This window comes from Orbicella franksi, chromosome 12 (genome assembly GCF_964199315.1).
Source record: "Orbicella franksi chromosome 12, jaOrbFran1.1, whole genome shotgun sequence".
Lineage (NCBI taxonomy): Eukaryota > Metazoa > Cnidaria > Anthozoa > Scleractinia > Merulinidae > Orbicella > Orbicella franksi.
The window spans coordinates 8,599,203-8,856,261 of NC_138156.1; the positions used below are offsets into that span (position 1 = coordinate 8,599,203).

General features: G+C 38.9%; 16 protein-coding genes and 2 pseudogenes across 24 annotated transcripts in view; 13 read left to right on the forward strand and 5 right to left on the reverse strand.

Moving 5' to 3' along the window:
• Nucleotides 1-7,032: 7,032 nt before the first annotated feature.
• Nucleotides 7,033-22,247, reverse strand: LOC145462834 (P2X purinoceptor 4-like). Its single transcript, XM_081446458.1, has 12 exons — nt 21,819-22,247; nt 20,301-20,475; nt 18,486-18,633; nt 13,987-14,113; nt 13,278-13,361; nt 12,275-12,401; nt 11,583-11,668; nt 11,204-11,248; nt 10,577-10,667; nt 9,835-9,900; nt 9,026-9,124; nt 7,033-8,494 (listed from the first exon to the last, which is right to left on the reverse strand). Exons 1-12 carry the CDS (start codon nt 21,950-21,952, stop codon nt 8,459-8,461), a joined length of 1,218 nt encoding a protein of 405 aa, XP_081302584.1. The 5' UTR covers nt 21,953-22,247; the 3' UTR covers nt 7,033-8,458.
• Nucleotides 22,248-27,682: 5,435 nt separating this feature from the next.
• LOC145463852 (uncharacterized) lies at nt 27,683-29,243 on the forward strand. Its single transcript, XM_081447644.1, has one exon. The coding sequence runs from the start codon at nt 28,161-28,163 to the stop codon at nt 29,241-29,243; it is 1,083 nt and encodes a 360-aa protein (XP_081303770.1). The 5' UTR covers nt 27,683-28,160.
• A 3,144-nt stretch (nt 29,244-32,387) lies between these two features.
• LOC145464524 (protein retinal degeneration B-like) lies at nt 32,388-57,392 on the forward strand. Its single transcript, XM_081448437.1, has 18 exons — nt 32,388-32,655; nt 40,160-40,447; nt 40,892-40,940; nt 41,809-42,011; nt 43,078-43,645; nt 44,990-45,150; nt 45,638-45,950; nt 46,484-46,665; nt 47,278-47,821; nt 48,501-48,830; nt 49,477-49,625; nt 50,719-50,838; nt 51,446-51,562; nt 51,908-52,056; nt 52,686-52,835; nt 53,166-53,349; nt 53,839-53,970; nt 54,541-57,392. Exons 1-18 carry the CDS (start codon nt 32,578-32,580, stop codon nt 54,814-54,816), a joined length of 3,993 nt encoding a protein of 1,330 aa, XP_081304563.1. The 5' UTR covers nt 32,388-32,577; the 3' UTR covers nt 54,817-57,392.
• An 8,016-nt stretch (nt 57,393-65,408) lies between these two features.
• Nucleotides 65,409-68,894, forward strand: LOC145463802 (T-box transcription factor TBX3-like). Its single transcript, XM_081447600.1, has 5 exons — nt 65,409-66,448; nt 66,712-66,979; nt 67,138-67,284; nt 68,180-68,265; nt 68,538-68,894. Exons 1-5 carry the CDS (start codon nt 66,105-66,107, stop codon nt 68,692-68,694), a joined length of 1,002 nt encoding a protein of 333 aa, XP_081303726.1. The 5' UTR covers nt 65,409-66,104; the 3' UTR covers nt 68,695-68,894.
• Nucleotides 68,895-74,474: 5,580 nt separating this feature from the next.
• On the forward strand, nt 74,475-76,092 carry LOC145463853 (uncharacterized). Its single transcript, XM_081447645.1, has 2 exons — nt 74,475-74,505; nt 74,678-76,092. The coding sequence occupies exons 1-2, from the start codon at nt 74,475-74,477 to the stop codon at nt 75,340-75,342; spliced, it is 696 nt and encodes a 231-aa protein (XP_081303771.1). The 3' UTR covers nt 75,343-76,092.
• Nucleotides 76,093-91,994: 15,902 nt separating this feature from the next.
• LOC145463416 (uncharacterized) lies at nt 91,995-104,945 on the forward strand. Its single transcript, XM_081447171.1, has 7 exons — nt 91,995-92,715; nt 92,940-93,198; nt 94,034-94,301; nt 96,734-96,886; nt 99,696-99,784; nt 101,515-101,672; nt 102,468-104,945. Exons 1-7 carry the CDS (start codon nt 92,610-92,612, stop codon nt 102,959-102,961), a joined length of 1,527 nt encoding a protein of 508 aa, XP_081303297.1. The 5' UTR covers nt 91,995-92,609; the 3' UTR covers nt 102,962-104,945.
• A 96-nt stretch (nt 104,946-105,041) lies between these two features.
• LOC145463417 (uncharacterized) lies at nt 105,042-107,514 on the forward strand (annotated as a pseudogene).
• Nucleotides 107,515-108,045: 531 nt separating this feature from the next.
• Nucleotides 108,046-111,805, forward strand: LOC145463418 (uncharacterized). Its single transcript, XM_081447172.1, has one exon. The coding sequence runs from the start codon at nt 108,529-108,531 to the stop codon at nt 109,387-109,389; it is 861 nt and encodes a 286-aa protein (XP_081303298.1). The 5' UTR covers nt 108,046-108,528; the 3' UTR covers nt 109,390-111,805.
• A 934-nt stretch (nt 111,806-112,739) lies between these two features.
• On the forward strand, nt 112,740-122,196 carry LOC145463854 (uncharacterized). The gene is made up of 2 exons (XM_081447647.1): nt 112,740-113,749; nt 117,442-122,196. Exons 1-2 carry the CDS (start codon nt 112,859-112,861, stop codon nt 118,429-118,431), a joined length of 1,881 nt encoding a protein of 626 aa, XP_081303773.1. The 5' UTR covers nt 112,740-112,858; the 3' UTR covers nt 118,432-122,196.
• Nucleotides 122,197-124,143: 1,947 nt separating this feature from the next.
• On the forward strand, nt 124,144-131,800 carry LOC145463420 (uncharacterized; annotated as a pseudogene). The gene is made up of 2 exons (XR_014041330.1): nt 124,144-130,356; nt 131,101-131,800. The product of XR_014041330.1 is annotated as an uncharacterized LOC145463420 (transcript).
• An 86-nt stretch (nt 131,801-131,886) lies between these two features.
• Nucleotides 131,887-169,654, reverse strand: LOC145463413 (Fanconi anemia group J protein homolog). The gene is made up of 35 exons (XM_081447168.1): nt 169,237-169,654; nt 165,792-165,903; nt 165,485-165,517; nt 165,329-165,394; nt 164,882-165,001; nt 164,005-164,105; nt 162,356-162,567; nt 161,866-161,955; nt 161,482-161,584; nt 160,732-160,854; nt 159,812-159,907; nt 158,900-159,035; nt 157,770-157,816; nt 157,083-157,232; nt 156,557-156,600; nt 153,798-153,908; nt 153,659-153,704; nt 153,348-153,375; nt 153,184-153,239; nt 152,370-152,510; nt 151,405-151,473; nt 150,980-151,030; nt 150,395-150,466; nt 149,910-149,982; nt 148,492-148,566; nt 145,327-145,436; nt 139,526-139,561; nt 138,024-138,125; nt 137,834-137,859; nt 136,957-137,021; nt 134,785-136,493; nt 134,350-134,419; nt 133,587-133,748; nt 132,719-132,888; nt 131,887-132,021 (listed from the first exon to the last, which is right to left on the reverse strand). Exons 1-35 carry the CDS (start codon nt 169,333-169,335, stop codon nt 131,971-131,973), a joined length of 4,755 nt encoding a protein of 1,584 aa, XP_081303294.1. The 5' UTR covers nt 169,336-169,654; the 3' UTR covers nt 131,887-131,970.
• On the forward strand, nt 139,570-145,317 carry LOC145463415 (nucleotide-binding oligomerization domain-containing protein 2-like). Its single transcript, XM_081447170.1, has one exon. The coding sequence runs from the start codon at nt 140,576-140,578 to the stop codon at nt 143,711-143,713; it is 3,138 nt and encodes a 1,045-aa protein (XP_081303296.1). The 5' UTR covers nt 139,570-140,575; the 3' UTR covers nt 143,714-145,317.
• Nucleotides 169,655-170,888: 1,234 nt separating the features above from the next.
• Nucleotides 170,889-177,317, reverse strand: LOC145463421 (uncharacterized). Of its 2 annotated transcripts, none has more exons than XM_081447173.1 (5): nt 176,986-177,317; nt 174,129-174,225; nt 173,444-173,554; nt 172,719-172,781; nt 170,889-172,145 (listed from the first exon to the last, which is right to left on the reverse strand). In XM_081447173.1, exons 1-5 carry the CDS (start codon nt 177,093-177,095, stop codon nt 172,038-172,040), a joined length of 489 nt encoding a protein of 162 aa, XP_081303299.1. In that variant the 5' UTR covers nt 177,096-177,317; the 3' UTR covers nt 170,889-172,037. The 2 variants fall into 2 exon arrangements, with proteins under 2 accessions (XP_081303299.1, XP_081303300.1); XM_081447174.1 differs by lacking the exon at nt 176,986-177,317 and adding an exon at nt 175,566-176,603.
• Nucleotides 177,318-177,446: 129 nt separating this feature from the next.
• LOC145463414 (EF-hand calcium-binding domain-containing protein 5-like) lies at nt 177,447-192,193 on the forward strand. The gene is made up of 19 exons (XM_081447169.1): nt 177,447-178,383; nt 179,588-179,651; nt 180,286-180,359; nt 180,506-180,618; nt 181,033-181,075; nt 181,527-181,626; nt 181,892-182,236; nt 182,595-182,723; nt 183,341-183,500; nt 184,002-184,083; nt 185,171-185,324; nt 185,691-185,827; nt 187,052-187,453; nt 188,342-188,623; nt 189,083-189,189; nt 189,336-189,589; nt 189,785-189,881; nt 190,256-190,491; nt 191,068-192,193. The coding sequence occupies exons 1-19, from the start codon at nt 177,550-177,552 to the stop codon at nt 191,289-191,291; spliced, it is 3,837 nt and encodes a 1,278-aa protein (XP_081303295.1). The 5' UTR covers nt 177,447-177,549; the 3' UTR covers nt 191,292-192,193.
• Nucleotides 192,194-194,370: 2,177 nt separating this feature from the next.
• On the reverse strand, nt 194,371-197,555 carry LOC145462620 (uncharacterized). Its single transcript, XM_081446190.1, has 4 exons — nt 196,832-197,555; nt 195,788-195,899; nt 194,900-195,243; nt 194,371-194,546 (listed from the first exon to the last, which is right to left on the reverse strand). Exons 1-4 carry the CDS (start codon nt 196,935-196,937, stop codon nt 194,434-194,436), a joined length of 675 nt encoding a protein of 224 aa, XP_081302316.1. The 5' UTR covers nt 196,938-197,555; the 3' UTR covers nt 194,371-194,433.
• A 28-nt stretch (nt 197,556-197,583) lies between these two features.
• LOC145462621 (developmentally-regulated GTP-binding protein 1-like) lies at nt 197,584-205,780 on the forward strand. Of its 2 annotated transcripts, XM_081446191.1 has the most exons (11): nt 197,586-197,743; nt 197,819-197,939; nt 198,982-199,026; nt 199,923-200,123; nt 200,455-200,554; nt 200,900-200,969; nt 201,148-201,278; nt 201,686-201,853; nt 202,935-203,057; nt 203,701-203,796; nt 204,582-205,780. In XM_081446191.1, the coding sequence occupies exons 1-11, from the start codon at nt 197,705-197,707 to the stop codon at nt 204,586-204,588; spliced, it is 1,101 nt and encodes a 366-aa protein (XP_081302317.1). In that variant the 5' UTR covers nt 197,586-197,704; the 3' UTR covers nt 204,589-205,780. The 2 variants fall into 2 exon arrangements, with proteins under 2 accessions (XP_081302318.1, XP_081302317.1); XM_081446192.1 differs by lacking the exon at nt 204,582-205,780 and having other exon boundaries at nt 197,584-197,743; nt 203,701-203,800.
• Nucleotides 205,781-206,427: 647 nt separating this feature from the next.
• On the reverse strand, nt 206,428-214,694 carry LOC145462623 (ran-specific GTPase-activating protein-like). Its single transcript, XM_081446193.1, has 5 exons — nt 214,557-214,694; nt 214,360-214,469; nt 214,092-214,249; nt 213,038-213,163; nt 206,428-208,394 (listed from the first exon to the last, which is right to left on the reverse strand). The coding sequence occupies exons 1-5, from the start codon at nt 214,569-214,571 to the stop codon at nt 208,135-208,137; spliced, it is 669 nt and encodes a 222-aa protein (XP_081302319.1). The 5' UTR covers nt 214,572-214,694; the 3' UTR covers nt 206,428-208,134.
• An 8,870-nt stretch (nt 214,695-223,564) lies between these two features.
• LOC145462780 (nitric oxide synthase 3-like) overlaps nt 223,565-257,059 on the forward strand; it is a 47,516-nt gene continuing 14,021 nt past the window's right edge. For 2 of the 6 annotated variants that reach the window (XM_081446380.1, XM_081446376.1), the window contains exons 1-24: nt 239,518-241,041; nt 242,199-242,356; nt 242,669-242,831; nt 243,012-243,103; nt 244,252-244,393; nt 244,880-245,019; nt 245,940-246,050; nt 246,611-246,674; nt 247,108-247,209; nt 247,704-247,772; nt 247,897-247,980; nt 248,351-248,392; nt 250,351-250,436; nt 250,865-251,009; nt 251,418-251,522; nt 251,709-251,752; nt 252,042-252,152; nt 252,869-253,043; nt 253,205-253,391; nt 254,053-254,131; nt 254,760-254,944; nt 255,837-255,964; nt 256,382-256,426; nt 256,590-256,715. In XM_081446380.1, coding sequence (XP_081302506.1) covers nt 240,343-241,041; nt 242,199-242,356; nt 242,669-242,831; nt 243,012-243,103; nt 244,252-244,393; nt 244,880-245,019; nt 245,940-246,050; nt 246,611-246,674; nt 247,108-247,209; nt 247,704-247,772; nt 247,897-247,980; nt 248,351-248,392; nt 250,351-250,436; nt 250,865-251,009; nt 251,418-251,522; nt 251,709-251,752; nt 252,042-252,152; nt 252,869-253,043; nt 253,205-253,391; nt 254,053-254,131; nt 254,760-254,944; nt 255,837-255,964; nt 256,382-256,426; nt 256,590-256,715 — 3,282 coding nt within the window. In that variant the 5' untranslated portion in view covers nt 239,518-240,342. Of the gene's footprint in view, nt 224,314-228,651; nt 229,203-233,151; nt 234,470-235,058; nt 236,765-239,517; nt 241,042-242,198; nt 242,357-242,668; nt 242,832-243,011; nt 243,104-244,251; nt 244,394-244,879; nt 245,020-245,939; nt 246,051-246,610; nt 246,675-247,107; nt 247,210-247,703; nt 247,773-247,896; nt 247,981-248,350; nt 248,393-250,350; nt 250,437-250,864; nt 251,010-251,417; nt 251,523-251,708; nt 251,753-252,041; nt 252,153-252,868; nt 253,044-253,204; nt 253,392-254,052; nt 254,132-254,759; nt 254,945-255,836; nt 255,965-256,381; nt 256,427-256,589; nt 256,716-257,059 lie in introns of those variants that run through there. The other 4 variants (XM_081446378.1, XM_081446379.1, XM_081446377.1 and 1 more) reach the window with 4 other exon arrangements.

The window sequence follows — 257,059 nt, forward strand, 5'->3', positions numbered from 1 at the left end:
CGTTTAATGGGGTCCAGCAAAATTTACCAAAATTTTCTTTTGAAAATGTACACCCTAATTGTCTTGGAACAGTCAAAAATGGACGGGGGTAGGGTGATTTTTTTCTTTCCAGTATAAGTCGGTTTTGACGTGACACAAATAGCAAATTTTCAGAAAACCATGTTCTGTTCTCTTAGTATTTTAAGTTTAGTACTCATAAGCAATGCCTGGTTCAATCGTTATCGAGTTTACGTGTCAAATTCTCGGTGCAATATATCAGCATTTCGTTCCGAAAAAAATAAATTGAACTATACAAAACATCGTTTTCGATTTCAAAGTTTTGGCTTAATCTTAAACAAGAGGGTAGCGCACTATAAACACAGCAGGGCTCATCTTCCCTTTGACATCATCTGATTTGGAATTTATCAATCTTTTAAATTTGCGTTTTGTTTTCATAAATTTCATCGAAAACTTTTGTTTTTCCTTTATAATTTTCCACGATCCAAATGTCTACACACTTATGTGAAGCTTTGTCAACAATGTGTGAATTAATTCCTATTCAAATTTGATATTGCATGATAGAATTTCGTTCGCGAAATATATCGAAGCTTATGTAAATTTGAATTTGGCGTTTTTTCCAACGTTGTGAAACATCAGAGAAAATGGTCAATCGAAATTCAATGTTCTATTCTTTGTAAACAAACCAAGGTATCTTGTGAAGTAGTCAAAGAATTGTCACTGAAGTGGAGAAATAAAAAATACAAATACAAATTGAAAGAAAGGAGCAAACGTTCTTGAGAAAAGAGTTATCTTAAAATTGCATTTTTATACATTTTGAGTTGGTCTCAATGTTAAAACTTCATTTTACAGTGCGCCTTCTGTTTAAGATACCTGAATTTTGTATTCAAATTGTAAAATTTTACGAGCAAGATTTGGTGTTTGTTAGACAAGTTGTAAGGATGCAAATTCTGAAACTTTTGGCTTTTGTATTCAACACGCTTTCATGTGTTTATCTCACGATGTATAGGTGTGCTTATTCACTTTCAAACTTACTTGTTTGATGTGAAAAGTTAATAAAGGGTTGTATTATGTACAAAAAACTTGATTTCAAAGATCTGCATCAACAGAATTTTGATTTTATTTGCCAAATTAATCGCATCTATTGTTCGACTTGTAAATAAGATTAAAGTTTGGAAGGTGAACCGACCTGAGAACCAGGCATTGAACGTTTGAGTACTGTAAATTGTTACACAGTGGAAGGGAAAGGAGCAAAGCATCTTTTCGAATCAACCGCAATCATTTCATTTCGGTATTCGCGGACTAAATAATAGGAATTTGACTTGGCTGCTGACAATCAAATTATTTCGAGTATTTATAGACGTTGGTACGGACCAATTCTCAAAAATTTGCACGCAGTAAAAACATTTTAATGTGAACTCGAAAGATGTTTTGGTTCTTTCACTCGTAGCGTGTAGCTTTTTTAACAACTCTTGAGTAACATGGCGAGCTTTGCAGAGTCGAAGGTTAAAACTAAATCAAAATTAAGTTTGTTTGGCGAGATTTTATTCAAAAGTACCGGATATGACATAAATTGGCGTAGCTTTAGATTATCTTTATTCTTCATCGTTGAGGTCGTAGCTTGCCATGTTGTTCAAGGGTTGGTCCAGTTCGTGTAATTGTTTCTGTCATTTTGAACGAGTTGCAAACGTTGCATGAAATAGTCTTTGTGTGTGGAATCTGATGTCGAATAATTTCTGTAAAATTTCATTTCTGAAATATAAACGGTTTGTGTTCTTCAGATTACTGGCAAACGGTTTTACTGGTTAAGTTTGAGGGATGTAGATTTGCTGGAAAGTGTGCAGTAGTATTTCAGTTACCATTTGTTTAAAAATTTCTCGTGATTTTTGATTCGGGTTTTGGAAAGACAAATGAATGAAAGACTGACAACACAACTGTGCACTTTAAAGCAAAGCTTCGTCGTTCTAAATTGATCAGTGAAATCTTATGTCAGTTGTCTTGGATTTACAGACCGTAGATATTTCAGAAATAAAATTTTACAGAAATTATTTGACAACATATTCTCATACAAACTCTGTATTTTCTGCCATGTTTGTGCCTCGCGCAAAATGGCCGAATTGGTTTACTTGACATAAACTCGTACAAGAAACACAAAATGCAGTCGTTAAAAATTGGCCAAGATTTTAACATAGACTTGCAGTCAAATTTTTTGTGACGGTTTTTTGTACGAGGTTATGTTTAAGAGTTTTTTGGCGGGAAATTTTAAGGGCAGCCATTTTGAATTTTTTGCCAAAATTGTTGTCAGGGGAAACGCTGTGCAAATTGGTTCAAATTTTCCCGCCAAAAGTCTTAGTATATGGAGGGAACATTTTTTCTTGACATCTTTTTAATTGATTTAATGTAATTTCAATTAACTAATTAAAGGTTATTAGAGATGAATAAAGTTAATTTAAAAGACAAAAAGCACTTGTTTGGTTGTTGTTATTGAAATATAGACTTAAAATTACTAATAAAGATGACAAAGGAAACTGTATGTTGGTGGTATTTTATTGTGACTTCATATTATTCATAAATATGAATAAAGCTGCAGACAACAATTTCAATTTTATTAAAGGATATAGCTAACTACAAAGTAGACGAGACTTGAATTTTGAAATTCAATTTTTTTTTTAAAAAAAATTGGCGCATGCGTATTTTGGGCGCCGTATTTTTTCTAAGTCTTTTGGCGGGAAAATGAAAACGTTTTAAACAGAACTTACTTACAGTAACTATAGCGAAAAATTTTTTAAAAAAAACGGCGCATGCGTATTTTGAGCGCCCGTATTTTTTCTAAGTTTTTTGGCGGGAAAATTGAAAAAATTTGAACAGCGGTTTAGAAGACAATAATTTTGACAAAATTTTTTTTGAAACTTTATTAGATATAATTCTTAAGAAAAATGAAAACTAATGCTTTAAGAAATTTGGTAAAAGTCTTACAATTAGCCTCAACTATATAGAGATCGAGATTGCCAGTCTCCGACGAAAAAAAAAAAAAACTAAAAAATTTGGCTTATAAAATTTCTGAAAGTAGTTCAATTTTGTTATGAAACCCGTGAAAAATCTAGACAATTAGAATCACCTGGTTTCCTTAAATAAACTTGGATCACTAAATACCGTCTAGCTTCAATTTTGTTTCACGGGTTTTGTTTTCTGTAGCCGGTTTCTACCCTAAACGAAATCATGTCAAAGCTAAAAAAATCTCTTTCACTTCAAAAAAACTCTTTGCGGGAAGGTGCACTATAAACATTGCTAGTAAATCTCAGCAGAGAGTCTTCTAATTTTTGTAAGTTTGAAATTGCAAACACAAGCGTGGTCTTACGTTTTCACTCCACACGAAATCTTCTAACGAAATCGTCAAAGTATTTGTACGAACATTCTACAACAAAACGTCTGTTGCTTTCGCAGGTTTCAATGACTTTATTTCAAGAAACGTAACAACAAAATTGAACATCATCTCAAAGATTTTGTACGGAAAAAATACAATTTCTGACTCACAAATCGTCCGTTAAACAGTTCTGTTGACATCGTGACAAGCAAGAACAGGATTCACAAATTTGCATTTGTCTCATAGCAAACAATGTTTACATTTCCCTCTGGACTAATTCTTTTGTGATACAAGATGAACACGCGAAAAATTTCCTTGTGAATATAAATACCGATGGAATAATTAAAATGGTTGTTTTTGAACGTTATTCAGAATTAACCCTTACAAACTTGAAATATTAATTCTCGTTCTTGATTGCCATATGTGAATTTCGTTCGTAGTTCTGAGAATTTGCTGGAAAATCAAGACAATGTCCTCGAATAGTAGTTGATTATTTTAAGTATCTTGATTGGTAAGAGAGAAATTAGACTTTGATGAGAAAACGGTACAAACATAGTGCCAAATTACAGTGATTGGATGAGAATATGATGTCCAATAAAATTCGTAAGTCTCCATTTTAAAAATATGTACGCCTAGTAATTCAAGATACTCAACAAAAAGATCTCCTGATAAAATTTTAATAGTTTAGATTGAAATTGAGCTTTCGTGTTTTAGTTTCTAATGACATTGCTTGAAATACTGCACGAGTCCAAATTCGGCGAAAACATTTTCAGAGTAAAATGAAACTGTGTGCTTCCATCACTGAAATTTAATTGGTATCATATGTCTTGAACTTTAATTATATTTGCACATTGTGCATATTCGGGAATCAAAGACTTTTGAAATTATTTGACGCAAAACTGAACACTGTTATGATTTTTGTGTCATAATTGCACCCTTTGAAAGGGAATTTTGAAATATCACTAATTTTCTGAAAAGAGAAATCGCCTTGTCCGAAAAAGAATTATGTAAGAAATTGATCGCGTATGATTTCAAAACTGGAAACAACTGGAAACAAATAAAAAATGAAAAAACAAAACAAAAAAACATCGTCTGGCGAATAAATTTAAAGAAAAACACGACACCCTTAAATGAATGAATCGAAAGTACAGATTGTAGATGTTAAACTTCCAATCATTTTCATCAAGGGAAAAAACATGTTTTGCTGGCTTGCACGTCCTGTCCGCTCAACCATTTTAGTTTGGGAATACAGAAATAAAATTGAAATAAAATTGAAGTTAATCTTTGCTTGCCTTTCTCTTTATGAAGAGGATTATTCTGCGCCCTAACATTGTCAAAGCTGAATGTTTTTTCCGAGCGTAATTCCTATGTTTATAGTGCACCTTCAAAAATTCCGAATTCGTCTTTTAAAGCTATTTATTCTACCTTTACAAGGAATAAGTTTGATTTCGATCCTTTTGCTTGTCCTCGTGGCTCGCCAGAAGGATGATGAGTTGACCAAGGCATTAGTCCTGAGAAAGGAAAAAATTAACTGATTAGATAATAGCATTGGGCAATGTATGAAGTTGTTCTTCTAAAAAATGCGGCGTCTCTATATTTTCCTCTTGACTCTGAAGATGACTGTATTTGTTTTGAAGAAGAAACTGTTCATGGATCGAGAATCCCTATAATCGCTAATTCAACTGCCATTTTCGGAAAATCCTCGTAAATAAATTGAAGTAGTTTTTGATGAACATTGCTCGATCAGAAATCGCAGATATAGAAGGTACAAAACAATTCTTTCCCATGTAGTTCCGGGGCCTTTTAATGTCGAGGCAGTGAAAGAAAGGTTCATGCAAGATCAAAACGGCCATTTTGGAGTTCTTCTCATAAATCTTGTCTCAAAACAAAACAAACTCTTCTGAAATAAAAAGTTGATCTTACGGTAGATACAGGAATAAACATTAGAACTGAACACTGCTTCTCGCTCACCTTTTACGGAAGCCTTCTTGAGCTTATACTCCTTGGTCCTTTTCTCCTTTAGGAATGATTCTAATGAAGAAATCAATTAAAACACAGCCGTATTAGTTTACCGTTAATCTAACAAGCATAATAACATTACTAAAACATCTATGACGAGGCTAAAATTTGAGTTCCTAGGACTTTAAAATAAACCACCAAATCTGTACTAATATGTGAATCACTGAGTGTTACTGGGGTGGAAAGCATTCTTATGTCATTTCAAGAACTTATTTCCACAGCACCTCTCCCTAGGTCACTGATTCCAACAGGCAAAGATATTTTGGCAGCACCGTTTGAAATGATTCAATGAAATACTTTTTACCATAAGCTACATTGGGATGAAAATTCAACAACAGGATTATGGCCGGGAAAACGATTGTGCACAACGATTGTGCACAACACAGCACTCGTCATTTCTGCTCGATTCCGTCTCGAAATTTAGCGCAAATCAAGTATCAGAAGATTCTTGTCTTAGGGAACACGACAAGTTTTTACGAACGAACTACCTTCCACAACATTACAATATTGACAATTACCTTCGCAAGCAGTAGAGAATTCACAACATCCGCCATCATGGTTTGTGGACCGAGTCAACACTGCTGCAAATTCCTCTTCAAAGCAAAGCTTATGGACGAGTTGCCGCTGCGAGTTTCGCGGCAGACTTCACGGAAACGATGGTGTTCTTTCCTAACCTTAACCCTAACAGAAAGACCTTAAACTTGGAAAGAAAATAGAAAAACGTTCCCGTTGTATCAAACGTTTAACACGCTTCTTCATCTTTCAGCACGTGTAGGTGATGGTAAAACATGAATAATGAGGTGGGAAAATTTGCAATTCAGATCAAAAAACCGTGACCAATGGCTTAACTTCTCTCAAATAACCAGTGAACGACTGTGGGTAAACTGTTTTTTTTTCCTTAAATCATGACACAGCACCGCCAGTTCTCGTGAACCAGCAACAAAACGGCCTTGCGGGACAATTTACAAAGAATCTAATAGTGAAAGATCTAAGTTCTCCCATTTTGTTTAAAGAAAGGCGACGCCCAAAATGAAGATAACGAAGCTGAAGGTCAATTTTATGATAGAGTTTAATTTCAAATAACGTCTTCTCATTTTTGAAATTACGGACCCGTCTTTGAAGCTACAGGCAGAAGTCTTTAAAATATTGTTCCTTTGATTTCGGTGATTGCTCAACAGTGCCCAGTTCCCTCTCCAAACACACCTTACGGTAGTTGTATTTAATGATGCAACTACCATGATTCCCTCCCTGCGGGTGCGTCTAAGAGAGAGAACTGGGCATTGTAAAAAAAATAGCTGATTCTTTATTAGGAACTTCAGGTAATTCAATGGTTCATAAAATCTTGTCTTAATGATGCAGCCAATAAAACCATTATCGGTGTAGCAAAACGCGTTTCATCAGACCCAGTCACGAAAGAGCATAGAGCACCCACAGCTGAAAACAAAAAGATGTAAAATCGGTGGGAAAGACATACGGTTTTTAAGCAAGTGTTAAATGGGCTGGGAATAAATTCAAAATTAAGCAGAACTGACACTCACCATGTGTTGTTATGTTGTTACTATATTCAGTCGTTAAGGTCTTGTTCTTGTCAACAAGGACACTCAACCGACCGTGTATTAACTTAAAAAACAGCTCCAAATAAATAACTGGACTTTTAATGTTACAAACATGCAACACTTTGTTTGAGATTTTTCTAAACATTTTCAGTTACTCTGTCTACAGCTTTGTTGACACGCATACAGTTCAGGCATTTAACTAACTCAATTTAACTGACTCAATTTTCTTTATATCTATTTCAATAAAAATATGTAAATACGAGACCACAAATAGGTCTTACTTTTCCTTTGCTTCGCGGATTATTGCATGAGAGCGCGGAAACTCGACGCGACTCGCTCCAGCTTCCACCGGCCATTTGTTTCCCTCTCTTCACGAGGAAAAGAATTGTTCAGTCTTAGTAAATATCGATTGAGCCTCCAAATAGTATATATGCTGCATTCTACTTCAGTGGACGAAAAGATATTCTATGAATGTGCCATTGAAAATACCTCTATTATAATATACTTTTAAAAATCGATTCTACCTTTTGATACTAAGAAAATTGAGAATAAAACAAAGCGGTAAATAAAATTCTTTACGATATAGATAGGACCCTGCGCGCACTCTGATTGGTCAAAACCCATGTTTTATCAGAGTATAAAACATAGAAAAAGCGTGTTTTATTGTTTTTCGTCACATTACCTCTATATCATAAGGTAAATGAAGAAGCCTAAGCCGTGTGTTACACTGTGATAAAACACTTCGGACATTTGAGAACACTCGAGAATTGTAGAAAACACTCGCCTGCGGTTCGTGTTTTCTACATTTCCCTCGTGTTCTCACATGCCCGTTGTGTTTTATCACAGTGTAATACACGGCTTAGGCTTCTTTATTTGTTAAATAAAATACTTGTTTCTAAAAATTTTGTTCTTATCTACATGAGAATTACAAGCTCGGTCCTTGAATTTCCAAGTTAACCCTTACTACGGTACACGATTGGCTTAAAAAAACTTGCGCCAATTTTTTATCCAATCAGAAGTAAAACTAAAACCAATCGTGATTCGTTCGCACACGTTTTCCCGCGCTTTGCGTCAGCTACGTGTAATTACTTCGAGTTTTGATTGGTTCACTGTATTGTTTATGTCCTTTGTGATTGGCTAGAGCGATTTCTTAGGTTTTGGTTTTACGACACTCAATTGAAAACCGCTCTATTAAAGAAAATAAACAACAATTTGTAAGGAAAGTTGATGTTGAGTTCAGAAGTGTTAAATCAACTACAGATGTCGTCAGATAAGATTATATTCCACGGGAGAGAAATGCTTCATGCGCTGGTACACCTACAGTATTATTTCTGTTATTGTAAAAAATTTATTTCGTTTTTGTTGTCTGTGGGCATCAGCGAAAGATAAGAGAACTAACGTTAGACATCAATTTCGACCACAAACTGCTTGTTCATGGCATCTCCATTAGGAGCTCCAGTCTATCCAGGTGTACTTGTGAAGATGGAATTGTCAATAGTATTCTAGATTATTAGCCTGTCCGTTAATGGTTGTCGTCTGTGTAGAGCAAATGTCCCTTCTGCAAAACAATTGAGTTGAACACGGTTAATACTGGCATGAAAGGGCTTTTCAAGGACTTTCAAGCGCCTCTACATTTTCAAAGGAAAACGTAACTTAATAGAATTTAATTTATAGACTTTTCTATGCCTGTTCAAACCGTACAAAACAAAGTCACCTTTCCTAAACAGAAGAACAAAATATTTAGAAACTCGAGGTTACTATAAACGGTAAAGGAAGGGAGGGGGGGGGGGGGGGTGGAGGGAGGGAGAGGAAGGAAAAAAAAAAAAAATAAGAACTCAACTTTCGACCTGGTCTCCTATAAGAAGAGAACTATCTCTTTTGTCGTAATAAACAAGAAAACAAGATCCTTCCCTTTTAAGCCTGAATATGTTTTAAGCTTGCTTTGCAACTGATCAAGTTGCTGTAATGGTGCGAAGATGCTTGTATTCCGTCAACAGAGTTGCTGGCTTGTAAAATCACTCACAAACATCATCTCGTTATCTTTCAACCCCTTGATAATTTCACGTATTTCAATGACTTGATCACTTACCTCTTCCTCTGGATCGTTCACATACTGATATTTTTTCGTTCTGTAATATGACTTGCGTTTAACGATGTACAAAACAACTACGTCACACAACACTGTTGCCTGCAAAGGGAAGAGAAGTATACTTGTCACACAACACTGTCACACAATACTACTAGACTGTTGACAGCCCCCTATTTTCTCGTATGTTTATTCGATCGTTCAACGCGCGGATAGAATCGCGAGAGGATTGGACGCGAGCGCAAAACGGGAGACTTGACAGGGTAGGGGGTGGGGACCGAGAGAAATTCTTCGTATGGCTCTCTTCGCTCGCCTTTCCGCCCCTACCTTGACTTATTTTTACTACTTTGATGTTTTTCTACCTTACAAAAAATATATTTTGAGGTTTGCTTCAATTTGAAGGCAATTTTGTTCACCAGAGAAAATGCCTTAAAATATCGCGACGGCAATTTTGTGAGAAAAAAACTCTTAAAAACACTTAACATTTCACAGTTTTTATTAAACTGATAGGTTAAGAACGATGTGTCTTTCACGTAAGGTACTACGCTTTCAACTGTGGTTTATTATTTTTCTCCTCCCAGACAATAAACCACTCCATTTCATTAACCTTTTCCATTCCAAGCTCAAACCTTCAATTCTCCTTACTGACCGCAACATAACGCTTTAACGTCACTACTGAGAATTTGATGTTAGATGTAGATAATTTCACGAGTGGAATATTTTCTACACTCTCGTCGCTGTTCCTCTTCACCATGCAATGAAATTGAAAAAATACAGGATAATTACTGTGTTAACCCAAAGTGTCAACTTACAATTCCAAGAAGAGCAAGACCCGAACCTAAATTGAGAAATAGAGGGACGACGCTGAATTTTCCACCCTGAAAGAAACGTAAACAACGACTTAAATAAACACAAGCAGCAATAAGAAAGGGTCCACTGTAGTGGCTTCTTAAGCATGTTGGTAAGGCTTGGTTAACATTAGGGACATAACGAGAAAACGACATAATCACTTATGTCGGTAAAGTGAACATCGACGTAAAGATCAGTTTTTTTCCTTATGTCTTTATGTTCATGCCATCATGTTGCTTTTAAGTCACTACCGTAAATCCTCGAATTAGCGCCCCCCCTCGAATAAGCGCCCCCAACCCCCCAGTTTGTGGGCGTTTAATGAGACAACAAAGGATGTATCGTTTTTGTCATGTAGTACTTAGATGTTAAGTGAATAAGTTGAACACTAACGGTGCCGCGATTTAAACTTTACGATCAGCTTTTTATGTCAATAAACAGCTTATGTTGTTGTTGACGCGCAGATGATGTATTTAAAAAAAAAAAAAGATCATGATCCCACGATTTGGGAAAAATTAAATAAGCGTCCCCCTCGAATAAGCGCCCCCGTCTTCTCCTAAATTTGAAATAAGCGCCCCGGGCGCTAATTCGAGGATTTACGGTATACCAGGATGTTCACACTGCAAACATAACGACATAACATCCTTATGTCGTTATGTTTATGTCGAGATGTCGATATGTCGCTGGTGTGAACTAGGCTTAACATACCTGACCATATACTAACACCACGTAGCGAATACCATAAGCTTTGAATAAGGTTCTGTGTATTTTTCCATCCTTCTCATAAAACCTGGCAAATCTGTATTAAACAAAGAAACTTTATTACTTTGCAAATATCACTGGGTAAGTGTTGGCAAGTAGGTGGGGGGGGGGGGGGGGAAGAGGGGGCGGGGGGCAGTGGGAGATTTCAGATGGACCAAAGAGGTGGACATGGGTGCAAGACGGGGGTATGGTACCCACATAAGAGATACTAGTACTTTAATCAAAACCAGACCAGATGCCAAACAGGATCAAAATAAATCAAGCAACTTAGTTTTCCTACGTTTTGCATCTGTTACAAGTTTTCCCATACTTGGCAAATATGGTTACACCTTTTCCAATGCTTTGCACCAGAAAATGTTTTCCAAAACTTAGCAACAGTTGCATACATGTATTCCCACTACAGGATTTTTTTGTCAGTTCTGACTGAGTCATGAGGTAGGCATTTTTTCTGATACCCAGACATGATTATATTGAAAGTCACTAAAAATTCTGAAATAACAGTAACTGGGGATACCAAGGTTAAACTATCACACAAGGTCAGCCAATTTCTGACTAATATCTTAATAAAGTTACCTGAAATTATATCCTGGTGCAATTGGAGATTCAGCATCATCTAGTCTGAAAAGAAGTCAGGAGAAAATTATCTCAGAATAAGAAACAAAACATTTGACAGTTGAACAATTCACTTTTGAAGGACAGTTAACCACTAGTCTAATAATACTGTAAATTGTTGTGACAAATCCGAGAGAAATTGTCTACACCTGGATCTACACCTGGACTTCTGCTAACAAACATCTCCTGATAGTGGACATCAGTGATTTATCTTCTGACTAACAAACATTTTACAAACTCTCATGAATGGAAATGGATGCCCATTTTGCAGAATGGCTGGTAAGACTAGTCTCCTGTTCAGGGAGAGGTTAGAAGATCAATATTGACTGCATTTATTTACCTCCTGAAGGAATACTTGGGCTGACAAGAATGAGTTAAAGGATCAAAATCACAGTCCCAGTTGATAATGATGGCCATTACACCACCCTGCCAGAGAGAACAAAATCAAAAATAAAGCACACACATCACTCAAACAAATCATCCTTATGCAAAAAAGGTATGTAATGCTTTCTCGTGTTACACCTTGGGATATCTACAGGTACAATACAAACTCACAACCTGACCAGCCCCCAGTTGGCTTGATAGCTCAGTTGGTAGAGCACTGAAGTGGTATCATAGACATCACGGGTGTGAATCCCTTTCAAGCCAGAATTTTTTGGGGGCTGTAATTTCACAACTGTGATGATCAATCATGTCTTCATATCTTTCTTGGCAGTTCAAATATATGATCTTTCAAGTATTCACTGATAAAAATCCAATATCATGATTAGTTAGGTTTTGAAGTTCAGAATTTGTGTGTTACTGAAAGGCTCAGTAACCCAAAAAATCCTGTTTGTGTTGTTAAATATGCGATGATTTTTTAATCAACTCTTAGCAACCTACTGGTTATTAAGATTCACATGTCCTCATGGAAAAGCAATTAGCCCGTACTATAGGCCTGCAAAACACGCAAAGGGCTAAAACAAATTCCTTGCGCCATCTGCATGAATAGCACGCTTATGATTGCTTGGTAATAGAAGAGGGTATTTTTACCTTAAAAGCTAGTTTATTATAATCTTGTCCTGCTTGTTTTACAATGGTTCCCAGTTTGATAATGGGACAGAGAGGGTCTTTGTCTGGGTCATAAACACAGGTCTTCAGATCAGATTGAATGTTTCGTCTATAGGAAAAAGAACAAATTCAATATTTAACAATACATAATCAGGTAAAATGCTACAGGTGTACTTCATGTATGCAGTGATAAATCCAGTCAAGCTCCAAAGGGTGGGGCTGGGTTGTGTGTGTGTGAGGGTGGAGGTGAACTAGAATGAAGGTTTAAAATGGGAAGGTGGGGGTAGGAAATGGTCTTTCAGCAGAAATTCTTTTGAGAAAAAGAAAGGGGTACTTAGGGGGAATTCCCTTAGAGTCACTACTGGTATGATATAAATAGGTAAGTATTACCATCACTTCATTCTGCTAAGCTATAAGGACTCAAAAAGGGGGGAAACTGAGATGGGAAAGATGATGGACATTATATATTAAGCATCAGGAGTGTGGATTAGAGGTGTCCTTCTCCTTGCACACATTATCAGTTATAATATTCCATTACCAATTAAAATGCAAAGCATTACGATTTACAGAGGAGATATGTTGCTGCTCTTGCCATTATTGCTTAATATATCAATTTTAGCACTTGGTGCTCTAAAACTGAAAATGGAACACAAAGAGAAGTTCTGGGAACAAGAGCCACAATTGGGGCTCATGACCATATAACTTTTTCAAATTCTTCCAAACTTCCACATTCAAGTTTGTATTAAGTCAATAGAAACACAGAGAAAGTGCTTTTGACTTCTTTTAGAGAGCACTACGGGACAAAGAAAAGAAAATCATTCAAACTACTCACTTTACTCACACCATCATTACATTTAAAGCTCTGCTGATTCTGTGTTTCTGTCTAGTTAAAGAGGTGAGGATTTGTTGTGATGTATTTTAATGATGAATATTCCATAACAATTTATTCCTTAGGGAACTAAGATAGTGCTTTATGCATACTTACCCAGACTCTTTAAACTTTGGAAACTGAACATTGTTCTTTATTAATACTGTAAAGTTCTCAGTTTCTAAAAGCGGAACACCATGGCTGGAAGGAAAATTATAATGTAGATAATTAGATGCACTCTATTATAGAAAGAAAACAATATAGTAAGTATTACAATCCATCAAATACTTTTTTGCCCTCACATGATTGGTCTAAACTATCATATGACTAAGTATGCCTCAGCTATATAAAACCAGGGAATATCCAAGTGATATTCCCCAATCTTCAAAACTGCGTGTGCTGAGGAAAACATCTGAAGGACGATAAAAACACAACGGTCTCCATTTGACTAAAGTCTATTTATCACACAGTGTATCACTGTAAGGCTCTGCTCAAGTGTGGGTGTGTACAGGATGACATGTAAAATCTGAGAGTAGCTGAGATGCCATGATCCTTCTTTGAAAATTCAAGACTAAGAAGTCAGAGATTGTAAACAGGAACAACCATTTGGTGTGACTCATCAACAAAGGCTTCAATCTGAGATTTTCTGTTAACAAAGTCACCCCTTCCATCTATAAGAAGTTTCTTACAAACGTTTTGGAATGGAGTTGTGAAAATGTTCCTCAACCCTTACCTCTCTGGAAACGGATGCAAGCTTAACTTTAATATTTAAGCTTGAAGAATGTCTAGTGCAAATCACTGCATAGATCGTATAAGAGTAGCTTGCCTGAGGTTAAAGTTGGGCATCGGTGTTATGTCAATTTCCACTGGACACCAGGCATAAATCTCACAAACTTTTTGATTAGGGTCATCTTGCGCTTTTGAAGTGTTGACACATTTTCCTGTCTTGATACCTAATGTCATAAATGAAAAAATTCTTGAGCCCTAACTTGATCACTCAATTAATACACATTGAGTGGTTCCAGAAAATGTCCCCACCCTAGAAGGGTTTACTCCATATTCCAAGGGGGAGGTGGTCTCAAAAGCCAAAACTTTTAAACTCAAGTATGAGCCAAACTGGAATTTCCAGAAGGTTGGGAGGTTCAAACCAAAAATCCCCACAAAGGGAGGGGTATGGATATCTTCTGAAACAATTTGCACATTAAACTCTTACACGTGTATTAAATTTTATGTGAATGGGATCTATTAAATCGCTACTGGTTGACAACATGGGTTACCACTTCAATAACAGAAATTTTGAGTTGCTCCACAGACGTCTTTTGATCCTACCAAGGGCATTGGGAAACATCTGGTTGATATACCTGACAAAATACTGGAAGAAATGTGTGATATATGGCAGATGGACTCGCCAATGTCCAATCCAGGGATGCAGAAATACATAGTGACCCTTCAAGTTACAGAAACTGTACAGGTACAGGATTAAAACTGAACTATGTAGTTCCAGTAAATATCCATACCCCCACCACGGAGGAAATTTCACGTGAGAACCTTCGCCTCCCCGGAATTTCCACTTTCTCAACTCAAAAATAACCTCCCCACCCCTTCAGAATTAGGCTCAATTAAGGGAAAGGAGCCCACACTCCTCCCCAAAGCCATGGTTGGACACATCAGGATTCTTTTGTTAGTTTTGGCCAATCAGATACCTGCCGGCAGATTTTTGTCGGGCATAAATTATCTTGTCAGATCAATGGCAGACGATGTGGAATTAATCAATGTGCCATACAAGAGAACTTTAGAAACATTTACAGTAAGATTGAAAGTTCAAAATAATTAAAAAGGGAAGCCCTAAAAAACTTAATCAATGACCAAGATGTGTTCTGTATTCAGCCAACAGGGTTGGGAAAATTTGAATCATATGGTGCCAGAATGTCAGATAACGAATAAAATCAACAAAGAGAAAGATAAACATATACATGATTGAGCTCAAGAGGCAAAAGTCAAATGGATGTCTTGTTGATGTAAAGTCTTGTGAAGGAAAGCGACACAGTCTGGTGACGCCTAACAAAAATAAATTTTCAAGGCCAACACAAACCAAAACTACCTGGCAAATTACAAGGTGTCAACTTAGCAGCAGAAACCATGCAGACCTAGATATGACCTTTGACATGATGTTTGCTACAAAACAGTCAAAGGGCTCTGCTCTACATAAAAGGCAAACTTTTTCTTAGAACACAGCATTAATGCCCTTCTGTGGCATTGATATCTAATAAAATAGGTTGAGATCAAATTTTTTTAAAAGTGGAAGGTGTCATGCTGGCCTGTCCAGGTTGTAATCAGATGTCATTTCTGGAGACCAGGAGTGCCGCATGAATTAAATTATGAAGTTACATCACAGACATGCTTTGTTGCTCCCGCATCCAGCTGTCTCTGCATGGGGAGGAACGCTGACCAGACATGAGAGAACAGTGGAAATCTAGCCTACTTAGGAATTTCCAAGAGTATTATCAACACCCCCCATACCCTCTGGAAAATTTCATTTTGGCAAGAAAGTGTGTTAAAGTTAAAGTAAACACTCCAAATGCAAGGCTGTCAGAGTGCGTTGTACATCACTCCTGTCTACAGTATTCTCGATTGATTAGGGGGTGGCGAATGGTAAAATCCGAGACTTGCTGAGACGCCGAGACCGTTGTTTAAAAATTCAAGACCGAGACTTACACGATTTTGAAAAATCCGAGCCCAAGACTCAGTGCAGAGAAAACCGAGCCCGAGACCTTAACTATACAAAACTCCGAGCCTGAGACGTGAGATTCGTGCGCTCTTGGTTGCTTGAAACTGGATCTCATTTAGGGAAGTAGTCAAACCTAATATACAATCAATAACTTGTAGTTTATTTGAACTACCAAAATAGCAGTCAGGGATAAACGCTAACTATTTAGTTATGCATTAACATTTCGATCTTTTTACGGCCTATCATGACCCGACTTTCAACTACTTTCGAAGTCATGCGCTGTCATCAACTTCCAGTCAGCTAGCTTCAAAAATCACAAAGCTTCTCATCGGCGATCATCCGTTAGTCTCTTGAGCTTACTACGCAATCTAACTTCAGCTGCTAAATATTGTTTGACCTTCCGTACTGGTTGATATAACTCATTATGGACGAGGAGAGGGTGGAGAATAAGAAACAGCAAAAACGCAAATGTAAGTAAACTGTTAACTTTGTAATTATTCATACATGATTATTCATGAAGATGCCAAGGCTTATTATTCTCGTGTCTTCAGAAAAAAAAGATGTATCTTGACTAACTTTTGCTATTCGTAAGCATCCACGAAATGGATAAAAACCTAGGCTCAATACTGGAAGACGTTTGACTAGTGTTTGTAAGCTTTTGTAGATGAGCAGGCAGCACCACTGAAAATAAGCAGATGGCTGCAAAAAAACTGCATCGTTTGTTCAACTGACAGGTCTATGTGCTAAGGGAAGCTCACTGCATGTAAAATGTGGTATAAAAGTGAAGTCTTCACGTGTCAAGTGGCATAACATGCAAGGACGAGGAGTTTGACACGTGTTAACCCCTACTGAGCATTTTGTAAAGTTCCCTGACAGTTGGCAGATACCCATTTATACTCCTGGGTAGAGAGAGGCACTGTGAAAGTGGTGATCTGCACCGTTTACAAGGTTCTTTATAATGGGCCAAATGAAACAATAAAAAAATTAACAACAGGTTAACAACACAAACAATACCCCTTGCCCAAAGAACAAAAGAGTAGCAGATTAACAAGAATGAATCAAAATAGAGGTTCTAAAGAGGTGCAGGTCAACTGCTATGAAAGTAAAGACTAGTGTTTAGCTTGCTCTAGAAGGTGACACCACACACGACTCACGAATGTGAAGTAACTTACCGCAAAGGACGAGGAGAGCAAAACGTTGGATTACCAAACACATGGTAAGAACACTACATAATGTAAGTAAAGCAAATTAAAAATAAAATATTGTGTTTGTTTTGCGAAATGGTTTTCTACAATAGCTTAGAATACACCGTCTTAGACATGCCGGTATATTCTAGACTACAATCGCACGTCCTTAGGCTAACCACTTATAAAATCTAAATCAAGTTACTTGAATTCTTTGACTTAATTGGCTAAAAATACAGTCCACTGACCATGTTTTCGTGCGATTTCAGCATCAAAGCGTGTACATGGTTATTGTCAGCAGAAACCTGATCAAATGAGCATGTGCACAGGCTGAGTGAATATAATAAGAGAAGCAAAGTAAAGAAAAGTAAAAGTTCCGTATTTCCCGCCGTTAGCGTAAACGCCATGCTTAATCTCAGCAACACTGACTGCTTGCTCAACGCGATACCTACCCAGAGAACCTCTGCTAAAAAGGCAAATCTGAGACTCCGAGACCTTGCGAAAAAAATTTGAGACTCCGAGACCAAAAGAAACACATGAAAAACGAGACTTCGTGACTCGTCAGGAAAACTTCCAAGATTTCGAGAACGCATCAAAAATTTCCGAGATCCACAATTTTCTGGGTACCATTCGCCACCCCTATTGATTGTAACATCTGAGGATATGTACTAAGAAAACATACAACAATTTATTAAACATGCTTTGCAGTAACAGCATTTCTACCTTAATAAAAAAAACTAATTTTCATGAAGGAAATTGATCGCCACTCGATTGATGTGAAAAGAACTAGGCTAGTCACCAGTACTTTTTGGTCCATAAGGTGACTTCATGTAGACTGGTAACATGAAATGGAAACCATGTCCATGAAACAGAAGGTTCTTCCCAATTGTTAGCTTCCAAATTGCTTTTTGAAGAAAGAAAACTTATTTCAAATTTAATGTGATTCAAATACAAGTATTCAGGCCACTATTTTTTCATGTGCAAGATCTACTTAGTAGGTAAGAAAGGATTTTTGAACAGCTAGATTGAATCTGTATGGAAATGATCGAAGGACATCTGGAAAATAAATTGACCATCCAACCCCCACCCCTCCGGAATTTCTTGGGTCTTTTAGCCTCCGCCCCTTTGGAATTTCCAATTCCCTCCGTGGTGGAGGTATGGATATTTTCGGAACTACACAATACACTATCATATTGGATGCAGCAAATGTTCCGGATATGAAGGAAAGGGCTGAAAGTACATAATAATCATTATTACAAACTAAATGTCGCCAGTTTGTGACAATTTCAGGAGAAAATCTTTGGAAAGGTTGAATTGGTGGAATGCTACTTTTGGGCTGAGAAGTTTCAAAATTGGATAACTCCAAGATTTTGATCATTTTAGGTTTGCATCTCTGTTTGTGGAACAACTTACCATGTCCATATTTGACTGGTTCCATGGCCGTACAATCACTGTCGTTAATACACTTCACATCAGAGAGTTCAGGGTCTTCTGGACATGTACCTTGTGTCTGATCAGGTGTAATGATCATGTTTGTCATCACAAAAAAAGCTCCATTTTCCTATGAGAAGAAATAGTCAGTTACATTTTGACAACTTCTAGGAAATGACAAATTCATAAAGGTGTGCCTTTGTCAAGTTTTAAATGACATTGAATCTAATCCTGTCTGTGCTTGACTTGTACAGCAATGGTATTGAACCCTCTCTCATACCATTGGATCTGCCAATCTCATTTCAGTGAGATGAGATTGGCAGAGGGATCTCTGCCAATAATATGGGTAAGAGATCTCATCTCACACCCATCCATGGTTAGCCTCAGTAACAGTCTAGTTAGCCTAAAAAGAACCTGAATTACCCCCCTCCCCAACCCCTGGAAAAAAGTTGTCATTACATGTAGTTAGCTTGCAGTTAGCCTTAGAGCCAGTATGGATTACTGGCTGGCATGGCTTGCTTGCTGTTAGCCTAAATAACACTCCTAATAGCCCATTAAATAGCACTCTGTTTAGCCTTACTTAGCCTAGGTAGCAAGTGGTGAGCCATTTTATTGGGGATAGAAATCCTGGCTTGCATGTGCACCATGCATGTCACCTATCTTACTCCCAAACCTATCCCACTAACCTGTACACACAATCCACTGTGTTCAACACTCATCCCACTGACTTTTACACTCATCCAACTGCCTTCCATGCCAATCCTACTGAATCCCTTTGCCTTCTATCCCACTGTTCCCAACACCCATTCCACCAACCAGCTGATTTCCACACCCATTCCACCTACTTAAACTGCCAAACCCTCATGCATCCCACTGACATTCACACCACTGATCAATCTGACCACTTGCCTGTGGACACCAACTTCCACACCCCTTTCATATTCTCTCACACCTACCCTATCCACTCTCACACCCGTCCCACCAAATCCCTTTGTCGTCCCACTTTGTGATTGTACTAATCACTGACTAAACTACTGAAATTCACTTCCATTCCATATGCTTCCACACCTACAGGTTTATACAGTGGAACCCCGCCCTACGGCCACCTTGTTAATACGGTCAATTTATTCTGATCCAAACAAAAGCTCAATATGGCCACCCCGTTAATACAGCCAGATTTTTGTGGCCCATTGGTGGCCGGTTTAACAGGGTTCCACTGTACCACTGAGCTGATACATCTCAGATCCCACTGACCCACATACCCTGTTCCCTAGCCAATGATCTTCACACTCATCCCCCCTGACCAACTAACCTTTAAATCTATCACACTGAATGCTCCCCCCCCCCACACACAAAAAAGATCGCTGATCCATTCTCTTCCTTATCCTTGAAAGTTTCAGTGCATCAAGTGTAGTAATAAGTGATTGTATTTGACATAAAGAAGAATTTGCAGCTACAGAAAATATCCATATCTGCCTCAAGGAATATTACAAGAAATTCCAAGGGGGAGTGGGGTTTCAAAAGCCAAAATTTATAGAGGAGAGTATGAAGCAAAGCTGCAATTCCCAGGGGTGGGGAGCTCAAACTAAAAACCTTTCATAGTAGGGAAATGGATATTTTCTGGAATGACACAATTTCTAGATAATTGATGTTGTCTTTGTAGATGTTACCACAAATTAGAACAAACATAAGAATGAAAGGACAGCAATTAAAAGAAAAAATAATTTTAGTTTAAAATTGCAAGTAAAAATTGTCAAGTATGAGAGAAGATGAACTTCAGATTAATAAGTAGTCTACCTCTGGTGGAATAATGTATTCTTCTGAATCCCATAAATGAATGCCGCCATACAGTGGAAAACTTTGGTTCGAAACATTAGTCAAGTTTGTAAGAGATGTTCCTTTCACTTTTGTGGTCACAGAACTGTACGGTATCTCTGTGTCTTGGTAACCTTTCTGGTATATTATAACATAGCTGAAAAAAATTTATTTCAAATTACTTATTGATAATAAATGTCCAAGAAAGCAGACCAAGATGAATGTAAGGATTTCGCTTTGGCCTCGCTTTCTGAACGACAAAATTTCTTTATGTGATGTGAAACAATTGCTGTAAAATTGGTATGTTCAGTAATGGATCACAGGTGAAGTCAATATGCAGTAAGAACAAAAGAGTGGCACATGAGGTGATAGCCGAGTGTGTCACTGATGTTCTTACCACATTTCGATGTCTTCAATGCTATATCACTGAACAGCCCATGGAATTTATCTGTTTACAATCTATCTGTTTATATCATATCATAGGGAAACAGAAAAAATGTTAATGGCGTAAATAATATTGATATATCTGTCCTGTCTGATCAAAAGTAAGAACCAACCAAAATGCGAGAACAGTTTGATTTACTATTATTACTGTTGTTGTTGTTAAAAAGTTATAATCATTACGTATATTATTATTATGTATTATTATCATTATCATTATCATTATCATTATCATTATCATTATCATTTCATTATCATTATTATGGATATTGGACATGACGGGTAGTGAATAATACAGAGGCTGTTCTTTATCTTGAAATTTCTAAGAAAAATCTGTTAAATAAAAAACACAAAATTTTGTGTAATAAACCCTATTAGGTGAGAGCATGATTAAAGTTGGTGAAGAATTCCCTCATGTTGAGAAAAAGGTTTACATCAACAACAAACCATCACAAGGTACATCTGTAAAGTTGTTTCTTCCCTTCCAAATTTGTGTATTTAAATGTGGAGTTTTAATTTCACAATAGCTGTAAATCCTGTGATCATTTTATGTACAGCTTGTAATCTTCAGTTTCGAGTTTAGTTTCACATTTTAATTTTATTTAGAGGAAGAAGTCTATGGATTTTAAAAATACTTTATTTATACTTGATGAATATTTGTGAATCCAACTATCCAAATAAGGTGTGTATTAACAGTGGGGGAGCCAGACTTTGAGCTAGGGGGGGGGGGGGGGGTCGGGGGTCGGTTTTGTTTTACTTGCCCTGCCGGCTTTTCTTCCTTCAGTCATTTCTTCTTTTTTCACCCAAAAGAGAACTGATTAAAACTTTTAACTTTTCTTATGGCTTCAACAACAAATTTACGCGTGTTCAGTTTTAATTTAGAATGCAAGCCGAAGACAAGCTAAATCGTGAACAACAGTGTGGATTACTTTAAATCGGCAAAGGGATGTGAGCATAATCGAAGTATGTCAGCATAATTTTAACTGAAGACATCACATGAGTGCGTGATCATATGCCCTTCTGTACACAAGCCTCGGCAGAAGAGTTTTCGCTACTTACATGATGACGTAGCAGATTATAGTGAGTTGAATTAGTCTGTTGATGATACCGATTGTCTTGCTTTGAATGTGGACCACTTTGCTTGTATCGTACTCAAAAAGGGCTGTAGTTAGAGCCTTGCAAAAGCCAGCCATGTTGAAATCCGGAAGAGAATGTTCACTAGTTGAAGCTTGGTTACATAGCTATCAGGTCAAGCGAATGTCACGCGCGGCCCCACGTTTACTCCCAGGATAGCCTTGTATGGATGTCTGTCAATTTTTTTGCGGAATCGAAGTCGGTACTTTGCATTAACTCATGGCTATTTTAGAAGATTGCTTTATTGTTTCGCGAGCTTTTAATGTTTGTTTTATCACAGTAAAAACGAGTTATTGTCTTATTTCTCTCGAATCGATGTTCTTTGCAGATGGGTAGATTAGCAGCTAATTACGTTGTAACCTACTCAGTGGTAAACAGTAACTAAGTCAAGCAAAGTTCGCTACCTAAGGAGGTTCTAAGAGATCGGTTTATTTAAAGTTAAGTACATCGCATGTTTGATCCTACTAATGAAGGTAAAAAATCATGGATGACCATCGTAATTATACTTCAAGCCCCTTTGTTGCTCTAAAATATTTAACCCACATCTTTCAACTCAGTGGGTTATTCATACGTGATTTAGCAAACAAAGCCTTGTTTATCACGAATAAAATAACTCTCAGTAGGTCTTAGTATGAAGCTAAGGATTAGCGAGAGCTATCTGTTTAAGATTCACCTCAGACTAGCAGCAAGAAGAGTAGACCAAAAAGGTCTTTTAAGCGATTACTTCATATCTGTATCACAAGTGTCATGTGAAAATAGAAATCCAAAGTTTACATGAAACGATCTCAACTATGAGAGCAATTAGTTTCCTAAAAAAAAGAGCTAATTGCAATTAACCTCATTTCATGTCTTGAGTCAGTGTTTTTTTGTCATGGTTACCTCGCAGGTGTTGGTATGCCATAAAAAGTGAAAGGCCCAAACATTTCCACTGTGGCAACTAGGCAGGAGTGACGATCATCATTCTACTTCCCTAAAAGAGTTGTAAACTTCTACGACCTTCTATTCTATTTCATCCTCTATTTTCGCCTATAACAATAGCAACGATGAGGCACATATTTAGATTCCACGGTCTCGTGGCTCCGAGTTAAATCACAGATTTGTTGGAAGTGACTAAGAGGCAAAATCCATATTTCAGACTAGAACAGATCGAACGCCCCGGCCATACAGAGAGAGAAAGAGGGGACCAGGGGCGGGGGGGTGGGGAGGGGGAAGGGGGAGGGCGGATGGCTTATGAAGCATGACGGTGCTAAGAAATTGTTTCGTCTCTGATCAATGTCATCATTCAGTGCGTTCTTACTTGATGTTATGGAAGAACTCTTCACTGGACAATCTATGAAAATAATAAGATTCGAATGCCTGAGCGTTATACAAGGAATAAATCTGGCAGGATTTATTATTCCATGTATAAACCGCCATTACAAGTATGATAAATGTTAGATTCCAGTTATGACCAGCATGATCAAAACAGGAAGACAATTCCTGACATTCTTGATATTGGTTTTTATTTGGTGTAACTGGTTATGTTCATATGTTGGTTGTTTGTATAGGTTCTAATTCAATAAATCAATGACAGTACTGGGTTGTCGGTACTGGGTTGCAGTGAAAAAAATTGATCTTTAACTGCAGCATCATCAATGTAGAAGAAATAGATCGCTAAACATTAAAGGCCGGCGGCTTGTTTGTCTTAAAAGCAGCTAAAAGCCACCGGCACTTGAACCCCTTTGAGCATTTTTACCCATCGAATTTAACCAGTGGGGTGTAACAGGTGTATATGAATAACGCATGTTTGATCCTACTAATGAAGGTAAAAAATCATGGATGACCATCGTAATTATACTTCAAGCCCCTTTTTTGCTCTAAAATATTTAACCCACATCTTTCAACTCAGTGGGTTATTCATACGTGATTTAGCAGACAAAGCATTGTTTACCACGAATAAAATAACTCTCAGTAGGTCTTAGTATGAAGCTAAGGATTAGCGAGAGCTATCTGTTTAAGATTCGCCTCAGACTTACAGTAAGAAGAGTAGACCAAAAAGGTCTTTTAAGCGATTACTTCATATCTGTATCACAAGTGTCATGTGAAAATAGAAATCCAAAGTTTACATGAAACGATCTCAACTATGAGAGCAGTTAGTTTCCTAAAAAAAAAGAGCTAATTACAATTAACCTCATTTCATGTCTTGAGTCAGTGTTTTTTTGTCATGGTTACCTCGCAGGTGTTGGTATGCCATAAAAAGTGAAAGGCCCAAACATTTCCACTGTGGCAACTAGGCAGGAGTGACGATCATCATTCTACTTCCATAAAAGGGTTGTAAACTTCTACGACCTTCTATTCTATTTCATCCTCTATTTTCGCCTATAACAATAGCAACGATGAGGCACATATTTAGATTCCACGGTCTCGTGGCTCCGAGTTAAATCACAGATTTGTTGGAAGTGACCAAGAGGCAAAATCCATATTTCAGACTAGAACAGATCGAACGCCCCGGCCATACAGAGAGAAAGAGGGGACCAGGGGGGGGGGGGTGGGGAGGGGGAAGGGGAGGGCGGATGGCTTATGAAGCATGACGGTGCTAAGAAATTGTTTCGTCTCTGATCAATGTCATCATTCAGTGCGTTCTTACTTGATGTTATGGAAGAACTCTTCACTGGACAATGTATGAAACTAATAAGATTTTAATGCCCGAGCGTTATACAAGGAATAAATCTGGCAGGATTTATTATTCCATGCATAAGCCGCCATTACAAGTATGATAGATGTTAGATTCCAGTTATGACCAGCATGACCAAAACAGGAAGACAATTCCTGACATTCTTGATATTGGTTTTTATTTGGTGTAACTGGTTATGTTCAAATGTTGGTTGTTTGTATAGGTTCTAATTCAATAAATCAATGACAGTGCTGGGTGGTCGTTACTGGGTTGCAGTGAAAAAAATTGATCTTTAACTGCAGCATCATCAATGTAGAAGAAATAGATCGCTAAACATTAAAGGCCGGCGGCTTGTTTGTCTTAAAAGCAGCTAAAAGCCACCGGCACTTGAACCCCTTTGAGCATTTTCACCCATCGAATTTAACCAGTGGGGTGTAACAGGTGTATATGAATAACGCATGTTTGATCCTACTAATGAAGGTAAAAAATCATGGATGACCATCGTAATTATACTTCAAGCCCCTTTTTTGCTCTAAAATATTTAACCCACATCTTTCAACTCAGTGGGTTATTCATACGTGATTTAGCAGACAAAGCCTTGTTTACCACGAATAAAATAACTCTCAGTAGGTCTTAGCATGAAGTTAAGGATTAGCGAGAGCTATCTGTTTAAGATTCGCCTCAGACTTACAGTAAGAAGAGTAGACCAAAAAGGTCTTTTAAGCGATTACTTCATATCTGTATCACAAGTGTCATGTGAAAATAGAAATCCAAAGTTTACATGAAACGATCTCAACTATGAGAGCAATTAGTTTCCTAAAAAAAAGAGCTAATTGCAATTAACCTCATTTCATGTCTTGAGTCAGTGTTTTTTTGTCATGGTTACCTCGCAGGTGTTGGTATGCCATAAAAAGTGAAAGGCCCAAACATTTCCACTGTGGCAACTAGGTAGAAGTGACGATCATCATTCTACTTCCATAAAAGGGTTGTAAACTTCTACGACCTTCTATTCTATTTCATCCTCTATTTTCGCCTATAACAATAGCAACGATGAGGCACATATTTAGATTCCACGGTCTCGTGGCTCCGAGTTAAATCACAGATTTGTTGGAAGTGACCAAGAGGCAAAATCCATATTTCAGACTAGAACAGATCGAACGCCCCGGCCATACAGAGAGAAAGAGGGGGCCAGGGGGGGGGGGGGTGGGGAGGGGGAAGGGGAGGGCGGATGGCTTATGAAGCATGACGGTGCTAAGAAATTGTTTCGTCTCTGATCAATGTCATCATTCAGTGCGTTCTTACTTGATGTTATGGAAGAACTCTTCACTGGACAATGTATGAAACTAATAAGATTTTAATGCCCGAGCGTTATACAAGGAATAAATCTGGCAGGATTTATTATTCCATGCATAAGCCGCCATTACAAGTATGATAGATGTTAGATTCCTGTTATGACCAGCATGACCAAAACAGGAAGACAATTCCTGACATTCTTGATATTGGTTTTTATTTGGTGTAACTGGTTATGTTCAAATGTTGGTTGTTTGTATAGGTTCTAATTCAATAAATCAATGACAGTGCTGGGTGGTCGTTACTGGGTTGCAGTGAAAAAAATTGATCTTTAACTGCAGCATCATCAATGTAGAAGAAATAGATCGCTAAACATTAAAGGCCGGCGGCTTGTTTGTCTTAAAAGCAGCTAAAAGCCACCGGCACTTGAACCCCTTTGAGCATTTTCACCCATCGAATTTAACCAGTGGGGTGTAACAGGTGTATATGAATAACGCATGTTTGATCCTACTAATGAAGGTAAAAAATCATGGATGGCCATCGTAATTATACTTCAAACCTCTTTTTTGCTCTAAAATATTTAACCCACATCTTTCAACTCAGTGGGTTATTCATACGTGATTTAGCAGACAAAGCCTTGTTTACCACGAATAAAATAACTCTCAGTAGGTCTTAGTATGAAGCTAAGGATTAGCGAGAGCTATCTGTTTAAGATTCGCCTCAGACTTACAGTAAGAAGAGTAGACCAAAAAGGTCTTTTAAGCGATTACTTCATATCTGTATCACAAGTGTCATGTGAAAATAGAAATCCAAAGTTTACATGAAACGATCTCAACTATGAGAGCAATTAGTTTCCTAAAAAAAAAGAGCTAATTACAATTAACCTCATTTCATGTCTTGAGTCAGTGTTTTTTTGTCATGGTTACCTCGCAGGTGTTGGTATGCCATAAAAAGTGAAAGGCCCAAACATTTCCACTGTGGCAACTAGGCAGGAGTGACGATCATCATTCTACTTCCATAAAAGGGTAGTAGACTTCTACGACCTTCTATTCTATTTCATCCTCTATTTTCGCCTATAACAATGGCAACGATGAGGCACATATTTAGATTCCACGGTCTCGTGGCTCCGAGTTAAATCACAGATTTGTTGGAAGTGACTAAGAGGCAAAATCCATATTTCAGACTAGAACAGATCGAACGCCCCGGCCATACAGAGAGAGAAAGAGGGGGCCGGGGAGGTGGGGAAAGGGAAGGGGGAGGGCGGATGGCTTATGAAGCATGACGATGCTAAGAAATTGTTTCGTCTCTGATCAATGTCATCATTCAGTGCGTTCTTACTTGATGTTATGGAAGAACTCTTCACTGGACAATCTATGAAAATAATAAGATTCGAATGCCTGAGCGTTAAACAAGGAATAAATCTGGCAGGATTTATTATTCCATACATAAGCCGCCATTACAAGTATGATAAATGTTAGATTCCTGTTATGACCAGCATGATCAAAACAGGAAGACAATTCCTGACATTCTTGATATTGGTTTTTATTTGGTGTAACTGGTTATGTTCAAATGTTGGTTGTTTGTATAGGTTCTAATTCAATAAATCAATGACAGTACTGGGTTGTCGGTACTGGGTTGCAGTGAGAAAAATTGATCTTTAACTGCAGCATCATCAATGTAGAAGAAATAGATCGCTAAACATTGAAGGCCGGCGGTTTGTTTGTCTTAAAAGCGGCTAAAAGCCACCGGCACTTGAACCCCTTTGATCATTTTAACCCATTAAATTTAACCAGTGGGGTGTAACAGGTGTATATGAATAAGGTGTATATGACTGAACTACGCAGTCGAGCTTTAGACGAACCTAACACGAATTCCATTTTATCTCTCAGTGAATTTCGTACATTCGGTAGAAAATGGCAAAAGAAATAAGCACTTTGGCCGGTGCTTTCGCAACTGTTGGTACAGCAACATTAGCTGGTGTTAACTTCGGGCAAGTGAAAAAACTCAATGGTGCCGTAGAATCATGTGCAAAGTACACCGGTAAATCATTTATGGAAACGTCTGTACGCCATATTGGTGAAACAGCAGGAAAGGGAGTTGCCACAGCAGCCACCGCAGTTGCAGCAGGCGTCACTTTTGGCCAAGTCGATGCGCTTAATGAAGCCGTGGTAACATGCGCTTAAGGCACTGTGGAAAGTTCAAAAGCAGCGGCCAAAGCGACGGCGAGTACCCTTAACGATGCTGTCGACGGGGTTCCTGGTGTAGGTCACGCTAAAGGAGCCATCCATTACCTTGTTGGAGATGAAATCGGCGGCGACAAAGCCATGAAATCCGCTTCCAGGACTGTCGGAGTGATTGCTGGTGGTGCTGGTGGTTTTGTCGTAGGTGGCCCCGTGGGTGCTGTAGCTGGAGGAATCGCAGGAGGTGCAGCAGCGGACGCTATTATATCTGGTGCTGATTCTGCCGTTCACAAAGAGTGGCGTCCGCATGGCCAAATAGCTGCATGGGACGCCCTTGCAAACGCAAAGACCGACGATGAGATCATCGATGGAGTTATTGGTGTTCTTGTAACTCCTGCTTTTGATGCACTCGGTGGAATTAAGGCTGGAAAACGTTTTGCGCCAAAAGCTGGTAAGCCGCGACCAGCTTCAGTTGCCAAGCCTAATCTTCTTAGACCGCCAAAAGCAAATCAAGCGCTCAAAGCTGGCAGAGGATCAGGAGGACCGGGAGGGCCAGGAGGGCCAGGAGGAGCGGGGGGCTCAGGAATGGGTGAACGACCAGGATTATCCATGACCCACGCAGAAGGTTTTCACCAACACTTTGGAATGAGTGATGAGCAATTTGCAACTTTTCAAGATCAAGGAAATGGGACGTTCATTGCCACCCAGGGCTTTGATTTTGTCCATGCAGTGTTGACAACCAACGATCACCCAACAACTATAGCGATCAACACAGCAACTCAACAACCTGTGCAAGCAAGTGGCGCAGGCGCATTGTGGCAAACGTGTACAGGAAGCCCTATCGGCTCAAATCCCTGTGCTGTTAGCAACTGTACCAATATTAACCGTGACTGTTCAGTGCATCCTCAACATGCAGGTGCTACAGCCCATGTTTACCTAACAAGCCAAACACCAAACCATCAAATAGAATACATGGTGCTTATGCCAACGTGTTGTGGTAATAATAATCATTTGCAATGTCACAACAATAATACGAACTTCCCCTTGGGTGGTCAAGAAGCCAATGTTTTGCAAGCAAGGCCTGGTACTCCAGTGATGTTCATTCGAATTGACAGAAACACAGCTGGGCGTAAAGGTGGCAAGGGGAGAGGAAAAGGAGAAGGGGGATCATTTGGACCACCCTTTGGCCACGATGGAGGCGACGGCAATAGCGGTGCTGCTCATTAAAGACAACAATCAGCAACCGAATCTATCTCCTGTGATATCTTTAACTGGAACATGTCATGTTACATGAAAATTTACATTGCTACATTGTGTGTTAACGTGAACTTTTTGAGGATATCTCGTGATTTGGTTGCAAATTAGTTTTATCCTAACGAAGAGCCATGAGAACAGGCTGTTACCCTGCTGAGTGTGAGTGCAGCAGTTTCACTTAACCAGATAACTTTTTTGAATTATATTTCCCGAAGGGCGGGGAGGGGATAAGTCCGAAATAAAGAACGGGGATTCCGAGAAATTTTCGCAGAATATATCTTGCGACCAAGGTTGACTGACATTTGTGAAAGCAACCACGTATATATATAAGGTCACTTTATTGCGTTTTTTTTTTTAAGCGTTCACACTACGCCGGAGAATTTTGAAAACGCAGCTTTACTTCTACGGTTAGGCCTACCGCCCACACTAATCTGTCACGAAAACGGAGCTTTTCGAAAACGCTCACGCTGGCTTTGCGTTTTCGTGTGGACTGAAAACATTTTGAAAACCGAAGCTTTCATTTCGAAAACGATGGCGTCACGATTACTATGTGATTTCCCTAACCGAGTTTTCCTCAAACACAAATCCAAAATGACCTGTGATCGTTGCGTTTTTAACCTCCTCCGGCGTAGTGTGAACGGAAAACATTTCGATGAGTTTTGAGAGTGAAACTACGGTGCACATAGATATGGAAAAGAAATGGGGGAGACGATTGCGAAAATTCAGTGTAAAAAGCATATTAGAGGTGAGGTGAACCAGCGACTGAGCTCTTTTTCCCAGTAGTGCTGAGAAAGAAGATCATCGCAGTTACGTAACGCCCGAAAAAAATTCATTTTTTCTCAACAGTTCAAAGTTGAAATATCAAATTTCTTCGCAGTTCTAAAAGTATATTACGGTCTCACAACTTGACTAGCTCCCAGTTGGCCTGATAGCTCAGTTAATAGAGCACTACGCCGGTATCGCCGAGGTCATGTGTTCGAGTCCCGTTAAAGCCTGAATTTTGTTCACGCGTTATTTTCACAACTAGCCTGAGTGCGTAACTGCGATGATCAGTAATGTCTTGAGGGTATAATCTGCTTATGCCGTTTTGTTCAAGGCATTATATAGAATACTGAAGAGTCATCACACTTAATATGCACTGATCAACATTGCGGGTCCAAACAGATCAATTATCTCCATTTATATGGCTAGATTCGAGAGCAGTGAAGATAAACTAAATACTGTGTTGTGATCTGTGCTACTCCAGCGAGCATAATATGGCTATGTTGTCCGTTCGGGATTTATCACGCGGTATATTAGATGTTGTATTTACCAAGTTTGCTTGGTCACGATGGCTGGATATTTACTTCGCTCTATTTTCCCTGTGGTTATGAATCCCAATTGCGTCATAAACATGCTAAAAAAAGAACTTTAACAATATCCGGCAACCATTTTGACGTCACTTGCACTTGACTGACGCACCAATCAAACCTGAATCATATTGGTTGACAGAAAACACTATAGTCGGGAATAGAAAAGAGCCTGGACTGATGTATCTTCGACTGATCTTGAGAATGGAAGTATACCAGCAAGAATCACATGTAAACTTAAAATGAAACTTGGAGCTCATTGAATGAAGCGCACGCTAATCCCAACCAACTTCCTACAAACAGCTTGCTTATCTTAGCCAGCGGTGCAGCCGGACATGCATGTTACAAAACCCTTAGTCTATACCGGTGTTGAACGACTGTCTGTCATGTAGGCTAGCTTATTTGGATTCATTATATAGACATGATTGTTTTACTGGAAAATATACCACCCGTGAAATTCACGCGAGAGCTAAGTCCGGGACCCGCGTGACGTATTTTCCATGTAGTGAAGATATTAATGACGTCATTTCCTGCTTTTCACGTTTGTTAGTGCAAAAAAATTACACGGTGACTTGAAGATATGAATTTTATTTTCTCGTGCCCACATCTTCAAGCAACCGTGTAATATTCCCTCCAAAGCCAAAATGCAAAAATAACTCATATCTTAATAGTCCTCAATATCTTACTCTTCGGAGATATTCCGGTTTACTAGCTCCTTGTTCGAAAGTCAAAAATACTGTTCTCGAGTTAAGTAACACAAATTAGTTCAAGTAAATGGTAAAGGAATATCTTTATTAATGAGTTTGCAATGAAAACTGACTTTTATTGGTGAATGAGAAGCGCACTCGCTTACCCCTTTGTGTTGTAACAATGAAAACTTTTTGGTCAAAAATAGACAAGCGTCTCTTAAGTGGCGTTTCCGGCCTTTTAAGAACGGAAATATCAAATCAAAATGTCAACACTTAAAATAAGTCGACGTGCAAAGTCATGTATACCAAAATAAACGAAGAAGCCCATTACAAGAAGCAATTTTAGGCGATTCAACCAATATTTTTATGTAGGTACAGAGAAGATTTTCTAACTATAGCTATGTAAAAGTAAACGGGTCTTTCGTGAAAGACTTGCCCTCGTTTTGAAAGAAAATCGCGGAGTTGAGCCAACTATCCATCTTCACTTATGAACAGTCGTATGTTTTTATTTTTTAATTTTAAGTTCAAGTCTTATTTAGTATCGGGGGAATTTAGTGTTAGATGAACTTCGTGAGGGAATTAGGGCGAGTACGGTGAAAAAAAGAAGAAAGTATTGGAATTATTCGGAAGTGGCGTGCGTTGTAGGAGGGGACGGCTGGTAAAAGGACCAGCTATGCGGGTTTGAAGAACGAAATCGCACTAATGGATTAAACATCACTTGAATCAGTCTTTCCTTTATAAAAATAAATATTATAGCTGAACTGAGAGACGGATCAAATAAATAGGCCACTCCACTAAGTAGATTACAAGTATCGCGCGCGAGAGTAGTGAAACGCGCGGGCTCTGAGGATGAGCTTGTGCCTATCTGACGTCCACAAGCAGATTAATCTTTGGTCAGAAGATCTCTGAGTTCAAGAGGCAGTAATCATGAAGATGGCTTATGGATCTAATACAAAAACATCTAGCAAACAAGCCTTTCAAACCGCGATTCACTTCTTGCTTACTCGACGGTCTGGGAGTGAAACAATATTCTGAAAGTGAGGCTAGCCATCTGTTTCGACGACGCCGTGTGACGTCATTCAAGATGGCTTCCGGCCGGTAGAGTGAAGTTGTGTTTATTTTCAGTGGACAGCTTGCAAGCTGTTCGACTCTTGTACATTTCGCTTTAATGTGAGACCAGAGTTTACGGCCTTTGTTTGATACAGGGCCTTCCAGTATTTCACGATCGGATCAGCAACCCTTTGAGTCGCAGTTGCCTTGGTGTGGAAAATGTTGATCAAGGAATACAGAATTCCTCTGCCAATGACTGTGGATGAGTACAGGATAGCGCAGTTGTATATGATTCAGGTAATCCTTATGTCTGATTATTACCTTGTATTTTCTAACCGTCTCGGAGGTTCCATCATATTTCGTTGCCACTGCAACTTTGCTTACCACCTTCACGGTCTGTTTGGTGCGGCGTAGTGTGTGTACGATGTACACAGTTGTCTAAGTCAAGCTTAAGCTTATGTACGGCGCACTGAACAGGCCGACGAAGGATCGAATTTTTTTTTCTTCCCCCTGATAAGCTTATATATATTTACAAGGTAAATGTCAGGTCGCTGATGCCATTTATCGTTTTGAACGGGGTTTTCTGCTTTGGAACGCGCTGAAAAATCGTGCTTCGCTGGGAAAAGTCAATTTGTTCCAAGTTCATTTTTGGTGCATCTCCTTTCGTGACAGGAGTTGACAGAGTCAGTTGTTCTATGCATACGAATCGAACTTTAACTAAAACAAGATGAATCATACGATCAAAGACCTGAAATGGTTTAGGATCACTTAGGCTTTTGGTTCGAAATCGGGATCAAAAGTCAAGATATGTGAGTGGATTATTCATATTTGGGGATGTTTTCGTGATGTACTTGTTTGCCCAGTTTGCGAGAGTTTGTCAAATCGAAGTGAAATGCACATTTGCATGTCAAATTGTCTGTGGAGTTGACACATCTTAACTTCGCGTGGGCGGACGCACATGTTTTTGGCTTGAAGTCAAATTTTCCTTCTTTTTTGAATTCCAAACCACCTCTCTGTTTTCCATGTTTGTCTTTACATGCGTGGCCTTAAACCGTTAGATGCTTGATGTGATATTTATGATGAAACTGTGATCTATGGTTTCAAAAACGACTTTCAAACTGTGAGGAACTGAGTTTCGATTTTATTGCCTTTGTCACAGCCTTTCTGAATTTTTTTAACTTCAAAGGAATAAAATCCCTGGAGGCAGATTTCTACCTAATGTAATTGGATTCATGATTTTAATTATGACATTTGATTCAAGGAATTATTTTTCCTTGCCCAATAGATAGTGAATTCTGACATTTTCTGATGGAATAAAAAAGTAAAGTCAGGATTGAAATATACCTCTCACCTGTTCTGCGGTTATAAAGTCATAGCATTTCATTTTGAACACTGTCAATTAATGTGTGTAACATGGGTCATTATAAAGTGACATAATAGGCTAGCTTGTTTGGTTTCTACAGCAGTGCCATAGACTAGTCACAATTACAAAGCAAGTGTTTGCCTCTAATTATTGTGGTGCACCTCTTGGTTCAATTAAGTACTTTAATATGCTCGTCTGAACCTCAAAATTGAAAATCCACAGAATATTCATTAAATGGAGTTATCTATACTCTTCTGTTTTTAAGTAAGAACAGGTGAATGGATATAGATTTAAGTTGAGGAACAATATATTCTGAATGAAAGTGCCAATTTTTTTGCACCTTGGAAACGCAAGTATTTTCTGGCAGTGTGCTGTTTTTTTGTTTTGTTTTTTTTTTGCAGAGTGTTGTTTTCATGCAGTTTCAGTCCATTTTATGTTAGCAATAAGCTCTTTATATTATTTCATTTTTTATTTATTTTCCAAATTGCCAAGAAGCAGAATTCAGCAAATTAATACTATTACTTATTTTCGATGCAAAAAATAATTTTGTATGATGTAAATAAAAATTACATGTAGAGTATAAATAATGTAAATCATGGGAGTGAATGCCAAGGTAAAAATTCTCAGGAAACAAGTTTAGTCTTTATACCATATTTAGTTTATGACAAGCTCAATAGACACTGGGGAGTGGAGGGAGGGAGCAAAATAATGACATGCAGTGACGGTGATAAATAATGACAAATGTTCTTAGCCTTTCTCTTAATTAATGTTTGTTCCCAGTATTTTCTAAATGTCTTTAATATACACTGTACATGACTTTTGTAAATTATTCGTTAAATTATACATATAACTGAGAAAATGTGATCATTGTAATTAGCTGAGAGCATGCCAATTTATTGTTAATTTTAATTTGCACTGAAGTGCAAATTTATACACATGCGTTTGTAATTTGGAATAAGTAATCGCGTGAAAGCTCTTGCTATTAAGGATTTACACTCCTCATGATATTTGAAAATTCTTTCAAATTGCACTTGCCTAAAGGCTCTTTGAGAGAATGTCACAGATGGTGTTAATTCTTGATTGCACTCGATCCCATTCATGTGATCAATTGCCTATAATACTTATTTCTCAGTAATTTTCGTATGTCTTGCAATTCAGAGTTCTTTTAATTCCCAGCAAAAATTTACAGTTGTTCCTAAACAGTACTAGCCAGAGTTATTTCTCCTACTAAACGGATTTTGTCCACTTAGTTCACTGACTTAATTAATTCACACTAGAGATGAGAAACTTGTCCGAGACAGGCTTTCATCTGTGATGTGAACAGATGTAAAACAGGATGATCGAGATATGGTTTTGATGGGAAACTAGTTCAAATTTAGCCATTTTCTTAATATCCATCTGAATCAATGAGTTTTTGTTCCTACTATATGGGAAACTTGTTAAAATCGTTCTCAAATTTACTCTTAGACAGTTAACTGAACATAGTTTCGAACAAAATTCCACCAAAAAGACTGTAACTACATGTAAGACAAAAGATAAGCACTAAATATGTGGTATAACAAGACAGGGCCTGAAAGTGGCATCTAACCTGTGGTAATGTGAGGTTATGAAGGTAATTAAGAGTAGGCAAGTAAGGTAAAGTCTGCATACAAGCCTGGAGGCCCAGCAGGCCAGCACTAATATCTCTGGTTTCAGTGGCATGAAGCAACTAGGCATAATTCTACTCCACCCTTGATGGGATGCTAGTCCATCGCAGGGTTACTCCACAGCATTAAATTTGCTGGTACCCATCTATACACCTATGTGGAGAGAGATACTGTGAGAATTATGTGTCTTACCCAAGAACACAACACAATGTCCCCAGCCAGGGCTCAAACCTGGACCTTTTGATCCAGAGTCAAGTGCACTAACCATGAGGCCACAGCACTTCCCACTAGGGAAGGCAAGAGAAGACAAGTGCTGCATGGCAAATTCATGGTATAGTATCACGTAAAGCTTGTCAGACAGGTTTGTTGTCCTCTAATGTGAACAAAGCTATTATGCACAATTACCTTGAGACAATTTCACAACTATCCAAGAAAATCAGTAAAAGTGGTGTGATAGAATACTCATTTTGACTGAGTTAGGGTGGATCAGTGGAGTGGGCATGCTTCTGATCCTAACCAGATGCTGACATAGGACCCTCCAAAGGAAAATGACCATACATTTAATACTTTTACACCTAACTGTATGAATCAGTAGGCTTTTAGGATGTGTAGATTGTTGCACCAGGTTTTCCAAATTCTAAATTTTAGTGCAAGCTTCCTACAGTATTCGAACATGTCCAGTAAAAGCCCCAGTGCTGTACATGTATTTAATGTTGCAACATACATACATGACGTAATTAATTGCTCTGACCAAGGGCCAATACTTGAAATAACAGCTTCCCAGACTTGAAATAAGAAAAGACATGTTCTCCATGTTCCTATCGCGTTAATGAAACACTCGTGAAAATTTGGGAGAACTCAATAATGCTGTGTAAACACTCACCTGTCGGCTTGTGTTCCCACAGCATTTCTCATTCTCCCACACTTCAACACATGTTTCTATGAAACAATTAGATTATGAGCTCAACATTTCTGTGTGGGTGATAGTTGACGAGGGCGCAGCCAGAGTCAACTATCATGCACACAGAATCAAAAGCGAATAGAAATCGAGAGTGAATGATATATTTGTTTTAGTGTAAATCTACTAGTCGTTCTAGACTTTTCTCTAAATCCTCTTCACAGACATTTCAAGATAATCAAGAAGCAGCCGTCATTTTGTTAGCAAGGGCACACTGCTACACTACTCACTATGTGACACAGAATAGATAGTGAGTAGCATAGCCAATCAGAGAATGTCATTTGTGATAGAACGCTAGTAGATTTATACTACAACTTGATAGAAACATGGTATTTAAATATGTCTTATATATATGTATTATGATATATCTGTAAGTCAAAACTCTTTCAAGGTTTCCCAGAAACACTTCTCATAAGGATTTCAAAAGTGCTTATCTTGAGATAGTACATGTATGTAACACTCTGGTAGTATGCTTCGGGATTGGTGAATGTTGGTGAGCCTATTTGGTAAGGACTTATTGGGCAGTTCCAGAAAATGTCCATGCTCCCCCCTTGGAAGGGATTGGAATTTCCTGGGAAGTGGGGGTTCTGCAAGACCAAAAAATTTAGAGAGATGTATGAAGCTTAACTGGTATTTCCAGAGGGGTGGGGAGGTCTTGAAAAAAATCCCTTCCATGGGGGAGGTATGGATATTTTCTGGAACTACACATCAAGAGGGTGGAGGTGGGGTACAATATTATTATTAAAAGGATATTTGAATTTCTAAATATTGTGTGGCCTTTTATGTTTGGTTCACATACATGTAAGTATACATGTATAATGAGATAAAATTCAGGCACAGGAGATTCAGTTACCTTTAGTTACCCTATAAATCCCCAGGAGTGATCAAAGTGTAATTTCTCAACGCAATACCAGACATTATCGAGAAAACAGGTGATGAGAATAAAGAAACTTAAGTAAGCAAAATTAAATTAAATTAAGTAGTCATCTTGATGTACTGCCAAATTCTCAGAACTGGTATTAAAAGATTTGTATGACTCTCAGTAAGAAGAATTTACATTTTGAACTTGGGACTGAAAGGGTTACATAAACATCACAAATATTTGAGCATGTTGTACAATGACATCAAATACAATTTTAAAAGTTCTAGTGAACAATAGGGGATGTATGATTGAAGGGTGTTAATATCTTTCTTTAAGAGCTAAATCTAAATCTAAGGTTATGGTGTTAATATTAGGACTTATGGTTGAAAGTAAGTCTTGACTTCAGATTTGGAAGCAGTTATGATATCCCTCAGAAAAGAAAATCAGAAACAGCAAACCAAATATCTTTAGTAAAGTGTTTCTACGAGTTGTACGGTTCTAGACACTGTGTACACTATAGATCATATGTAGCCTATGATGAGCTATAGTCCTTGGATGTCATATTGCTTTCTTCACATGTGAAATATGAAAAATGCACTTGTTTTTGTGGTTTCATAGACCCTTTTCATAAATGGCTGCCAATTATAAATTCTTTTGTAAATATTAAAATTAGCCTGACTAACCTCATTTTTGAGTTGGTAATTCAAAAGAATTTTTACTCTCAAACGAGTAACCATATAATAAATCCTGTACTGACAAGCTTGTTTGTTCAAGAAGGCTTGATATTAGCCTCAATCTTTTTTTTTGTGTGTGTAGACCTCAACTCCATCTTGGTCCATAAACACGGAAAAAAAGAACTTGGGCAATATCCAGCCATCTTGACCTCACGCTTGGTCAATAACCCAGTACATGTATACAGTATTTTGGCATGTCTCAGATTATACCATTTCTCACTCCTGCAAGATAGAGATACATGTATATTGAAGTCAAACAGGAGGAATTCTTTAAAATAGAATGGGATAAGTTCAGCTGGACATTAGTCACTTAACATCAAGTTACAGTGCCTTTCAATGACATGTGAACTAGTTTTAAAACCCAACTAACAGTTGCATCTTTAAGCTGTGAACAATGATTACAATGGTAATCAACACATTTTCTGAGAGGTCTGCAACTAATGACAGAAAAAATTACAATCGTTGACTGAGCAAAATTCACATGTGAGTTATTGAAAGGCACAGTAAAGTGAAAATGTTACATTAAATAATTTTACATGCTATATAAAATTGCATCATTCATGGAAAAGTTTTTTGCCTGGTGCTAGATATTTCTAATAAAAGTCAAATGGAATTGATTGTTAAATTTTTGATATAACACCAATTGATCATTCATCTGGTATTCAGACAGCGAGAGGTTTTTTCTTTTACAGCAAAATGAAAATTTAAAGTGATTTTGATGAAACTAGGGCGAACAGTTTTGCATCGAGATCCAGAAACAAAATCTTAAATTATTTACGACTTTTATGATTTATCCTGTGAGTGCATGTACAGTTGGACTCCCCTAGCTAATTCAAACTTATTTTGAATTCCCCATTATTTCAAACTCAAAACCATTTCCCTTGTATTTACCTTTCAGTCATCAATACTACTGGCCATTTCAAACTCTCACTATTTCAAACAATTTTTCATTTCCCCTGAGAGTTCGAAATAGCGCGATTCAACTGTAGTTGTACTTACATGTATTTAGTCTTATTTTCATGCATTACTTATTCATAAAGTTCATTGAGGTTTTTTGTTTTCTATGAGAAACAGCAGCAGCAGATTATAGATTGTTCCATGTACCAAAATCCTCTTTGTTAACTTCAATTTAACATGTTTTTGAGACAAATACAATCACATCAGCAAATTGTTTTGCAATGTTATATTCTGCTAAAAGAAAAATAAAATTTATGTTCTAAAAAACCAACATGAATTCTGTAAACACAGCTGTGAATATAAAGCACCATCTGTTATGGGGATATGACTCTATGCATGTTTTAGCTCTGACTTGTCTGTTCCAGTTCTTAATAAAGTGAAGACTGTAATTGCTACCCATTTCCGAAACAAAATGTGTAACAAGAAAATGTTGTCAGAACATTGTAAATATTTTGAATTATTACATCTATTTGAAAAAAGTGAAAAAGAACTTCATAAATTTTATGTGTTGAAAATATGTGAAAAGGATTTTGTTTACCTTGCTTTATAAATTATTACTAATTGAATTCTTTTCTTAAATGAAGTACAACTTAACAGGAATGTTTTAAATAACTGACTGGTGGTTCATGTAGGTTTTAAGTTTGTGCGATCAGTAAGTGAAATTATAATGTGGAATTTGTATTTAAATTAGCATACTGTTGGAGGTTGGACAAATGAAATAAAATACAGAAGAAATGTACTTTTAGAGGTTGGAGAAACAACAAAACAAAGTTTAATAATTAATTAAAAAAAGTGACCTGTAATTAGCAGTTGAATTGAAGCCACTTATGAAATGAAGTTTGATTGGCTGTTATGGAGAAAGGATACACCCACGTGTACAGTAAAATATTTTCATCTTATTATAAAACACCCTGTAAGAGAGCTTGTGTTGAGAAACGTTTTTCTGTAATTCTATACATGTAGTTCTAAACAAAGAACTTAAGAGTGAGCTGTGGCTTACAAAAAAAAGTATTGTGACCTATTGATCACATGCACCAAGAGCTGGAATGTACAGTTAAACTCAATTACAGTTGAACCCCTATAAAGTGGCCACCTATGAAACAGCTACCACCCCTATATAGCAGCCAGTAATCAAAGTGCCGATGAAGGCTTTTCTATTGTTTTTACTTCTGTTAAGTGGCCAACCTCCTTTAAGTGGCCACTATCCATTTCCCCGAGGGTGGCTGTTTGATTGGGGTTGAACTGTAATCAGTTGATTAACTTGGCCAATTGCTCTTTTAGAAAAAGAGTCGACTGGATAGTGTTGGAGAGGGAAGTGGAGTAGAGATTCTTGAAAATACTCCTTACACAAATGGGCCAGGAGGTAATGGACAGTACACAAAGAAAATCTACCACATTGGAAACCATTTACCAAGCTGGCTGAAAGCTATCCTACCCAAGGCAGCACTGAGAGTAGAAGAGGAGGCTTGGAATGCCTATCCATATACCAAGATGAGGACCACATGTCCATTTGTAGAGAAATTTTTTGTTGATGTAGAAACGTACTATTACCCTGATGCAGGACAGCAGGTACACGTAAATGTAAAAAAAAAAATGTTTATAGTGGTCAGTGTGCTTGGAACAAAACCTACAGTGTACATGATGGTAGTTCTCAGACATGGCACACAAAGTGGACAAACATTAAACATACAAACAAACAGACAGATAAACAAACATTATTGATAGACTTAAAAATCCCAATGGGCAGGAGGCACACCAGTTGGTTATTTACAAGCATGACTGAGGAATTGAACTAGGGTCTACTGAGAAACAATTCCATTGTCAGTAGTGGTCAGAGCTGGACATAAACATGTGACCTCTTGATTTCAAGTCTAGTGCCCTACTTGACCACGTTGCCTCCATGTTATGTATTATTTATGTCTTAGTGGGATAAGATAGCCGCAAGCCAGACCTACTGCCGCTAGTGGTGCAGTTTATCTTGTTACAAATAAGCGTTATTGGTTGTCCTTGCAGGAAAATGTATTTAATTTATCACCAGTTGACCTCCAAGGAAGGGAAGTTGGTGAGTTTATTTCTCTGGGTTATTAATTTCAGAAGTGATACTGTCTGGAAAGTAGGTGTTAGTTACCTCTTTGTTGCACATGTTGTTTATTAAGATGCCAAGTTGTGGATTAAGCTTGGAATGATGTTTAACTTGTGTCAATGGTACATCTCTTAGTTGTTATTCTTCAATGAATAATAAACAATCATTCCAATTATTTAATGTGGCTAAATATAATTTAGGCAAAGTTAGACTCGAACCAATGGAGCTAGTGGTTTCTACTTTGACAGTACATGACCTGCAGGGCGGTCCACAGGAGATTTGCAGGGCTGTTGTGCTTCACTGCACTACATGTGCAGGATATGAGTTAGCTATAATCATCTCATATCCAACAAGCGCGAATGGAGAAATAGTTTTATTAAAAACACCCCCAAAATATAAAAAAAAAAAACTAAAATAAAACTAAAAGTGTTCCAAAAAATCACGCAAACGCTTACCATATTTGTAGAGCATATTATAGTGGCTCAAAACACATGATTTCTAAGCCAATGAAAACTCTTGAATTGCATTATCCAAAGATCCAGTTTTTAATAATACCCTGTAGGTGCCTTTACTTGTTCCACTGGGAGTTACATTGTATACCAAGCATATTACCCCAGTCTGGTGAGCTGTTGGTGTTTCCAAGATTGTTGCAGGTTGTTGTAGTAATTTTCACATTGAAACAAAGACATATATTTAAGTGCAGCTGTGCTGTCCGGATTGCTAATGGGACACCTTGATTTGAGGAAAGCTCCCCCTCAAGATGTACAGGTATAAAAAGAACAGTTTCCACACCTTAATATCTCCACCAGTGTAAATATATTGAATTGACATTGTTTGTGACTTGCAGATGTAATTGACCCAATCAAGGACCCAGTATCCTACTCAGACTACCTTGAAGAAGAAGATCCTTTGTTATACAAGTCCACAAAAACAGGGCGGGGCCCCATGAAGGAAGACTGGCTTGAATACTACAGAGTAGATAAGCCACCCTCTGATGTCATGTGTGCGTACAAGCTTATAAAGGTCGAGTTTAGATATTGGGGAATGCAGGTTAGTATAGAAAAGTTTCACAAGTGTTTTTTTGAACTCACTGTTGGCAGGCTCTTGTTAAGTTACAAGACAACTAACAACTGCCTCACAAAGTGGAGGTTCCCTGTTGGGTGCCCGAGGCATCCAGGAGCTTCCACCATTGGCAGCCAGCTCCTAGATGCAGACTGTTCCCATGGCTGGCAAATCCTGGCAACCCAGCCATGAGTCCCCCTCCTGAAGGGAGAACAAACAGGCACCCGCCGCACTAATTAAACAGCGGAAAGAAAGGGGAGGGTCAGGGGAGGGGAAAAAACCTCGAAGAAAATTCCCCACGCCAGAAACAGACACTCAAGGAAAACGCTGACAACGTGAAACTTCTTCAACGCCATGTGGCCCAAGAACACGGGGAATCCTGGCGCATGCACAGATCTAAACGCCGCTGACCGCAAAGGCAAGACTTGCGCTCCTTGTTGTTAACTCCGTTAAATTGGCAAACGACTTTGAAACAAAGATATCACAACTGTGACAGTGTTCGGAAATGTGTTGTCAATTAGCACAGATATATTTATACGATTTTATTTGTTCATTTTGTCGTAGTTTTTTTAGGATTGAAAAGACATATCAAGCACTCCAGAGAGTTTTATCACATTTCCAAACACTTCGAAACTTGTCAGTCAAAAGTTCCTTTTAGCTTGCCTCGTGTCACTTGTTTAAGTGCGCAGAGAAATCCACTGCTAAACCAAGTCTAAACCAAGTCTGTTTGCTTATTCTCAGAAAGTGCGCACTATATGACAGTTTTTAATCAGGTAATTGTGATCTCTTGATTTTTCTGATCTTATGGTTGTATTCAGGGTTGCAAAAAAGGGCGCTAAGGGTTATATTTCAACTCTCTTCTTGAGTCGCGTTTGGAAATGTGAAGAAACGCCGTCTCTTGTGTTCTATATCTGGTTACAGAAATTGCGAGGAAGTTTACAAAAGCGATAACAACACTGATGGTTAAGAAACTTGCTCTAAGCTTGCAACTTGCATAAGAACGCCGGGAGTCTGAATAGTTGAGAACCAACACTTTTTCCTTTCCCTTTTTCAGAATAAAATTGAACATTTCATTCACTCGGGTCTGCGTCGCCCGATGTTAATGGGCCACAGACAAGCATGGGTGTGGCAGGATGAGTGGTACGGGCTCACAATCGACGATATAAGACATCTGGAGGAAGAGACACAGAGAGTATTAGCCAAAAAAATGGGAAAACTTTCTGACCACGTTATCAACAACACTCCTTCGGATCGAGAGAGCGATCAAGAAGTGGGCTTCGCAAATGACAAAGGGCGGGGAAGTGTAGTTTACGTACAAGAAAACAACAACAGCACCAAACTAGAACTGATTTCTAAAACTTCACTAGACGAAAACGAGGGAATTGTATCTCCCTCACCCGTCGCGATAACAGTGGAAAAATTCGGATTTGATAAAGATGAACCTAGCAAAAACTCGTACGGGTTCGAATGCAATGGCTTAGGCCAGAGAGACTTGAGTTCTACGGCGGATACTTCTGCGGGGAGGCGACTGTCACGTGCGGATATAGTAAAAGGTTGGCACATGAGTACGATAGAAGCTAATGGATCAGATTCCGAGAATGACGAGTTTTTCGACGCGCAAGGTAAGATATTACTTGAAATTTGTCGCACTGTATATCCTTGCTCTTTAAAAAGTAGAACTCGATTAACCTCCCCCCTCTCAGTTTACTCTTAATTTTGTTTCGCACGACCATGTATTCGACACTCGATCTCCCCATACGCTCTAGCGAAGGACCAACCCACGAAATCTCAGTCTTTCGAATTTGGAATGGCGATTAAGTTGCCAGTGTATAGTCACAGGTAAACTTAATCAAGTTAGTAAACTGTTTCACTTTCTCGTCGCCACAGTATAGCAGTGTCTTAAGGAAACTATGCCTGTAACTTTTTTCGTTCAGTTTTGGAATAGAACTTCAATGTTGATAAAGGTTTTTGAACTTTCAGCTATTGGTGCATAGTGTACATATTAAATTTTGTTAAAACATTTCACTCTTGATTTAATTTAAAAAAAAAAAAGTGCAGGAAAGTTGATAATCTTGACCAAAAGTTACGTCTCCCTTCGATTTACAAGAAGAGTGAAGTCTAAACTCCCTTTCCCTCCATTTTCCTGTCTTAATACGTTTACGGTCTCATGTTTGTTGTCAGCTCTAGTTTCTCGTTTTATCAGAGATACCATGAACACAAATGTGTGTTTTTCCTAGTCCATATGTACTTCGACTTTGATTTTTTCAGTCAATAGTCTCAGTAAAAGATCAGTGAAATTCCTTTTGTGTGGAGATCAGTCTGCGCGAACTTTGTTGTTTCGAATACAGCAAAGACAAGCTTTTCGAAAAAATATAGAGATTCTTGTGATCTTAAAGGGGATCAGTCACGGTATTTTGAGTTATTTTTACCACATACAAAATCACATTTAAATGGTAGGAAACCTGAAAATAACAATTTAATAAGATAGAAAAACACCAAGGAGATAATGATAAACCATAAAGGAACAAGGATGGCTAAGGATGGAGAAGATTGACACGGATTACAAACGACGAATTTGAAAAATTGAGGCTAAACTTTTCAATATGCGCAAACCGTGACTGAGCTCCTTTAACATCTCTTGATAATTTAGCACAAGTCCACTTGCGTTCTATCAGGACAGAATGCCGTTGTCGTATTGGCTACGCTACTCACTATATCTATACCATTGTAGATAGTGAGTAGCCTAGCAGTGTGCGCTTGTTAACAAAATGACGGCCGCTTCTTTTCGTTTCTTATACTAAAACAATATTAGATTATTCGCTCTCGAATGGCTTTCTCCCCTTAATTTGCCAATGGAGATCATATCTTCATCTCGGAAAGTAACACAGAACCTACGGTAATCGTCTTGTTAACCTTCTTTGCTGCCTTCATACTAAAGGTTCATTTTTGTTTGGTGCTTATTGCAGAGGAGCTCGAAGAGAACCCTTTCAACACGAATCTGCTGTCCATACGTAACGTGGAGCTCAGTAACAGTTTTAAGAGTCTAGAGTTGGACACGGATTCCTCTCGGGGTAGTGGAGAGTCTTTAGATTCATTGGCATCTTCTGTTGTTGACGACCAGAGCTTGGTAAGATCAAGAGCGTCAAGTAACGTGCACCAATTGTACCTACACCTACAGCTAACTCTCACTCTTACAATTCAGTTCTTTACCGAGACACTTTTAGCTTTTTGATCTATTTTCTTGTTTCCTGCATACGTTTGAGGCCCTGTGTTCTGCTTGTAAAACGACCTAAATGCTGAAGAAATTTTTCGCCTCAGGATTGTAGTTGTTTCTGTAGCCTTTAATGTGGATTCGTTTTGCATGTGTTTAAAGATACGAGAAAAGGCGCGAAGGTTTTGACGCGTCGTTGAAGTTCTAAGCGCTGATTGTTTAATCTGAAGATGCTTCTGCATTGCGGAAGTGAAAAACGGCGCCAATTTGATGGCACGTCATTGATGTTCTGCCAGTTGATTGGTTAAAGAAACTAGAGTTGCGAGGTTGAGTTGACCTGTTGTATGTTAGATTTCTCTGCGAAGCTAACCTCATTTCTTTTTCAAAATACTTTTCCTTGCAGTCTCCTCGCCTCATCCGGAAACAGAAGCTATGTAAGAAAGTCAGTGATACCTCCACGTGCTCGTTACCATGCTCTCGCATCACAACCTTAATCCTTGTCATCCACGGAGGCACTCAAATAGACACGGGACTGGACCCCACATCACGTGACATGGATTTCAAACTACTCCATGATGCATTCGAGGCCGTGATAAATTCTCATTACAAAGGGGCGGTGGGAAAAATTGCGTTGAGACTTGTGGAGTGCCCTGCTATTTGCTCCAAGGCACTTAATCTGTTGTCTCAGCTGTGTCCTTATTCGGAGAGTGATTCAGGTAAGGAGGTGAATTCCGTGAAACAGTCAACATTAACAACAACAACAAAAATCTTATTTTACTTTAGAGTTAGAGAGTACAATATTGTATTGTAAAAACAAAAATGATAGGGGTGGTGGCTGCGCGAAATAGCCTAAGAGTTAAAAATGCCAGGCAGCTAGTGAAAAGAAGAGATATTTTACATGTTTAGGTCAGAGGCCCAAATAAACAAACAAACAAACAAACAAACATAGACACAAATAAATAGAAATAAACAATTGTAAGCTAACTACCAGTAGACTTAAGTTCTTATATTGCAAATCAGTGTTTTTATCCAAGAGGAGCGATGTACAAATATCTAATAATCTCTGATTAAGTGTTGTTTCATTTTCTTTTTAAAAACCAAGACAATGAAGCTGGTTTCATATCTTCATCGATGGAATTCCATAGTGATGGGCCTTGAAATCTTATGTTGAATATTCTGAAAATTTCAGTGTCAGTGAAATAAGATAAAAATTAATTAATGTTTCTTCTTTTGATTTTCTGGTTTTCAGATGTGGCTAGTGTCAACAGCGGTTTCACTCCAGTTTCCAGTAGTTTTCCTCTGAGCGCAATTTCTCTCATGGTTTCTTCCTCGCCATTTTATGACGAGGCGGTAAATTCCATGGTAGTCGCCACAAACATGGCTTATAAGGAATTTCTTAGATCTGACGAAGGCCAAGGGTTTAGAGGAGAGGTGGGTACAAACATTAGACATGGCTTCTAGTGTAAATTGTCATCCTGATGTCCATGATGTCCATTGTTGTTAACTCTGGCGTTGTTACGTTCGGTTTGACTCTTGAACGTTTTTAAAGTTGTGTGCTGTGGTTTTGGTTTCGTTAAGTTTTTTGGCTTGACCAGAAAGCGCGCGCAACATCACGGGGCGCAAGACTCGTGCACCTTGTGTCAACCAATCAGAAGAACATCCTGTTTCACCAGCCAATCAAGGGAGTAAACCTAAGACTCATTTGTCTTACGTTATGTTCCCGCCCTTATTGCGGATTGTACATCGTGTTTCCAGATGTGATTGGCTCATTCCGCTTTGGTAGCACTGTCATTGGCTCTTCAAGTGGATTGTTCCGATTTTACTTTCATGGAAGTCTTTGAACGAGGGGTCAAACTTCGCGGTTAGCTGCCATTTACCTCAGATGAATGACAAAATTTGTCGAGTCAGTTGTCTTGGAACCCTGATATTTTGCCATTAAAGTGGTACTTTTTTAAGGTAAATCGGCGTTTGAGAGTTACCATCTACATATGGAGTTTCGCTCAGTTGACGTTTCTTATGCGCTGTTTTATGTCTCTATCTCAGGTTTGTCTTCTTGGTGACTGTATGGGCGCCCTGCTCGCGTACGATGCTCTAACCTTGAGTGTGAACAATTTACGAAGTAGGACTCAGAGTTTCCTCTCGAATACGGCTATGCTTTCCCCAAACGCTGCCTCGTCCGCGCCGCAAAACACGGCAGAGACAAACGGCGGCGTGCCAAGAAAACCTCGGCGCATCAGCAGTCACACGCCGCCAAGTAAAAGCAACCTGGAGAACTCACACAACCTTCGACTCAGTCTAAGCAGTGGAAACATCCGAGAAAACGTCGACCCTGAAAGAGACGAAATGATCACTTCGCCTCCGGTTGAAGAGATGGAGGACAACGTTATGAACTCACCGCGTCCTCTAAGCAAGGCGGCCAGACTGCAGACGTTTAGTTTCGAGACCATGTCGCTCTCCGTTGATTCAGTGGATCAAGTTATGTTTGATTTTGAAGTGTGCAAATTTTTCGCGTTTGGTTCGCCTATTGGACTTGTGTTAGCTTATCGTAGGTTCTTGAATGGAGAGGATAGAGATCGAGGAAGTCTCGGTGAGAATTGATTGTCAGTCGATTAGTTTTCTTTTTCTGTTATGTAATATTAATTTTTGTTTTCGAAACCCTGACTCTCGTTAAGTCAAAGCTCAAGTCAATTTACATTTAACGTTTTTCTTCTGTTTTAAGTGTCTGTCGATAATACCCTAGTGTGTGACCATTCAAATGAGAGCTATTGAGCAGTGCTTTCATGTGGTACCGTTTATAACGCTCCACAATGTGGTTCTGTGGTCTTTGGATGATGAAACCCTACTGTGACCATTCAAATGAAAGATATTGAGCAATACCTTCATATGGTACTGTTAATTACTCTCCGCAAGTTGGTTCTAACTTTTTTCAAGTCTGTGGATGATTAAACCTTCGTGTGTAACTATTCAAGTGAAAGCAACAGAGCAGTATTTTCATGTGGTACTGTTTGTTATGCTGCACAAGGTGTTCTTAACTTTTTGCAAGTCTATGGATGATAAAACTCTAGTGATTGGTCATTCAAGTGCAATATATTTAGCTGTGTTTTCATGAACTGTATAGGGTCGCTCCCATTTTCGAGTCTGTGGATGAACCCCAGCTTATGACGATTGAAATATAAGCTGTTCGTGTAGTGCTGTTTAAAATGTTGTTCAAGGTGGTTCTGAAGACCCTTGCAAGTCATTCTAACCATTTACTTCTTGTTCCCCAGCTGTGCCACCAAAGCCTGCTTGTAACCAAGTCTACAACCTGTTTCACCCCTTCGACCCGTCGGCGTCCCGAATCGAACCTTTGATCATGAGCCAGTTTAATCAAATCCCGACCGTAAGCGTACCTCGTTACCACCGGTTTCCATTAGGTGATGGCCAATCACATCTCCTTAATAACGTCATCGGTGCTTATCCAGAGTTGTTTGTGGCGCAGCCGCCCTTGACTCCTGGTGCCAGGTCCCGCCCGGGCATGGTTAGACGAGGAGACAGCAATCTAAGCACAACAAGCCTGGTGTCTAGTGACAGTTCTGGTGGCACGGACCTGGATATAGGTATGTGTATCCTTTAGTTTCATTCGATCCTTGGCTGTTCTGATCTAATTTTTTCAGTGAATAACTTGTTTTCAATTTTCTCCCGATTCGTTTATTTAGCACTTTTTCCCTTTTCATTACAATAATACAGTACATTATCATACACTCTTTCAAACTTACTATTTTCTAACTTATCTTATTTATTTTAGTACACATACACACTACATACCTCACAACACGCTTTTTACAAACTTTTGACTGAATGTTGCTGTTTCTTTAATAGCGTAGGTTTTACGAGAGTTGACCTTAAGCCCAACTTAATCGAACCAAACAGGACGGAAAGAGTGAACTTGAAACTCGCATTGAACGTTTTAAGACAAATACTTAGATTTGTGATCACGATAGATTGCGTGAAATTTCTTTGGCTGTACTGGACACCTCCCCTCAACAACGGATTTTATTTTCAGTCCAGCTTTGTTCCATCTGATCTACATTTGTCTTTCAATGTCTTCTTTAAAGAATACGAATGAGTTTGCTTTATATTTATACCACAGTTTACAACCCAACGCTTTTCCAAGTATGAGGGGTTCTTTCATCACTGTCTGTGTAATCTTGTTCGAGTTTTGCACAATCTTAGTTAATGCTTTTTCTTTTTCATTTTTTTCAGCGACCCAGAATTGGTGGGGCACCAAGCGAGTAGACTATGCTCTGTATTGTCCCGAGGGACTTCAGCAGTTTCCCACAGCTGTCCTCTCGCCTCTCTTCCATGTCAGCTACTGGGAGTCCAGTGACGTGGCTGCATTTGTCGTCAGACAGGTTAGAGAAAAACCGGTTTCACTCTGGCTTGAACTTGTCGTCAGAACTCCATAGCATTTGATCTAATACGAAAGTCACCTTCGATGCGACCAAAAGGCCCCATCCATACTACGTCGGAGAAGTTTGAAAACGCAGCTTTATTTCTACGGTTAGGCGTACCCTCCACACTAATCCGTCATGAAAACGGAGCTTTTCGAACACGTTAAGTCTTCAAACTGGAGGAATTTGAAAACGTCGGCTTTCCGTTATAGTGTGGACGGAAAACATTTTGAAAACGGAGCTTTTCGAAAACAATGACGTCACGATCATCATGTGATATTCCGTGACCGAGTTTTCCTCAAACACAAATCCAAAAACGACTGGTCATTGTTGCGTTTTCAAATTTCTCCGGCGCACTGTATACAGAAAACATTTGATGCGTTTTCAGAGTGAAAACGCCGCTTTAGTGTATTCGTGGCCTAAGATACCGCTCCAACTGACAGTCGAATCAGTCTTTTTACGGACACCTCCGTGATACGAACACGTCTATATTACGGAAAGTTTACGTGAACCCAGAGAAACCAGAATTCATATCTTTACTTCTATACGGACAGCTTCATAACACGGATGCTCAGTTTTTGCCCCTTGGTGTCTGTATGAAAGAGATCGAACTGTATTGTAAAATGGAAGTTGTTTTTAAAAGTATCGTCAGTAAAACTCCGAAAAGTAGCGACGTCAAACGCAATTTGAAGAGAAAAGAAGATGGCGAGTGCAACTAGCTACAACAAAACGATCTCCATGACATTTATTTCAGATTATACCTATTGCAAAGGCAATAAAAAGTTTTGTTCTGTTTTGACGTAGCATAAGCTCAGTTTTGAACAAGTTTTAATCATTTTTGACTCTCTATATGTTAAAAACATTCTTACATGATTTATCAACCTTGGATGTGTTGAAATATGGTATACGTTTTAGCTATCCGTAAGGTTACGACCCTCGGAATATAGCGACACGAAAAGACCGCGAAATCCTAGAGTAACAAGTGTTGCTAAAGGTATTCCACTCGTTACATTACGTTTTTGTCAATGCAGTTTTCTGCTGTTCTTTCACACAGATTCTTCATGGGGAGTGGGACATTTCAAGTGTTTCGTCTCCCAATAAAAGAATCCAAACGTTTAGTCCTTCCGAGCCCAGAGAGAAGTGGTTAAAACGAAGAACTGCCATCAAAATCAAGGTATTTTGGTTCTATTAGATGTTCCTAATGGTGGTATATGAAAAAAAAAACCCTTCCGTTTGTAGAGTGCGTTGATATCTCGCTCTATTTCTAGAAAAGTGAGGCATGTAACACAAGTCTCGTGCTGATGTTATATTATTCTCTTGAGTAACCTTCTGGAAGTAACAGCAGGTCAATTTTTACTTTCTCGCCAACGAACTTTGCGAGCGAAATTTAAACTTATTGCACAGCCCAGTTGTCCAGTTTTGTGGAATATCTGGGAATCTGGTATATAAGAAAGTAAAAAAAGCTTTTCAAAACGAAAAAAAAACTAGAGGCGAAACAAAAAGGAGCAAACTTTTGTGTTAAATGTTACCCCTAAGATTCACAATTACGCCAGTTTTTGTTTGAAAGGTTACACTTGAAAGAGTTGTAGTAAAGAGTAAAAGAGTAAAAAAAGTTTTCGAATAAGAGTTTCATCAAGAGCAACACATGAATACTTCCAGCTGCTATAAGAATCAAAATGGGAATTATTTTGACAAGAATTGCATTGCTATATATCAGCTCAAGACTTCTGACCAACAAGAATGCTAAATAATGCTCATATTGCTTTTTATTTTCTCGACAGAACCTGAACGCCAATCATAGAGCTAATGACCGGGTTATACTTGAAGGTGTTGACCAGTGTCTCTCAGCAAGGTTCATGTATGGACCTCTGGACATGGTGTCTCTTAGTAACGAGAAGGTAATGAACCTTTCTCTTAGCCCCTACGTAAATGGCTCCTAGCAACTTGGGTTGGATATTCAGTTTTACATAATAATGAATGCGCGCGCTCTGATTGGTCAATCAGCTATGGTTTATTGTGCCAGTAAACTCATGGAAATTTTGTGTGTCTTCTGAATTATTATGTAAAAGCAATAGACCACAGGTTTCTATGGTTTAGAGGCAGATAAACCACTTGAGGTGTTGGAAGAACGCTCGAAGAATTCTTCGAGTGTTCTTCCAACATCCCGCGTGGTTTATCAGCTTATAAACCATAAAAACTTGTGGTCTATTGCTTAATGGTTTATTGACATTGATCTGTTTTAGGTTGATATTTACGTCATGACCCAGCCCCCCTCGGGTGAGTACGTTTTGTTTGACACCGTAGTCACCGGAAGTGGAGGAAGATTATCGTGTACCATTGCTGAAGAGAAGAAGCTTCCGGTAGGGATTTACCCTGTCAAGTTGGTTGTAAGGTATGTAACGCGTCAAACTTAACTCGCCTCAGCAAACACTAAAAAAATTAGTGTAACCCGTATGAGACTCCTTGCTGGGAGCATTCCTAACTCCCGAAGATGTTGAATTTGAGCCATTGGTCATAAGGTTGACACTGAACACGTTTTAGAGCGCTTTTCACTTGAGTGTTGAAAGTAACTGGATTGTCTGTGTCCTTTGTGATTGGCCAGACTGATTACTTTGGTTTTGGTTTTAGGGCACTTCATTGAAAACCGTTGTTTTCAACCGTACTATAATACGTGGTAATATTAAAGCATCTGCGTTCGTTTATGACTTCTTTCTGTCCCGTTGTCTTTATCTTGTCATGTTTTATCGTCATCAAAAGATAGTTTTGTATGCTGTAAGCCGCACAAAAAGAAGTCATATATCCCATCTAAAAAGTCATGTGGTCGCTCTAACCCCAAACCTTTTGAGGCCGTGTTTGTGTCTACTTGGTGCTAAGGTGAAGGGTAATCTCCGCACTTATTGTACATTGCCAAGTAGACAGGTTACCAGAAGGAAAAGTATTGAACTGCTATCGTCTTGATTCTGAGAACAATCGTGTGACATTTAGTAACGAGAATTAATATTTCAAGCTTTCTGTTTTCAGAGGCGATCATACTTGGGTAGACAGCAACCTGGCCGTTTTACCGCCCAAGACAGAGGCGGTGGTATTCAGTATCGACGGCTCATTTGCGGCCAGCGTCTCCATTCGTGGAAAAGACCCAAAAGTCCGTGCAGGTGCCGTGGATGTCGTAAGGTAAGTTCTGGCAAGTACTCTGTTTTGTGTTGTCGTACAACTCAGCTACGAAAAGGGTGGTAAACGTCCCTCACATCGCGAACTTGTCACAACAAAATAAGACAGAAAAAGCAGCATTTCAGTTCCTTTTATGCTGTACGAGGAAAGCGTGTTATGGTGATAAATCATCAGTATAGCAGGGTATTTGGAAAGGAAATTCCTGTAGAAAGAAACGCTCCCTTCTTGTTATGATATTTAAACGTACCACTCCTCCCCCTCCAAACCCTGTTGTGGTAAGATTATTTTACTTCCTTGCCGTCCCCTCCTCAGTCAAGTTTTCTTTCCTTATAGGCATTGGCAGGAGTTAGGATTCTTGATCGTGTACGTCACAAGTAGACCTGATTTTCAAAAGATGAAGGTTATGGCTTGGCTTGCTGAGCATAACTTCCCCTATGGGCTTGTTACGTTTGGTAATGGCATCTCAAAGGATCTTCAGAGACATAAAACCGAGTTTCTTCGTTATCTAGTCAACGATGTAAGTAATTTGTTAGTGTATAAAGCGCGGTCTAGACGAAGGTTTGAACGATGAGTGTACTGTGATTGCCCTCCAACTCCTCGTGAGCATGGGTGAAGCGAGATAAAACTCTCGATAGCTTTCAAGGCAAATTTGAGTAGGTTTATATTCCACGCAAGCGCACGAGAGTCGACGAGAGTCACCGGTAGCGCACGAGAGTCTGCGAAAATTCGATGGGAGTCCCCGAGAGCTCACGAAAGTCACACGAGAGTCAGAGCAACACGAGAGCTCAGAGCAACACGAGAGCTCTGAGCAACACGAAAGCGGGAGTTTGAAATCTTGTCAACTGATGCTTGACAAGAGTTTACGGAAAACGAGTTTGGAGATATAATAGTGAATAATAAATATAAGACATAGATAATGAAATGGACGGAACCACAATCTTGCTCCCATTGTAGAATTAGGGATACACTGTTGTTTTCTATTAAATACTTGTTTGTTTATTCTTAGTGTCAAGTGCTGATCCACGCAGCGTACGGATCAGTGAAAGACATATCAGTGTATGCATCTGTTTGTGTCAAGCCGCATCAGATATACACCGTGGGAAAACACCATCCAAGGAAATACGCAAAACAAGCTCAGGTAAGTGTTGGCGTCTCTTTTGAGCTGTTCAAATTCGGGTAAAAGGAGGTCTTGAAGTATTGTATCCCCGAGATACTAGGAAAATCGAACAAGAACGTACCTCTCAATGGTAGCTGTCTTTGATTTCCGGTTGGAACACTAGAGTTACACGAGTGCGCAGGGCTTACATCCATTTAGACTTTGCTCGCGCGTAAAGTTAGCATTTCAAACCAGAAACCCAAATGATCGACTTAGAGTAAGTTTAGAAGTTACTGGAGGCGCCATGGCTTGATGGTTAGTGCGCTGAATCTCGGATCGAGTGGTGTGGGTTTGAGCTCGTGGTCGATGTGTTGTGTTGTGCGGCAAAACACTTTGTTCTTACAATAATCCTCTCTATGCAAAAGCGTAAAGGAGTACTGGCGAACTGTTGAAGCAACTCGACAGAATCCTAAACGTTTACTTGCAATGGGCTATAGTCGCGCAATGCCACAGAAAGCGCAGTTGCTTCGTCCAGTGCATTGGACTAGAACATACTTTAACTGCTGAAAAGATTATGAATCTCAATCAACCATTTTTTGTTGTTGTTTTCAGTTCTTAAAGGATGGCTATGCAGCTCATCTAACCGCACTTTCTAGTGAAACAATCTCCAGACCTGCTGTGGGAAATTCTCGTTTGATTCTCAGGCGAGGTTGTTTCGGCCTACCCTCGCGTGCGTCCAAGACGAGACACAAGATCAAACGTTCTATTTCAGACAGGCCCTCACCTGATTCCGATAAAGAGTGCTCGTCAACCTTATCGGGAACATTCAATTACTCTTCCTTTAGATACACTAAGGGGCGATCTGTGAGCAAGTTTGATGAACAATAGCTTTTCAAGGTATCTTTGTTGGTAAGAAATGTTCCACTTTAGCATTGAATCTAGAGAATCGATGCGTGTAGTTTAAGATAGTTTTTCTTCCTTATTAGGATGTGCGTCATGGTTTTCTGAGGCGGGAGAAAAACAAGATGTTGGCCCGCGGGTAACGCGCGTGTCGTTCGCCTGTCGCGCGAGGTGGGTGAAGAAACCACTGCTGTTTTCAAACTGTTAAACAGCCTCTTTACTTGTGTTTGGCAAAAAACGGCTAACCTTTTATATGACAGGAACTTAATTAATAATTTTTCTTTCGAGGCCGCCAACGTCATGCGACACTTCGCTCACTGAAATGTTGCGTGACATCCCAAATGACGTTTATGAATCAGAATAAACTAATTAGGGGCTCTTAAAGCAAGCGTATCTGTCTTCACGGGCTTGCCAATTATAGTTCATCTTTATTTTTTAAACGGTCAAAACATATTTATGCATGACAAAGACACCGTGGCGAGAGTGGGACAGCAACGATTTTCGCTTCTCTGAAAAGGAGCTCAGTCACGGTATTTTGAAATATTTTGGCCGCGTACAAAACTATCTTTAAATTGAAGGAAACCTGAAATAATATATAACTAAGACAGAAAAACACCAAAGAGATGCTAGTAAATCGTAAAGGAGCAAGAATGGTTAAGAGTGGAGAGGATTGACGCGGATTACAAACGACAAGCTTGAAAAATTTAGGCTAAGATTTTCAAGATGCGCAAACCGTGACGTAGCTCCTTTTTAAGAGGTTGCGTGACGACGCAAAGAATGTTTTCGAACTGGTCATGAAGTAGGCGAAGATTTCGTGTCATTTTATCACGTTGTCACGTAATCTTGTCACAATATCACCACACCTAACCAAGTAACCTCGCTGAACTGTTAGGTTCTCTCTCAGTTTTCGTCCCTTTTCTTTCCCTCACGGTCTCTCGAGTATTTGGCTAAATGTTCCTGTACTTGTTTGTTCAAGCAGTTGTAAATAATACTTAGAGTGTATCTATAACCAAATAGTTAGTTGTAAATGTTATTCATTTGTAAATTTTTGTAGATACAAGGTGTAGTTTTTCCTGAACTTTAACTGCGGAGTGCTCCTTCGTTATTTTCCCAGTAGTTAGGTAACGTTATTTAAGTTGAAACTATCAGTAACTAAAAAGTATACTCTGAAAGTTGTCTGTGTGTATAATAGAGAAGAAACGAAATCAAAATTTCTCGAAGACTTGATCTTCCTGAAGAGAGCAGATATACCAATTTTAAAACAAATACCTTAATAATAATATCTAGATACAGATTTAAGGTATACACTTATCACACCTGGCTGGTCCAATCACAATCGAGTATTTTACTGATGGTGTGTTTTAGTGGTCTAGGCTGCGTCCAGTACTTTTGACAAATGTATTTAATTAAAAAATTATGTGATTAATTGAAAAAATCTAATTTTAATTATAAATTTGATGTTATTCGAATGCAATATCATTGGATGTTCTGTTCAGTTTGCTTTTCCCATTTGTAACATCGGTAGATTTTATAAATGAAACTTCTTTTTTATTATACAGACCACACTGTAATGTTATCATTGCCAACAAAATCTAAACCGCAAAAACGGAAATCTTCCCAGAAAGTAAAAGACGGCTTGTAAAAACTTGTGCATAATTGTCTCTGTTTGCCGGGAACCCGAAATCGCCTTGTTGCCGCTTTCGAAAAGTGTTTTATCGACCGAATTATAAAGGGACTGTACATTGTGAGTTACAAGGATATTTAAAGATAATAATAATTTAAATTAATTTATAGGATCAATGATTTACTCTTGAAATGTTCACTTATTTATGGACTTAACTGTTGAGTCTTGCTGAAAAATATGCTATCTGGTAATATGGCATTAATTTATTCCTTTGGAAATCACCAAGAATTTTTTCTACAACCATTTCTCGGCGGAATCATTCCGTTAACCGAAGGCTGTCACGTGTTGCGTTCAAATTCCATTCACTGATTGGTCGGGTAAAGTTGTCGGTGTTTTTCATTGGTCCATAGCACGTGAACAGTAAATGAAACGCTGGCATTTCTCTACTGTATCACGTGTGCTCTTAACGGGAGAGTGTTTATATGGTCGTTGTATCACGTGACCCAGTTTTTACAACCAGTCGAAGCATAGGAAAGTTCTTGGTGTGTTCAAACATAAAAGTAACAATAGAGGTTTGTGTGTGCCTCACTTTAAATAACTCAGGGTGATGTAAACACTTGAGTGACCTGGTGAACATCCCAGTCTCTGAGGTTCGCGTGTTTACATTACGCTGTCTCTTCATTTTCCTAAAATAACATTTTCTTGTTCAACTGAACGTTGAAAATACCTGTAGTGTGAGATTCTGCCTGTTTTCGCCTTAAGGGACCTCGTGATATTTGTACCACGCTCTTATTTTTTTTTAGTTTTCTTTTCTTTATTTGAAGAGTTTTAAATTTACGTAGCTTATTAAATATCTAAAGCAGTCGTTAGGATGTGCATTGTTTGTAATATATCTACCTTTTAAGATTGTTGCAATGTATTAAAGTTTTGTGTTAATATAGCTGATCTAAACAGATATTCGCTTTAGCAACTTTTTGTAGATTAGCGTGCTGATTATTTAAATACAATTTAAATAATCTTGTTTTCTTGAATAATTGTTCCTCTTCGAAATTTCACCCTTCTTTTGTCGCATCAAAATGTTATCCAGTTAGAAAATCATCTTTGAATCGTCAGCTACAGCAAAGTTACTGAAACAGGCTCCATGTATTTGTCTTTTTTTCGATGATCGGCAGAGCTCTATAATGAACGCGTCCTTCGCCGTGTAAGGGAGCTCAGCCACAGTATTTTGAGTTATCTTGGCGATGTACAAAATTGCCTTAAATTGAAGAAAACTTGAAAATAATAGTTTACTAAGATAGAAAAACACCAAAAAGATAATAATAAGCCATAAAGAAACAAGGATGGCTGAGGATGGAGAAGATTAACACGGATTACAAACGACGACCTTGAAAAATTTAGGCTAAACTTATCAAGATGCGCAAACTGTGACTGAGCGCCTTTAATCAAAAGTGATTTCTTCGGCTCTTATTCTAATCGAGGAAATGCGTTTTTCCGATCACAAAGTACTGCTTTTTGACTTTTTGACTCGTGGTTTCGATTCTGAAGTTCTTTCTAAAATGACCTTTCTACTCGATCAATCTGAAGTACTCTTTTTACATTAGCATCTTCGAAGAGTGAAACAATTTGCTTGCGGTCCTTTCTGCTTTCATACTCGGTCTGCTCTCGTTATAACAAACAAACTCAGAATCGAGCCCGACCTGGTGTCCGTAATAGTTTAACACTTTTTTTGGCATCCGTTCGTTTAGTCCCAATATCACCAGAAGTCGACTATTTCTCGTTCTTTGCATGAATATGAAAATACGAGAGTGAATGCTAAGGGCCAACTGGATTGGGTGCGAGATGTTCACAATTCTCTCTCTCGATAATGCACGGTAAAGCTTGAAAATTGTATTTTGGGGCCAATCGACCTCCGGTTGGGGGCTAACCGCCTGCGGCTAATCGGCTTGGGGGCTAAACGACTTGTATTCCTTTTTTTTTTTTCGGTAAATTGTCTATAAAATTTCTCTTGGACTTCATTCAGTTACTGTATGTCTGTAACAGCCTGGGTTCTGCAAATTTTGCTGTCTCGAGCAAGGCGGATCGATGCAAGAGTGGACGGTAGAGTTGTCAAAATTAAGGCAAATGACATGGATTATTTGTAACTCTAATTTGGCTGATAACCCGCCGGTTATGCACAGAACTTTGTGCTCGTATCTTCTCTTACCTAAGGCTAACGCTCAAAAAGTCAGATTCACTAACAAGTTACGGTGGTTAATTTAACTTTATAAATTTCAATGCAAGTTGATAAATAGAAGACTGAGTTCTTCTTTAACCGAAGTTCTATGTCCCGCCTCGAAGTGGACAACATTATTCGAACCGCATGGTGGAAGCCTTTGTTTCACTGTAATTGTTTCAGTCGAAGCACTCAAGTCGACAAGAAAACTGTTAGCTGAAAAAAATGAAACGCAAATTTGGTAGAGAGCGTTGGTAGAAATTTCTTCTCTCAATAACAATTATTAAAGAGCAGTTGGTTTGCTTTGTGAATGAAACCACCTTCACCAAGTTCAAACTGCTTAATTTCATACGTGTACTTAGCTAAAATAAAACTTCATTGTTTGATTAGCCATTGGGCTGGAGGATTCATTTTGATGCCAAAAGGGGTTCTTTTCAATGTTCATGTTCTACTGTGAAAAACTGATGTATCATCAGAAAAATTTCTGACATATCTTAACTTTGCCAGTGATTTCCTTGAAGTCTCCGGCACGGCCGCACCGAACAAATATTAGTTTAGCATACGTGACAATGGAGTCTTCATGACCAGAAATAACGCGATAAGGTTTTGTTCAAAAGCCGAGAAAAAGATAACGTGAATGACCGCCCATTTTGAAATATCGCCACAACAACATGTTCAAAAGTCTGGAATTTATCCAATTAACCAGCTGGCTAAATTCTCGCTTGTTGGCCTAAGAAACGACCCTTCATTTCAGCCCGTATTTAAAAACCTTTTGTTATTTTCCTAATGACAAACAATGAATGGTCGTCTGGGTCATTTTAAGTGCGCTTAATAGTGTGGGACACTGCTTTTGTTTGCTCGGCTGTTTTCTAAAGTTGATTTGTCTATTGTTCCTAAAGATACCGGAGTTTTTTACAAGGTATGAAGATAATCCGTGGGAGGAAATTAAAAAACGCCACAATAAACGTTAAAATATCGCCCGAGAGGAGGGGCTTTGTAGTTTTTCGCGAGAATAAAACATCAGACCGGAAAACAGTTAATCCCGTACGATTCGATTTAAACTGCAGCCTTCATTTTCGCTTTTGAATTGACCATCACAATTTAGCTATAATCGTGTAAATATTAAAAGACCTGTTTCAAAACTGAAGAACTGAAATGAACTTAAAAGCCTTAACCACAGAGTGTTAAAAGCCTGGGAACAGACAGTCAGGGTATTCAATCATTGTGTGTTCTATAATTCAATGAGATGTTTGAAGAAAGTTCCATATATTTTCTCTTTGGCTTTCTTTTTTTAAGACAACCAAAAATTGAATAAAAAATAAAGCAGCAAATTGGCGTACTTCTGACATTCTTACATAACAGCCAAAGAAGTTAACTTTTCAAAAGCATTGTCAGCTTTTCTTCCAGTAAGTTCAATGCGGGACGTTGTGAAAATTTTGACGGGTGGCAATTTGTTCTCGAAGCTCCATCGACCACTTATTGCCACCTGGAATGGATGGTTATTACAACTTATTGTTTGAAATCCTGAAATTTTAATGAAGAGTAAAACAAAAGGTGTTTAAGATGGTGCTCAACTCATAAGCTAACAAAATAAATTCAAAGTCTATGTCAGCTCGCGCTAAGAAACACGGTACCATGCCTTGTTTTAAAATGGTGTCCCTGCAAATTTCAATCTCTTATTGATTTTAAAAAGTTGTATCGTTAATCCTCGCGAAGTCTAAACATGTTAACGCGTCGTGGAAAAAAACTGGTACCTGGCAGCTTGTACGAATGTCATCATTAATGCGAGAATTTTAATGGAGGCTTTTCACTTTAGGAGTGAATTTACTCGCAACTGACAAACAATGAACCAGTCCTTTGATAGCATTTGTACAAACTTTCAACTCTCTGATTTGATGCCTGATGAAGAAATCTGGTCTATACCTGCCATCTTTCCTTATTGAGATAGCTGGTGGGATTAAGTCATTGATTGTATACGCAGATTGCATCAGCTCCTGTTGAAAAATTTGAATTTAGTCAGCAGTGTTTTGCTATACACCTCACACCAATTTTAAGAGCTTGGCCGGTCTGCAGACAATACTTGTTCGTCACAAAGTAGACGGATTCGAAGGCATTTTAGATAGAGGATAGTTTGCAAATTAGGCAGTCAGAGTTTTCTTTCTTCTCCTCTTTTTTGGTTTTGGCACCAACAGGGACAACACGCGCACCGCTAGCTAAGAAACGTAGAAAATGTATTCCGCAAAATAGAAGTATTAAGTACGATAGACCCTTGTGCAATAGACTTAATCTTATATTTGTGAACGGTTTCTCGCTCTACCAAGCAACTGGAAAGAAAAGCTAGTTTAACTTCAAAGCCAGTTTGGAAGTGTTTGCAAATCAGGGTATGAACTCGAAAATGATCTGTTTACGAGAAATAACTGAAGAAATGCTATTCACTTCACGTCCGCTCGTTTTCTTTCACTTTTGAGACGGTCGGGAAAATACAGAATAATCTAGGCGACTATAGCCTTCAAATACTGCCGCCTAAGGCCTAAAGACCCCGCCGGTTGGATTCGATGGCTCGCTGGCCAGAGCAAAGGCAATAAGAGTGAAGGCATTACACCGTGACAGTTATGCGAATGAGCGAACGCACCAATCAAATGAAGCCGATTTTCACGACAGAGAAGTGTGAAATGTCTGTCCGTGAATCTTCAAAGCCATGAATTTGTCCTACTGGTTTCGTGTGAGCGCTGAAAACATTTTTCCACGATGAATTCGCCAAATACACCGCTCTACAAGGACATTGTAATGGATTTTTCGCAACTTCCGTCGATGGAGACCACGTGGAAGCGAGGTAGGATGGGATTTGTTGAAGCGGTAGCGACGCAGACGCTTTGTCCAGTTCACACGCACTGTTCGACCGTTAAGCTGTTGTGAAATGAGTCTAAAGGACTCCATAAAAGAATAGCTGGAAAAATTCTCAGCTCCCTGCCTCTATTTGGCTAAAATTGACGGTCTTATGTTAAAACACAATCACTTCCCGAAAGATTAAACCATGGTAATGCTTTTGAATTAGGGATGATTATCACGATACGCTATATTTCCGATAAAACAACTTCAAAAGTTGTTACAAGGTGCCAAGGGAACCGTCAAAAGGTTAACACATTGAGCCTCAAAAGTCTGGATCAACTGATAACTGATACTAGTGTAATTGAGGATGATCACCCCACGATTTCAACAAATTCTCCCAATTATGACTATGAGAAATGTATAGAGATCAGCAAGAGATATTTGCTTTTGATCACGTGATCAGAAAGACTGAATTCAAGAAACTTAGTGATAGGGCGAGTGAGTGGGTAAAGCGTGCGTGAATGGGTGAACGTGACAGAATGCTAAAATAAGTGGTTGGAAGAGTAGATCAAAAAAATGTCTAATAGCGATATTATGGCTACATATGCTTGATCGTCTGCGGCGAGCCAAGTGACCCATATCGCTGAAGCAGTTTACACCTGAACTGATTTATATACCTGCATGGGTGGAGAGAGGCATTGTGAGAATTAACTGCCTTTCTCAAGAGCACAATGAAAAACCGGTCGGGGATCAACTGAGCTCACCAGCTCACCAACCCTTCGGACTAACCTTCAAGATTACCTTCAGCTTGTTAAAAAGTATTTGAATTCCGGGAAGAGAATTACGTCTTTTTTATGACAATAGATAAAGAAAGTGTTGATCTTCTTGTATGAAGTCATTTCTTTGCACAAAAAGCATGAGAAAGTGAGGAGCGAGAGAGCTATCGCGAGTCAGAGGAAGGAGAGGAAGACACAAAAACATCGTGGAACTGGTCACTCTGCAGTGAGTTAGTGGGCTAGACCATACATAAGGAGCAGCACAAGTCAGGAAGAGAAAACAAATACTGAAAAATGTCAGAAATGTAAGGAAAGTGGGAGACAAGCTGAGAGGTGAATAAGAAAGACAATAGTTTATAGTCGAGGAGCTGGCTAAAATCCTTTAATCAATTTAAAAGCAAAGTTAGACACGGCATTCATGGAAAACAGGATTAGTTTAATATTTAAATTAGGATTTACTACTTCAATTTTTATTAATTAGTAGTTAGCATGGACTGTTTATTAGTAGTTTATTAGTATTAATTTTTTTTTATATAACTTTAAATATTAGTATTACCTGATGATTTTTAACCGTGTATAAAGAAATGTTAAATAAATAAATAAAATAAATAAATAAATAAATAAATAATGTTTTTGAGTGATCACGGTGAGCTAGCGTGAACAGTGGCATACGAGATTAGTCCAAGTGACTCATTTACAACTAAGGTTTTACTTATAACAACTGCCTGCTGCTCAGAGGCAAGAAATAGTTGTTCGATAAAGATTTTTACAAATGTTGACACTTGATTGGTTCTTTGTTGTGGTCTGCATTGGCAACGAGCGGCGACAGATCAAGTTGATATGAAAACCGATACCGTACTACGTGAAATAAATGTCGTATCTACCGAAATCTCAAAAACGGGGTATGATATCGATTTTATTTCTCCTCCAAAGCAGTTGAATTGTTTAGGAATTTTTGTTCAGTTAGCATGGTTCTAAAAGTTTGAACATCGCATGGAGATTAGAAGCTAAAACAGTCCATCATTCGCAATGTTGGTGCTCAGATCTGTTCTAGCACCAGCGCCGCCCACTCGTCGCTGAAGCACGTGCATGGGATCTCAACTGCATTGAGCAGCTTAAAGTTGTTTAATCTTCTTGACAAACATCACAATACACGTGTTGGCCGATTTCCAGAGAGTATTCACAAAATTTATTTTTTCTAGAAAAACCTTACCATCAAGTAAACCTGGACGGAACGCAATTAACTGCTCTACGTAGTTCCAGGGGCTAGGAATGTAAATTTGATGTATATATGGCACTAATTTGCCAGAAATTTTGAGCATTGCCAGGTTTTAAATTTTAAACATCGTTTGAAGGTCTTGCAGATTAATATTTTTTAGTGTTTACTTGACCGTGTCATAGTACATTTGGGCTGAATGGAATAAGCATGTTGTGGTGCTAAAATAGCCGACACCTCGTACCAGTTGTGTTTGTTCTAACGATGAATAGATCGAGAGAGTTTAATTTACGGCAAGAATGGAGAAAACTTCACATCAGTCAAGCCGAACAGAGAAAAACCTCTTGTCTCTTGAAGAATTTTTTCGCTTCAAGTGCAAAACAGCAATAAAGCGAAATCGTAAGAATTTTAAGAGCATTAAGATTGTTTTTCAAGAACTCTTGTAAAAGGCTCATTCATATTTGATGTGTTTCACCTGCTCGTAGTTGGAAAGGATTATCGCTTTAGTTCCAGTTACTAGTTCACTATGGAAGCGCTAGAAAGCCTTTGTGGTTCATCGCTTTTACGTTGGCATAACACCAGAAATAATTCACATCCGCTTGCTGACAAACACGTGTAAAAACCAAGGCTGCCGAAGGCGGGACTCTTTTCGAACATTTATCAATTTCCTTGGCTATTTAGAACTGGCGCGATCGCACCGGATATGTGGCCGCGCTCCTGCAAACATTCAAGAGAAACATTTTCGCGGCTTTGTTTTGTTATTAAAATTAATTCCACGTACGAATTATATTTATTCTTTTCATGGACGTGGTCGTTGTTGATATGTCGCCAATACCCCGTAAAGTTTCATTTTATTTTCCCTCTTCGAGATGGTAAGCAGCCCCGGGCGATGTCCAAGCGTGCGAAATAACAAGTCTTTTAGGCGCAAAGCAAATCCCATCCGCGCGGAATTTCTACGTTTAAATCAATGGACGTGTCGAGGCGATTTTAGTAAAGTGACAATTTCATTCCATGTTTGTATTTCACTTAGAGGAATTGGAAGTTACTATTTTTGAAAATTCGCTGGGCAACATTAGAAACTTGAACAAGTTTTGCCCAAAGCAGAAGATCGCTGGAACACAACCAGTAGCACCATTTTCTTGGTAGTTATTTCTGGCATTTTTTGTGGCTGTGGTGTTTTTAATTCACAGCTGTTCGGTCGAAAGTCATAAAAATTTAAACGTTTCGATTCATCCACACAATATTAATTTCAAGGGCCTCGACAAAGTTTTCTCCTCAAAGGATGACTTCTGTTTTGCAAATACTTTTGCAGTAGGCTAGTTCATTGGAAGCAAAATACCCGAACTTGATAAAGGAATTAAGACTTTCAAACTTTGGACTTTCATAATGGTTTCTTTATTGCTAATAGCTGGCCTTATTGAGATCCAGCCCGTGCCATGTGCTAATTAGATGAGTCAATACATTTCAAAAACATGAAACTCTTTGATGGACAAAAGCAGAAAGACTTAATCAAGTCCCACACGGTGCACGGCCAAAAAGAGCGCCCCGGACAAAGAGCCACCAATTATCCGTTTGAAATTGTTTGACTGTTTAGAGAATTTGCGAGCTCTTTAACACACTCCGGGAAGCTATAGTGCTAAGACACATTAGGACTGATGCGACTCGCGTGAAAGAGACACGCCAGAAACAAAGCCAGTAATTATTGCATTTTTACGAACCATGCGAGTCGCGTAGAACAAACGGAACCACTTTACCATGCTGTAAAACCCGCCCAAATACCACAGAACCTGCTGAAATAGACCAGGTAGCCATCTGTTACCGGTTTCACAATTCTTGTCGAAACTGACTCGGTTTATTGTCCTAGGTAATGGAGTTTTTTAAGTGTTTTAAGCCTAGTATCTGGGCATTCTATGGGATTTCGTTTCCGCTTTTAGCTTGTCGTCATGTCGGTTGATAGATGTTTTTAATGAAGTGCGCTTCTCATCAAACTGTGTACGATTCTCAAACGGGAAAGGCGCCAACCCGTCGGGTTTGGTGAGAATTTTGAAATCTATCTTATCAAAAATATTTTGATCCTCCGGAAACAGGATATAATTTCAGCTCGCTTTAAAAAATGCTAAGCGCACACCCAGCATGAAGTGGAGATTTCAAAATAAATCTGGCATGCAAAGCCTCCTGTGTGCCACATACCAGGAATGGTTTCCTGGACACGTTCTTTAGAAGCTATTTGGCGTAGGGGACATCAACGCGCTTGCAGATGCAGGAAGAAGCGTTTCTATATTAAAAATATTGTGACATGGCTGGCGATCGGTTAGGCGACGAAATCTACTGGCTGACATTAGAATATGTGACAAGGAACATGAAAAAGGTGCTAATTCTTTCAGAAAAGAACACAAAAATATCACCTCCTCAATGGATTGCATGTCAATTACACATATCAAGCATTAATCTCGCCGCTTCTGATTGGTCGCTGGAAAACGCTGGACCAATCAGGTGAAGGGGTTCATTAGTTCTTGTGACATCTTACCTTGTACCGACGCAGCTGGAATAAAACTCATCAACAATCGCGAGTTCAACCGAAGAGAGCGTGAGAGAAGAGTAGTAACAGCTAGCGATAGTATGGCGTACTATCCGTTTTACCCGGCAAGGATGAGAGATTTTCGCGTCAGTTCTTTGCTCGAGGGCTGTTCTCAATTTATTCCTGGAGTGCCAGGAAGCAGTTCAACGATTCCGAACAATTTAAATTCCAATGGCCCGTTTCCGTATTCACCGTACCATCCACCGCAAATGGCAAAACAACCTTCCCACTTCGGGCCAGGCGCCATATCGGGTCCCCCGCAACAAGTCCACATGCCAGTTCACGATTCGGAAAAGGAGAGTATCGATGTTTCTCTGGAAAACAAGGACCTCTGGCAGAGTTTCTACGAGGAGAAGACAGAAATGGTTATCACCAAGGCAGGAAGGTATAACGCCGACTTAGCTATTCTCTTGTGACCAGCCGCAGCGATGGATTGTGTCGAATTAAACGCCTAGCTAGATCTCGATGCAATGCAAACGCCAGTTTAAACAGACAATTTGGTCCGCGAAAAAGCTAAACAATCCCCCCAGAACACATTCACTCCTTTAGGTGTAACGCTATTAAGCCGGTCAGGGACCGTTGTCGATTTCACCGCCCATGTTAATTTCAATCAGCTCGTGGCTAAATGTTCTCGCTCTCTTTCAACAGGCGAATGTTTCCACCGGTCAAGGCGCGAGTCACCGGATTAGACCCGCGGGCGAAATATTTCTTTCTGATGGACATTGTCCCAGCCGATGATTGCCGATACAAGTTCCACAATTGTCGCTGGATGGTGGCAGGAAAGGCCGACCCTGAGATGCCAAAACCACTCTACATGCACCCGGATTCACCGAGCACAGGGGCGCAGTGGATGCAGAAAACCATTTCATTTCACAAAATGAAACTCACCAACAACATCGCAGATAAATATGGCTATGTAAGTTTCTTTTAAGCCTTTGAAATCTAGCCGCTTTATTCGTTTTTCATACATCTATCGATTTGCCGTCACGTCTGTAATTATTTTTGTTTGTTGATTGTGGTTGATGGCCGATTTAGCTCTTTATTCATTCGTTCTTTATCCCGTTTTTCTTTCAGACAATTTTGAACTCTATGCACAAGTACCAGCCACGAATTCACGTTGTGAGAGCGGACGATACGTACAAACATCCTTATAGCAATTTTAAGACTTTCACATTTCCCGAGACGGCTTTCATTGGAGTGACGGCTTACCAAAATGAAAAGGTTTGTGTTGAACTTACTGTTAATGATTACTTTCCCCGCTTGTGTCGAATATCAAATCCTCATTTTGTTTCTCAAGTGATTTTGTGTCCATGAAATTTGATCTGGCTTAAGAGGAGTTTTGAGTATTTGTGTTTCCATTCAAGAGAGCTTTTTAGCTTTGTTGTTGAATCGATATCAATTCATCGAAAGGATCTACCCACACCAGGTTTATTTTGACTGAACAAAAAACAAAAACATACAAAGTTCTGCAAAAACTAAAACGTATTTATTTTAAAAGAAATCGTTCAATTAGTTTTTACGCTCGTCTTATTGAGGCAAAACGTCTCACTGAAATCTTCGTTATGGCTTTGCACTATCAGAAGTTTTAACAATGTTCAAACTAAAACAACAAAACTGGTGAAGGAGGTAGCATCTTTTGAAAGACTTTTAAACAAAACTGTCAGATTAAAAAAGCTTAAATTTATCTTCGTTCGTTGTTCTTTATTATTTTCTTTGTTGTTCCGTGGAGGAGTCAAATCAGTCTCGAAGATTCTCCGACATCGAATATTCTGGTAAAATATAACCTGTGTTGTTTAGTTCATCCGTCGCGTAAAAGCGGGATTGAAACTTTTTAAATTAGGTGTCTTAGTTTTTCAATACTTTGTGTTTGTTCGTGAATGTTTACTGTTCATTTTATGTTTGGAACTATTCGCAATAAAATTGCTCCAGGAATTAAATTGTTAACCTTTTCTTTGGTTGCGACGCTTTGCGTGCGAATCGTTCTTTAAACCCGAACCTGGTCTTTAAATTATTAAATAATTCCTGGTCCTTTTGTAACTCAACTCTAAATAACGGAGAATTTAAGAGAACGGTTTGGCGAAATGAATCTTATTTCTTGCATGTTATTTTTCAACAGATAACCAAGTTAAAAATCGACAACAACCCTTTTGCGAAGGGTTTCCGCGAACAAGGAGCTGGCCATCGAAGGCGGTTGGAAAGAAGGTACTACTTTGTCATGTTCTGTTGTGTCACACCAATTTGTTTGAATTTCATTTTCACTATCATCTTAGTGCCACTTTAATCTGTTTCACTTAAACGCTGACCCCTTGGGTACAACTACTTAATACCCGAGGCGAAGGCCTCAAATTTTTGGTACAAAGAAACATGAAAAAACAACTATTTTGACACACAAAGCCGCGAACAAGCCACAATGACTTGTTCTGCGTGCGCGATTTTCACACTTTCTTTATCACCTCTTCGTATTCATTTTGAAGGCAACGCAGCAACCCAGGGCATTCCCAACACGACGAAGACGATGAAAATAACAGTGATGAAGACGAAAATAGCAAAGAACAGGGCGCCGCAGGTTCCTCAAGCGAAATTCACACCGGTAAGTTTAATTCGTTTTACGACACCGCCTTCTTTGAATAGCGAACGCGCTCAAAAGAAATGTGCCGCAGCGGCCGCGGCAGGGCAACTTCTGCGGCTTTCAAACACTCCACTTTTCCAGCGGAATAAAACTCTATTGAACCTCTTTTTATCAGCGTTTATGCGAAAGAATTCTAGACACTTAAAACCCATTTATTTGATTGCAAAGTTCGATTTAAAAGTTCGTTTTCAATGATTTGACCTTAAACTGGGTTTTCGTTGGTGCTATAGAGAGTTTACTACTGGAATACTTGGAGGCATATTTCGACTATTTCGGAACTTTATTGGAATTAGGAAACTGGAGATAAAAAAAGAACTGAAGAGAGATTAAGATATGAAACAAATGATCTCTAGTGAACCGTCACAGCTGCAACGATTTCACGAAGAAAAAAACACAAACGGAACACTACTGTTTTAAAATTCCACCTTAATAGTTGTTCATTCATTAGTTCTTTAGTCTGTCTGCGTTTTTGAATGAAGGTATACGGTTTATTTATAAGCAGTTGATCAAATTTTCGGGTTTTTTGTCCGTCTCTTTGCAGATCAATCTCTTTTCTTTTTGGTTTGTTCAAAGCGCTCTTTAGCTCCCTCAATTGTGCAATCTTTTTTATCGTAATTAGAAGCTCCCACTAAACCCTTTTGAAAGAAAAATCAAGCACTTTTGTTTCACCAGTTCGACTCTCATTTTCGAAGCCTTTTTTGGCCCAATTTCCTGGCAGATACTCGTTTTCAAAATTGCCAGTGAATAAGAAACACGTTTCCAAAATAGCAAATATATAATTTAACTTTGTTTTAAATCGCATACATTTCGAAAATGATCACACAGTAATGCGGTTTTCAAAAGCATTGATTTAAAAAACGGAACTATGAAAGTTTTTGTTAAAATATCAAGATCTGCTTGTGTTCATGCCTTCGCGTAAGGTTTTGGTAAGGTCCTTACTGTTTTTCGATTGCTCCCAACAAGCGTGAAATCGTGAAAAAGGTCACACTGAGCTGACATGCACTATAAACGCAAACACTTCCTGTAACACATTCGCTTTCTCTAGCCTTGAGATATAATTTTCGCCATGGTCGTAAATATTTCACCGAATTCTGCACTAAAAGTGCGATATATTAAGGTGACATAGGTAGAGAGGAGTCCTGTCTTCAGGTAACTTTGAATTTGGTGTGAGTGTTTACCAAGGCTCTTTTTCACGAGCTTTGTTGCTCTGAGCTAAAGAGAGTGGAGACGCTTCGAAAAAAAATAACCAGGACGAGTATCGTCTCGAGGAACAAAGAGTGTCGGAAATCAGTTTAATAGAAGAGTTTCCCAATATCAATGTTTTCTCTATGGCAGATGGCCCAGAGGATATTTCATTTCCGTATTTCTGCCAGTATATGGACTTGGTGCTACTGTTTGCGTCGCAACGTGTCAAACATTGGGAGCTCTTAATTCTGTTCACCTTTCGTAACTCACTGTAGGTGCAAATGTACGACGGCCCTTGAAACAATCGAGTTTGATTATGAATTGTCAAGGTGCTCTTGACTTAACGATAAACAAGGCAGATTTAAACGTGAATGAATGGTTCATTTCAAAGTACAGTGATCCTGATTTCATGTTTGTCCTTCTGATGTTATTAAGTTAAGCCCAGAATAGTGGGTGATAATTTCATGCTACTTTGCCAAGAACAACTCAAAACTGAGCTGAAGTTGAAATTTCTTAGCTCGTCGTTTCCCACCCCAATCAAACTGCAAATAAGATTAAAATTCGCATTTGAGCGGAAGTGTAAATTTTCACCAACCCATTTGAACAGGATCTAGACAGCTTTAGCCCCTAATAAACGAAAACTTTTAGACAGCAGTCATCAAAATGTTCGCCTATTGTTGCCAAACGAACCCATTTGACGCGCGCTTTAAAATGCTGGTTGAGAATGGGAGCTCATTAGCTTATTAGAAACAGAAGGTTTTTAGGTAAAATACATCAACACGCTCGAAGCCAGAATTAATATACATACTGCACGGTAACTTTTACTTTTTTCCTAAACACAAAGATGCGCGAATTCGTAATAAAACATAACGATTTCACGACAAAACTTAATGAAGAAAAAACGTGCGAAATCAGTGGTGGCTTCTTCTGTTTCTGTGTGTTTGAGTTTACATAATCAGGGTGAAGTAGTGATTGTGTTTTCAATAAAACCACACTTGCAGCCGAGGTGTGGGACCTTTCTCGTATCAAGTACCAAACTAAGTTACTCTGCATTTTTAATACAACCTTTTAGCTCAATAAAAAGTCCCCCCCATTAAAAGTGTTTTTCAAAGCTTTCGAAGAGTAACAATAGGACTGTTTCGCTCGTAATGAAAAAAACGATCCGCCCCCCTAAATGAATTTTAAATCTGTCAGATCTTGCAGGTGCTTGCTAGGAATTTAGGTTCTGTAACAAACTATTTATCTGCGTGCCTAAGAATTATATTTCTTAATTTTTGGGAAAGGTTTTTTTAGTTGGAATTTTATCGTGAAGTACTGCATCGCCAGAAATGCTTTTATTTTAATGCACCTTCGAGTAGCGAGGTCATAACAAAGTAAATTTGCTCAAGGGTTTTATCTTTTAAATTTTACATCATAACCAAGCTCGGGTTTTTGTTTGAATAGGAAAACTTCTCAAAATTCAACCAAACCTCTTGAAAAAGTAATTTAGGATTAGCGTTTGGTTCTAATGAGTAAATTCATACCTCATTGAATTGAGCTGCGTTTGTAATCAGTGATTCTACTTTTCTCATTGATGTAACAGCGCGTTTCCAGGAAACCCACGCGCCAGGAAATAGGTTCAGGACTTATTTGTTTGCAAAGCTGCCAATTCGGTTTCTGTCTCTCGGTAACGCCGTGCAATAAATCATTCAAGATTTTCTTTCATCGCCAAACTACCATCTTTTTCACCGTGCAGCAAAGCGCAAGTTTGGACACCTTGAGTAGTTTTTACATTCATGTTGAACGAAATACGCGGAGAGGAATCATCATTCAATGTATTCTGAGGATAAGCTTAATTTCTTTATTATTTGTTTGGTTGCTTTCATGATTTCGTTATTATATTTCGTTTATGGATCTGTAGTATGTAAATAAAACCTGTGTTTCGTCTTTTCCGAACAAGTTTCTTTTCGAAACCGTCTTAAAAAGTTGACAGTTAGTCACACCCAAGTGTATATTTTCTGATCATTATGAAAAAACTCGTTGAGTTGAATGATGGAGTTTGCTTATGAGCTCATTTACGTTCAAGAAATTCTCGTTTATTTACGCTTTTCATGGAGGGGAGAGTAAGTGTTTTTGTCGATTTAACGATTTCTACAAGCAGAACCTACTGTTTCACTAAGGCCATAATTTTCTTCGTAACTAGACTAAACAAATCAAGCGGTAGAGATTTTTTCTCAGATGAACTTGCTGTTTGTTATATTTAAATACGTTATTTAGTCTCAAAGAAACTGTGGCTTGATTAAATATGCAGAACTGTTAATTATTTAGATCCTCTAACTAGTGTATTCTCTCTCCGTTGTTTTAAGCTTCTTTTCAAAGTTATAGTTGCTAGGTCGTCCTTAGGATTTGCGGGGAATTTTTCTCATTATTATGCGACTCAACTGAAAAAGAAACAAAGCCATTGAAAGTGACAGAAATCCTTGTTCGCTCAGTAAATTAAGAATCAATATAGGGGAGTTACTTTAAATGTAAACTAGCACACGTGGGGAAGATTTGAAGTCTCCTTTCTTAACTTCTAGGTCAGTCCTATTTTTTAGCTTTCGGTCAAATCAGAAATCGTGGCTCAATTGTTCTACACCTTATTTCAGCACAACGTTAAATCAGTGGTCTTAGTTCGCTGTTTGAACTCTTGAAAATTGTTTATCATATTCCGTCGCGGATATCTGCATTGTTTTCCATGAAAACCTCCTTGAAATCACAGCTGAACTGCAAAACGAGTGAACAAAGATACCGGAAAAAAAGAAGCTTTGCAAATAATTAATATTTCACCTGCAGCACACAATTAATAGGATGAAACTTAAAGTAGTCCAAATTTCGCAGTGGATTGACTGCAAATGCAATTTTTACACCCTTCCCTTGTCCAGAACTTCTCCACATTTCAATTCCGCCTTGAAATTCGTTGATGAGATTGTAACATACCAGCTCAATTAGATGACTAACTCGCCTTTCTTTTGTCGACTCGTGTCACTTGGACAGGATATTCAATTTGTGCTTATGAATTCATCCCTTCACTGAATAATTGATAACTCGAGTCGAGATCAACAAAACGTTTTCTCCTTAAGACTAATAACATTGGTTAAGTTGATGGGTTTCATGTTGTTAAATGCATCTTGGGTTTTCAATAAAATTGTAAAAGCCATTGTAGTTTGTTATTATCCACCGCCTTTAGGCCGGGAACTAATTTTGTATTTTTATCAATATATACGGCTCATTTCAATGAAAAGTAGGGAAAACTGTTTTCCAGGTTTCGGTTCCTGGCAAATGTAATTGTTTCCTTCCAAAGGATCGATCACGGCTTAGGGTCGCGTTGTTCAACAAAGTAAACACGATTCTCCATCGTTTAAGCTCCACGTGTTTAAACAGTGGACAGCTCCGTAGAAATCAAGACAATGGAATAAAAGACCTACATGTAACCACCCTGTTATGTGCAAACAATGGAGTTTGTGTTTCGACAAAGACTATCCTTTTCACTAGACGTATGTGATGGTCTCACATAATATTGCTTTATGTTTCTAAACCAGTTTTGAAAGATTTCTACTATATCCTTGCAAGACCAAATCATTTGAACGAAGAAACTCAGCACACCAGAGCCATTTCGGGTTCCTGGCGCTCTCTTTGTTCTTTGACGGAATTATTTTTCAGAGATTAGTCTTTTTTTTCACAAGCTTTCGTTTTGCTCTCGCCTTCCGCAAAAGTGCGATTAAAATCCCCTAATACCCAGGAAGGTAGATTAGCATTGAATTCTTGAATTAAGAGTGCAACACCTACGATTTAATGTGTCATGTGCGTCTGAGTGAGACAGACTAGTTTCGCGTGAAAATAACACATGTACTAACTAATTATTAACCCCGAACGTTCGGTCATTGCGAGAAAATCTTTAACCGAGACCTTGCCGTATTGACCGAGCGATAGCGAGGCCAACACAGCAAGCCTGTGGTTTGTGATTTTCCCGTAAAGACCGAACGTTCGAGTTAATAAGTTGTTTATTATATGGCTTTTTGATTTGGTTTTGCATCTCCATAAGCATTACGGGAGAATAATTCCCCAGAATGGGCCAATCAGAGCGCGCGTTATATCGAGCTACAGGCTCAAGCCATATAATAATGAACAAAAGTGACCGACCATGTCCCTGAAATCTATCAAGTAAATTCATCTGCTCGTTCTCCCGGCTACGTTCTGTACTTTGAACACATCAGTCAGTTGACATCGGGAGCCCGCTGTATTTTCCACTATATCCTTCACGCGCTGTTCAATATTCCTGCTACAGCAATCGTGATAGTTGTCGTTTGGCATGTAGTGCAATGATCACTTAACCCTTTCATTAAATAATAATAATAATAATAATAATAATAATAATAATGATAATAATAATAATAATAATAAAATATTTATATAGCGCCAATCCACTATTTGTCCATGGCGCTTTACATTAAATAAAAAAATATTTAAAAAGCTAAAAAAAGGCAGGGAAAAAAAATATAAAAAATAAAAAACTCATCTAAAAATTAAAAGAGTTAAAAAGCTTGTTTAAAAAGTATGTTTTAAATGCCGTTTAAAAATGTCAATTGAACTACTGGATCTTAGTTCAAGTGGGATCAAGTTCCATAGTCTCGGTGCCGCCACAGCAAATGCTCTCTCTCCATATGTTTTCAGTCTAGCTTTCGGGGTCGCCAGAAGGTGTTGAGAGGACGATCTTAATTTCCGTTGAGAGGTGTTGTACTTAAGTAATTCACTGATGTAGTAAGGCGCTGTTCCATTGAGAGCTTTGTAGACCAGTAGTCATTTATACATTTTGGTTTATTCCAGGTTCATCGCTGGATGAAAACTCCGTGTCAGCCATTCCGTCATCTCCTGAGGACATCAAACCTGTGATTCATGTCGACAAGGGCAGTCCCTGTACAAACACACTGACCCACTCTCCCTCCCCAGTACCAAAAGCACTCCCTGCCCCAGAGGTGCTACAACAGCAGCAGCAGTTCACCGATTTTACCCGCCCTTCCAGCCTACACATACCCGAAGACAGCAAACCTTTAATTTTGGCATCAACTAACGACATCTCGTGCTCAGCTCCCTCACATTTGAAGTTGCCCAGCGCACGTGCAATGCACATGGACATGCGATACAGCCCATACACCAGACCTCCTTACTCAATGAGCGGTATGCCATCCAGTTTCCTCACGCCACACGCCCACGGTCACATGTACCCGTCGTACAGCGTACCACAAGCTGCCTACCCATCGTGCCAAGTGGGCCAGACCTACCCACCATGCACAGCAAATCAACAAAGTTTCGGCTACCCCGCTACCGTCTCCTCATCCAGCATGATCGGGCTGGCCAGCGGCAACGTAAGCTCGGATCTAACACCGACATTGGACCTGCACGGATCAGCGGACAGGACGCCAGGAATGGAGCACAGAACGACATGAACACAGACAAATAATTCTCGTATGAAGATGCTCTATATAGAATAAGGTGATAACCAGTAATTTAAGGAATTGCTTTGACGCAATCAGAACACTCTTCTGCTATGGCAAGTAATAGTAGTAATTAAGCAGTTTATTTAGAAATATGATTATACGATGTGCTTTGACTATATACCCAACACACCGATCACTTTATATTCTTAAGTTATTTGTTGTGTAGTCCGACTTTATATACATACTGTACAACCGACCTCGTGTTACATCGAGGTCCGATTCAAGAACTTTACATTACACAAAGCATAAGGTGAACGATATAAATACAATACAGGAATTAGAAAACTCGATTCATTACAAAAGACATTGGCCCTTAAAAAGCATCACAAGCGAAATACACGCCGGAGAGCGTTGAAAGGGAAATATAAATATACTACCACTTGTTCTTCTTATATGTCAAATATGACGGGAAATGAATGCCATTGGTATTCAATTAAAGATGGATGTCGTGGAGGTTACGCGTTTGACAAGCCTGTTAGGTCACGTGCTGAAGCAAGTTTTGAGCCAAGTGCTTTAAGCTTTAGATTTCTCGTTTTCTGGGGTGTTGTTGATTGGTAGATTAATCCCCTGTTATTGACATCGTTAAAATAATTGCGAACAGTTGCTTTTTAGCAGTAAGATGTATTTAAGACAACATAAATAGAAGTTTCGTTTAAAGTATCTGGTTGTTTGAAAGATATTTCCAAGAAAATTGCTTAAATCGCGTGCAAATCAAAAACAAATAATAATAATATTGAAATGTGTCACTTGTAAAGTTTGTGACTGTTGACCACGCATTGGAGCTTTGCGTCAGGACAATAAAATTTCCTCTAGTTATCGAAATAGTCATTTTACAAAATAAACATTATAAAAGGTTATAGGGATAGAACAAAAGTTAACGAGCGAGTATTCTTACTGTTAGGACATTTACAATGCAGGGGATATTACAAAATGGGATTTCAGGACCATTGCAAATATCTTCATTTCCATTTTTTCATTGTTATTAGATACGTTCGTTTTGTTTCACTTTAATATAAAATAGCGCTGCAATGAGGAAGCAATTGTCGATTCAAATTCTTTTATATATCGTATTGTTTCTCAGTTGTGTTTTAGCAAGGAAGGGGTTGCATGAGGAGTTTAAAAGCAAGATTGGTGCTGTATTATCATAGTATCAGAAAACTTAGTGGTGAGAGAGAGAAACAACCCGAACGTTTATCGTTCACGACATGGAGAATCGTGAACTGATGCTGTTCAATCAGCGATCAGACAGTTTTCCAAAAGAAGATCGCAACCGAAAGAATTTCCGATTGATACTGTATTAATTGGAAATGAGAAATTCCAATATAGTGCTAGCTAGTTAACATGTGCTCTATCGCAAACTCTGTGACGTGTTCTCTCAAAGTCAAGATAATAAGTAATGTATACTTCATATAAGTCGACATGAATCTTACGTCCTAAGAGACAGACAAAGTCGAAGCGCCGCATATGCAATGAAGATTTTGATGGGCTAGTAGAAATTTAAAAAAAAAGAGAATATATATATGCTTGTAAAAAGCTATCGCTGGTCGATTCGAGATTTTATTCAGCTTATTCGTATAATTATTTATAGTGTTTTTGGCAGACTACTGAAACATACAGACTGAGAACGCCCTGACAAAGCCTCCGATTGCCGCATCGTGTTGTAAAACAAGGTTACTTTGAGGGATAAATACTACTACGAAGGTGAAACGAAGAAGCAACAATTCGAGTTTCTCGCGCGTTTTTTCGAATTGTTGGAGTCTTTTTTCAGTAGGCTCAAAATGTACATAGCGTTATAAATATATATATTATACATATCAATAAAACTATTCAATGATGTTTCTCTTGTCTCTTAATATTTGTTGTTATCTTGGTGAGAATTAACGGACATCCTTGGGAGCAGAGATTCTCTGATAAGGCAGCAATGTCTCTTGCTGAATAATAATTCACTTTCCTGACACCCTTTGACATTAATCTCGTTGGGAGGGAGGGGAAGGGGTAATGCTGTACTGTATTGTTATATGGAGAGCTTTCAAAGCTCTTGTATCACCCACTAATGTAATAGGTAAGGTAAAGTCTGCATGCGAGCCAAGTGGCCCATCAGGCCGGAGCTTATCCCGGTTTCTGTAGCATGAAGCGACTAGGAGTATTTCTACTCCCCCCTGGATGGGATGCTAGTCCATCGCAGGGTTACCCCCGGCATTAAGTTCGCCGGTACCCATTTATACACCTGGGTGGAGAGAGGCACTGTGAGAGTAAGGTGTCTTGCCCAAGAACACAACACAATGTCCCCGGCCAGGGCTCGAACCAACCACTAATGTTATAACCAATCACTAATGTAAAACTAACCACAAATGTAATAAAAATCAACCACTAATGTAATACTAACCACTAATGTAATAAAAGTCAACCACTAATGTAATATAAAAGCTAAATACTAATGTAAAAAAAATTTAACCACTAATGTAATAAAGGAGCTAACCACTAACGTAATAAATATCCAAAGAGTGGATATTTTATCTCATTTAGTACCGTATTGTTTGTAAGTTCAATACCGTCCATAGTATGTCGTCATAGGTGACATGACCGAATCAAAATTAGTTAAATAAATATATGTTATTGGCCGGCTGGGAGGTCCGTATAGTGAAAAACCGTGACCTAGGTCTTGAAAATGCTGCCCGAGGCTGCAGACCTCACGGGGCAGCATTTTCAAGCCCGAGGTCACAGTTTTTCACTATACGGACCGACCTAAGCCGGACAATAACATGTTTATCTTTTTATCTTGGGGTAAATTGTTTTACAAGTGGGTTTGTTTACGCAACTTTGTCATTGCGCCGTCTACAAACCATTCGTAAAAAATCTAACGAGCGAACGAACGAGTAACTCAGAAACTAGACAAAGAAAGATGTATTAAGCACAGATTTATTTTGAACTACTTTATGTTAGTTGCATTTAGTTCACCAGTTAAGTTCTCCGAAAGTGTTTTTCCAGTGTGAAATTTCGTGCAAGGACTGAAGTTGTACTACAAAAACAATTTTTGTCAGTCGTTGCGAATGACTCGAAATCAGAGTTTTCTACCGTAAATTGAGTAGTAGATAGCGAGGAAATTCGTTTAGTGTATTCCACAGAAATTCTCTCCAATACGGCAACGATCAGAGAGGTAAACGATGCTAATGTTAGAACGAAAAGGCTATTTTCAGAATATCGTATAATTTAACTAATTATGTTTATTGAAAGAAATACTGATTAACCAAAGTGCAATACTCAAACCGCTAAAAGACTCTGTCATTGAATTCTAAATAAGGAGTGTACTTCTTTATTCATCAGAAACACAAAGTGCATTTATTGGATAATGCAAATTACAAATCAACCGAGTCTTTACAGTAACTACCATTTTCTGAGAATGCCATGCTGTTATTAATTAATGAAACTCAACAAACTTTCCAAGAACTTTGAAAACAAACAGGAACGTTTGAAACAACAAAATACTGTAGCTATATCTCAAGGTTTGATCATGAATTGGTTACTTTTTCTTCCATTTTCTGTTGCGAACATACATCCATTACTAGGTCAGTAAGAGCCAGTTAGGCAACACACCAAAAACACACCGAAAACACACCAACCACTTACAAAATATAAAGTAAAATTGTTTACATGTCTAGCAATAAAATAGTCAATAGAAGAAAAATTAGCTACACTTATTCTCAAGTTCTCGTTAAACTAATAAGATGTAATGAAGCATGTCAGGGATGAGCTGATTCATCAATCTTTAGCAGTTCTTGGGAAGAACGAAAACTTAAACCATCACATCTTTCTTACAATAAGGTTCAATAAACTATAGCCTATGACGTACTGCTCCTAGTGCGAGTCTCATTGCTAAAATGCAATAAAATGCAATTAAATAACTTACCTTTTTTTTTATTACCGGTCCATAATCAGACCCCAAGTTGCCGAGGAAATGAGATTTTATCACTTGGAAAGATAAACTTTAACAAACACCAATATACCTATTACAGCAGCTTATTTATTACATTAGTGGTTAGCTCTTTTATTACATTAGTGGTTAAAAATTTATTACATCACTGGTTAGCTTTTTTATTGCATTAGTGGTTGATTTTTATTACAGTAGTGGTTAGTATTACATTAGTGTTTTTTTTTTAATTTTTTATTATTTTTTTTATTACATTAGTGGTTGGTTATTACATTAGTGGGTGATACAGCTCTGATTTCCAAAGTGCAGACGTTTGCAAATAAATGAATCCACCACGTACTATGCATCTTTTGGCCAGATGTCATCACGAATGAGGAACTGGGGGCAAGAAGACGTAGCAATCACAAAAATACGAAGGAAATGGAAATAGATTGGACACCACCAGAATGGCGGCATAACATGAAACCCTCAAGGTAAAAGGAAACTGGGAAGACCAAAACAATATTAATCGTGGAGACGGACAGTGACAAGGGAGCTGGGTAACATCGGGAAGACATAGGCTGCGGCCGAGAAGACCGCAAAGAACAGGGTCCGGTGGAGAGCTATGGTGGAAGCCATAAGCCTCACGACGGGCAAAGAGGACTAAGTCAAGTTCCACCTCACGGTCTAAACCCTTACTCACTTAAACAAATAAACACCATTTTTCCATGGTTATGCTATTTTAGAATAATTCTCCTTATACTCTAATGCAAATGCTGCAATCTGTTGTGAAAATACGTTTCGCCTATAGGTTTATTTCAGGTAAATCAAACTCATTTTCATAAGAGACAAAAGGCAACTCGGAATTGGCCTATTCCGCGAGCTTGTGACGGCTCGTAACTGAAGGTCTCTTTTTTGGCTTGAAGCTGACGAGTTCGTCGGTACTTCCGCCCCAAAGTGCCAGTTGACATTTCACAAACTTGCTGGTTTAGATTCTTTGGAAAGTACTGCGACATTTTCTCAAGTTTTCCGAAAGTTGCTCTGCGTCGAGTTGGAGGTTATGTCATCGATACCCTCATCGACTGTAGCTCTCAACCAATGAGAGCGTTTAATTCTCTCTGCAGATAGAGTAAACAACATTCTCAAAAGAAAAGGTGACCCTTTCATATACATTCCATTACAAATAGTAGCTCTCTCACATTCCTACTGCAGACACATTGCAACCTTTTTCAGCTCACCTTTGGATCAAAATGTTTTGAAAGGTTGTTTATTTCAATACAGAAATGTCAGTTTTCTATGCTTCAATTCGACTCCAATCCCTACCTTTTTATGAGCAAAGAAAGGTACTCCACGTATCCCCATTACAGGGACTACCCAGTGGAATCTCCCCCCCACACCCCCGCACCGAGGATATACCAAGTATAAAGTAAGCGCTCAGGGGCGAGGGGCATTACCCGTTTTAGCAATATTCTACCCTTATCTGTTGGAGTTTTCATTCCATCTAAGAATACCATCAATAAGGTCGCACGAAATTTAAAGAGTGTTTTTTGGATGCTTTTTTACTGACGTCAGTTATGAAAAAAAAATAAAAAATAAAAAAAAGATATCAAAAAGTTGGTAGCTGACATAAATAGAATAAAATGCCAGATAATCAGAGCGTAGCTGGGCGTAGCGTTTGGTCGTACCACCTTTTTCTATCTCACTTATCTGTTGATTTAGGATGATAAAAAACAGCAGAGTAAGTAAATAATTTGAGGTGCGTCTAGAATTGTTTGACCCAGTACCCTACTCACAAAGCTTCTTCATTCTATTTTATAGGTACAGTCAAACCAACTTATTTTATTGTCACGCAACGTAGTCTATGAACTTCGTTTCCAGGGTGCTTCTTTGTTTCAGATAGCGGGAACGTACAAGAAAGAGGTATCCTTTCAATTGGGCATCAGCAAAGTACCAAGACGTTCAAACAAAATACAGACTTTTTTTTGGGTTCAGACACTTAATAGACCAATTTCGATATATTAAAACGCAGCCTAAAACAAGAGACCTCAGCACGAGTAAGTTGGGGTTTATTCCCCAGAGCCTCGTGCTGAGGTCTATTGTGTTAGGCTGAATTTTAATATGTCGAAATCGGTCTATTGAAAGCAACCTCGTTCCCAGGGCTTTCCCATGAAACGTGGTTGAACTGATAGATAGCTGTTTGTGTAACTGCACAGCACGTGACCCATTCGGTTGACATTATTACAAATAAGTAAAAGTCTGAAAACGTGTACGAGAATGTGAATACACGGAATGAAACACCTGTGAGACTAGAAAAGTAGAAAGAAGGAAATAATAAATATATTCAGTAAAATATTATCATTTGTCTCACGATAAAGTTCCTTGAGATGTTGATTGCAACATTTTCGATTGCTTAGGGTTGGTCTTCAACAGGCGATGAGCTCGACTACGTGGTCGATTACGACGAGGTCGCTTACGTGATACCATATTCAAATCACGGACGTCGGCTGTAATTGGTGCATCTCGATCTTCCACAATTACATTGTTCCGGCGAAAAGACGTTCCCTCAGCGGTCCGCTGTTGTACCCCAGTCCCGTTGTTGTGTTTTTGACCGTGGGCATCCAAGTTTCAGGAATTTCAATTCCTATCGATGTTAGTAAGGTGAAGTCTTATGTGAACAGCACATTGTTTGACAAAAATCCACGTTTCAATCGACTAAATTACTAAGGCTGGAGCGCTCTCCTCAGATAAAGCGTGGGGAGACTGGGAAGAGGGATCTATATAGCCACAATTGTAAGCGAGAAGAGAAGCTTCCCGTCATCACTCCATTTCCTGTCAGACTAACGCCTTTGTGCACATTTGAATCGCTTTCATTACTGGTATGAATCATCTCATTTAAATGATGTTTTTGATATTTTAATCGGAAAACCAAGTTTTAATTAAAACTTTTAAATAAGACTATAATGCTTATAAGGTTTTAACGCATGCAAGGCTTCAGTTGGATATTTTAAATAACAAATGCGCTATATAAATTAACTTTTATCAAATGTATGTATACAACTTGTATGAACACAACCTTACAAGTTTTGAGCTATCATTCTCGTCTTGTTTGAATGGAAGTTATCCATCAATTCGTACAATTTCTATATGCGTGACAGAATAAAGAACACTTGGCGTTACCTTTGAAAAGAAGAAAGCGTGACAGTGCTCTCAGTTTTTAAAGTACCATTAACTGCCGCTTATAAGCGCCCAATCCTCCCCCCACCGCGCTTATAAACCCCCTAGTTTATAGACCCATCCTGACCTGTAAACCAAATAATGCATCCGGTTATAAGCCCCCTCCGGATACAAGCCCCCTCTATCTTTTTTTGTTTTAAATAAGTTTTATTATGATGAGTTATAAAAAGCTTAATTAAAAAGAAGTAAATGAAAAACCTATTGCGATCAACACAGCTATGGCTCGTTTCGAAACGGTCTTTTTATTCCTGTTATAAGCCCCCTCGGATATAACCACTTCCGTTTATAAGCCCATCTAAAAGTCCTTAAAAAATAGTATAAGCCCAGGGCTTATAAGCGACAGCTTACGGTATTCCTTTATCAGGCCTTTTCTCGGTTTATATTTTTCCTTGACAACCATGATAGATTATTGAAAATAAATTCAGTAAAACTTACTTTGGCCCTTGGTAACTCATGACGAGAATTCGTTCGTTAACGATTTATGTCAAAATAAACATTGGAATTTTAAATATGGGAGTTGCGTCTTTTGAAAATGGGAGTTTGTTTTCTGAATATGGGAATTTGCGTTTGAATATGGGAGTTTATTTTTGAAAACTCAAACTCAAAACACGAACTCCCATATTAAACCCCTGCCATATTCAAAAGGTATTCTCCTATTCAAAAAATAAACTCCCAGATTCAAAAAACAGACTCCAATTTTCTAAAACAACAAACTCCCACATTCAAAAACAAACTCCCACTTTCAAAAAAACAAACTCCCACTTTCAAAAAAACAAACTCCCATATTCAAAAACCAAACTCCCATTTTCAAAAGTCCAATGTTTATTTTGACAAAAATCGTTAACAAAAGAATTCCAGTCGTCAGGGACACCCAACGGATCTTTTCGGTAAATTATCTTTTCGGAAGGCCTTTAATCTCCTCGGATTTTCTTAAGAGAATTGTCACCTCGAACTTTCGTGATATGAGAAATTTAATGTCTGTTGTTTTCGGATTGTTTTGGGTACCGAAAAAAGGTCAGCTATTTTGGGTACCGAAAAAAGGTCAGCTATCATTTTCGGAAAGGCGATAAGACGATAGGTTTTCGGGAAATGGACAGAAAAGCCCTACTAAATTCGAGAATACTCAAGTTCCCCTAGAATAACCGAACAGATAATTTTTTTTTTGGCGCAACCTAAAATTAACTTACAGAGCTTTAATAGCGCTCCAGATAGCCTAAATAGCGTTTAAAAGCATTTGAGAGAAAACGGTCGTTGGGTGCCCCTGAGTCATGACTTAAGGAAGCTTATCAGAACGTTTTTAATTAAATAATCCATCTTGGTCGTTAGAGCAAAAAGATAAGTCGAGAACAGACCTGATCGATGGGGAACAGGAATGTCTATGGGGCAATCCATAAAAAATTTCCATAGGAAAAAAATTGATTTACCTTTACCACCGACTAATTTTATTTCTAAAACAGTTAGCAGAAAGCGTGGCTTTAGGTCATGTCATTAATATAATTTTCTTGCAGGCGAGGTTGGTTAGAAAAATTCACACGCTGGTTATTCACCACCGGCTACCGGCCGTTCCTCTACTACCGGCTAATTTTATTTCTAAAACAGTTAGCACAAAGCGTCGCTTTAGGTCATATTATAGAGATAATTTTCTTGTAGGCGAGGTTGGTTAGAAAAATTCACACGTTGGTTCTTTCAAACAGTCACACGTGTCTTCTTTGACAACTTGTAAATTATAAAAGCGAAAATAGAACGAGACACTAACAAGAAGCCACGAGAGCGGGTATTGTTTTAGATGACAAAAGTAACGGCAGCGTTTATAAAAAAAAAAAAAAATACGAGACAAAAGAATCACCTTTTTGTTTGAATACCACAATGGTGCAATTAAGTCGAAACAAGGGTTTTGTTTACCCCAATACACGTGGGCCCAAGGTGCAACACAAAATTTACCTACTAGTCTGGAAACTGAAGTATTGATGATAGAAAACAACTCAAACTGTTCACGGACAAGAGAACAGCTAAATAAAGAGAATGGCTAGAGCGAGGACAACAATAACCACGAAAATCTCGATCTCTGAAAGACCTTCTCGAGAATTTTTTTAAATTTTCCTTATTCTTTACTAATCCTTCACAAGAGACTATAATCTCTCGTCATTCACAGGTAAAAATAGATTTGTCTTGGTTATATTTCCCGTCCTTTCAAGTGAAAACTAACTCATCTGAATTTTCGAACTCAAATATTTAAAGAATTGGTACACTACTTATTAAACTTATTATAGTAATTTAAATCGGCTTTTTTTCTTTCCGAGTCTTTTTTTTTTCGGAAATGAAAAACTTAATTTGTAAAATGTCGAATAAAGAATGGCGCCAAGAAGGCACAGTTTAAATTCAATTTGCTACCTGCTGTCAGTTATGAATACAATAAGAGCGGTTTTCCTTGTGGCGGTAACACAGCAGCCCCGCAAGCGGTGCACTTTGAAATGTTTTTAAGAGACAATGGGCTTTAGAGTTTAATCGGGTCGTCAGCTTCTTTGATCTATTTTATGTGATTCGCGAATAATATTTTAGCCTGCGAGGGGTCACCTGTTTGGTGTGCTGGCAACGCGAGCGACTGAGAGCAGATGAACTGGTGGAAAAGCGCGCGACTGGTCTTTTGGAAGGGTAGGATGTGATAATAAGTTGCACTTGCCGCCCGGCTACCAGAGATGCAGAGACAGCCTGTACGCACTTACACAATCAATAGTTCTAGCGTTTTTTATTGCTTATCTTTATAAAGACAGGCACATGATGAATTGTGTCCAAACAAACCGTCTGCTTTAGCGCGTGTTAAAAATAATTACTGCGTTTCCGGAGATAAAAACACGTAGCTGGTTTTAGTGTGCGTATGCGGTCCTTCGCCTAGATAGATCGAAAATGCATTTAGAAAAGTTAGTTTTTGAGAAGAGAGGAGACCCAGAGTACTCGAGAAAAAAATCCTTGACGGGAAGAGAACCAACTTCAAACTCAACACACGCATGAATCCCGGAAGAAATGGAACCCAGGTCAGAAGAAAGGAAGTCAAACGCTAACGTATACCTGCATGTTTCCCCTTGCTGAAGCACCTGCCGTATGTTCTGGACGTACTATTTTTCTTGTACTGTCTTTAAACAGACGAGATAACAGAAGCAGTAAAGAGGCCGGGCTCACTTCAGGCTCAAGTCCCAAAGTACCCCAGGCTGATTATAACTCTAGGACAACCCGACTTCCCAAGTACAGAGACCAGAAGGTCGAAGTACATTAGAACTCCGTTTTACGAACACCTATTGTAGTTATTAGAGCCACGTTTTTTTTGACCCAAAGAAAAATCAGTAAGTCATTTTCTCGTTTTGACAGCCCTTTTTACACCATTATTTCGTTAAAAACATCAAATTTTGAAGAACTGAAAGCAATTAACGGGATTGTAATGTGGTTATCCAGTGCAGTTATTCTGCCTCTCCTATGCGGTACTTGGGCTTCATAGCGGTTCTCTCCGGATTAGCTGACCCAATGTCTGGCTAGAACACTAGACATTATAAAAAAGTTTTGATTGAATGATTTTGATTGATATTGTGTGCCGCCTTCGAACAATCTCCCGCCACATTTGCCCTAAAGTAGGAGGACAAAGTGACAGGTTTACACATACAGTGTGTATGTTCTGAGCATAAGAGGGAACCCGCTCCTAATCTAACGCACTAGAAATTCACCTGCTACCTGTACCTAAAGTTAATTTCAGTGAACACTTCCCATACCAATATGGCAACTTAAGCAGATGAGGTTTTTTTCTTTTGTAGCTGAATTACACTAAACTTAATTTTGCAAACTGAAGTGTCATCAGAGCATAGTTAACTATGATCAGAGAGGTTTGATTTTAAGGTCACTGATTACGCTGCTATGGAAATCAAGATCTACTCTAGTTGAAATTTCGGGAAACGAGCGAATGGATGACTGAATCTCCTCTTGTCTGTCTGTCTGACTCTGACTTACTTACTTAGTAAATGACTGCCCGACTGCCTCATGCACTGACTGACTGACTCACCAAATGAATGAGTGAATGAATGACTGATTGAACGAACGAACGAACGAACGAACGATGATTGAATGAATGAATGAATTGGATGAACAATGCAAAACAGGAAAAACAAAATAAATCCATCCACTAGGACAACTGATACTCCTTAGTATTGTAGAGTAAAGCAAACGATATAAGAACAAAGTCTTGGTCAATTAAATGTTACTCCAGGACTGTTTTTAAACGACATTCGAACAGCAAAGTGAGCAAACGGAGCAGTGTGTCGCATCCAAATTAAAATCGTTTCTTTTTGCTTCAGGTCACTTCAGCTGATCAAAAATAAACCATCTTTAGCAAAGTGTGTGTAACTGCCATCTTATAAAGGCGTCTATTGGAATCAAAATGTTACTGAGGTAGCGCTTTTCCTCATTAATTCATATCAAGTTGGCTACCGCAATAATCAGTGTAACTTGTAAGTCCACTGCAAATAGCCGACAGTAGAGAAGAATGCAAATGCCTTTAGTTAGTTACTGCTGAACTAAGCGACAAACTAACTTGAGGTGAAGTTAAGTTTTGTGAAACCGGCGAGGAAAGAAGACCACTGCTAATTGTCAATGTTTCCTTTAACATTAACACCCTCGGCTACTACGTGATGTCACGTACTCAGGCCTAAAGATCAACAGAAAAACCTTCGTGACGAGCTTAATAGAATTTAAGATTTGGGAGGCCGCAAACAGAAACCACCTTGCTCGGACAGAAGTATGGCAAAAGTTGTTCATAAGCGTATCTGAAAAAAAAAATCATTAAAATTTGTTTGCCGGTATCCTTAGTGCAAGGTAACAATACTGTTTGAGACGTCTTCTTTTAACAGATTAGCTCTTTTGTGAAAGGGCCTTTAGGATTAGAACTGAACCTGTAACATTAACGTACTGGGTGTGAAAAGAGACCAGACTTGGAAAGTTTGGTACGTGCCAACAACAAGGTTTTGGCTTGGCTACAACGGCGGTGCCTCAGAAACTGACTTACTAAGTCCACTCTTAATTCTGTTAAAAAGATCACAACACTCCGTGTTTTTCAACAGTTTAAATGCCTTTGCTCTGAAGCAAGAGACTATTTCATAGTTTCTTGTCTAAAGATAAAGAAAAATAAAGTACCATTGAACTGAAAACTCGGAGAGTTGCTGTGAGTGGTGGAATTTTCTCTCAATGCCACAAGTTCACACTATTACGAGTTCGATTTCATTCTTGGCTTGCCTGCAAAGCTGGCGAGTTTCGCGTACGTGAGAATTCTTTGTTTCAGTGACACAGTCTCTATACACTGGCTAATTTTTGGCCTATTGACAACAACATTTACCACAAAGGACACAATTACGCACAAACAAACACTTATTTCACTGGTAGTCGGCTTGCGTAGCAAAATCATTGAACTAATGAAGTAGAACTGTGTTTAACAAGTGCCGCCGACAAGTTTCATTTATCCTCTCGTCAAAAGCCCTTTTGTTCTTTTTTGTTTCCTTCCAATGAAAAGGCCAAACATAGATCACAAAAAACAGGCTGTGTTTAAACAGTCTCCCAAGCAAAAACACGTAAAAGCCAAATATCATTAGATCAGGCAGAACTCTATTGAATAAACTAGTCTAATTTCACTTCAATGTCGAATGACAATTTTTTTGAGATATCTTTGTAGTCTCTTTTACTTGTAAATAAAACAATGGTCTTGGCACGCGTACGCGTGTCAATAGAGAAATCAACCCCAACGGCACGCGCCCAACAAAACACCATCAATATGGTTTCCTAGCAAAAAGTAATTTGGCATGCAAAGTCCAACGCATGTTGGGACAGATGTCTTTCCGTCAAACATTAATTGCACAGTATGGGGCTTAATCCACATTTCCATTTTAAATTTCATTAGGAAAGAATAAAAGAATGCATGTTCTCAGCCAAGCTTTGATTATTCCGACGCAACTGGCCTGTGTCTGGGTTTTTCTTTTAGCTCTTGGCCAAACTCGAATGATTTGGGAACACGTTGCTTGTAAGTGAAGTTAATACGAAGCGAATACTCACCAACTGAAGAGTTCTTATATGCAAGGGCTGAGCGAATGCATGGACGCACAATAAACCGAATTTAGTTCGTGATAAAAGTAAAACCGTCTCGTTTTGATCAGCCTTTAGAGAGCATTGAATAACCTCTTTCGGCAACCTGCACGAAACCACAGGACTTTTTGAAACGTCACTAAGGTAATTTAAAAACTCGGTAAAACTGGAGGTTCTACGTTTTGTTAACAGTTTCCATCTTTTTACTAAGTTTTTTTTTGAAATTAGAATTTTGAAGAAGACGGATGAGTGTCTTCAGTGTTGTCATCAACAGCGTCCTTAAACAGATCGGCCACCGTATATTTTTACACTTTTAGATGTGGAAATATGCACGCCACGTGAGAGAATAATACGATTATCTCTTCTTATAAACCCTTTTAGCGTTTATCCTGGTTTCCTAGGCACCAAACATGTAATGTTTGTCACTCACTCAAGTACCCATTATCAAAGAAATTGGCTTAAGCTTAAAGGGCAAAATACCCTAGTAAAGGTGAAATAAAGTGTATTGTTTTAACAGCTTATCACTAATGGAATACCCACACAAGCAATAATATAATACCAGACCACGAGCTAGGAGCATGGATTTGTTGTTATTCACGTTAGTGAAGCAAAAAGTACCAATGACCTCTGTCTGAAGGAAGTGTGTCGTGGCTTACAGGAAACCTTTTTTTTTTCGTTCTTGTAACCTTTTCAATCCGACGTAAAATTACCTCACAAATTATTACTTAGTAAATACTTCGTTAGTTCCTCTTGATTAAATGAATCTAAAATTCTGTTTGGCGAATACCCTCGTAACCAAAGTAACTCGTAAGACTCTTTGAATTGTCGTCGACGTTAATGAGTTTGTCTATTAATATCAAAGAAAATCAAACAATATTCATAATAGAGATTTATCTAAATTAAAGCGATTAAACTTTAAGGGGGCGAAAGCAAACAGTACAGTGGCAACCAAATTTACACGGAATCATGAAATGTAGTTATTTCTTTGGAAATAAGATATATTGAATTGCCACAAGGCTATATTTTACTCCCTAAAACAAAAGTAAACTATGTCAGAAATGCGTGTTATTTAGGTTTAAGGATTAAGAAAATATTTTGGAGCTGAAAGTGGCTATTGTCTACTTTGAAGGAGGGCTTTAAAAGTGTCTTTTATATTGTTTCCTGTTTCGTCAAATAATGGTCTTGCTGAAAGGTTTAAATTTATGTATAATAATCTAGAGTGCAAAGTTTAACAGAAGCAAAATCCCAAGGATTAGCTAAGACATGAGGCCTGCGGGTTATTTCCGTTACAAGAATGACTCATTAAGGTGTTTTACTTTCGGTCCCTCGTGGAATGTTATTTTTCCTGTAATCAACTTGTCTTAAACAAAAAGAGAACTGAAAACCTTTCACCCTTGTTGATAAGAAAACAGCTATCGAGTGTGTGCTTTATTCGTAACTGAAGTTTCTCAAAAGTATTTCCCGGCAAAAACTTGGAGTAGTTCCATTTTTTTTTTGTAGTTTTACACGATTGCACCTGGACTCAATGAAGGAACATTACTTGAACGAGCTAGATTTTCCCTTGTTCAGGGTCAAAATAGATGCGTAGGCACTTAAAAGTCCACGCGGAATTTAATGACGTAGAAATATAGGATATCGTGTTGATGGCTTATGAAAATAATGCTGTTATCCTTCATTATAAATCAATTCATAGCCCTTACGTGTCAGAAACCGCATAGTTGTAGCATAAAAAAATACAAATAAACAAATAAACAAAACAAGGGGGCAGAAATGGCAAAAATTTTGATGATCGTATTAGTTTCCGTCGAGAGCCTGCTAAAATTAAAAAAAAAACCCGTGCTGAACAAAACAAAAAAGAAAAGTTGCAAATCTAAATAATTTGATAACATTATCCGTCCGGCGCGTGGTGCAAAGATTATTCAAAGTCTGGACATCGGGGAATAACTGAGTTACTTAACAGTTTCGATTCGCCACAGCTATTAACAGCTCACTCGTTTTAGATGGTAACACGCAAACAAGGGATTATATAAATCAGTATCAGTGGATTAAAGTCTTTGAAACGGTTTTCCATGACCCTAACTCATTTTTGGTGAATCCGTGGGTTAAAGCTTTTAGCATGCTAGCCTTCTTAATTCTAACTGATTTCCACTTGGTCGCCAGCTGTTACAACCGAGCGCCGATAACTGCGGTTTAACTTTTTTTAACACTTTACTTTGGTAATGAGACATCCTTGACGCCCTTGCTTGGTAGCTTCACTTCAGTTGATATTTAAAAATGAGTGCATCGTGATATCGCTGAATTGGTTTGCAGCTGAATTGGCCACACACCAAGCAATGACTGAACAGTCTGTAACCCAGCTTAAATACTTTCTCAGCGGGACTTTCTGAGCCCATATTCTGTGGCGGGAAGAAAAAAAAAAAAATTCCGTCCATAACTATACCGGGAGGTTAGTATATTTTAACTATTGTTACGTCTGGGGCGCTTTTGTTTCTGTCTTCTCCGTTTCCTTTTGCTGTTTCAACACGAAAAATATTCACTTTGTTTTGTTGCTCCTATCAATTCACAAATTAGCATGAGTCATTTTGCGAAACGTGTGAGTGATAAACATTTGGAAGTTAATCCTTTTTTTTTAACAGAAAAAATCGTCCGAACTTTTTGAAAAGTTTTTAAAACTTTAGAGCGGGTAAAAAAACCGCGTAGCAAATTTGTGGGTGAACTGCTCTGTCGTTAATATTTAATATAACATGGTCTGGAAAGTAGCTATTTCGCAGTTCGTGAAACAAAAACTTCTCATTCCTTATTCATTTTTTGGTACTGGACTCCAAAAGTTGCGTTTTATAAATCCTAAAACACGTTTTTAGGAAGCTTTTAGAGCAGGTAAGGAGTACGTGAGGAGAAACGTAATCTTTATTGGTTTAGTCCAGGATGTAAATAGGCATGTGTCAATCAGTGACAAGAACTGACGTAAATCAAGGGCCTTTCCTTCGTAATTCGTTTATCTTTATTTTTCGAAAGGGTAATTTTTTTCTCTTTTGAGTAGAGAATTAGTATTCAAACTATGATGGTTTTCTTGATTAGTTTTTCAACGCTAACGCGAGACAATGGTCGTGTTAGCATGGTTACACAAATTGTTGTGGTTGAGTGCACTCTATTCAGCTCGAGTACAAAACAAATTGAGATATGGTTGTTTTGTTTTGTCCTAATTTCAGGCCGCGTTCATGCTCCCAGAGGACTCGTTGAATTTTCTCAACTGTCAGAATTTTCTGAGCATCTACAGATCCGGAAATACTTGGTTATGTTGACCTTGTAAAATCGCTTCTGTATTGTCTTGACAGTATTATGTGCGCGTTCAAGCAACCTGCCATTCTCATTCAAATTCATTGTGTAATTCTCTTTTCAAGCAAAATATCCAAGTAATTCTTTCGCGGATAATTTTGGTGTAATGTTCTTTGTTATGGGCTGTCCAAGTCCGCCTTCTTCACGCGGCAAATTGATTGTCTTGACAATAGCTATTTAAAGGCGAACAGGAAATGACAAAAACGTCATGCGTTATTAGGCTCCGAAGACAACTTTGATGGGCTTTTGACAGCTGCTCGGCCAATCGCCTCGCTAATAGTTTCATTACAGTAATTGAGCAGTACGCCTAAGTGATTTATGAATGTCCACTAGTGAGCGACATTAGGTCTCTATGGTGTATAAATAAAATCGTTTAATGATTGATTACAACAGCAAAACTCTATCCTCGAACTTGCCGGGCTGTTTATCTGTTTGACTCGCGTCGGGGTCTTGGGTCAACCGCGCGCTGTGCCAGGTTAACTCTCAGCGCGATTAAACTGACCACGCAATTTGCTGGACATACACTCGCTCAGGCGAATTTGGTGATATCGCGCCAACAAAACTCTCGCTCTAGCTTTGCATTTAGAAACACCCAAACTCTCGAGAGCCGTTAAGCTTTTCTTGTACTATGATGACATCCGTTGAAAGCCCGGAAGGTCAGCTCAACACACGTGCCGGACTGGCTCTGGCGGGATGCACCAGTTCCATACTTCAGGGACAAGAGTTCGATTTCGGTGAGTAGCCTTAAAATCGTGCTGCGTTTTATCTGCTTTATTGGCGTCCTGCCTGTCTGCCGTGCAAAGCTCGCCGTTTCCTATATTCCTGACGTAATGGAAATTGTAACGACCCTATGGCTTCCTTGAGTTACATTACAATAGTACCGTCAAACATGCCTTGAGTCACATGCTGTGGTGCATCTAAAAACCAAAGCCGACTTCTTGATTGTGTTTTCTGCCAGATCGTCACGTTGAATCGCTCATCCCGTACTCACATCCGTCAAACTTCTACGAGGAAATGCACGGAGCAGCGACCACAATCCCAAGCCAAGCGGTTCAGTCGGGATATTCTCAAATCCACACCATGGCGTTCGGCTTCTCGTCAGCTCTCCCGCACGGCCAGTTGAGGTCGGACACCATCGAAGTCGAACTCGAGAATAAAGATCTTTGGGACAAGTTCCACGAGATAGGGACAGAGATGATCATTACGAAAACAGGACGGTAAGATGAGACAGCTAAATGAAGTACACTCCATTCTCCTAACTCTCTTGTGTTGATATTTCTTCAGATTTCCGCCCAAAATAATGCGAAAAGTCTCCACCGATTATCAAAGCAGACGGGAAAAACCTGCTAACAAGGAATCCACCAGTCACTTACTCTAACTCTTAGTTTGCACTTGAATTTGCCAAACGCCTGTATTTTGGACCAAATAATGGGAGGTCGAAGCAAACAAATAATTACACTCAAAGAGTTTGACAGCGCTGTCGTGAAATACATGTGTAATGATAAGAGTTCATGTTTCAACAGTCATCGTTTAACTTCATTCGATTTACGCAGCTGTCAAACCCTCCAAAACGTTCTAACGAAGTGTTTATTTCCATCCTTTTTCTATTAGCGCTAGGTACTCTCTCAATATTGTGGAACCCATTTCGAAGATACTTCACAGTTTATAAAAATATTTGTTTCGGGTCGCGCCATGCTGTAAATTGAGAAAGCTAAACATATCCTACGTGAATGCGTTAAGTGCGGGGTGGAACGGGCAGAGTCTCTGAAGGCTAAACGCCCGATTTCTTCCCTCTAAATGAGTTCCCTTTTTTAAGACACTGTAATACTTAGTTTGGAATGCACTGAAACAGACCCACTGCGGCGACTTTAACTGAGTGTGTCTCGTCTAATAAACTCGCTAGGTTGTCGAAGAAATCTTACAAAACCAACAAGCTGATGGCAATGGGACAGAAACCTCTCAACACAAAACACTTCACAGCAGTTACGTCCATCCTAAATCTCTTCCTAACGCAGAGAGACTAACATTAAATCTTTGCGTTTTTGTCCACAGACGTATGTTTCCCGTAATTAGAGTTAATATAAGCGGCTTAAACCCCAAGGAGGAATACGTCTTGGTCTTAGACAGTATTCCAGGAGACGATAACCGGTACAAGTTTCACAACTCCGAGTGGTCAGTGACGGGCAAGGCAGAGCCCCTGATGCCAACGAGAATCTTTATTCATCCTGACTCACCAGGGACCGGCTCACAGTGGATGAGACAAGTTGTGTCGTTTCAGAAGATGAAGTTGACAAACAATCATATGGATCAAATGGGACACGTAAGTTATCTTGTCCATTCATGTTTTCAGCCTTCTTCGGTGATGAATTTTCCCTCCCGGACCATGTAACTAAAATCAGTAGAAGAAAAAGGTTGTTCTAACTTTATGGTCCTCCCCAAATCGCCTTGGATCATGACAACAGTCTTCAGATTTTTAACATATGGGAGTCTTAGAATATGGAAAAGCTCAGATAAAATTCTTTGTAGTGAGAAAAGCTGAACGAAAATCTTTATATATTTTTCCTCCCGACAATTCAAGGTTATTTTTACAGGAACACGCAGATAGGAAAAAACAAGACCCTGTCGTTTGAAATAAAAATATGATGCTTTTTACTGAATGAAATTTAAGGGCTCTCCACTATTGAAGGCAAAATGATAAGTTGACTGATCTTATCTTGAAATACTGTGTATTTTCTTGAATTTATAAACTGCTGTCAGTGGGACAATATTTGATTTTTTTTATTACCCTAACAACTAACATCAGAACATTTAGAGCAAAGTATGTTGTTCACTGCATAAAAATGTTTGGCGGTGTCTCGACTACAGTGTATATAAAACTACTTAAAGGCAAAACATTTGGAAACATCTGAAATGTCAAGACTTTTAAGAACTAAGACAAACATCCAGTGTCTTAGCTCGCTTCCATAAAATCAATCTCGAATTTTTTTGAATTGATCTTTGTCAAGAGATGGAAGATGTACAACATATGAACATAAAATTTTGTTTCGTAGCTGCATTTCGTCAGTAAATGTTTCATCTTGAGTGAAACACCAAAAAGAGAGTCATGGGTATTTTTATTTCAAATTTGTGTCCATTTGTGAATCGCGTGGGCGTATGGAGATAAGATAAACTTGGCTTTGAAGACGATATAATGGACTAAGCTGTTGCAAAGCTATGTGACATTTTATTCTCAAAGGAAATCGTTGTTTAGATGTAAGTCAAATAATACTCGATATCTAAACGGTATGATTAACGTAGGGTCCATAATTAACGCTAACGTGCTTTGAAATACCGTACTTTGCACAAAACAAGGGAGTGAACGATTTTGTCTCTGGTCGTCACAAACGGAACATTTGTTTGCACACCTCCATTCACGCTAAATCTATTGAAATGCGTAGAATAGAAACAAAAGACTTAATTGCCTTTGTTGAGAAACCAAAGAGCTTTGGAAAATAGATTTCTGGTCACAAAAACGGATAGAAAGCTCTACCAGTGAAAGGGGTATTTCATTAATGGCTCTTTTCTCGTGCGCGCTAACTAACTTGACAGAACCATGTATTCGCGATAAACTTAGCGTAAACGCCGCTCGTACGTTCTGGCGAGATGACAATTTAAGTTTTGTGTTTCTTATTTGAAAAACGATGTAAACAAGTTGACAATAACATCAGCCGTGAGGATATTAACAAGTGATTTGGGGGCCGAGTTACCCCGCCCCTCCTAAGTGATTGTGAAAGCTTTTAACTTCGAAATGAAAATCAACACTTAGAAATCACAATGGCCAAGAGAAGGGGGTCAAACTGTGATTGGAACGCGAGATAAGACGATCAGTGGTTTTTAAAACGTTTAAAACTAATGACAAACACAGTAGGTAATTGCGACAAATCGCAGCAAAACTCGACTATTTTTTCTTTTCTAATTAATGAACAAATGAATTGGATAGTAAGGGAGCAAGAGTGTGAGATAAAATGAAAAACGATAGAATTTTTTGCTGTTTTGTTATTTTGACAAGCACGCCCTATCGGTTCGTGGTAAAGTAGCTCCACAGTTTTAGACTATTCGGTACGTGTCATGGCTTTGGCACAGTAAATGTTAAGTCTTTTTCAGCTTTTTAGAGTGTCCTAGCCTCACTTTGCTTTCTAAAGTAACAATTCTTTTGATGTGTACGTCTTGTTTCTGTATGATAACATGAGGAAAGAACTGGGACATTTTTGAGTCAGTGATCTTCGCAAACGTTGAGCCATTTGCGAACCTTTTGCCGAACCTTTTGAATAAGAGTAGTTTCTTATAACTCGAAACGTCCTCGACCACATCCATGAAAACACTATTCAGATATTGACTTGTTATATTCAAAATCCAATCATGATAAATCTTAGCTGAAAGCAATTCGAAGGAAATGAAATTTCTTCAACTGTTAACACCCATTGAAACATTTCATAACAATTGATTGGCGTCCGAAACGCATTCACTTTCATCATCAAATTAAGCAAAAAAAACAAACGTTTCTTTAAGAAATTAATTCTCAAAGAATATTTGTGGTTCTTCGTCTCATCATTATCACATTTGTTCTTCCAGCTGGTAAAACTTAATTTACTTTAATAACCTTGAACGCCAACAGTGTTCTCGGTTCTTTGTGCTTATATTTCAACTAGGCCTCTCGCACTCTTGTGAATGGAGGTTTTACCTAACATCCAATCTTGTTTTCATACACTACAGGTTATTCTGAACTCCATGCACAAGTACCAGCCGCGTGTTCACATCATCCCAGCCAAGGATTACAGCCCGTACGGTTTGAGAAAGGGTTCGTTTTACACCTTCGTCTTTCCTGAGACTCAATTCATGGGAGTGACTGCCTATCAAAACCCGAGGGTGAGTGCAAGTTGTTAATGACTTACAGCTGAGTTCAAATAGCTCATTTAAGCAATGAAAAGGACGATTTAGCTTGATAAGGTGTGGATGAAAAGTGTGCCGCAAAAATATGCAGCTTTGCAGACTCGTTCAGGGCGAGTGAGCTTAGGTGGCCAGGCGACCCATTCAATACGAGGGTAGTTTTTGTGATCAACCACTATAACATATAGAGAGAGTAGTGGATAATTCTGTTAGGAAAGAAATCAGCAATAGCTACTAGTTGAGTGAACTTCGGTAGTTTGAAAACTGTCGGATTGTTTTTTCACTCGCTTGAAACAAACCTCGCCCTCGATAGCGTACTTCATCAACCTAAGCGCATTCTTCGCAATATTAGCGCAAGTTGAAAACAAATTGTTTGGCAAAGACAAAGCTTAGCAACGAAAGAATGTTTTTTCGCAAACTGAGTTTACCTGAACATTGTGGAAGAGAGCTAAAAAGTAATAACAACATAAAATAACATGGCAATAAAGCAAGGAAAGGTGATGGTTCTTGTACATAGCATTTTGTCCATATAAATTGAGAACGAGTTCTCATGCACATACTCTGGATATAAAAGAAACCGAGTGTAAACTTATACAAATGTACAGCATTTTGCACTCAATCCCAATATCAGGGAAGAGGTTTCCCTCTTTTAAAGCTAGGCTATGAATTTCCTGTTGGAGAACCAAATAAAGGTACCGCTTTCATTTTATTAACTGTGGAGTTTACTTGAAGTCAGCAAAGTTTTCAACCGATAATATCATTTGATATCAGTATCAAAATGGAGATATTTGCTTTGATTCTTCCAAACCTTGCCCTGTGAGGGCATTCGTTTCAAACCTGAATAGCCAAATTTTGATAGGTTTTAGACTAAAACCGAAAAAAATGGATGCTCTCGCAGGCTATGCAGAAAAGTTTTATTGCTCTACCGCGTGCGTATTCTATGGTCATTGGCCGATGCGTGATATTGAGGTAAACGGCTTTATTTGTAGGCTCCATTTGAACATGGAGAAAAAGAAACCTATATATTTTTGATTGATTTTAACTTCACCAGTTATCTTCGGATATGTAAGAAATTGGAAAAGCCAAACAGGGCTTTGATAAACAGAAAAGACTTAGCAAGATTACTGTGACGAACCAAGGTTTTGGTTTTCTCTCGCAAAAAATTACTTTTCACCAGTTTGAATGTTTGGGTTTACAATCGCGAAGATTCTATCTAAAAGCAATTCTTCAGTGGGCAGTTCTCATTTATTTTTTGTCTGTGTATAAAGCCAATGCCACGAGACTTTAAACCTAATTTCTACAGCTGTGGAGACGGGAGACAAAAGCTGTGAACCTACAACAGGGTGAGGCTGACCCACAAGAGCAATGTTCCAACTTAGAAACAGCAGAAATGTATCAGTGAATGACAATGATTTATTTTTCTCTATGCTCTTTCTATTATAAAACAGATCAGTTAGGAGATCGAGAGAATGTTATACTAGAACATGAAATCATTCGAAACTGACGATGAGTTACTGATAATTTAAGGTCGCCAAAGCAAATATCCAAACAGATACTTAAAAACAAAGGTATAGACAGACAAACGCGTAAACAAATAAATATAAAAATAGACTGGGTAACATATTTTATTGAGAAAAAAACTCCTAACTTAATTCACTTTGATAAAGCAAGGTTAAGAATTATATTTCCTTCCTGGCGATTTATCGCAGTCAGTAAAGGCTTCTTAGATAGCAAACAAGATCAAACTTTCTTCTATCTTTGAGAGCGGAAACCTTTCCTGTCAAGCCGATTTCTTTCACAATAGCTCTAGTATAAGTGAAAAATAATTTACTCAGCTCTTGACGAGAGTAAGTTTAATTTCACTTAAAGCGGCTGCAGAAACTTTCCATGATACTCTAATAATTCAGTTTAATTATTTAACAGTCTTCCAATACACAGAAATTTCATTCTAGAGAATTGACAGTTTCTCTGTTAGCGAAAGTCAAGAAACTGTCTCGTAAAGTGAAATTCGCGTGTCGGGGCTTAAGTGTTGCAGTTTTAGTGTTGCAAGGCGGCGCTTTTGATTGCTTCATGCGGTTTGCAATGCTCGCTGCACAAAGATATGATATGCACCGGTTAACCGCTAATTTCGTCGTATTAATAGCTTTCCGCATAACATGTTTGTTTTTCCTGGGTATTTCCCGTGTACACGAAGTTCGTTCACGTACAACTTGCCATCGAAGTGGTACAACTGCGACGTAGCCATCGGAACATGACATTTAAGTTTCTCGACAAACAGAAACTTGCTGGAGAAATGATTCACTCTTTTGGAACTTTTTATGGAGAACAATCGACATGATTGCAACACAAGTAGACTACAAAGGAGATTTTCTGTTCAACGAAAATTACGCACGGAAAACCACAAACTGGGCAATCCGCAGCTTTTAATGTCTAGTATTTGCCGATGGAAGTGTAATAGAAACGACAGCCTTAGCATTTTTGTGTGAAAGAGACCTTTTGTAGGTGATGATGTTGATTAAAAGCTTATATTTCTCTTTTACTTTTCAACGAATGTTATTGCATGTTTGATGCTCGATGAGCATATTCTGGAGTATTTGACTGAAATCGTTCGCTTTAATTCCACATTTAAGACTGGTACTGGGCAATTTTTCCGCACCCTAATTGGACATTTCCGCCCATAATTTGCCTCCTTTATATTTGATGAGATCACGGCACGTAGCATGTTGAAATCTCTCCAGAAAACAGGCAGACAGCTAACTAACTGGGGATGCGTTTTCATCTTTTACAGATAACTCAACTGAAGATCGAAAACAACCCGTTTGCAAAAGGTTTTCGAGGAAGCTGTAACAGCACCATGCATCATATTGCAATGAAAAGGTACGTGGGAACACTGCGAGGAGTTTACGTTAACATTTTGATCATTTGCCATATTTAACTCAATGGGTACTAAATACATTTAACGCTGGGTATGCAAGCAGCACCAGGAAAACTTACAAAAATGTTACTTTTTACTTGCACGCTTTCCGGTTTCTTTAGTTGAAGAAAGACAGCGAGATATAAGAGTTTGGGGAAATTATCAGTCTAGAATTTTAGTCGCCTTCATCTCATCAAACCCTGCCGCGGCTTGTCTGCGGTTTTGGTAACGACATTTCGTTTTCAAGTGTAGGCCATGATATTCAGGTTTTTATCCGGTTATTACATTCGAAAATGGGAACACGTGCTGGAATTTGTAAGCAGCCGCTTAATTCCCAGGCTAAATCAGATAATACAGGGTTTAAATTTGTGTCGGAAGCAAAACGGCGGTGAACGGCAAATGCAAACAGATTATTTCTCACACTGTGCAGCATCTTTTGCTCCGGTATCTCCGGACAAGTGTTTGCTAAGTAACAATTACAGGAAACGTGTTCTCCGATTTGGAATTGAGATCTTCGAAGGGAAACGATAAAGTCCCGAGTTTCATTGTTTCAACTTAAGTTTTACAAAACTTTCATCATAGCTAATAAAGGGGTATAGTTACGAAGCCCGCCGGCAAACACCAAAGTAGCAAACAAAGATGGCAAGATTTATGTTGGAACGTCCACGACCATGCACAATCTTTTGTCTTTCGCTCATACACTTTGCATGAGTTACGTAATCAAAACATTTATATTGGTTAGTTCCTCGGTCAGTAGTAAACAGCTCTTTTGTGTTTTGTGCATGGTCAAGGCCAAAAAAGAGAACAGAACCATACAACGAGGAACTTTGTCGAGTTTCATAACCATTCCCCTCAATTAACTATGCTTTGATAAAGTAGATAAGTGAGTCTCAAGTTTTCAATTTCTCCATATTCTAAACCACTACATTTCCTTCCTCATCATTGCCAGAAATACAATGTACTCACTTCCTGATGGAATTCCTGTTATTTGCCGCGTATTTCTCTAAAAAATCGATCCACAGACTTCGCGCAGTCTCTCTTTTGCGCGAAAATCTGCGAGGAAGAACGCAAACAAAGTTCGCGGTATCGCCGCTTGCCTCTTCTCGTTCGTTTGGAAAAGGGAAACTGCTCACAGACTATCAAACCATTATTTTCACATTTCTTAGCATGTAGTAATTCTTAGCTTCTCTTCAGAATGCTTGAAATACATGTACGAGAGAGCGCCGCTTTAAATAGGCAATGCGGTCACCAGATAAACCAATAAAAACAGAACAAAACCCGAGGCGCCAGCAAATTAAATTCACACTTATGTACTTTTAAAACCTTTAGTTCCAGACTCTTAACTTGATTGTTTCACCTCAAAGAACCGGTTTTACTCACCGAAATATTAATCTAATTTAGCTATACAAAGCAAGAAATCTGTCTCTCTTTTGAGCGCGTAATATGTTCCCAATGAAACCCTTGTTTCGAAGGAAATGTCAAAATTCTTCCCACTAGTTTTCATACATTTACTTTCATTCACCTGGGAGAATTGCTCTCATATACGGTAACCAGACATTTTTCCTGGCGTGAGCATTTAATCAGTTGATTTTATATGAAGATAATGAAGAGAGCACACTAATTAGCCACGGCTGGCACTTAATTTGTTATAAAATTAATAGATTGAAATTATATTCTCATTGTTGCATTTCAGAAAGTCCCCAGACGACTACAACGACACAGACTGCCTTTCCATCTCCCCTGCGGGATCAACGTCAAGCGGTGAATCCGGTAAACGCGCATTCCAGGACTCTCCGCCAAAATTCCCGGACATCAACGACCCCTCCCCTCCCCCGATGATGGGGCACACGGGTAAGTGGGCGTGGTCGACAATGCGAATACCTTGTTACGTTGTTTGTTTCCGTACCCCACAGAGAGTAATCCGCGAGTTTAAATTTTCCTGTTAACGTGAAAGCCTTATTATAATCAACTTCCTATATTCTTGTAATCACTGCGTGGGTATAAGTTGATCCTTTTCCGTTTCACAGAACGCCAGGGATACAAAACGTGTTTCTGATTTCAGTTGTTACGTTATGCCGGTGGAAAAATCTAGCAAAGGGTAAAAATCCTGATGCGTTCGATCCGATTTTTTCTTTCAGGGAGGGTGGCTGTAACATAGCTAGACTAAAGGTTAATATCATCAGCCAGGGTATTAGGCATAAACAGAGATTAAGTGACTGCTGTTGCTTGAGTGGACCTATCTCAAATCAGCTTTTCTTTTCGCTCTTTCGTATCTTTGCAAAAGCCAACGTGGAACACAATCAGATAGAAAAACAGCTCTTTATTAGGCGAATTCAAGATGGTTGCCTGCAACGCGGTGTAAGATTAGACTGTAGGCAATGACTGTTTTCCATGGTGAGCTATGATTACTGAACTACAACTGATCCTGACGGGTCTACACCCATATAAGGGATATATCCATCACTGCAAGACTAAAGGGTAAGAAAAAAAGAGAAAAAACAGGGGGGAGGGCAGGGGAGATAAAAAAAAACCCTAATATATTCATTCTGAGACAAAAACCTAAAATAGTTGTTAAAATTAGGTTATTCTAATCTAAGTGCCTCCTTAAATTGTGGAAAATTTACTGGTTGTTTGTTCTGTTAACAGGAAGCGCGTTTGGACATGTCGTGTTTCCTCGTCGACTGTCAGAAACCTTCGAGTCATCTTGCGCCTTCACATCGCTTCAGAGCAGCTGTCGACAGCAATCTTTCTGCTCCGAGAGGCCTGCGGCGACAACACCGCTGACCACATCTTCAACATTGAATCTGACCCCACATCCTTACCTGCACAGCCTTTCAATTAACTCTCTCACACCGCTGTCCTCGACGAATGCGCTCTCGCATCCGTGCCATGCTCCTCGGCCACTTCCACATCCGGGATACATTGGACACCCCAATGAGCATACAATTCACCATACAGCGAGTCATATTACTACGCATGCGCATATGCACTCGACGTTGAACGGGTATCCTGACATTTTACGTCAGGACTGCCGACCCGATTATGGACTGGGGAGAGATGATTTCAGCAAACCGCTGACCATATCTACGACGTTTCATGCTGGTTTTCCGGGAAACCCTCCGCCATATCCTTACCATTGAGAAGAACATGTGGCCATAAGGGGTTAACATTCTATATATTTAGCGTTCAGATCCGTGCAAAGAGTTTGGGCGTCCTCAAGCCGGTATGGTTGCGTTCACTTCAAGTTCTATAAGTTACTTTTATAATCAGGTTATTTATCAGGTGTGGTCATAGTCCAAATCAGCGTCATTCCTTTAGACAAGCAAAAATAATAGTCGTGCAAAGAAAACTGGGGACTGATTGAATCACTATAGAACGCCTATCTATTTAAACAACTCACGTTGTTCATTCATTAGTTGTTTAACAGAAGCCCACACCACTTCAGTAGCTTGTACATGTTTGAGGAGTCTATCCCCTTTGTAACTTCATTACGACAAGAAATCTCTTCAAAGGACGTTAAAGATGATTTCCAAAGCGTACTGCGCAGTCTCAGCACTCCAATCCTCGATGAAATGCGAATTAATGTTATTCTTTACCAACTGCTTACCTTATATTTTTTGGCATTTTAAATTCTTTTGTCCAACAGTTTCTTTAATTCCTGCAGCTAAAAAGTTGTTTCATCTAGTAATATCAGAAAGAACGAAGCTTAAAGGTCATTAAGTTTGGCATCCATAATGGCGGTCATCATAAAGTTTTGACCTTACTACATGACAGTGGCTGCGAATTAAAACAATCAAAACAAAAACGTAAATAAACCCTCGAGAGTGGGCAATACGGACTGGAAATCACTTATTTCAGATACCGATATTTGCGTGACTCGTTTTGCCGTAACGCAAAGTCAGGTAAGTAACGCTAAGGTCTGCGTGCAGTATTCAATCATGACAGGAGCTCCCAATTGTGACGTCATTATTTCTTCAATATAATATTTAACAGTTTGCTTTACAACTGCTATTTATATTAAGAGAAAATGTCATAGTATTAAACATTAGATAGAAAACGGTTTGGTATCAAAGATTTTAATGAACGATTGTTTTTTTTTCATTCAAACAAGTGCACTGCCTGATTAACCAGCAATTTCAAGCAATTCAAATAAATATTAGATACGTAAATATCAAGAACGTAAAACAAATTCTTCCGAAATGAAGTAGCGTCTGAATAGTGGTTAGCATTTCATAAATATTTAAGTAGAGTATACGACAGTTTTATTATTTATTTTCTAGTCCCTTTACGTTCTGTAGTCAGCATAGAAATTCTCCGTACCCTTCTTTGCTCTTTCCCGTACATCGGACTCAGAGAAATTACTGCCAGTGATTGAAAGGTACTGCACAAAGTGGTCGACTTTCCTTATTGCAGGGGCGGACTTAGGGAGTGGGGGGGAGGGGGGGTAATGTCTACTTTGTGGCATCGCTAGTATTTCTGGTGTAAAATTTTTTAATTAGGTTCCAATTCTCAAATTGCAACATTTTTGGGCCATGCCCCATTGATTCTGCAATCCCAAGGTGCCAGCCACCCCTCGTTGTACAATCTCCGCCCCTGTATTGCGTGACATAGATGTAACGCAATGTTCAATCGTGCACAGGAGTAAAACCAGCAATAACATTTTAATTGTCGTTTAGTTATTATTAAAATGAATTACTTTTAGAGGAGTTTGTAATGAACTGTAACAAAAAAAAATCAATGCTCAAGTCATTAATTATATTTATTTTGAGTTCTTGCTTTTGTGGTTTATTGTAAATTTTTAGAAAGGAAGATCTCATGACGACAAGTAAGAAAAAAATTCAACAATATGTTTTTCCGTTTCTTCGAGGATAGGATTTATTTCAGAATATTTATTATCTGTAGAGAAATATAATACATTGGTTTAATTTTTGACGTCAATAGAACTGCTGTATAGTAATGAAATTTTTAATTAGCACATGAATGGGATTAGAGCAGCTAAATGCTTGTTTGTACAGTTGAAATAAAATAGAAGTTGTGAGTGGACTATTGTATCTGTGTTTTCGACTTGGAAATAAAAGGTACGATGTACATCCCAGTAAAGAGCTCCCTCCCTCCTTCCACCCCCCCCTCCCCGGGTATTAAGCCAGAAAGGCAACAGCTCTTCGCCACACATGTTACGTCAGCTAAATCACGGCTCGAACACGTGATCAATCTACAGTATTTAATTAAGTAGAGGGGTCTTTCTCTTAGAAGTTGTCGTTGTTGCCTATGTCTCATTAAACTCCAGTAACTCTGCCGTTGGCCCAGCATTACTGGCAGCGATTTCCTATATACTCCGGACACTCGCCGAGAACACTTTGGAACAGCACATATAACATCCATAGGAAATGTTGCCACAAAGCCGGAAGTATTTCCGCTTTTGCTTCGGCTTAGTTTTGGCCTTCGTTTTCGTACCGCCTGCGTCTCCAACACCCGAAGTGAGCGTTCCAAAAGGGTGCATAGTGGTAGCTTCGTATGCCTTTAAGACTGACTGGAAAGAGACTAACCTCCTAGATGCGAAACTCTTGAAGAACTCCATCAATTGCATACAGGAACTATACACGATATGGAAGGAAGCTCGAAACATGCCACAAGATGTACGAGATCTTGTTTGTAAGGCATCACATCTGGGTAAAACCACATCAGTCATTACCGAGAGAGAAAAACTGTCGACCTTCGTGCCTCTTTATCTGCTTTGTAGAACCTTTGATCTGTACGATCGGACAATGCGGTTGGACATCGACTTCAAAACTTATCGCAAAGAGTTCGATTTGCTGCTGGTGGAACTCCACCAAGTCACAGAGTTGATAGACAAGGAGCTGATGCCGCTGTGGGAACACCTGGACAGCGCCACTTTGCATGTGATAACGTCAAAGCAAATCAGAAAACTAAGACGCTTCCATGCAACCCTCAGCAGCTCGCTCAAGTCATCTACGAAGACCTCAAGAAAAGTCACAACAGTAGGAAGTGGGCTGGTGTGTACGGTGTCGCCTCCATCGCGGTCTGTGTAGGATCGATTTTTATTGGAAATGTTCCTGGCAGCATGGCATGTGCTGCAGGTGTCATCAGTGGCATCAGTGGTATCTCCCTGACGAGCGCCATCTACAAGTTAACGTCACTACTGGACGACATGACGATTATGGCCAACGAAATCGAAGAATATCGGATTCTTCTTGAGCAGAAACCAATTCTAGGTATCTCCTTTGGGATTTCCAACTCATTTCTGTTTCTTTCTGTCATTTTATGGCTTTTCTACAAGCGTGAAGCCCAGGAAAGGGACTAATGTTCCCTCACTCCTGGGGATAACCCCGGGTACGGGACCAGCAGCCCCTTTCTCCTACACCTGACGGTGATAACATCATTTTAATTTCTAGATACCCTTTCGAAAATTTATTTAGAGGTGAATTCATAAGAATAAAAAGGACTTGATAACTCGAAACCAAATTCTCCAAAGGATAATAAATCAAGAGTAGTTTTGATCCAAACTGTGCGCAACAAAATTAGGACTGCAAATCAGAAGTTATCAAAATAATGTGAAAAGACTAACCAGTCAAAGTCTGAAGCCATAGCATTCTTCATGATTAAATTACCAGGAAACTATATAATTTAGTGAATAAAATAAGATAAATGGTTTATTAAAAAATACACACTTAGCAGTCATTCGACTGAATTACGTCTGGAAATTAAAGGCTACTAGTGAATTACACTAAAAATTATGCAAGGTAATTTAAAAACTATTTACAAAGCATGGCTATTAATAAAAGACTTTCTAAAGCGACCAGTCCGAAATAGTGGAATATTAAAACTTCTCTCGTTTCTCAGACGCTGCATGAGTGTGAGAAGTGGCCAGCGGAGGAAGTAGATTGGCCAGTTTGTTTTGTTCGTTGTTGACAATGACGTTAAATAATTTAACAGACAAGAGTTCACGTCTGTCTTTGTGGTTGTCTGTTTGGTACCTGATGAGGCCAGATAACTTACGGACAATAGGAGTTAGTAGCATAGGACACTTCCTTAAATATACGAGGAAAATATCATGATTTCTTCTTTGGATTGAGAAACAAGCTCTACTGAAAAATAATGTATATAATTTTATTGAGAAAAGTATGTAGATTGCATAGAAGCCCTCCATCTGCATAGATCAGTCAGTTGATCTCTTCTAATACTTTATGGAAAGCCGGTTTGCAATTAAAGATATAAATTCATCGGTTGTTTTAGAAAGAAATATGGAATATATTCCGCTAAGTAGAAACACAGGACGAAATTTACAATTCAGTCATTGACACTACCTCCTGGGCTTTCCAATCAAAAATAAACCATACAATTCACATTATTTGGGGACAATTAACAAACAGCTGCAAAACGACAACCTCGCACCTTAGCTTTTCTTGACGAATTGTGCTCCATTTGTTTTTATGCATATGTCTGTATTAGTAATAACCTCTTCCTTTTCCGGGAAACCCGAAACATGTTTTGTACATAACAAAGGGTTCTTTTGGCATGTTACAAAATAAAATCTGTAGAATCAATTCACTTGTCATGTGTTTTATGTTAAGTTGCGAAAAGCTTGGAGGAGTTTTTACAATCCGAGCTGCTATTCAACGGGCCGAGAGAATTCTTGTGTAATTCAAGAACAACCATACTCTTTATAGACATTTCCCCCCCCGCCCCAACCCCCGCCCCCTCTTTCTCAGGAGACTATCATATTTTTCGAAGAAAGATAGCTTTTCTAGGCGACGCGCTATAAATAGGACGTTCTTTGCCTTGACTGGTCAGTATTATACTTGCAACCTTCTGCCGCTGCATTTTTACATTTTGTAACTCGAAAATGAAATTCAAAGGGTAAAATCCCTACGTGTTTGTATTTCACAATACAAAGGGTTTTTACCTTTTTCAGTTTCGGCTTCCAAAGGTCGACAGACAATATTGAGCTGATTAGTTCCAAGCAGTGATGGAGGTGACTGTATTCAGGTTATGGCTACGCCATGGTAACGCGAAAATATTTTCTCAGCCATCTCGGGTCACGCATTTTTTTCTGAGAAACGCGTGCACGACTACTTCGAGAAAATAACTTCCACCCAAACTTATACTGTGTTAATGTTCCACTTTCGTTCGATAATTGTCGAATTCTTTTTCTTTCTATCGTTATTTATACCACTATGAAAAGCTTAATGGAACTTAGTGGCGGCTATAACACTTTAGAATACTTTTCTCCTGGAGAAAAGAATGCGTGACGTGAATGAACTGTGGTGCGAACCTTCGATATTTCAGCAAGGGGTTTTCCCAGCCGGGTATTTTCTCGCTGAAAGTTGAACTTGAAAGTTTGCATAAATTAACATTTTATCCCTTTGCTGTTATTGATGAGAAAAATGAACCAATCAGCGCACGAGAAATTATGTAAAAAAATTCGTTTTCGGTCCATTCAGTTTCGATATTTAGAATGTTGTCATAATTTTCGCGCGCGTGACAGCACATCACATTTGCAACCCTTAACACGTGATCACCCTGTATATCAAGCACTCCGTCTTGTCTTTTGTCGAAGGAGCTGCTGTTGTTATTGTCTGTTGTTCAATCTCCTGCAATTATTCCGCTGTTTGAGAAAACTCTGGTTTCATAATTCATACCAGAGGTTGTTCGATCAAACTTGAAAAGCACACAACAATGATCTGAGATGATTCCGCAAGACAACACGCACATCCGCTTTCGTTTCAGCCTCGTTTTGTTCTTGGTTTTCTTGTTAACGTCTCCAACACAATCATCCAGTGCGGAAAAAAGTTGCGCTGCGGTATCACTGGCCTGGGGTGGCGTCGAGGTAAAATTTCCCCTTGGTAAAGATCCTCAGTTTGTGCGCAACCTTACCGACTGTTTCAATGGCGTCAAGAAAATAGGAAGTGAAATTCAAGTTATTTTAAAAGAGCTACCGGAGCTGATAGATAAAGTACTTCCTGTTGCCAAGAAAGAAGGTCTGGTTCTGCTTTCTCTGTATCTTCTTTACAAGAGCTTCATATTGTATAACGAGACAGTGATCTTGGAGGTAAACGTAAGGACCTATCGCGACAAGTTGGACGCGCTGGAGAAAGAAATGAAACCGTTCAGAGACTTCATAGACACCGAGCTTATTCCACAGTGGGAAGAAGGTAACATTGCTAACTTGGAAAAGCTCACCAAGAATTTGCTGCAAAGAATGGGTCGCTTTTCTACAGAAATCCAAGGGTTGACTCAAGACATTCGTCGGGATTACATTCAGGGCGGAAGTAATCAAAGGTTTTCCGCTTTCCTTGCTGTTAGCGGAGGCGTCCTTTGTGTGCATAACTTAGTCCAGACTCCTTACCCAAAAATTTCGGTCCCGGTATGTGGTGCTGCTCTCAGTATTGCTGGTTTCAGTTGGAGGAGCTACAGTTCTCTTTGCCAAACCCTCCCAAAGTTGGAGTTGCTAGAAAAGGACTCCACAAAGATGAACGAAGAAATAACGAGCTATCAGACAAAAATTGATCTCGCCAAGATGAGAGCAGAACTAAGAGGTGAACTCTAAATCTACTGATTATCCCCTTTTATACTGCCCCTTTATTCTTGTGGTCAGTATTGAAGTTCTCCCTACTCGTTTTTCCATTCAACCCTTAATTGTAGAACCTGCAAGGCAAGTTACTTAAACTAGTGACACTACCGGGGAAGGGGGGCGGGGGTATTCCCTTATATGGGCTATATAGGTATGTGCGGCCCAGGGTATGGTTTTTCAGCCGTTTTGGTCATAAATAGGGTATGGTTTTTGCACTCTAGTCTTGATATGGGTATGTTTTGAGAAGAAGCTACTTTTTCATCATTATCGATAAGACCATCGAGAAAAGCTCTTCATAAATTATGTTTACAGCAATTTAACATTGGTCTGAACTAGGGAACTAATTATAAGGCAGGTCTGAAGCAGGGTATTGATTTAAGGGTCAGGCCATAAATAGGGTATCAAATTTTTGGTCAGGTCATAAGTAGGGTAGGGAAAATCGCAGACTTTGATCATACATAGGGTAAGGGTTTTGGGAAGCGGGTTGCACACCGGTACCCCCACCCAATTTTTCTGAGAGTACACCCCCTCCTCCCCGGGACACTACTATCTAGACAATTTCGCAATGATGGTCATTTCCTAAATTCTTATGATCTATTACTGCTTGTACATGTTGATATTTATAGAGGGGCTTTGTTTCTCACTGGTTAGTTTGCATTTTAAAACTTTAAGGATCTACATAGGGTTCTGCAACATTCCATGTAACTGTGGAAAAAGCGATTGCAAGGCAAGCTCTTAAGGCAGTCATTTTCAAGTGTACCATCACCATATGAATGAACGTAAGTAACTTCTGAACAAATTTGACATTTAGTTTTACAGGCTAAATTAATCCTGTTCACTTTGTTCTTGGTTTACGATGAGCCGTTTTCCAATGAATGTTATAAACCCAAATCCAAGTAGTCACTCATAACTTGCCAATTGCAGCAAAAGAAAATATATAACACAAAAAACCAAAGCGCGGGAAAAAAGTACAAGCCATATCACAAACAGCACGTTGGTACAAGTTCCGAGTCAATTATCGAGCCAAACAAATACAAACTACACATTGAATGTGCCTATCTGACTGAATGACTGTCTGACTGACTGTCTGTCTGACTGACTGTCTGTCTGACTGACTGTCTGACTGACTGACTGTCTGTCTGTCTGACTGACAGACTGACTGATGGAACTGAATTGATTTGCACTGAACTGAAAATCAAACTGAAAATAATTGATCAAACTGAAAATTAAAACACAAAGCAAACAATAATTGAAAAGTTGCAAAAAAAATCAAAAAACAGTAAAAAGTATTAACAAGTGTTAAAATAATTTTGTTGTGAATTAGCAAGCATGTGTGAACCTTTTAGCACGGTGCTTTCACTTGATTGCCATTTCCGGCAAATTTTCTCTGCAATATAACTGCTATTATTCAAAGTTATTGTATGGTTGTAAGGTTCTGACTAACAATGGTAGTGTACATGAAGTGCAGATGTGAAATGTAACAATAATTATTGATGATTATTGTTTCAACAGGTACCATTTTAAATAAATAGAGCGGTTTTCAATTGAGTGTTGTAAAACCAAAACCAAACCAATTACTGACCAATTAGACTACTCAGCCAATCTCAAACCGTAGTAAAACCAAAACCAAAACCAAAGTAATTATTGTCTAATTACTTTTGACACTCAATTGAAAACCGCTCTATACAGAATGAGATATAATAATTGTACCTATATACTGTAGTGAAAGAGGGTATCCCCCTCAACTAATTGAGGGCATTTTAAACTCCAAACATCAAATATTTGTATTCCTAACTTTTGACTATTTTGATAACTACATGAAGTAGTTGATGAAAGCACCATGGTTATTTCCTGCCTCATATTTGTTAATGCAATGAGTAGATAAATGAAAGGTTTTTATATGTACTCAAAAAGTAGTATATTTATTTAAGTAGTGGTTTCATCTATCTTGTAACGTGCAGTGAAATGCACCTTTGAATAAATGTTTAAACTTAACACGGATTGCTGTTGTTACGTAAGATCTTTCTAAACTCATTATTTTACCCTCAGTCTCCTCCACTTTCCCCCCCTCCCTCACTATCACCAATTAGCATCGTTCTTTTTCAAGGAAAATCAGTTATTGTTATGACTGCTCTTGCACCGCCTTCCTCCCTAAAAAGATGATTTAGTGAAATTAGAAAACGTGTTAGGATACCACTCAGTGGTCCGTTTTGGTACCTCATGGAGCTAAATATAACTGAAGGACAACAGGGGTAAGCAGCGTAGGAAACCTCCTGAAATATACGAAGGAAGTATAATGATTCCTCCTTTCGATTAAGAAAAAAGCTCTGCTGACCTAAGTTTAAAATTCCTACATGCAAGTACAGTACTCCTCCCCTTTAATTTCTAAACTTTCCTATCCCCACCCCCACCCTCACGATAATACAGGAGATCATCATGTTTTGCGATCTCGAAGACGCACTAGAAATCGTAAATTCATTTACTCTTGGTTCTTTGTTTTGATTGGTCGTTCCTGCCACTAAATTTTGACACATGGTAGCTCGAAAACGAAATTTACCCTGTTTGTTTGTATTTCACAATACCAGGGGTTTTTCCCCCTTTTGATTTTGTTTTCACGCTTCCAAAGGTCGAGAAACAATATTGAACCTTCTTGTCATCACAGAGTAGTTTTAGATACAGGTGTATCACGTTATGACTGCACTATCGTAACGTGAAATCGAAAAGTGTTTCTACAGTTATCACCGCAGGTCACATTTTTCTTAGTAAGAAGTGTGCGACTTGAATTAATTATTTCTACACAATAGCATTCACCCGACATTTAATTCACTTTCTTTCCTATTTCCAAACGACTCTTGGACAAGCATTATCCACTTCGTATTCTTACTACTGTTATGTATATCGCTATCTCGATCCGAGTCGCTCCTTTTGCTCAGTTTTCTCCATTTGTTTTTATGCCGTGTCATGTATTAGCAATTAATATGCTCAATATTGTAAACTATACCGATTATGGTACAACTAAAAATGGTTTCCGGGAAAACTGAAACAAAGAATTCTTTACTGCTTGCATAACAAAGGAGATCGATCAAAACATAGCTGTTTTTTTCCTGGAAGACGCGCTTTAAATAGGACGTGATTTTTCCTGATTGGGCGAAACTTGGGTGGCTAGAAAAGGGAAAAGTCCCTACGCCCAAAGGGGTTTTTCCCGTTTTCAATTTGTTTGTCGAGCTTTCCTTCACAGTATTTTATACACGCGTGCTACATCCCCTTAACACGTGATCAACCTGTCTATAGGTCTCAATCACGCAGTCCCTCTAGTCCTTTGTCGTAGGAGCTGCTGTTGTTATACTTCTCCGCTGTTTAAAGGTTCATTCGGCGGTTTCATAATTCACACCAGAAGTTGCTCAATTCACACCTGAATTTGAAAAGCACACAACACCAATCTGAGATGATTCCTCAAGGCATCACGCACTTCCGCTTTCGTTCAAGCGTTGTTTTGATCTTGGTTTTCTTGCTAACGTCTCCAACAGAAGTATCCAGTGAGGCAAAAAGCTGCGCTGCTGTAACACTGGCCTGGAATGGCTTCGAGGCAAAACTTCCCCTGGGTAAGGACCCACAGTTTGTGCGCAACCTTGCCGACTGTTTGAATGAAGTCAAGAAACCAGACAGTGAAATTCGAGGCATCATACAACAGTTACCGGAGGTGATAGATAAAGTACTCCCTGTTGCACGGACAGACGGATTGGTTCTGCTTTCGATGTATTTCTTTTACAAGAGCTACTTATTGTACGACGAGGCAAAGATCTTGGAGGTAAACGCAATGATCTACCGCGATAAGTTTGAGGCGTTGGAGAAAGAAATGAAACCGTTCAGAGACTTCATAGATACCGAGCTTATTCCACAGTGGGAAGCAGGTAACACTGCTAACTTGGAAAAGATCGCCGAGGAGTTGCTGAAAAAGATTGGTCGCCACGCTGCAAGACTCCAAGAGTTGACTCAAGCCATTCGCCAGGATATCAAAACGGGCGGAAGCAATCAGAGGTGGTTCCCTTATGTTGCTGCTGGCGGATTTTTCCTCTGCTTGGGTTCGGTTATAGTTCGTCCAGCTCCTAACGTGGCCACTCCTCCATCTAGTGGTGTTCTCGGTGATGCTAGCTTCAGTGGGGTGAGCATTCCTATATGTATTCTTGCTATCGGTACTGCAGGTTACAGCTGGTGGAGCTACAGTTCTCTTAGCGATTCTACCCTTCCGGAATTGGAGAGGCTGGAAAAGGACGCGACGACCATGGGCCAAGAAATAACGAGGTATCAGTCACAACTAAAATTGATCTCGCTAAAATGAGAGGTGAACTCTAAATCTACTGATTAACCCTTTATACTGCCCCTTCAAGCCAGCTGGTCAGCACTGAAATTCTCTCTAATGTTTCCGTACAGTCATTAGAGTACTTGTTAGGAGAATTGCTTTTATATTATCTCGGTAATTTCCCAATAATGAACATTACCTAAATCTTTGACCTATCATTGATTATGCACTCTTTTTTTTTTTTTTTATAAGAATATTGTTTTTCCGGCTGAGGCTGAATATTCTTATTTTTCTCCCGATTTTAGGCTTGTGAATATTCTTAGATTATAGCGTATGCATTCATAATTTGCATTTTTATTATTCCACAATTTCACGCATTTTTATTCATCGACGACTAGTTCAGGCAGTCGAAAGCTTGTAATTTTTCAATCGTTTCAGCCCGAGATCGTTTTAAGTTTTTACCATGTTTTATCCTGGCTGCGCCCCTTCAATATTTTCACACACAAAAAAATATTCCTTTCAAAATCTCAGCCTCGGGTTTTTTAAAATATTCTTAACATTTTGCAAATTTCAACCTCGATATTCATATAAAATACATTCTTATAAAAAAGAAAGAGTGTATGCATGTTGACATTTAGAGAGCGGTTTTCAATTGGTCGTCGTAAAACCGAAACCAAAGCTAATTAGAATTGGTTGCAAATACATGTAACAGCGTGTGGGCCAAACCGAAAACAACGCTACAAAGCCCAGTGTCTTGCTATCCTCTCAACAACTCTAAATTTCTGTAAAGGATACAAAGCTTCAGTTCTAAAAATTTGATGTTAATGCGAGGTAAATAGCTGACTTAGCTCAGTTTTTCTCTTCATTCGATTGACTGGCAGCTGACTTGAGGCGCGGTAATAGGAAATTTGCTGCTAATCACGGTGATAAATTAAGCCATGTCGGAATCATTTCGACTGAAGCCTTTTGATCACTTATTTCAGCAGTGAGCTTGAGCAGTTGTCTAGCATATGCTGAGAAATTATACAAACGAAGAGCTAACAATAACACAAACCGACATCAATGTTGCGCACATTGACAAACGCAAAATATGGTCATTGATTTGCGTGTCGGCACGTGTGGAATAATTTATTTCTGAAGTATTATTGTAGATGATAGTGCAACTTGTAATGTTAAGTGAAATGTAATTAGATTTTAAGTTTCAACAGTTACTATTAATGAACACACAGGATATAAAATAATTATAGTAAAATACTGTAGAAAAAGGGAGAAGCCTCCACAACTAATTGTGAGCATTTAGAAAGTCCACAAATCAAGCTATTGACTATTTTACACGACTAGATAGAGTAGCTGGTGAAAGCGACATTGTTATTTCCTTCTTTAAATTTGTTGTCATGAGTAGGTGTATTGTAGATTTTGTTGCATTTTATTGTACTTTTAAATGTAATTTTTGTCATAATCCAATTACAAATTTTATCATGACTTTTTTATTTGGATAATTAACAACTACAAGCCCCACTGAGGAGTTTTGAAAAAAAATTATTGTATAAGGTACAAAACCAAAGCTAACGAGAATTCGTGGCAAGTACCAGTGGTGGATCCAGACCTTGAGCTATGGGGGGGGGGGGGGGGGGGAGGGGCGTTTTGCTTTTTACCTCTCTTGCCGACTTTTCTTCCCTTTGCAATTTTTTTGTTGTTTTTTTTTTTACCCAAAATAGGGGGGGGGGGGATAGGTGGGCCCCTCCCCTAGATCCGCCACTGAATGTAAATGTAATAGCGTGCGAGCGAAGCCGAAAAGGATGCCAGTAAGCCAAGTGTCTTATTCTCGTCTCAACAGTGCGTTTCTTTATTAATTTCCCTAAAGGACACAAAGCTTAAGTTCTAAAAGTTTGATGTTAACATATGAGAGATAAATAATCGATGACTTTTCTTATTCTAATCGCTTGATCTATTGACTTGAGGTGCGGTAATAGGAGTTTAGCTGCATGACTACATAGAGTAGTTGGTCAAAGCTGTAAATTTGTTCTTGCAATGGGTCGGTTTATTGTAGATTTTGTACTTTCCTTACTGTAATTTTTATCATAATCCAATTGCAATTTTTCTCATGACTTCTTATTTTAGATAATTAACGACGACAAGGAGCTTATAGATATAATTCGCACATGTATTTAATCAGCTCAAAAAGAGCACTATTTATATTTTAAGTGGGTGGTGTACTATATCTCATAATGTGAAATGAAGTGCATCTTTGAATAAATGTTAAAACTTGATAGTGCTCGTTTCTAAATAGAATTTTCTGTATACTGTTAAAGCACACCCATCCTTTTTGTAGACATTCCTACCCAAACTTTACCATAATACTGGAGATCAAGTATATTTCGAAGGAAAGGTTTTTTTTTTTCGAAGACGCGCTTTTTACCCTCAGTCTCCTCCACTTTCCCCCCCTCCCTCACTATCACCAATTAGCATCGTTCTTTTTCAAGGAAAATCAGTTATTGTTATGACTGCTCTTGCACCGCCTTCCTCCCTAAAAAGATGATTTAGTGAAATTAGAAAACGTGTTAGGATACCACTCAGTGGTCCGTTTTGGTACCTCATGGAGCTAAATATAACTGAAGGACAACAGGGGTAAGCAGCGTAGGAAACCTCCTGAAATATACGAAGGAAGTATAATGATTCCTCCTTTCGATTAAGAAAAAAGCTCTGCTGACCTAAGTTTAAAATTCCTACATGCAAGTACAGTACTCCTCCCCTTTAATTTCTAAACTTTCCTATCCCCCCACCCTCACGATAATACAGGAGATCATCATGTTTTGCGATCTCGAAGACGCACTAGAAATCGTAAATTCATTTACTCTTGGTTCTTTGTTTTGATTGGTCGTTCCTGCCACTAAATTTTGACACATGGTAGCTCGAAAACGAAATTTACCCTGTTTGTTTGTATTTCACAATACCAGGGGTTTTTCCCCCTTTTGATTTTGTTTTCACGCTTCCAAAGGTCGAGAAACAATATTGAACCTTCTTGTCATCACTGGGTAGTTTTAAATACAGGTCTATCACGTTATGACTGCACTATCGTAACGTGAAATCAAAAAGTGTTTCTACAGTTATCACCGCAGGTCACATTTTTCTTAGTAATACGTGCGCGTGCGACTTGAATTAATCATTTATACACAAGAGCATTCACCCGAAATTTAATTAACTTCATTTCCCATTTCCAAACGACACTTGGACAAGCATTGTCCACTTCGTATTCTTACTACTGTCATTTACATCGCTATCTCCGAGTCGCTCCTTTTGTTCAATTTTGCTCCATTTGTTTTATGCCGAGTATCATGTATTAGCAAGTAATATACTCAATATTGTAAACTATACCGATTTTGGCGCAACTAAAAATGGTTTCCGGGAAAACCGGAACTTATTTTGTTAATAAAAAAGAATTCTTTTCTGCTTGCGTAATAAAGGAGATGGATCAAAACAAAGTTGTTTTTTTCCTGGAAGACGCGCTGTAAATAGTACGTGGTTTTTCCTGATTGGGCGAAACTTGGGTGGCTAGATAATGAAAAAGTCCCTAGGTCCAAAGGGGTTTTTCCCGTTTTCAATTTCGTTTGTTGACAAACGATATACGAGCTTCACAGCATTTTATACACGTCAGCTACATCCCCTTAACACGTGATCAACCTGTATATAGGTCTCGATCACGCAGTCCCTCTTGTCTCTTGTCGTAGGGGCTGCTGTTGTTATACTTCTCCACTGTTCAAAGCTTCACTAGGCGGTTTCATAATTCACACCAGAAGTTGCTCGATTCACACCTGAACTTGAAAAGCACACAACACCAATCTGAGATGATTCCTCAAGGCGTCAGCGTTGTTTTGATCTTGGGTTTCTTGCTAACGTCTCCAACACAAGTATCCAGTGAGGCAAAAAGCTGCGCTGCTGTAACGCTGGCCTGGAATGGCTTCGAGGCAAAACTTCCCCTGGGTAAGGATCCACAGTTTGTGCGCAACCTTGCCGACTGCTTGAATGAAGTCAAGAAACCAGACAGTGAAATTCTAGGCATCATACAACAGCTACCGAAGGTGATAGATAAAGTACTTCCCGAAGCATGGACAGAAGGATTGGTTCTGCTGTCTATGTACTTCCTTTACAAGAGCTTCTTATTGTACGACGAGGCAAAGATCTTGGAGGTAAACGTTAAGATCTACCGCGATAAGTTTGAGGCGTTGGAGAAAGAAATGAAACCGTTCAGAAACTTCATAGACACCGAGCTTATTCCACAGTGGGAAGCAGGTAACACTGCTAACTTGGAAAAGATCGCCGAGGAGTTGCTGAAAAAGATTGGTCGCCACTCTGCAAGACTCCAAGAGTTGACTCAAGCCATTCGCCAGGATATCAAAACGGGCGGAAGCAATCAGAGGTGGTCTCCTTATGTTGCTGCTGGCGGATTTTTCCTCTGCTTGGGTTCGGTTATAGTTCGTCCAGCTCCTAACGTGGCCACTCCTCCATCTAGTGGTGTTCTCGGTGATGCTAGCTTCAGTGGGGTGAGCATTCCTATATGTATTCTTGCTATCGGTACTGCAGGTTACAGCTGGTTGAGCTACAGTTCTCTTAGCGACTCTACCCTTCCGGAATTGGAGAGGCTGGAAAAGGACGCGACGACCATGGGCCAAGAAATAACGAGGTATCAGTCACAACTAAAATTGATCTCGCTAAAATGAGAGGTGAACTCTAAATCTACTGATTAACCCTTTATACTGCCCCTTCAAGCCAGCTGGTCAACACTGAAATTCTCTCTAATGTTTCCATACAGTCATTAGAGTACTTGTTAGGAGAATTGCTTTTATATTATCTCGGTAATTTCCCAATAATGAACATTACCTAAATCTTTGACCTATCATTGATTATGCACTCTTTTTTTTTTTTTATAAGAATATTGTTTTTCCGGCTGAGGCTGAATATTCTTATTTTTCCCCCGATTTTAGGCTTGTGAATATTCTTAGATTATAGCGTATGCATTCATAATTTGCATTTTTATTATTTCGCAATTTCAGGCATTTTTATCCATCGAGGACTAGTTCAGGCAGTCGAAAGCTTGTAATTTTTCAATCGTTTCAGCCCGAGATCGTTTTAAGTTTTTACCATGTTTTATCCTGGCTGCGCCCCTTCAATATTTTCACACACAAAAAAATATTTCTTTCAAAATCTCAGCCTCGGGTTTTTTAAAATATTCTTAACATTTTGCAAATTTCATCCTCGATATTCATATAAAATACATTCTTATAAAAAAGAAAGAGTGTATGCATGTTGACATTTAGAGAGCGGTTTTCAATTGGTCGTCGTAAAACCGAAACCAAAGCTAATTAGAATTGGTTGCAAATACATGTAACAGCGTGTGGGCCAAACCGAAAACAACGCTATAAAGCCCAGTGTCTTGCTATCCTCTCAACAACTATAAATTTCTGTAAAGGATACAAAGCTTCAGTTCTAAAAATTTGATGTTAATGCGAGGTAAATAGCTGACTTAGCTCAGTTTTTCTCTTCATTCGATTGACTGGCAGCTGACTTGAGGCGCGGTAATAGGAAATTTCCTGCTCTTCACGGTGATAAATTATGCCATGTCGGAATCATTTCGACTGAAGCCTTTTGATCACTTATTTCAGCAGTGAGCTTGAGCAGTTGTCTAGCATATGCTGAGAAATTATACAAACGAAGAGCTAACAAAAACACAAACCGACATCAATGTAGCGCATATTGACAAATGCAAAATATGGTCATTGATTTGCGAGTCGGCACGTGTGGAATAATTTATTTCTGAAGTATTATTGTAGATGATAGTGCAACTTGTAATGTTAAGTGAAATGTAATTAGATTTTAAGTTTCAACAGTTACTATTAATGAACACACAGGATATAAAATAATTATACTAAAATACTATAGAAAAAGGGAGAAGCCTCCACAACTAATTGTGAGCATTTAGAAAGTCCACAAATCAAACTATTGACTATTTTACACGACTAGATAGAGTAGCTGGTGAAAGCGACATTGTTATTTCCTTCTTTAAATTCGTTATTGTAATGAGTAGGTTTATTGTAGATTTTATTGCATTTTATTGTACTTTTAAATGTAATTTTTGTCACAATCCAATTGCAATTTTTATCATGATTTTTTTGATTTCGATAATTAACAACTACAAGCCCCACTGAGGAGTTTTGAAAAAAATTTATTGTTTAAGGTATAAAACCAAAACTAATGAGAATTCGTGGCAAATAATATACACGTAACAGCGTACGGGCGATGCCGAAAGGTATGCCAGAAAGCTAAGTGTCAAGTTCTCGTCTCAACAGTGCGTTTCTTCATTAATTTCCCTAAAGGACACAAAGTTCAAGTTTTGATGTTATGGTGGGACTTAACTTAAAAACACTTAAAAACACACCATGTTTCAAACATTTTTTCGTGGCTAAGAGTTAACTCCAACCCATGGCAAAGTATACATTCTTAAAAAGCTCAAAAAGCAAAGATTATGAAAAAAATATTTCTGTACCCTATAACTGTATTGTAACCTGACACCGGCTGATTAAATCTGCCACCTGCTGGGGAATGCCAGTGCTTACTTGAGAAAAGATAACTCCTACTAGAACTGATCAAAAGGAATAATTTTTACATTTTACAAAAGAAGACAAACAGCTTGCTGGGATAAGCATAGAGATTTTTGAAAAGTTAAAAGCACGTGAAATGATGACCAGTTAAATCTGATACAGAAAATCTAGCATACGTTTCAATACATAACTTAGACAGAATGCACTGGACTGAAAAGTTCTATGCTTATCCCACAGAACGTACTAAAAACAACAAATCCTGAAAATTTTAGCTCAATTGAATAAATCCTTCTCAAGATATCTTTTCTAGAAGGCGAAAATAACTCGTTTTGAGAAAACGAGCTTTAAACTTACAGTAACAGTACTTGTCAAAATAAAACTTCAATACCTTAAGATTCGAGTTCCGTAAAAAACAAAACTTCGAATTTCTTTCAGAATTTTAGGTTAAGTCCCGCCTTAATTGATGAGAGAGAAATAACTGATGACTTTTCTTATTCTAATCACTTGATCGACTGACAACTGCCTTGAGGTGCGGTAGTAGGAAATTAGCTGTGTGACTTCATAGAGTAGTTGGTCAAAGCTTTAAATTTGTTCTTGTAATGGGTCGGTTTATTGTAGATTTTATCGTAGTTTTCCACTGTAATTTTCATCATAATCCAATTACAATTTTTCTCATGACTTCTTAATTTTAGATAATTAACGACGACAAGCCCCACTAAGGAGTTTAAAATGTGAATAGATATAATTTGGACATGTATTTAATCAGCTTAAAAAGTGTACTAATTATATTTTAAGTGGGTGGTGTACTATATCTCATAATGTGAAATGAAGTGCATCTTTGAATAAATGTTGAAACTTGATATTGCTCGTTTCTAAATAGAATTTTCTGTATACTTTTCAAGCACACCCATCCTTTTTGTAGACATTCCTACCCAACCTTTACCATAATACAGGAGATCAGATATATTTCGAAGAAAAGGTAGTTTTTTTTTCGAAGACGCGCTATAAATAGGACGTTGTTGGTTTTGATTGGTCAAAACTTGAAACCTCCCTCTGGTACACATAGGGTTGCTTGTTAACGATATTGAAAAGGAAAAGTTAATCCCTTTCTGTTTGTATTTCTTTCGTTATGACGCCACCTTGATTTTTGCCATCATTAAACTGATCAGTGTTAAACAGAAGCGACCGCTGCATCAGTCACATTATTGCGAAGACAATAACGTGAAATGGAAAAAATGTCTACCTCTCTGTAAGATGCACCTTGGAATAAATGTTGAAACTTAATATTGCTGTCGTTACTAAAAAGAACTTTCCTAACGAAATATTTGCACTTATATTCCCCTCCACGACCGCTCCACATCAATAAGCATCGTCTTGCTTCAAGGAACAACCACTGAATCACAACTCCTGCATCGCCTTTGGTTCCAAGCGTTCACTAAGTTTGACAGCTGCGCATGCTGTTTGGGAATTTGAGACCGTACTCGAGGCCGGGAGCTTTGGAAATCAAGTTAGGCTTTCAGGAGCTGTTGATAAAGCTGACCGCCGTAGCGAGTTCGTGGAGTTGACGTTACGAGCGTTAACCTCGCAAAATGGAGGATTTGGGGTTGTATGTGTTAGAGGAAGAGTGGAAACAGGAAATTCATGAAATATTTACTGAGTTAAATGCAACTCGAGTTCTCTCACCGGCTCTTATAGCGTTTGCTAGTAGGGCAGGTTGCATCGCCGGCTTTTAAAGCGGCCCCCACTGTTGACGATAACCTTGATCGATTTCTAAGAGAACTCTTTTTTCAGTGGTTTACAATAAGAATTGTTGCTTTACGTTATCTTTCACCAGTTTGAAGTCTGCAATTCATGTCAGTAATAGTAGTGCGGCTTTGTTTTGCTTGCCCTGCCGGCTTTTCATCCTTCTGCTGTTTCTTCTTTTTTTTTTACCCAAAATAAGGGGAGGGGGACGCCGGCCCCCCCTTCCCCGGGCCCCTCCCCTAGATCCACCACTGATCTGTAGACCTGGATGCCTACCCTTTTTAACTCTCTATTTATTTCAGGTAGCCATGCCCCTAACTATAGAGATTTAGGAAACAGAAAAAGAGGGTAAAACCCTTGGGCTTGAGTGAAGGATGTCATTATTTAGTAGTAGAGCAGTGGCTGTGTTTTACATTGCCCAATGCGAACCTGACACATGTCAGACTCTGTGCCGTATCCTTTAACTACCTTTCAATTCTCAACTTTGCAACTGCATATAAAGCCCTTGCTACGTTACAGTTTAACAGCAAAACGGCCCGCTTACAGTCGTCAAAGTTTTTGTAATGAAGCGCCGAAAAGAAGCTTTGTGGGCACAACCAGCAAAATAATTGCTCGGTATGATGCCTGAGTGCGAGGGATAACATTCCTTGCAATTGCCGTACAATTGAGATGTAGACACATTTAACACTAAATTTTAAATACAAGAGGGAGTATGTTAAATGATTCCCGCTTTTAAAGATTCCTCATTTTAAAGATTCTCGCTTTTGAAGAGTCCCCGTTCCCCGTTCCCATTCCCCGATTCCCCGTTCCTCGTTTTAAAGATAGCCAGCTTCGAATTTTAACTCCGCATATTATTGAAAGGCGTAGTCAACAGAGACGTAATGGCTGAGCTATCGTGAAATCGAAGTGTTTCTATAGTTATCACCGCAGGTCAAGGTTTTCTTAGAAATGCCTGAGCGACTTGAATTAATTATTCCTACACAAAGAGGATTCACCCAAAGTTTAATTCACTTTATGTTTCATTTCTTTGTGATACTTGGACAAGCATTGTCCACTTCGTATTTTTACTATTGTTATTTATATCGCTATCTCTGAGTTGCTCCTTTTACTCAAATATGTTGCTCCATTTGTTTTTGTGTATCATGTTTTAGTAATATCCTCCATATTGTAAATTATATTGATTACAACTGAAAATGATTTCCGGGAAAGACCGGAACGTATTTTGTAGATAACAAAGAACTGTTTTTGCATGGTACAAAATAAAAAATGTAGAATCAACTTGCCATGTGTTAAAGTTTTGTTGCGATATTTTTGGGCGGTTATTAAAAGAATATTCCCGTATAATTCAAGCACAATCTTCTGAGCATACCCACCCCTTTCAAGACATTTCTATCCCCACTTGCGATAACACAGCAGATCATCATTTTGCGACGGAAAAATGTTTTGTTTTTTTTCCTCGAGTAGGCATTAGAAATGGGACGTGCTTTGTTTTGATTGGCCGCTCCTGCCACTATATTTTGATAAATTATAGCTTGAAAACGAAATTATCCCTGCTTGTTTGTATTTCAAAATATCAAGGGTTTTTTCCCCTCTCAATTTCGTTTTTACGCTTCAAAAGGTCGAGAAACAATATTGAGCCTACTTGTCATCACTGAGTAGTTTTAAATAAAGGCGGCTTTATTCACACTATGGCTGTACTATCGTGACGTGAAATCGATAAGTTTTCTACAGTTATCACCGCAGATCACATTTTTCTTAGAAATACGTGTGTGACTTGAATTAATTATTTCTACACTAGAGGATTCACCCAAAGTTTAATTCGCTTTATGTTTCATTTCTTTGCGATACTTGGACAAGCATTGTCGACTTCGTAGTTTAACAACTGTCGATCCTTTGGCGCAATTTTGCTGCATTTGTTTTTATGCCGAGTATCATGCATTGGTAATACACTGTATCCTCGATAATGCAAATTATATTGATTACAACTAAAAATGGTTTCCGGGAAAAACCGGAACGTATTTTGTAGATTACAAAGAATTATTTCCTTCTTGTGTAGCACAGGAAATCGATCCAAAGATTGCTTTTCTTTTCCTGGAAGACGCGCTGTAAATAGGACGTGGTCCTGATTGGTCGAAACTTAAAAAGTGGAAAAACCCTACGTGTTTGATTGTTTTTCCCGTTTTCAATTTCGTTTTCGCTTCACAGCATTTGTACACGTCAGCTACATCCCCTAAATGGTCTCGATCAAGCATTCCCTCTTGTCTTTCGTCGAAGGAGCTGCTGCTGTTCTTTGTCTGTTTTGAAATCCCCTGCGACATCTCCGCTGGTTAAAGCTTCACTCGGCGGTTTCATCATATCAGAGGTTCCTCAGTCAGACTTGAAAAGCTTACAACATCCATCTGAGATGACTGTGCGCTTTCGTTTCAGCCTCGCTTTGTTCTTGGCTTTCTTGTTGACGTCTCCAACGAGAGCATTCATAGACGAAACAAGCTACACTGCTACAGCACAGGCCTGGAATGGCGTCAAGGATAAAATTTCCCTTGGTAAAGACTCACAGTTTGTGTACAAGTTTGCCGACTGTCTTAATGGCGCCAAGAAAACATGCAGTGAAATTCAAGGAATCATAAACGAGCTACCGGAGGTGATAGATAAAGTACTTCCTGTTGCACGGACACAAGGATTGGCTCTGCTTTCGATCTATTTCTTTTACAAGAGCTACTTATTGTACGACGAGGCAAAGATCTTGGAGGCCAACGTTAAGACCTACCGCGGTAAGTTTGAAACGTTGGAGAAAAAAAATAAAACTGCTCAAAGACTTCATAAACACCGAGCTTATTCCACAGTGGGAAGCAGGTAACACTGCTAACTTGCAAAAGACCGTCGACAACTTGCTGGCAAAGATGGGTCGCTACGCTCCAGGAGTCCAAGAGTTGACTCAAGCCATTCGCCAGGATATCAACACGGGCAGAAGCAATCAGAGGAGGTCCATTTTTGTTGCTGTTGGCGGACTTCTCGCCTGCGTGGGATCTTTTATTGCTGGTACACCTTCTATATGTGCTGTTACTATCGGCACTACCGGTTACAGCTGGTTGAGCTACAGTTCTGTTAGCGACATCCTTCCAAAACTGGAGAGGCTGGAAAAGGCCGCGACAAACCTGAGCCAAGAAATAACGAGGTATCAGTTAGAACTTGATCTCGCTAAAATGAGAGATGAACTCTACATCCACTGATTAGCCCCTTTATACTGCCCCTTCAAGCCAGCTGGTCAACACTGAAATTGTCTTTAATGTTTCCATACAGTCGTTAGAGTACTTGTCAGAAGAATTTCTTTTATATTATCTCGCCAATTTCCCAATGATGATCATCCCCTAAATCTTTGACCTATCAGTTTTTCCGGCTGAGGCTGAATATTCTTATTTTTCTGCCGATTTTAAGCTTGCGAATGTTCTTAGATTATAGCGTACGACATTTCGGTTTCCCAGAATGTATTTGGTGTCTAGATAGTGTTTAAGTCTGAATTTTTTTTTTTATCAGCCTGTTATGACGCATAAATGCAGAAATGTTACTATCATCGAACATACGGCTAGTGCTGTTTTCTCTGTTTCTCGGCCAGTAGTAAAATAATAAAAATGCATCACAATTTGCATTTTTATTATTTCGAAATTTCACGCATTTTTATTCAATTTTTTTGTTTTTCTCGTTTCTTGTCATTCACATTTTACCCATCGAAGACTGTAGTTCAGGCAGTCGAAAGCTTGTAATTTTTAATCGTTTCAGCCCGAGATCGTTTTAAGTTTTTACCATGCTTTATCCTGGCTGTGCCCCTTCAATATTTTCACACAAAAAATTATATTCTTTTCAAAATCTCAGCCTCGGGTTTTTTAAAATATTCTTAACATTTTGCAAATTTCATCCTCGATATTCATATAAAATACATTCTTATAAAAAAGAGTGTGTGCATGTTGACATGTAGAGAGCGGTTTTCAATTGGTTGTCGTAAAACCGAAACCAAAACTAATTAGAATTCGTAGCAAATACACGCAACATCGTGTGGGCGACACCGAAAACTACGCTAGAAAGCCCAGTGTTTTGCTATCCTCTCAACAATGATAAATTTCTGTAAAGTATACAAAGCTTCAGTTCCAAAACTTTGATGTTAATGCGAGATAAATAGCTGACTTCCCTCAGGTACTCTCTTCATTCGATTGACTGGCAGCTGACTTGAGGCGCGGTAATAGGAAATTTGCTGCTGATCACGGTGACAAATTATGCCATGTCGCAATCATTTCGACCGAAGCCTTTTGATCACTTATTTCAGCAGTGAGCTCAAGCAGTTGTCTAACATATGTTGAGAAATTATACAAACGAAGAGCTAACAATAACACAAACCTACATCAATGTTGTGCACATTGATAAACGCAAAATATGGTTATTGATCAGCGTGTCGGTACCTTTGGAATAATTTATTTCTGAAGTATTATTGTAGATGATAGTGCAACTTTTAATGTTAAGTGAAGTTTAATTAGACTTTAAGTTGCAACAGTTACTATTAATGAATACGCAGGATATAAAATAATACTAAAATACTGTAGAAAAAGGGAGAATTGTAAGCATTTAGAAAGTCCACAAATCAAACAATTGACTATTGAACACGACTAGATAAAGAAGTTGGTGAACGCGACATTGTTATTTCCTTCCTTAAATTTGTTATTGTAATGAGAATGTTTATTGTAGACTTCATTGCATTTTATCGTACTTTTAAATGTAATTTTTGTCATAATCCAATTGCAATTTTTGTCATGATTTTTTGATTTGGATAATTAACAACTACAAGCCCCACTGAGGAGTAATGTTTTAATAAAATTGTATTGTTTAAGGTATAAAACCAAAGCTAATGAGAATTCGTGGCAAATACCAGTGGTGGATCCAGACCTTGAGCTAACGGGGAGGGGGGTGGGGGGCGGATTTTTTGCTTGGCCTGCCGGCTTTTCTTCCTTCTGCGATTTTTTTTTACCCAAAATAGGAGAGGGGCCTTGCCCAAAACATGTAATAGCGTGCGGGCGAAACCGAAAAGTATGCCAGAAAGCCGAGTGTCTTGTTCCCTTCTCAACAATGAGTGTTTCTTTATCAATTTCTATAACGGGCACAAAGCTCAAGTTTTAAAAGTTTGATGTTAATTAATGAGAGATAAACAACTGATGACTTTCCTTATTCTAATCACTTGATCGACTGACGACTGTCTTGAGGTGCGGAATTAGCTGAATGACTACATAGAGTAGTTGGTCAAAGCTGTAAATTTGTTCTTGTAACGGTTTATTGTAGATCTTATTGTATTTTTTACTGCAATTTTTATCATAGTCCAACTGCAATTTTCCTCATGACTTCTTAATTTAAGAAAATTAACGACAAGCCCCATGAAGGAGTTTAAGAGGGAATCCACCAGAAGTTCGAGTAACAACTGGACAAAATCTTTGTACGAAGATTATTTACATCGTATTGCAAACTTCTGTACCACTGCTTTAAATATCTTCTAAAAAAAATCATTTCTAACAACACCAAATGTCGAAAACAAATTGTGAAGTTCATAAGAAACACTTAAACGTACTGGTGAAATGAAACTGATGTTGAAATTTTACCTGTGGTTGCACAATTTCTCTGATTTTTAAAATTTATTTTCTCGAGATTCGATGGGAAATTGTCTTTGGTGTCATTTCATGCTACTGTTTATATCTTTAGCATTTAAAAAATGCAAAATTGTTTTTAATATACTTAAAATTATTCTGGTACAAGGTTTTTGTCCACAGTAAACAAAATCACTCGATCACCTATCGGATTTCGTCTTAAACATGTGTATAGATAAGATCTGGACATGTATTTAATCTTAAAAAGTGTGCTATTTATATTTTAAGTGGGTGGTGTACTGTATCTCATAATGTGAAATGAAGTGCATCTTTGAATAAATGTTAAAACTTGATATTGCTCGTTTCCAAATAGAATTTTCTTTTAATCATGTTCAAGCAAACCCATCCATTTTGTAGACATTCTTACCCAACCTTTACCATTATAAAAGGAGATCTGATACATTTCGAAGGAAAGTTAGTTTTTTTTTTCCGAAGACGCGCTATGAATAGGACGTTGTTTGTTTTGATTGGTCAAAGCTTGAAACTCCCTCTGGTACACATAGGGTTGCTTGTTAACGATGTTGAAAAGGAAAAGTTAACCCCAATCTGTTTGTATTTCACAATACAACGGTTTTCCTCCTTTCAATTCCGTTTTCACGCTTTAGTTATCACGCTACCTTGATTTTTGCCATCATTAAATTGATCAATGTTAAACAGAAGCAACCGCTGTATCAGTCATGTTATTGCGAAGACAATAACGTGAAATCGAAGAATGCCTACCTCTGCGTAAGATTCACCTGGAATAAATGTTGAAACTTAATATTGCTGTCGTTACCAAAAAGAACTTTCCTAACGAAATCTTTGCACCTATATTCCCCTCCACCGCGGGTAACTCGAAAACACTGACCCCCGGTCCGCGGACCCCCACTACGGACCGGGTCCGCGGACTACCTATAGACCGATCCACGGACTACCCCTACGGAGCCCCTCTACGGACCACCCCCCAAAATAGAATAAAAAAAAAGAAATAAATACTTCACTTATGGGTTGTCTAGTAGATTACTTGTGTTGGTGAAATTTCGAGTATTATACCGTGCAAATGTAATTAACACCCCCCTAAAAAAAGCCTCAAAGCTGAAATTTAAATGGCCGAAAAACAAGAATTTGCGTCAGGAGATGCCGATGGTAAAAAGAAGGAAAATTGTTACTTTCCATTCGTGGCTCAATCTGGCTATCAAAGATGTGTTTTTAAGTCGTTCAAGATTGTTTACATCTAATTGCGCTGAGCAAATTATGAAGCCTGGAACGAGTTCAGGAATGCTTGTGAGAGTGGGCTGAACAAAACGGTGGAGGGGAAAGAGCACAAATTTCGAAGCTTCCCGGAGGCTTCCTGGAGGCTTTCACGGTCTTTCATATACAGTATGGCCACAGCAAAGGAAATGGCAATGTGTAATGATATAACTTGCGCCCGAGCCAGTGAACCCAAGAATGTTACATTTGCAAAATGTAATGTTCGAAATTTCGCTGACACGATCTATTAGACAACCGATAACTGAAATATTTATTTCTTATTTTTATTCTATTTTGCGGGGTGGTCCGTAGAGGGGGTCCGTAAGGGTAGGTCCGTGGACCGGCCATAGGTAGTCCGCGGACCCCGGTCCGTAGCGGGTGTCCGCGGACCGGGGGTCAGCGTTTTTGGGTTACCCCTCCACCGCCACCCCTCAAGATCAATAAGCATCGTTCTGATTCAAGGAACAACCACTTAATTACTACTCCTGCATCGCCTTTGGCTCCAAGCGTTCACTAAGTTTGACAGCTGCGCATGCTGTTCGGGAATTCGGGACTGTACTCGAGGCCGGGAGCTTTGGAAATCAAGTTAGGCTTTCAGGCGCTGTTGATAGAGTTGATAAAGGTAAATTTACCGCCGTAGGGAGTATGTGGAGCAGACGTTACGAGCGTTCACCTCGCAAAGTAGAAGATTGTGGGTTGTATGTGTTTATAAAGCGGAGTACGGAGTTGCGCCATTGGAGGAAACGTGGCAACAGGAAAATTCATGAATGAGTTACTGAATTTAATGAAACTCCAGTTCTCTCACCGGCTCTTACAGCGTTTGCGAGTATGGTAGGTTGCATCGCCGGCTTTCAAAGTGGCCCCGACTGCTCACGATTACCTTGATCTATTTCTACGAGAACTCTTTTTGCAGTGGCTTACAATATGAGATATTGTTTGACGTTGTTTTTCATCGATTTGAAGTTAATAATTTACGTAAAAGTAGTACTTTTAAGCGTGAATAACTGACCTATAGAGAATTCAGAAACAGTAACAAAGGGTACAACCCTTGGGCTTGAATTAAGGATATCACTTTTTCGAAGTAAAGCAGTGGATGTGTTTAAACATTGCTCAACGCATAGGTTTGTCACCCTTAAGGAAGAATTTCTGCGCCACTACCTCCCACATAGTTTCCATTCCCAACATAACAATTGCATGTAAAGCCCTTGCTGCGTTACAGTTTCACAGTAAAACGGCCTGCGTACAAGGCTAATGGCTACAGTTTTTTTAACGACGCGCCAACAAGGAGCTTTGTGCGCACAACCAGGAAAACAATTGCTTGGCATGATGCTTGGGAATGAGGGATGACATTCCTTGCAATTGCCGTACAATTAACATACAAGTCTATTTTAAGGTGGCCGAACACAGTTTTCGCGCGCGCCTTTGCTGATGCAATTCAGCGCGCGTACAAGGATTGCAAAAAAAACCCAAAAAACAAACATGCCGTCAATAGAGCGATCATTTTATTTACTAAACACCCGCACTATCTGTGCTATTTTTCTCTATAATGGAACGCAGTGTATTGATGGCTTTAGTCTGTTATTACGATATGTTAGAAAAGGTAACGATGCAAAGAACCCAGCAATTCTCAGCTTTTTCTTTGTTACCGAAAGAACCCAGTTAAATGCAGCGCATGCGCAGTAAGTTAAAAAATTGCGATTGACTGAAATTGCTCTCTCGGAAATACGTCTATTTCTCCAGAACCACTCATTAGAACTTCACGAAATTTGGCACAAAAATACTTTATAATTAGGAAATAAGTAACTGGACTACTGAAAAGAATTAACTTTAACAAAGGAAATTCTAGATATTCCAGTGAACCTTCAACAAGGGATAATTAAAGATCTCTGTTAAATTATTAGCAAAATGGTGTTACCTTGTGAGAATCGTTACAAATAAACACTTCCGATTTTAAAGGCCTGTTTATATTTACTCATGTTGCCATGGAAACGGCATATATGTCAGCTTAACCATCAAAAAACCAACGTCTGTGTTGTTAACTTGCTTGCTGCCATTTTGGACGACCGAGGGATCAAGGGTTTGAGAGAAAAAAGTAAATGAAACACAGGTATCAAAAACTGTGTTCAGCCACCTTAAGCTTGGGTTAACGGAAAAGATTTAACAAGAAAATTGATCATTGGATAAAAAATAACTTCGATATCAAAGACAAAATAATGTCCATATTTAGATCGATCGATGGATGGATGAATTCGCGCAAGGCAAATTCTATATCAATGTATAATTCAGATGCAGATATGATGTTGCACGTTTTTGCAATATTTGCTTGCTCATTTGTACAATATTGCTAAACCCACCAACACTTATGATTATAACCTGGATATAACCAATTCAGAAACAATAATTCTGGGTGACCAAGGGAGAGTGGGGGCAAACAAACACTCAGGGAAGGTAGCAACTAGTTTCCCCTCCCTCTTTCACCTCTTCTTCTATAGTATATCATGACATTGCTAAAATACAAACACAGCCTTGAATGAAATTTACCAATAAGGGGTTTGACACTGTTAAGATGAACAGAAATAACAGGAAGGCCATAATAATGAGGTGTGGCTGCTAATGGTCATTCAGTGCCCTGGACGCCGATTCGACAGTTCTGGGTACAAGCCCTGACCGGGATTGAGGAGTTGTTCTCTCTGACAGGAACTTTATTCGAACAGGACCTCTCTTTACCCAGGAGCTTGAGTATAAACGGGTAGAGGCGAAGTGTGGCTTAGCAGACGCTACTACTTACAAAACCACCTGCAAGTTATCATGCAAAATGAAGCGCAGACTTAGACCTGTTGCAGACTTCACTTCATCATTAGCTGGTGATAAAGTGACTGACTGATGAGATGGTCGACTGGAGTAACCATCGCATGTTTTTAAGAAATATGAAATCATTTTATTCACTATTCATTGAGAAAAGCCTAGTCGCACTGCTGAAATACATCAGCCCCTCTTTGACTTCGGATCACTCGCTAGCTGGTGAGTGAACATTGACGAGACCTGGAAAAAACCAAACCTGTCGAGCAAAGATGAAAGAAAACAATAAGCGTCAGTGATCACGATTGGAAGCTGTTTCAACTCAGAATACCAGTATAAGACAAATTTAACCATCAACAGGAGGGACTCCTTGATGCGGAAAGTCGGATTCATCAAAACTAGTTCAGTCATGGTTCATACCAAAGTCAGGTCTCTTTTTCAAGGGAAATTCAAGGACCATTAAGCAGTATTATTATATGGCTTTACGCTTGTTTTTGTAGCCGATACAACGCGCGCTCTGATTGGCTAATTCTAGGGCATTATTCTCGGGTAATGCCTACAGGCTGAATACGGGCCTGCAAAAACAAAGCAAAAAGCCAAATAAAATAAACAACTTATTAACCTCCAACGTGCGGTCTTTACGGAAAAATCTCAAACCTCGCCCTTGCCGTATTGGCCTCGCTATCGCTCGGTCAATACGGCAAGGTCTCGGTCTGAGATTTTCCCGTAAAGACCTCACTCTCGGATAATAAGTGGTTATTCAAGCACTCGTTTCCCTCAGAATCACATGGAAAATTTGTTTAGGTAAGAAGGGACAAAATACAGAATACTCAAGACTCCACTGAAGGCAGGATTACTTATACCGTTGGGTACTTCACATAATGTTTCATCAAAAAAAACTTTCCGAGACTGATATTTGTTATACTATTTATAAATTACATAGCACAGCACACCACCTGTTTTAGAGGATGCGGTTGACATTGTTGTTGCTCAGAGAATGATCCGAACGACACCACTTCTAATCCCACGATCCGTGAATCTCCTTTCGTAGTCTGACACACTCGGCAGACCAGGGGAATGTAGCAGCTGCCGCACTCCGGTACAAAGAGACTATTTAGTTTCATACCTACAATCAATTCGGTACAAACTTGATTTGTCAAGAGGTGCTAAGCGTGCAACCACGCAAAATAAACTATGTGATTGTCTATGTCTATACTAATAATGAAAAAAAAAAAAAAAAAAAAAATTATATAAACATATAAACAAACAAACGAGCTACAAAACAAATAAAATTATGGTATTATGGGGTCAGAGCACTACTCTTTTCATTGTAGACACGAAAGTGAACGAACACTAAAACTGAAAACTGAACTTAAACTTTTTAGGAATCCAGCATTGAGAAGTTTAACAGTTTACCACAGTCGGACCTCTCCTTACGGACGCCTGACAGTTCATTTAGTCGCAGAGAAAGCAGAATTCCTGTTACTTCTAACTCTATAATGCGGACGGACACCTTCATAATACGACAATCACGAAAATGAAAGAACAAACACTGATAATTGAAGATCAACTTGCTCAGAATCCCGGAATGTAGGAGGCTTAACTTGCCCATTATAGGACTATTTGCAAAGCGCGGAGGATGATTTGCACCCAAGACGCCCTAGAACAAATCCAGATACATGTAGTGGCAGGGGAGAGAATTTGAACCACACTTCAAATTCAGAGCCCCTAAACGACTTGGCAACCCAGCCACATATAATATTTGATAACACCGTTTAACTCTTGTAGTTTAACTAAAGTTTAAGTCAACGAAGGAGTTGTTACCTGGAGAGTGATCGTTCTTCGCGTCAATCAAAGAACTTAGGTTTGACATTGTACAAGTCTCTTTGTCGATAACAAGAACGTTTTTCTCGTCGACTGTCTGTTGAAAGGAACTCTGCAATACGTCAGGAATATGCCTTGTGAAGGAGTTAGAAGCGAAGGAACCTGCTCGGACGAAAAGAACCTGGTCAATATATCATATAGCAGCATTGAGGGTAAGAAAACATCGAAGAGAATCATGTTTTAATAGTTACTGCTTAATTTATTACGGCGAGGATAATAAGATTGGAGTACATTTGATTGTATTCTGTAACCAAAGACTAGCTCGAGCACTTGGAAATTTTTCACGTAAATAGTGTATAAGGATACGTGGAGTTGCTTCGTAATGTCGCTGAAAAAGGGCTCAGTCGATTCTTAGAGAAAAAGAAAACAACACAAAAAAATTATTTTTTCTCGCCAGGAGTTCAAAAAGAAATTGCAGTAAGAAATCTAAAGGAGCGTGGAGTTGAGTAATTGAGAAAAGCCGAATTTAATTTTTTTTTTTTTTTAGCTTACTGTCCATGCTTTGATTTTGCTCCAACGGCAATCAGTTAAAATCTGCCCCCAAAAAGAGACACGCTAGATACGAAATTATGACGGAGGGTTATATGACCTTAACGCACTGACAGATCCGGAAAACTCCGACTGGAGAGAAGTCGCACTCTGTCAGAGATTTGGGTAGAGTGCAATTGATTCTCTCTAGCAGAAAACAGCATAGCTACCTCACCTGTGACAAGGCTGCCACCACAACGGGCACAATACAGCACAGGTTTGTCACTTTCATCTTTGGGTTTTTCCTGAACCGAAAGACACTAATGTCAGTATAAGGCTAATGTGCTACAGGCAATGTGGATAACAGTTTACCCCACGTAGGACTTTGAAGTGTAACTTCAAAAAATTCCTATATTTTTAATGCAATAAATGGGCTTGTGTAAGTTTTGTTCCACGCTGAAGGCAGGACCGCCAAGACAGAGAGGGTCAAAGTCGTACCTTATCCGGGCAGCCAGTGGGCTAGTAAATTTCAATTTTCAGTTGCCCCCGCTAAAATATTAATTGCCCATGCTTTCAACTCATTGTTTTGCTCATCTTGCAGTCTTAAGTTTTGAAATAGTTTTTGATCCGGGTTGGTGGGCCTGCCAGATCGAAAGGATGAAACTCTTACCTCAGATGCTACTTTCTCTTCCTCCCTCGTGCTTTTACTGCTGTTTGAAAATCTTCTAAGCCTTGTGCTTCTTCTCCGACCAAGTCGAACATTGCTCGGCATCTCAGACACGCTATTACAGGGACGCTCGCTTCTCCTTGAAGACGACGATAAATTCAGTACACCTTCCTTCACAGTTTCTTTCGACTCAGTATTACGATCAACATGCGGCGCCTTCGTTTGCAAGCGATTTTCTAATCCTGCCTTTTCATGAGAAAAGTCGTCTTTTACGTCATCAAGGATATCACGAGGCTTTTTCTCTGAGTTTAACTCGTTACCATCCCCTCCGTGACCTGGAGCATTCGCATCAGCTTCTTTTGACTTTAACAGCTTTTCTACTGCGACGAAGCCTTGAACCCCTGTGTTTTCCAGCAATGAGGATTTACCAAAATCACCGCCTTTCTTTGACAAAGTAATCGAACAATTACCAAGACTACCTTCTCCATTTCCTACATTTTTAATTGCGTTTGGTTCCTCGGCGCCGAGATCCAAGTTTGACGAGTTTAAACTTGTCCTCTCCTCACCCTCCCTGGGTGTCATCCAGTTCATTTCCTGTTTGACAGGTGAAGGTGAAGGAGTGGACTGAGGAGTGGCAAAGAGAAGAGGAGAGGACATCTGTTCCCTAGCGAGTGGGTCGCTTTCAGGTTTCTTCTTCAATGCACTATCAGATTCTTGACTCTCCATTTTCCCATCCACTTTCAACTCGTTAGATTTAACCGTAACGAAATTCTCGCCATTTACGGGTTTAAAGTCAAGTACCAAAGTCATTCCATTGAAAACCTTCCTCTCACTCCCGTCGACATCAACGTTTTTCCGTTTAAATTTATCAAGTTTCGATGCCACTCTCTCTGCATTGAAAGACAGACCTTTAGAAGTGACGCCAGAGAAAGCTGATTGGATTAAATTAGAAGAAGGGGTAAAACCTGAAGTCTGGTTTCCTTGCATGTTGCTAAGTGAACGCTGCTTGGCAGATGGTATAATACGTTGAAAGGGAGTGGTAGAATGAACGCTGTGTTCCAGTGTAAACCCATCACCTGGGTTTCCTTGGACCTTACCTACATGTTGGGACTCTACAGATGGTTTACTATCGCTACTTTGAGGAGGAGTTGCACAGTTGCCGCTGTGGTCTACTGTAAACCCAACAGCTAGGTTTCCATGAGCGTTAGTAGCCTCTACAGAAGGTCTTGCATCACTGCACTGACAAGGAGTTGCACAAAGATCGCTCTGTTCCAGAGTAACCCTGTCAGTTTGGTTTTCTTGGTTGTCAGGTAGTCGGGCGTGGTCTTCAAATGGCTTAACATCTGCATGAACGTTCTGTTCCAGTGTAACCCCGCCAGTTTGGTTTCCTCGGTTGTCGGGTAGTGGAGTGTGTTCTACAAATGGCTTAATATCAGCGTGAACGTTCTGTTCCAGTGCAACCCCTCTAGTTTGGTTTCCTCGGTTGTCAAGCAGTGAAATGTGCTCTACAGATGGCTTTACATCAGCATGAACGTTCTGTTCCTTGACTGGAGTCTCCACAGAACTTCTGCTCAGTTGGCTAACAGAACAGGGGCTGGTATTGGCGGGACACGGTTCTCTTTTACGTGCAGATGCGAATTCTTTCAGGGAAGACATGGCCGCGGAGAAGTTGTTGTACTGTGTAATTCTCTTGCGCACCCATTTGGATATCCCTGGTTAATCAGATCAAAAGGTATGTTTAGTGAAAACTACCAAACATGCTAACCATACAGGCGAAAATTGTTACAGCACTTTTTCCCAATTAAGCCGTAACCAAGTTCATAATCCATATGCATAAGGTTCTTATTACGGGGCATTCATTTGGCTGTGGCGGGATTTGGGCGCGGGCTTTGACCCTAGAGCATCTGAGTCTTTTGCATTAGGAGAACATGTGTTCAAACGTTGTTTATAGTGGTATACTGGATTGGTGGTTTATGGTGATTTTAAAGACGATACGTTGAAGACTGACAATTGAAAACGTGTATATTCACATATGGACAGCTCTTTTTTCGTTTTAATTCCATATTTTAACAAGGGAGTTTATGTAACTAGCTTTTAGGGCCGAAATAGGGTCAAAAACGGCCGCTACCCGCGAGCAAATTCTTCAACGTTCGGACTCACATAACAGCTCCTTACCGTTGATGTACCTTGGAGACTTGTTAAACCGTTCATCTATTAGAACAATGGCTCCCCAGTCTTGTCTGTGAAAAACAAAAGAGTTATTCATTTTGATGAGGCATCAAAGCAAAAGCCCACCTAAAGGTATACTGAAACGCCTAGCAATTAAGTGTAGCTGTAAAAAGCGCAACAACGAAGTCAATCTGAGCTGGGAGCGAAGCCTTGAGAAGAAACAAGCATGAGAAAAAACGCGTATACCACATTCCACCTTCGTGGTTTAGTTTCTCTCAAAATTTCCCTTTGGTTGGAGCCTGATTGGCCTCGAAAGGCAAGGCTGAAAACCTAACCTTGGACAAAAGCCGTTATTTCCCTTAGATTTGTTAACTGTTTTTATTGACTGCGGTCTAACTACAACTCGGTTATCTCGAGCCATAACCCCCTCCTCTTGGATACTGGTGTACAGTATTTTAAATGCCGGCTATTTAATACTCGCCGTCACGCGGGGATGGTAATAAGTATTTCGTCCACCCGCCTACTTGATTTTGACCGAGTAAAAGTTTAATATTTTTTTTGCTGAACATCTCAACATTTTTTAAGTTTTAACCCCAACTTTCTCGTAACATGCTTATGTTCACTTTGATTGTCTGACAGCAGGATCATAAAGCACAACCTCGCACATCAAAAAGCTCTGAGTCCGCTTGGCAGTTCTTGCATCACGTTTAGGTAATGAGTAAACCAAGAGTGCATTAATACTCCTTCCACCCCTACAAATATAGAAATATGCGCTCCAAAACCACGTTTAAATGCACGGTGTTCTTCGAATAATAACCACGTTACGTGAGTTTATTATATAGTTTTTTGAAATTCTCTTTCGTTTTTACCAAGATGAACTTACTTATGACGAATACACCTTCCCAAAGCCTGTGAACATGAATAAAGAAAAAAAAGAGGTGTTAAAAGGAAAATAACAAGCAATTAAAGTTAGCTATAAAACAAAAGGTCCATTATCGCTTGGATTTCATTGTCATAACTACAATTTTGAAAATTAAACGGAATTACTCGAAGAGCACTGTAGCGAGTCTGACCTGATTTAATGCACGGTAGGCCTGGATCTCATACCACTCACTGCCCGTCAGCAGTCCTCGACTGGCTGAATACTGCGTGTTGTATTTCCGTTTGAGTTCCACCTGAAAATCATTACGCAACATGAAGCAAAACAAGTGTTGGACATTACAACATTCTGCAGAAGACTCCTTTTAAGCCGGACATTTTGTGCCACTGGGGTGTGTGCAATAGACCATAAAACAGTTCTATAAAATGTGATCGAGGGTTGACTTTGTGATGAAAGAGACAACAAACTACTTGAGCATGACAATAAAAGAATTTACATTTCAAACGCAGCAAGATTAATATCATTGATAACAACCTCGGTTCTGCTCAAAAATCGGTTAAGCACCGAACTATAAATTGGTTATTCCGATGAAAAAAGCCCAATGTTGCCCCCTTGCGGATTATTTTATCCTGACAGAAAAGAACGCTTTTTATCAAAAGTTCATAGTAACCTACAGAAACCTTGAAATGACTGTTGTGGACTCTAACAAGAAATTTAAAATTTCTTCGGGAAAAGTGGCACGAAACCGGATAGGACTCGAGAGAGCAATGAAAATGGAGACAAACTCTTCCCTCGACTTTGAAGATGTTTTCACTGACTTTTTTCTGACTTGTGACAAACGTAATGGATTTCCTGTCTTAGCCTGTCTTCCTGAATCTTAGACTGTGAAAGGCGTCAGAAGCGAGTGAAAACGTACCTAAAGGCTAGCTTGTTCTAGACTCATAAATTATGGAAAAAACTTAAGGTCATTCCCCAGTATTGCATTGGGCATCCCTACTGCGCATAATTTCACGCGTGATTAGCGCGCGCGCATTAAAAAATGGCGGCTTTTTCTTTACGGCTGGACCTCGCCATAGAGGTAAATCGTCATTTTCTCGCAAACGAGTATGGTTACCTATCATTTTTTTCTATTGTTTTGAATTGAGTAATAAATTTCTCTCTGTAAAATAAATATGGACCAATTCTCAGTGTAGAACAAAAAACAGTCGTCGGAAACGTGAATTTAGCAAGCAATCGTGACTACAGTTATGGTGCTATTATAAGGATTTATAAGGTATAAACAAGGTGCTGTTGCTCCTAAACGAACACGGGGACCCCTCATTTTTATTTCAATATTTAAGTTCCTATAATATCAATAGGCAAAGTTTCACAAAAATCTCAGTGCAGGTTCTATTTCAGTGGAATGACCTTAAGTCCCCATCATCACAATTATCCCTTCGTTTTCGCCACCTTCTCTTCGTTTTACCTACTAATCTAAGAGACTGCAAACAAGGTAACTTAAAGGCTCATTTTAATACATTTAAAGACACACGCAGCACATTTCACGGTATACTAGCTCACAAACACCGCAGACTGAGCTGGTATGTGTTTGGTAATGAACAATTTCCAATTGCAGTTGTGTGGAAGGACGAATTGTACAGAGTGAACCAGCGGGAGTTTTGGTATGTTTTCTTAACAGAATGGAGTGTACCTTACCTGGACGTCTTTCACATTTGGAAAAGGTATTCCAATCTATAGGAAAAAAGTGAAACTTGCTTTAGCGTGCTTCTACACCTCAACTGGTTGGTTTCGTACTTCGTGTCAAAAGTACGCTACTTCTACGAATAACGTAACCTATTTTAACCTCTCGGTCAGTGGGGACGATCGAAAAAGGAGGCGGGCGACGAGCGGGATCATCGACGAGCGGGACCAAGAGAGAAAAGGACCCCGCTCGTCGCCCGCCTGCTTTTTCGATCGTCCCCACTGAGCGAGAGCCCAGAACAGGCTACAGGCAAAAGGTGAAGTACTTTAAAGCTAAACCTTTTCAGTAGGATGGTGGATTCTCAAGAACTCAAAAAATGATCGCGTTCGATCCGAGTTCTTTTAGAGTCGACACATATTGAACCTGAAAAGTTTGTTTATTTTTTCAACAATTTTAGATTTAGTATCAGATGGACTAATTAATTGAACTCGTGTCGTTTTGCCTAAACACTAACAAAGAACAGTCTAAGGCCAGGGCTTCCCCAGACCCTTTCCGCTTCTAACATATGCCTAGTAGAGGGGCCCTGGGGCTTAATCTACTGTGATTAATATTCAAATGCACACCGGACAGAAGTCTTGTTTGAGAAAACATCTGCCACGCGGACTAAATGGCTTTTCTCTAGTACATGCCGTAGTTTCTTCTTCGAAAACTCTCAAAGGAAGTAAATGTTTCGACACTAATTCAACCGAATGTTTGATTAATCGATGTACAGTGCAAGAATATCGAAGAAAGTGACGGACAAGTTCATTTTCACCCATTTATTCCATTTATTCAGTTCTTAGGTTTTTACATACGTCACTCTCAAGCAATTATTCAAAATTTGCATTTTTTTCAGACAGCATTATAAATGCTATTCCGTGTCCAACGTTTGTTTTGTCCCCTCTACAGTCGGTATCCTTTCTGCATGGATGTTTTTTGACGTTTTTATAACAATTTTTTAATATTAATGTCCCTACGTCTACTTGCCATTTAACCACTTCTCTACGCCACACGCTCTGGTCAAAATGGAAGGGCTAAAAGAGTTTCTGACTCCTTCTCGCTTCAGTTTGTTTGGCTACATTGTAGCAGTCCTTTTTCTCTTGACAGGAGCCGTGTTTGTAGGAATCACAAGTAAGGTAAGACTCAACGAAAGGAGAACTTTCCTTTGCGATTTCCAAGGTACCCTACCCGACAAGAATTTTCATCAAGCTCAATGCTTTGAGAAGTACGAGGAACAGTACAATTCTCCACTGCCATTGTATCTGTATGTCCTTTTGAGTTTTGTTGCCGTGGTCGTGGTGTGCCTCGCTTACTCGTGGTGTTGTGTGAAATCTCGGGTTGACCGGCTACAAGCCGCGATGGCACCCGATGCGGAAAACCCTCGCCCAAGGCCAAGAATAAGAACTCGTCGAGTTTTCGCGATTTATTTCCTTCATCTAGCGACGCGCCTAGTCTTAGGAATTGTGTTTACATTGATGCAAAACTTTGTGTTGTATCCAGGTGGCTTTCCGACCGGATATGCTTGCGTTTTGCCAACGGTGAGATCATTCAATACCAGCGCTTCTTCAAAAACACTCTCTCACACATCAAACTGCCACAATTCTGTTGCATCTGAAAAGAACAGCTGTATGAGGATGGTTTGGATAGCTAACATCATTTTCAACTGTCTTGTGTTCGGAGAAATCATTTATCTTCTAGCACGTGCATCACATAGTGGTAAGTTTACGTTCGATTCAGAATTCTCTTCAAAGTATTTTTTCTACCAAAGGTCAACTGCCGTGACGCCAGCTGGCTTCAGGAAATCCATGAAAAAACTGATCTTACAAGAAACAGAGTTTCTAGAGCCACTGATTCACTGTAGCACTGAGGAAGAGGAAGGCAACATCCTCTTAGATGACATCTTTCTGGACGTAATCATTTACACCGGAAGAGCAAAAGAGAAGCTTTTGAAGGATTGCGAAAGACACCTCATATACGACTCCTATTTAAAACCTGAAAGCCAGCATGGATCAGTTGCGATCAAAACGCGCGGAGAGTTGTTTCTGTCCAACGAAGACACTCAAAACCCTCGGAAAATTCTCATCGTTGGACGCCCGGGAATCGGAAAGTCTTTGCTCTGTCAGAAACTCCTGCGTGATTGGAGTAAAGGGCACCTTTTCCACGATAACAGCAAAACGTTCAAGTACGCTTTCTTGTTCCAGTTTCGTTCGTTTTATTCGGAAACATCAGGACAGATCTCCTTTCGGCAGTTGCTGAACCGCACAGCATATTCAGCCGGTCAAAGAGACGATCAGGTTTTTCAAGAACTGTTGGATAATCCTGAGGAAGTACTTCTTGTATTTGATGGCTTCGACGAATTTAAGGATCACGATAGCTGCACGACCAACGAGGCGGCACGATTCGGAAATGGCCCAAGCGAGAAAATGCCATTATCAGCACTATACATGAAACTTCTGCAGGGAAAACTCCTTCCTGGAGCAACAGTGTTGACAAGTTGTAGGCCGACTGTGCTGGGAAGTGTTGAGGTCCCACTGTTTGACAGGACTGTGGAAATAATGGGCTTTACAGAAGAGAAAGTTCAGAAGTATGTGAACAACTACTGTGAAGGAGACAGCGCGACAGCAACACAAATATGGGAGCACATCTACAGCAATTTAAACCTGTTGTCTTTATGCTACATTCCTGTGAATTGTCGCATATTGTGTTTCTTTCTCAAGGCGTTAATCAAGCTCTGTGCCCTGGGATCAGAAATCGTCACCTTACCGACAAGGCTCACGGAAGTCTACCAAGGAGCTTTGAGATTGTTCATCTTTACGCATCACCCGGAATTTCGCGATAAACCATTTCGGGGAAATGAACGCTTTTCAGATTCGGTTGAAAAGACCTTGACAGAACTCGGGTCGTTAGCAAGAAAAGGAATAGCCGAAGGGCGACTGATATTCGACTCAGAAGAAGTGTCAGGAATGATACATTGTGGTTTGCTGAATCAATTGCCTGACAGCAGGTTGTCTCCGGTGGAGTTCAAACAACGTTTTTGCTTCATTCATTTAACTTTACAGGAGTTTCTGGCCGCTAGAGAGATTGCGAAGATGGAGCCCGATGACCTTAAGGAATTTATTACGTCTAACACGGAAGATCCAAAGTGGCATTTGGTCATTCAGTTCGTTGCTGGGTTACTTCATGGCCAGCAGCACAATGACGCGGTCAGCAGCTTTGTAAAGTGCCTTCACGACTCTTCGCTGTCGAATCCACCGAATAAAAAGATGGCTTTACTCATGATGAAGTGTTTGTACGAGTACAATGACGATGCTACAGTGAAGAGCGCAGCTTCTCAGCTTCAGCAAAACAGATGTTTTCGCAATTCGTTTGACATGTGGAATTGCCAAATAACACCTGTTGACTGCACAGCAATTGTGTACTTCTTAAGAAACATTGAGCGGGTGAATTACTCACTTTACCTAAGCGCTAATTCTCTAGGAGAAGGGGGATGTAAAGAATTAGCCAAGCTGTTAATGGAAGGAGGCCCAGTTAAATTACTCCTAAAAAAGAACAACATCACTGACCAGGGTTTGATTTCATTGATAAGAGCTATCAGTGCGGACAAGTGTAAACTCCAGAAGTTGAGCCTTAATTGGAACGACTTAATCAGTCCAGATGCATTAGTCCTCCTTTGCGAATCACTAAAAACCAAAAGTTGTAAGCTCACTCACTTGCGACTTGGCACATTGCAAATAACTGAACACGTTTTGTCACACTTGTGTGAATCACTGGAACACGCGAATTGCAAAATCACCAGCTTGAGGTTCAACGATGAGGAACTTTGGACCGACGCGGTTTTGTTGAAGTTCTGTGAAACACTCAAACACCAAAACTGCCAGGTGAGCTCGTTGAGAATAGAGTGTCAGAAAATTACTAACCAAGGCGTTAAACACTTCTGCGAAACACTAGAGAGCGAACATTGCAAACTCAAGAAACTGGATTTGATCAGCAATCGAATAACCGCTGTGGTGGTGCCTTTCATTCGCAGATCATTAAGTCACCCGAACTGTAAACTCTGTAAATTAAACATTATATCTTGGAACATAAATCAGCAAGTTGAGAGAGACCTGGATGAGGCACTTCAAGCTGCCTGCCTCAAACGCAATGCTCATTCCACAATGTAAATAGCCCTCTCACTTAAAAAAAACTGCCAAACTTCAAGCTTGAGATTAAAACTCACGACTTCACTTTGCAAATTAACAAGAACAACAGCACCTGAAAGTGCCATCTGCAAACACCATAGTTAATAGAGGGAAATGGTTAATAAACCTGGCAAAGTTCTTTGTTGTATGTTTTTGCTGGCTATTTTGGGGGTTGACCCTGTACAAAACCTGACAAAATACAAAAGGTGGTTATGTGTGCTCATACAACTAGCCAATTGAAGCACTGCGATTTTGTAATTCATGCATAGTCTGTGGGCATAAAACAAAAGATGTACAGGGTCAAGGACATTCTAACATAAATCTCAGCCTGTTTGTTTGCTTCTCTGGTGTTTACCGGCCTTCCTGACCATTTCCCTCCGTTAACTATGGCAAACACATTACATACTCGCGTTTCATCCTCAGATGTAAAACTTAGAAGGATCTTTAAACGGCCAGATAAATACAATAAACACCCACCTATAAGAAGCTGGTGATTAAGTGCGTGTTGGTTGAAATTGTTACATTTAAAGCCCCATCAACAATCGCCTGTTTCGTTTGACTGCGCAGAAGTTTTTTCAGTCCCAGTCTCTGTAATCCTCTACGCAGCCGTTATTAGGATCGTCACGCAACGCTTTTCTAGAGAGAAGCATTGCGTGACGACCCTAATAACGGCTGCCAAGGCGACTACGGTCTATGTTGTGCTCATCGATTCGACAAGTATTGTTTGTAAAGCAGTACACAAGTTCAACGAGTAAATATAATGGCAACCAAAGAATAAAGAGAATTTTAAGGAAATCAATAACAAGTATTTTTTTTCTCCCCAGGTTGTAAGTTTCCTCCGGATATAATACCCAACTCGCTTGTAACCTTACCGACTCTTCTTATACAGTTGTTTCGACAAAGGTTGTCCCACTAGTCTGTCCACAGACAATCTATCTTGTCTCGAGTTCGTCGCGATCGCAAGCGTAGCAAAATATTAATCTGGCGCGTGGGATATGAACGATCCAAAACGCAAGGGGGTGGGGCTCTTTCGCGTTCCACGCTCGCTTTCAAGCGCACTCGACGAAGGAAAAGATCGTACGAAAAAAACATCCGTGGACAAAAGCGACCCCTCTATACGGCCACTTTTTTTGTCCCGGCGCACGGTCAATACATTCACACTTATTTTAACCTATCAACAACGTCCACTTCTCTAAAACAGCAACGGCCACGAAAGCGCCCCCTAACTGCCAAAACAACCTCCCGACAACGGCCAGTTAATCAACGAAGGATCAGTGCATACAAAATCCCTGTTTACTGTAAAACGTAACAAACACTGATCCATACCGCACGTCGTTGGTCTCTGTTTCTGTTTGGTTTCTGCTTTAATAATATATTTTGTTTGTGTTGCGTACTTACATGCTACAATAAGCATTTTTTAAAGAAAAAAATCGTTGCACCCCCAAACAAATACAAGTGTCATATTACACCCCTACCTCTCCATAACGGCCACCCCACTTTCCACTTTCCCTAAGGTGGCCGTTGTGGAGAGGTTCGACTGTATATCAAACAAATAATTCTGAAATTTTATAGGTCTTGAAAAAATGATTTCTTACCGTGATGACGGCTCTGGCGTTGTTATCTGCAAAGTCGAGTCCTTCACTCACTTTTCCTCTGCACACGGCCAGGAACAAACCTCCATCAACACTGGAGTCATCATCTGAGTCTACACATCAACGGGTACAAAGAAAAATTTCACATACGTTTTTTTTTCTTCCGTCTCAAATAATAAGATTAAGATGGTTTATCAATGAAGAGGACATTTGAGTGGAGTTACCCCTTAAGGTAACAATCTTCAGTTCTCATACAAGTTAAATCTACGAGAACTTGATTAATGTTTAACGTAAAAATTCAACAAAGTAGAACATTTGGCGCTTTACACTGGGAGTTCGCAAGTAGCCAAATTTCTGAATTTGTATTGCATCTTATGTGATTGGCTCATGTAAATTGTGTATCGTAATAGTCTTTTCTGACCAATCACTGTTTAGAATGCCCATTTTCCTGTGAAAAATATGAAATATGAAAATAATAAGCTATATATGAAAATATTAAGCTATATATGAAAATAATACGCTATTTGTAATACTAATGACAAGATCAAGAAGACATTGCAATCTAAAATCTTTTTTCTCGCTAAAAACAGCGAAATAAAATTGAGGAACTTTTAAATTCTTACCATTTTAATACACATCCTTTCAGTGAAATGGTAACACTGCCAAATGATTACAGGGCGCTCTTCATTCGACCGAAAATTCCACCATTTGTCGCCGTTTCGAAAGTTCCGGAAGTTTTGGTTCAATGGAAAGCGCCCATAACTGCTAAATAAGGTACCGCTATGAAAAGTAACAAGTGAAATGTGCCAAATCCATGACGTAAATAACACTGTATAGTCATTTCTTGAGATTCCTTACGTACATCAATTAACTCCGATAAACATGTTTTCTATTGCTACTCAAATCAGAAACATAACATTTGTACATAACATTTATCAGGGAGAGGTCTTGAGGACAGTTTTCAAGCATTGACTTAGTACACGGGGAGTAGTTAGCTGTACTCGCGGAGAGGCTTCTTATACGATGAACAGAGAAACGGCAACCTTGGAGAAAACATTACGGTATTCTTAACGCTGTAATTCACCAATTGAAAAGGAAAAAAAAATTAACATGGCGTTGAATGGTCGGTCAACAATTTCCAAGTTAATGAGTGAACTAAGCAAGGCTAAGTACGGATAAGAGTGGAGGAGTTTGTAGATTCCCTTTGCAACGACAAACGTTGAGAACAGAAACGTAACAAAAACTGAAGAAAGACTTGCCGAGTCTACATCAAGATACTTCTCATTGAAACTAACGCGAGGCATACATTTGACTTTAGAAATTTGAAAGTGAAGAATACCGACTGAACGTTTCTGCTTGCCAGCAATTGTTGCTGATTTACAAGACACTACACCACCACACAGCTACGCATGAGCCACACAACTCAGTCGTCGTTTAAACAAAACAGTGGCTTTGTCAAGGCAGCCTTGTTGTTGCTCAGTTTCATTGTCGTCGGTACGTACGGCAATGGGCGCGTTATTCACACCGTCTTACTGGGCGACGTGCATCGCCCAGTTCTGAACTTTTTTGTAGCATGCCTGAGCACTGCTGACCTGGCCAGCTGCCTTATTATAATGCCGTTCGTCTTTGTTTCCCTGGTGTTCGGTCAATGGGTATTTGGCAGTATTTTCTGTACCATACAAACCATGCTTTCTACCTGCTTGGCCAACGTCGCGTTTCTTAGTGTCGGTGCATGGTGTGCGCACGTTGCCGAGCCATCTATCGAAGACGTTTCCCCAGTTTGTCAAAACGACAGGCTACTGCTTTGTTGTTCTTCATCTGGATCTTCCCAATTCCATTCACCGCGCCCATGTTGCGCGAAGAATTTACTTACGCTGAGTTCGCTGGACTGTGTTTCATCAACACCGCCGAACACTGGACTGCTGCTGGCATTACAAAATTCCTCGTGAAAGCTTTGGGTGTATTGATCATATTGTTTTCCTTTTGGAAAATTTTTAATTTCCTCTTTTCCCTCCGACGCCGAGTCAGCCCAGGGCTACTTTCCAACGAGGAAAAGTTAACGATGGCCGCCTTTGTTCACTCAACTTGGACACTGATCGTGTTCATAGTCACCTACTTAGGACTGAACGCACCTATCGTCATTGTGCTCATTGTCAACATGCAGAGAAGAGATGCTGGAAAAGACGCTACCCCTGACTTACTAACTGGTGTCTTTTTATGGATGTACTGGTTTCAATATGCCACCAAACCGATCATCTACGTTCTGCGAAGTTCACGATGCATGAAAGGCTTTTCAGAAACTATGTATAATAATAATGATAAAAAGAAAAACAATGTTCTCTAGTATATAAAACGCTATCAAAATGTCATGATATAAAACAATACGTCAATTAAGGCTTGCTACGAGAAAGGCCGAACAACCGGGGAAAGTGCTGCTTAGCCAATGCAGTACAACTCAGTTTGCACTGAAAATGCCGTCGAACATTCATTTGTTCTCACCGAGGATTTGGAATCCGACATTCACGAAGTCCAAGACGGGGCAAATTCGTGCCAAGATAAAGTCCCCGATAACGACATTAACAAGACTAGTCCAATCCTTCATGGCGTTTGTCATAACACAGTGAACTTGACGATATCGAGCATCTGTTTGATGAAGCTTCAAAGGTCCAACAGAAAGGGTGGGCCAGCACGTCCCACAATCCTGAAACAAACAGTCTTTAAGGAACTACATCATGGTTTGGGCGTGTCCCTGTCAATCTTCTCCATCCTTAACTATCATTGTTCCTTTACTGTTTATTAGTATCTCATAAGGTCATTCCACTGAAATTGAACCTGCACTGAGATTTTTGTCAAACTTTGCCTATTGATTGTTTATAGCATGAAGCGCATAAGAGTATTTCTATCCCCCCCCCCCCCCCCCCGCCACCCGTGGATGGGATGCTTGTCTATTGCAGGGTTACACCGCAGCATCAAATTTGCCAGTACTCATTTGCACACCTGGGTGGAGAGAGGTACTGGGAGAGTAAAGTGTCTTGCTCAATAACACAACACAATGTCCCTGGCCAGGGCTCGAACCAGTACTGCTCGATCCGGATGCTAGCGCTCTAACCGTCAGGTCACCGTGCCCCCACTGTATGACAAAAATGTAAATAATAAGACGCTGTTTACCTAACTGTTCATCGCTTTCTTCACCCTCACTGGTTCTTACAGCATGGTAGAACTGGTGCATGATGTCGTCAAACTCTGAAAATTGAGAACACGATAATTGTCAAACATTTTTGGAATACCATTGTCGATACTGTAACTATGAAAAAAATGTAATGGCTGTCTTGATTTCTATGGCAGCTGACATCGCCGAATTAGGTCTTCGATAGAGTCCCCTTCCCTGGCCCTTGATCTGCACGCAAGGGAGCACAAATCAAAACAAACCAAGTTATTAGTCCTTGATTAAATTTGCCTGTGTCAACAAGCAAAACCCGCAAAACAGATCAGCTGGGTTTTCAAGGCTTAATCACTTATAAACTTTAACAGATTCATCCTCTCAAAGGTTTTTCAGAAACTATCTATAATAATAATGATAAAAAGAAAAACAATGTTCTCTAGTATATAAAACGCTATCAAAATGTCATGATATAAAACAATACGTCAATTAAGGCTTGCTACGAAGCTGTTTTTTCACGGCAGCTTTAAATGTCTTTCGGGATTTAATTTCCTTAGTGACTTTATCTAAGCTATTCCATATACTAGTTGCTCTATACGTAAAGGTGCGTTGGCCGCTTTCCAAAGTGTTTGCATTGTGTCTGACTCGTCCTGAGTCATCTCTTGTGAAAAAGTAGTAAGACACGCAGGGGATGATGGGATGGAGGTAAAGAAGGGAAGGAGACTCGAGTCCCCGGTCTTTTCTCCTTCCCAAATACCACCTTTTAAACGAAAGCAGAAACTTCTCATCAAGATCCGATTTTCAACAAAAATATGGTTTGTCAGTGGACTTTCTAACGTATGATGGTCTCCTTTTCGTGATCCCTGATGTATGGAAAGGGTCAATTCTTAACTCAGAAGAAACTCTCAATAACAGTGATGAACACAACCTCACTTCTGCGAACGTCACTGCCAAATATGCTCGTAAAATGCTTATGCTGGAAATGCTTAAACCACCGAACGTAGAAATGAAACTAGTCGAACAAAATCCATTCAAGGTCACAATGGAAAACAAACTTAGCAAGGTGATACATAACAATACATAAAAAAAAATGCTCTGTATTCAGTTTTGCAAAAATACAGTAGTATAATGCAGCTGTATTGGTATCTTAAAAGAATGTAAAGTTGTTGTATACGTGTAAATAATGTAAAGTAGCTGTATTAGTATCGTAAATAGTGTAAAGTAATTGTATTAGTATCGTAAATAATGCAAGTAACTGTCTTAGTATCGGACATAGACATGTCAGACTATGGGGCAAGCTACATGAGGCCCGGATATCTAAACAAACGTTCAAGAGCATTCAAATCCCACAAACAAAATGTCGGATTTTTTATCTTTTTTTTTTTTTTTTTTTCGGAAAAGGAAAATGAGAGCAATCCTTGCAAACCTAATTTGTCTCCACTGCGTGGTTCACTGACAAGTACTTTCCTGTCCAAGAGCTTGGACCAAAGACCTGTTGACTACAAAAAATAACCATTGTGAATGAACCTTGAGTAAGCAAACTTCTCGCTTCACACTCTCAGTTCCTCTCCCATTCAAGGAACTTGTAGAATTCGATACAAAAACTATCTACCTACACATATGAAATATCTGTAGAGTTACATCGACACGTTTCTCTAGTGCAGAGGACGAATTTGCGCGCAGAGAAAAGTGAAAAACTTCTGTAAAAGCACACTTAACTGCTTTCGGTCTCTTTCTCTTGCAAAAAACAACTAGTTTCCGGCAAAAATAAACTTTCTTTCAAAGATTGATGCACATCTTACCTCTCTTTAAAACATCAATGCAAAGCCAAAAAGCCAGATTTACCTCTACATTCGCTGAACGTTCGAAAAGGAAATGTATGGCAATCTGCAAGGAGGAATTCCATCTTACCTGCCAACGTTTGCTGAGCTTGTCCAACATGTTGTACGATGGAAAGAAACAGAGTACACCATGTGGTACTGTCTGAAAAACAACAACAACAAACAGACATGTATGTCAAATTAAATAAAATGGCTAAGAATTAAGATCTTAATCAAGATCTAAGTAACACAAAGGGAATAAACAGCACGCAATGCACGCAGAAGCGATGACATTTAACTGCCATTTCTAAAATTCTGTCTAGAAAACTGGAAAATAACCAAACAATCGGATGGTTATACATAACCAGAAGACAATGGATAAAACACAACAATCACTCCAGTCCCGATACCTGCGTTTAACAACTGGAAATCTAACCAACACTTTGTCGATGTTACAAGCTGCCGAAAAACGATTTCACTCGATCCCGAAAATCGAGATGGCGGTTTGCAAGGAAACGGGTTTAGTTCCCTGTTCTCCTCGCTTCCATTCGGGATAAATCGTGCGCGACATAAGCGCGACATTATTTATCCAAATAAGGAATGTCGTATGCCAGCATTAAACGATGACGTCATAAGTCATCGTTTAATAAAACAGTCACAAAACACAAACCATTACCTCACAAACATTAAGTACCATCTTGCCAACTTCATCTTGAAAGGTGAAGGTCTGTAACGAACGTTTATAATTTATCAAAGCACTGATCGTTTCATGAACTCTATCTACTCATATCATTGTGTCTTCTTGTTCTACACCATAACAGACTAAAAACTACTGCAACTATCCTTGGATGAGATACAAGACTTTAACTGTCAAGTTTATCGAACTTCTACTCGTCAACTAACTTTTATCTATGTTGCATCTTATTTTTTGGCCAGCGAGGAAAAAAAGCGTTATGTAAATTGTCTTGTTCACGAGTATCGCAAAGCAAACTCTCAGTCCTAACAAAGCAGTCTTTAGACAGCCACAACTCCAGTCAAGTACAAAAAAACAACAACAACAACAACAACAAAAAAACATTGGTATGCTGTTTCACGGCATACCTCAGCACTGTGATAACTGGCATTAATAGCTGAACCACTTGGTCCTGCTGATAGGGTTCCAACCCACACCTAAAAAGCCAACAATCAACTCTTTGTTAAACAAAATACATAAATAACATGTCTGTTCTTCTGTCAGTCCCAGTTAGTATGCAATTGAGCCAGTGCTTGACTTATGGTTTCTGTTACAGTAATAAAGGCGCGGTGTGTCCACATCTCTGACTGGGTCCTTGCTTATTAAAAATTCACCCCCTCCCCCCTCCTCCCAGTAACTTGGTATTTCTGACAGCTTCCCTGTAACCATTTACAACTGGGTGGAGAGAGGTTCTTTGACAGACTACCACAATCAGGCTAAAAGTAAAAGACAAAAATGTCTGCCCTTATCGAATAAGACACTGGTTATAACTATTCAATTGTACTTGTATTTTAGGCCACTATTTTACCAGCAAGTGTACAGAGAATTTCCACCATCCATTGCTGTTCATCATCCCTAACATGCACACAAATCAACGTGCTCGCTCCATATTCTTAACTAAAGAAACAACGATGCCATGGGCTAATATGGCTACATATTGCGCATGCTCGACTTTTGTAATATCTATGGTATGTAGTACTGCTGTGCTAATCAGGGACACTATAAATGAACAAACAAATATTGTAAATAGAACTGAAAACTTGTTAAAAATCCCAGCTGCATTGAGGCTGACCTGTTGGTTATTTACAAGACGTGGAAAAGTTCAATACGGAACCACCAAACACAAGTCTATCTTGTGGCAGGGAGGAGACCCCCGGATTACAAAGCCAGTGCCCTAACCACTAGGCCACACCAACCTCCACAAATAGTTGCCTCAGTCAAATAAAGGATAAAGTCTGCAGACTCTAAGTTTTCCTACACTTCCCCTGTCAAAATTAATGCAAAGAACACTTTGCTGTGAGTTGTAATGTTTCAGCAATATATTAATACTGACCTGCGAATTAGCAATGACATGATTAGCTTCCAGTTGGATTGGGAATTTGATTCCAAGTTCAGAAGAGAAGGATGTCATTGGAGACAGTGTTCCAGATGTCAGGACGATACACCGTGCCTCCGAACCAATCTCAGAGAAAACCTTCGAATGAAAGAAACAAGCCAGACACTTAAGATGGAATAAGCTAGACATAGACTAATTATGCTGAGCAGAAAGTTGCTCAAGCAATTATATTAGAAAAATAAAAAACTCTCTTAGTCTAAAATTAAGGAACATCCATCTTCAATAATATTACCCTTGGGTTTTACCTCAGGATGAATCAGTAAATTGAGAAAAAGCATGATCTTACTGGGTATCACTATGTTTAATCATCAAAGGTAAGAAGTTTGACGGTTTCTTTTTTGCAAACTCTGTTGCTCAAAGTGAGTTAGTTATTTGTCACTGAAGTTTGAAAGTAGCCATGCTTAACCCGTGGCTAACATACACTGTAGATATTTTTGCGTTCAGACAAGTTAAAAGCATTTTAAATCATGTCTGTCTGTCTGTCAATTCTCAGTTGCTGTTACTAGTGTAAAGGTTTGCGTGACAGACTTTTGCAACAACTACACATGCAACTAGCATATTATTATTGTGGCACAATTGGCAATAAATTTTCTGATAAGCTTTTCACCTCTACTTTCTAGAGAGGAAAAAACAGCAATTACACTTCAAAAGTTCTTCAGAAATTCTGTGAGTTGACAAATAAACAATAGCTTCCATTTGGTGCAAAAATTTTTGCTGGATCATACACATGTATGTCAATAACTTAACTTACCACAGCAGGGTTCAAACACCAAAAGTTTAGTGAATGAGTCCATTCCTTCCTCATTCCTGTTTTGATTTAAAATTACTACACATTAGTCAAGTCTGCAATAAAACGAAACACTATTTTTTGTTATTTTTTGTAAAAACTAAAGTAAGAACACATTATATGCTTACCTCCATGAGCTCTCCTCCATCCTCCAGGCTACATTTACAAGCAAAGAAAAGAGAAAAGTGTTACTCTTGGGATAAGACCATTTTACAGTTGTGTGCTTAGTTACCATTCATATTAACACTGATGTGCAACTGTACTCGGAAAATTTACACGTTGCTATTTAAAGTTAGAATTGAAATAAAACACATACATTATTGGTTTGTGATTCTACAGGGTGATAGTTGATCTGAACCTTGCCTTGCCAATTATCACCTCAAAGAAAATTACAAGTTTATTATCTAATTACTAAATAGAAAACAAAATTGTTACTTACCAAAACTGCATCTCTGACCATAACTGATGTTTTCAATATGGCACATCTAGTAAAAGAGCAGTATTAATTTAGGACCTATGTTCCCTGAAACAACCATGGAATATCTATTTCCTAAAAAAGGGGGACTCGCAGTATTTACCTGTAATCAGCGATATATTGCATATTGTTTCCCATCATAAATTTGCCAATCAGAAATATTCCTTCCAGAAGAGAAAGACTATGAGATGTTAAAGAAGGGCTGTCACTTGCTCTGCAAAAGAAGAACCATGGTAACTAAATTTACCTACCTGTCCAAAGCTGATGTTCACAATACCAAACTACTGCAATAGAATCAACATCTGTATAGAAATTTGCAACTTGTAATTGTATTTTTTATTTCTCCAATACAAGATTTAAATACAATAGTGATAGACAAAATGCAATGAAAGGAAAGTGGAAAGGGAAAGATATTGTAAACTAATTCTATGCCCTTTAACTAAATACCATTTTTAGGATAAAAAGAAAACTTAATTTAAGAGAAGAAAGAGTAAACACATAGTAAATAAATAGCAGATGTAATTGAGGGAGGTGCACAAAATAAAAGCCTCACCTATTCCCTACTAATATGGGAATAGAACAAGAGTATTGGCAGAGCCTTTCTTATCTCCCCACCACAGCACAGGCTGGATTGGACAAGATAAAGGTCAGGATATAAGATGGTGGGACACAAGCAATGCCAAAGCTTGGGGCAAGTCGCTACGCAGACTTAACCAAACCACAAGGAGTGATCCCAGTTTATTGGCAAATAGCAAATAAAAGCCCTTCTCCAAGGGAGGGAGGGTGAAGAATTTTAAAGCTAAATTGTTAAAAACTGTGTACTCTTGCGCAAGCTGCCAGGATAATTCCCTGTGACAGCGTATTGAGATTCATATAGAAAGACTCAGAGTGTCTCAAAGTTCATCCAGTAGGTACAGCTGTACTATGAACTAAATAGACACAACATGCCGAGCTTGTTAGCCATGAATGGGGCTAACAAATATATGGGCCAATCTAGGAGAAGCTAAGATGTTTTACTAGACTGCACAGCCAGATAGAAGCTGAAACAACTTTTTTTCAAAACACAGTGATCATAAAATAGTCGGCAGGTATATAATTTAACAATTTATAAACTTGTTATGGTTCCGAGTCCATCAATATCTTCTTTATTTAGTTCAATCTGTTAAGTTTGGTAGACATAACTCACAAATTAAATTCAAAAATCATTTCTACCTAGCTTAACAGGTTGTTTATTTTGATTCTTTATTTCTTGTAACATTTCAACTGAGTTATAATTATACACTCTCCCCCTAGCATCTACCATGGAAAAGGTATTGCTTCCCTTGCAATTGTCCAATTGAATTGTCTCTAGAAAACTGATGAAAGTATTAATACCATGCCAAAGAAAATACAGCCAATCAGAATACAGGAAAGCCTTTGTATACTTGATTGTATTACAGCCAACCTTCCTATCATGTGCTGTATATCACATTGACTGTGTTGGCCAAATGTTGTATCTCCATGGCATGATATAAAAATTAATAGTTATGAAATGCTATCCATGGTATGCTACGGATTATTTTTTTCCAGCTCATAAGCGGGCAGAATTCAACAAATCCTGCAATCTGATTGGTTCTGGAAGTGGGCAGAAATTTCCTATCTGCCCATCACAGCAGGCAGAATCCATCATGTTGATCTATTTCTGTGAACGGATTAGCGGTAATTGTCAATCTTTTGCCCTTTTTACACTTCCATTGATAATTGATCAATGCAAGTTTATCTCTATTCACCTTTAAATTGCAAGGAAAGTCACTGTAAGTAAATTCAATTGAGTTTTTTGAAGTTGTGAGAGTTTGTTTGGCTGTTTGTAGCTCGGCACTGTAATGGTGCATAATCCTGTGTGTCTCTCTGTACAATTTTAAGTAAAAAATGAGTCAATTTCAGTTGAGTTTACCTCTCTGATTGTTGTTGTATTTTAGAGAATTTCTGCGGAATACAGTCAACGAATTTCCACGCTTTCTGCCATTCCATTTACAGTAGAAAAGTCTGATTTCAAGTGATTTGCAACGACTGACAGAGATTGTTTTTGTAGTACAACTTCAAACTTTGCACAAAATTTCACACCAAAAAAACAAGTTTGGAGAACTTAACTAATGAACTAAATGCAACTAATAAAAAGTAAGATGAAATAAATCTGTTCTCAGTCTAATACATCTTTCTTTGTCTAGTATCTGAGTTACTCTGTCAATGTACATGTAAAGATTTTTTTCAAAGGTTTGTAGACGGCACGTAAGCTGATTCAATGACAAAGTTGGATAAACAAAACCATCGGTAAATCAATTTACCACAGGAAAACAATAAGTCAGTCTGTACAGTGAAAAACTGTGACCTTGGACTTGAAATGCTGCCCTTGGCCTGCAGCCCCGGGCAGCATTTTCAAGACCTTGGTCACAGTTTTTCACTTCACAGACCTCCCAGCCAGCTAATAACATATATATATCCCACTTGTCACTTGTATTTTCTTTGTGTACACACTTGCCTAGAAAGGCTTAAGTGTATACCAAGAAAATACACGTGACTCTTGAAATATCCCATGGTGTACACTCAAACGCGCTGCATATCTAGTATAAATTGCATTTAAAATAATAATTAGGACTAAAAAAGGATTTCTTAATAAACTTATGAATAACACTTAGAAAAGTGTTTAAACTGACAAAAGGCTAAAACTACTTTAAATATCAAGTAGGCATTTTTCAGATGCAATATAAAAGATGGCAGAGTTAAGATTGCTAATGCAAAGGTAGAGCATGCCCATATAACAAACAAAGATTATCAGTGAGATTAGTTTCTACCACTGATGAATTAATATATTTTCCAATTTACCTGGAGGGATCTTTCATGGCTGTCATAAGATACTGAAAATGCTCCTGATAATTTCCAACAAAAACAGAAAAATATTAATAAATTTCAGCAAGACATACCAAAAATAACAAATTATTTGCTGTTGAATGTTTTGAAAATATATTTAGAGCTTGGGTGAACTGATTTCACTGCAACTAATAATTCTCCTAAAAAGACTTAATTCCCCCCAGCCCTAATCTACCCATCATTTTGTTTTTGCAAAGTAAAATGTTTTGAATCAGGTGTACCAAAGGCATCCACAGCTGAGTGTCAATTGATACCATTGAGGGATACCCTCAATTGACATCTCGATCAGTACTCAATCAACATCCCTATCGATGCTCACTCGATGACACTTGATCAACAGTTGGTCGACAGTTGGTCAAGTGTCGACTGTCAACCAAGAGTTCAATCGAGTGTCAACCTAGGTGTTGATGGAGTGTTGAGTATTGAACGAGAGTTGATTGAGGGTACTGATTGACACTTAACCAAGTACACATACACGTACATAATAAATGTAAAATGTTCCTGGTGTGATTCCTTGTTTCTCCATAGCTCCTACGATTTCCATTCCAGACCAGACTTTAGATGACTGTTCAAAGCTCCGTTCTCTCAAATGAGCAGAGCTTTCATGTATCCAGCGTAGAAAGCTTCCCACCTTCAGATTAAAAACAAATTGACTTAGTCAGAAGCAAAATTCTCCTCAATGATTAATACAGATTCTAGGGTTTTTGTTGGGATAACTTAGCTTGGTATCATATTTCTAGATGTCTTCCCTGAGATGATCAATTCCAACATTCAAAGTCAAGAATTTAACGATCATGTTTGAGTTTTTCACGAAAAGGTAATGATGTACAAATTATTTTAAACTAATATGTTTGATAGAATACACTCTTGTGTATCACATTTTCGTTACTAATTAACTATTTTGGTATAATGATTTGATTTTGATTTTTTTTTTCATTTAAACAATATTTTTCATTGATATTATTTTTTCTTAGAGAGCATAACATGTTCCCCAACTGACAAGAGGTGATGTCCTTTTATTATCCCTTACTTATATTATTTTATGATTCCCTGTGTTAGAAGCAAAATGATGAATGCAGGTGGAAAAGTTTCAACCTGAAAGGATCTCATTACCAATGATTTTAGGTGATCCTGAACGCAGATAAAGAAATCCCTGATATATATTTACCATCAAATGTAAAGATTTATGGTGATCTGTGAACACTTGCAGTTGCACTAAAGAGATAATAAAATATTTACAAAAGGTTAAATTAAGAACCTTCAATTGGTGCTCAGTTGATTTCAAATGTTGCCTATAAAAGCAAAGTCTAAAAAAAGTACAATCCCATCGATTGAGTGCCCATCAGGCTGGCGCATATCTCCAGTTTCTGTAGCATGAAGCGACCAGGAATACTTCTACTCCCCCCTGGATGGGATGCTAGTCCATCCCAGGATTACCCCCAGCATTAAATTCGCCAGTACCCAATTTTGTACACCTGGGTGACCATGAAGAGAATTAAGGTGAGAATTGAGTGTCTTGCCCAAGAATACAATGTAATGTCCCTGGCCAGGGCTCAAGCCTGGACTGCTCAATCCAGAGACGACCACACTAACCACGACACCACCACACCTCCACAAAAAAGTACAATACAATACATATAAACTTGAGGGCAAATGATTGATGCTTCATGCTTACAGTAAGTGCTAATCCTCCTGAATGCTAGTCCAATGCACATTAAATTCATGTAAATTGTTCCTCTAGACCACTTTTCTAATAAAGATTTATAAATGAACACACTAGAAAGCTAACATCAGGGTTCATACCCTTTTTCAGAAAAAGATTTCCAGGACTTTTCCAGAACTTCTCCAGGACTCAGAATGATTTTTCCAGGAGTCTAAAATTCACATTAACCCTTTCACTCTCAAGATCACTCTCAAGATCACAATGTTAATTCTCCTTACTGTCTGCCATACACATCATATTTTTTTACTTGAGTTAAACAGATTTCCAGAACTTTCCAGGACCATAAGCGTTTTTCAAGGACTGTCCAGTCCTGGAAAATGCCACAATAAAAATCCGGGCCTTTCCAGGTTTTCCAGGACCCATACAAACCCTGTAACATTGCAAGAGTACACAATAATGACCTGGTCTGAACGTAATTGTTTACATCAAATATCATTCTTGGGACCGCAGATGTCACAAATATGCAGGATGCAACCAGATGTGAGTATTGCCATCATTTCCTAAAGTCACCCACCACCCATCCACAGATTGCCCATCCAAATGTAGTAATAGCAATACTATTTTCATTTTATTACCTAGCCTATCAAGGTCATCTAATGTGTTCTGTAAGTCCACAGCTGTCAGTGTAAGGCTGGCAGCATCTCGTGCTGAGTCTTCTACATTGTGTGCTTCATCCAGAACCACTATCTGGTCCTTAAGGCTAATTTCCATCTGAAACAAAAAGATAAATGCATCAAACTGTTCAGAATACTGTGAGACCTACCTTACCTTACCTGCCTTTTCTTTGAAGGTGAAACGTCATAGGGCCAACCTCTGCTTCTCCATATTCATTATGTATTTTATTTTGTTTTTATTACAATATTTAAAATTGTATCTTGAATAAACCATTATGCTATGTTATGTTACCATAAGTGAAGCCTGGTTAATTATGTGTTAGAGCAAAATTCAGAGGGAATTGTATACTACAGTCAGACCCTGATAATTTAAACTCAGTTACTTTGAATTCCCCATTATTTCGGGCTAAAAATATTTCCCTTGGATTTGCTCATCAGTTATTTACTATTAGCTATTTCCAACCCCAACTATTTCAAACTTTTTTTGGCTTCTCCTGAGAGTTATCTATCTATCTATCTGGACATAGTTAATAGAGGGGAATGGTTATGAAACCAGACAAAGTTCTTTGTTGTATGTTTTTGTTCACTTTTTTTGGCCTTGACCGTGCACAAAACACAATAGTACTGTTGTTTACTCTGTACTGAGGAACTAACCAATAGAAACTTGTTGGTTATGTAATTCATGCATAGTTTATAACTGCAAAACAAAAGATTGTGCAGGGTCGTGGACCTTCCAACATAAATCTTGGCCTCTCTGTTTGCTCCTTTGATGTTTGCCGGGCTTCATAACCAGTCCCCTCTATTAACTATGATCTGGAACAACACAAACTGAGAGAGTGGCTGAAACGTGAAATGGAATACAAATAGCCTTACCTGCATTCTGATTTTAGGATCAATGAGATAGTTGTAAGGACAGAAAATGATGTCAGCTTCCTTCATTAGCTCCCTCGCAGCATAATATGGACAGGCCTAAATCACACATCAGAGCATTATATTTAGTATGGTGATGAGTATGTGCAAGAGCACATCAAAACATTATACACACTAAAAGAATAAATTTATTAAAACAGAAAATTTTTTGGTTCTACCACCTGAAGAATTGGATTAACGAAAGAGTGACTTTGCGGAGGATTCACTTAAAACATTCAACCTTAACCACCTGAGGCTATGAATAATTTGTCATGTTCTTCCTTAACAAGAAACACCAAAATTACAAGTAAGGAAGAGGCACAAAGAAAACAGGTTAATATAGAAATAAAACAGGTGACACTATGAGTCCTCAATACAATGACATAAGCGAACAATTTTTTCAAACTGAAAACAAGAATGTATGTGTACTTACAGTGATTGTAGTGACTGGTATACGGTTTGGGGTAACAGATTGTCAATGACTATTGTAAAATACGTATTTCATACAAACATTCCCATACAGTACCCCAAATTCTTATTACAGGCCTCCAAATATCCCTTATGTTAAAGCTTAAGAGAGTTATTTTTGGCAGTCATGACTTGTACACTTTCATCCACACAATTTCCCAGTTTCATGTGATATCCTTTCTATAGTTTCAAACAACATTTTGACGTCATTTCCTCTTGGGTATAAAGAGTGTTACAACCTGAGCTGTGCTCTAGAAGTGCCCAGGTGCCACAGGTGACTACCTTTTACCCTTGGGCGACTGGGAAACTTACTTTTTTCATATAAGCTTATAAAATGCTGGGCACCCAGGATTTCATGGTTAAGAACCTTTATGATCGTCATAATTTTTCTTAGACCACAGCGTTGACAACTGTACCTTGATTTGACCTCCAAGAGTGACCAAGTCTTCAATATCCCAGGCAGTAGCAAGACCATGATATCTGAGACTAGTTTGGGTGCGGATGGTGTGAACTTTCTGATAATACCTGCAAGTGGTGCCCTAAATAACATTAAAAAATGCTTCAGAATTACAATAAAGACCATGCTGTGTGACTCATTAATTGTTTTAAATACATATGCAGGGTGACCTTTTTAACACCATTGGTCCAAGCAAAACATGGCAATTAGTTGGACATTTTTACACTTACATGAAGTGCATAGGAAACACTATCCAATAGCTCAAAAACCTAGTGTAGGACAAACTTTTTGATCCAGTTTGGCCAACAGGCAGGCAGGGTGTGTTGCTTTTTTTATCGTAAGATAGTAAGAGTGGCTTGGAATTAATAGACCACTAACTTTTGGGCTACACCTGCACAGCTCTTGGCTAGTTAACTGAAGCAACTGTTATCCAAAGAGCAAGTTTATTTTAATGTTTTCATTTCACCATCAAGGAGATATGAGAGTTGAGAAGTTATTGCAGAGGTTGCAAGGGGCTCATGATTCTAAAAAGATATAATTGAATTAAACGACTGTTCCAGATATGCTCATGTATAATAATAATAAAATTATTATGTACACAGAACTGGACGCATTTAATGGGCATGCACAGAGTTGCTTGATTTTCTACTTATCTATTTCCTGTCAATACGTTTATTGTAAACCTGGGTAAAAATACATTTCTACAAACCATTGAACCATCCAGTAACTTTTTACACTCTTCATTCTTGTTTTTCCCCTTTGAAACTACTGGATGGACACAGGAGTGCTCCCGACTGGAAAGTATGGTCATCCTAAATATAGGAGAATTTCAAATCAATGACACAGTCACTACAAAAAAAAATTATTACAAACCATGGAAGGTGTAGTGGTTGAATGGCTAGCTATTGAATTTAACTATAAATCCCAAGATTCAGAGTTCATGCTTGATTTTTGTTAAATTGTCTTTCTTGTTTCAATTTCTGTCGTGTAGTTTATATCCTTAGTTTGCTTAGTTTGTCTCCTTGATCAACAGAAAACCTGACATCTCGAACCTGTGAGACATTAATTAAAAGCCTAATCTCAATAGTCATACCTCACTTTGTTGTACACAGTCTTCCTAAGTTCCCTTGAAATCTGTGCTATTTGCTTGTGTGTTCTAGTTCCAAAGAAAATTTTTGGAACCCTGCAAAAAATGATTTCTGTTACAACTCAGCTATGTTTAGTTCTTGTGCACAACAGAGCTATCCACTCAAGACTGACAAGCCATACAAATGTAGTCTTACTCATCAAATTGTTTCATTGACACAGTATGTGCAAATTATGGTCATGGCGAAAAACACTTTAAATGGATATCATCAGGGCTGTCAATAAGGACCATAACCCCGTAACAGCTGCCATGGCTGAGTATGTTTGATAGGCCCTTGATGTTAAGGGTGAACTTGCCTGTAGTTGATACAATTCATCCAAAAAGAAACAAGTTTGCTACAGGTGTGAAGATCAAGGCTACAGGTGAATGATAACTTAATGACAGCCCTGATCATGACAGGTACAAATAGTGGCACTTTCCTCTCTAGTCAACTTACTTTAAGTTTTCTGATTTGGCATCACTCTTGCCAATATTATCGGGGGATAATTTGTCTTTCTTGTCATTACTATCAGTTGCAGTTGGAGAAATGTTCTCCCTTGCTCTGCTTGCTGTCAACTCAATGGTCCATTCTGGAGGCTCACAATCTCCATCTTCAACTGACCCTCCAAGGGGTGTCTGGACACGCCTCTTTTTAGATGATGACAATGCCTAGTAAAGCAATGTCTAATGTAAGAATTTTTTTGACTCTATAATGGGAAAACTTGGATAGGACTAAAGCAGAAGACAGGTTAACTCTGAAAAAGTTTTGGATCATGTGTACTCTAGTTAACTGGGCATCCACAGTCAGGTGTCAATTGATATCCTCAATCGACCAGTGATCGACACTTGATCAGCAATTGATCGGCATCCCAATCAATACTCGGTTGACACTCTATCAACAGTCAGTCGACAGTCGGCTGTGTGTCCACCAACTGCATATGCATCAATCGAAAATTAGTCAACTCTTGACCAACTGTTGAACAAGAGGTCGATCAATTGTCCACTAAGGTATTGATGGATTGTCAATCAAGCATCAATCAAGTGTCCATTCAGAGTTGATCAAGGGTGTTGATTGAAGGTATTGCTCAACACTTGACTGCGGATGCATTTGGAACACATGATTGGAAGATTCTAAGGGTTGCTTCTGATTAGGTATTCCAAAGGTCAGTCACCATTAACTACAAAAGATAAAAACACAGTATAACTGGAAGACTCAAACCATTTATGACAGATTTATAAAACCATACCAGTTCCATGGCTTATTCCAAAGTTACCTGTATTTGGTTTGTACTGACCATGCACAAAATAAGCATAATCGGGATTCCTAAATTTGAAGTTATTACACTGCATGGAGTGAAAGGTATATACCGTAAATCGTCGAATTAGTGCATGGGGCACTTATTTCAAATTTAGAAGGAGACATGGGGTGCTTATTCAAGGAAGGCACTTAATTGCGGGGAGTGGGGGTGCTTTTTTAATTTTTTTCAAATCATGGTCTGATATGATCAGGTTCTTTCCTAATAAATGTACACGCCAGTCCCTTGGAAGGATCGTGTCTCTCTTGAAGAAATATGTAATGTAACCTCTTTAGCCGGTCTACGCCTGCTGCACAAGGTTGGTTGGGCTTTAAGCAATGAATCAGCAAATCTTCACTACCATCTGTTGTGATGGTCAATGTGCAGTGCTTGAACGAGTCGATAATCACTTCAGCTTGTGATTGAACATGATCAAAACTATAAATCTTTTGTTGTCTCAGCACTCTTCCATAAACCAGGGGGAGGGGAGGGGGCACCTATTCCAGGATAGGCACTTATTTTAAATTTTGGCCAATAGGAGGGGTTCTTATTCAAAGGGGGCGCTTATTTGAGGTGAGGCCCTAATTCAAGGATTCACGGTAACATTGTTACAACTCATGAAAAGTACGCTTTGCTTTAAAATTACATTTGTTTTTGGTCAGGTATTTTTATGCTACTTTGACAATTACCATGTACTGAAATAAAATCAAAATCACGGTTTTAACAATGAAATTCATTAATTATAGAAACAATTTGGAATGATTTCTAACAAAATAAATCCAGCCATGGTCTATTTGTGTTTGCACTTTACCTGATTTCCTGGCATTCTGAAGCGCTTCTTTGCTGACTGGAAATCGTCATCAGTTGGGCTCCCAGATTCATTGTCTCTCCTGGCAAGTGATTCATTCAGATCTGTGACAAAAAGATTCAGAGAGCAAACTTGTTTTTGATGAATGAATAATTAATGCTCACACCCTCAAAACTGGTTTGCAAACACCAATTAAATTTATTATCTTTCCAATACTTCTTGCCAAGGAAAAGTCACTTCAAGAAAGAGCTAGTAGAGCAAGCCACTCCTTGTTTGGTTCTCATCAACATTAATGAACAGTACTATTCTTGGATCTCAAACATTTCTCTGGCTTGGGAATGAAAGCAGGTTGTGAGGTGTCTAATTACGGATGAAGTGCTTGCTTCTCTGGCCAAACTCCCCTTGCCAACAACATGAACAACACAGCCTGATTTTGGCCAAGAATTATTCCTAAGACCTGGAGAAATGAGGACAGGCTACAACAAGATAGAGAAATAAATGTTTTCTGCCACCATCACAAAATCAAGGATGAGAGGGTGGACAAGATAAAAATACAACACTAAAATAATCTACCTGTACATGCCACAAGAGAGTGATAATAATCTGTATAACTGAAATTTTACATGGGCCATGCAGGGGTTTCATTAACATTTCTAGCAGGAGGGCAAAACTATTTGAACTGAACTTCTAATAAAAGAAAAACTTTCTTCTAGATGGTGAAACCAGGCAGGCAAAATCGTCCTCACAATCAGTCAATTCGCCCAGCGCCTGGCCCTTAATGAAACTGCTAGGTGTGTTGCCCGGCCACTGGCAGTTAACTCCTTTTTGCATGATTGCCCAAAGGGGAACTCACACTACATGTATATGCTTTTCAACCAACCTGACAACTGCACTGGAGTAGCCACTGCTTCGGTATTAAGTGGTACTTCACTAACATTTTTGTGCAGTTGGATAGTGTCACTCTGATGGAAATAATCACTTTTGATGGCATTTGCAGGATCTGAGGAGCCAGTAGAGGTAAGAACATGTTATTATGACTTGAGTCAGTCATCAAAAGCACATTACCAGTTATGCTGGTAGAAAAGTGACACTCTGTCAGGCTATTCTGATGACTCTTCAAAAAATATTGTAAGATCAGCCACCCCTTCAAACAATGATGGCCCTGACATGAAACACTGTGATAACAATGGGTAATGTGTTTAGGTATTTAATGCTGATCACTATCAACACATAATGAGTTAAATTATCTTTCATCATGTTTCAATATCTCTGTGATACAATCATTCATAAGATGATAGCTACGTTACAAAAAATTTTTCCACTAAACCTGTTGGGAGAGGTTTTTCTTCTTCTCCACATGTCTTACCACAGCATCCATCACCAAATACTTCAGCTGTAAAATAATATATTAAAGAATTTAAAAAGAATTCATATGATTCATATCGGCCTCATTCATGACCAGAGCAAAATGAAATTAACTTACCATTCATTTGTTCCTCAAGTTTTGCCTTCTTATCTGTTTACAAAGTAAAGAAGAAAAATTATCTTCAAGTGGTAAGCCAGTATAATTAAGGTATATTCACCAAGTACTGACAATGAGCCCTTGCTTCACACAAGTTATAGTTAATTAAAATTTGGTCAACACTAACTCTTCACCAACAGTCTACTTAGCAACTGTTGTTTTAACAATTCAGCTAAAGCTGCATGTAGTTTTAGATGGATTGAATGAATCAATTCTAACAAAGATTTTCAGTAGTGTTTATTTGTTTTATTTAAAAGTTGATACATACCATATTCTGCTGCTTGCCAGGCCAAACAAGAACATAAGAGGGCTAGACTCTTTCCACTTCCTGTAGGACTCTCCAGGAGAGAGTTCTGTTGCCTTTCAATGCCTTTAATAATCTGTGAAGCAACAAGAGGGTATCAGTCAAAGAGCATGTTGAATCAATGAACATGGAAAATGCACAAAAAAAACATTTTCTTGTTACTTTTTGTGTGTGGACTTTGTTTTGTTTTCTCCTTTTACAGGGGTTTCATTGAGGGCTGGGCACCAGACAAATTGGCCTGCAATGAGGACAATTTTGCCTGCCTAATGTGACCATCTAGACAAAAGTTTTTTCTTATAAAAGTAGTTTTTCTTATGAAAGTAGACAAGTGCATTGTACCTGTACTCAATTTTCAGATTATGCATAAGCATTAGATCAGAGATTTTCACAAGTTTTGTCCCTGGAAAACTATTCACTTCTCAGAACAGATGGGGAAAATATCCCTGCATATACTCACATGGGAGTAAAGTATTTGTAAGTCAAATGAGTGAATGAGTCACTAGCCTTATAATGTGCAACCGCTGACATTATTGAGAGCTAACCATAAACAGGCTAACCTGCAATCCTGACCAAAAGCCTTGGGACATTTTGCACTTTTGCCCACATATGTTCTTTCTGTTCACCTCCCCCTCCCCACCCCCAACACAATATTAATTTTGATCCATCCAGAATAGACCCACTATTTCAACATTGCTTTGGGAGGGGGGCAGGGGAGGAAATTTTAGTAATCAGGGTCTGAAATTGCACTTTCCTGGTCGCCAGTGCGACTTAAAATTTTGCACTGACGACCAGAATTTCACAACTGGTCGTCAATGGGCGATTAACTATTTCATGCCACGATTGCACAAACAGTAACTTTGATTTTCAGTCAAAATTTGGCTGAAAATCATTGATTAAAATAAAATTCAAAGCCGCCCGCCAGCTGGTCACTTCCTTTTTACCTTTCCGCTGCTTTTGAAGTATAAAGCTGATTTTCCTGTTATTATAAATCTATCACAACGCTTTATGGCTACGATCAGTGCAAAGCTTCGCCACCACGTTTTTCAGCGGTTTCTCATAACATACGTATTGCGGGCGCAAGAGGCCCCATGCGTTCTTTTGCCATGAATATTTATTCAGGTGATGTGGTGTCCAAAGATGTTCTGAAATCGTTCTGTAATTTATTACAAAGTGGAGACGGAACATGCATGAAGAAATTAGATGAAGATTTAGATATTCTCTGGGCGTCAAAAGGTGGAAATGTAGATCTGTCAAAGTGGTCAAAAGATGATTTCAGCACTGGTTTGATTCCTGACTACATCGATTGCAAATATTTTGCCAGCAAGCCCGTGGCGACCAAAAATTTTAGTTTCTATTTCACTGCAAAGGAAAAATTTTGCACTTTTTGACGACCACAGTTTTCCATATGGCGACTGAAAAAAAAAATTCAGTCGCCAGTCAGTGCCTGCCGAAAAAAGTTAATTTTGGACCCTGGTAATGAATCTCCTCTTTGAAAAAAAAGGTTCACTATTTTTGGTAAGTGTCCCAAGGACTTTTGGCCAGGATTGTGAGTATTATTCAGGATAACCTCAGTGATATTCAGACACTTCCTGGACAGACAAGCCCCATCTGCCCTCTAAACATTGGACAGCAGAATATTTGCAATATACAACATTGGAGAGGATGTAAGGGAGTGGGAAAGAGAAAAGCCTGGTGCGTTAAGTATCCTAATAACTACTGTAATGATTCCATAAAGTGCCCATGTAGCCTAAAATAGCAATCAATTCGATTTACAAAAATTCCAGCCATCTATTTGATTCGCACATATCATAGTGTGCGAACAGAATAGATGGCTGAAATTCAGGCCAACACCTTTGGTAACTAATTAATAATAAGCTTAAATTAATAGTAATGGGTGTTTTATTACTGGGCTTAGCATTTCCCAGCTGTGTTCCCTGTGCAGGCGTTTGTTTTGAGCATGTGCAGAGGTAGCTTTTCAGCATAAACCATGAGGACCAACGAATTTTACTCGAGTTCTCACATCACCAAGGCCAATCAGTTTTTAATGGTTTGTGCGGTAGTTAAGTTTACTTATCATCGGAATAACTGGAACTGTGAGTTTGTCTCACAGTGCCTCACGTTGGAATAAACGTTGAAATTTATGGCTAGGTCAGGGTCAGGTCAGGTCAGGTCTGGTCAGGGGAAATGTCACCCATTGTTGTGATATGTGTCAATAAGCCTTCATTACACCATTAGTGCATTCACCTTGATCTTCATGATACATCTCTGAGGGTCCTACAGGGGTTTTCTTGTGATGTGTGATTAGCTGATTTTATTTTCCATGAAATGCGAATTTAAGAAATTATTCTTCATGATCTGTGACCTGAAGGTTTTGCGTGACCCGTGAAGAACTTGAATTATGAACCGATATTCGTGATTTCACCACTCTGTTCTTCGTGATTTTGAGGAAAAAAGTTCTGCAATCGTCTGCAATCATATGGAAACACACTTCTGCGATCATCTGCGATCGTCTGCGATCATCTGCGATCAATTGCGATCATGCGATCATATGGAAACCAAAGTTCTGCGATCTGCGATCGAGACGTATCCCATAAGATTTTGAATTCTGACCCATGATTCAACGCTTCTTTACGACAAAGCAACCGCTTATTTGTTGTAAACATGGCTGGCGTTGAACAAGGTAACGTTAGTAACGAGAAATTTATGGAGGAAGTTGCGCGATATCAGTGGGTTTACCACCGTGACAGTAAAGATTTCAGAGACAAAAACGAAAAGGCTAACTGCTGGGAAAAAATCGGGGAGAAATTTAATTTATCGGCGGCTGAGGCAGAGGTCAAATTCCGCAACATAAGAACTGCGTATGGTCGTTATCTGAAGCGATTGAAAACGCTACCTTCTGGATCGGGGCGAGATGCAGTGCCAAGAGAATTTCAAAATAGGTTGACTAAAAGAAGAAATAAATTTGTTTGCACCAAAATTTCCTTCTCCACGTCCGCCATATTGTTTGCTGCGATTTCCCGCCAGCACAACACGCGTGTAATTTTGACAGTTCCGCTGTCCGAAATGTATGCAACAGTCGGCTCTGCGATCACTTGCGATCGTCTGCGATTATATGGAAACCAGCCTTTGCGATCTCTCTTTGCGATCGTCTGCGATCGTCAGCGATCATATGGAAACCAGCCTTAAGTTGTAAATGGCATATAATATTAAACTTTTAGTGTCATAGTTTTAGATAAAAATAAACTTAATTAACGTAATAAGCCAACAAGATTGAACGCTACACAAATTTTGATTTCACTTTCGATTTTGTTACGTTTTGCAGCCATACTTTAGTTTTAATAGTCGGAATAAATCTTCTACTTTACTGCTTTCCAAATCTTGAAAGACTTAGAATTTAGTTAAGACTTACCATATTCATCATAGACAGCTGGGTCGGATAAGCTTTGCAAGGGAAAGCAACTTTTACGCCATTGATGGTGTACACGAACTGCCCCTCTTCTGTGTCCATGTTTGATCGTGACCAGGGTTCCCACACATGCAACTGCTGTTTTCTAAACAATGCACGTCCTCTTGGCTAATTGCGAACAAAATATGAATTATTTCGAGATAAACTGATCGCAATTTAGCCAAACTGGATCTTAATCGATACGAAAACGAAGGCAAAAGTAATTTCGAACAGCCATTTTGGACATGGTGTGCTGTTTTTCCCGCTCGCTCTCCGGCCAAAACAAAATTCGCGTCCAGTTTTTCTCGTTCGTCGCCCGTGAACACATTGGTGAAGATCCCCACGTGGCCCAGGTTTAAACCCGAGACCCGATGTGATCTACTTACCGTATCAATAGTAGGGATCTAAAGTGCAGAACAATATTTTCAACCTACCAGTCAGGAATGATCAAACTAATAAGCGTTAGAGAACGGAGAAATATAAACGAGAGACCAGTCTTCTAGTTTTCACAAAACAAATTAAGATAAGACTCACATACTAGTATCTACAGTTCAAATCAGGTTGTCATCAATCACAGGTTGTCATGAGCTTCTTACGGACTATAAACATTTGGCGGAAGGATTTGACGTGTAGTCGTGATTGCCCTCTTATTATCATTATTTTTTTTTTTTTTAAGCGATTGACCCGATTGTTGTACAAAGATCGTAAAATGTTGTAGTTTTTTATCTGTGTTCGGGGTCTTGTGCTGCTGCATTAGATGGGGAGTACGTTTCCACATATTTTTTAGCCGCATCTAATAGGTAGTTCTTCGTATGGTTGTAACTCTTAGAATTTGAGGCTACCTGTTTCGTTCTTAGCCAGTACTTACTAGATTTGGCACAAGTCGACCTCATGAGTTTCAGGGTCGAATTACTCGCACAGCTAAGACATCGAAGCGATCTTCGATGTTTTAGGCTGCGAAGACAAACAAGACAATGGACTTTTCTGAAAGTCTAAATACTTCCCTCTGCATCAGCTGATGACTGACTCCCGGGGGTGGTATTCTGTAAATCTTTGGGTAGGGGTGAGCCGCTAGAACACTGAAACCTTCACCCTGTACTAGACCATGATCATCTTGATTTTACAACCCTATTCTAGACTAGCCATCAAAAACCCCTACTCTATCCCAAACTAGCTATTTCCAATGCAAAACTTTACCACTATCGTATTCCAACATACGTTAACAAAACCAGTATTTTACAAAGCCTCTTCCGAGTTTCAATTTCTATTATACAACCCTGGGTAAAGAACCCTGTTTTAGACTAAATCATCCATACACTGGCCACTTTTCCGGTAAAATACACCCTATTCTAGACCGAAACTACCTGATTTCTATACCCTATCCCAAACTAAACTGCCTGAAAACCATACCCTTCACAGCGGCACATACCCGTATAGCTTAATTATGGGAGTACCACTCCCCCTTCGGGACTGACTGACATATCCTCAATTATCTTTTCACATTGAATGTGTCGTGTTAGGATGTTAGTATAGTCAGAATCTGTCAGCATTCGGCGATCAAGTTTCTTGAGGTGAACAGGCGGATGTACACAAGCCTTTGCACTCTAAGAGTTTTATTTATTCTTTTTTTTTTTTAAACATTACAACCTACAAAGTCCTGCAGTAAATAGTCCAATTTACCTGTGTCAGTATTTGGGGCTCCATTTGGCAATATATAATATGGATGATAAAGAAAGAAAACTTTCCACAATCAGCTGAGACAATGCCTCTTTCATTCCATCTAGAATATCTTCACTAATATAATAAACCAAAACTAAAACCTATAGAAAACATATAGAACTACTTCAAAAGTGGTTCGTTTTGCAATAAGAAACTATTATTAACTGTGTCATGCTTATCTATCATAAACTACTGAGAAGCAACCAGGCTCCCAGGAGCAGTTGAAGCTAAAAAAAAAAACAAAAAAAACTGGGATCTATTGAGTTAAAAACAATAATTGCTTCTCAAACTCATTAATAATTCATCAAGTTTAAACAAAGGAAATCATGACTGTGATGGCATTTGGATATCTGATCTTAATTAGCATAGATTTTTACAATTTTATTTCTCCGTTTTCTCCTTAGATTTAGCTTTGATTGAGAAGATATATCAAACACTCAAGACAGTGAGTTGACCACATTTCCAAAGACCTTGAAGTTTGTCAAAGATAGTCTGCTCTGCATCGTATTTCCAACTCCCTTCTTGGTGTTTGGGAATGTTGTCAAATATGGTCTGTCATGTTTAGTATACTACATTCAAAACAGGTGCAAAAAAAGATCATTGGTGTGACATCACTGCTAACATTTCCTCAGAAAACAAACTATTTTCTACCCTATCCCATTCTTCAACTCATGAAATCTCTACCTTTTTAATTTATATACCTCCAGCTTGAAAATGTTACAAGTCTTTGACAGAGCCTCCTCATATATTCGTTTTAATAGATCACAGCTTGGATGCTTGCCATATTATCATTGCTCAATAAAATGTTAAGTTTTATAAAGCTTAATTATATTTTGGTGACGACAACCTGATCTGAGCTCAACATAATTTGAGACCTTCAGGTTTTTTTTTTTTAACTTATTAGCTATATGGTAAAAGTTAAAAATAGTAGCTAACCCAGGAATAAATGACTCTTACCAGATCTCGACATCATTTTGACAATGACTAATTGACATCAAAGCAAGAAATTTAAATCCTAAAATGTAAATGGTAATAATTATATAACTTTAAGGTTCATCCTTTGCCAATTCAATGTGGAGCTTCATGTGTTGTCGAATTCTCTCCAGCCTCATTTTGTTGAACTTATTGTCATAGAAAGGAGCAAAGAAAAATATCTGGAGAACAAAGATAAATCAAACAATTATTAATATTATATTTGATTAAATAAATAAGAATTTTTAATCTAAGTACATGTAGTATGGTGAACTGTAATATTAAAACTTATTAACATTTCTGTCCAGCTAGCTCTGTGACTACAATGTTCCTTCACTGGATGTATAATATACTAGGGTTAATGGAAATTAAGTTCTCAAGGGACGGGTAGATGGCAAAACATTGCATCTCAAAAGAACTTGAACGAACTTGAAGGCTGTGGAGGACTTGCAAGTGAAAAGGTTGGGGATGCTTGTCATCTCGTTTAGGGGCGTAAATCAGGAATTTTGCGCTAACCTAGGGTGTTCAGGATGAAATGCCACTCTTTTTAGCCATCAAGGTATCGTTTAGGGTTATACGAAGAGAAATAATAAAAAAAATTGTCAGTTTGTTTCAAAGTGGTATCTTTAGAAGTCAAATAAAGTTTTGACTATGCTCACATAATTTGGATTGACCCCGGGTTTGAAAATGTCTTTGATATGAGAATATTCATTTTAAACTGATTATCACATGATTCATGATCATTTAACTCCTACCATGTTCAAAAGAAAGGCAAATGGAATCATAAGAGGAAGAAGACCAGTAGAAAATGACCTTGCCTGTCAAAAATAAAATATATATTAGTATGAGTTATGTTCTTATTAGCATGATAGGAAAGCAAAAATTTATTATATGATGACAAGAACATTATTGATATCAAATGTAATACTCATCTTGGCCCAGACTGAAAATGAATAGCCAATAAGTCAAAATCTGACCCCCCAGAGGGGGAGAACTCCCTGAAATGGGCTATATAGGTATGTGCGGCCCCAAAGGGTATAGTTTTTCAGCCTTTGTGGTCATAATTAAGTTATTGATTTTGGCCATTTTATTCATAAATAGGGTATGGTTTTTGCACTCAAGTCCTGTTATAACTGGGTATGTTTTTAAGAAGCTACTTTTTCATCATTATCAATAAGACCGTCAACAAAACCCCTTTGCATATTATATTTATGGCGATTTAACATTGGTCTAAACTAGGAAACTAATTATAAGGCAGGTCTGAAACAGGGTATTGATTTAAAGGTCATGTCATAAATAGGGTCGTGAAAAATGCAGATTTTGGTCTACTCACAATGATATAGAGCAAGTGTTTGGGAAGCGATGTGCACACCCCCAACCCAATTTTCTGGGAGTACCCCCCTGGGTCCTGACCCCACCATGAAGCATACATCCATATACCTTTAACATAGCAAAGGCTTTACTTCATTTTATTACTGACCTTTGCAAGCGTTCCCCTTTCTTGGCCTGGTTGAAACTCTATTTCTACAATATCCAGCCACTCATATTCTGTATAGCTAAAAATTTGTACAAAATTTCTACCCGGTCGAACCTGAAAATCAAAACGACAACAATGTAGAATTACAAAAAAGATGTCAAACAATTTTAACTGCAACCTAGTCTTCATCATTCTAAACAGGTTTTACTTATTAGTATGCAGCATGAACCCATGCCAGTAACAGTCCTGATCAAAAGTCTTAGGAAACTTCAGCATCTAAATATCAGGCAACAAATGATAGTTATAATTGAACTATGTATTTTATTATACACCCATGTGCACCCCATCAGTCTTCATTTTTCCTGCAAAGAGCCTGCTCGCAGCTGGTAAAAATCATTAGCATGATTTTGATTTTTAACTCATCAATTCAACCTAACCACAATATTAGGGATAGCCAATCACTTCATGGTAAATCTCAAACTTTGCAAGATGGTGAGACTTACATAATTATATTTCCTCTGAGCCTGAGACTCAATGATATAGTCTCAGCCTTCGGAACGAGATCGACAATGCGGCAAGAAAATTCAAGATGAGGGGACCCAAGAAATTTGACTAAAATTCTGCAAGATGCATATTTTAGAATGCATAATCATTGTAAACATCATTATCATCATGTACATGAACATACCTTATTGATATGCATTTTTTCCTTTTCACTAAGTATTGCTACAACTGATATGACATGCTCCAAACACACCTCAGGAGTTGCTTCTGGTATGACCCAACTTTTAATGAAGAGAACATGCATAAGAAACCAGACAACATTATTGTCACGTGAAGGCATGATTGATCATCGCAGTTATGCACACAACTTAGGCAGTTGTGAAATTAAAGACTGAAAATACTCAGGCCTGAACGGGATTCAAACCCATGACCTCTGCGATACCGGTGCAGTGCTCTACCAACTGAACTATCAAGCCATCTTGGAACTGATCATTTTGTGAGTTTGCAATCTACCCATAGATGATGAAGAATACAAGTGAATATATGAAAGATTGTATATTTGAACTGCAGAGAAAGATATAAAGACTTTTTCTGCGGTTAAAATATATGATCTTTCATATATTCACTTGTATTATTGTCATGTGACAATAATATTAGTTCATCAATGTAATGATATCCCACAAATTTTTCAGGGTTACAAAAGATAGTAGGAATATCACATGTCAAACAAACACCCATCTACTGTTACCATCAATTAAGTTACTATTACTTTTTGTCAATCTCAGGATTGTCTGTGGATCATGATGATCATTAATAACTCGTGAAAATTACCCCACTAATTGATTCAGCGTTTAACTTAAATATATTTGTAGGGCCTATATTCTTGATTTCTCCACAAAATTTGACTGAGGTGAGATCTGCTTATAAATTATATATATATATTATTACAACCATTAATAATTCAATGTTTACCTAACAGTTCAAATTTTCCTGTCAGACATGTCTTAGAAAGAAAAAATGAGATAAAACTTAATTAAAAACAAAATAAAGTTTTAAAAATTAAAATGATGAACTGCAACTTGTCAGCTCTGTGAAAGAAAATTCTACTACACTTCTAATATGAATTAATCGAAACGATGTTCTCCTTAAAACTGATGAAAAGCTTATAAATTATATTTTGGTTAAGTGTTGTTACATTTTGCTTTGTTATATGTAACAATAGGGAAACATATTTACAAAACTGAACATTAATTTTTTGACGATTTATTTGAATCATTGTTTGGAAGGCAAAAAGTTTACAGGACCTGATTACTAACTGACAATGCAATGACAAAGCTGGAACTCACAGTCAAAGTACCAAACAGGTTACTTTTTAATTAAGCTTAATGCAATGTATTGAAAACATAAACTATTTAATTGTAAAAGTACGTGCCTACAAAGGTTAACCCAAAATACATCATTAATAAAGTGATAACCATGGGCTAATGCTATGTCTAGCTTCTGTCTGGTGTCCTAGTTTTCAAGCTAGATAATCGAATTTATACAGAGAACTACCGAAGTTAAAGAAAGAAGCAACTCAATCAACAATTTTACAAAAGTAAAGCCGAATTATCATACTCACGTTTCGTTTCTGCTATGTAGATTCCTAATTCCAGGAACCCACATAGCCGGTCTCAACGCGCCCTGAATTGGGGTCTGCCACATAGCACAGCAACAATCGGCAGAAGCCATTTGACCACAACTGCTTTGCGAAATCACTCACTCGCTCTTGGACAAAACTTGATACGCCTTTTCGTGTCAACAATACAGTTGGAGGTCCAACTATTAAAGATGTTTAAGATCCACAAGCAAATGCTATATACCAATAACGATACGATCTCCAATGAAAGCTAATAAAACTTTAGTCCTATTTATACAGCTGCATCCCGTTTCATTTAAGCTAAAGCGGATAAAAAGCTACCGGTAATAGCAACATACAAATCGTCGAATTTACGAGCAAATGTAAATTTTCGTGACTTCAGGCAAAAACATCCAAGGCGCATTTAGTGGCCGAGTAATAGGTGGCGTGGTAATTAGTCAAACAGTTCTCATAGAAACAGACAACTGTTCTTTTTCCGCCACGACATTCTGAAGGCAGAGCGCTGATTAATTCTCGTGTTGTTTTTCGAACCTCTCCAGGATTTCCTGTTAGAATCTATTCAGGGTGCTTTTAGCAAAATGGTTGCAGCCTTATCATTATCTAAAGAGTTTCTGATTCTGAAAGCAACAAAGATCGAGATCTAGGAACGGATCCTGATAAAAAGATCGGAGAGCATGTCACCCGAAAAATTTGTAGGAAGATCGATAGCGTTATCGTTTCCTGATGGCCTTTCTGATGTAGTCAGTCAGCATTTTATGGAAAGGGACGACGAGATCTGCTTATGAATTACTATGTTATTACAGCCATAAAAAAATTCATTTTTTACCTAACAGTTCACATTTTCCAGCCAGTCGACATGTCTTTAAAAAAAAATTGAGATAAAACAAAACAATTTTAACTTTGTGAAGGTAAATTCACACCTTTAAGTATGAATAATGATTTAATAGTATGAATAACAATTTAATTCAAACTTTTTCCTCTCAAAATTGATGGAAAAACTTATATCTTAAATCAGTTCATTTACATTTTTATAATTTTACGTTATGTAACAATAGGAAACATTACAAAATGTAAATGTAACATCTAGATATTTTAATTTATATTTTTGACAATTTACTTGAGTCCTCAGTCTCTGTTTGAAGGGTAAACAGTTTACTGAACCTCATGGCTAGCTGACAATACAATGACGAAGTGGAACTAACAGTCAATGGAGAAAAGAGTACTGAAGTACATATTTGCAAGAGTTAACCTAAAATACATCATTAATAAAGTGATAAGAGTGGGCACGCTGTGTCTGGATTCTTTCTAATATTCTAGCCAGTCAAGCCGAAGATGATTAAATTTATGCAGAGAACTGGCAGAGATAAAGGAAACTTTATAAAAACTGAATTATTATACTCACGTCTCATTTCTGCAGTGTAGATTCCTAATTCCAGGAATCCACATGGCCGGTCTCAGTGCTCCCTGAATTGGGGACTGCCACATAGCACAGAAGCAATCGGCAGAAGACATCTGACCACAAGTTATTTGCAAAATCACACACTCTGCCTTGGGCAAAATTAGATTGTAAGCTTACGTGTCAACACGCAGTATAAACAGTTGGAATTCCACCTAAAACTTCACCAAATATATACGATCCCTGATGAAACTAAGTCCTTTCACAGTTGCATTCCGTTTTAATTTAACAAAAGTGATCAGAACGCTACCAGTTTGTACAAAGCATCAGATTTACGAGCAAACGTTAATTTTCGTGACTTCAGGCAGAAACATCCAGGCGTATTTTGCGGCCGAGCAGCAGGTGGCGTGGTAATTAGTCAAAGAGTTGTCATAGAAACAGACAACTGTTCTTTTTCCGCCATGTTTGAAGTCATAACATTCTCGAACTTAGAACAGTGATTAATTCTCATGTTGTTTTAGAACTTCCCAGGATTTCCAATTAGAATCTACTCAGGGTGCATTTAGCAAAATGGCTGCAGCAGTAGCATTATCGAAAGAGCCTCTGAACGCCACAGAGATCGAATTTGAAGTGGATGATTTAGGAACGGACGCCGATCAAGAAGACTTTCTTGCAAGATCAGAGAGCATGTCGCCCGAGCATTTTGAAGGAAGATCGAGAGCGTTATCGGTTTCTGATGTGATCAGTCAACATATTTTGGAAACGGACGGTATGGCGTCTCCAATTTTGAGGGCTTTTACACGAAGCGCGCTAAACAGATGGCGAGGCAACGTGGAGAAAAAAATCACCCGTAGGCTGATGGAGGTGAAAGCGGAGCGCAAGAAACGAGATGCTGAATCTAAAGAGCTTTCCCGTCTTGTTGCTAGAACAGTTCCTCTGGATGTTCTAGCTAGAGACTGGCTTAATGACAACGACCTTACCTCGGATGTGAGAGTGTATTTGGTTGAAAATCTTTTACCAACCTTAATTTTGGGAGTTGAGAAACTGTTGACTGAGGTTGAAAAGAGAGATCTGGCGGATTCTGAGGGTTTCTGTCCAGATTTTAATCCCATTGATTACCTGGCACAGTTTCTTATGAGAAATAATCCTAAGTATAGTAACTTTGCGGAAGCTTCACCCTATGCGAAGGGCATCCGCAAAGTAGTGGAAGACCTCAAAAAGGAGGTGTTTTCAATGGAAGACAACAAACTTGTTAAGCTCAAGGCTGATGCCAAGAAAAGGCGTGAAGCAAGAGAAAAAGAGGAGCACCAAAAGAACATGGAAAACCGCCGTCGTTCTATTGCTGTGGAGGAGCAGTTTCCTGAGTGGACTGCTGACTGGAATGGTGTTCTTCCCTTATCAGTTGTAAGTGAATATATCTGTTATCAGTTATGATAAACGCAGTTTACAGAGTTTTCCCATCATGAATCCACAATTCACTATATACAGACTCAAACCTCTCTACAATGGCCACCTTGGAGACAGATGAAAGGGGCCGTTATAGAGAGATGGCTGTGGTGGAGAGGTTATTTTGGTAGTTAAGGACATGCTTAAAATTGGCCATTGCTGTTGTGAAGAGGAGGCCATTGTAGATGGGTTGAGATATAAGTGAATGTATGAACCATCCACCGCAATGAAAAAAAGTGGGCATTGTAGAGAGGTGGCCATTAGTGGAGGTTCAACTGTATGTACATGTAGTAATTATTGTTTCCAGACTTAAAAGGCTTAGACAGGGGGCGGATGGTAGATAAGGGTAAAAGGGGTCTGTTATAGGTTTTGCACCATCAAAAGTTTGTATCCTACAAGTTTGTTCCCAATTAATGTATATAATATCTGCCATCCCACTCCAGCTTGTCATTAGGTGAGTTTTTAGCACTTGGATCAGTGGAAGTTTATAGTTGCCATAAAACTAAAATGTGAACACATTCTGATTATACACAAACAGTGGATCAGATGTTAAGGGCTGATACAAGGGCATAGACTACAAGTAGTTCTTCTTTCACTTAGTCCATCAAGCTTGATGGTAAAAAACCTCAAGGAAAAAATGGGGGCGAGAAATCGTGGGGACATGAAGCGTGCAAAAGGAGGGTCCCTCCTTTTGCGTGCTTCTGGTCCCCAGATTTTCATTCATGTCACACACAATGGACTAAGCGAAGAGGGACTACTCATTGTCAAACAGGAGCAATTTATGATTGAACTCTCAACTGGCAACCTGTTACATAGACCAGCAAAACTCACCTCTGGCAGATCCCTCTTATTGACTGAGGAAACAAGTTTTTAATGTTAGGAGCAAAGTCATTTGCCACCAAACTTGTAATATCAGGAGTAATCTTTTTTGGTACATTGGAGTGAACTCAAATGCAGTGAACTTTCAATGGTACAATTAACATACAAAAGGGTAAACATAGGGACAAGGATTCCCCACTATATGACTTTGTTTAGCCTCCCCATCCCTGGGTATGCCAGAGTTACATGTAAGAGTTCAACCCTTTTTAGCAGTTGTGAACCACGTCCCTTTTGAAGACTGAGCTACACTGTAACTTTTTAATTTTGCACTCTTACTAAATAGGTTCAAAATGTTCTAAAATCATTTGAAGAAGTTGCTGCAAATCTTCCAGAAGAAATCAGGAAAGGTACTAATTAAATTATAAAAGGGGTGGTGAATAGTAAATGCAAGACTCTGCAGGAAGGTGACACTAGCATTTTTCTTTGTGAGCACAAGATAGTTTGACTTCTTTGATTGTGAGACTGAGACTTTAAAACAGGGGTTTCATTAAGCGTTGGGCATTCAGGGCAAATTGACCTGAACCATGAGAACGATTTTGTCTACCTGGTTTGACCATCTAGACGAAAGTTTTTCCTGTAAAGAATTTCAGTTCAAAAAGTATTGTCACCTGTTAAAACCTGTTGCCTTCCTGCTGAAGACATTAATGAAATCCCTGCTTCAAAGTGTTTTATATGCAAGCTCACAATGTTCAGGATTCTAAGACGTTCAGAAGTCATTTATAAAAAAAAATCAATACTTCAGGACTTTCTGAGCTTGCAAAAATTGTGACTGCAAGATGCACATAACCTCTAAAATACAAGATTGTGAGACGCTTGAAATTTGATGAAAATTTTGCAAGACCCATGGTTTTTGAAGGACCATTTGCCACCCCTTATAAAATGTGGCAGTGTTAAATTGATTTTATTGTCACAGTTAATTTTTTTTCAACATTACCTTGATGTGACACTGTTTACTTATCTTTTATTTATTCATTTTGGCAGGTGCATCCTTTCTTATTCCCCTTGAGCCGACAGATTCTAGTGGTAAAATGGTCAATATGCAGCAATTTAAAGATGTAAGAGATATTATACACATATGACATGTTCATTTAATTATTTGCATCACCTGTAAACATCATAGAATAATCTAAATCCCTTCAATTACTTCAATCAGAATGAAAAACATTGCAATCTATTTACTTTTATTGTGTTTTGTTTATAGTACATTCGTCCTTTTGCTGGCAATCTTTCCAAGGAAGCTTTCAATGCCTTTATCGACCACTTAACTCGCTGTGCAGCACATTACAGAGCAGCTACTGTGAAAGAAGCAATGAGGTGAGTTATGTTCAATAGTTATGTTTGTTACCTTTTCAGACCATCACTTAGTTTATCTCAAACTGAAGTGTACAGAATATGGTTTATTGACCAACTTGTTCATTCAAGAAGGCTGGATATTGGCCAAGTTCTTTTTTTGTATGTTTATGGACTAGACGGAGTAGAGGTCCATTAACTCACAAAAAAAGAATGAGGCCAATATCCAGCCATCTTGACCACACAAGCTTGGTCAATACAGGTTTTATTATATGACTTTCGGGGACATTTTTCTTGTGGGACACAGAGGGTGGTCCTGAGCCGGCAAGATATTGCCATCTTGCCCGCTTGGGTAGCCAATCAAGGGGAGGGAAGTTTGATCATCTTGCCCGCCCATGGAATGTGAAGAGCTTTTAACAGTAGTCTTTTTCCTTGTAGACTTACTCTGAGGAACCTTTTCTTGAGTTGTGACATGAAGAATGTAAGTTGTACAAAAAAAACTGTGTCTACAATGTACCTGCCTTGATTGTTTATTATTTAATGTTCATCTTTATTAGACTTATACCAAAAACCACAGCCCATTTGATTACCTAGCACAAAACACTCCTGTTTTGCCAGTTTCCAAATCTAATCTTGATCACAATTTTGGATAAGCAGGGCACTGATGAAAATTGCACTTAATACTGCAGTCAGCACTTTCCTCGGCATATGTTTATGTGTATCATTTGTCATTTGGTATGGCCGGAGACAAAGGAGTATGAAGGGGTCCCATCACTAGCCTATGCTCCACTCCAGCATGAGGTGTTCAATAGGATTGGTTGTGGTAGTTGCCAGTTGGTATATGAAAAGAAGTTGGCAAATGTGTGGCATTTTAAATGATTATGACATGATACATGAACATAACTATTCTTTCTTTTGTTCTTTCCCTTTAGGCTGGCCATGTAGACAGAAAGCGTATTCTGGATATTCTATGCTCATTTTATGATAATGCAGTTGAACCAATGAGGAACTCCCTACGTAATCCAAGAAAGTGTAAGTTCGTCACTCGCCAGTAGTTATTAGGCTACTAAATGTACATTGAATTCTAGAATTTTTCGGTGGACTTCCAATGTTATTCAAATGTCAAAAGGTGATCAACAGTAGTTACAATTACAGTATTAATTATCTGTATTTTTGATCCATATTGTTATCCAACTTTGGAAAGTTGGCTGATAATATTTACAGGCATGTTAATGAAGTACTTGCAGTGGATGTAGAGATGTTAACCCAAGCTAACCAACAACTTTTCTGTATTCAGGGCCTGTTTTGGAGATAGAAGAAACCAGTGATGAAGATGAGGAGCTTAACCAGAAACAGGATGCAGGAGCAGGCACAGATGAAGAGCAAAAACCACAAACAGAACAAGCAGAGCCTGATAAAAAACCACTGCAAGAAACAGCCAAAGAACCTGAACAAACATCAGAAGAGCCACAAAGTGAGGAGAGAGAGAAACCAGAAGAAGAAGCTGCAGAGGAAGAAACAGCTCATGAACCAACAGAAGGAGAGGAAATACCTCAAGAAAGTAACAGAGGAGAAGAAGATCAAATTGTTGAAAATGCTGAGGATCAACCTGGAGATGGAGAGGGTGATGGAGAAAAAGAAGGTGAGGTCAACATCAAAAAGTATTCTTAACAAGGGTGCAATGTCAAAAGTAACATTTAGCAACTCAGTCATAGAGAGTCAGATTTAATAGCTCAGTCAGGGCAAGAGAACTTTACTAGTCCATCAGCAGGGTGCATTTTGTGACTGCACTTGTTTTGTACAAATCAATGACTTGCTTCTGGACCAGAAAATTTTGTTATCAGTTTGGAAGGGCTAGAGCTAAATTGTACTGAATTTGCACCCTTTCTTTGCCCCATAATGATTTTTTCATTCGGTTTGGGGCACTAATAATTTTGCATGACAATTTTAAGTGAAATATTTTACTTGGTTTTGTTTCTGGTTTGAATGCATGTTTTAAGATGAGAAAGCTGGTGATGACGATCAAGGTGAAGTTCAAGATGAAGAAGCTGAGAAAGAAAGAATAAAACAAAAAATAATTGATGATGAAGAAGAAGACAGGAAGTTGTTGGAGTCAATCCCTGATGAAAGTATGTCTGATGTGATCATTATTTTTATGTATATTTTGTTCGTCAATGATTGAGAAAGAATTAGCATTATAAAGCCCTGGTGAAATCTTGAAAAGATCTTTAAGGATCTTTACAGCTCTTTCCGATTACCTGTGGAGGTTCCTATAGTAATTACATGTATTGAGCATCTTAAGGGTCAGGGCTTGGTCGTTTAGGACAAATATATATGCCTGTCTAGCGAGTAACTTTTCGTGCTCACTTACATGTAGCCTGAAGTGTCAGTCATCTCTAACCCTCAGCTTAGTTGCCGGGGGATTAGGCTGAAGGCGAAACATGATTGACATTTTAGGCTAAGCCCCAGGCAAGCTATCTACCCACTAGATTATGATTTTAATACAACAAAGTAAAGTTGTTCAAGCACTGATAGCGACCCTGAAGGTAAATTTGAGAGCAAGCTTTTTGCAAGAAATTATCCTTTGAGGATTGTGTAATGATTTTTGTCGGCATCTTTGCTAAGCTTGTACCAAGATCTTTGTAAGGTCCTCATCCTGTGCCAAGTGTACAATACCCCAGCAACACATCAGCATCATATGAAAACAGTATATGATTTGTATTCTTCTCATTGCTATGTCAATTAGTTGATGATCAGATGTCGGATCAAGAAGACACAGAGACATCGGCCAGCACACTACCAAGACCAAAGTCAGTGACTGAAGGCTCAGCATTTGATGAAAACTCACTCAACCAGCCACAGTTTATACATCTACTGGAGAAGTTTCTTGGAAGTACTCCAGTCAAGTAAGTCCTGAATTTGTGATCGACTTATAGTATACTGTGGAAAGGCGTGCTTCAAATTGAACTGTTGTCAGAGGCGTAAAAGTTGCATGGTGGTTAAATGATGACAACATGAAAAAATGTCCCAGGTGGCAATAAATTGTTACATGAAGAGTTCGATAAATTTGAAACTTTGTGCAAAAGGGGCGGAGGGAACTTTCATGTTTAAGGCATGTGGTTATTTCTGTCATCGTCAGTGCTCAAACCCTTTATTGGGAGTGCTTCTGACCCTGGGGCAAGCCCTGAGAAACCCCTGAGGGAACCCCTGGGGCAACAGATTGTCCCAAGGAATGCAACGCGATAGGTCGTGAACAGTGGTGGTGTTGCAACTAGTTATCACTACATCAATTGTTATAGCTGTCATTTATTATATTGGAACCATTGACTGATGCATATGTGTCACGTAACATGAATCTGATTTAACAAGTAAAGACGACATTTTGATGTTCTGCTTTACGTTTTCAGACAAGTGTTTGATGATCTTGTCCGTTTTGTAAGAGCCGGTTATGTCGAAACAGATGATGAACGAATGGCGAGGATGAACAAGGTGTGTGTATGGTTTAGGTTGTTAGTGTGGCCGGTGTAGGTAGCCATGGCGAGCGGAGCTAAAATGACTGAACTTTGTTACCTATTGCAGTTCAACCCCTATTAGATGACCACCCTCGGGGAAATGGATAGTGGCCGCTTAAAGGAGGCTGGCCGTTTGACAGAGGTACAAACAATAGAAAAGCCTTCATCGCGACTTTGATTACTGGCCGTCTAATAGGGGTAGCCGTTTAATAGGTGGCCGCTTAACAGGAGTTCGACTCTACTCTTGTTCATGAACGCCGATGTGATAGCTTTCAATGAGAGTGCACTTTGATTTATCATTAAGAAAAGGAAAACGACCGTAACTTGCGCATACAGTCGAACCCCTATTAAGTGGCCAGCTATAAAACGACCACCCCTATTAGGCGGCCAGTAATCAAAGTCCCGTTGAGGGCTTTTCTATTGTTTGTACCTCTATCAAAGGGGAGGCGCGGTGGCCTCATGGTTAGTGCGCTCGTCTCCGGATCGAGCGGTCCGGGTTCGAGCCCTGGCCGGGGACTTTGTGTTGTGTTCTTGGGCAAGACACTTTACTCTCACAGTGCCTCTCTCCACCCAGGTGTATAAATGGGTACCGGCGAACTTAATGCTGGGGGTAACCCTGCGATGGACTAGCATCCCATCCAGGGGGGAGTAGAAATACTCCTAGTCGCTTCATGCTGCAGAAACCGGGATAAGCTCCGGCCTGATGGGCCACTTGGCTCGCATGCAGACTTTACCTTTACCTTTACCTATCAAACGGCCGGCCCCCTTTAAGCGGTCACTATCCATTTCCCCGAGGGTGGCCGTCTTATAGGGGTTGAACTGTAACTTTTCAAGAAAAAGAGCTTTCGTTAATCAAACACAATTTTCTGACTTTCAAAGTCCAAGCTAGTGTTTTGAAGTTCGAGTTTTATAAGAGAAATATTTCAGCGCCTCCCAGGTTGTAGCCAAAAGGAATAAAGTTCAACAAATTTTTAGGACTACAATGTATTCTTTTGATGATAAGCGGTACGCTTTCTCAGAACGCTAGGCTTATTAACGTATTGGCCATTTTGTTGTATTGACAGGCTCGCATGGAAGCTCGTTCAGCCAAGAGGCGCCGTCAAGTTGATCAGCTGTACGAGTTGTGGGATGTGAACGCTTCTGGTTATCTGGAGGTAGAAGAAATTCACGTTGTGTTGAACAAATGGCGCTCTGATGGAATCGACAACTTCAAAGAAGGTACGAGTTGCCAGTTTATCTTCAACTGACTAAAATTACGAAACTTAATCGTCGATACTGGCCAAGTCTTGAATTGACCTAGGCCGGCGTCTGACTTCAGTTTCTGTAGCATGAAGCGGCTAGGAATAATTGCTACCCCCTTCCCTCTTGGATGGGGTGTTAGTCCATCGCAGAATGCAATCCCCCTCCAGTCCCCCACATTATGTCTCTTGTTGAGTTACCTTTCCCCAAGTATTTTTCCAGCTTCCCCAATAATATTCCAGATACCAGTTTTGAGGCCTATTGCGATCAATTGCCGTGGGCTGTGCTCTAACGTTTCGATCTTAAAAGGATGTTAATGTTCTATTTGTCGTTGTAAAATTTCAGCTCTGAAGGTATTTGGTCAGGTGAACAGCACACTTAACAAGCGTACTTTCCGTGAGTGCATTGATGCCATAGTGAAGTCTTTTCCACAGGAGGACGTGTTTGAGTCACTGATTCACTTTCTCACCACAAGCGTGGAGGTAAGGTTTGATACCGTATTAAGCCCGTATTGCATTTTCTATATCCGTTCTGTTGGAACGAACCGAATTGTATTGTTGGAGTCAATTTATTCAAAGCTTTTTTGGTTTTCTGCTAGAAAAGGTTTAGTTCGTATAGTGTGATCGTCCGGGTGTGGGTAGTTCTGAAAAAACTGCATGTTGTTGGTGACTGACGTTTCGCCACCCTGGCGGAAGTCATCTTCAGAGTCAAGTTTAGTAAGTTTGGAGGAAATTGGGTGAAATAATGTACATTTTCTACAGGAAAGAGTTGTTCAATTCGGAAGTTTCAACAAAATCAAACGTCTCAAGCAGGGTGAAAAACGATGATAAAGAAGATAAAACGAAAAAGGTTGATTTCAAAGATGGACCAAATTCAACTGTTGAAGTCGACCCATGACAGATATGTCCAGGGCTGAACGCTAATGAGATTCGAATTCCTTATGATATGCATCACAAAGTGTCCTCATTGATAACAAGTCACCAAAACACACACAATTTTGTCAAATATGAAGTAATATGACGTAATAATATAAAGTAATAACCCATGATGGCGGAGTTTTCCTAAACTTCTACTCAACCTATGATAGAATCTGAGTCAGAGTCTATCATAGGTTGAGTAGACGTTTAGGATTTTAATCAGGATTTGACAAAATGGTCCTCTTGTCTCCGCATGCACCTTCATTAAGCAGTTTTAAATCCTATCTATTAGATCATTTGTGTCAATTTTAAATCAGGTGTAACTCGTGAGTGACATGTATGCAATTTAATTTGGTTAGCTTTGGGCTGTATTTAAATCTTATTTCGTAATTTTATAGTGTCAATTTTAGTACACAGTTTAATTAAGCTAGTTTTGGGCCGCACTTAAATTGTAAATTTCACTTCTTAATTTTTTTAGAATGTTTAATATCGGAGAATATTCTTTGTAAGGGAATTTAGTTTCCCCCAGTTATTCTCCAGTCATGTACTTTTTGTAATTTCTGTGATTTATTTACTTGTACTAGTATGACAAAGTATTATTAAACTTAAACTTAAATGTGAACTTTGATGGGTTCATTGGGTGTGGAGAGAGAATTTTATAGCGTTGCAAAAATCGTGTTTACGACAAACATTTTGATTATCTGGCTGCGGTACGTGTATCGGCAACAAATAATTCATCCAGGTCTCGATCTCGTTTTTCTGACAAGATCTCTGCACTCATTTCCACAGCGGTCTTTCGAAGAGCGCAGGCGCGGTGATGCACGAAAGCGATGGATGACGATGATCGATGTTGCTGCGCAGACCGGCGGCGCGCAACTAGATCCAGTCTACCGCGCGGTATACCATGTTCTCTTCAAAGACGCGGAAGAACATGGACGAGGAAAGATCGTGAGTTCTTCAGTTTGCATGCTCGAAAACAATGACGACGTGAACCAGCTGCATCGTGGAGAGACATTGTTGCGCTACGTGTCCTGCACAGTAGACGATATTCCGCACGTGCTGGGGAAGGTTTTGTACAGGGACGTGAAAACTTTAAGCTGGACTGCCGTGGACTCTGGGAAACCCATTCACGTGCCTAAGGTGGCGACCCACTCTGGGGTGACAATTTGGAATCCTAACCGAAGAGAAGAGGTAAGAATTGAGAGCTTTAGGATTTGAGATCGAAGGCTGATAAGTCTGACCACATCAAAGGAGTACTCTGCTTTAGCTCAAGTTTATTTCAGTCTTTCCTCACAAACATGAAATTTTATCCAGCGTCCACACTACGCCGTGGGAGGCGCGATGGCCGCATGGTTAGTGCGTTCGCCTTCGTAACGAACGGGTTGGGTTCGAGCCCTGGCTGAGGACATTTTGTTGTGTTCTTGAACAAGACACTTCACTCTCACAGTGCCTCTCTCCACCCAGGTGTATAAATGGTACCGGCAAACTTAATGCTGGGGGTAACGCTGCGATGGACTAGCATCCCATCCAGGGGGGAGCAGAAATACTCCTAGTCACTTCATGCTACAGAAACCGGGATAAGCTCCGGCCTGGTGGGGCCACTTGGCTCGTATGCAGACTTTACCTACCACAATACGCCGGAGGAATTTGAAAGCGCAGCTTTATTTCTACGATTAGACCCACCGTCCACACTAATCCGCCACGAAGACGGAGCTTTTCAAAAACGCTCTTCAAACCGGAGAGATTTGATTTTTTGAAAACGAAGCTTTCGAAAACGACGACGTCACGCTTTTTCCTCAAACACAAATCCGAAATGACCGTTGATTGAGCATGCGTTTTTAAATTCCTCCGGCGTGCTGTGGGCGGAAAACATTTGATGCATTTTCATAGTGAAACCTCCGTTTTCAAATTCCTCCGGCGTAGTTTGGACGGGGCCTTAAAGAAACACGGACACGGAGAAACTTCCTTCGTCTGTAAACAGTTACCTAAGCGATACCACGTCATTTTGCTCACGGTGCTTGAAAACTTGGGACCATTTGCTATCGTAATGACTGTTCTTTTATTCGTCATCTCTCTCAGGGAGGAGACGGCTCGTTCATCGCTCTGCCTTTAAAAGATCACGAGCGGCGAGTGATCGGCATCCTTGGTGTTGACACACTGGCAGATCCTCACAAGCCCGTCTTTATCACCCATGAGATCAGCTTCTTCCAGGGCGTGGCCAAGGCCCTGAGCCAAGCCATCCAGTTTGTGGACATCCGTCGGAAAACGCTTAGAGTTGCCGAGTCAGCAGTTTCCTGGATTCTACGGCGCAGTCCTAATGTACAAAATGTCAATGTATATATGGTGGAACCTGGATTGAAGGTAAAGGAATTGATTCTGGTCAGAAATAGGCCGAATAGTACGAACTTCCTACATTTCTCCTGGTGATAGGCCCTTTGCACAACCTGTTAGTGCTGCGAAATCAGTCATGCGGGGACGCAAGTTAAATATAGTGAGACTTCCAAAACAAAGGAAAGTCAAGCGGCTGGTGCCACTTGCATCCCAGCAAGGCTGATTTTGTACCATTTGACCGGGTTGTGTGAAACGCCTACAACCCCGTAGCCAATAGAAATTAATACTTTCCGGGTGGTTTTTTAAAATTGGTGGCTTAACTGAGGTTTACAAGTAATTCTATAACCACGACTTGGTGAGCATAAAGTGTTTAAATATCACCTTGACATGTGTAACAACAAGCGTGACTGTTTGTTCAACTCGGCTTTGCAAACGCTGTCTAAACTTTTGTTTTTCATTATTTAATTTCTCTTGTTGTTTTGTCGTTAGCCTACTGACGGGTTAGTTCTTCGCCGAATGATGACTTTGGCTCACAACGGGGTTAGTCAGCACTATACAAATCCACCAAGACTGGATAGAAGAGACAATCTCTTCAGGTGAGAAGAAAATAAGTGAACTAACATCACTTATAAAGAATTATTTATACTCATGGCTGAGTAAGAGGAACATGTTCCTGTTTGGTCAGATGTGAAGAAAACAGTTGTCCATCTATTGAGCAAATTTTCTTACGAATTATTTTCAGAGACTACTTGTTCAAATGTGTAGAGAGCTCAGAGACCATCACTGCAGATGCGTACGGCGAGCGTCACATGGCCTTTCCGCTCAGGGATGGGGAAGGGAGAGCTGTTGCTGTGGTTGACATTAGCATTGGTGACCTCAAAGCTCTTCCACCGCACGAGAACAAGGAGATACAGCGCATGCTCAAACTGCTGGCCAAGGCGCATAGAGAGGTAGCGCGAGAGATCACAGGCGGAGCCGAGAAAAACATTGTGTTGGGTGAGTTGACGTGTCATTAAAACCGCAGCATTTTTAGTGACTATCAGAGTGGATAGCCTCTGTACCTCTCGAGAATTCGTGCCCATGACTGATTTCTCTTTCTGTTGTTCGTGCTCATTTACTCTATAGGAAGTAGCACCTACGTTCGTCATTACTTAATAATTATCATTAACTGATTGCTTTTTGGGTATGTAGAGGTGGAGAAGGAGTACGAAGATGCTCGAATTGACGTGCTGTTTGACCGCCTTATGCTGCTGGACCTGAGAGAGAACGTGGGAAGGCTGGACGCCAGGTAATTTACTTATTCAAATTTTTATATAGTTTAATTTCCTTCGATGACACTTTCAATATTACCGCTACGTTTCTAAAGGTAGTTGCTTTGGTTACGAGTTTTTGTGCTCTGCTATAGGTTGAAATTCCCATACAAGGTGCTCAACCAATCAAAGACAACAGATATATTTGCAGCCAATTTGATCGAAACTTATACAAATCTCGTAATTTTTCCCGCGCTTGCCGCGTGTAGAGTTTTTGCATGTCAGTTATTGGTTTATTTTGCGATTGCCGCCAAAGTGATCGTGTGGCTCTGGGATTGCCATGGTGTTAGTTTAACGACATTCCTTAGAAGACAGTAATCTAGTGTAAACGCGACTTTATTGAAATTTGCAGAGCCTTTGCCGAGATCAAGAGCTATAAGGATCCGCCTAAAGTGATTCACGATATCCTGAAAGCCGTGTTAGGGATCTTCTACACGGATCGACAGCAACAGGAGAAGTTCAACGAGTGGAGTATGTGTAAACAGATGGTTAATCCTGACCTGGTTAAGCTTATAACGTCCTACGATCCCACAGCGAAGAAGAATTCTATCGGTGTAGACGCTAAGTCGTTAGCTGGAAAGCTTCAGGGTAAGTAGTCCCCTTCCTTTTCTTTGTTTTTCATGAGTTTTATAAGCGGTTAAGCGATAGAAAACTTTCAAAGATTCAAACATTTAAACAGGTTCAAATTCGACGAGAGTGCACGAAAGGCGACGGGAGTCGCCGAGAGCGTTCGAGGGTTGACGACAGACGCCGAGAGCGCACGAGAGTGGACGACAGACGCCGAGAGAGTACGAGATTCGATGAGAGCTGTCGCGGGCGCAAGCGAGTTTGGCGAAATGCTCGTATTTGGCCTAGGCTATATATTTTCACTTTGAGTTTTTTTATTAACCTATTTTGACCTACTGTGATAGTTGTGGTTGGCTTTGAAGTGGGTTTACCTTCTATTGTATGACAGTTACCTTCAGAGCATAACCTCTATTTTTCTTTCAGCCTGTGTGAGAATTTTTTAAGAATTTTGACTCATAGTGCAGTGAGTTCAAAACTGCTCACGGAAAGATGACGTACGTGACAAGTTTTGAAGGGCGCCGTCACAAAGGCAACTTTATATGCCTCAAGGCCTGTTTGTTTGTGACTAATTGTTTTTCCCTTGTTTGTTACTCACAGATGTGCCTCAAGGAGCGGTGGCGAAGCACGGTTCATTGCCTGCTCAGTATCTGTTTAACTGGGCATTTGTTTGTTTGTCGCTGATTGAACACACTGAAAAGATGAGCGAAACTCGCCCTGGAAAAGTGGTGAGCCCGCAAGCCAAGAGTGAAGTGGTCACCGATATGGGAAAGGGACGGCCCTCGCCCCAGAATACATGGACTAAGTCGGAAGTGACCGAGTAGTTTTATACCAAATCGAGAAGCTAGGGACCATTTTCGTATTCTCGGTATTGGACTGGAACTAGCTTGCGGTGGAGGCTCATGTGGCACTAGCAAGCTAGGTTCCAGTCCAATGCCGAGATTATGATAATGATCTGTTGGTCTCGCTTTGATGCTAGTTAAAACTAATACCCGGATTGGAGATACACGAAAGACCGTTTTGCATTATTGTCCATTCAACCGGGGCATTGTAAATTGGTGCTCCACCCCACTCCTGCATGGAGGGATATTGTAGATATCCCTAGTTGCTAACATTGCGCCTTGGGAAAATCAAATTGTCTCCGATAGTAGCTTCTGTTGCATTACTCTTGCCTCTTACGATATGCCGAGTATAAACCACCGGAGTGCTTTACATAAAGTAGGACATCCTTAATCTTACAGGCAACAGAAAGATGCAAAGAAAAAAAAAACATTAAAAAACCTATTCAAAACTGGTAAAAACACCAAACACCTCGACGCTCGTTAAAATACTCCGCTACGCGTCGTAACTCTTTTCTCGGTGTTTGGAAATGTGGTCAAACACGGTTTTTCTTGTGCGATATATTACATAGACTCTATACACAAAGTTTCATTTGTATTGCCAAAAGTCATTAGAACAAGGATTTTTTTCCTATTTATTATAAAGAATTTTATATCACCGTTTTTGTACATTATGTATATATCTGTTTTTTCACTTAGTTTTTAAAACGAGTGAACTTTAAGAGTTGAATCAGCATTGAAAGTTTGAAGTCTATTTTTCTAGTAACCCTTTTTGAACTGAATGCGCTGTTTTGTGTGGTTTGGGGATTTGTTTTTCACTTGAGAAAAAAATGTAAATTGATGATAAGTTTAAGTTTCCCAAATAAAAGATGTTTTTAACTGAACAATTGTGAGGAATTGCTTTTATTATGCACTTCATAGAACGATTTGAAGAGTTTTTAGTACATAGGTCTTCCCATTGTTTACAACGGTTCAATATGTTTCATGAAATCGATGACAAACACTCGCACGCCCGTGATAGACTGCTGATCCTATCCGGGGAAGTAGGAGTACATTTGGTCGTTACCTGCTGCAGAGATTGGGGGAAACCAGCGCAGTTTCTGTGAGTCACTAGGCTCAAGAACACTTAACCCTACGTGTTTGCACTTCACACTTGTTTTGGGAATTGCCTGAGAACGGGCGCTGTATTCGAGGATGGGGCAACAAGAACGCGGGTAAAAAGAGAATAGCTGAACCCCAACCCAATTCCCCCCTCGGTCACTTCACTCTAACCCAGTTCTTTCTCGGCCCTTCCAGCCGCGGTCAGACCCTTCCAGCTGGACGCTGCTGACAGGCTAGATAAGGTAATGCTTTCGTTGAGGCTAAAAGGAGTATCGGAGAAGCAGAACAACACTAACAAGTGAGCAGCATATTTCTACGCTCATCTCCGTTAAAGGAGCTATACCACTATACGTTAAGTAATTTTTTCTTGCGACGCACAAAATTCCCTAGAATAGAGGAAAACTCAAAAGTAGAAGGTGAAACAAAAAGGAAAATGAACTGTTAAGATAGGAAAGACGGACTCCAAAAATTTACGCCAAATTAAGATGCGCCATTCTTGACACTTCTTTAATTCTCTCTCGCTTATGATCTGTAAAGTCAGCGTTTCAAAAGCCTGGACAATCACATTGACTACTAAAATACGCCATCTTATAATCCATCAAATATTTTCGCCCGCGCGCAATTGGTCTAAACGCGTCACGTGACCAAATATTCCCCACCTAAAACCAGGGAGTATATGATGATATTCCCCAATTTTCAAAACTACGCGTAATGCGAAAAATATTTGAAGGATAACAAACACAATAACTTCCGTTTTGTGCAAAAATATGCACGGATATTTGTTGGACATTATCTGTTCCTCGAAGCTCACAGTTTTCCTCGAGCTACGCTCTCGGAAAACTGGTCGCTTCCCGGAACAGACAATGTCCGCTGACAAATATCCGAGCATATTTTCGCGCCAAATGGAGGCTTTATTTATATATATGTTTACAGTGGGGCATGGTTACAAGAAAGGTTGGCGTAACACGACATTGCCAAAAGGTGTTATGGGTAGTGATGGTTTGCTGCTGATTGAGCTGAAGTTCAATGTTTTTGAAGGCGATTACAGGAAAAGAAAACGGACACATGTTTTTGTGCTTTCCCCTTCTGCCACTAACCGTGATATTTTTCGGCATTGTCGCGTTTTTAGGACAACCTTTCTCGAAATAGCTATACGTGACCAAGAAATCAGGCAAGCCGTACAGAAAAACATATCTTTTATTTTATTCACCTAGACACAGACCGCACACATACACACTTCAAGACCACGCACAGCACAAACTCACAGACTTACACACAATTATAAAAGTAACATTGAATTACAATCGTTCTTCATTCCTTAAAAATTTTAGTCAAAACTGGAATATGTACAAAGTGAGTCTTCATTTAAGAGTGTCTTGTCGGTGCAGACTAAAATCTGAAAGAAAGAATGAAAACAATTAATTTTCAGTGATCCCTTTATCTGTGAAACACTGTAGCAGGATATGTTTGTTAATTGTCACATGATTTTTGGGCGAATTTTATCTTTTTTCTTGTTTAGAGGCGCGGTGGCCTCATGGTTAGTGTGCTTGACTCCGGATCGAGAGGTCCGGGTCCGAGCCCTGGCCGGGGACATTGTGTTGTATTCTTAGGTAAGACTCTTTACTCTCACAGTGTCTCTCTCCATCCAGGTGTATAAATGGGTACCGGCGAACTTAATGCTGGGGGTAGCCCTGCGATGGACTAGCATCCATCCAGGGGGGAGTAGAAATACTCCTAGTCGCTTCATGCTACAGAGACCGAGATAAGCTCCGGCCTGATGAGCCACTTGGCTCATATGCAGACTTAACTTCATTTTTTCTTAGAGCTTGGTGTGGTTTTTGATACCCGCTGTTAACCTTGTTTACGACTGTAACATGCGACTGTTTGCGACACGGGTTTGATTCGTAGTCCAAAGCAAAACAACAAATAACATCGTCTATCGTATTGCAGGGTGCAAGACGTCGTTGCGGAATATCACCTCATAATTTCATCAACAACGTATAATAAGTTACCATAACTTCTTACCTTATAACAGGACTGTAACCAGAAGAGACCTGGGACCAATAAAATCTAGCCTTTGACGCTGGGCTAGCGCCAGGCCCATTACACTGTGGCATCGTGTAACCGAGTTTGATGGTCCTAGAATAAAACAAATTAAACAACATTAACCACAATATCGTAATAGTTATATCTTTTATCAAGCACTTGTTAACGAGATAACGAAATTGGTGAACAAAACTGTGCTTATGATATGATTATTTTCTCGGCTAAAACATGAAAATCGTTCTTAAGGGCGAAGTTGTTGTCAGTCTAGGTGATTTTGCTTCACTGACGCACGAAAAAAGATTGATCATAACATCAAGTAAAAGCTCAAAACTACAGAATGCACAAGATACTTGGAAGCCATACAGAAGTGCGAAAGGTCAAGATAAGACAACACAAATTTTGAGACTGAATGTTTTTTTCAAGAGGACGGAAATTAAATTATTCACCTGTTAACCTGAATGGAGTCAGAGGTGACCTGGGCCCGACAATATCACGCCTTTGACGATGCGCGAGCGCCAGGTTTATTAAGCCATGGATTCGGGCCCAGTCACTGCCGCTCAGACACAGTGAGTTGGCATGGTTACAAGAGTTCAACTGAGGGTGAATTGATTCTTCTTTGTCAGGGATCTCCGAATGAGACAGAGTAGGATTGGCCGATTCGTTGGTCACGTGGCTGTCGATGTCAGGCCAGAACTGGCGACTGCTATCAATGTAAGGCAGTTCAGGTGCCAGGCAGACACTGTAACCCATCTTCTGAGTTTTAGCAGACCAGCCTGGAGCATAACGAATCCTAGTGAAAAGAAAAAACGTTTGGTTGAGTAAGAATTGACATAAAGCAATAAGACAAGTGGTTCTTTACTCAGCTTTGTGATTGGTTAAAGAAAAGCGTGCAGGTATCATGCTATATCCAATCAGGAGCATGAGATCAATCAAAAAGCCATGCGAGATACCAAACCAATACCAGTCACAATGTCGCTCTGCTCAATTAACTTTCCTGCGATTTTCATGCAGTCTATATCTGTCCACTAGTATTGGCATTAATGTGACTAGGTCTGGATATCAGAGTTTACAAACCCGGTATTTTTTAGTCATTTGTGCCCTTGAAAATCTATATCACAAGGAAAACAAAAAAGCCCAGGCCACCCTCTACTCGGACATAAAATACCCAAATTTAGACGCTCGCAGCAAATATACTGGCCTCACTCACTTATGATTCGCGCCTTTTAAATTTCTCGGCTCTCGTATTCTCGAATGTCCGTTGAGGTAATATGACAGAATAGTATAAGAAAGCTGAACATCTTATAGCTATATCAGGACTTCTGGTATATACTCACTTGTACTGAACGTAATACGAGTAACAGTACTTGAGGAAAAGGTACAAATACCACAGAACGAATAACCACACGCAGATACGAAACGTGCGGATAGAGACGGGACCTGTTATACCTGAAGAAAAATTAAACGAGCGATCAGCTTTATAGGTAAAATTATTCATAAAACTAAAATTGTGCATTCTAAAATATAGTGTTTTATTATATGGAGAAGAGTGTTTTACTGGGAACTAAACCACTCGTAGATTCCATACGCCACTTCATCCGGGACCCGAGTGGCGTATTTTCCGTATGTCACCTTTGTGAGTGTCGTATCGTTCAATGAAGTCACGATTCCCGTCTTTTGCTTTTGTTGAATTGGTTTCTCCATATAATAAAAAGAACATTACACGTTGGCTCGAAGATATGAATTTTATGTTCTCGTGGCAAGAACAATATCTCACTCGTTCGCTTCGCTCACTCGTGAGATATTGTTCTTGCCACGAGAACATAAAATTCATATCTTCGAGCCAACGTGTAATATCCTCTATTTACTTTACTTTTAAGGGTAAAACTTCTGTTGCGAAAACTATGAGCTTCGGCCTCACTGAAATCTACTTGCTTGTTCAGAATAAAAACTTAATTTTAAAGTTTTTACGTGATTGCGCGGCTCGCCTTCCACAAGTAAGCTCTTTTAGGGTCCTCCTTCCCTCTACTCCCTACCTAATGGGAACTTCCCTTGGGCTTAACCCTTGGGCATCATTATTCCAAGCGGATTTCCTGGGTACGAGTGTAAGCTCGCGCTTTTCACAAGAGATGACGTCACGGTACGCGCGCGCTTTGTAGTGACTGTGACGTCAAAAGTTTAAAAAACCTCAGTCATTCAAGGGTGAAACTTTTCAAAACAAAGCAGACTTCGAGAAAAACTAAACGAAAATGATAATATATTGTCAAAACTGGTCGAGACGCAGGCTCTCTCAACAGCCGTGGAAGTCGACGATAACAGTTTTCTTACAGTAACTTAACATCAAAGATGCTTTGAAAATGCAAGGATCCCTTCTTTGTTACCTTTTTCCTGATTTGACTGGATTTTTCCGGCAAAGTTAGTCAACAACAAATGAATTGGACAACAAATCACCAGTATAAAGCACACTGTTGCTTTGTAAACGATCATGGTCAAGAAAGACGTGTTTTTCTAACGTTTCACTCGCTGCACTTCAAAACGCGCCCGCTCGCAAGAATAATCTCCGTGCGACTGAAGATTTTAGCCGCGCGCTCAGCGTAACAATTGAATTCTCTAAGCGCACGCTTTTATTTGATTGGTTGTTCCGTCCTCCGCTTCAACGTCAATCTCTCGGCTCAGTCCGCTCTCTGACCGCGGCATCGCGGCACAAAAAAACGACGCTACCGTAGCATGTCGTTGTTACAGTAAATTAAAAGAAAACACATTTCACGGCTGCAAAACTTCTCTCGAGAGTTAACAAAAAGTAAAACTTGGATAAAGGTTCCTCAATGCAGGATAGCCAAAAATTCAAGATAAGTAGCGTGGTATAGATTCCGGCGGAGAGATACAGGTACAGATGGTCCAGCGGAGGGTGAGCGCAAATCGAGATCGAAAATCGCCAAATGGTTCTCTCAATTTCTTGTCTTTGGTATACATTTGAAGATTATGGAATATTCCATTATTGCTTCCATTTTAGGGTGTAGAAGAGCAACCCTTTCCAAAGGATCCAAGCACTGGATTCTTATCACGTGGGTGGTACCGCAAGCGGTCGTCCCGTTTCATTTCGTTCTCATTGTCAGCCGGAACGCGAACTTGAAAAATACTTGTCAGCGGTTTTCCGTGTTGCCGGTACACACATCATATATAGTACCAGCTCACGTGTATGGAGAGAAAAATCAGAGATTTGTGTTTCCTCTAATATTTTCGCGTGTTTCATCATGGGCATCCTTGAAAAAATCGCGGAAATAGAAAGCGAGGTGTTTATCTTGTGTCTTATTTACAAATCGTCTCTCAGTTAAGTCTTAGATGTGCGTTATTTCGATCAATTGCAGATGGCGCGAACACAGAAGAACAAGGCGACAGCCCACCATCTTGGATTGTTAAAAGCACGACTGGCCAAGTTACGAAGGGAGCTGATCACACCAAAAGGCGGAGGGGGTGCGACAGGAGAGGGTTAGTGTCATGTTCGATCGCTTATGGTCAATACGAAGCGGAATCGCCTGATTCATCTCAGTATTTTGAGAGACGGTGATCATGTTGTAATCAACACGTAAGCTTATTTATACAGTGTAAGGGACACGAACGTGAACACTTAACATTTTTTGATGACTATAGAATAAAAGCTCTTCATGTAACGTATAATGTTAGCATTTTTAAAGTGTAAAAGCACTAAATACTCTTCTTAAAAGAAGTACCCGCATTCTATGGTCACTAAAAACATGTACAAAAAAAATATCAAACTGTGTTCGCGGTTCGAGTGTCCTCGCTGTAAAAGCTAAGCAACACATTTTTATCTTAGCGATTTTCTCCCACTCTTTACTTCCCTACTTAACAGCAGAAAAAGGTACGAGGTATTTTGAGGAGCAGTAGAGACCGGTTTTCGAGGCGTCTGTTCCTTACCCCTAATGGGGAGGTTTTGACTGCCTATCCTACCCCCATGATTTTCTGGGTTACAATAGGAAACTTTCAGATTTTTGACCCTGTTTATGTGATTTGACGTTAAATGGAATTTGATAGGAAAGTGTTTGTTGAATTGATGTTGTGGCAGGATTTTTTTTTTCTTGTGGCGGGGGTGGGGGGTGGGGGGGTTGGGTTTGACCTTTTGGAAGTTTATGTGCCCTGGCAGTCTTTTCTTTTTTGTTTTGAAAGCACCCCTCCTTCCGTAATACCTGAAATGTTCCTAAATGTGCCAGTTGTAGTAAGCTTATATTCAGCTTGGAGTCATACTTTTGGAAACAGCATGGTAATCAATATTGTTAGATGTTTGCCATTGAGGTTCTTTTTCAGAAAGTGTGCTACCCTTATTGGGAGAAATGTGATTTTTTTTTTACCAAGTAACTTGAGATACTGATACTCATTAACGTCTTCCTCATATTTCTATCATGCTTAACGTACATGTACACACTGTAATACTATCAAATTTCCTTTTTGTTGAAGTTCATTTAGAAGCAGATTTCGCACAACTTACTTAAGTTACCTTTCTGTAATTCTACAGGTTTTGATGTTGCAAAGACTGGGGATGCTAGAATAGGTTTTGTTGGTAAGTCAGGTGAAACCCTTCTGAAAAACAATGTCTGCTTGTACCAAATGGCTCAAGAACCTTGTCACTGCTCAAAATTCCATGCATTCTGATGTGTGCCATGTAAGCATTAATAATCCAGTCTCAAGCTCAAAGTATTATTGTGCCACTATGATCATGATGGTTTTTTCAGTGGTAGTTCTGAAAACTATGTTAGGGGATTGGATCTGTCTCAGTCTGACAGATTGTATTATGAGCCAAGTGACTCATTTAAATACTGTTCAGCACTCAACCCCAGTGACCTCAGCCATGAATGAAGTAACTACAGAAGTATTTTACGCCCACTAGATGGGACACTAGTCCATTGCAGGAACCCCGCAGTGTTTTTGCTGGTTGTACTGACAGTTTGCTGATATGTAGTCAAACTCCTAGTTGTTGGCTGAGAATGGAAATATGGATTTGAAAAAGGTTTTCCCATGACTTCTCCTAGAAATACTTCAACAAACTGTTATTTAAAAAGAGCAAAGAGAATTTTGTTACAGATATTGTGGGTCATGTGTACTAAAGGCATCCATGGTTGAGTGTCGATCGATACCCTCGATTGATTCCCTCAATCGACGTCTCGATCAATACTCCATCAACACTCTATTGACATTTTGATCAACAATCGGTCGATAGTAGGCCAAGTGTGGGTGGACACACTCGTATGAATCAATCAGAACTTAGTTGACTCTCGACCGAATGTCAACTGAGATGTTGATGGAGTGTCGATCAAGTGTCAACCAAAGTGTTGATGGAGTGTCGGTCGAGTATCGATGGAGGGTTGATCGAGGGTATCAATGGAGGGTATTGATCGACACTTGACCATGGATGCCTTTAGTACACATGATCCGATATTGTTGCTGTTTTCTTTGCAGGATTCCCATCTGTTGGCAAATCAACACTGTTAACCAACTTAGCTGGTGTATATTCAGAGGTTGCTGCCTATGAATTCACAACCCTTACTACTGTACCAGGTGTGATTCGGTACAAAGGGGCGAAAATCCAACTCCTTGATTTACCAGGGATTATTGAGGGTGCTAAGGATGGTAAAGGAAGAGGGCGACAGGTCATCGCAGGTGTGCTAATTGAGCTTTTCACCTCATTATCATTATTATTATTATCATCATCATCATTATCTTTATTATTATTATTATTACTATTATTATTATTATTATTATACTTGATTTTGAATTATTTTGTTTCGTAGAGCCTTTGAAATTCTTTTTGGGTGGCACTTAAACTGGCTTTATAAGAATTTGACTGCTTCTTCATTTCTAACATCAGTTTGAGCTATGTTTTCTTATGATTCAAATAATTCGTCAAAAAGTATCCATACTGGCAGAGGTAGATAACCTGCAAGCACAGATGGATTTCATGTGTGTGTTTTTCTTTCCATTTGCAAAACAGTTGCTAGAACCTGTAGCTTGATCTTCATTGTGCTTGATGTGCTGAAACCACTGGGGCACAAGAGACTTATTGAATATGAACTTGAAGGGTTTGGAATAAGGTAACAATAAAAATATTTTATAATTTATCTTCATTATCACTGAACATGATGATGATGATTTACATGATTGTGCAGTCTGCATACCAGAATCCTGAGGCTTATCACATGTTTAGAACTATGCCAGTTGTTTTGTAGCAAATGTAGAACTGTTCCAATACCCAGTCGAGAGTAAGTGTATTTAAAATGTTTCCTGCCTCCATGATTTATGAATTGTATTTGTTGCAGGCCAGTGAATGAGACCTTGAGGTTCAGAAGGCAATTTTTTGATACGACCATCTTGTTCTAGAGCCTTCTCTTATTTTTCTTTGTTCTCTTATTGACTTAAATGTTCCATGCTTTTATCAGGCTCAACAAGGAACCACCAAATATTACATTCAGAAAGAAAGAAAAGGGTGGAATTAATCTCCAAACTACAGTATGTATGAATATCACCTGAACCACTGTCATACTTGATCTGAATTTAATATTTCAACCAATTTTAGGTAATTCATGTAACGTAACACTTTTTGCAAGAGCAGTGACCATTCACAATGCATGGGATCTGTAAAATATTTTTTAATTTGTAATATCCTTTTTTTGTTGCTGTGTCACAGTGCACCCAATCAGAGCTGGACATTGACTCTGTGAGATCCATTTTAAGTGAATATCGCATTGCTAATGCTGACATCACCCTGAGATATGATGCCACCACTGATGATCTCATTGACGTCATTGAAGGAAACAGGTAAATAGTGGCAGCAGTACTTCTCTGAAATACATGTAGAGCTTTGTTGAGCGTGGGTAAACCCTTGCAATTTGTACTGTGAATAGATGTTACAGTGTATTTCTTTCATTGATGACAGTTTCTCAAAGTGTTGTTCAGCTTACATGGACAGTAAGGATCAGTTAGGCCGATGTTGTGGCTGTCATATTACGTTCCTTTAGGAGCTAGGGTTATGCAACCTGCAAAATTGGACTTGCATCCCCAGTAAGATCACCAATAGCATATAATTTGCAGTTATGTTGCATTGAGAGGTTTGACCCTAAAACAGAAATTATTTAATATGATTTGAATGCCTTATTAGCTTAACGTCATTGGAAAAGGTAATTTATACCAAAAAATTATTAAATAAATCCTCTTTTGCTTTGCAGGGTTTACATTCCTTGCATCTATATCCTGAACAAAATTGATCAAATATCGATCGAAGAATTAGATTTAATCTACAGGATCCCACATGCTGTCCCATTGTCAGCTCACCACAAGTGGAACTTTGATGATCTGCTTGAAAAGACCTGGGAATATCTCAATCTCATAAGAATGTGAGTGGAAACTTTTAACTTAAAACATTTTCTATTAATAGCTTTCAGGATTTTGTTGATGTAAAGCCTGCATATGAGCCAAGTGGCCCATCAGGCTGGCACTTATCTCCAGTTTCCTTAGCATGAAGCGACTAGTAGTATTTCTACTCCCCCCTGGATAGGATGATAGTCCATCACAGGGTTGCCCCCAGCATTAAATATGCTGATACCCATTTAATTTTATACTCCTGGCTGGAGAGAGACACTGTGAGAGTAAAGTGTCTGGCCCAAGAACACAACACAGTGTCCCTGGCCAGGGTTTGAACCCAAACCCTATGATCTGTAGGCGAGCATACTAACCATGAGGCCACCGTGCCTCCACCAGTTTGTCATATTGGTGATAAATTTGGTACTGAACATGACCAAATCAATGTACATGTAATATAATAATCATTAAATTATAATCTCTGGTTAACTCCCGTATTCCTTTCCTGAATTTAAAATGACTTTAAGTTAAAACATTCCCTGCCTTAGCTATAACACGCTTAATCACATTTGTAACAAAATTCTTGATCTTGATTGGATCCCCATGCGCTTATTTGTCACATAATCAGTGTGCAATCACTTGGGTGTCCAGTTACAGGTATCCAGCTGTAACCTTTTGTTATTGGATACCTGTAATTGGATACCTAATGTGACTCGCACATCAGTTACCTGCACTTTAATGGCTTCCTTCATAATGTTCTTTTTGTTACAGTTCACAAAACTTATAGAAAACACTATTGACTTTTTCACTCAAAAGGAATTCGTAAAAGACTGTTTTTTAATCTCCAAATTTGTTATTGGTACGATCTATTAGTACCTGGACCAAGTGGAGTGCAATTCAGTTCAATTCAATTAATCTTGCTTGTAATCTCAAATCAGTCTTGCGCTACACACTTCGTGTCTGATGTTGAAATAACTTGTGCAATTACTCCCTGAATTGTTCTCCACTCTATCCAAATACTACATGTATTACTAATCCCTTGGTGTCTCTGTTCAAGGCATAAGTGTCAAAACAGTATCAGATGGAGTTTTGAGAATTTTTTTCTGTCATTGCTAGATACACAAAGCCAAAAGGTCAGCTACCAGATTATGAGGCCCCTGTGGTGCTGAAAAATGGCCTTTCAAGTGTGGAGGATTTCTGTAACTCTCTACACAAGAGCATCATGAAAGAATTCAAACAGTAAGTCATTAGTCAAGAACACTTTGCTACTATTAAGTCACTTACATATGTATAACCATGCCAGAATTATAACTAGTAAGATTTCCTAAATTTCACACTTATCACTCTCTAATTTCCCTGCACATAACATTGATTCATGAGTCATTATAAATCCAGTCTATTACAAACAAACAGGTGATTTATGGTTGAGGGAACCCTTGCATACATAGCCAGTTCCATTTACTAATATTAGCTCTTAATGATAATGTTATTATCTTTTAATTTGATTTTATTATCTACAGATTATTATTCAATTGTAATTTAAAGGTAAAACATGCCAGAAGAGAACATAATTTTGTATGAGTTGATATCATGTAGAAAAATAAAGCTCGCATGGATGTATATAGTTGGCAGGTGTGGTGCTCAAATGTTAAGTGTATTTCAATCAGGGCCAGGGAGGGAGGAGGGTATGAATGGGTACCTATGACTTCAATGCTGGGGGTAACTCTGATCTACAATGGACTACTGAAGCTTCCATCTAGGGGGGAGAAGAAATTCCTCCACTCTCTTGAATTAACTCTAACTGGTGCAAGTGACGTTTCCTTGGTTATGTACTTGTACAACATGGTGAACTGGTATATTTATCAATCTTTACCCTTTACAGTGCATTAGTTTGGGGCTCTTCTGTAAAATTCAGTCCACAAAAAGTTGGTAAGGAGCATGTACTGCAAGATGAAGATGTGGTTCAAGTAGTGAAAAAGTAAGTAAATGTTTGGTTGTTTGATCACTCTGCAATCACCCTCAGATGTATCTGTTCACTTTAAAAAGAGGAAGAAGAGGAGGAAAAGTTTTAACCTTCCGCAGAATTTCTAATGCGGATATGCTATATAGATATTGAGTTGGGATCCCTGGCAAGTCATGTTAATTATGTGGTCTTCATTATGCTCTGAAAGACTGAAAGCAATACTATTATAGACAGCTGCTGAGAGAAACTAAGCCACTTGCGAGCGAGACAACTTAGTCAAACTTGCACTTTGCTACCTTGTGCTTTTCGCATTCATGTTTCAAGTGCCACTGAAATTTTTCTTGCTCTGAGCTCAGCGTTTGACCTAAACTTATGGACAAGTCTGATGGGTTATGCATCATAAGAGAAACTATTGGTAATGGCACAATTTGAATGATAGATGACTGCTAAAGCACCCAACAAAACCATCAGTAAATCGGTTTTATCAGTATGTCATTCAGCCACTGGGTTATGCTTAGACAATAATAGATTGTTTGACTGCTTTCCTTACTACATGTAAGGTTTCTGTCAACGTCGATACATGTAACTGGCTTGGAACCATATCCCTCGATGACCATCAGTGAAAAGAAACTTTGAGCATGGAAGCTTAATTTTATAGAAGTATGGTATTTTATGGACAAATGAAATGAAAGTTCCAAAGAAATAATGACTTGTACTGTGCTGTTCAGTATGTTATAAGCAATTAACATTCTGACTGAAAACTCAGAACAGAGATAACAAGATTGATTTTTTTTTTGCAGGGTGTAAAAATGAGACATTGAGAGAAGTTTCAAATCCTTTTGAAGCAAACTGAGATGAAAGATCTGTCCAGAGATGTCATCATTGCAACAAGAGAATTAGACTAGACAGATCTATTCTGTGAAAAGCATTATGTCTTGTCGAAAGATGGCTTTGTAGTCAAAATGAATCATGTTATGAAAACTACATACATGTGCACGATGCAGTGTTAGATACCTGTACCTTTTTATCACATGCACCCTGTGAGGTTCAAAAATTAACTGGCGATATGATTGTTTTTTGCTTCTGCCAATGTTGATTACCGTGGCAATCAACAAACCTTGAAAAAAATGAAAGAAAGAGAATGGATCGGGTCTACCAATCACAATCCCCAGTCCTGGCATTTTGAGCCCACTGAAATGAAGTACTGGTCACATTTTGATGTCATCTGTGATCTACTACTGAACAAATGCATGGCAACATGGAATTTATTTTTCAAGCTGACCCTTCAGTGTCTGTAGGGCACGATGAAGAATCATGAACCTGTGTTTCAAACATACTAGTATGTTGTTCTGCAATCAGTTCTCGGGGGGACCCCATATGAAAAGGACGAGGGTGCTCATTGAAAATTTTGAAAGAACCCCTAAGGGATACCAAGATCCTGCTTTGAGGGCGTGGCTTGAAATGTGTTTCACCCCGTTGAGGTACCAATTCCAGAACAACACATTACAGTGTATCTCCTGTCATATTTTTTCTGGCTCAATACCCTAAAAGGTACTGCAAAAGCTCCCACTGTGGACCTTTTGAGGCTGAACACCCCAAGAGGTACCAAAACTGCTTGTGATGAGTTCCCTGTTCTTTTCATACGAGTCCCTTTGCCCCCTGGAATCAGTTCTAAGGTTTGACTGGGTTCACACAAGCTGACAAAATAAGCAAGGAAGCGAGCTTAAAATAAAATAATTTGTAAAAAAAAAAAAGTGTATTTTTTTGTCAACTTAAGTTAGTTAGGAACAAAGCAGTAGGTATTGGGTTGAAAGGATCCCACTCCACATAATTTTAATTTTGTTTGCAGACGTTTTGAGGTTTCAATTGCTTACTACTACTTTTAACAGTTTTAAAATACTCTTCTGTAGTGGGGTGTTGTATGGAAAGGATTAGTTTTTGAAGTTTTCAATATTTCAGAATTTCCAATGTAGGTGAGGAAAGTATTGAAGCCAAGTGGTACATTGGGTTGGTGCTTCAACCGTTTTGTTTTTGTAACATGAGACAACTAAGAGTATTTCTACTCCATGTTGGATGGATACTGGTCCATTGGAGGGTTACCCTCTGGGCCCAGCATTGTGTTGGCCCTCAAAACAGTGGCCTGCCCAAGAACACGACAGCAACTGCTCAGTCCCCAAACCCAGACAGAAAGTTAATCAGGTGCTATTTACTCAAGAAACCTGGTCTTTCAAGAGTATGGCAATTGTTTCTTTGTAGTGCATTCTCCATCAAACTTTGTTATTTTTAGAATTCAGATGCATATTCTGGTCAAGGTTGTCACCATTAGTGACTTCCCTGTGACACATTCCCAAGAGAAACATCTGCCAGATCTCTCATTATTTAATGTTTTCTTAACAAAACACAGCCTCACTTCATTTGCAGGCTTATAACTGTACATGTCAAAAAAAATTTGTAAACCTGATCCCAGACTTAGCATAAAATAATTTCGAAGGTTTCCGACTTTTCAAAAGCCAAGGGGACAGTATTTCCAACAGCAGCCAGAAATAAGTGTGCGTTTGAAGGATAGAAAATACGTCTGTGTTCGCAGGCCGAGGAGGCAGAGAAGAGCAAAATATTGTTGTTTGAATTTTCTACCAAGTACTTGCCAACAAGTTAAGGTGCTAATTTTATTTTGCATATTAAATTAAATATCGCTATTCAGCTTCATAAATTTTAGCAACATCTTTAAAAGTATACACTTAATCATATAATAGCTAAAAATCAAACTACTGGAGAGCAATAATACTGGTATTTGAAATCAACTCAAACCCAAAATTACTTATGTCCCTAAAACAAAACCAACAACTACTCTCGGAAACAACAGAGTTATACTCTGAAGCACAATAGACATGAAAAGAAATGAAAAAGAGAACTAAAATTCAGTTGTACAAAGGGGGGCAATCAAAATTTAATCTGAGAGGAAAGAAAGGTATCTAGTTTTCGAGGAAAGTGCGAACTATCTACACAAAGGCATTTTAATTAAAGAAAAATACTTTCTTCGAGTTCTGAAAAGCTAGAAGTCAAGTTAGCAAAATGTTACAAGGACATGTTTTGAGAATGACACTTGGTAACAATGAATGTACCTTACTTTGCTGTGATGTCATCAAATTCTAAAATGCATTTGAAGTTCTAACAAAGAGAAAAATATTCTGTACAAATTTTAAATCTTTGGTACTTTCAAAACTTAATGAGAGAGATTGTTTTAAGGAAATGTCAACTTAAACTACATGTACGCTATATAGTATGTGCAAATACCAAATTGGTGTACAACACTAGGAAAATAACGTGAAATTAAATGAAGTTTGCCATAAATATTATTAGCTTTCTTATTAATAATATCATGTTGGTATTAAATCCAAAAAATGACATCCTTGACCTTGGAAATTCCAAAAAAAATAATGTTCTTAAACTATCGAAATGGTACATACTGAGTAATACTGTTGGCATATATAATAATGTAGTCCTAAAATATACAAAAGACAGCTTTGCAGCTGGATCAGGAATTTACGAATTTTAAAATTTGATGACATCAAAAAAAAATTACAACTAAAAGTAAATATGGAAAACTGGTGAATTAGTTGTTGGCCAAAATGAGTGCTACCCAGATACACCCAAAGTGCACCACTTAAATTACAAAACAATATTGACTACAGTACAATACTGTACAGTGTATATGGGTGTAAAACTCAGCCATTGATTCTGATTTTCTTATAAACATTGATATCTTGAGAGCAGTGAAAGTTTCTGAAGTTAGCCTTACCTCATAGTTTGTTTCATAACAGCGAACATCCATCAAGTTGGAATGAGATTGTGAAGCTACTCAACCTGCAAGAGCTGTTAATATGGTTGCTGCAAAGAGACCTTACTCATGAATGGTGCAAACTGAAATCTAGATTCAAGCCAATCATAATAAAATATTGGCCATGAAGATTAGCTAAACTGAGCTGTGAGTCACTTAACACTTTTCAGTTGCAGACTGAAATAAACAGTGTCACTAATCAACACTGCACAAGTAGCTGTAAGTCCAATTAAGTGTATTATGTACAAGCAGACACAAAAAGGTCGTCAGTAGAGGGTTTAAAATGCCTTAACGTCAGTTAGACTGTCTAGATTACATACAATTAACTGTAACTGTTTTGCAGCATTAGTGAATAAGGTCAACTACTGGTCGTATATAATGTCCAAAGAAGGCCTTTTTGCCAAAGCTCTGGAAAGCAGAGCAAAGTACTTACTCTTGAATAACTCATTTCAGCCTAAAATGACATACTTGCGATACACGTACAATGTTATCTGTTCTACAATACTACTAACACTCTATTTTTCTGGTGTATCCTCGCTTTCCACTGATTTATCCTCTTTTGTAGTTTCACTTTCTTCTGTTTCACTACTCTTACTAGCAGTTTCATTGTCTTTATTTTCTGACTTGTTTTCTTTGTCTTCTTCATCATTACTTTCCTTGACTTTAAGACCTTCAAGTTCTTTCGCAAGCTTGTTGCTCTCTTGTTCATCTGTTGTCTCGTCTGTTGGCAACTCTCCTTGGCACTTGATAAATGTGTCTTTGAATTTCTTAGCATCTGTATGTAACATTAAAAGCATTCATTACTCAAGAAGGAAAACATGTACAATACTGATGCTTTTGCCTTCCTCAGTTTGTGTCATGTACATGCATCATAATACTTGGCAAAAGTTAAGTCATAAATAGTACATCAGTACAATAAGAAGGCACGAACTATTAATCTTTTACCCTGAACTGTTTTTGGCTTAAACATTGTGGAAACACAAAAACAGGATTTGGGGAAAGCCACACAATGTCCTTTTTTCCAGAATTAAATTGAAATTTAGATAATAGAAATAGCATAACTTGGACTTCTAAAATGTGTAAAAGCTTCCTGTGTAAGTGATATCATAAAGCAAGGACAACTGTTAAAGAAACAAATATACCAGACAAAGTCAATTAGATTAAATATATATTATTTGGAGTCTGAATTACTGTCAAACCAGACGTTCTTTTGACAGGAACTTAGTAACGTTGATTGATTGACAGTTTTCTTGAGGCAAACTGTAACTTACAATTCAAATTTGCTTGAGCATAAAATAGAGCTGTAACCAGGATAAGACATATTAAAGTGAAAAAACACTCTCTGGTTGAAAAAGATTAAAAAACATAAGTTTTTGGCTATCAGTCTATAGCCTTTAATAAATGAAAAATGTAAGCACGCGAACAGAATATATATGAAAAGGGGTGCAAAAAAAAATTTATGAAAATAGAATACAAAAAGAAGTGTGAAAAAAGCTAAAAAATAAAAATGTAAATAAGGTCTAATTACAGTAAAATGGAGTATTGCCTAGGGAACGGTTTTGAGTTATTGTCTGTGTCGACGGTTTTAGTTGTGTGCCAGGATTCTAGTGTTTTTTGAACGCGGTAATTGCTTTTGTCAATAACACAAGCATTATCGAAGTCAACGGAGTAGTTGCTTTGCCACGCGTGGTTTGTGACATTTGAGCCCTTTGTATAGTTGTTCAAATTTTGTTGCTGTTCCTTTTTTTGGGTTTGGAAGCATCTTCCGGTTTCTCCTATGTAGTTCCAAGGACAGTCTTTGCATGGGATTTTATAAACTACATTACATTGGAGATTTGAAAGTTGTCTGAACTTCAGAGACCGGAATTCTTGTTGAACTCTTGTTAAATTTTTGTTGATTCTTCCATGATTATCAAGAAGGACACTGTCTCTTCCTTTCACAATACTCTAAATGTCTCCAATCCCAAAATTTCTTTCACTATTGAACTTGAAAACAGTGGTCAAATTGCCTTCTTGGACACCTTGGTTTCCAGAAGAAATGTTGTTGCCGTCATTGACGTGTATCAGAAGCCAACCCACACATATCGATACTTGGATTTCTCTTCCCACTGTGAAATAAAACACAAAATCAGTACAGTCTCGACCCTTCTGTTCCGGGCATCCAGCCTCCCTAGCAGCCATGAAGGAAAAACACAGAAAACAAACCAAGTCAGGGCTGCGTTCAAAGCTAACGGCTACAGCCTGTACCCATCGGCTTTTATTTCTAACATTCTCAATAAGAAGCCACCCTCACCTACAGTTCCTCCACCAGAAGAACTGGTTTCTATGTTTTTCGAATGGGCCAAGCCATCGGATACGTACCAGGGTTTTCCATGCCTCCCTTACATCAGTGGCCTAACCGAGCCTCTTCCAAGATTACTCGGCAACAATGAAATCTGTGTGGTCAACAAACCATTCAAAACCCTTCAACAAGAATTCCGGTCTCTGAAGTTCAGACAACCTTCAGATCTCCAATGTAATGTTGTTTATAAAATCCCATGTAAAGACTGTCCTTGGAACTACATAGGAGAAACCGGAAGATGCTTCCATACCCGAAAAAAGGAACATCAACGAAATTTGAAAAACTATATAAAGGGCTCAGATGTTGCAAACCATGCGTGACAAAACAACCACTCCATTGACTTTGATAATGCTTGTGTTATTGACAAAGCCAATTACTGCATTTGAAAAACACTAGAATCCTGGCACACAGCTAAAACTGTCGACGTGGATAATAACTCAAAACCGCTGCCTAAGCAATACTCCATTTTATTGTAATTAGACCTTACTTACATTTTTATTTTTTAGCTCTTTTCACACTTCTTTTTGTATTCTATTTTTATAAAATGTTTTGCACCCCTTTTTGTATATATTCCATTTGCGTGCTTACATTTTTCATTCCTTAAAGGCTATAGACTGATAGCAGAACGCTTATGTTTTTTAATCTTTTTTAACCAAGAACGTTTTTTCACTTTAATTTGCTAGCCTACGTGTAGCTGTACCCACCCCCCGAGGAAAAACGGGAGGGAGGGAACGTCTACGAAGAGCTGACACGAATCGTGTTATGTGACGTCACAGTAATTTATGTAAGTTATGCAAACAAATTATATTTCCTGTCTGTACTCGTGTCCTCGCGCAGACAAAGGCCTCGTAAATATTTATTCTTTGGAGTTTATTTGCAAGTCAATGTCCCTTTTCAGTCCCCTTTTCAAGTGTATATTGTGTTTTAAAGAGATTGAAAAGAATTACGAGTGATGTTTGGTCAGAAGCAAGAAGAAGACAATCTTTGATGTAAACGTCGCGCTCGCAAATTTGGAGTTCCATGTGTACGCTACATCAGAGGACATTTGTAGGCAGTGTCATGTTCTCCTCAAGAAGAGAAATAATTTGCAGGAGAACCTGGAAGAATTACAAAAATCTATGAGAATCAACTACGCCACAAGTTTGAAGAAAGTTGGCCTTGTTTTCCAGCCGAAAAATTCGCTAGAATGCGCGAATTTAAGTTCGAAGAGGTTGACTAGCCTAAGCGACCTCTGCGGTTCATGACATTTGTACATTTGCCATTCTCTGTTCGGTCACTTGACCTTTTTTGTCGCTTCACTCGTGTTTATGAAGGGCACTTCATGTTGTCTAATAAGAAGGAATTTTGAGTAAAGTTGAGCCGTTAGATCGTGCTATGGCAAATTTTTAAAGGTCATAGGTCTGCATAGTTTCCGCTGTTATCTGCATGTCGCTTCGTAGAGTTTGACACCTCTGTAATTTTCCATGTGTTTATGCATTGTTTAGGCTCATTTCTATTGCAAGATATGCTCTCAAGTCTCCACAAATTTGCTTTTGGGGGACAAAATATGAAATTTACCGTGAACATGTTGCTTTATACTTGCATTCTACATCGTGACACCGGGCCCGGCTGTGATTAGAGCTGTTTTTACAAGTACAGTAGGAAGATCCTTATCACGCATATCATATTTGTTGTTGGTCATTCTGGCACCACATGATTCAAATGTAGCTGTTTAGGCGCAAGTCTGTTGACTGTTTTGCATCTTGTATATGCCATTGTTCGGCTTAGTTCAGGCAAGACCATGGTTTCGATCCTCCATGCGGATCTCATCAGTTGCCGGTATTTCTAAAATGCTCAGAACGTCTGTAGTTGCCACTTACTAGCGCAACTCTAAACTCGTACAGATGTGAGAATGTGAGACATTTTGCGGCTTGGCACAAATCTATTTTAGCCAATCAGTATTCTCGAAAGTATTGCTCGCAGTCTTTATCCAATAAGGAACCATTATATATTTCCATGCAAAAGCTTGACGTCACATAACACGATTCGTGTCAGCTCTTCGTAGACGTTCCCTCCCTCCCGTTTTCCCTCGGGGGCTGGGTACGGCTACACGTAGGCTATAATTTGCTTGAGCACGTTAGCAAGTTTTGCTTCACTTTTAAGGTCATTCCACTGAAATAGAACCTTCACTGAGATTTTTGTCAAACTTTGCCTATTGATTGTTTATATTGTGGGAACTTAAATTTTGAAATAAAAATGAGGGGTCCCCATGTTTGTTTAGGAGCAACAGCACCTTGTTTATACCCATGTATATTATGTGTTATACCCATACACCATGATTGTAGTCACAATTGCGTGCTAAATTCACGTCTCCAATGATTGCTTTTTGTTCTACACTGAGAATTGGTCCATATTTATTTTACACAGAGAAATTTATTAGTCAATTCAAAACAACAGAAAAAAAATGATAGGTCACCATACTCGTTTGCGAGAAAATGACGATTTACTTTTATGGTGAGGTCCAGCTGTAAAGAAAAAACCGCCATTTTTTAATGCCCGCGTGCTAATCATGCGTGAAATTATGCGCAGTAAGGATGCACAATGCAATTCTGGGAAATAACCTTAAGAAGTTCTGGCTTTCATTTTTCCTGACAGCAGTAAACAATACTACAGAGAGAGATAAAATAATAACTCATTGGTTGACAGTTTATCAACAGATTAAAAGAAATATCAGACCCTTTGAGTAGAGATCGCCAAACTGGAAATTAGGCTAAAAAATTCAAATTTGCTTGGCAATTCAATTTTGATGCATGGATCCCAATTTGAACTCAAACTGCCACTATTTTCTCCTACTCTGTAATATGCCTTTGACAATAAGCAGTATAATTTCTTATTTGGAAAAAGTGAAAACCAAAACCTATCAAAACTCAAACAGAACTTGACAGTTCCTGCTTGAAAAGCTAATTTGAATCAATGATTGCAAGTTGCATGAAGCAAACTGTCAATCAATATTGGCATATTGAGCTGCGATACTCCAAAGTTCCCGTCAAAAGAACAGTCAAACTGGATGTTCTTTTGACAGGGTTAGTAATACTTACTTTCTGCATTGGCAAATCTAATAGCCAGTGTTTCAGTTTTCATTTCTTCATCGGCAAAGTCCAGCGCAGTCCAAACCCACGCTCTGTCGCTACCACAATTTGTTTTAAGTTCCATGCCTTTTGTGACTAGGACAGTAGAGAAATACACATGTTATATTCAGGTTATATTAGAATGCAAAAGTTTAAATCTGTTCCATTTCTTTATAATAAACTCTGTGTGAATGACTGTGTGGTAAAGAAATGAAAAAATATTTTCCATAGGTTCTTGCAAGCTGCAGAAACTGAACCGAAGTTTGATTGTTATCACTAGATCTCTAACTCAGATATCTTGCACTCCCACTAACTTGAACTCACAACATTTCCCTTGGATGTGCTTTTTCAGCCATTAGCTATCTATAACCTCCACTGTCTCGCTCTTTTGTTAAATTTCCCTTGGGAGTTTGAGATAGTGGCTTTCAAATGTATTTGCTGTTACTTTGTACATACGTTGGATAGATAGATACACCGCTCCTCTTTCTATCCAAACATATTCTTCACTGCCTGATTTAAACCAAATATACACTTTGGCACTTTGGGTTTGTTTGGGTTCTGTTTGGGTTCAAGAATGATAAAAAAAATTGGATAATTTTTTTTTTTCCATTTGAATATCTGGGGATTAACACCGATAAATACTACATTGTAGCATAATAATTATTAGACCTATCAACTACGTGTAGGAGTAAGGTGTTCTTAAACCTTAGTCTATCTCTGCATCTAGATGAATGAAGTAGGAACATCAAATATATTATAAACCAGTCAATACCCTTCGAGGAGTCACATATTAAGATGCATTTGGTATTTCCAACTGATGCAGTCAAACGTTGTTAACTATTGGCTAGCATGGATAGAATTCTTACATTGATAGAGACTTACCACGACTCAGTGCAGGAAAATAACGTGCTTAGTCAGCAAACACTTTGGGAAAAGCTCGACTGTAAACAGGACGTTCAATACAAAATTTAATATCGCCATCGTGGCGATTACGAGTTGAATCTATTGAGAAACATAAACTTACTGTAATGATTTGCACAGATTTTAAACGTCTTGTCTCTTCTCATGAGGATTCTGTGTGTTCCCTTATCGCCATGTTTCAAGATCTTCACCTCACCGACACCTCTTTCTTTCCATTCGTTTTCTTCACCGCTTGTTTCAAATCGGTACAGTTTGGCGCGACTGTTTGGGTTCACAAATTAAAACGGACAAATATTACCACGTAACGATTGAGCATTTGCAAAGTCAGTTGAACTTCAAGTTTAAACATTTCAAGAGATAAATACACTTACAGTTTCAGGAGGGCCTCTTCGTCTTCCTCAAGTGATTTGACATCAACCTTGGGAAGGCTGACGAGCGGTTCGAAGTGAATTTCTGGACTGACAGGAGCCTCTTCAGATACCTGTTTAGAATTTCATCTGTTGAGCATTGAAACTTACACACATTTTAAAAATGAACACATAGAAGAATGCAAAAAACACAAAGCTACCTTTTCGTTGCTCATTGTGTACTGTCGAGGTCAAGATGATCAAGATATTACGAGAGTGTGCAAGCCGGTTTGCAAACTGTTCAAGGAAGCAAAATTATTTCGCGCTATCTCCTAATTCAAAATTGCGCAATGTCATACTACGCATCAGCTTGTACGCATCCATCTGGCCAGTGGCTTCATATCGTGGGCTCGAGCACTTAGATGGCGGGAAATTTGTGCACCTTGCCACAGTCGAGCGAACCTCGTGCTGCAAAGAAAGCATCGAACGCCATAATTACTTCGTTACTTTCTTCCTGTAATCCTACATGGTTGGTAAGTATGAAATTCTGAATAAGTCATAGATTATTTGATAATGAAAGAGTCAAATTCTTCCACATTTCAGTTTTTAACCAGAAGGAAAACTGGATTCAACATAAACAGTCATTCGGTTCATGTATGAAAAATAGCTCCTGTATTAAAAGACGTCTTGATTCGATAGCAGCTAATTGACTTTCGAGGATGTAAAACTTCGAGATAATTATTTTCTTCTGGATATCCTTATTCGTAAAAAGAAAATTCCAATACAAACATTGTAAAAGCTTCCTTGATTGACTCTTGATTCGTCATTATTTATTCTCGAATTGAGAAGTTCACTCAACTCACTCGATTAACAACAGATACATACGAAACATACGAAGCAATCAAACCTTCACAGTTTTAGCTGTCAAGTGTGAAAGTTAATGGGTTAGTGAATCTGCTTCAAGCAATGCACTCAAACGTTGCCACGTTAAGAGGCATCTGATTTTTCAGTTACTGATTTGTAAGAGTTTAGTTAATTTTGGCTAGAAAGAACAGTGCTATTAGCTTTTTCAGTTTCTTTTAGACAGGCGCTTACACGTAAGTTAGCAATACTGTGACATATCTATTTATATAATAAGTCAAATTACTCTCGCGTTTTGATTGGTTCTTACTTATGATCAATTGGAGGACAGACGCAAAGATGACGTCAGTAACACCTTTGTTGTTTCTTTTTCATATAAAGCAAATAGATTCCATGTCACCGTGCGTCTGTTCAGTAAAAGATCACAAAAGACGTCAAAATGTGGTAAGAACATCAGCGACACACTCGGCTATGCCTCGTGAAATACTTTTTTTGTTCTTACCACATTTTGGTGTCATCTGTGATTTATTACTGAACAGACGCACAGCAACATGGAATCTGTTTGTTAAACTGGCATGATCTGACGTGCAAAGCTTATCTGCTCCGTAATAAATGCTTGCGTAAAAGGTAGAATGGCAGAATGAGAGCAAGTGGCATGATGATTTTTGTTTACAAGTCAAGGTTCTCCTCACTCGCATAGACTGGCACACACAAACAAGTAATTCAAACAGTTAAGGTGACGGACAATAAACGAGTTTCCGGTAAACAATAAACAATATCTCTGGATCATCATTTCCAAGAACAGCGAACTTGTTCGTCAATCACGGTCAAGGTTATTAAAAGCTATTGCCATTTCTGCCATTAAGCGCACACATTCAAATGAGTAACATAAACACTAGCATCGCGTGAGGTAGGTCAGGAATGTTATTCGTTTCGCTTAGGGGTACAAATCAAGGATTCTGGTATCACTGTTGATTCCACTGTCAACTTGACTCAAAACTCTTGAAACTCAACGATTTTAATACTAAAACTCCTGGGTAAAACTCAGGATAAAACCTCCGATTACAATCGATCGACGACTTCGAAAACCAATTAGGTCACATGGTGTAAGCTATACATACTTAGTCTCCCGGACTTCACGCAATCCCTATAAAACGGTAACAACAATCACTTAGAGTGTTTATGACGAAACGCCGCTAACTTTATCTGTCAAACTATATTCTGAGGTGTACTCGAAGAAATAATAATGAAAAAATCGCTGTCATTTCTGTTTTTAGGTTCGATTTCCGTCGGTCTCTCGCGTCCGGTCGTGCTAGCGCTGGCTCCTTTCCTGAACAGTATGGACAGGTAATCATGTCTATTCCATTTTAAGTGGTATCTGTATCTTTTAGGGGTCAAATAAAGTTCAAGCCACACCTGGGCAGATTAGACGGCGAGCAGTCTCTCTTTTCCTCGAAAACCGCGGGGAAGAACGCAAAACAAGTAAGCGTGCGAGCGTGACAGTGAGCGTGACTGTGAGTGTGACGTGCGAACGGCGATGCCGCTAGCCGCTAGAAGCGCGGGCGTCGCTCGCTCGCGCAGCGGCTCACAGCATCTCTACTAGCACGTCACGCTCTTAGTCACGCTCGCACGCTTACTTGTTTTGCTTTCTTTCGAGGAGAAGAGAGACTGCTCGCAGTCTAGGCCAGATTGGTCTCCTCTACCTTTTCATATGGGAATCCTCCTCGGGCATTCAACCCGCTGGGTGCTCGTGTGTCTGTCACCCAGTCGCGGCTTTCTGACCATTGTTGTCCCAGTTGTGTTTGTACATGGTTATAAACTTCTCACAAAATACAAAACCTGAATAGAAAGTATTATTATGGCTTGTGTTTGCAGCCGATATAACGCGAGCTCTGATTGGCTAATTCTAGGGCATTATCAGGGGCGTAATCAGGATTTTTCAAAGGGGGGTCACACCGTGTCAAAGTGAGGGTACTCACCAGATTGTCATGTCGTTTACGTCAGCTGTTGCACGTTGCAAAGCAAAGCAAAAAACCATATAATAAACAACTCATTAACCTCGAACGTTCGGTCTTTACGGGAAAATCTCAAACCGCGGACTTGCCGTATTGACCTCGCTATCACCGAGTCAATACGACAAGGTCTTGAGATCTTTCTGTAAAGACCGCACTCTCGGTTAATACAATGTAAGTAATTAATTTTTGAAACAGTGAGACCTCCTATAAGTTCTCATGCGACTCTTTTCTTGTATGGCGTTCCTCTCTTTCGTGATTTATGTGACGAGATATGTAGGTTACTCTCTTTCACGGCATTGAATCTCCTATTCAATCGAAATTCGTTAAGTGTTTGGTCAAAAAATCAGGCAGCAGACCACAATTTGAAGTAAATTTTTCCATCATGCATCTAACTTGAGGACGCTTTTGTTTTCTGGGAGAAAATTGCCCTTATTTATGAGGGTTTTTTTAAATGCTAACTCTGAAAGTCAGAATCTATTTTGTCGAGTACTGTATAACAACATGAAAGAACGTGTTTGCCCTCACTTGCAAAACACCGAGACGAGCTCGTTGAAAACACGACGCGCAGCGGAATATTTTGGACGAACTTCGAGGACGTGTTTGGAAATGTGGTTAAACACTATCTTGAGTGTTTGATATATCTCGATCGAGAGAGAAAATGGAGAAATAAAATCGTAAAAATCTATGCAAGGTGAGTTCAGATATCCAAACAGCGAGTTTTCTTTTTGGTGAGACCCTAAAAATAACATTCAGACAAACCTTCGACAACAGGATGTTGGATTTATTTTCCCTTCATCCCCATTCCGGAATAACCTACTGTTCACTTGTCGCAAAACATGACTTATATGTATCGCTGCGAATGCTTTACTGCTTACCTTAAATTTTTGAAACCTCGAGATAAGCAATATTCGAGACCTTGTATTTCTTTGGTGCATTGTTTTCGTTATTCTTTGTGTGTAAATTTAGTTGTTGTATTTCTTATTTTCCCGTTACACTTTTTCATATCATTGTGTATTGTTTATTTTTTCTCAGTGTGAAATTAAAAAAAGACGCTTTTGCTGTAACTAAAGTGGCAACCCTTGTTAACGAGTCAACCGTGAAGAGCTTTTTTTCTTCCAGTTCCTGTCAGCTCAAAGTGAAATGCCAAACTTTCGCAGCGATAGAAGGTGCCATGGCTAAAAAGAACTTCTTAGGCTGATTATGACGTTCACAACACCACGTCACGTCAACGTAACTAAGAAATAAGGTGAAATTCCTGTTGCATGATTTTTCTGTGTACTCTGAGCCACGACAAAAACCTAAGTCCTTATCATTTTTGCCCAATCGTTTCCCCAAAATAGACACCTGATTTATTGGCGAATTCTAATTCATTTAAAACATTTCGAGGAGACCGACAATACTAGCGTTTGTATATTTAATGTCACCAAAGGTTCAGTTCTACGATTTTTAACTCTCGCGATTTCAGATTACCAGTATTGATTTCCTTTGTCGACTCCTTTGTCGTGGCCGCGTCGAATTGTGTGAAAGCTTCGTATTTGACTCAAATATTAAGTCTCAAAGCCATTTACCGAGACATTAGACAATACAAAAAAAGAAAATATTAGGTTTATTTACCATTGTAACAACCGTTTTGAATGAGTTTAAGACGAATTGATCTTCATTCACATTGACTTTTTTTCTATTTTTTCGCATTGATAACAATCTTCTCATTACTGAGCGGTCATCCATAACAGTGTCATAGTGAGACTTGAATAAGTTTTTGTAGGAAAAGCGCCTGGAAAGCACGCGAGCTGTTCTGTTATAAATTTGGTCTGGAATCTTTAAATACTCGAGTCCTGGAAGTTGACTGTAGAGACTGACATCGTTGAATTTGTCGACAGCTTAAGATTCTACTCCTACTGAGTGAAGAAGGATCTCTCTTCGTGGCCGGTCTGATTCCTTCTCTGAAGGCGACGAAACTCCTGAAGTGTCAAGTTAGTAAATCCATGGTCGTTTGATCCTTTAAACCCATGAGTAATTATCTGTTTGAATTAGTCATCTCTTTTATAACGTTTTCACTTCAAAAAAAATGTATCTGCTACCATTCAAACACATATATATATGACACACTACTGAGTACCGGGAATAATTCCAATAGTCATAACGTTAATATTTTGAGCTCTCATGGCCGGCGAGGAAATCTTATAGGGGGTCAGATCACCACTATGAAGTCTGCTCTGAGTCTTTCTCTTGGCTTTTGCTGTTACTAGCTCAAACTATCTAATTAATCCTAGCTATCAAAGCTTTTATTTATATTCATAACTGTTAATTGTTGATACTAAAGATAAATAACATGTTTAGGTTTAATTTATTGGACAGTTTCAGCTGAGCTGCTTGTGGTCCGAGAAGAGTCCTGAATGAGGGACTAGCTTCTAAATTTCACATATTTCGGAAGATTCGAAGGCTTGTAACTGTGTTTGAAGACATTACATGGAATAGATAATTTAAAGTAATATTTCAAGAACAAATCCAAAATATGCCTCTACACATATGAGCAAAGGACTAGAACAAGACCAGGGCTTTTCTAGGATATGATGAATCTCTTGTAACATGGCCCTGTTTAGCTGTTTGTTTTGTTACGTTTGTAACGTATTTACCACAACGTGGTAGAATAGAAAGACAACAGAACATTGAAGTTTGTAAAACTACACAGCGTGAAAGAATGAATCCGCAACACGAAACATACTAGCGCACGTGTTACACGCGATTTCGTCGCCACGCCGCGCGGTTCAAAGCCCACCTCAAAGCAATCATGTTGATATTGATTATTTCGTTGTCCGTTGTCAGTTTTTAATTATTATAACTGTGTAAAATTTACTCAACATTAACTGTTTTCAGCGTCAGCATACACACAATGTAGATTAAAGTTGAACATATTACACCTACATGTATGTCATCTCCGTGTTCCGACCTTGAACCCCAGTTTATCTTCAAGTCTCGTCACATTTAATTGAAACGCATGCAAATGTTTCAAATTTCGATCATAGCAACTAGCAAAAACATGGGCCAAAACCCCTTCCCTCCTTTCAATGTTGGAAAATGGCAAAATGCATTCATGTGTCCGTTCACATTGCACCGGGGTGAACAGGGGCAAAATGTGTGAAAACTGAAGTGTTTCAACAAAGGCTTGTAGCTTACGATTTAAAACAAGGCTTAGGTAGATTTAAATGGGTCAAAATGAAAAATAAATAGCATCAAACACACACAAAAAGCAAGCATATAACAAGACATACAAAGAACACAGGTTAGTCATTTTCACAACTGAGATATTTTGAATAGAGAATACTTAATTGAAGGTCAAAACCATAATAACAATAAAACTGTTGGAGCGATCTGTGCTCATAGTTCTTTAAAAAACGTTTAAAACAGATCTAATTTTAATAAGCTTTTAATAAGCAGAAGAAATTGGAAATCTCGGGGGCCCGAACACAAGCCCGGAACCAATGGAAATGTCAATTCCGCAATTAAACAGCATGCGGAAACCGGCCACGATATACATCCTATTTACGCCAACATTCTTGAAACAGGTGTGAGCGGCAAGAACAAAAGACTGTTTCTGGAATCCTTGCACTCTTTCTTAGACAAAAACTCCGTAAATGAAAGAGCACCCTTCCCAAGGGTTTACGCGTCACTGGTTGCCTCCTTAGGGGGCAACGAACAATAACGTCCCAGCTTATTAAAATTCTGTGAATCGCGCGAAATCATCATTCTCTGAAGAAGACCGCAGAAGGCGGTCGAAAATTTAGAGACATTTTTACTTTTTTAGATCTGTTTTAAACGTTATTTAAAGAACATAATAACAATGCACATATTAAATCTCATTGAGGTTACAAGGGCACTGAACTCTAGGAATACGGTAGCTAGAATCTAGTTATTAAAATCTATTTAAATAGATTTTATACATACCTATCCATTTTATTGATTTATCTATCGATTTATAGGTAAATAGATTTCGAATCTATTTATTAAAACAATCATACTATCCACTATAAATCAAGAAAATGTAAATATCAGTACCTCTAAATCCCATTTGACCAAGAATTGCAAATCTAAATATTAACTTAAGTCAAAATCAAAATGCAAGTTGTAGTTGTCAACGGCTTTTATGAAAAAAAAAAAGATAAATGAAAAAAGATGGTGAATTGTAAGCTCGGTAATGAAATGTGAAAATGACCTTGCTCTCTATGAGTTCTCGAAGTTCAGTGGATAGAGCGCCCGCCCGGTGTTCGGGAGGTCATGGGTTCGATTCCCGTCGGGGACTCAGATTTCCTCTTTGTCCCACGCTGATGCCATGTTGGTCAGTTCATTTTCTCAAAATAAAAGATGTTGGAAGTAACTGGAATCGTTTATGAAACAAGCCAGTATGTCAGGAAGCTAGCTGAAAGATTCAACCAAGAAAAAATCACCTCCAATGCCTCCTCACAAGCACAGGAGAAAAGAACCAAATCTAAGAAGTGTCGATCTTAGAACTTGTTGTCTACTTTAAATGAACACAAGTAGTAAAACCCGCGTTTTAATTTAAGTTTGCGTTAATGATACGACGTTGGGCTGGCCTCTCCGACAAGTGAGTGAAGCACTGGAGACCTCGGTACCCATAAATTACACTCTTGAATGGTTGCAGTCCTTCTTCAAGAACGTTATCAAACTGAAATAGATTAAATGATGAAGTCAGAATTTGTACTTGAAGAAGAGAAAATCTCTTTTGACTTGAAGTAATGCTAATGCGAAGCCAAATAACTGACAAACACAAATAGAAAATGACCGGTGATTGTTGCGTTTTAAAATTCCTCTGGCGTAGTGTGGACCGAAAACGTTTGATGCGTTTTCAGAGTGAAACCTCTGCTTTCAAATTCCTCCGACTTAGAGTCTTCATTAATGAGTCGAGATTGAAAGCAATTATTCAAATATCAAGGATAGCGAATACAACTTCCTTTTGCAAACACTAAATGATTTTTCAAGTTTCTCGCAGAATTTCAACTTTTTAAGTCTTTCGAGTAGAGATTTTACTACGATAGGAAACAAGGCGGCTGATATTTAGTGGCTTTTGGCCGACCAGCAGGTTTCCTTTTGCCAGATTGTGTCCATTGCAAGATGATGTTGGGTTATGAGCCCGATCCATTCTAACTAAATACGTGACAGATTCCTTGTAACCCTTTGTATCGCACGGTATTGTTTTAAATGTCAGATGTTAAAGGCCAGTATAAAAGTGCGTAACTTGTGCTCTGTCGAGCTCTCTCATGAAGATATACCTCATTAACAGACACAGACAAAGCCTCAAAGGCAAGAAGCCATTAAAACTAATTTTTCTTGCAGTGTTACAAACTGAAGAAAACCATTTGCGCCGAACACGAAGATTTGACGCATTCTGTACAATAAGAAAGCACGTGAAGTGGCGAAAACTGACTGCTCGGCAAATTAACAGTTAATTAAATTTAGAAATTTTCAGGAAACTAAAAGTGGAAATGTCAAATTCGTATACTGTAGTACTCTAAACTCGCTTCACAAAGACAAACAACATTGCAAAGTTGTTGGGCAGTGAGGTGCCTTTCCATGTTCGATTCTTTATAGTAAGTAGGGTAAAGAAGCTGTCTTGTACAGTAAGTAGTGTTTATAGCTCTGTTGTATTGTAAGAAGTGTATGTAGCCTTTATTGTATCGTTTTAGTGCAACGTAGCAGCAAAAGTATTGTAAAGTAGCAGCAAAAGTATTGTAAAGTGTAAGCAAACATAATAACATAAATTTTAAAAAAAATGTTCGGTCACCACGCTAATTAAGTACCAAGGACTGAGAATCAGTGAGAGCTGAAGAAACACTGGCCAGCGACTGATGGCCCAGGGCATTTCATCGTTAATATTATCACTCGATAGAAACAAGATATTTTTATCATTTTCTAAATATTGACACTAGCTGATATGTGGAATAACGAAAAACGCTGGCCAGCTTGTCAGGTTTCCGCAGCAATTTCGAGTTCTCGCGAACTTTCACGAGTGCTTCCATGAAATTTCCAATACGAAACAAAAACATCAATTTAATTACTTAAGTTGGGAAATTACAATTCATACTCAGTAGTCTGATCAATAGCTAGAGGTTTAAAGCTCAATCGTCTATCATGCTAATGTAAATAGCAAGCTGTTCAGACCTGTTGGGATTGCGAACAAGTGTATGAAACCGCAATAAAATGCGGTTAAGTTAAAAAGAATGTCCTCCAAAAGAAAAATCTTACGGGTTATTGTTTTCTTTAGTACCTCCCATTAGCACAACAGTACTATAAAGTTATTTTTAATTATTTGCGTTTTCTTTCCGTTTTTTTTTAAAGGTGTGTAAGGAAAAATCCTTCGTGCCTTTTAGTTCTAAGGAGATATCACAGATCAGATAGCGTTGGAGTTATCTTGGGCCATCTTTCACATTTTCGAGGCATAGTGATCCGTTCTAGAAATTTTCTTTTAGTACCTCTTAATTTTACTTCATTTTTGTTTAGAAACATTCTAATCCTATTTAAGCATTTCAATTTAACCAGATAAATCTATATGAATATTTTTCTTCGAAATGTTCATTTCTTTAAGTGATAGAAATTTGGTGTAAGTCGCAGCGATTAAAAAAGCGCTGAGTTAACTTGCAATTAGTGATGTGATTTATATTTCTGTTGCATTCAAAAGTTAAAAGCCTGCAAGGAACAAAAATCAATTTTTTTCCATTGAAAAGTACGTCCGTAAACACCAGTTGTAATCTCATCCGAGAACAAGCACCTACACAATTTACAAGATTGCTTTGTCTTAAAAACCTGTTTCTCTGTTTAGATCAAATCAACGCTAAAAGGATGGTCAACAGAGTGGTTAGAATATTTCATTTTCTTGGTCGGAAGGTTCAAATCTGATTAAAAGTGACCTTTCCTGATAGGATGAAGCGAAATCTTGGTTTGAAATATTTTTTACAGGTGAAACGGGGGTATTTTAAAAACAAAGCCATTGCCGTCGTAGGCGAATTAAAGTGAGGGCGGCCAAGAAATTGCTGATTTTGAACGAGCACTGAAGGAATCCCTTTGTTTCTTCTCTTCTGGAAAAAAGGTAATTCAAATCGTTTAGGATTCAATGTTGTAGCTTAATTAAATTTAGTGTATCTTAGCTAGTCTTCGTCGTTTTCGAATGAGGATTGTAAAATATAAACAATAACCTCTTGACTATGATGTTGCAAACTAGATATTGCAATGTGTATTTTCGAACCTGAGGTTTGAAAATGGGAACTAGTCGGAGAAAAATGTTACTAAGCGCTACATAGTAATAACAAGGGACATTTGCTTTTAAATAACAAACAAAACCGCTTCCATGTAATGCTATGCGCGTTCAGGACGAGCTTACATTTCTTGCCGACGCTAGGTCAGTGGTTAGGATTGGATAACAGTGGGAAAACAGTCTTAATTTGTGAAGTAAAATGCTCATAGCTTTAAAATAAACACGCCGCGAAATCGGAACGGATGCACGGTTTGTGTCAATTAGTCTGTCAGTAAATTAAAATGGGTCAGTGGCAGGTGTTTCTGATCTTCGTATTTTCTAGACCTTTTCTAAATGAAAAATGAAATAACAAAAAGAGTGGCATTGAAGATAGCAGTTTATGCGCATGGTCAATTTAATTAACCGAGGCATTTAGGGAAGAAAAACCCGGAACTGACACACCATGACTTCCGGTCTCACGCTGAAAACGTTTTAAGCTTTTAATCGGACTCGGAATAAGACTTGCCGTGGGTTTAGCAATTAAAATTGAAAAGGGTGTCAAAATGTTAGAAGAAAATGGAACTGCGAATAGTTTGTTTTTAGAATATGTGTGATAACTCACAGCCCTTCGTCATGGTTGGTGTGTTAATGACTGGAGCGAGATTGCCACGACAAAATCAAAAACAATTTTGCTAAGTTCTTTACTTTTATATTGTATCTTAAATCAGTCAAGGATCGCTTCCTTGTCCCTAAACATTTCTGTTATGGATTTGAATTGGAGATAATCGTATGCTGTCTCTTTACTGTGTAATACGCACATAGTTAATCCTTTAAGGGATAAGGTTAATAGAAGTAAAGCGTCTTAAGCTTAGTGGCTCGTACACTCTTAACGTAACTTCGGTTTCCGCAGCACGAATCGACTCAGGAAATCTTTCCTTCCCCTGGATGGGATACTAGTCCTCTACAACTCAGCGCTACCCAGTTATTGTCCTGGTCAGAAAGAGACACTGCGAGAGTAAATTGTCTTGGCTAAGAGCACAATGCGGTGACTGCAGCCAGGACTCCAACTGACCTTGACCGCTCGATCCAACGCGGCGCTAACCGTAAGGCCACAGCACCTTCCCACTTCCTACCAAGAAAAGTGATCAGAATCTAATTTCTCTCCCAAATATCAGTGCAATGTCCCCATACAGGTCATGAGAAAAAGGCTGTTGATCTTAAAGGGGAATTTGCGTTCTTACTCATTATCTACCAAACAGCCTGAGTAAAGTTTTCCGAACGGGGGACCCGTAAAGCCATTTGTAGTTAATCTGCATCTAAAAACAGAGAGGTACACTGTATATACACCTGAAACTTCATGTATAATGGAAACCTCTGTTCATATAATAACTCTGTAATCACAACTGAGCTTTGAGATTTACGTATGGCTTTCCGGGTGCGAAAACGTTTTCGGGACCTTAGAGAAACGGGCCCTTGAGGACCTTAGTCTATCGAGGAAATGTATGGAGACCAATAAGATGAGCTTATACCTTTGTAACTCATACGATCATCATTACAAAAAAATTACTCTGTCCTTCAGCCCCAACTTTTCTAGTGATTTCGCTGAGTTTTAATCTTTCGGTTTTACGTTGATGAAGTCATTTTACAAAATACCACAAAGTTTTTAGTGTAATTATATTTCAATTTGCAAACCAGTTTTTAAAAATTGAAACATAATTGTGCCTAATACATCCATTTAAGGAGATAAAGGAACGAAATTTGTTTCTTAAAATGTGTGTAAAATGCTGCAAGCGGGGCGCTTTGATTTTTGAGCCAAGAATTAACAAGAAAAACACGGAAATAATCCCTTAATAGTTCTCATGATCTTTTAATTGCATTTTGCTTTTAATTTTTTTTAGATTTTTTCCAAGTAAAGATAGTTCTCTTTTGACCAGCTGGTTTTAAATGATCTAAGCTTTTAAGTTCCATGGATATCCGTTTTTATAAAACCTTTCTATTATATAATCTTCCCCCTTCCACATTTTAGCAACATTAATTTCCCCAAATAACCGAAAAGATCACTATTTTCCTAAAGAAGGGATTGCACCCTAGTAATGGAAAGGTAAAAATCAGTAAAAAAACGCAGAATCAAGTACCAGCACATGAATAACATTTTCAGCTAAGAACTGAGAGTTTTCAAAACATTTTTACTGCATAAGGATTGAAATAACTTTTATTCTAGACGAGTGAAGGAGAGAACAATTTTGCCATGGTGCGAAGATCTGAATTTTATATTCGAGTGAACAAAACAATATTTCACGAACGAGCGCAGCCAGTGAGTAAAATATTGTTTTTAACACAAGAATAGAAAATTCATATCTTCAAGCCACCGTGTAATTTTTTTTCTTACTGTATAGACAAACAGACTTTGTTCAAACAACTGTGGAAATGGCGTCATCAATAATATCCTTAGCCTTGAGGATATGGAAAGGTCCCGGATGTAGTTTCGTATGAATTTCACGAGTGGTGTAATTTCCGGTAAAACATTCGTGTCTATATATTGAACGGGAATATTCATATAGAACTATAGAGTGAACATTTTTATTCTCATTCTATGAAAAACAAAAACATTGAAAATTTTAGCGAAGTTATGTTTTCTGTAAATGAAATAATTAATGAATTATCATATATATACTTTTTTTTACAAAGAAAGAAAAATAAGCGACCGGATACCAACTCATCGTTTTCGTTTACACAACACAAAACAAACGGCAACATGCTTGTTGGGCTTCGTTGTTAGGAACGATCGGCTCTCGTTTGTTACATAACACAAAATTTACACAACGATGACATACTCTCTTCCAGTTGTTGCACATTTGTGAATATGTACGCAGGAACTCAGCTCCTCAGTGCAAGAGGCCCTGTTAAGGGCCACTGTTCAGATTTAGCTATTATTACTTAACCTCATAACCTCTAGGGTGATAGCCTCTACAACCTTTCAAAACTGCATCAATGGTCTAAAGGTATTAACTAAAACAAACCTGTTTCTTAAATCTTGTATTCTCAAGTTCGCCTTCGTTGACTTTAAGATATTAATGGTCAAAACAACATTGACTTTAACCATTTGCCTCTAAAATACGAAGTAAAATATACGTAATAAGTATAGGACGTGTTTTGGATTTCTCGGTTAAACTATTCTTGACATGACGAGTTGAAAATAGTTAACTTTGGACACAAGTTCTTAACTTATGATAGTTTTCAAGATTCATGACGTTTTACAAAGTGAATCTATTTCATTTATTCATTCATCTACTGATCAGAGGTTTTAGAGATCTGCATGGGAAGCTTTTTAGCAAAACAATCTTGTAGAGCTCAAACATTGATTCTAGATATTTTAAAACCATTCAAGACGCGCCAGCTTTAACAATATTTAGGATGACAGGCGGAACCTTTTTCTCATTGTTTAGAAATTCAGGGAGATTTAGAGCAATACAATGAACTAAAAAAAGGTTTATATAGGTATTGAACGCAAAAACACTTGAAGAGTGCTCTGCGTCTTATATAGGAAGGCGTATAGAACCTTCTAAGTTTCTGCTCTGCCTCTTTGTGTTCAGATTTCACTGAAAACTCTTGACAAATAAAGCTCAATTCGTACATCGAATAGAACTGAAGTCCCGAACAAGCGCATCACTGAACAATATGCATAACTTGTGATTTCTGTGGTTACGGCATGGACAGATCATAGTTAATGGATTGTCCATAGTTAATAACTACGGACTTTTTTTAAAGTTAGTCGAATTACATTTGACTCCAATACGTTTTGCAAATTACATGTAAGCCTAAGTAAAAGAACTTACGCACAATTTGGGCGCTTACTGACAATACAATTTAGTTTAATAAATTTTATTTTTAAAAGTTCAATATAAGTATGGCAATTTTGATTTTTAATAAACATACCCGTCTATGTATTTTTGACATTTGATTTTCATAATTGTACTTTACACAAGAGCATTGCATATTGCAGATATGGTAAACTTGTTAATGAAAAGATGTTGTTAAAATTATACTAAGAAAAAGTAAATAAATAAAGAATTAAGAAGCACATAACATTAAAGACATTGTGCACGGAATTTCATAGAAATTACGGTAATATTCCAATATTCTTTCAACAGAATAAAGCAAAGAAATCAAGAATTCGAGAGTCGATTTCGAAGTGACACATTTTTTCGTGTCATAGAGTAAAGAATTCTAATTTTATAAATTATATGTCGATAAAAAAAATTTTTTAATTTGAAATAGGTAATGATGGTGTTTCATATTTCGCCTACATTCCAAAGGAAATGTTGTTCTTTGTATTATTACGGGTTTCAAAACCTCCATCTCCTCTATCGGGTCTTAATCCAAACATCTATAAAAAACGGTTATGTGGTACGTTAAAAATCTGGGGGTAGCGCCGTCTTGGCGGGCGTTATATCGAGCCAGTTAATTTTCAGCTCACAAATTGAATTGTTCAAGCCTATATTATTGGGATGTTTGGCTGCTGGGCGATTATCTACAAAACAATATTGAGTCCAAAGCTACTCCTATGCTTTAAAAGCTGAGAATCTGGCTAAGTGTAAACAAATTTCAATCGTGTCAACACAGCCGGTCACGGCCAGTTCATACATTGTTCACTGCGAAGAAACTAAGACCTGAAAAGTCTTTCGTAGACCTTTAAGATATTGCAACACTGTCAAGAGCCAAAGATTAAACTACTGGATAGACAAGTAAGCAATTTAAAAAAAAACTTGCTTTTTAAATTAAGATTTCTTTTTCGAGTTAGTTGCTTTTGAGAACGCCAATACGATTGAAAAGATTTCGATTCGGTCGTCTATTTGCATATTTAGAAACGTTTCATTTGATATCGAGACTCAAGAAAACGTAAACTAGAACGACACTGGTAACACAGTCGAAAATTTTATTATGAGTGAACATTGATGAGGGGGTGGTTCGCTATGAATGCTAGATAATTAAATGTTTTTAAATCTAAACTTATTAACCATGGAACTAACCAGTTAACTGAATCAAATTTTAGTCTTACCGTAGTTGTCGTGATGACCTATGCCGAAGTTTAAAGGTAGATTCATTGGTTCCAAAACATCAGTTCCATAGGGTCGTTTAGAAGTCTCTCTCTCCTCCATCACCCCTTCCGCTTAAAACCTCACCTAGCAATTGCATATCCTCCCTTATTTGCAATCCCGAACTGCCCTATTCCATATATTTTGACCTCTTCACAGAGCGGTGTTAGTCGTATAAACCCAAAGGTTATAAACGCCCAAGTTTACACTTTTAGGATTTCGCGTTATGCAGACTGACAAAAAAGAATGGGGTCGTCGTAAACTGATTTTTCTCTGCGAAACGTTTCATTTTTACGTTACAATGAGAGTAAAGGCCTTGAATAATTATTATCTATAGTCCTCGGTGGCCATAGCACTGAAAGTTGAAAACGAATGGACTATTTAAGGTAAACATAGCACACCTGTTTAAGGCAAACAAGGCAACGAAAAGTGCTAGTTTGTCAAACAAAATTAGCAGTAAAATGTTCGTTATAAGCGTGATTAAAATATATGTAAAAAGGAAAACGGCGCAGGCTACAGAACATGCTGTCTTGACAGATGATCGAATGTCTCGCTGTACTAATTTTTACTTTTTTACCAAACGTTATCGATCACAAGCACACCTTTTTAAAACATTCTCAAGAGACATTACCAATCATCAGTACATTTTAATTTTTAATTGATTTTAAGTGCACCTTGTAAGCTTCCATTAAATTCTATTTCAAGGGCAGATAGGACTTTAAAAGTTCACAGGATAATCTTAACTTAATGGCTTCTTACGGTTATCTCTTTTACATCAAAGTCAGTGGTACTGAAACCAAATGGGATCAGTTTTTTTGCTACATTATTCAGTTAAGAAAAAACATTTATTTAGTTGGGTACAAAAAGTTTTTGACCGTTCAAGATCGTTGCTAATTTCTTCTGAATATACGTGATTCCCGTCGTAACTGAGTTTGCTACAAAAATGCAAAATTGCTTTAATTGTACAGGACATTTCGCAGCAAATATACTTCTGAAGTGGTACTCCAATATAATAGTCATAGAAAAAAACTCCTATTCTTAGTGAGTTGATTTAGTGATCATTAAACTTTTTTGGTGTCATTTTTCAACTGCTACTAATATATCTTTGTGGTTAATAAATATTAAAGCTACAGAAAAGCATTAAATTGGCTTCATGTAAAAACTGATAGAGATATGTTTTCAATATAGTTTGGGAGTTTGGGGAGGGTGGATTAAATTAATTTTGTATGAAAAACACTTGATTAATATAAAGATTAGAGGCGAGAAAGATATTTGTTTTCGAAACTGAGTTTTTTTTCTTATTACTAAAATTTGTCGACAGTTAAACAAAAGTACTCTGTTTCATCACCGATACATTTTTTTATGATATTCTACTTGTATGAAGGTGCCAAGTGCCCGTGGGACAGGCAAGTCTGTCTAATAACTCATTCACACCAACTTATTCTGTGTAATTAAACCAATTTATAAAACTGAAATTCGCTGACAGAGAAACGTATCGTTGAATTTCACGTTGTAAACAGTTAAACAAAAGTATTCTGTCTATCACCGATACACTTTTTTTTTGTGATATTCTTCTTGTATGAAGGTGCCAGGTGAAATTCTTAACCGTGGGACGAGCAAGTCTGTCTAATGACTTATTCACACCAACTTACTCTGTGTCAAACCAATTATAATAAAGCCAAAATCACCCACAGAAAAACGCATCCTTGAATTTCACGATGGTTTCGAACAAGCTTATAGTAAAAATGTTCAGTTTTTAAGACTCAGTTGATCTTAGTACAAAACAATTTTAACTACAAAACTTTTAACATGCTTAACGTTTTTAAGCGAATAGAGTAATTGTCAGCTAGGCTCATTGCCAAAGGGTCATTCGGTCAAGGATGAGAGCGTATCCCACTTTCATAAGTTTAGTTTAACTCTTGAAACTTTAAGACAAAATATTATACAAATATTATAGGACTGGCGATAACTTGGAGACTGGGTCCAGTTGTGGACCGTTTTATCCAGCATCCTGGTCTAGTAGTACCCAGTATTTCGCATCCAGAACTGCCCTTAGTTGTTGCTTCTCTCGAACCGAGGGTATTTTTGCAAAAAAAATTGCCTTCAATTTCATCACGTTAACTGTTTTAAAACTTTCATATCGATTGCTTTTATTTGGTCACAAATCTCAGCAATTTTCTGAATAGTAAAAAGACCACAACATCTTCAATACATAATCTAGTGGCTGAAGCAGATAAGGACATGAATATATTCATGTCTGGCGAACATTTCGACTTCCGTTGCATAACCACTGATGATGACACAGATAAGTAAGAACATTACAAGGGTAAAAGAAATAGATTAAACACAATCAAATTATTCAGTTCTGTAAAATTCAAATTGAGAAAGACTTTTTTTCCCATATTGATATGCACGAGGAAAATACCATTTCTGTGCAGTTTGTGTTTCCGTGCCTTTTCAATGACCAATTAACACAATACCCTTTGACGCACTTTAAAATGGCCAATAATGCAATTTTTCACTTCACGTTCACGCAATATTTCCGCGGATTTTTCAATGGCTAATAATTTTCACGTTTTTTTGACTGATTTTTTATGGTAAAACTTAGGGAGAAGAGCAAAAGTACTTCTGTACATATTGTCGTGGTTGTTTTAGGCCTCTACGCATTTTACAAACTGATCAAAAATGCAATACCTTCACAGTCTTTCTTTTTCAGGACAAAACTTATCAGAGAGTATTGCAGTATTGGGGAACTTTTAAGCACGGACGTTACTAAACCAGGCATCTATGTTCTTGCTTCTGGATTGTTTTCAACTCCAACCAATGGGTTGGAAGGCTCTTATTTTCATGCATTTGGCATTCACGGCTTGATCATTTTTTAACTAAAGTTGATAATACACCCCAAAGAAGAGAACATTTGTCTTACGGTTTGACGTCCGCCTCTTAAAGATGTCTTGCTTAAGCTTCCTAATATTGGAAGAGTTCCGCTGTGGAAATTGTTGATATTGTCTGGTAGTATCTGTTTTACTACCTGTTTACAATTATGGCCTCCACGTCGGCGTGCTAAAGCAATACGCCAAAATGGTGGACGCATTTTTGGCTCTGTAATTTTCCAAACATTCTTTTTTCAAAGACAATTTCCTTGAATAACATTTTTGGCCTAAAAGATTCTTTCTAACTACTCTATGAACTTTATTTTGTTTTATTATGACGTCGTCAAACGGCAAACAACTCATAGATTTTGACGTGTTGAAGTCAAACCATCACATGGGATCATCCGTCTGATACGTGCTTTAAATCATGAGTTCCTAGTTCAGTTGAGCTTTAAGCTTATGTTATGAGTCAGTTGTAAGGCCACTTCTGTGATATACAAAATTGCTTCCAAGAAGAGAAAACCTGGAATAGAAATTTTTAGCTACTTAGGTAAAAACAACAATAGTAAACAGGTTATAGGAAACAGTAAAAGTACGAGGATAGTTAAAATAGCAGGATTGAGACAGTTAACGAACAGCGGCTGACATTGAAAAATTTCGGCATTTTTTTTTGTTTTGTTTGTTTGTTTCTTAAGGTGTGCCAACCACGACTTGGCTCCATTAAAATAAGCAAGGTTTTATGGCTTGAAATTCGAAAAATTTCAGAGAAAAAAAGGCTTTTTCATTGCTTACAGCATTCACAATTTAACTCCAATTGAATTATATACATCTAAACACACCTGGTGTAACATGAACACGGAAAAACGTATAAAAAACTCTTCAGGAAGTTTCAAAACTGGGTTGTAACATATTTTCAAGGCTGGGCAGTAACATGGTGTCAAGAATGGCCTGTAACATGGTGTTGTAGTTGAAAATAACACCATTACGAGAGAAACTGAATAATAAACGTTAACCTACGGTCTGACACGTGAGTTGTCATCTATATCCTTCACCCGACATATTTTATACTCGCGGGCTGTTTAATTAGCCTACAACTGGTTTTTACCTTAACCTATTTTATTATCTTTTTTAGAATAATCTCTTTAAAATTCCAATTGTTTGAAAAGTCAGAGAACTCTTTGCAGGTTTAAAGGTACGAAGAGTATAAACTTTTATGTTTATGTATTTTGCCTTCGGAATCCCATGGTGAGTTAAGCTAAACTGACCATTCAGTATTGTAATCAAGGGATTTTGGCCTCACCAAATATTGATACTTTCGCTGGTGTGTAACGAATCTTTTCCGAATGAAGGGTTGTACGATTTTCATTTCTAGCGGAAAAGTAAACAATATATTAAAAATTGTAGAGATAATAAGGCTTGCGGATAACAATTTGCTTTTTTCTTTTACATATTTATGTGCCAAAAAGCTTTTTTTTTTTTGACAGTTAACTTTAAAAATCGAGGTGTTGCTTAATGCCAGAATATTATGTTATTGTTCTGCATAGTTTTTAGCCAAACGTGAAATAAGAAGAGTATTTTCGTGCGTGTGACAGTGAAGGATAACCAATTACAACAATTTCCAAGGAATATTTTACCTCATTTACAGCGCGTGAGAAATCTCCATTTTTTTGTGTTTGAAGTGTAAAACAAACGTCATTGAAAATAAAAATCCGGAGACCTATTTTCATGTTGTACAATTGAGGAAGAATATATAATTACCAAGATGACATATATGATTAGCTCTGTGATATTTTATTTATTTGAGATGAAATCAGCTGAACCGCAATTTGTTTTCCTTTCCCCCGCTCACACAAGTGTTAAATTTTAATTATTTTTGTGCAAATCATGTCACTAGCATGTCACAGTACACATTGCATCTATAAGCCGAGTTTATTTTGTTTTATCCCTGACAAAAGGTGTCTGGAAAGCAAAGAGGGGAATTTTCAACCAAAATTCATCGCTGAGTTTTTGCCATCATTCCAACGAATTATTTTAATCAGCCTGGTAAGTGAAGCAACAATTTCTTTTCCGTTTTCTTTTATCCCAAAAGATCGATTTTATTTTCAAATATGTCGAATTCTGGTTTTGTCAGGCGATAAAGTATTCACAGTTTACATATATTTCCAATATTTTAATTATTTCAGTTCAGTTATACCCCTAATGCTATTGAGACACACTGTGCTATAACATCCGCTTTCTATTCAGCTACTTTTGCTCAGCACACCTTATGTTTCTTCCCTAGTTCTCGATCAGTTTCTATACAGTTTTCAAAATTGCCATTGCAATCATTCATTCTTTAATGTGGCCTTATTTTGAATATAATGTAAGTCTTGTCGAAATATCCGATAGGTGCCAAGCAAATATTGTCGAATAATCTCGCTCTTATGTCGGCTTGAACCTCATAGCTTTTTATCGAGTTGCTTAAGTATTTGGATTAAGCAATGTCATGGGTTCACTGGGAAATAATTTTAGTCATTCTGTCTCTTCAGTTGCAACTATTAAAGTTGTTTTAGAAAGGAAAGTATCGCTTACACTTATACTGTTTAGCTGCAGTTCACACGTGATATATTTTCTAATACGTGCATTAGGCTTTTTTCCCCTCAAATTGACAAATACGTTGAATTCGCTATCAAAATATCAAACGTATAGCCTTATTTTCACTATCGTGAGCAATTCTACGCAACGAAATTTGAAAACTATTCCCTAAAGTCATCTGCTAATAAAAATTAATGTCAATGATTGCATGGATTATCTTGTTTTCAACAATCAAATCATTGACCTAGGACTTAGAATGACGGGGGAAGCGGTGGATAAAGATTAGCGTGCTGGGCATGGAACCCTTCACGACTATCCTTTCCAACATCTTGTGGAAGTAGAAATACTCCAGTCGCTTAATGCTATAGAAACCGGGGTTTTCTCCAACAACAAACAATTTCAACTTTATTTACTCATACATTTACAGTCTTACAAAAATATATATAAATGGAAGGACAGAAAATTAATGTACAATGAGTCTGGAGACTGAAGTAACCCAAACGTTTTCTAGTCTGTCTCCAGTTATTGTAAGGTTTCTAAAGATATTGAGAGAATACAGAATTCTTAGAGAAGAGATGTGTACATGGTATAATAGAATGGAGTAAATCTATTTCACTCAGATAGATGTGGATCGCTCCGGCGATATGGACCACTTGACCGTGACACAGACTTTACCTTATCACCTTTAAAATGGCAGGAAATATTATTTTCCTTCGTATCAATAAATATTGCTGTGGGAGGCGCGGTGGCCTCATGGCCGTGCGCTCGTTCCCGGAGAGAGCGGTCCGGGTTTGAGCCCTGGCCGGAGACACTGTGTTGTGTTCTTGGGCAAGACGCTTTACTCTCACAGTGCCTCTCTCCGCCCAGGAGTTAAATGGATACCGGCGAATTGTTGGGAAAACCTAACAAATTGCGGGGGAGTGACATGCGATGGACTAGCATCCCGTCCAGAGGGAGTAGAAATACTCCTAGTCGCTTCCTGCCACAGAAACCGGGATAAGCTCCGGCAGCTATGAGCCATTTGTCTCCGCGGCTTCACTTTATTATTTATTTATTAATGGATATTGCATATTTTCTCTGTACTTGAACCTGGCCTTTCGTAGTTTTCGATCTTGGTCGGTTTATAGTCTTTGAACTGATGTGTGACATAGTTCGGCTTTGCTTAGTCACGATCCGCTGTCAGCTTTGTGATAAAGGATATTTCAATCATGTCTGGCAACTTTGACAAGTGTGGCCACTGTACTTAATAAGGTTTTTACGAGTTCAGTTTTGCCTTTAAGGTAGCTTACGTTGGATTTCAATCACAGTTGACATCCGCTCAATTTTGGTTTTGTCGTGAGAGATTATTCGGTCACTGTTAAAATTTGAAAAAGATGCTACGATGGCGTTGAAAAGTCAGTCAATTTTTCCGCTTATTTCTGTTCAAAAGTTAAGTTTTTTTTTCAAAGGAACTGACTTGTAAGTTCGATACAAAGAAGCACTATTTAGAAGATGAGTATAAAGTAGATTCATGAATTGATGTTTAAGCTTTGTTTCCGTCTCTTTTGAGCGTTTAAGAGGGTAGCTTTGCCCGTCTTAAGGATAAACTTCACTTGGTATACTGTGAACTTCTACCTGATTCCCTCCCCCTCTTAACTATATGCATCGAACTTTCCAATGACAGTTACTTCCAACCCCATTGACAATCCCATATCGATATTTAGGTTGCTAGACTACAACATCCCAGTTATTTAGAGCTGACTTGTTTGTCGCACTGGGAGAAGGGTGAGCATTTTGTCTTATTTTGGACCAAAACACAGAATATTCATGCTTATACGATAAGGTCTACTGAAGAGTAACGACTGATCCCCCGGTATTGAGCAGGTTGCCTGTAAATCTTGTTAATAGCGACCTCTGAAAACTCTGTACGTATGTTATGTCGGAAGGAGGCCCCCCAATCGCTCAGAATGCCATATAATATCAACTGAGACAACACAACTGATTTTGATACAAAAATAGACTATGTAGAGACTAGGCTGCAAAGGACAAAAACTGTGTCATTTGATTTTTTAACAGTCACGTAATATACTCTATTTATTGCGTGTATATGGTGTTTTGTAGTTACTTTTATGTCTGCCACAACTTAACTAGACAAGACAACAAGACAACAACTAAGGGTAAACATTTTAGCTACGGTAACTATCCTTGGCAAATGCTTAAGGAAAAGGCGCTAACAAACAAAGTAGCGAAGCTCTGTACCTTAGGAACAATAATGGTAGCTCGGTTGTATGAACGATTAAACACTAGACCCTACCCGACCGTTGAAATGATTTCTATTGCGACCTTTATCCTCTAGTCATGGTGTCGCCCATGACTGCGCGAGTTTCTATTTAGTATGAACCAGTTTGGTAAACCGCTAAAACTTGTAAACATTAGTGCCTGGAGATTCCTGTGAACTTGGAATACCTTAAGGTAGATTATCTTTATTACTGGGGTGGAAATCATTGAAGTTTTTCGCTTAAATACTTTTTCACAATTTGTCTGTGGCCTCCGAAGATACCTTGCTTCACAAGCGAAACATCTGCGTGAAAATTATGATAACATGTACAACCATCAATCTAGCTGTTACCATACTGACACCAATGACTAAATAAATGTTTAACAACTTGACTGCCGCATGAGAGCTTTTCTTTAGTAACAACAACTTTGCATAGAGTTGACAAAGTTAGGCTATTAAAACTTCGCACCACTTGAAGTCACTGCGGGATAAGAGTTGTTGATTGCTAATTTTTCAAAATGAATATGTATTCTACTTCATGAAATATCCGATTCCTTCCACGGTGTTAGTAATCACCTCTTGTCACCAGCCAAATTCGCGCATATTATAAAAACAAAGGCATAAATAATAAGACTGAACGGAAAAATCTCCGACGACATGTGAGTTTACATGATTTAAGCTTCAGAAATCGAGTCTTGAGTGAAGGATTCGTTAAGGAAGTTTTAATCGCCATACCAAACACAGAATCGTTTTTAAAATTGGTAAGTCTTGCTATTACAATAGAATGTTTCGATTCATTTTCAATTACATTTTGATGTATTTTTAGTTGGGGTCGATGAAATGGCGATGAATATTGGTCACTTGCTGATAAATAAGACCATACTTATGATAAGCACTGGTTCACATTCGATGTCATGTTTTTGTTTTCGCCGAACTAAAGCGAATTGATGGAATTCCATTTTTTACCGCTCTCAATCTTTGTCCAAAGGTTACCGGTAATTTGTTTGTTATCCTAATTATACGATTATGTAAGATTCCCTGTGATTAGTTATAAAACAACTGGTTGTTATATTCTAGCTAGCATTTCTTAATCCAAATAACTACTACACGATGTGTGCTCGAGTAATAGATTATTTATCTTAATATGTGTGGTATACTCTACTGATTTCCTCAGTTGCTTATGTTGAAAAATTTCGCCCTTCGATGCAACTTTATGGTGTCGACAAATTCCTCAGATTTGCAATAACACTCGAGAGGGGGCAATAAGTTATTGAACAATGAAATTTGACACAATGAGAATAAGTTTAAAAAGCCAAAATTAAGTACTTGTACTTTTTTCGTTTCATTGCATCGTTCAAAGAAAATCGATTTTTTTGTAACGAAGGGGAGGTAAAATTTAAACCCAAGACAGTGTTGTGACACTGACAATTTTCTTATCAATTATAATGCGATAACTGAACCTGTTCCTTACGCTACTTAAGGTGTTTATATTAAATAGCTCAGTTTTTTTCCCCGAAACCAGCACAATTGAGAACACGAAGTTAACATTCTAGGAAAGTCTGACTGATCGAGAGGTGCGAAGTCAACACGAGAATCCTCGGCGTCACTTGTGGTTTTTTCTGATTGGATAACAAAGAATCGGAAACTAGTCGGCTACATATACGACAATCCCCGAAACTTCTCCGTATTTGATTCTATAGTTTAGTTTGACTTTCTTCACCTAAAAAACATTCCGCCTCGAAATACCGCTCAAGGCACAGAGTTATCAAGGTCTTGTTTTCCAACAAACGATTGCTGGCTTGTGATCGTGAACAACAAAATATGATCTCAATTCGGTTCGCAGCGGGACTTACTTCATAATATATGCTAGTTCAGTGATATTATCTGTGGTTGCCCATAAAACTCTCACTGTGAAATGTTGTACTGGAAAGCTTTTGACATCCTTTCAAACCTCAACACCAATTTATTTTAAAACGTTTTACTACAAATAACGTTTATTCTTATGTCTAGCTGCGAGTTTTTTTTCGCCTGTGGTTATGATTAAAGCTTATTTTACAAATATATATATTTGTTAGTACTTGAAAACATATGTTACAGCAAAAAGTCGTTTTTTAATTAGCGTTATCTTTTAGAGCTTTTAGTGAGGGCCATCTTGTCTCGTGTTTTGGTGTTCGGGCTTTTAAGGTTAATCACATGGTTCCCTTAAACTTAAAAACAAATTCTATTTTTTGATAACCTTGGTTGATAACTAGGGCGGACGGCGAAACTACACGTATTTATCAATGAAAATCAAATAGTTGAAGGTATTATTATCCTTTCAGTCGAGTTTTTTACAGGTAAACAGATATAATTCTAACAATAAAAATCTCCTGCGAGTGCATAACTGTAAGATCGAATATATTCGTCATTAAAAATATCGTTTTATTATCATCACGTGAGTATCTCAGATTCGCAACTCCCACTCTGAGACTCAGATTCGCTCTTTTTTTTTTCACCTTCTTTACATGTAAGCGTACTCCTCCACATTTCAAAACAACTTCACCACAAGCTACTGAGTAGCCAGGAAATCCATTTATATCAGATAAACCCGGAATAATGAAAAAAAAAAATCATTGAGCTTGTTTTGAACGCTTGCAAAATCTAGCAAACATGGTAAACAATCTTTCGCTAGAACTCAATACTTTCCGTGATGCGTGAAAAACTTTTTTTGTAGTGAGCGTTGATTAATAATTAATTGCTTCAAATGACTGTCAAGATCATTGCTAAAATAAAACGGCCACAGAGCAATTTTTGAAGAGCAATACATTTTTTATCAATTTGCGTGTTTTATAGAAAGCCCTAAGAAGTAAAATTCGTGCTAAAAACTATTTTAAATCCCGTTTGGTTTTCTTTTATCTAAACCGCATTGGAAATATCGACAAGAGAGTCACGAGAGACGGCCCATTCTCTATATAACTTTCAGCGTATAACATACATTGCTCACGTTATTGTTCATGAGTTTCAGAGTCGCAAGCTTATCACTGCCTACCTTTGTTCTCATTTCCTTTAGGTGTGTATGTGTCATTGCTGGTGAAGAGGAGATAAAATGGACGACGAGGCTGGTGACGGGAGAATAACGGTCAGCATTGCGAAGCGCAAACTTGGCGGTGTTGGTTTTGTCACGAGTAGACGCAGCGCGAGTCCGTACCTCGCCGTGTCACACGTTGTCAAGGGAGGAGTAGCGCACGAGACAGGCTTGATTCAGACTGGAGACGTCATTCTCGAAGTGAATGGGAAGTCCTTGGAAAGCGTGCCTTACCACAAGGCATTGGAAATTCTCGACAAAGTTCCCACCGGCGAGGAGATGGTGATACAAGTGCGCGCCAAGGACGGATTCCGAGCGTATCTGGAAACGGCCTTCGATGACAAAGGTGCTGTAAAAACTGTGCGAAAGACGAGAGCAACATCTCCTTCCAAAGCTCTCACGAACATGAACTGCGAGTTCAATGGAGAAGCACACGAGCCAAAAAGCCCCAAAAGGAAGCCAGCTTCGACGAATGGACAAGACACAAGGAAAGAACAGCATGTTGTAAACGAAGTGCTGCCGACCCCAACAATGTCTAATGGCGGACTGGATCATGATACCAGAGCGTGTGAAAGCGAAATACTCAGCGAGTCCAGTGAAATTAAAAAATGTCCGGTGACAAATTTCATATCAAAACCCCAGCAGCCAAAATACGTCAGATTGCAAAACCTGCTTGACGGCCGGTACACGACTGACACACTTCATCAAAAGGCCATAGTCGTAAGTTAGAAATTTCTTGTTATTACTAATGATTTGCGTCTATGCAACTAATCTTTTTGGTTTAAAAAAGTTGGTAATGAGGTCAAATGTTTTACCATTAGCTCGAAGCAGGACAAACGGATGGATATCTCACCATGGTTCGGACGTCACTGGCTTTGGCACTGAAGGGATTTGATGCGCGTCAAAGTTAGAAAAAAATGTGACGCAAGTCAAAGCACCTTTACCACATCTTTGATAAACGTCAAAGGCGTACTACCTTTGACCAAAATCAAAAAAGGCCTTTACCAGATTTGATTTACAGTTAAATTAATCCAAGATCACTCGAATCATGGTGCATCAAAGGAACCGAAGAATCCTTACCCAGAGTGGACTTTTCGACCTCATGATCCTATTGATCTTGGATTAATCTGTTTTGTAAAGAAACGCAAAATCCGTTTTTATGATCTTGGATTTTCCCAAAGAAATGCACCCTAGGTCAAAGGTAGATGCGAAGGGCGATTTTTCGTGCAGTGCGCCTACTAAACTTCACTAGTATGTTTTTATTTTTCGTTAGCTTGAAGCGATAAAGAAAAAAACTAACACGGCTGGTCTTGGATACTGAACGACTTTCTCTGCTTTAAAATTAACGGGTTTCTTAAAATTAAAACGTTTAAGTTCATAACGCGCTTGTTTGCTTTACACATGTACATTCTAGTTTTTTTTAAGTTTCCTCTTTGAAAAACATACATCCCAAGACGGCTAATTCCTGAATTCACCCGATAGTCTTCCTCTAAAAAATTCATTTCAGCAAATAGTTTATAGAGAAACTTCATTAACATGTCATTTTACGTTGACATGTTAATAAAGTTTATTCGGCGCACATCCATCCTTCCATTGCGGTTTGAGGGAAGACCTGGCTTTCTGCCTCCCGCTACGTAGGCGCTCTTTAGGCTCGTCACGCAATCTTCCTCGCCCACGGGAGGACGATCGCGTGACTTGCCCAAATATGGTCTGCGTAGGAAGCTAGGCTTATGGACGTCACGTTCGTTGGAGGAGTAAGTAAATTGCCTTGAATTTATTCCAGACTGTAGTGCTATCCTATGACAAGCATTCATTATCCCAAGCAAAGTTGATTCTGATATTCTATCTTGAACTAATGCTCTTGATTGCGCCTTTAGCCCATGAGCTGCACATCTGGCCGCTGTATGGGTTCCTTGATGATCCCCTATGGAGGAGAAGCTCCACCCAAGAGGCTATATGGTGTACCAAGAGAACCAGAGGAAGTCAAAGTTCAGGCTAACGACTTCCTTCGGCAATATTACGGAGCCATGAAACTGTAAGTCACAGAGATACACATACCCTAAGAACGTGATTTCATGTGACCGGTGGCGAAAGAGGAAAGCTGAAGCAGTCGCGTTAAGAGTAGCCTGATTTACCACACAGTCCAATTTCGTGACTTTCCCTTTTCGGAAATTTTTTCGGAGATCTTCGGCAATCTTCGGGTGATCCTATAAGAAATTATCTTTGATCGGACAAATTTAGCCCAGCGTTTGACAAGTCCGACAGGATTAGCAGGTTCTTTTTTTTAGATGGGAATCTCACTAAGTTCATATTTCCGTTCATTTATTTAGTGTTTTTCCTTCTGTAGTGAAGACAGTCCAGCCCATAAGCAGCGTTTGGCAGAAGTGATGAAGGAGATCGCAAAGAACGGAACCTATGACCTTACGGAAAAAGAACTGATCTTTGGATGTAGAATGGCTTGGAGAAACGCCTCAAGATGTATTGGACGAATACAATGGAATAAACTTCAAGTAGGTTCTTTTAACTCACAGTTAGCATGTCACTTTTGCAGCGTTCAAATTAAACTGAAAATAATAGTTTGGGAAGTACACGGCCAAAGGGATGAAGGTTCACTGTAACAAAATTTCTAAGCTAACTTAAAAACGCTATTGAGGGGCACTCTCGTTACATTGATTTTTCTTCTGTTTCAGGTCTTCGACGCTCGACATGTTAACACTCCTACAGAAATGTTCGAAGCGATATGCAAGCACATAAAATACGGCACAAATAAAGGAAATCTCAGGTGATCCTAGAAAGTCTGGCGACACTTAATAACTTGCCGGCTGCTGTCTTATGCTATAACTCACTGAGAACCTCTCGGGGAGTAGTATGATCCCTTGAAAATTTCACTTTTTCCCCTTGTTCCCTATTAATAAATTCCACTGTTCCCTAAAATTTATTTTGTAAAAGTTCCCTCGGTTAGTAGAGATATCCCTTGTTCTCTGAAATGAATCCCCAAAATTTCCTTTGTTCCCTTGAAATAAATGATCATGTTCCCCTGTTCCCCAAAAGCGCTGGGAGGCCCTCTCTTAAATTTAACAAATGGTAAACGCCATGGTAAACAAATGGTAAACTCAAGAAGCTAGATTCGCACTCGGCTATCGCCTCGTGCGACTCTTACGCTTCTTTCGTGCTTAGCAAACCTCCCAAGTGCATCCATAACTCAATAGTGCACGCTAAGACGTTTACCATTTGTTTTATAACATAACATTGAGACATTGGAACAACAGAAGTCCTTTTATTGAGCTACATCACAAAAAAGTGTTCGTGTAGTCTTACATGACAAGAGAAAACAAGCGCTCGAAAATTCATTCATGACAACCGACTGTACACCAGTAACTCGATAAAGTTTCATCTTCAGACAACTGTGAAGACAGTTTCGCATTTCTGGCAGAAGGACGTCGGCCATTACTTTGGAAACAATGTCTGTCAAAAGATTTGCTTTGTAAACATTAGCACACACGTCAGCAGCGTACACCCATGGGCAAATAGTAGACGCTAAATTAACCAATCAGAGCGCGCGCTTTGCTTTAGTTATGTTATAAAAATAGATTACATACATGCATGTTTTATTTGGTAAAGTAGATTTGAATAGAGATAGCCAAACGGTTGATGTGGACCTACTACAATAAATAACGTATAAGCTAAAAATACAAACGCGAAGGAGTAAGAGTATAAAACACATACGGGAAAAACTACAATTACAAATCCGTTTTATTCGCTTGCCTGAGACCTGACTATAATAACTTAATCTCGCCTTGCTTGCGATTTACTATAAAAACGACCTGAACATCGTTCAGAAATGATAACGCGCAAGAATCGAAATGCAAAGGATGTTTTGAACAAGCCATACATGTTTAACCCTGACATTATTCTATACCTTGGTCACAGGTCCACCATAACCGTCTTTCCTCAAAGGAAAACTGCCTTCAAAGACTTCCGCGTTTGGAACACGCAGCTGATTCGTTATGCTGGCTACAAACAACCTGACGGCTCCAACATTGGAGACCCATCAAATATTGAGTTCACTGAGGTATTCATGAATCCAGTATATTGAATAGAAATATCAATCAGATTGCTGCATTGCCCGTCCAATATTCTCTCAGTATTAGACCAGTTACTGTCCCGAATGATCCCGCGCGACCACTCTCTAAAGATTTTCTTTAGTTTTAGGCTTACGTTTCCGAAAGAACATGCTTTCGCATAATTTTTTTTTCTTTTTCTTCCAACTCTCTTTCCCTTCTGTTTTGTTTAACATCAGACGTGGGTGTACACCTAGTCGGCTCCCAATCAGAATTGTTCGTTTGAAGTTTGAGATGTTTTTCTAGATCGTGGCGTTTTTTGTTTAATATTTTCAGTCGTGTAATAAATCTCTTATTAACCAAGCTATCCTGGGATCTTACTGGGAGAACATCGGTCCTAGGTCTTTCTAGGTCTAGCAAGACCTCGGGCCGATATTCTCCCATTACGCCGTCGCGCTTGATTAATAAGATGTATGTCACGACTTTGTTTTTAACAGATTTGTGAAGCTCTGGGTTGGGAAGGTAAGGGAGGCCGTTTCGATGTTCTGCCTCTCATTCTTCAAGCTAATGGTGGAGAACCCGAAATGTTTGAGATTCCTCCGGAAATCGTACTTGAAGTAGAAATGAAGCACCCAAAGTAAGTGATCATCTTTATCTAATTTCTCCTGACAAAAACATTTCATGGTCAAGCGGTCAGCTAAAGAATGAATAACATTATTAACAAGGGTATATTGTGAAACCTCCTTTAAGGGGATTTTAAGGGGATATCCTTGGGACGATAAGAAATGCTAGAGTTCCCGCAAACACATGTCGTTATGTCGCTAGTGTGAGCCAGGCTTAGGTCTTTATGAGTATACATTTTGTCGGGACAGCCGTTTGCCAAGGAGGTGTGCCCTAATGAAGCCGTTCCAAAGTAAATGTTCCACTGTATTTGACAATTTACTCGCACCACCAAATTTTCAAATCTAATATTAGAAGAAAGGCATGACAATCTGTAAGGAGAAACAATATCCTTTCCTTGGTCACCAAGTTCTGAGAGAGTAAATGAAAGGACATCTGAAAAATTGGCAATTTCAGTGCTTTGATAGATGGAATCTCTACGTCGTATTATCTTCAAATGAGTGGCATGCGATCTTGTTAAATCCTTCCAGCAAAATATCAAGTTATCGACTTTTTGTACGAAGTATTCTTTCACATCGTCTCAACCTAGACCACACAGGATGCCTGTGAAATGATACTCTCTTCACAGAAGGAACAAAACCTTGTCCCTTTTTACTGCAACGGGAAGTAAAAATAAAGGCCTTGTGCGTCCCACTGCGCTTCAAGGACTGATGATGGAAAGTAAAAATGTCAATCGCCATGTCCTTTTCCGTACAAGGGAAATAGGGCCTTTAAAATGTCAACAGCTTTTATAAAGGATGCAACAAATGAAATCGAAGGTCATGGTTAATCATTTGTAGAGCGCCCTATTGTTGAGTTTTATGTTATTTTTGAGCTTCTCAAAATATTCAAAAATTGAACACAAACGATCTCTTCTGTTTCTTCTTTCATTCTAAGGTATCCGTGGTTTGAGGAGCTGGGATTAAAGTGGTACGCGCTACCTGCAGTGTCGTGTCTCTGCCTTGATGTCGGAGGAGTAGAAATGCCTGCTTGCCCCTTCAATGGATGGTAGGAAAAACACGGAGGGATGGAATGAGTATTCTTTTTGTAGCCATCTTGTCATCAATGATTGAGCGTGCAGTTTCTTAAAATCTCGAAACGGAGGGCCTGGTTTTAACTATGACATAAACACAAGCATAAGCATAACACGCAGTGTTGTGGGCGTTCTCACTATCTCTACGCTTATTCTTATGCTAGTGCTTTTTTTCGTAATCAAAACCAGGCTTAACATAACGTATTGTGCTGGTGACAACCGGCTGAGATAGCTTCTGCAGTTTTCAATCTAGTTTACGACTGGATAATCAGTAAAACACTCCTATAAGTCTATTTAGTAGTGCTGCGCTTAGTTTCAATATTGTTAACTGAAGAAACAATATTGTAACGTGAATATGAACTTCCTTAGAATCCCAGACAGCTGTACGCTGGCCAGGTAATGATTTACATAGTTATGGTTGAGCAGCTAAACACGGGACTGCCCTGTCACAGTTTCAGCCAGATTTTAGAAAGGAGGTTTAAAATTATTTAGCCAGTAAAATGCGGCTCAAAGCCCTGTCGATCCTTTTTTCCAGGTACATGGTGACAGAGATAGGAGCACGTGATTTTGGTGATGCTAATCGATACAATATGTTAGAGGTTGGTTCTCGTTAAGCTGTAGCGACTAGACAAATACAGTGGAACTCCGTTAATACGGACACCAAAGGGACATGATTAAGTGTCCGCATTATCCGGGTGTCCGTATTAAGCGGGCTAATTTAAGAGAAAGTATATGACCTTTTTAGTTGTCGGGACAAAGAAAACTGTCCGTTATAAGCGGGTGTCCGTATTAAACGGGTGTCCGTAGAACGGGGTTTCACTGTATAGTTAAGGGGGTAAAAACAAAAAGGCATACACGGAAACTCGGTAAAAAAAAAAACTATTGTGAGGGTTATTTAACCGTTCAGTCAATAGACTTAGCAATAAACTCGTCTCAACACCACGGTCAGCCTCCAAAGTAACTAAATCGTGAGATAAAAGTAAGATTGCTTATTATTACTTCTCATGTTGTTTCCTTTCTTTTGCCCTGTAGCCTGTAGCTCTTCGGATGGGCCTGGACACTAAGAGTTATACCTCCCTTTGGAAGGACCTTGCTCTAGTGGAAATCAATGTAGCAGTGATGTACAGCTTCCAGGTTGGTTTGTCTCTAAGCCTACTTAGCCTATTGCATTTTGTTCAAAATCCTGATGCCTAACTTTATTTCCGTAGCACGTGGCGGCTACTAATAACCCCGGATGGGAGACCTAGGAAATTTTAGGCATAAACATTAAACAATTGAATGCCACGTTTCGCGAGAAGGAATCGCTATAAAGCATATCCACCTCAGCTATAGAGACTTAAAAGAGCAGAAAAATAGCATCTCCTCAAATCACAGCCCATATTTTCTGAAGCTTCCCAAACGGAATGGCGCGAACCATTTTATTTTCCAACTGGAGTTTCCGGTTTTCCCATGTAAATGGTAAGTACCCCTAGTCCAACGCCATTTTGCCAAATAGTTTCAATCACCTAGGTCCTGAGAAACCCGCACTGTAAATGGTAGTGTTATATGTCTTACTCAAGAACATATGCTACCAAGCTCATTAAATTACGAAATTCATCGGCAAATATAAATAAATTTGTCATTTGCAGGAAGCTGGCGTGACTATCATTGATCACCACAGTGCCTCTGAGTCTTTCCTGAAACACGTTGAGAATGAGGTCAGTGGTCAACTTGTAAATTAGATATTTCTTTAGCAGTTTGTAGAATAAGAATCTGACCGTTATGAGACTGTTTTGTGAGTTCTCGTAATAACGCAATACTTTCTTGATCTTGACTATACAGAATAAGCTCCGTGGAGGATGTCCAGGAGACTGGGTGTGGATTGTACCTCCCATGTCAGGCAGCGTTACCCCAGTGTTTCATCAGGTGATGGTCCCCCTTTTTGTAGTGAGACACTTTGTGACCATTACGTCAGATAGCGTTTAGTCTTCCCCCCTCCCTCCCCGCCGCCTTTTTTTGCGGGGAAAGGGAGCACTGTCGCAGTTGTATGACAACGTTAAAGTAACTACCGGCTGTCAGGTTGTCATTGCCTTGTCGGAATGCTTGAATTGGAATAATTCCCAACAGCATCCTTTCTTGGTTCCAAACATACACATCTTTTTTAAGAACCTCGCGGCCACTTCAGTTCGCCTCCTGAGTCTCAATAATTCTCTTCTTGCATTTATGAAAAAAAAAAAAGTTACTGGAATTATTTAGGAAAACTCAGATTAACAGTAAGTTATTTTTTTCCCTACAGGAAATGTTAAACTACACGTTAAAGCCAAGCTACGAATACCAGGTAGACTACATAGTTTTTATATTTGAAATGTAACCAAACTAACACGAAAAGATCCGATTAGTATAATTGGAAATGTTGGTTTCAAAGGGGTTTTAACCCGAACTGTTGAGGAAACCCAATCAATCACCCTCTCACTAAGTCTTTATCATACTGTGCGGCAAAGAAATCATCAACGAGGGATAAGAATCGGCCAACGTACTTAATCTTCGTCCCTAGTGGGACATAAGGCAACAAGAATCCCCGGGGGGGGACTCCCTTATGGAATGGACGGGGATGCTCGTCGTCTCGCTTAGGGGTGTAAATTTCGGATTTTGGTCTCGCTTAGGGTGTTCTGGGCAAAATGTCATTATTTTTAGCCGTCAAGGTCTCGTTAAGGGTTGCACGCGAAGAAATAACAAAACAGAAAGAATTTTTATTCTTTATATTTACTCAATTCATATAAACAAATTCGCCATCATTAAAAGTCACTGTACTTTTTATTTGTCCGTTTTATAAACTGGTCTCTTTTAGGGGTCTGCATAAGCTTCGGCCACGCCCAGATTGGTCTCTTTTAGGGGTTAAATTCAAAATTTCCGACGAGCATCCCCGTCCACTCCATATGGGAGTTCCCCCCCCCCCCGGGCAAGAATTCCTCACCATTTATCCCTCCTTCGAGTGCGTGTAGTGCCTAACCCCAAGTGCGTTTTACCTCACTAAGCTCAGCAATGACAGATCGGCGCCAGGTTGTTTCTGACCCACCAGGTTCTATAAGAATCAGTCAAGGCACTGAAAAAAGTTCTTTGAAAAGCGACGGTCGATTGTTTTAGAGTCGAAAAAGCTAATTTAAGGTGACTGAACACAATTTTTGATACCTGTGTTTCATTCACCTGTTTCTCTAAAACCCTTGATCTCTCGGTCGCCAAAAATGGCAGCAAGCAAGTTAACAACACAAACTTTGGTGCTAACGTATGTGCCGTTGCCATGGCAACACGAATAAAAATAAACAGGCCTTTAAAATCGGTTTTGTTTATTTGTAGAAAATCTAGTCATTAGATTTTCTTTATAATTTTCATGCAACAAGCTTGTAACGATTCTCACAAGTTAACACCATTTTGCTAATAATTTAACAAAGAGATCTTTAATTATCCCTTGTTGAAGGTTTACTGGAATATCTAGAGTTTCCTTTGTTAAAGTTCAATTATTTTCAATACTCCAGTTACTTATTTGCTGAAGTATTTTCGTGCCAAATTTCGTGAAATTCTAATGAGTGGTTCTCGAGAAATAGGCGTATTTTCGAGAGTGCAAATTTTCATTCAATCGCAATTCTTTGACTTATTACGCATGCGCTGCATTTAACTGGGTTCTTTCGGTAACAAAGAAAAAGCTGAGAATTGCTGAGTTCTTTGCATCTTTACCTTTTCTAACATATATTTGTGATAACAGACTAAAGCCATCAATACACTGCGTTCAATTATAGAGAAAAATAGCACAGATACTGCGGGTGTTGAGTAAATAAAATGATCGCTCATTGACGGCATGTTTGTTTTTTGCAATCCTTGTGCGCGCGCTGAGTTGCATCAGCAAAAGCGCGCGCGAAAACTGTGTTCGGCCACGTTAAAGGAGCTACGTCACGGTTTGCGCATCTTGAAAAGTTTAGCCTAAATTTTTCAAGTTCGTCGTTTGTAATCCGTGTCAATCTTCTCCATCCTTAACCATCCTTGGTCCTTAATGGCTTATTATTGTCACTGTATTGTCTCTATTGGTGTTTTTCTAACTTAGTAAACTATTATTTTAGGGCTTCCTTCAATTTAAAAATAGTTTTGTACGTGCCCAAAATGACTCACAGTGTCCTGACTGAGCTCCTTTAAAACAGCGAGTCGCATTTTTATCTCTTTAGTTTGATAACATTAGAAAAGAGCCTCGTGATTATCCGACTTAAGCCATTCAACAAGTTTCACTTGTTTAATTTTCTGCTCTAGGACGATCCGTGGAAACATTATTCATTGAAGAAAGATAAACCTGGCGATTCTCCAAAGAAGAAAGCTTCATTCAAGGAAGTTGCCAAGTAAGTTAAGTAACCAATGTTGTTGAAAATATATATATTCACTGAGTAATATTGTATCCTCGAGCATCTTACTGCTCCTGTGTCCGATTTCCTTTCGCCTGTCGACAAGAAAGACTTCTCCCAAACACTACGTAGTCAGGTCACACGGCCTTCCTCTGACGCAGCAAAGATAGTGGACGTCAAAACTGTTCTGTTTGCTTGGCTTGCACGTTCGCGAGGCTTGTATGGCGAGAAAAATGCAGGAATAATAAGTGAAATACTTCACATAGCGAGGGCTCCTTACGTTGTTGTCGTTGTTGTTGGCTTGGGCTACCTGTCTGTACTTCTAAAACGCTAAGGAATAAGATTAAAACGGAGGAAGTTTTCATCCACTAGTAGGTGGGTGAATAGTTAGGTGTATTTTAGTAAATTCATTCCTACATTCCTAGGGCAGTGAAATTCTCCGCCAAACTGATGAGTAAAGCTTTGGCCAAGAGACAGAAAGCCGTTATCCTCTACGCCACGGAAACGGGAAAATCAGAGCGTTACGCCAAGATGCTTGGACAACTCTTCTCGCATGCGTTTGATCCTAAGGTTAGCTGTTTGCTCAGAAGGTTAACGAGTGAAGCTTATGACCACTCCCCTGGGCAGGGTGGGGGGGCGGGGGGGAGACAGAGTCACAATTTGAAAGCTAAAACTTCAAACTGAGGGACCCAGGAAGACTCCACCTTCAAAACCTTGAAACGATCTTCGACAACACTGAATTGCAAGTTAAATGTGGCGAAAACGTATCTGCTCCAGGCGAAATCCCTGTCCAGATCATTGTGTTTCCCACTTTATGAATTTTTTTTTGTTCTTTCTGAACAATACAGATGAAGGAAATTTTATCCTAGTGCTACATTTTGTGTCAGATCTTAAGCTAAACCCCTTAAGTAAAATTTAAACAAACTCGTGTAAGTACATCGTCCAATAGGTTGTTCAGTCTTCTCCTTTGTTCATCAGGTTACCTGCATGGAAGAGTACGCACATCCTGAAATGGAAAATGAACAGCTTGTTCTGATTGTGACCAGCACGTTTGGTAATGGAGATCCACCTGAGAACGGAGAGGTGAACAAGAAAATGACTTGCAATATTGCATTGGTGAAGTTTCTTCGTACTGAATTCCGTTTTTAAATAAATACATCCCTTCCAGAAGTCGGGACCTTTCGCATGTATTAGCTCTAGAATTACTACGGTTATACAAGTAGTACTGGTACAATCAAATAAACCATAACTGATTTTTTTTTTCTTCAGGGATTCGCTCGTTATCTATACGAACTCCGGCATCCTCCCAATGGGTAAGTCACATGGTTTTACATCGGAGAAATTTTGAAATCCGTAACCACTTTGGTTTTGCTTCGCCATGCTTTAGGATTGGCTTAAAAATCTAACGCCACTGGTTAGTTAAAAAACCTTGCGCCTTTGATTGGTTAAAAACCTCAGCGCGCCACTGATGGGTTAAAATCTTGCGCCATCTGATTGGTTGAGAAACCAGTCTGATGCAAAACCAAAATCTATAGAATAGTGGGCGGCAATGTAATTGAAAGAGTATTATTCTTTAACTACAAATTTATTTTTGTGTTCTAGAAGTCGATCGTCGCGCAATATGCTGAAACAACTCGGCAGCCTGTTGGTTCAAAAGGAGAAGGAAAGAGGCCTGGCTCTGATGAATAACAGTCAACCACTAGCTAATCTCAGGTAAACATTCGCATCATGCTTTCTTACCGCCGCCCTCAACTCCAACCCTATCCCCGGTGGATCATTTATAAAGCTAGTGACTGAAGTATACGAAAGCCCGATATAACGAACAAACCTTTTGGAAAAAAGCCCTGTTGAAAGCTGACTAACACTAATCTAGAGTTAAAAATTGTACAACTTAGCACTTGGGTCGTGGCCTTTATAGTAATTGACTGACGCGCATGAGGAACCTCTGGTATAATATTAGTTCTTGCTTATAGCCGACGGTGTTTTGTAGATAAAACAACCCCATTAAAGCAAATTTATCCGAACAAATTCAACAAAACCGTAACGCTTAAATTTTGCCCATGGAAGATCGTGCAAGTTGAGTATATAGCTACTCGAGATATTTGACTCAACAGCATTTTTGCCGTTATGGGACGTTTTTTATAGTTCTTAATGAAAAGAATGATTATCATATTGGCAAGTATTTGTCGGAAAGAAAATATATGAGATCTTACAAACCCCAACAAATCGAACAATCAGCTATTGAGACAAATCTGTAGATCACATCAAATTTTGGAACGAGTTTCACATTGTTTTTATTGTTGTTGTTTTTTTGTTTGTTTGTTTGTTTACTTCGAAAAAGTACTGAAAGAAAGCTAGCAAAATAATTCTTTTATGACTTGGCCACTTCTAAATATTTCAATCTCTTTTTTTCATATCGAACTCCTAAGGTATTCCGTATTCGGCCTGGGCTCTCGAGCTTACCCAAACTTCTGTGCGTTCGCCCGCTCACTTGACAAAATCATCCGAGAACTTGGCGGGGAGCCCGTGTTGAAGATGGGCGAAGGGGACGAGTTGTGCGGTCAAGAAGAGTCTTTTAAAGTGTGGGCTAAGGACGTGTTTAAGGTAAAGTGATAACAGTTTGTTAGTAACGGAGAAGCAAAAACGTCTGCTTAGCGTCTGCCATTGTTGTATAGTTTGCATTGATTTTACGGATCCTTTTAGGAGTTCAAATAATTTGCTTTTTAGTTAAAGAGCTTACAATTATGTCTTATCTTCGTACCCAGGCTGCTTGCGACTCATTCTGTGTCGGCGAGGAGATAACAAAGGAAGCGAGTCAATCATTGGATACCGTGCCAAGCGGCTGGGTGCCAGGCCGCTTCCGTCTTGCTCAGAGTGTGATTTCTGCTGTCAGTGCTTTTAGTGCTGGTGCTGTAGATCATCTGGATGGAGCGCACAATGAACTTATTCAAGGTACGTGATACAACATCCAGACCTCAATAGAGTCTTCATGAAGAACTCGTATAGTTTCTGATACTTCAGAAGCACATATATGCTCCTGTTGTCACTCAAAGACAAGCACCAGCAGTAAGAAAGCACTTGTAACGTTTTCCAGCCATTATGGTGCATTGAGTTGCTGAACAACTTAAAGTCGAAAACTGCGGGCTTATAATTAGTACGGTCTCAGAGACTGGAAATCAACTGATACTTCCTCCTTCGAGTGAATAATGTCCTAGTAGAAAAAAACAGCGGGGTTGAAATAAGGTAGCCTCTTGGGCAAAAAGCAGTGTAGACGAGTTTTCACTTTAATAGTTTGCAAACAGGTCCCTGCCCTTCGGGATAAAATACTGTTAGCTTCGCCTTACCCGCACCCTCTTCCATCTCCCGCTGTTTAGTTGGGATGCTTTATTTCTAGTTTGCAAACTTTGCTTTTCAGTTTGCTGCGCACGCAGCCCTCGTTTATCGTTACGAATGCGTTTACAGATTACAGCCTCAAGCCATTTACACTGCTAGTGGTCTCAAACTTTTAGCTTCGATAACTACTACTGTCCATTTACTTCGTGGGTATAAAATTGTCCATTCACTGTTAGGTCTGAAAAGTGTTCCTGAAATGCTTACTTTCTGTTCCTTGCAGGTTTGTCCCATATTTGTGGTAAAGCGGTTCGAGCAGCCACTTTGATGTCAGTGAGGAACTTGCAGTCAGCCGAATCAAGGTGTGTAAAATTGAAACAAAAAATAAAATTACAAGAATTACATAATATAGACTGACAGTAACATTTACTGGATTTCTGGAGTTCGCAACGTTTTTGCTGGTATCGCCATAACTGCTTGAAAGGAATAGTATTTCCCGATATTTTAACTACTATAGGTAACGACGAAAATTACGAGAACTTTGTCGTGACACTCTACTGTATTTGTTTTTGTTCCAAACTGTGCTTAGAACTGAGACCACGATGGATTGTCTGATTAGTATCAGGCTAGCCTGCGTAGCAAGCGTTTCTGTGGGGTTCGGGAGCAAAGAATTACAGCGCGAAAAATGGAGCGAGTAAAAGAGGGGGTGAGGGAGAAACACCGAAAATCCCGTTCCTCGGTCTTTCTTTGCTTCCAAACCCCACGGAAACGCTTGTTACACAGGCTAGAATCAGGCTGATTATGTCACGGAGTTTCTGAAATTAAGGCAAACAGGAAAGCATATCGTTTTGCGAGTCTCCCAAAAGACACCATACAAAGGTTTATGCAGCACACACTGTAGTGCTTCTTTATACTTCGTACAATCGTACTTGGGGGAGAAGGATCTAGACGAACATAGTAATCTAATTTGTTTTTCTGTTCTTGGCGTAGTCGCTCCACTATTTCCGTAAAGTTTAAGACAGAGAATAGCGCAGAACTGCAGTACAGACCTGGAGATCACGTGGCAATTTTTCCCGCCAACCGTCCGGAGCTGGTACAGGCTTTGATTGACAAGTTATCAGATGACCTTGATCCCGATAATCCAGTCGTTGTCGAGGCCCAACGAGAAGACAAAGGTAAACGAATCGCTTAATGTGCACAATAGATCAACGTTTTGGTAGACAAGTGGTGGTCTTCATCTAAGCTCATCTAAGCCAATCTTGAAGCGTCCAGCTGGGCTGTAGTTCTAAACGCTTTATTTTAGATTGGCAACCAGTGGCCTACTAACTGACTTCCTTCTAATCGCGTGATCACAGCAAATGTAAAAGTTCTTCCTAACCTTCAGAGGTCGATGAACTAAGGCAGCGTCAACACTACGCCAAAGAAATTTGAAAACGCAGCTTTATTTCTACGGTTAGACCTACCATCCACGCTAATCCGCCACAAACGGAGCTTTTCGAAAACGCTCAGCAAACCGGAGCCGGCTTTTCGTTTTAGTGTGGACGGAAAACGTTTTAAAACGAAGCTTTTCGAAAACGATGACGTCACGATCATCATGTGACTTCCCTGACCGAGTTTTCCTCAAACACAAATCCAAAATGACCGGTGATTGTTGCGTTTTTAAATTTCTCCAGCCTGTGGAGGGAAAATATTTGATGCGTTTTAAGAGTAAAGCCTCCGTTTTGAAATTCCTCCTGCGTAGTGTAGACGGAGCCTTATTTATCCAGGATAGATTTTCTATTGCGGTGATGGGGGATCCGTTCCTTATTCTTTATTTCTGGTATAAGTATCTAAATAGCATACACACAACGATCATCTCCTCGCTCCAGGTGTCACTACTCCGGAATCTCTTTTGTTTTTCTAGAATAAACACTGATGTTGTTCTTGTTGTTTTTGTGGTTGTTGAAGATGTTAAATACGACCAACTCAGAAGGGTACATTTTTCAGCGTGGGTGAAAATTAAAAATCAAAGATTTGACGTTTGTACTGTGTGGATAACGATAAATTCAACAACGATTTTGTACTCAGGAACTGCCAAGAAATGGGAAGCTTTCAGTCGTCTTCCATCTCCTGTCACCGTGCGACAAGCTCTGTCACGCTACCTGGACATTACTAGTGTTCCATCTCCTCAGATCCTTAAATTTTTAGCTGTAATGGTAAGTCCTTTCCTGTTGCTTAGGCCTAGTTCACACTTCGACGTAAGAAGGACGTCATGTCGGTATGTTTGCAGTGTGAACATCCTCGTTTTTTTTCCGTTACCTTAGCGTTCGCAATTTTCGTTATCATCATGATTAACCTTTTGTAATTTAAGGGTGCGTTCCTTTGGGGTGATCTGGATCAGGATCTGTAATCCAAGATCACTCGGATCGTGGTGCATCAAAGGAACCGACGAATCCACTCTGGTCACGGATTCGTCGGCTCTTTTGATGAACTATGATTCGAGTGATCTTGGATCACTGATCCCGATCCAGATCACCCCAAAGGAACGCACCCTAAGTTTCAAGGATTCCCTTCTCTACACTATCTCGATATTGCGGCAATTAAATCAGTCTTATCCATATTTTATTTTGTAGGCTACTGACCAGGCAGAAAAAGAAAAGCTGGAAATTCTTGGCCAGGTGAGATATTCATGAAAAAGCTACCTGCACTTTCATCTGATATTTTGGAATTAAAAAATCTATCTGTTTCTCATACAAGCTGATTTGAGTGTATTTTGAAGTTTGTGTTGCTGAGCGAACCGATGCTTAACCAACTTGAAAATTCATTGCTTTGTTTCTTCAGGGTAATAATCGATATGAGGATTGGAAGTTTGGAAGCGAATGCAACATTCTAGATGTTCTGCAAGAATTCCCTTCGCTGAAAGTTCCCGCTGAATTGCTGCTCACACAGTTACCCTTGCTGCAGCCGGTGAGTTATACAGGATTTCCATATGGGGGGAGGGGTTACTCCCTTTTATGGGCTATATAGGTATGGCTATGGTTTAATAGCCGTTCTGGTCATAAATAGGGTATCGATTTCGGCCATTTTGGTCTGAAATAGGGTATGGGTTTTGCACTCTAGTCTTGAATTGGGTATGTTCTTTAGAAGAAGCCCCCTTTTTATCATCATCGATAGGTCCTTTAACATCGGTTCGAACTAGGGATCTAACTATAAGGCAGGTCTGAAACAGAGTATTGATTTGAGGATCTGGGGCTCGTTTCTCGAAAGCCCCGGAAACCTTTTCGGGCTCGTAAAGCCATATTTAATTTCTC

Excerpts from the sequence above, each read along its gene's own strand:
- LOC145463852 (XM_081447644.1), top strand. The coding sequence starts at position 28,161 with ATGAAATCCGCTTCCAGGACTGTCGGAGTGATTGCTGGTGGTGCTGGT.
- LOC145462623 (XM_081446193.1), bottom strand. Across the intron at positions 214,250-214,359 it reads GAAGAGGCCCTCCTGAAACT|TCGCGCCAAACTGTACCGAT; the intron begins GTAAGTGTATTT and ends GAACCCAAACAG. Across the intron at positions 213,164-214,091 it reads AATCTGTGCAAATCATTACA|TCACAAAAGGCATGGAACTT; the intron begins GTAAGTTTATGT and ends CTACTGTCCTAG.
- LOC145463853 (XM_081447645.1), top strand. The coding sequence starts at position 74,475 with ATGTCAATTGAACTACTGGATCTTAGTTCAA. Across the intron at positions 74,506-74,677 it reads ACTACTGGATCTTAGTTCAA|AGCTTTGTAGACCAGTAGTC; the intron begins GTGGGATCAAGT and ends TGTTCCATTGAG.
- LOC145463415 (XM_081447170.1), top strand. The coding sequence starts at position 140,576 with ATGGAAGGGCTAAAAGAGTTTCTGACTCCTTCTCGCTTCAGTTTGTTT.
- LOC145463414 (XM_081447169.1), top strand. The coding sequence starts at position 177,550 with ATGGCTGCAGCAGTAGCATTATCGAAAGAGCCTCTGAACGCCACAGAG. Across the intron at positions 179,652-180,285 it reads TCCAGAAGAAATCAGGAAAG|GTGCATCCTTTCTTATTCCC; the intron begins GTACTAATTAAA and ends TCATTTTGGCAG. Across the intron at positions 183,501-184,001 it reads CTTGGAAGTACTCCAGTCAA|ACAAGTGTTTGATGATCTTG; the intron begins GTAAGTCCTGAA and ends TTACGTTTTCAG.
- LOC145463854 (XM_081447647.1), top strand. The coding sequence starts at position 112,859 with ATGATTCCTCAAGGCATCACGCACTTCCGCTTTCGTTCAAGCGTTGTT. Across the intron at positions 113,750-117,441 it reads TAAAATTGATCTCGCTAAAA|GGGCTGCTGTTGTTATACTT; the intron begins TGAGAGGTGAAC and ends CTCTTGTCGTAG.
- LOC145463416 (XM_081447171.1), top strand. The coding sequence starts at position 92,610 with ATGATGACATCCGTTGAAAGCCCGGAAGGTCAGCTCAACACACGTGCC. Across the intron at positions 92,716-92,939 it reads GGGACAAGAGTTCGATTTCG|ATCGTCACGTTGAATCGCTC; the intron begins GTGAGTAGCCTT and ends GTTTTCTGCCAG. Across the intron at positions 94,302-96,733 it reads ATATGGATCAAATGGGACAC|GTTATTCTGAACTCCATGCA; the intron begins GTAAGTTATCTT and ends CATACACTACAG.
- LOC145463421 (XM_081447173.1), bottom strand. The coding sequence starts at position 177,095 with ATGTCTTCTGCCGATTGCTTCTGTGCTATGTGGCAGTCCCCAATTCAG. Across the intron at positions 174,226-176,985 it reads CTACACTGCAGAAATGAGAC|TTGGGTCATACCAGAAGCAA; the intron begins GTGAGTATAATA and ends CTTCATTAAAAG. Across the intron at positions 173,555-174,128 it reads AAAAAATGCATATCAATAAG|GTTCGACCGGGTAGAAATTT; the intron begins GTATGTTCATGT and ends TTTGATTTTCAG.
- LOC145464524 (XM_081448437.1), top strand. The coding sequence starts at position 32,578 with ATGTTGATCAAGGAATACAGAATTCCTCTGCCAATGACTGTGGATGAG. Across the intron at positions 45,951-46,483 it reads TTATTCGGAGAGTGATTCAG|ATGTGGCTAGTGTCAACAGC; the intron begins GTAAGGAGGTGA and ends TCTGGTTTTCAG. Across the intron at positions 50,839-51,445 it reads GAACTGCCATCAAAATCAAG|AACCTGAACGCCAATCATAG; the intron begins GTATTTTGGTTC and ends TTTTCTCGACAG.
- LOC145462621 (XM_081446191.1), top strand. The coding sequence starts at position 197,705 with ATGGGCATCCTTGAAAAAATCGCGGAAATAGAAAGCGAG. Across the intron at positions 197,940-198,981 it reads AGGGGGTGCGACAGGAGAGG|GTTTTGATGTTGCAAAGACT; the intron begins GTTAGTGTCATG and ends GTAATTCTACAG. Across the intron at positions 199,027-199,922 it reads TGCTAGAATAGGTTTTGTTG|GATTCCCATCTGTTGGCAAA; the intron begins GTAAGTCAGGTG and ends TTTTCTTTGCAG.
- LOC145462834 (XM_081446458.1), bottom strand. The coding sequence starts at position 21,952 with ATGGCTGGCTTTTGCAAGGCTCTAACTACAGCCCTTTTTGAGTACGAT. Across the intron at positions 10,668-11,203 it reads GCACCAGGATATAATTTCAG|ATTTGCCAGGTTTTATGAGA; the intron begins GTAACTTTATTA and ends TGTTTAATACAG. Across the intron at positions 9,125-9,834 it reads GTCTTGCTCTTCTTGGAATT|GCAACAGTGTTGTGTGACGT; the intron begins GTAAGTTGACAC and ends TTCCCTTTGCAG.
- LOC145462620 (XM_081446190.1), bottom strand. The coding sequence starts at position 196,937 with ATGATCGTTTACAAAGCAACAGTGTGCTTTATACTGGTGATTTGTTGT. Across the intron at positions 195,244-195,787 it reads TCGTATTACGTTCAGTACAA|GATTCGTTATGCTCCAGGCT; the intron begins GTGAGTATATAC and ends TCTTTTCACTAG. Across the intron at positions 194,547-194,899 it reads GACTCCATTCAGGTTAACAG|GACCATCAAACTCGGTTACA; the intron begins GTGAATAATTTA and ends GTTTTATTCTAG.
- LOC145463413 (XM_081447168.1), bottom strand. The coding sequence starts at position 169,335 with ATGGACACAGAAGAGGGGCAGTTCGTGTACACCATCAATGGCGTAAAA. Across the intron at positions 156,601-157,082 it reads GAACATTTTACATTTATTAT|GAGCATTTTCAGTATCTTAT; the intron begins GTACGTGTATGT and ends GGAAATTATCAG. Across the intron at positions 150,467-150,979 it reads TGGTACTTAATGTTTGTGAG|ACAGTACCACATGGTGTACT; the intron begins GTAATGGTTTGT and ends GTTGTTTTTCAG.
- LOC145463802 (XM_081447600.1), top strand. The coding sequence starts at position 66,105 with ATGGCGTACTATCCGTTTTACCCGGCAAGGATGAGAGATTTTCGCGTC. Across the intron at positions 66,980-67,137 it reads TCGCAGATAAATATGGCTAT|ACAATTTTGAACTCTATGCA; the intron begins GTAAGTTTCTTT and ends TTTTTCTTTCAG. Across the intron at positions 68,266-68,537 it reads CGAAGGCGGTTGGAAAGAAG|GCAACGCAGCAACCCAGGGC; the intron begins GTACTACTTTGT and ends TTCATTTTGAAG.
- LOC145463418 (XM_081447172.1), top strand. The coding sequence starts at position 108,529 with ATGATTCCGCAAGACAACACGCACATCCGCTTTCGTTTCAGCCTCGTT.